This window comes from Melospiza georgiana, chromosome 3 (assembly GCF_028018845.1).
Source record: "Melospiza georgiana isolate bMelGeo1 chromosome 3, bMelGeo1.pri, whole genome shotgun sequence".
In the NCBI taxonomy this organism is placed as follows: Eukaryota; Metazoa; Chordata; class Aves; order Passeriformes; family Passerellidae; genus Melospiza; species Melospiza georgiana.
In genome coordinates this window covers 55824597-56112954 of record NC_080432.1, presented here as the reverse complement: position 1 = coordinate 56112954, position 288358 = coordinate 55824597, and the positions used below count along the sequence as shown (strand labels likewise).

The 288358-nt window shown below is 40.5% G+C and overlaps 2 protein-coding genes across 3 annotated transcripts; both read right to left on the bottom strand.

The window, feature by feature from the left end:
* Nucleotides 1-49364: 49364 nt before the first annotated feature.
* DISC1 (DISC1 scaffold protein) lies at nucleotides 49365-218793 on the bottom strand. 2 transcript variants are annotated; one of them, XM_058021063.1, is made up of 14 exons: nucleotides 218729-218793; nucleotides 216290-217263; nucleotides 212713-212782; nucleotides 181717-181867; nucleotides 178212-178341; nucleotides 173690-173925; nucleotides 159962-160016; nucleotides 155425-155527; nucleotides 144346-144534; nucleotides 92741-92801; nucleotides 73118-73361; nucleotides 68115-68159; nucleotides 59946-60062; nucleotides 49365-52065 (listed from the first exon to the last, which is right to left on the bottom strand). In XM_058021063.1, the coding sequence occupies exons 2-14, from the start codon at nucleotides 217244-217246 to the stop codon at nucleotides 51916-51918; spliced, it is 2508 nt and encodes an 835-aa protein (XP_057877046.1). In that variant the 5' UTR covers nucleotides 217247-217263; nucleotides 218729-218793; the 3' UTR covers nucleotides 49365-51915. The 2 variants fall into 2 exon arrangements, 1 of the variants encoding a protein (XP_057877046.1); XR_009114279.1 differs by lacking the exon at nucleotides 49365-52065 and adding an exon at nucleotides 69756-69831 and having other exon boundaries at nucleotides 60020-60062.
* A 38727-nt stretch (nucleotides 218794-257520) lies between these two features.
* Nucleotides 257521-281394, bottom strand: TSNAX (translin associated factor X). Its single transcript, XM_058020671.1, has 6 exons — nucleotides 281330-281394; nucleotides 279516-279623; nucleotides 277334-277448; nucleotides 275557-275687; nucleotides 260900-261027; nucleotides 257521-259310 (listed from the first exon to the last, which is right to left on the bottom strand). Exons 1-6 carry the CDS (start codon nucleotides 281343-281345, stop codon nucleotides 258936-258938), a joined length of 873 nt encoding a protein of 290 aa, XP_057876654.1. The 5' UTR covers nucleotides 281346-281394; the 3' UTR covers nucleotides 257521-258935.
* Nucleotides 281395-288358: the final 6964 nt, after the last annotated feature.

Here is a 288358-nt window from a genome sequence, read left to right as displayed (position 1 = left end):
AGACTCACTTGGGATATCTCCAGCTAAACCCATGCAGATTGGCACATCCATGGAGCAGAGAGCTACAAGGCTGGATCCCAAAAGCAGGATAAGCTGTTGGAGCTCCCCTGGTCAGAGTCATGAGCACTTCATGGGCCCCCACTCTGAGAGTGTCGCAGTTCAGCATGTCCCAGCCACTCACAGGGAAGAGCAAAAGCTCTTTGTGGCTGCACAGGCTGCATCTGCCATGTGTGATGGACTGCTGGAAGGCAATTTCAAAACAATAAAAGTTGTTCAGAGGTGAAACACTCTAAGTCAGTTTTCTGCTTAGAAGCAGGTCACACAGATTGCACCTCAGCATGCCCTCCCTCTAAGAACCTGGGAGGCTCATTTCAGAGAGATTGATGATGGCTCTTGCAAGTGGCTGAACTTGCCTTACTATGTCTGCAAGCTGGCCACGACCCTTTTGTTGGAACTGAGGTGGGTTCCTTGCTCCACCTGTCCTTGCTGAGAGCATCCTCGAGGTGTCCAACAGTACCACGGCTGGGCTGTGTTTGTCATTCCCTAGTGCAGCTGACACCATGATACATTTTCTGTCAGGTGAAATTTAGAGGCACATTAACCTGCTTGACAAGAACAGTGAGTCACAAACAGCTCCTGAGGAGAAATGTCCTCACTGTGGAAATTGTTTCAGGATTTTTTAGGCTGCAGTTTGATATACCTACTGATTAGATGCACAGTCTCACAGATATTGCCCCCCCACCCCTACCCCTGCAAAAAAACATAAAAATACATAACCTTCCTATAAACACAAGTGATTTTGTTGGCTGAATTTTCTAGACATTTCTGTCCTCTTTAAACAACCAAAAGCAAAACCAGACTTGAGACACTCTCTTCATGACCACTATTCTTCTAGTCATTTCAGAATTGTTTGGTTTACATCATGAGGACCAGTAGTAGCCAGTGCATCTACTCCAGAGTCAAATCAAGCCTTAAAAATTTACCTTTATCTGGCTGTTCTTGCATTTGCCTGTGTGTCCTGCAGAGTTTCCAGCACTGCTGGCACTGGACTTGGATATGCTGTCACCCACAGCTGTGAGGGGCCTGGCTTGGCAGCTTTGGTCCTTGAGGCTTGGCAGGGCAAGGGGGCAGAGGACATGGCACCCTAGGGTCTGGCTGTGGCACAGTGCAGGGACTCCTGCCAAGGACTGGCTCCTTCCCAGCTGGTGCACTAGTGAGACATCACCACTCTTCTGACTTCTGACAGGCTTCCCTGGAGACAGACCACTTCCATCAAGCCCTGAGAGGAGCCTGGCAGTGATTTGAGCATACCAGGCAGCTTGGGAAGAGCAATTGGTACTGGTTATCTCTAGTCACTTGCTTTGGAGGAGTCATTCCTAGCTGGTGGCAATGGTTTTGTCAGAGATGTTTGAAAACACAGTCCATAAAGCCACTGGTATCTTTAACTTGAAAGTAACTGTAGTTGGAAAGCAATCTTTCTCCAAAACCTCATATTTCCTGGTTCAGTTTCATCTTCTAGCCAGTAGTGTAGCCAAGCTGCATTAATCACTGCTTTCCTTCTCTTGTTCTCTCTCATTCTATGTACTTGTATGGCTTTTGTCACACTCATATCTAAATGCCTTTCCCTCAAAGGAATTTAAGAGTAAAAATAACTATCTCCTTTCCCAGGCTGGAGAATGCTTCCAGTTTATAGTTCCCTAAAAGAGTGCTGCACATACTTTATCCCAAAAGAGCTCTATTCTTTGACGTATATGTGATGGGAAAGTTACATCAAACAACAACTGAAGGTAAAGAGAATAGGGAGAAATTATAGGACTCGTGTCTGGTCCTAGACACAGAACAGAAATGTGATCTCTGTTATGTTTGTGTAATCTTTAATTACACCACAAATTATGCTAAGGAAATAAATATTTACCTGCAGTTGTGCACCTACTTAATTCAAGTACAGGATGTTTTGGAATGCTTTAGTTAATGCTGTAGGCCACTATGAAGATGTAAGATGTCTGTTCTAAATAGTAGTAGTAGTAGTAGTAGTAGTAGTAGTAGTAGTAGTAGTGTAGTAGTAGTAGTGTAGTATTAAAGGTGAGTTGAATAATATAATAAAGATGCTGCAGGACAATTAAAAATAAACAATTTCTTCTAGTTGTTTGGGGGAATAAGGACAGAATGATTAATGCCTCCTATAAAGAGTTAGCAAACTGTTAACTGCTGTAGGGAGATAAGTATTTCTTTCTTGGCAAAAAACCCTTTTATAGATAGACCCGTCCATTAGATACTTCCAGTTTTATTGAACACCATTTTCTTTTTACAGATTCTTTACTGCCTGTTATTGATGATAACAATTTCTATGAAAAGAATTGTTAATCCTAAGTACTTGAAAGTAGGGCCACTATAAAGGAAGGTATTTGTCTATAAAGCCTTGGTAAGGTCTTGAACAGAAAGATCAGGAGATATTTGCAGCTACACTTCCAATGTAAGGAATTGCACTTTGATCAATTTATACCACCACTTTTCTCTCTTTACAGTCAGTTCTGCCTTGTCACCCTGGCTTCTTGGGAAGTAATACAGGACTTGGTGATGATCCCGTGTGTGATCCCATGTATACCAAATGAAAAGCTTCCATAGGCACCAGATGTATATACAGGGTGGGGATGGGGTGGGAGGGGTGAACACAAGACACAAAGAAAATTTAGTCTGTGCAGCCAGTATTTCATACCAGCAATGACACATTCTTCAGAGGAAGGTGCAAAGGATGGTACAGTGGGTGTTTAAAACAGAGTGGCTGAAGACAAAGGCCTCAAGCTTGGATTTTTAGGTACCCCTTGGTGCATAACTTCACTGAGTGCAGCAAGTGATGAGAAGTTAATAGCACAATTAACAAATGCTTTTGATCACCCATGTATAAGAAGAGCCAAAAAGCCTTAGAGTACCTTATTTAGAGTAAAACATGGGTGGACTATTACACACTATTTTATCTACAATGGAAATCCTGTTTAAAAATGTGCTTTTGTCTGTATGACCATTTGTTAAGAGAAAGCATACAGCATAAAGAATAAGAGTTTTCCTTAGGTTTCTCTGATATGTAGATGCCTGCTTAGTGGCAACATACACTGTTTCTAAGGTGGCCAAATCACCAGGTGATTCAAATTTCAAGGATGCAACTGAGCTGACTGATGTGTTTAAGAGTGCATCTGAGATCAAAGAGCTCATCCTGAAGAGCTTTGCCAAGTTTTCCTTTCAGGAAAGGCAGGGAGGAACCCGCATTATTCTCTGGAAGTGCACAGCAAGCTCTCCAAAATTGAATTAAACCTCTGAAAGCCATCTTTAGCCTGTTATAACTAAGTGGCTGAACCTTGTGTGAGGTTACATACAGAAAGAGGTTATTTTGCATTAGCAAAGCAGATCAGATTTTTGTATTTTACTCTTTGTTGTGACCTCAGCTATGCATAAAATCACAGCAGGTGAGAACTCACTGGGGCTTGTTCCTTAGGGAGAAATGAAAGGATGTGTGTGATAAAACTCTTGATTCTGCCCTTATGTTGGAGAAGACCCTCACAAACTGCACTCCTCCATTCCTGCACATTGTGGCTGTGGGCCAAAGCTCTTTTAACCCATTCCTTTGCTTACATCACTTCTAAAATTGAAATGGCTCAAGATATTTTCAGAGCCTTAGTTAATGTTGGTTCAGTGTCCTTGATAAGATGAGGTCTTGTTATTCGCTACTGAACTGGCTTGATGAAATAAACAACAGGACTTTACCCTAGAATAGGGTATAGTCTGGAAACTCTCTTCAGGACTTGTCTACATTAGAGTGCTAGCATTGCAGTCCCAGGAGGTGGATCTGCAGTCCTTCATGGAGCTGGTGACCTGAAGAAGTCAGGATAAAGCAGAACAGCTCCAAAGAACAATGACAGATAGAGTGGCATGGAATTATTAGTACACATATTCCTCAGTGTGGGAATCCTTAAAATCCGGGGGTTTTGGAAAGCTTCAAAAGGCAGGCTCCAGAGACAGCAGAACTGCAGTTAGAGCTAAGCAGCAGCCGTAAGATTTGTCAGCAGAAAAATTTTATAAGAAGTAGAAAATTAAGGACAAATAGAACGATAGTCTGTGTATTAATGCTTGTCTGGAATTACTCTCAGAAAAGTATATCTAGCAAGTATACAGAAAAGTATATCTAGCAAGATATTAGGAAGTTCTAAGCTTAATAATGGAGTATTGTGTATTATGTTTTAAGGTTTATAAGTAAGTACTGTATTTAAAATAAGCAAGTACTGTTTTAATAAAAAGTACACGTGTTTTATACTGGTTGGATACATTTATTGTTAATATGTTTTTGTTTTGTGCAATTGGTTAAAAGATTTTTAAAGTGAATTGTAGCATTGAGTTCTTTGTCTGCTGCTGGGGATGCGAGCTGATGGCATCTTCCAGTTGTCATAACCATGTAATGAGGCTGATGCTGGGAAATAAACAGCTCGAGGTGCATTCCTCAGCAGTCCCATCCTGTTTGTGATTTATACACCGACCCCCAACCGGCAACAGCTCAGCATCAGCATTCACTAAGGCTCTTATTACCAAACTCCTCTCAGAGAATTTTACCCCTCTGCCAGATTTCAGCCATTCCCTGCATAACTCAGGTCTGCTAAGAGGACCCTGGCAGCCAGTTCAGGCACCAGGTCTTGTGGTGGGACTCCACTCCACACTGAAACACTGGCAATTACTTATTTTCATATGTCTTCATGTCACAAGTACACCATGCATCTGATCTTGTATCAGCAATTAAGCCAAACTGGTCACTGAGATCAGAAATCATTTTGCTTCAGCATGGATATGCTTAGCATTTCTATGTAAAAGTATTCCTTAAATGCATTCTTACTTGGCTCCATACAATGAAGCTTAGTTAATAAAAACTGACTGCCCCAAACCTTGTACTTCCTTAGTGTTCTGTTGTCTTTATGCAATGGGGGGCTTGGCTGACATCCAGTATCTCGCATTTTGGGTGGACTTTTATAAAACACGCTATGTAAACTGAAGTTGATTGAGCTGCAAAAAAAAAAAAAAAAAAAAAAAAAAAAAAAAGGGAAAAAAAAGGCGCCACAAAAAAAATCACTTTCTTTTCCCCAAAGAAATAAATTCACACTAGGAATTATTCCAGCAAAACTAAATCAGTTTGAATTCATACCTTTGTTTATGCCGCTGTAAATTTTCCATGTAGACAACCCCATATAGGGAAGTTACATTTTACATTATAATGAGGTTGAAATGTGCTAATCCCTTTGGACCGAAGCAATTATCACCTGACTGCTAGGTGTTAAATGCTGCATTACAAGGGGATTATTCTCTCTTTTGTTCTGACTGAGGCCCGGTCTACCCACAAATTCACATTGGTTAAACTGATTCAGGAGGGAGTTTGCATTTTGCTGCATCTGAATCAGTTATGTATTACATTAATAAAACTGGACTCAATGACAATTCCCTTGATATGCTGTAATTCATTGTGGTAAAATGATTATTTCTCTGCTACCTGGCCATTTACCATCATTCTCTGGGGTCTGTTATTTTATTTTATTCATAGCCCCTTTCACAGTTGGACATTTTCTCTTCCACAGCCTAATTTTGAACCATGCATTGTAACACAACTAAATAGTATAAATAAGGCGAGTTTGGGAATTTTCAGTCCCTGAAATGACGCACAGCAAGTGTTGGTGCCACAAAAAGTAGGTCAACAATTGGCTTTTTTTTCTCTTTATCACTCAGTGCAATCAAATAGTGCCAGGGGACAGCTGGCTGTCAAAGGTGCAGTCTTTTGAGCAAGCTACAAATATCTGGGTCCCGTGTCAATCTTCACAGCAGAAATGAAAGGTTGTTGCCTTGAGTGTCCTGGGTGAGTTCCAGTTATATTATTACAGTTTACACGTCTCAGGTTCCTTATAACTTACTCGAATGAAGCACTGATCACAAACTTTCTGTGCAGACATGCATCCATCCAGTTTAAAGGCATCCCTCTACCACTTCAGAGCAGTTGTGGTTTAGTGCTGGTGGGTGAGCTGTGCCTGGGCACACACAGCACACCAACACACATCACTCCTCCCCTGGCATCCCACGGAGCGCAGAAGAGGAGAGGAACACCCACTCCACTATGTGCTTCAGATCTTGTATCCTGAGCTGGCCCTTTGCTGCTCACTTCAAAGCTGAAAGATGTGTCTTGGCATGAGCCTTTGCTCCCCGTTCTGCTGGGTGTGTTCATAACGCTGCTGGGCACAGCCCAGACCCCCTGCTCTGCAAGGCATCTCCTCCCACCTTTCTCTGCACGCTTCCTCAGGGCTGCATGGCAGACACTCCTTCTGCAGCCAGGCAATTCCTGACTATATACAGTTGTATTGGACTTGCCCAACGTTTTGGGAACAGAATCTTATTTGGATGAAAGACACCATATACCACCAGTGTTCCCATCATTTCTTAGTTGTAATGTATCCAAAGACTCCTAGAAGGCCAATTATACTGTGCCTATTGTTCTAAGGACTTGGAAAAAATTATGTGAAGTATCTCAAACAAAAATAGAATTTTTGTGGCTGTGCAAATGCTCTTCATGAGTCTAAGTCCCGCAGACACTGTCAAGAAGAAAGCCAATACCAGAAATTGTGGTAAAGCCATCTTGAAACCCACTTCTTTTTCTTACTGGTAAGCTTAGACCCATGCTTAGTGCAATCAGCATGAGACCAGCATTTTAAAAACAATGTCTGACTCAAAATAAGTTGGTAATAATAAGTCAGTGTTGATCTGATGGGCTCCTACTGGTTTCCTGGTGTTTACAACCCAGGGATGCTACAAGTGCTGTTTTTTCCTGTTGGATAACAAAAACACCAAGATTCACCAAGACATCCTGATAGTTCTGTTTTATGTGGTGACACAAATCAAAGCCCAGACCAATTTAGACAGCAGATTAAGATGCATTTGCAGTTGTTTTGTACCATAGGAGTACAGTGAGCTTCTGGCACTGGGATGTCTATCATCCTGAGCCATGGTGCTACAAAATCAGGAATATGTGATCCCTAAACAAGTCCCAATATGTCACAGTAAGAGTTTATCCCTGCTGAGTGTCTGTGAGCATGCAGCAGCAAGATGGCCTTGGCCACTGGGAAGGGAGGGAGGGAAGGGAGGGAAGGGAGGGAAGGGAGGGAGGGAGGAAGGGAGGGAGGGAGGAAGGGAGGGAGGGAGGGAGGGAGGGAGGGAGGGAGGAAGGAAGGAAGGAAGGAAGGAAGGAAGGAAGGAAGGAAGGAAGGAAGGAAGGAAGGAAGGAAGGAAGGAAGGAAGGAAGGAAGGAAGGAAGGAAGGAAGGAAGGAAGGAAGGAAGGAAGGAAGGAAGGAAGGAAGGAAGGAAGGAAGGAAGGAAGGAAGGAAGGAAGGAAGGAAGGAAGGAAGGAAGGAAGGAAGGAAGGAAGGAAGGAAGGAAGGAAGGAAGGAAGGAAGGAAGGAAGGAAGGAAGGAAGGAAGGAAGGAAGGAAGGAAGGAAGGAAGGAAGGAAGGAAGGAAGGAAGGAAGGAAGGAAGGAAGGAAGGAAGGAAGGAAGGAAGGATTTGACAGCACTGAAAAGAGAATGGTTGCTTGGTTATCTTTGTAAGCTTCCCCCTCCAATTCTTGTGATGGAAATCCTTCAGTCTCTCCCTCTTTGCAGGACACTAGTTTTCCATATTCTTCCCCTAGGGAAAAACTTGAGCCACCTCTGGCACAGGGAGAAGAGCAAAGGGAAACAGCCTATCTAAAGTAGCTGAAATCAGTGGCAAGGCTTGTGGCAACATAAAACCAAAATCCATCAATCCATCTGGATGTTTCCTTCACCAGCACATTTCACTACCACTATTATTTAATTAGAAGCTGACCATCTGCAGGTTTCTCACTTACAAAATAAGAACTACTTCTATTATGACTATAGGAACTATTACTATTTCTATTTTTTCTACAAATGCATTGTTACTTGAGTTTCATCTGGTTTAAATCTAGTAGGAAACCAAAACTGGAAGTGTCAGCACTGCTGAAAGATTTTTTCATCTGCTGATTAATGAGGGCAAAGAAACCCTGATGATGTCCCTGTCTTTCATCTCACAATAAATCCCAGAATCCTATACATCATGTGTGGATTCCCTGAATTGCTGCCCACTTGTGCCACTTTAATGAGGAATGCATTAGTGATGGTCATCTGTGGCAACCAAGCACTTACCAAAATTCTTAACTACAACAGATAGGAAAGCAGGAAGAGGGTGGGGTAGGAAAGTCATTGAACTTGCTGTGATAGAGGCAGGAGGGAGCAGCATCTCCAAGTGATTCTTACCCCACTAGTTCAGGTCCCTCCTGGTTTCCTTCTGGCTGCTCAGCCTGTGCCCCCACCCTGGGAAGCCAGGCTGCTGCTGGTGCTCCTGCCAGCTAGAGAAAGTAAGAGGGTATGAGGCAGTGACCATTGTTGGGGCAGGACTTTTAACAATGCCAGTCGTTGTCCTCATCCTGCCTATTCCTCCAGTAGCAGAAGGAGCAATAAGACTGGTTTTGTAGATCCCTACTTGTCTTTGGCCAGACTTTGTTCCCTCTCTATGTTCCCTGCTTCCCTCATACCTTAAAGCTGCTCCTCCGCTGACTGGTGAACATTTCCAGAGCCATTTCTGCTGACTGTGGGGTAGAACTAAGTGCCTTTTCCTCTGGTTAAGAGCAAGAGGAATCATTAGCATACTCCTTAGCTAGAAGTCCTTTTAGCTGGCTGGAATTCCTGATCAAACATTGATAGATTCATGGCAGTTTGTATGTGTCATCCTTTTCAAAATGGGTTTGTATGTCTGGGATGTGGCACTCATGCTCTGACTTCCAAGAACAGTCTTTTAACTTCAGTCCTTGTAAACTTCATGCAGACTTGCGAGCCTCTGACACTACTCAGAGACAGGTCATGATGGCTGAAATTGGGACTGAGCAGCTGACAGCACCCCAAAGGAAGGAATAGGCATTCATGGAAATGTGACTCAAGTGTGCAGTGAGTGTTACTCCAGGCATGTGAGAGCACTGCTGCAGAAATCCTTGAATTCATGGGTTCTGTCTCTGCAATGGAGCCTCAGAAACTGAGGAGTAGGAGTAGGAGCTGATCATCAGTTCATACTGAAAGGTATTTGAACCTCCTGAGTTTATTTATTGCTCAGGGAAACCTTGTGCTTGCCCTTTTTCCTTCAAAACTTGTAACTATTAAGTGTTCTGTGACTGTGAGCTTTCATGTTTCCAGGGTCATACACTCCCTGTGCTGTTGCAGCATTATTGAAAGAAGGAGTTTTCCTTGCTCATATCACCTCTCTTGCTCTTAGGTCTGGGTGAGGTGGCTCATAGTTGGACAGCAAATAAATGATACAGCACACAGCACTGAAACAAGGAGATCACATTTAGCCACTCAGATAGAAAATTACCTGTTTTCAGACTGACAATGCTTTTTTCCCCTCAATATTGACTGTTACAGAGCAAGGCATGCTATGGGAGATACCATAATTGCAATTCATATAAATGTCTCATCATAACGATGAAATTTCCTTGGGTCAGACAGCAAAGGAAGAGATCCTTGGCTACAGGTGCCCCAAATATAAGTTGAATGAACAGCTGGTTTCCATTAAATTTCAAAGGCCTATCACATTGCCTGAAGAGTAGGCATGATTTCAGGGTTCTTTTCCTCATTATTATTCCTCCTGTAGTATCACCCAGATGCCTGCATCTAGAGCCCTTTTGCATAAGACAGCTGCCAGTCAGAAGGATACAGGTATTCTTTAAGAATCCCATTTCTCAGGGATATCAACTCTTCTACAGCTCTCACAGGAGCCACCGACTTCCCAATTTCTGCCAGAGAAACTGGGAGCTCTGTTGTCACAACCAGTCCTTACCTTAGGCTCTGGTTCAATAGTGCCTGTTCTGCACCACTGGATAGCCAATGGATCTGCTCTAGATTAAAAGCAGAGAAGCCCAGAGAATGAATGGGAAAATGACAAGTGTTATGGCATTGTTATAACCTCCTCTGGAACTTGCAGGGTTCAGCTGTGCTCTCCTTCAGAGATGCCTGTAGATTTTCCTTTGTGCCTGTTTCCCAAGAGGTCTTTCTTTCCTGGTAAGCCCTGAGAAAGCAACTCCTGGAGGGGGCCAGTACAGCTTCTGTGATCCTGATCTGCCTTCTCTTCCAGAAAACACTGTGTTGGGAAGCAAGATACCCATACCAGGACCCTTGTTCCTTAGGGCATAAAACTTTGGTTGAGGAACATGTGTCATGTGTTACTTGATTCTGTTAAATTCAACTATCAGATGAAATTTAGGGGAAAAATATTTGCAACAATGCAATAGAACACAAATAGATAAAGTAATAAAAATCCTGTTGTTTAAATAATATTTACAGTTAAAAATCCTTTGTGGATCTCAGCCATTTTTCATTTTTATTTTTTCTTATGTTAGGTGCCAGCATCTCCTTTTACTGACATAAGGTGGAGTTTCTTTGTCAGAGAGAGCTGCCACCACCACTATCTCCCCTGTCAGTCCCTATTCACCCAAGGGAGGGAAGGGTAGAGGGCAAAAGCTAAAACTGTTTTGCTATCCCACCCCATGCTCAGATACCCCTGTTTTCACACAGCTTCCTTATGAAACTGACTTCTAAATATCTGTGATTAGTTTCTGGACTCTACATGGCATCATATAAAATGAGTTACCTGACCCCTGTCTTCCCTCTTTCTCAAGATACTCTCATTAATATGTTTGATCTACACCTTAATTAACAAAATTCTAGCTCTGTAAAACTTGTCTTTGTCACTGTCTTCTGCCGACAAACAAACCACTGTGCCTGTGTAATTCTTCTCACTAGACTTACAGCCATTGGTTTTTTGGTGACTATCTTATTTAAAAAAATGCAAATCATGTTGAGCAACACCAAAAACTACTCTTCACATTTTTCAGAGACACTTTCGATAGATGCTATCACATGAGAAGCCATCTCAACTTATGCCACAGGCTGGAAAAAAGCAGCCAACTCATTGTCTGCAAATGGATTTTTAAACAAGATATTACATCTGACATTGCATTAATGCAAGAACTGATTAGTATGTGAATAAGAGTTACCAACAAAATGGCAGAAATTAAAATCTATTCATACTTTTGAAAGAGTGAGATGTGTAGGCACTCACTCCTCCGTTCTGTGCTCTGACACCTTCTCTCTTTCTCTTGCATAATCTAATAATAGCTGAAGTTTCCACTCCAAAAAGCCCTCTGCATTAATCATTTGGTCTGTCAAGATCTCAGCTCAATTATTGTCAGTCTGCATTTCTGCAACTAGGAAATTACATTAAAAGTTACTTCAAAGTGATGTCAGAGTGCAGGAGCTGAATGGAGAAGGGGAAGCTGGGCTTCACTCTGCATCAGCAAAGCATCCTCTCCAGGACACTGCTGAGCTGGGATGCAGCACTCTTTCCAAGGGAAAAAAAAAAAAAAAATAATGCAATCAATTTGCTTCACGTTTTGCCTTGTCTCAAAAATTATTGAGTCATTAATCTTAGCAATGTCATGGTGTTGTCATTCACTGAATTCAATTAACCAGGAGCACACCATTAGAAATCTGCGTATTCTTCACATGAAGTAATGGCCTTCTTGACCGTAATGAGGGGAGCTCCCTGTGTTGAAGTAGGGGGAATTTAAAGGAAAGGAGCTAATGAAGATGAATAGGGTAAACTGCTTCAGAATACTGCATCTTGTACACACCTAACCCTGACAGTACTGGGGCAAATTCTTCTTGTATAAGCAGAGGCATTAAATGGAAATTCAAGTTCCTAAGCTTTCTTTCAGGCCTCCTAGCTCTTGTGCTCCTCCATTCTCTAATTCTTTTTCTGGACCAAGAGTTCAGGGGCTTTCATGCTCCAGGGTATCCTGCTGCCCTCCTCAGAAAGCTGTGCTGTGACATGACTTTGTGCCCTTGTGTCACAACAAGCGTTGCTGAGACAGCACAGTGATGCAGTGCAGAGAAGTGTTCACCAAAGGAGCTGAGCATTGATGCTCTGAAGGAAAACTAGCAGGCCTGAGGAGAAATTGGAAAAAACAACATATGTCAGGAGGTTAATTGAGCTGAAGCTAATTTACACTGCATGAGCAAGCAGGAGTTTCTGTGATGCCAAGCAAGAGTCAGATTAACATGGGAATATCAATAAAACTGCAGTACATTAGATCAATAGATTATCAGGGGGGAAAAAAAATCTGATCATGTCTAAGGGAACTGCCAGAACAAAAAGAAGGAAGAGGAAACTTGGTTTTGTCCAGCAGGCTGAAATTATGTCACTGGGAATACTACAAAAAGTGGCATGAAGACTCTGATGAAGGAAAAGCGCTGCTGCTGACCATTAGGGAATGCTTGGGGGCAATCTTGGTGTTACCTCTATTTCACACAAGAGCAGGTGCCAGGAATCCCAGGCTACCATTGATGGATCCCAGGCCACCTTGTGACATGGGCTGCAGGTTGTTAGTGATAACAAATGTTAGTATGACTCCCTAAGGATGTACAGGTGGAAGATAACAGGGTTGTATGTGAGGTAATTAGTCTTGCCTGTCAGCAGAACTAATCAGCTACAGGAACGGTGATAACATAATGACAATAGGGCTTCTGGCTTTGGTGCTGGCAGGGATAGGTGTTTGTGATCTCTCTGCCATTCTGCAGCACTCGTGCTATCTCATGCACCAAACTCGGCCTTAAATCCACCCCTTAGGCTTGGATGTACTCTATGTGTCCTGGCTACCACATGAGGCACTTTCTCAGTGTCAGTGCCTCAGCTGTTTCCTGAAGTTACCAATATGAGCCATGATCACCACATGTATTGGCTGCGCTTCTGTAGGGTTGTGGGGCTGTGTAGAGTCACTGGTAGGCTGTGTAGATGCCCATGCTGAAAGAGGGTTCTGATGCTGAATACCACCAGAATGTATACATGGGACACAGTCAATTACTGCAAAGCCATTCAACTCAAGCTGTGATGTTAATGCACCTAAACTATGGGTTGTTAAATCCTCAGGTGAGTAGACTCTTCCAGATGTGTGTGATGTTTTCAGTGCACCATCCTATTTAGAAAATGAATATATTCCCAGAGAAGGACATCTGCAGAGGAGCTGAATGCAGAAGTTTAAGTGCTTATTGACTTCAGCTTATTAACTTTGTACCATTAACTGACTTGTTTTCACTCTCCTGAATGCACCTGTGAAGGAGCAAAGGTTGTATCATAGCACCTCTAATCTTCATAAATAAGACCCACCTACCTTTGATGTTATGGTGATGCCTTGAGTTTTTAGCTTTTATATTTTTCAGATCCTCTATTACTCTAAATGCCATACAGAGTGTTAGTAAGCTCTCTTCACATTTTGGTCAGATGAAACAATCCTTCCAGACCTGAGAACCAAGGTCACCCTCACAACCTCAGGCTCCAAAAAGTATAAACAAAAGTGAATTGGGGAGGAGCAAACTGGGGGAACATGACTTCATTTCCTGAAACTGTAATTGGACAATTAACCCCTGATATGCAAACAGACCAAACTTATACCTGTCTGAAAAACTCATGACCATTGTCCATCTTGGATGTAGCCTCTGTGAGTGAGGCTTTTGCACTGCCCAAGGTGTATCTATTGAAAGCCTTTAATAAATACCTACTTAATTCTCTAACTCTGTCTAGCCTCTGTCCTAGGCAGCCATTCCAAGGCATCAATGGTCCAAAGACATGAGGACAAGTTATTCCTCACACTCATGGGCAAGAGTTATGACTTCAGAGTTGCACAGGCAGTGGTGATGTTGTTGCTGAAGCTGCCCCAGTCCTGTGTTGGAATAGGAGCACCAAGACTTGTGGAGCTTTGCTGTATCCCTGGTCAGGTGTAGTTACTGGAGGGGTACTCAGGAATCAAAGTATGCATCTTCATCTCAGGTCATTTCCTGACCTCCCAGGCCAGACACAGCTTCTTTCAGACAGAGAGCCAGTCCAGAGATGAGGTTCTGGTCTAGCCCGGTGCAGTAACTCAGTTCATGCTTTACATATTCACGGTGTTTCATCAAGTTTTTAACGGCTTTGGGCACTGGTTATTGTTCATACAGTAAACAGCTGAAGTGGGTTAACACCTTACAATTCCCCATCATTTGATTAATGGACCTTTTTTAGAGATAATTCCTTCATCAGAAGAGAATAACTCACAATAGATGATAATAATTCACAATACAAAATGTAGGGACATTAAGAGAATAGGTGATGACAATTGATGACAATATGGTGAGGATAAAAATGCTCTTTATTCATGTAGTTGTGTCATAATTTTGAGTAGATTTTTGAAGTATTTGGGCATACTAAGCCTGTGTATTGACAGTTTTATCACTTACACAATTTTTCTGCTTCTGTTCTGTCATAGACAAATGAACTCTGACTAGAGCAACTAGAATAAAAAAAGCAACAAATGGACATGTCTTAAAAGTGAACAATTTTAGTTTACATATTTGCACCTTCCCTTGTGCTTCTGATAGGTTCTGTTTGCAGCACATTTTTGCTATTTTGTAAAATTTCTGACAGTGTTTGCTATTATTGAAGTAGCCTTTGAGTTCTCACAGTGTACAGCAGGAAACAGCTTTTATCTGTGTGTGTGTGTAACAATTTTAGTTTGTTAGCTAGTGTCATTTGACTATTAAGGTGTTTGATTTGACTATTAAGGTGTTTAATTTGACTATTAAAGTGTCAACAACAGTGAGGAGCTGCCTCCTCACTGTCCACCCTGTGGTCTTTCAGATGAGGAAACCATTGGTCTGTTCTAAGCAGAAGGTGTCATCCCAGCCCAGTGTGCCACAGCCAGGCTCATCCCACAGTGCCCTTGTCACAGGAGGTGGCTGGTGTGATGGTGTGATGCCTGCTGCCACCATCTCCCTGCAGGATCCCATCTGAGGTGAGGAGAAGGGATTTGGAGTGGGCAAGCTGGGGTGGGGAGGAGGTGGAAGGGAAAGCTAGCAGCAAGCAGGGAGGGGGCGGGCGAGGAGAACTGGAGCACAGCAGGAAATGGGAGGAATGGTCTTGGAATTGTCAGGAGCAGGGGAGAGGGAAGACTGGGACTGCAGAAAGCGAGCAGCTTGGGCAAAGGCACTAGCATAGGAGAAGCCCAGGGAGAAGAAATTAGTATGAATGGGATGGATGGGATGGGAGGGAAAGAGGATTTGGTAGAGGTGGCAAGACTGGGGAAGAGAAAGAAGCCTCATCTGCTGCAGAAATCAGAAGCTGCAGGGTGAACTAAGTGTTGAACCAGAAAGCTTATCACAATGTTAAAGCAACTGATCATTTTTCTAAAAGATCAAATTCTGTCCTTACAATCATTGAATAAATCCTGTGCCATGTTTGACATACTACTTAAACCAAGCCTAGTATTAGTGAATCACCTTCCCTATTTTTTGCTGCCTGACTTGAGATGCTGTAGCTCTCCCAGCTGCAGAGGCTGACAATGGACAATGCCAGTGGGTGTGTTTCATGCTCTAAGTTGTCAAATATGCCCAAATCATCACACCCTCATTGCTTCCACGAGGTGCTGAAATCAGTGCTACCTTTTGACCTTATCCTTTCTATGCCCCAGCTGGGAAACAGGCTCAGGCAGCTTCCAGCCCGGTAGCAGGGCTGTGGTGCAGAGTCACGCATCAGTCCAGGTGTGAATGAGCTGCAGGGAGGCCAGAGGCCCGTGGGACACAGCACAGGGCTGGCTGCAAGCAGTGCCAGAGGATGCTGCATTGTCTCAGCCACCGAGCAAAGGAAGGGGGATGTTACAGGGCTCACCAGGAAGGCTGTAATGGGAAAAGCAGCTTGGGATTGTTGGACTAACATTCAAGAAGGGTTCAAAGACTGAAGCGCTTATATGACAGACAGTCAGACCAGAAACACACAGCTCTCTGAGAAGGTTCTGTATCTTGAGCAGAAAAGTGGATTTCATTTGCAGAAGGCTGCACTGGAAACAGAAGCTATTGAATATCTGCCCATCAAGGGTGCACAATCCACTACGAGCAGCCACTGAAATGGGCTTTAAGATAAGAAAAGAGATGTGGGCAAGGTGATCTCAGACATGATGCATTCCCAATTACCTAAATTTTGAGCATATAATTTGATAACTTTAATATTACTTTTCAGTGCTGCTTTTCCTGTAATGACTGGCATCTGGGAAATTTTTAGCACCCGACTTAGACAAAAGCAGAACATATTCAGCCTGACTCTGCAGGACTCTTGAAAATACAAAGACTTCAAACAAACAATGCCTGTATTGAACTCAATTAGTAATTTATCATGGAATGAGATTAAAAGTACCACTATTGCTGAATTCCATGTTAAATGATCTAATCTCCTAAAGAAATTCTTCTTATTAATGACACTGCAACAGGCTTTAAGGTGGAAAGAGTGCTGATGGAAAATGAAGTCTAAAGCTGACATCTTGGGGACAAAGCAGAAGCCAATCTGAAGCACTGTCTTACAGAAAAGCAGACATTTCTCTCCAGATCCTTTTTCCTGTGACCAGATACCTAATATCTGGTATTAGAGGTAAATTTATTCAGAAAGTTACAACTGTCTTACAGTAGACAGAAAGGGATGGGAACCCCCTGCTATGTAACTAATGTAACACTGTAAATCAGGATAATTTAATAGAAAAAAAGAAAGTCATTAGGGTCAAAAGAATTTGGGATCTTTGTTTCTGTATCACAGGATGCCCAGCTAACTTGTCTTTGTGGCATTTGTATGTATGGTTCCTACTAAGTGCAGAAAAAGGAAAAGAGAAGACTAGTCAATGTGGCAGCACTATGACTATCTTTCAACATTTTTATTGTAGGCAACAAAGACTGAAAACCCACCATAAAAAAAAAAAAAGTCAAGTTAAAGAAAAATTGCCCTTTGTGCTCAGGCCACATGCTAAAGTGATGATATTACATCAGAAAATAAACAAAAAAGTCTGTAAGTGAGATAAAGAAGCCAGTCATCTTACCCTGGTGTGTGGACAGGGAGAAAAAAACAGTCTGCCACTGCACATCCTGCAACAGGGGTGATGCCCCTCTACCAAGGAGCTTCCCAGGAGCTGAGGGGAACACAGCAAGGGATGTAAAAACCACCCCCAGACTTGTAGGTGAGTGGGGTTATTTCTGATGGCCTCTCTGTTGGGCAGTTGGGCATTTGCTGCCGAATTCCTTCCCTCCCATGCTGTGGGCTTCAGTTTCAGCCAGTCATAAAAGGAGAACAATCCAGCATCACTTCTTTTTTTGCACCATTGTCCTAGGTTCAGCTGGGATCATTTTCCTCCTAGTAGCTGGTACAGTGCTGCATTTTGTATTCAGTATGAGAAAAAGGTTGATAACACATGGATGATATAGCTGTAGCTCAGCAGTGCTTACCCCAAGCCAAGGACTTTTCAGTTTCCCGTGCTCTGCCAGCCAGCAGGTGCATGAGGAGCTGGGAGGAAGCACAGCCAGGACAGCTGACCCAGACTGGCCAAAGGGATACCCCATACCCCAGAACATCATGCCCAGTAAATGAACTGTGAGGGAGTTGGCCAGGAGTTGGCCCATCACTGCTTTGGGGTCAGGCTGGGCACCAGTCTGTGGGTAGTGAGCAATTGTATCAGACATCACTTGCCTCTCTTGGGCTTCATTCCTCTCTTTTTTGTCTACATCTAAATTACTATTATTATTATTATTAATCTAATTAAATTTCATTTTATTTCCTTTGATTTCAATTATTAAACTCTTCTTATCTCATTGATCCTCTCCTTTCTCATTCTTCCCCCCATCCCGCCAGGCTGGGGGTAGGGCAGTGAGCAGATAGCTGCAGGGTACTTGGCTGGCAGCTGGGGCCAAATCACATAACCATTTACACCTACAGTTTGTGAGTAACAGGGAACACCAGGGATGCCACCATGTAAAACAAAGCAGTCAAAACACACTGCTCATTCTTCCAGCTTTGGAAAAAAGCTAAATATCATGGCATTTAGTGAAGAGGCGACACAGTCACAATAATGAAGTACCTCTTTTTTAAGCAAGTCATTGAAAATAATCAGTTCACAAGTGAAATAGGTGGGATCAAACACATCAGCACACAAACCTCATAACACTAATTAAGCTTATGTTCCTAGGAGGAAGAATTTTACTAACAGATGACAAGAAATTTTTTTCAAACAATAGCAAATTGGTAAAAGACCTTTAAGTGGAGTAATGCAACACACAAGTGATCCCATCTCTTACCTATTTCCTGGCAGACTGAATTAAGTTTAATAGATACAAAAGGATGCAAGCAGATGCATGATCTTCCTCTATGGTTATGTAAGCAGATTTTGACTTTACATGAGTAAGCAAAACTCAGCTCTGATTCCAGTTGCAAAAAAAAAAAAAAAAAATTGAAAAAATGCAAATTTGATGAGGAATTATAGAATGGTTTGGGTTGGAAAAGACTTAAAGGTGTCTAGTTCCAAACTACCTGTGATGGGCAGGGACACCTTCCACTAGAGCAGGTTGCTCAGAGACCTATCCAGCCTGCTCTTGGACACTTCCAAGGATGGGGCATCCACAGTTTCTCTGGGCAGCCTGTTCTTGTGCCTCATCAGACTCAAGGTAGAGGATTTCTTCCTAATATCCAATTTAAACCTTCTCTCTTTCAGTTTAAAGCCATTCCTCTTGTCCTACCATCCCTACATGCCCTTGTAAAAAGTCCCTCTCTGTCATTCTGTAAGCCCAGTTAGGTACTGTGAGGCCACAGTAAGGTCACCCCAGACATTTCTCTTCTTTCAGGTTGAACGCTCCAAACCCGCAATTGGAGAGGTGTTCCAGCCCTCTGATCCTCTTCCTGGCCCTCCTCTGGAGTGACTCCAACAGGTCAATGTCCTTTTTGTTGGAGGAATCAGAGCTGGACACAGTACTCCAGGTGGGGTCCCACAAGAGCAGAGCAGAGAGGGAAAAATCACCTCCTCTGATCTGCTGGTCATGCTGCTTTTGATGCAGCTCAGCCTTCTGGGCCACAAGTGTGATTTTGCTGTGTTATATTGAGCTTCTCAGCTATCAACATCCCCAAGTTGTTCTCATGAGGGCTGCTCTCTATCCATTCTCCATCCAGCCTGTATTTGTGCTTGGGATTGCCCTGGCCCAGGTAGAGAATCTTGTATTTGTCCTTGTTAAACTCTTGTGAGGCTTTCACAGGCCCACATCTCAAGCCTGTTGTGGTCCCTCTGGATGCATTCCTTCCCTCCACCATGTTGACCCCATCACACAGCCTGGTGTCATCAGCAAACAGCTGAAGGAGCACTCTATATCCCATGTGTTCCATGATCTTGCAAGGCACAGAGGTAGACTGACCTGTCTGTAGTTCCCTGGGTCTTCCTTTTTTTCCTTTTTAAATGGGTTCTATTTCTTCTTTTCCAGGCGAAATGTTTTCCTTATTAGCCCCCTTTGAAACACAGGAGCCTGGGGCCAGGTTCTACCAAAGACAGCTCCAGCTCCCTGGCTCCAGCTGAACTCTCAGTTTTTTTAAGGCTGCAGATCTGGCTGGGAATTTTGCAGCCCACATATTTCTTCCAAACTGTCCTTGAAGCTCCAAATAAAAACAAAAGCAGCAGCTTTACAGCTCTTCCCCTGCCTCTGTGTGTGCTCCTCTATTAGTATGTGCAAAGTACAAAAGGTGGAAATCAAATAAATTAATTTAGTTTTTCAAAAGTCAGTGGAAATCTGCTGGTGGCCCGTGTGAGGTCTCACATCCCATCTCCAAAACTGGAGATGGGATGTGAAGTTTCACCATCTCTAAAGCTGGGGCACAGGGAATTATTTTCTTTTTGAGGGGAATATTTTAGTGAGGCTGAGTCAGAATGTGACCTGCTCTAGAAAAGAACGAGAAGGAAAAATGGAACGATGCTCCTGTATTAGTTGCTAACACATTTGGTTCCCCTGTTAAAGACATATGACTGCTCAGACTGGCACTTGCACATGAACAGTACCTGCAAGGTTCATCCAGGAGCAGAATGTGGCCTTCTGGAGATCAGGCCACCGTCAGTGTCCCAGTCTCCCACCACCTTTCAATAAACTGCCAGAAAAGCTCTGTGTATCCTGAGGGTAAACTTTTCCTCTGCAGATTCTTCAGGAAAACTTCTCCTGTTCATGCTGTCATTCAAAGGCATCAAGCTAGAAAGACCTAGGCTTCCCCCATAAATCATCAGCACAATTTAAATTTCTTTCTTAGGGAAACAAAACCAAGAGTCTGTTTCAATCTTAAGTGCTCCTGACTCTCATATCTGTATTCAGTGCACTGGCTCTGAACTTGTAAACAGCTATTCCACAGAGTCATATCAGAGAGAGATTTGAATGTTTCCATTTTTTTCCCCCTCAGCTAACTTCTAATAAAATGTCCTAAAGTCACGGGCCATAGACCTTCTGATTAATGTGTACAGAATAGGTTGCCTTAGTGCCATAAAGAAACCAAAATCAATTACTGAGCAACTAAATTAACACTTTAGCTCTTAGATAAATATATAAATGCAGTTCTTGATTAAAATGGCAACTTCAGCACCTTTCCCCAGTGGCCATTACAATCCCCAGCACCTGCAATGCCGCTGTGCCTCGCTTCTGTAGTGACCATCTGTGACCTGGCTGGGGCAAGATTCACAGCAGAAAAGAAGTCACAGCTGACAGACAAACAAACAAAGGCTTTCTCCCTCCTTAACAGCCTTGGAGAGGAGAGGGGAAGCTGGTGACAGGCTTGGTGCTGTCATGAGTGAGCATAATGTAAATACCTTGACAGGCAGAATCTGAGATTTTGACAGATGTAATACAGCTGCAAAGCCAGTAATAACTGAGTGTTAAACCCCTGTAGAGAGGGCACAGCCCATCTCTGCTGGCATTCTCCTTATCCTCTCTCCCCCACCCTGCCTTTGTAAGATCTTCTTTGTGGTTTTTAGCTTTTTCTTCCACCTCCTTTCCCCTTTCTTCCTTTTGTGCTTTCCCCCCATCCCCCTCTCCCTCCTGGGAGCCGGCACTGTGGGCCCTGTGATTCTTCACGGTTCATTGGGTCTGCTTTGCAAGGCTTCATTCCTCCACATCAAACAAAGATTGCGAGGAGGAGAGCAGAGGCTATAGAGAGCAGGTTACATCAGGCACGTGGTAGACAGCACCGAAATGCGTTTGTAACATTGCCAGATGGACGGACAGCCCCTGCACAGCAGGGACTCTCAAAAGCAGATTCAAGTCATACATACCAGAGGGTGGGGAGGGGGACAGAGGGGTGGGATGTCAAATTTCCATATATTTCCATGAGCTTGCTGTCATTTCTGCCTAGCATGTCACTAGCAGCATGTTACAAGGCTTTCCTGCAATAGTCCTGCCTATTAAGAGAGTATCCTGACCTAGTTGCTTCATTTCCCCCCGCCCAGAAATCAAACACACACTGTAGAAAGATTGTAGATGCTGCCTGGAGATGGTGAGAAGCACTCCCTGTCATGGTTTGCTTGCTTGTGCTTGTTGCAGTTGCTGTTCTAAGCCCTGCAAAACAATTAAACAACTGCAAACAGGGATATCCCCATCACTCTTTGAGCTTATTGAGGGCTTGATTAAACACCATCCAGATACAAAGGAATATGTTGTAAACAGGCAGCTGCTTCTCACACTGGCAAGTCATACAGGTGCTCAAGTCTAGATTGCTCCAGTGCCTGTGGCCACAGTCCTGGCTGGAAACCCACAGGGCCAAACACTGTCAAGAGGTCCATGAGGAAGAGTGTGGACCAGGACGCTCCCATTGTAAGCGCATCTGAACAAGTGGCATCACTACAAATAGCAAATAAGAGCATTCAGCACTGGTTATAAAAGAGACTTTGAGCAATGGCCAGTCCTTGGTACTTCTCTTCTGCCTGAGCTCCAGGGAAGAAGCAGCCTCACAGACACCTCCTCCCAGATTTGGTCTGCCTTGGACATGGTGGGCAGCACAAGCCCAGCCCTCCATCTCGCCACCCCCACACCAACACCATCAGCTTTGCTCTGTTGGAAACCAAAGAGATATCTCTGCCCAGGGAGCCTGGAGGATGGGGGTTTACTCTAAGCATGTATTTTTCAGTGTTTTAAAGTGTGCAGTGGTGACTGAGTCCCAAGTGGACAGATGGACGAGTTTGTAGTCTGCACTGAAGGCTGAGCCATGCCCTGCCTGCCCCAGCAGCTGAGGTTTGTGAGGGACAATCAGAAATCTCATCTCCGTTCTGCCAATGCCATGATGCCAACCCCCATGGAGGAGACTGCTCTCCTCTGCCCTGAGAAGCCAATGTCAGCAGCACTTCCTCACACCATGGCAACTCACAGCTCCTTCACTGGCCTCTCAGGATGATGGATAGGGAACAAGTTTTTCTAATTCACATTCCCCAGAATTTTTCTAATTCACAAATCCCCAGATTTGTGTCCTAAATCACATCTGCCAGCCTTGGACTCTACAAGTTCTTATGTCAACTGAACCTTCCTGAGTTGTGATGCCAAGAGGAGGGAGATGGTTTAGCTGGTTAGTTGAAGTGCTCCCAGTTCTCAGAAAAGCTCAGACACATTCTCAGCCACTAAATGCTGCCCTTAACTGGAGAGATAAGAGATACATTGGGAGAATTCATCTTAATGTTTGTGCCCAAGAAGGGCAAGATATTTTTTGAGGAATTCCTGTCTTAGAAAGTTTGACCAGTTTTGTAGTACCCAAAAATAGTATAATATCATGTCTATCTGGTATTCACTTTAAAATCAAGTATAGTTCAATGTACTTAATTTATCTGCTTACAAAAGTGTGCTGGTTTCTGCTGGGATAGAGTTAATTTTCTTCCCAGTGGCAAGTCAGGGCTGTTTTGGATTTGTGCTGAACAAAAGCTTGATATTACAGTGGTATTTTTGTTATTGCTGAGCAGGGCTTACACAGAGCCAAGGCCTTTTCTACTTTTTGTACGATCACATTGGTGAGGAAGTTTGGGGTGCATGGGAGTCTGGGAGGGGACACAGCCAGGACAGGCAACCCAAAATGACCAAAGTGATGGTCCAGACCATATGAAATCATGCTCTGTATGTAAAGTGGGGGAAGAATGAGAAAGGGGTGGACATTTGTAAAGTGGGGGAAGAATGAGAAAGGGGTGGACATTTGGAGTGATGGTGTTTGTCTCCCCAAGTAACCATTACATGTGATGAGGCCCAGCTCTCCTGGAAATGGCTGTACACTTCCCTGCTTATGGGAACCAGTAAATTAATTCCTTGTTTTGCTTTACTTATGTGCATGGCTTTTGCTTTTCCTATTAAGTTGTCTTTATCTCCAGCCATGAGTATTTCAGCTTTTACCCTTTCTGTTCTCTCCCTTATCTCACCGGTGGAGGAGGGAACGAGAGGCTGTGAGGGGCTCGATGGCTGTCTGGGGTTAAGGCCACAACAAAAAGCTAACCTACTTTTGAGATAACTTTTTCTGTATTTTGTCTTATGCCTGTGACAACTATGAGAGCGTGTGTGTGTTTGAGTTTAGCCAAAGTCAGCCAATTCTTTAGTGGGAAAAAAATAATCTCGTTCCTTCTTATTCCACTGTCTACCTTCCTGCTCCTACTGCCACTTCCTGCTCCAGCAGCTGACGGCCATACACTTTTTACAGAATTCACAGAATCCTCAAAAATTTACAAGATGGGCCTGAAGACAACAGGTCTTGTGGCTCGAGAGGGTTCACCTGGGCTTCTGCCCATTTTTCTGCACCACAGACTCCCATGTGCTCCGGCACATAGCAAGCTGCTTAGCTGCTGCTGCACCACTTCAAGGAGCTTAAAATAGGACCTTCCCTCAGAGGCAAAGGCAGGGCTGAGAATGAGCAACAGCATCAGAATGAGCCTGGTTTTGCTTTTACACACACTGGCTTTCCATTGCTTTTCTAAAGACATTTCTTGTCTCTGTGGCACTCTTTAAAACAAGGAGTATCGGGCCTCTCAATGACTTCAGATGCTGCTGAAACATTTGTCACCGAATGTTAAAGCTGTTGTTTAATCACTTTACTCACAGCCAGATTCCTCTTTTTGCTTATAGAAATTTCTGCAGTCTGGTATGTGTTTTCAGGCAAGATCAAGCTGTTTTTCCAGCAAAAAGGTCTTTTCAAATCTGCAGTCATGTCTTACTTGAACTCCAGCTGGGCTCCTTTCTGAGTGCAACTTGTCATGGTCTGCGACACATCTCTTTCCGTAGCTGTTGTTTTACTGTTCTCATTTGAAGCTGACTCTGAACTCCTCCCATTCCGTGCCCACATCACCTCCTGGTAGGAAGTGCTGGGAAATGGGGGCCTCCACCACCATGCCATGCTTGGTTTGTTGTAAGAGAGCAGAGAACGCGTCAGGGCGCCCTGTTACATTACACTGTGTTGTGTTAGGCTCTGCTGTGCTGTGTTGTGCTACGTTGTGTTACAAGCAGAGCGCTGCAGCCATCTGTGCAGAGCTGCAGCCAGGAATTGCATGATACATGCACCATAGACGGCTGCTTTGCCCAAATATCTGGTGAATACTTGACAGTCTGCTATGACTAGTTACTGTCTAACCACTGTTTCCTACCTTCATTCACTGGTTAAATGCTACTAATAAATCAAGTTAACATTTCTGGGAATTACAGTTTTTGAGACTTTTTTATTTCACAGCTCCACATTGTCTGATTTTGCAAGCTAAATGACCAGTCCAGCATCTCTCTTAACTTACTGTCATGCATGTGATATGCCTAATATTTTTTTCTGGGTTATGTGCAGGTTTTTGTTGGGGATTCCGTTGCTTTCTTTTCCCCTTGTCACTTAAAGCAAGAAAATTCAATGAAAAAATCTGCCTAGTAAAGGTTAAGGATCTCCCACTGATTGTCTAAATAATCTTTTTTCTTCTTCCTATCTTCTAAATAATTTCTAAAAAAACTCTTCCCCTTATCCAAGTGGATATCAAGTGTAGAAGTAAATTTTCATTGATGCTTACAATAAACACTTTCTAGGAGATGTCAGTTCTTTCTGACTAGGAAATGACAGCTCTTCCCAGGATGTCTTTAGAGTGCTCAGAGTAAGCAAAAGTAGACAGGAAAGTCCACTGTACCTCCAGGTACATTCCAAAATTTGATGCAGCATTGCCAACAGACAATCTAGTGTTTGAGGGCTGTGCACAGCCTATTTTCACTGCATGCAGACATAGTTTGCAGAAAACTATTTGGTAATTTATCCACTATTACCCTTTTTGCCTGTATTCACAAAGGGGAATAAAACAGAAAAAAATCTAAGTAGAAACAAGTTAGACACTGATGTAGTAACAGAATGTGTAAGATGACTGCTAGCAGTAGGTCATTTCAGAGCTCACAGATAGAATAACCTGTTAATTTACATATGGCTACTACCTAGCAGTAGTGGTAAGTGTAGATGGATAGAAAATAAGTATAAAAGAAAAAAAAATCAGCAAAGTTTTCATTAAGTTTGATCGTGTGATCCAACCAAAGGGACCCATCAGAGCAAGTCACAGTCAGGTCAGGCAGCAGAAGGGGCTGCCCAGCACCCAGCCACTGCTGTCTGCCACTGCCTGCACTGGTCTCTTCAGCCAGGGGTGACCATGCAGGGAAAAACATTTCTTTCCATCCAGTAGCAGATCCACACCACATAGGAGATGTTTTTTCCCCCAAAAATTTCAGTTAATCCTGCTTGAAAAAAATCACAGAGTCTACCAATTTATTCCGATTAGTTATGTGTACAGACAAACCAGTCATGGGAGAGGGAATAATAGATGGGTCATAGATGGGTTCCAAAGCCCTAGATTTGGAAGATCTCAGCTCCTGCTGAAATCACTGGGATTTAGGCACCTATTTCTTCTTGGAGGTGATGAACCAAAGCATGTCCTGCATCTCCCACAGTTAAAAGAATTCCAAAACAGGAGCAGGGCTGTAAAGCTTAATTTCTAAAATCAGCAGTGTACCCTGTCAAAAAACTCGTGTTGTATTTCATTTGGTGGCTGCTCCAGAAATACTCTCAGCAGCTGTTGCAGCATCTTGGTTGGGATTCCTCTCACCTAACTTTAGTCTTCCCAAGTGAGGCCTCCAATCTGAATTTGATCCCTTGGCCTCCCCCACAGCCAGGCAGCTCCTCCAGATGGTGACTCAGAACTCAAAAAATTTGGTGAGGGGAATTTCTGTGGCTTCGTAGTTGAATTTGTTTCAAACAACTGGTTTATAAAATCCTGCTCTGAGGAAACACCCTTTACCCCATTAAATATCACTGCAATTTGTTACATGGAGCATGACACACACAGAAACCTTGATATAAAATAAAACAATTGTGTTTGCTGTCTGAGATTTCAACTGCTAAGGAGCAGTGAACCAGCAGGGAGCTGGCTGGGGATGGCCCTAAGAGCAGGGTGCTGAGCTCCTAGGGATTCCCAGGGACCCAAGAACAGAAACAAACTACTGCTGTGGCCTCATTTCTGTCTCCAAGAGTTAGGAGAAGCAGGGTGGGATGCTTTTATTTCAACAGCATTATTATTTTTGAATTGAGGGTAACAAAACCTGTAGTATCACACTAGCTGGAGTCTTTGGCATTACTGTGGAAAGGCCTTCCCTGGGCACAGGGGAGAAAAGGAGGAGGGAAAGAATTGCTCTGTGGAGCCCATGGCACCCTCCCAGCACTGCAGAAGCCCATCTGGGGCAGCCCATGAGGACCAAGAGGCCTCTCAGGGAGACTAAAGAAATGCAGCCCCTTCCTCCAGGAGCACTGGAGAAGTCCGCAATGCCACAGCTTTGTCACATTAGTAAGCTTAGTAAGCTCTGCTTAAAAGCAGCTTATCCCTCCAGGTAAAATATAGACCTCCCAAAACACTGAGCTCCTTCTACTCTGGGTAAAAAATCATGTCTAGAACATGTAAAATTGAATTCTTTATTGTGCAGAGACATTGGGGAAAAAAAAATTAAGACAAGCACCAAGACTTTTAGTAGTGTGGCAGGCTGAGCTATTAACCTGGGCTGCTACTGTTGTAAATGTGTATGAGGATGGGATATTTGGCTCATTCAGGCCACCTGAAGGAGGTAATTAAATTTACCAGTGTGGTAGTCAAAGCTGTAATTAATCCTCTGCCTTGCAACTGTGAGGAATGCTTGTCAGCTGTCTCTAGTGATAAGGTGCTTCTGCACGGGGCTAAGGAATAAGGTCAGTCCTGCTAGGAAGTGAGGTGGGTCTTGATTGACTTTTGGTGCCTGCTGTAGATGCTGAGAGGTGCAAGTGCAGCTTTCTCAATTCAGCTTCATAGATCTCTGCAAAAAATTACTGGTGAGTGTTTACCTGCCTGGTAAACCCTTGTGCAGCTGCTTGGCTACAATGCCCAACAGAGCATGGTAAAAGCTGGCTGCTGAAAGTGTTTGTGTCCTTTCTAATTGTATCTGAGCATTTCTTTAGCTGTCTGATTGGTGAAGTCCTTTGAAAAGTGTTGTTTTCAGAAGAGGCAGTTGTATTTTTGCATGTTGAAACTCTGGTGCTCTGATACTTAAGTTTGCAGTAGAGTTAAATTTGAGAGTAGTCTTTTCTAGCCAGACTTTTCTTGATTAGTGAGGTCTGGGCACCTATCCCTTTTGCTTGGAGGGACTGGTCCTAGCTATGCTGAAATAAGTCTGCTGGAAGAGCTGTTCTTGCTCTGGCCTGAGGTGACTCTTAATTTCCCCTCTGAAAAGGGAATTGCTCCTTTTGAACTGTTTTTTAATTTCAGCTTTTAGATCTCTTTCATGTGAAAAGGCTGTGTCCTCCTGGGACATGGTATTTCCCTTTCCTCAAACCCAGCTCCTACAACCTCTCCAGATGGTGCTGCCTCCAGAAACCAGTTTTATCTCTGTGGGGGAAGAGGGGTCTCAGTCTGTTTCTCAGTGAAAATGCCCCATCATTCTAGGGGGTCTGCCTGTGTAAATGGTGTGAGCCCCTGTGTATTGGCCCAGGGCCACACGGCAGAGGGGCATTTCCAAAAAGACTTTAAACTGGGGAAGGAGAGGCAGAGAGCTGCTGGGGCGTGACCCCTATCACAGCTGTGCTGTGCATATCTCAGCTTTGTGCTGTGGCTTCTACTCTGTTGGCAATTGAATTGAAATCAAAACATAACTGTATTGCTCTGATGCTCTGGCTGCTAAATAGCAGCATTGTGAATAAACCAGCGTTATTTCACAGAATCGCTTTAATGTGGCAGAATTGCAGCAATCAGGGTTTAAAGTTAGATTTAAGAGTATCTGGTAAAGAATCTGATTGGCATTCAAAGGAAAAGTGCTTTTGTTCACCCTTTCTGCAAGAGGGGGTAAGCACCATCCAGAGGAATTAGCAGTGCTTGATGGCCAGGGTAACTCCTCATTCCTGCTCTGCCCCTGATTTTCACCCTGTAGCCTTTATCTAGACAATTTTCATTCATGCCATTTTTTTCCTAGTTTTAAGAGCACTTATTTCTTTGGTTCTCTAGTTCTGTGTGAGTCTGCTCATTTCATTGTATAAAGAGCTACATAGGCAGTAAAGCACCTTGTCCTGCTCAATGCCACACTAGCCATGTGGGAGGAAAGGAAGTGGAATTGCTCCACAGCCAAAACTGCAGGGTGCTAGTTGGAAGGACACAGTGGGATTTAAACAGTCCCTCAAGGTAACCATGTCTTGTCTTTTACAGTGATAAATGATGCCCCATTCAGTATTGCTGCTGTTGATGTCTGCTCTGTGTTGATCTTGGGTGCATCCCATCCTATCTCTGTTCCCATAAGGAACCTTCACCATCTGCTGCAGCCTTTAACCAGCCCATGCTCTACAAGCCCTGAACAAAAGAATTACCCTACCCAGAGTCTAACCCCCTTTACCAGAGAGGGAGCAAGGAGAGAACGAGATTGGTCTATCTTAAAAATAAAAACCCCTCAAGAGGCTGTTGTTGCTGGTTAGATGTGAGGGAAATGAAATGTGTACACCAGGTGTGGCAGGTTGGGGTGGGCAGGGAGGGATGCTGACTCTCCTGGCTTATAGAAGTGATAAAGTGAGCATTTGGTGATGAGGCCTGATCCTCAAGCAGCTGCACAGCAAAATTTCTAAATTTCTGGCTTCAAACTACCCCAGCAATGCAAATAGTGACCAGGAAGGTTGACTGGGGGCTAGCTGAATTTGGTTATCTTCCAGGTATTCTGTTTAAAACATTAGTTTTTCAGGCAGGTTGAGTGTCTGTGATATGAAGGTAATTTAATTTGTTAGGGTTTGGAACCTCTGGAAACTTTCACCATGAGGCCATAGATCTAGGACGGGGTTTTTTCCCTCACTTTGTTAAACTTTTTTTTTTTTTTTCTTTTTCTCTCCACAGTTTAAAATGGTAGCAGAGACTTTCTATGTAGGAGCAACTGGCAGAGTGAAAGAAGTCAAGGCTCAGTCATGGTATTTTGGGCATTCATATTTTAATGAGCTCCAGTAAGGGCCCTGTGAACAAATAACAAAAATACAATTTGTTTTTTCAACCTCCTTAAAGATGGTAGGAAAAAAACCAACCTCAGCTTGGCCATTGGAAAATGTTTTTTCTCTGCTGGGCATATGCTAATTAGGATTTTGCAGATTCTATCAAGAGCTATTCTAGCTTTATTTAGAACTGCCTTTAACTTCTCTAAAGTCACATTAGTACTGCCAGTCAAAAATAAGGTCTGTGGCTAGATATGCCCCCTCAAAAATCGTAAAATGTAGCATTTTTATTTTTTTAAGGTAGAGTTAATAGATATCTGTGACAACTTGATTCATATATTCATTAACAGACATGAATGAACTAATGCTTGGTTTAATTTTTGGCGTTTCTTAGTTGCATCTATGGAAGTTAAGAACCATGTATAAAAGAACCTTTCTGTGTCAGCATGTGCAAATTTATTTTTATTTTTGTAATGGAAAGGATAGTCTGTAGTTTGAGATCTGGCTGTGGTGTTTTGGCACTAATCTGCTTCAATGTAGATCAGGCAGAATGAATTTCTTGTTTCTGATCCTTAGGACAAATCTGTTGCCACTTATAACTGCCTGTATGACAACTACAGTGTAAAAGGCCTTTATGCTTCACAGCGTGGTTAAAGACACTGAGAATAGATATTTTGGGTCTTTTTTCCATTCTTGAACTAAGGAATTAAATCTGTTCTGGGGATCTGATTATCCATTACACTAAGGTATTTCCTTCTCTGCCCAAAGTTAACCTGTTTGTACTGGAGCATTGCATGCTTTGAAATATGCACTGTTATCTTCAGTGCTATTCCCAGGGGAAAAAAGAAAGAGTAAGGCAAAAGTGGCAATTACTGGAGTGCTATACTGGACCATGTACAGAATTTCTTGCACCAAATATTCCTGACATTCCCCTCATGTGAGTAGAGAAGGGGGGTGGAGAGACCGCGTGGGGAAGTAAAGTTCTGCCTTATCAGACTTCCTGTACAACTTCAAAGCAGTATGACAAATACTTTCCAGAGATCTTCTAGGTCAGCAGTTTTGGGAGTCTTTCTGAAATACCTTGCCTATAATAGCTGTGCAACTTGGGTGTCTGCCTTTGCTGGTTCATAAGCTCCTGCCTATCAGTACAAGCATTTCCCTAAGCAAAGCTGCCAAACTGGTTTCATCCTGCCTGTGGAGCTCACCTATCCCAGCTTACAAGGCCAGGCATGAGCTGGAAGAACCCCTGAATTTGGATGGTGTGAAACTCCCTCTCAAGTTTTATAATCAAGATGAATACATTTGACTGAAATACGGTGGGAATAACAGGCTGGGGCACTTTTCTTACCTGACTCTGATAAGTTTTTTCCTCGGAAGTTGCAACGTATTTTGCATATGTCTGGTGATGTCTCATGCTTTGCTCGTAAATGGTGTCCTGGATAACAATCTGGAGTTGTCTGTCAACACCATTGAAAGCTCTTTGGGTTTTGTTTTGGCAGTTTCCATGGCTCTGAGTTACTTGCAAGAAGTACTCTGTGAACTTCCTTATCCCAACTTCATTGCAGAGGTCAGGTTCCAGGCAGGTTGCCATCCTGCAAGGAATTTCATGTCATCCAAAACTCCTGAAAATACCATTAGTGAGGCATCAGCAGTCTGGAGACCCATGTGATTATTAGGGATGTAAAACAAGATTAAAGCCCCTCTAACCTGGGGAGATCAAGAGTTTGAACTTGATCTCCAAGCAAGGTGTGACACTTGGGATGGTCCTGTGCAGGACAAGGAGTTGAACTCAGTGATCTTTGTGGGTCCCTTCCAACCCTGCATATTCTGTAGTTGCTTGGTGGAAAACACAGGTGGTTTCTTAATTGATGAGGTGTTTTGTTACTTTGTTTTGCTTTCCTTTCCTTGTGTAAGAAGACTAACAAAGGATGATTTCCTCACTAGGGGTAAAGAAGGAAGATTTCTTTTAATAGGACAGGAAGTATATTTCCTGCACAGCTCTAATGACAATATTCTGTAAGTTCTGACAGTAGTTCAGGTAAGGAGTGTCTCTGGGAAGATGGGAAACTTCCAGGAAAAAAATATTCCCCTAAAAACATCTGTTTCCAGTATTTTCTGGCTTTTGTTCAAGCACAGAATTAGTCAAAGATGGCCCCACATTTACATTCACCCTCTCCTTTTGCATGATCCAAGGGGAGGCAGAAGGTGCACAGGAAGGGAAGGCTTTGTCGTTCATATTTGTGGTTAGTCAGGCTTGAAAGGCAGCTCAGCCTTGATCCAAGCTGAACTTTGTTTTGGCTGATGGCTCTTATTCTGTCAACACCAATTCCCCCATCCAAGATCATCAAAGCCATTTGTAGGAGCCTGCACCTAGGTGCTCTTGTCAGTGGGGAAGGGAAATGCCATCCTCAGCTCAAACCGAAGGATCTTGCTCTCTCTGCTGGGTGAGAGCAGTGAGTGCCAGCAGGGCAGAAAGCTTTATGGTTGGGCAGTGGGTAACAGGGAGCAGCAGGGCTGACTTGGCACTTGCAGCACGTCCCTGCTGGTGTCCCAGCCTCTCCTGTAGCTTCTCAACGTGCTGCTTGCTGCTCCTGCCCTTCCTGGGGGCAGCTGGAGCAGCACGGGCTGGGGCAGGGTGTCATCTGGCTCCTGCTGGGTTGCTGCAGTCAGGAAGGGAACAGTCCTGGAGAAGTCTGTGCATATAGGTTGGTTCCAGCAGGCACTGGCATTCAATGAAGATGCAACCAGATCCTGTGCCTCAGTGCTTAGCTACTTCATAGAAAGCCCTGTTGCTTACAGCATTACTCCAAGGAAATGGTGAGTTTGGCTTTTCCCCTCCCTTGGATCTTAGCTTTGCTAGTTACTCCCCACATGGCCATTCCTAGTGCGTAGCAAAGTTTGGTACAGAACACAACATTTGTCAATTTGTTTGTTGTGGCCTTTGTTGAACCAAGCTGAAGCCTTAGATAATGCCCATTAAAGCTGGGCCAATTCATATCTGTACTACCAGTAAAATTCAAAATGCTGTCTGCTGCCTCCTTGTACAAATTGTCAGGTTCACACACCTTGTAAATGGCAGTGCTACTGGTGATGTACCTTTTAGTCTTGATTCTTGGTTGTTGTGTATTTATTTTTGCTCACTGTGAGCTGCTCTGCAGTCGTAAGAGCACAAACATCTGCACAGAATCACCTCTTGGCCTGCTAGTTCTGTCAAAGGAGCATGAGGCCTCTCTCCTCCTTACATCTCAGAGTTTTTTACCTTTTCCTACTTGAAAATACTCACAATGAGTGAAATACTGTGCGAGAATGAAACCCCAAGTTGTGTTAGGTTGTGCTGGAGAAACAGCCAGGAAAAGCAAGTGTGTGGAGGAAGCATTTAGAGAGCAGAGAGGTTTTTAACTGTGGGAATTGAGATGCTTCACGTGCTAAAGGGGCAGTACAATTCCCTACATATAATAGAGGGATTCTATGTATATAATAGAGGAAAACCCATGAGAGCTATCCCAGACCCTTTCCTTAATGTCTGGGATTTCCTGTCCAGGATTGTTCATTTATTTCAGGCTTAAGTAAATGAAAAAACATAAGCTCTGCTGGGGTCCTGTAGCACAGGACCTTGAGCAAATTGTGCTCCACTGCAACAATTCCTATGGGTGAAAACTGAACCTTGGACAAAAGCAGAGGGAAGAGCATGTCCTGCCTCAGCAGGCTGGGGTGGCATGCTGAGAATGGGACCACAAAAAAGGGATCCTAGCAGGTGGGTTATCAAGGTGAGCTAGTTACTTCCCCAGAGCATCAGTGGGTTTGGTGTGACATCAGGTTTTGGAGGCAACTCTTCCTGCCCATGGGTTTGGCCTCATAGCCCTGGTCTCCAGAGGGCTGCTGCATGCCACCACAGCCTTTTGGCAAGTGAGCACTCCAGTTTTGGGGTTTTGCCCCTTTTCCCCCACCCTTCACTAGTTCCTTTCCCGCCTTCAAGGCTCCTCAGCCACCTCCCAATGATGATGGCACATTGATCCACAGAACAGTGTCCCCCATCCTGGAAAGAGAAATCTCCTCTCTGGCACACAGCGCTAGATGAGTTAATTCCCAACTGAAGCATGTTTGCAGGGTGTGCTTGGGTGTTCCTTTGAGCTGGTGGCAAAGGAAGCTGAACAGGAGGTGCTAACAAAGGAGGAAGGGCCTGTCTGCAGCAGGAAGCTTTGAGAAGTAGGAATGTAAGGGATGAAAAGTTGTTGACTTGCTGTAGCTCACGTCAATCTCTGGCAGTTCTGTGTTTATAGACCTTGCATCCTCTTCCTGTTTACATCACGTTCTTCTGAGCTTTGCACCTTGCATGAGAAAGGGTGTCAGCTCCTGAAGATCCTTTCTAAAATAGATGCTTTAAGCTATGAATTGTTTTAAGAAAAAAAAATTCCTTACACAGTACTACTCTTGATGGGTTTCTGGTGAGCAATTTCAAAACAATTGTTCCTTCATAACTTATAGCTGCTGCTCTGTGACTGTAAAAATGTGTAGTACAATGAAATTGCTTAAATGCTACCTTGGGTTTGGAATGGTAGGGAAAAGTATAAATGTTCAAAATAACAGCCTTCCAAAGTAGGGACTTACCCATCCAATCTCCTTTGGAAGATGTAAAGTTATGGCTTTTGAAAGGACGTGGGTCCTTTGAAGTTCTGTACCTAGCTTTCCTTGTAGGAAGGGCCAAGTTCAATTTCTCATCTGGACAGTGTATGAAATTTAACATAGAGGTCTTGTGACAGCTTTGGGATTGAAGATCCATCTTGTACACAGTTGTGAAGGACTTTGAAGGCCTGCAGTGATAGGTGCTGTGACAACTGGCTGAAAGTACACCGTGAACTTGTGAGGAAAGGCAGCAGATGCTGAGCACACGGTCTGCGTGCAGCAAGGGGGCTGCAACACACCAAGGGAAATTAATTTGTTGCAGATGTTCTGTGACTGAGCCAAAATGAAGGGGGGCCAAGAGGGCCATATTGCCTCTGACCTGTATGCTACAAATGCTCATTTTTCCCCCCCTCACCAGCTGCATTTATGGTGTGTATTTGGGACAGATGAGAGCTCTCACTTGAAACCTACTACTGTTCTGTATGGTAAAGAATTGGGTATCCCCTGCATCCTTTCTGTTCTCCTGTCTCCATCTGCTCCTGATGTCTGTAAGAGTAAGACAGAGTGTGCAGTGTTAGAGAGCTGAATATAGCATCTGAATAAGGGAAAGCTTGCTGGAGTCCTTAAAGCTGTATAGCAAGCATGTACTTTGCTAATCTTAGATAGGCTTTTATGTCAGCATTTCAAAAATAACTCTGAAAGATTCCTTTTCACTGTAAGTACAATAAAAGAGAAAATACAGAAGACTACTCTTGAGCTGACTTTTGAGAGGCAACAAAAGTCTGTAATTGAAGTTCTTCTCCAGGCACTTCAAGGAAGTGCAACAATACCTGGCATTTCAAACTGAAAGGACTCAAAGTCAGATTAAAAGGTTGAAGGCACTTAGGCACTTGCAGGATTTTGCCATCACTCATACATTGAGCATCTTCTACGAGGTAGTTCTTAAAAATGAAGCTGTTTCCAGTGTAACACTGATGGTCAAAAGCACAACCTTGCACTACTCTTGACTCTGCTTATTCCTTGGCCTTCTGAGGCTTGGCTCTTCCTGCCAAGCTTTTTTCTGCTTTGCAGTAATTTTGTTCAACCCTTCATGGCTGACCTCCTGAGCCTCAATCCAAGCTGTTGCTAATGGAACAAACTCAAATTATGCATGTAAGCACCTGACCTGAAGGATCCTCATCCTCACAGGTCATAGCCCCTGCAACTTCCTTAGAAACCAGTGAGAAGTCTGAGCACTACTCTACTTGGAAAAACCACTAGAGCCTCTTCAGCTCTTGTAAGGCCACAAAAGGAGATAATATAGGAGAAACATGGCTATTGTATTCCTGTTGGGATAGAATCTGAAATGCTAGTGAGATGCTGCTCTTCAGAGAAGTCTAATCACAGGGTTTTGCTGTTGTTTGAGAGGGGAGCGGTGTTTTTCTTTTCTGTTTATCTATGGAATCCCACAAATAAAAGATAAACTGTCTTTGCTCCAGTGCCCTGGTTATGCCATTACATTTGGCAGCCAGGGGTGCAGACAGTAAGGAGCTGCCATGGAGGACAAAGACAGTCCTGTTTATTCACTTGAAATGCTATGATGTGAGTAAGTTCTTATCTGTGGGTTTCTGTTGTCCATGCACAATTTGGCAGCCCAGAGTGGCAGTGGGTTTGTCTGGGTCTGTAAATGCTACCTGCTTCACTGGGCTGCCAGGCACAAATGTTAACCTCATTACCATGGGAAACCACACCCTTTTGTCTTAAACTGAGCTATATGGTAGTCCTAACCTAGCTACCCAGAGAAAGCAAACACTTTTTAGGTGTTGGAAGACAGCAAATGGAAGCAAGCCTTGAATTTGGGAAGGAGCAACTCTTCAGAGACCATGAGCATTTTCTGTTCATTTTGCTCTAAATGGCCAGAGGAGAGATAACTAATGAGCCAGTACTCAGCTGTGGTCCTTGCTGATAATGCAGCATCAGCTGTTTGGGACCTGGCTGCTCAGTGAAGTCAGGCAGGCTGCTTGGTTTCTGTCCCAAATGCTCGTGTTCTCCTCAGGAAGAAAAATCAGAACTGATAGTAATTGGCATGGCAGAGGCCACCTGCATGTGAGGGGAGGATGAGCAGGCCCTAAGCACATGGGCTGGGACAGGACTGGCCCTGAGCAGGGAATGCTGTTCCTGTTGCCGAATGGGCTGAGAGCAGAAGAGAAGTCAGACTGGCACTGATTTTGCTTTAATGGCCACTGAGGCTTGCTCTGAGATCTGATTCATCATGTGAGAGGTGAAGCTCTGACTCCAGACTGGGGATGCTAGCAGAGAATGGGAAGGGATAAGCTCTAACCAGCTGGGAGCATATCATAGAATCATGAAATGCCCTGAATTGGAAGGGATCCACAAATACAACTCTTAGCCCTGCACAGGACAGCCATGACATGGTTGTTGAAGTTAAGACCTTTCTGCCTGCAGAAAATGTCATCTGTTTAGAGAAAGTTTTGTTCTTCTCCAGCATGCCTTGAGCCCTGTTCTGAGCTCAGGTTTTGGGGCTACTGGCATCTGTGTAACAGGGCTGTTGCTCTGGTTCAGATGCCAGCACAGCTCTCACCCCTGAGCTGTGAGTCTGTGCTAAAGGAACACACTGCATCTGATACCCTGGTGGATAATAAGGCCAGCTGTTTCTGACTCCCTACTTGTTTTCCAAGTGAAATGCACTGGAAGTGAGGCCTCCATTGCCTGGAGAGGAAGGTGGGAATGATACCTGCATTTACATCTGTTGGTGTATGGGAAGAGCTTTAAAGCTCAGCAGTTTACCCATAACCAGTGAATGGCATGGCATTTCTTTCACATGGCCAACTGTGTCTCTTCTCTTAAAATACACCTGGGAAAATAAGTGAATCATTTCTCATCAGGCTACAAGAATTTTGAAACTCCTCTCTGGGGTTCCTTCTGCACTCTTCTGTGTGCATCTTAATTTCCTGTAACAGTCCTAACCCGCTTCCCATAGGTACCCATGGGAGCCTTGTTATCGATCTCAACTGGAAAAAGAATTGTTTCTCTCCCTCATTACAGCTGCTATTAACTGGCATAGCTCTTGTCTGTCTCCATCACAGGGGCTATTTACATAATAGGTCAGAGAAGGTGAGCTCTGCCTCTGCCCCTCAGAGGTGTCCCAGCAGTGTGGGGATGGAGCATGTTCTCTTTGTGGGAGGGAGCTGCTCTAGCTGCCCATCCACTGTGGAGGGCTCAGGCCTGGAGCTGTCAGACAGGGCATTCACACCCCCACACGACATCTGGGAGAGTGATACGGGTGACAGGCTGCCCTGATGGCTGCTTTTTAATTGCCTGTTCCCGGAGCAGCCTCTGGGCTGAGCTGGCACTCGATAGCTTGTTACCTGCCAGGCCTCCATGGGCTTCCTGCAGAGCTGCTGGGGCAGAGAGATGCTCAACTGGCCTTGGAGCTTGCCTTCCTCCTCTGCACTCCAGAGTAACTTAGGCACCAGAGCTGGGCTCAGCTGCCAATTTAATCCGTGCTCTTCCTCCCACAGCAGCATCACAGAGCACTGTGATCTTCCTCTTCATGGCTGGGAATATCCAAACACAGGGCCAGGCCTCAAGTGGAGGAACTGGAAACATTAAAAAAAACTGGAAACTGGGTGGAGAAAATACAGGGCTAGTGGAGCCCCAGGAGTGTTCTAGGGGCAGGTCACAGGTCCAGCAAGAAAGATTCTGGGTTAGCTGTGGCACCCAAAAACCCTACCTAAAACCCTGCCTAAATTAGCTATCTGAACTAGTTGCATGGGGGGGTCAGAAGCAGTGTAGAACAGGCTTGTCCTGGTCTTGGGCTGGCCACTGGAATGTGTCTCAGATGATGATGCCTTCCAGGGAAATCCCTTTCTGCCCTGACTGCAGAAGAGGAGGGTGATGCTCATTCCTCTGTGTGTGCTGTGTGTGTGCTCCCATGCCTGCAGTGCCTTGGGCCAGCCCCTGCATGAGGCATTTGAGACAGGAGGGCAAGGCAAAGAGTTGGTCCTTCTGCCCTGCACAGCTGGCATGGCCAGCTCCCAGCACCTGTGTTACAGCAGCAGCCCCAATGTCCAGGTCTTGCCAGGTGTGTCCACACTTGGCATTCAGCCCGAGACCAGTGTCTGTGCTAAGCCTGTTCTCTGCAGTTAAAATCTGACTCATGTCACAGATCTCATTGCCTGATGTCTGTCCTGAATGTTTTCTTGTGCCCACACAGACTAAAAGGGATATGGAGGAAGAGATAAGAAAAATAAGCTTCTGTGGTAGGCAATAGAGTCTTCGATCCTGAGAGATCAAAGCATCAAACTTCAGTCTGGAAAAAGGAAGGCTTGGTGCTGTGCTTTTGGGGAGGAAAGAAAATCAGAAAATGAGATTAGAGAAGTACTCATAGTTCTGCACACAGCCAGTGTGCAGAGCTTGCTAAGAGCCATAGAGATCTGTAATTACATTTGTATGGATTACACTAATCCATGAATTTGTAGCCCATGGGACCTGGCCATCCTGGGCTAGAGAAATACAGAATTATCGGGTAGTGCTTTATGATGTGCTAATACATATCTTATGGCTTTTTTTCTTAACCCCAGGAGGACCTTTCTGGTGAGGTGCTGCTGCCCTTCCACAGTCTGTGCTCTGGTTGACAGTGATAATTTGTCTTTTAGGGAGTGGAGCTTCCATTGTACATTTAGGAGGCAGGAAAACTTTACCACTCTTTGAACTTGCTTTAAGGCACAGCATAATCAGGGATTCATTTAAATATAGACCAGGAAATTATGTGTTCTTATTTTCTTACTGTGATGTTAGTCATGCAAATGCAAGAAATCTTGACAAAAATCACTGATCATACTTTACATTGTTCACCTTTGGGATTAAACTCAGTCCACCTTCACCTGTTTGACTTCTAACATTCCTGATTCTCAGGCTTAACACTGTGATTTCAGGGTCTCAGTCCCCACAGGAGATGGCTCAGCTCAGGCTGCTCACTGGCATTTCACTGCTTGAATCCCAACTATCCCTCCTGACTTTGGTAATTGCTCAGGTATCTCTGACAATTTGTAACAATTTGAGAATTTTTTAAACTTGCTAATGTCTCTGCTGGGACAGAGGGAGCACTTTAATAGGCTCATAGAAGAGTAATATTCTCTAAAGAAGCTGTTGAGGAATGTGACTACTCACATATCCACCTGCAGTAAGAGGTTGTTTTTAAGTTGTAACACCTTACACATTGTTAAATGGACTGAAAGATAAATTTGAAAATCATCAACATCAAAGGATCATGGTATGGGTTAAAGTAACTGACCTTTTCACTAAGATATTGAGCACCCTTCATGCCTCCTGAAACTGAGGATGCTGAAGGGGTTTCTGAAGTGACCATCTAACACATCTAGCACATTCAGTGCTACTGAACACTTCAGGCTTAATGGAGAGAAGCAATGGGACAACTTCAGGTGATAACACCAGCTCAGTGTTTGACTGGACTCTGTTTTGTGTTACTGAGTTTGCATTACTAATGCTGTCAGCAGCCCACTAGTGAAGGTCATGCTTCTGTGAGTTCTGCAACCATTATTTGTTGGACCCTGAATCTAGTCAAAGTGTTTTCTTTAAAGATGTACAAAACCAAGCAAGGCAGATTAATTGTGCCAGGGAGTAACCCTGAGGAGTCTTTCTGAACAATCCTGTGTTTCTTGGAATTCACATTGAGGGTAAAACCACATAAAATGCATCTTCCATTTACTGGGGGCAGGGAAATAGCAATATAGTTATGGAGGGGCGGCAAGGCTCACAAGTGCCATTTGGGAAGATTTAGAACAGCAGTAAATGAATTTCTGAACTTCAGTGTGCTTTTGAACTGCTAACCTGATGTGACTGCTTCCTGGCATATAAAGCACTATGAAAATGCTGCAGCATGTGATGCTGCCATCTGCTATGAGATGGTGGCATCTTCATCGTGGCCTATAACAACAGGCCAGACTCTCAGCAGACTTCATGCATTCCTCTGTGAGACATGGATGATTTCAGTACCCCAGACTCTAATTTTAGACCAAAATCCAGGAGCTGATCCAGAGCATGGCCAGCCTTTGCCCCAGACACTGGTGGCTGTAAGTTCCATTAATTTTGGTGGCACTGGACTTCAGTACCTATAGCAAGAGGTGTAGGAGGAGGGAAGAGAGAGATGTACCTAGTCTGGTTCACCTGTCAGACACCCAGCAGAGGGGTGCAGACAGACAGCTCTGCTCTTCTCAACTTAACCACAGCTGGACCTAGTGCAGAGTGTGGGGACTGATGGGTGTTAGAGAGGGATAGCTGTCTTTGGCTTGCTCTGAGAAAGTCAGTGTTCTTTATCCTGACAATGTTTAGAAATAAAATAAATGGAGTATTCTCTTAGTCTCAGTCAAATAGTGCATCTGCTCTGGGCTGAAGATACTGTTTGTTCCTCAATATTACTCACCTGTTGCTCATGAGCGAGCCAAGAGAGTTACAAAAACTTCATTAGGAATCTCCAAGCTGGAAATAGAGAGGAGCGAAACATGGCCCTGAGGGTGGGGAATGGAGGGGAAGGTGAGGAGAAATATCGTGTTGTGTAAAGCATTTGAGATTTAAAACTCAGTCACATTTGCAGAGTAAGCTGATATGTGTGGTTCAAAATGGCATGTGAAATGCTGCTTTGCCAGCACTCCTGGGGATGTGCATCCTGTTCCCTGTTCAGTGGGGCTCAATAGAGCTGTTATTCCTCCTCTGCAGACTGTTTGGCACCACCTCCTGTGTCATGGCTGTGGTCAAAACAGGCTCCTAGAATCACAGAGCTACTTTAAAACTGGCTAAGCATCATCTGACACAGATACGGATTTGTCAGATCTCTCATACAAAACATGTCTGATGGGTTGAAGGAGGACTTGGCTCAACAAGATATTAGAGATTCACTGGTGGAGTGAGTTCTGGGGCAGGTGGGGACTTTTCCCTAGTTCTACAGTGTCCCTTTGCATCTGCTGATGCAGAGCACCCTGTCACTTTGTGCACAGCCAGACTTTGGCATCATGGAGCACAGCGAGGCTGCCCAGCCACGCTCAGAAGCTTCCATGGCATGGAATGAGAACTACAGCATTTATGTGAAGTAAGAAAATGTAGACCTACTTTTACTGCTAATTACTGTGTTGGAATCAGTTAATTAGCCCATGTCATGATGAAAACAGGGTCTTTTATATGCAGATAGGAATTAGTAGTATCAAAGGGCTGCAAGGTAGGGAAGGAGGAAATGGCCCTGTGGATTGGATATTGTGCCCTTCCAAGAGGGAATTGCAGTCCGTCAACCAGTCCTGATTATCTTGCCCTTATCTAGACAATCTCTTCCCTGACTGCTGCATGAAGTGTGGTATATCTGCCAGTGAACTGAGGTTTACTAATCACTACATTCACTCCTCTTGGTTTTGGTGGGTCATTGGTGAGACCATCCCTCCCTCCCCCTCTCAGTGCCAAGTTGATGAGACAGTGGTGGGAATGGCAAACTCCTCACTCCTGCCCCTGAGTGGGTGGCATGGAGGGCTTCTCTGCTGCCTTGCAGTGGGCTGCCTCTTGGCAAGTGTATACTACTCATTTTATCAACTAGTAGAGAGCATAAGAAGGCAGTGAAAAAGGGGCCTCCCATGTGGGGTGCAGAGTAGAAATGAACAGTAGTAGGTGGAGGAAACTCTTTGAGCAGGATGTCCCTGGGCACAGCAGGCAAATGGTGGGGAGCCATTGTTTTTTGGATTCTCTCCATGCTTGGACACAGGTTTTTACCTTGGTCAATGTACCTGTGAGGTTTCATCGGAGGGGGAAATGTTCACAACATTGTTTTAGATTAAATATTAAATTTAAAAAACCCCAAAAAACTAAGGTAGAATTATTTTAGTGAATCCAATTATGTCATTGCTGCTATCTTGAAATGCTGAAGTCCCTGAGCAGAAGGATCCAGGCTTTTACTTTAGTGCTGCAATGCCGACCTTCTGGCGCAGTTTCTGTGTCAAATGCCATCATTCATGTTATCTCATGAGCAGCAAAGAGATGAACTTAGAGAGGACCATCATATACCAGTTTCAAAGGGTAAAGGTACATGAGGATCCTAAGCAGAACCCAGCTGCTGTAGGGATGTGGTTGCAGACACTGGAACTCTAACTTCTCATTGCCTCAAGTCAAGCTTCCCTTAAGCAGCTCAGCTGTTACTCCAAAAGTAAATTGTAAATTGTTACTTAGGCTTAAACCTTATATTTGGGTCAGTGCCACTCATAAAGATGCAATTCAGAAGTGAAATGCACTTACTGGTTGCTGTTACAAGAAACCTGTGTCAGTGTCTGTCGAATCTCAGGTTTCTCCAGCATTTTAATAGCTGGAGCCGTGTCAGTGGTGTGCCTCTTGCCTGCATTTTTCTCCTGGTATCACTTTGTGACTCTCCTTGGAGAACTCCACATGATCCTGCACATTTTAATGCTCCCTCAAGCAAAACCTCTTAAAGGATTACTTTGACTTGTGATTAGAAGTGGCAGGGAACACTTGGCAGATCTGAAACTCAACAAAGAAGTGCAGTTTGCTTTCTGGGATTTCCCCCCCCTCCCCCTTATCACAGAATGGTTGTGGTTGAAAGGGACCTCTGGAGATATTCTAGTCATCTCCCTGCCCCCACTTCCTCAGATTCAGCTATTGCTTATGTTTCAAAGTTGTCAGATTGCAAATGATGCCTGGAAGGGCAGGTGGGGTTTGGTTCAAGACCCAGTGTTTAGCCTAGAGACAGAGGGAATGCTTATTTTTAAGTGCAGGAGAAGCTCTCCTTTTGACAACTATTCATGTAAGTTTTATACTTTATTCTTTGCTAGAGAAGGTCTTATATCTGCAAGGGGAAACCTGAAGAAGGAGGCAAGGTGTTCAGAGGGCATCAGAAGGTAGAAAGAGCAGCTGAAAATCAGTATCAGTCCCTTGGGAGAGAAGTTGAGGCTGGGGGAAGGGGATGCTTGCTGGATGCATCCATGTTAGGGGCTCCTGTTGAAATTAATTCCCTCCCCGATGCTGAGCAACACTGTCCTTCCATGTGGGGCGTAGTGAAAGTTGTCAAGTCCTGCTTTTACCCCCAAATTGCACAGGAGAAGTTGTTTCACCTCTTGGTGACTCTGATATATCTTCTTGGCCACTGGCTGGGAGTTGCTGGGGCAACTTATTCAATCTGGGGGAGAATTAAGCAGCACTCAGTGGGGCAGGGCATGTGGTTGAAATCCTGTCACCAAGTCCCAAGGGAAGGCTTGTCTTCTAGTGGGTGCTGGCTTTTGCAATCTGTGTAGTCACACAGATTCTGCTATTTCCTATGCCAAATGCTTCCTGGAGGATGTCTCACAACATTTATTTCCTCTACATCAATCCAGGGTTATGCAAAGCCCTGCCTGCAGGGCCTTTAATGATGCCTTTTTAATTACCCCCAGCCCTACTGAAGCACTGTAGGTGTTTTCAAAACCAGCCTGGCATCCAAAGTCAGAGATAAACATGAAAGAAAGGGTCTGAACACCCTGTGCCTGATGCACAGTGCATCCCTGCCTAGAGGGCCCCCACAGACTGCTCAAGAGACCTCACTCTTGACTGGTGAGTGGTAGGTTCATAAAAATTAGAGAAGCACGTGGGTTTCATCCTAGCATTAGTGAAGCAATAATCACCAGAAAGTTCACCTGGCACAGCCTTGACAGCATGCAATGTTTTTATTTTAAGGGCATTGGTAAAATTTACTGGAGACTCAGACATTCTCAAAATCACTGATGTGCTTAAAAGCCCTAAGGGACCAGGACCTCTGCCCTGTCATCTACTTTGAGCACTGGGCAGCACTTCTAATTGCTAATTTGGGGATAGTTTGGAGTCACCTATAAGGCATGAGAGGTTCATCCCTCCTCTTTCTCTAAAGCCTTTAATGATCACTAACTGATCATTACTGCACAGTAATCACCCAGGACTGATGTGTTAACTCCAGCTGAGGCTGGTGCAGTGCTGAAAGCCCGAGCTCACACAGCCCAGCTTTGGTAGGGTCAGATGGAGATCCAGGCTATCCTTGACTTTTGAATTTGCTTTTGTTGTGTCTCCAGGCAGATGAGTTTGCTCCCTTCCCTGCAAAGATGGGAAGGAAGGTGTGTGAATGTACTGCTGGAGCTGATAATACCCTGTGAGATCCTGGGCGCTCTGGTTCAGGCATGTGGGGAGCTGACAGGGTCCTGTAGCTCTTCCTGTGATCCTGTGATGAGATTAACTTCTCTGGGGGAGCTGCTGGGGCAGGCCCCTGCCTGCCCAAAATGTGCCTTTTGCCTCCTACTTCTACCAGTGCAACTAAACTTTCTTGCCTGTCTGGTGGTGTTCTGCCAGTGCTTTTTTGATTTAGTAGACACTTTAGGTGTGGGGGTTAGAGACAAATGGCTCTGCTCTCTGCCTAGCTGGTCTCAGCCTCTCAAGAAGCAGATGTGTGCAAGGCTTGGATGGAAACAGCTCTCTTTGACCCAAGCCCTGGGGATCCTCACTCCCTGACGAGCATGCCTGCCTCCCCTGAGCCGCAGGCTTTTGGCAGGCTTTGACCCAAAGGAGTGAGGGAAAAGCATCTGGGCTCTGTTTATCCTCTGGGAGGGAGGATGCGTGCAGGGAGGGGGCTGTGCCCGTGCACATGTGCTGAGTGCAGGGGTGAGTGCTGCCACCACCACCCCTGTCCCAGAGCTGATGTGCCAGCCCCTGGCAGAGGCAGGATGCTGTGCTGGGAGATCAAAGAGGAAAGCTGAAATGAAAAGATGACTACCAGCAGTGGGGGAAAAGCCTTGAATTCCAGCATGAAGTTTGCTCCGTTCTTTCCAATCAGTGCACCACCAAGGGCATGCATAAACCATATGTTAAAGGTGTTAGAGGGCTGAATGTGGAGCACATGTGTTTGCCTGAGCCTTTACCTCGGGGTGGACTGACTGGAGAAAAGTTAAGCACTCTGGGAGCTTCTGACCATAAGACATCAGACACTTAGGTTAGTTTGGTCAATTTAGACTGTCTGTGCACAGGAATTAGGAATATTTTCTTCTACTGATTCAACCCCTAGAGCTAAATTACATCTCCCATAACCCAGTGACCATTAACGATTTGAGGTAAACCTTGAAGCTTACTAATATGTCTTGCAAAAGATAAGCAAGCTCTGTTACCAATTTATGGGGGAAGTGAATAAAAAAGTCCCTGAATGATTGCTCTGTTGACCTCAATATATCTTGTGGAAAGAACTTCCTAAAGCCCGAGAACTAAAACTGCAGAACAGGAGACATTAACCAGGTGATTTACTTCTCCTTCAGAACACAACATTGCTCATTGGGTTTTTGTTTGGCTTTATTTCCCCTTTTTTGCCCACTGTAGTAAACCCAATCAATATTACATTTCTAATTCAGGATAATAAAAAACCCCACACATGGAAGGAAATAAAGCTGGTGATGCCTTATTGTTCCCATGTTATAACCAGGGAATGTTACTGTGCTGGAAGAGCTGCTCTGTGCTGCTGCCTTCAGTTCACAAGACTAGAGAGGAGTTTCCAAGGGCAGTTGGGTGTTTGGTATAGCTATAGCTTATAGTTATTCAAGGAATTTGGATTACTTGATGAGAGGACTGAGAAGAAACATTTCCCATCAGGATTAATGGACAGAGATTGGTTTCACTTGCTACAGTTCATTATAGAAAATTAGCAGTGACAAATCATTTGGCTGTGAGAGGCAGGGTGCTCTTTTCACCTTTTCTTTCTGATTTAACAAGTCCAAGCAGCACCACATTGATCAGCACGAACAGCCAAGACAAGCAGTGCCTGATGCTTGGTGTTGGTTGAGTTTCTTTGGGTTTCCTCTGTTGCAGAGGATGCTGAGCAATGCTGCTGGTGGGTGTACTGCCCCTCAGGCTGGAGACCTGTCCAGGTGCCGTGGCTCTGCCTCTGCTCCTGGGCCACCACGTCTGGGGCCTGTCCTCCCTGGTGCTGCACCATGGCATGTGTCCCTGGCTCCTGAGCCCATTTAACCTGCCTGCACGTGGGAGGGAAGAAATTTGCCTCATAACCCTCAGCTTCTCCCTAGCCTGGCTGTGAAGCATTTTGTAATAGCTTCAGTCTTTGCTTCCTGGGGAAGATTTACAGGAAAGCCTTCCCTAGCATTTGGTTTCACTTGCCCTTTTGAGCTAAGGTCAAGATCAGAAAATGGGTAAATAGGCCTTCCCAACTTGCTGACATCCAGTTGTTCTGTCCTCCAATTCTGCTCTGAGAGAAGCACCATTTTATGAAAGCATTTATTTTTCTGTGCCTTAATTATTTTTTTAAGCTAGTAAGGAAAATGCATATATTTAAAGTAAAGCCCTGTGACTATTCTTCAGTTCTACAGGTACCATACAGGCTGTATAAAACTGAATTGTGGTGTTTTCTGTGTCAAGTGCATTACATCTGGGATGCAGAAGGGCTTTATTCACAGTTTCTGGGGGGAAAAAAAATCAGTGGATAATTACTCTCCCTGCTAAAAATATCTTTTTTTCCCTTTTTTGTTTTGTGATTTCTGCTAGATGAAACAACCGGTAGGCAAATCTTTCCCCATGTAAATACTAAAGGACATGAGTGGGTCACATTTTGGGCTTTGGTTGGCAAGCTGTCTGTGCTGAATGTTGCTGGTCTTACAGCTTACATTAGTTTGTCCTAACCTCCAAAGAGGTTCTTGTGCCTCTTTTTCTGATTCCTCACTTGCTTTTACTTTGTGGGGGCACAGCAGAGTTGTCAGTGCTTGTCTGTACTGCGTACAGATGCAAGGCCACGTTCTTGCTCTTCAGAGCTGCCCATCTAAGTGAGGAAAATAGCTGGGTCAACCAGTCAGCTGCTGCTCCAGGAGCTCATGTGATTGAAATTAAAGGAGTAAACTGTGATGCAGCCCTGAAGTTCTGCCTGTAGAGCTGTGCATGGCTCCCTGCTGCTGCTCCTGAGCATTGCCTTGGAGCTGCTACTGCAGGGAAACATGAGAGTGGGCACAAAACTCTAGGTTTTGGGATTGAGGTAGACAAAATCTTAAACCTACTTTGACAAGAAAACAGAGAGGTCTTTCCTTTGGAGTGTCAAAGTTTCAGTGTCAGAGAAGTAATAAATTCAAGGTCATTTTCTTCTTGTAAATTGGATGGCCACTGTGAAAAAGTCTCTTAGTTTTCCATTTCTCCAGTGAGATCTATCATGTGTCTCCTACCTGTGCCTGACTAGTTTAGTATTCTCTCACTCTTGCCACTTAATTTTCCTGGATGGCTAGTTTTATTTTAAACAATTTATTCAGCTTTGCAGGTGATTACAAGAACAAATAATCTAGTCTTGTATTGACATTATGCGTCTTTGACAATGCCCCAATAACCCCTTCCCAAAGACAGTGCTCTTCCAGATAAGGAAACAGGGAAAGTGTGGCTGAATACCATGCATGTGCAGAATTCAAACATTTCCTTACTCACTCAGCCCCAGATGTTCTTTTCCCAGGCCTCATATCCAAGTCTTCATTAGAAATTTGAGATAAATGCTTTACAGTGGCTGCTGGCTTGGCAGCTTTTCAGGTTCAGGCAGAATCTCCTTTATTCACAAGCCCTTTCTTCTTATTATTTTTTAATGCTTCTCCAGAAACTTGTATTATCATCTTTAGCAGTGCAGAAAAATATTCAATATTTTAGAGCTGCTTTGTAGCATGGTAATCTCTGAGACTAAAAAAAAATTTCTTGGTCCCAGCCTCATTTTTAATAGGATAGTAAACTAAGAGGATACATGAGGATTATTCTAATCTCACCCTGGAGCTCTCTCCAGCACTACTGCCTATCTGGGACCCATTATTGAGCTGCCTTCTCCAATGCTCTAGAAAACAGGCACTTATCTTGATTTAACAAGTAATGATAGCAAAAGCCTGAGCTGTCATGCTTTAGAAATAATGGATTAGCTAATTGATTGTGAAAAGCAATATTAGGCTGGAGCTGAACACCCTTTGGAGTGCTCTCTTCTCCTTGCTTCAGTCTTTAGTCCCTTGAGAGCATGTTTGTACACTGAGGGGGGGTATATTCAACAAAATCAACCACTCCTCTCACAAAGCACATGAAAGGGACTGCTAAAGGTGAGCTACCTTTCCTCATCTTGCAGCTCTCCTGGAGCAGTCCACTGTGTGTGCTCTGGAAGAGCAAGGGAGCTGGTCTGGAAGGGTCTGGAACACAAATTTGATGAGGAGCAGCTGAGGGAGATGGGGGTGTTCAGCCTGGAGGCTCAGGGGGGGACCATATCAGTGTCTACAACTGCCTGGAGGCTGTAGCCAGGTGAGGGTTGGCCTCTTCTCCCAGGTAACAAGTAACAGGATCAAGAGGGAATGCCCTCAAGATGCACTCTAAGTGCCAGGGGAGGTTAGTGTTAGATATCAAGAAAAAATTCTTCACTGAAAGGGCTGTCAAGCATTGGATCAGGCTGCTCAGGGATCACCTGTGGTGGTGTCACCAGGGCTGGAAGTATTTAAAAAATGTATTGATGGGGCATTTATGGATGTATTTTAGTGGTGCACTTGCTTGGCAGTGTTGGGTGAATGGTTGGGCTCAGACTTGGTCTTAATCTAAATTATTTTATTATTCTTCTGCTTTCAGAATAAAACACACTAAGCCTTATTTGCCTATGTAGTCTTTAAACCTATTGGGTCTGGGCTTTAAACCTCTTGGCTCTAGGGACAGCACATGATCTGGGCAGGAAAGGAACTTCTTTCTGGAGATTTTCATTGTTTGCAGGTGGTGGGAGACCAGTCTGCCCAAAAGAGAGAATTTCAATATATAAGAGTGGTCCTTGGGACACCATACACACTACCTCTCATAGTGAAAATGAATGTGTGTAAGAGCATAACTTTGGCTCAGATATTGCTGCAGCCAAGGCACAGTCATGCTGCTCTTCCTTCAGCCCTTACCCATGGGTGAGGAACTGAGGCAGGGCAGGCAGGACTCAGCTGCACAGCAAGACTGAGTCAAGCTGGGACCTAAGTGCAGCTATTACCTGTCTGTACAGCTCAGTGTAATACTCACTTCTCCCTCTCATACTGAAAAGAATTACATGTTGCTGTCAGGCTTTAGTCTTGAATATGTCTGTAGACTGTTTTCAAAAGTCATAACAGGCTAGCCCAAGCAGACAAATTACTGCTGTCAGCAGCACAATAATAGTCACACACATGGTTTCTTTCTCCTTTTCTTTCCTCCACTCCCTGTGATGAAACTTCTAAAATGCTGTACACTGCACAGAATGCAAACAGACATTGGGTTAGTTAAAAACATACTTCTCTTTATTTGAAAATTTTCTATTCACAGATAAAAGGCAGCCAATACATTGCATAGTATACCTTTTTTTTAAAGTACGCTTATTATCACATGTGTCAGAAAAGGGATGGTTACTGGCTCTAACTTCCCACAACAAACAATGAAGTTAATGGAACAATAAATTAAAGGAGTAGTAGTAGTCCATGTTACATATAAAATAGATGTTAACAGATACAAACATAACATCAACGATGACCAATTTCGTTTCCTTTCTCCTTAGAAATTCAGTGTCTTATTAGAGTGGTTGCCTAAATTGAGTTTTTATTAAGATGCAGTAGTGCTCTGAAACTTTGAAACACAAAAGCCACACAATTTTTTTAATTGAATGGAAATGTCTTCAAGAAACCTTGCTAGTGGCAATGAGGGTTCTGTTCTCCTGCCCCTGTGGTGGTCGGGCCCTATCCCTGCTGTTGAGCCTTTGCTGCTGCAAGGAGACAGACCTGATGCTTCAGCTGCAGCTGATCCTGGCTCTAAGGCACTTCTAGGGCCTAACAACTGTTTACATTGCAGGCACTAAGTATTCAAAGGACAAAACTCTGCAGGGTGGGAGAGAGGGGTGTCATGAAACCTTAGTTTAGTGTACTGGCCATCATCTCTGGGACTGTTGTCACAGTCCCATATAAATGCTCCTTGCTGGAAATGCAGTACCTGGGCCCTCTGAGGTACTGAACCCCAGGCAGCTTCCATGGGTGTTAAAGAAACAGTTCTAAGAGCTATCTTAACAGTTTCAAGAGTATCTTGTCAGAGTGCTCTCTTTCCTCTTTACCTGAACTCATGTGGGTTTCCATTAGTGCTTTCTGGCAGGCAGGTTTTGCTCTGGAGCTGTTCCTGTGCATGGGCTGAATGTCAGGGTGCCACCTGCACTTGTCTCCTGCCCTGAGCTGGAGGCAAACACCTTGTTCATCTGTTCAGGGGAGCTTCAGAAAGTGCCAGAGCTGTGGTGGGAGGTAGGTATTGAACAGGGACGTGGAGAGATAAACTTGTCAAGCAGAACAGCAGGAGATCTCCATTAGGGAACTGAGTAGCGGAATCCATGCAAGCTGGAGCTCCAAGAGGCTTGACCACAACGTAAAGGGATGCTGGCCCATATATTACTCAGTGAGAAAAGTCAACCATGTTCTGAATTACAGGGCTGTAATGCAGCCCTGAGGATCTGATGACTATAGAAACCACCTGAGCTCTCTGCACTGCTTTGACAACCATATGCTCCTGGAGGCAATTATAATCCTATTGTATGTCTCAGCTGCCTGGCACTTTTTTTCCCTCTCTCCTTCTGTACTTAACACTGAGGTAGAAGTTTCAACTAGCATTAAAACACACCAAAAATGAACATGGTCTTAGTGGGAAAGTAGTCCAATGACCTTCAAAATCTGCAAAAACACAATGTGGCTATAAAATGTGACCAAAGTAGAAGAGTAATTCTAAAAATGACAGAAAAGCAGTATCAAAAAAGTACAGTATCAGTTGCAAGACATTTTCTATTGTGTTTTTAAAAATAAGGATTTTTTAAAAAAAATTCTCCCTCTGCAACAGAATTTTTATGGTATCAGAGATATACTGGTATCAAAGTAGAAGTACACATGAATTTTTGAAGACATTAACTCTTTTGAACAATTATCCAGTTGGCTTCAGCTGAGTACTGCTTTTATTTCCTATAAAAATACATGTTTAACTATGCATGTGTATATATTGACATACATGTCTTGCAAAAAAATCTGCATTCCTGCTGAAGCTTACAAGGAAGATCAAATTAATGGTAGTAATCTTTACAACAAGATTTAAATGACTTCTTGTTCATATAATATTTAAATATAAGCAACACAAATCATCAACATAGGATTTTTTTTTTTTGCTTTACAACCACTGTAATACTAAAGAAAGTTTCTATTAATACCTAAATAAATTGAGTTCAACTACTCCTATAGGGGCTGCTGTTAGCTACCTCCACTGTACTTAATACCACAGAGCAAATGAGATCCAAATTTCAGTTGAAAGAACATGGTTAGCTTGGATTTCACCCTATTGATTTAATTATTGGCAGGAATGTGAAAATACATTCAGTGTAAGAAAGCTGTTAAAGCCAAAGAGGGAAAAAAAAAAGTTCTTATTATTCTTAGAGCTATTTTCCAAGAAATACTAGATGTTCCAGCTTTAATGTTGCATTTTAAATCAGGGAAAAAATCCATGAGTAGAGGAAGACAGTGTTTATGAGCCTTCAAGGAGAACACTTCACTGACATTAAAGGCAACTTTGCAGACTCACTTGAAATGTATCAATTTGTAATCTACACATTTACAGGAGCTGCTCTGCTCTGAAAGCTGTTTCCCAATCTGTGCCAAAACATATGAGGCTGCGTAGCATACTTCTGATGATAGACCTCCAGGCTCTGTTTCTCCATAATTGATTTAGTTATTAGTTATGCAGGGGAGAGAAGAGATCCCTGAGGCTTAGTAAAACAGTATTCAGTTACTAAAAGCAGCCCTTTGTGAATTAATGTCATCCTACCAGCTCTTTCTGCTCATTATTCCTTCAAGTCTTGTTTTCCTGGACACCAGCTGTCACAGAGGAAGTCTCCAGCCTTTTCTTCTCCTGCCTCCTTGGCTGACTGAAGTTGCACCAGCACGGTCTGGAGTGTCTCCTTCACCACCTGGATCTCCCTCTGCAGAGACTGTGCAAGCTTTATTAAGGAATATTCTATAGGTGATTGGCAGTCCCTTTTCTCTTTCCAAGTTATTAAGTACATTCTTGTTCTGCTGTTCACAACAGATGGCCATGGCTATCTAATTGTAGCTTCAACTTCTTCCAAATTGTTTGGATTAAATATTAATACATTTCTCACACTTGCTAGCAAAAGAAAAATGCAGGCAAACTCAAGTTCTCAAGTAGCATTATTTAGCAGTTTAAAAAAGGGAGGGGATGGGGGATACTGCTTGGATACTGCTCTCATAGGGAAAAAAGGAAGGAAGGAGACAAAAAATATTGTGTACCATGGAGGGAGCAGCACGAGGTGTGAGCTCCTGATTGATGGAGGGTAGAATTTTATGCCAGAGACACAGCCCAGGTGAAGGCAACAGGAGTAGTCTGAAGCAAATGCCAAGTGACCACAGCTTGTGTGGCATTAGTGAGCTCAACAATGTGCGCTATGCAAGGTGGGGTGGGAATCTAGGTAAGGAGCAAAATTAGCTTACAGCAGAGAAAGTGTTTCTGCTACACTTACCTCCAGAAAGCTTTCATGTTAGCTGAATTATCATTATAATTACAGTGCAGAACACACAAACATAAAGCTATACAAGACTCCACAGGGAATGCTTTGAACAAGTTGAAAAGCAAAGAGGGCAGTACTGAGGTTGTACTGTCATGCATTAAAAGGAAGGCCACCTGAAAAGTATCCAAGAATTAGTATAAAATGCTTCATTTGGTTAAGAAAGAGTTTTCCACATTTCATTGCAGGGTTCCTGCAATGAATTCAGAAAGAAACTGATGGTGAATGGCTCAGCCTCTGAAAGAGACCTTCCACATCCCTCTTTCCCATCTCCACAGGCATGAGAGGGAGGGTGGCACATGGTGACAACAAGGGGTGCAGACGAAGGCAGGACATTCACAGAGACAGTAGCAACTACTGACATGTGCACAAGCCTTTAAGGGACTAGGCTTCCTTGGCAGTACAGCTTTTTGTGCTATGACTGAAAATAAGTTTTACTACCAATATACTGGGCTTTCGGCTGATAATCTTAAATCAGCAACACTATCTACGGTTGGAAGAAGTCCAAGCTCAATGAGACAACCAATTTTATCCTCTCTTCTATAGCTTACTTTGTGTGGAGAAGAAAGCAAGCAGAGGCAAGTCATAGCCTGCTGAAATAGTAAACCAATGATCAAGTCTATGAACAAACCCTCGGGCCCATCCCATCCCACTGAGGCCTCCTGGACAGGTATGGATGAAGGGCAAAGGCACCAAAAGAGAGAAATTGGTTCATTTCTAGCAGTATGTTATCAAATTATACCAGAATCTCACTTCAAGGGAAGTGAAACAGGATGACACTGAAACAACTCAGTATCAAAAGTACAACACACTGAAATAATAATGCACAGGGACAGTCTGTCCTTTGCAGAGCTCAGACATTAGGAAATGCTGTTTCACTTGACCACAATGTTAATGTAATGTCAAGAAAAAAAAGATAGGCTCAGGTTATGGGACTGTAAAAACTAAGCTGCTACTTTTGAAAAATTGTGACTGGACCATGGTAAAGCTATACCAACCACAGCTCTTTCAGGGAACCATTATTATGTCTTTGAAAAGTCTTGGCTGCTTTTGATTCTGTTATCAATTCCCCAAAACTTCATCTTTGTGTATTTACATGCATTTGCTATGATGTTTTGCTCTTAATATGTTCATGCATAATTCTAATTTCTGGACAGCTCTGTTAATCTAAAGGGCTTCTGTCTCTGATTATGAGTAGTAGCAGTACACACAAAGCTTCTCCTATCCCAGGATCACAAAGCACTGTGCAAGGACAAATTAATTATGCTTTGCATCTTCTCTAAAGTAAGAAATATGATTATCCTCTTCTAAGTCCTGGATTCTCCACCCCTCTGCAACTTAATCATAAGGCTCTACTGAAAACCTAACTGTTAAACATAAATCCTGCAATCCATGAACACCATAAACCTTCTGAAGTTTAATTCTGATGTGTAGTCTCCTGCTACACGCTGTTACTTGTAATATCCCAGGCAACTACAAAATTCTTTTCAGGGAGAGAGAAAAAAAATTGAAATCTTTCAGTGACAGTGGATGAGAAATCTTAAAGGATGGAAGAAAATGAGGAAGACAGGAAAAAACCTGTCAACCAACAGAAAGATGGAGCAACAAAAAAAGATGACTGTATAGTACAGCAAGTACCAATAACCTCATAAATAACACCACAATCATATGTAGACAAGTAACTGTCAAATGTGCCTTTATGCTAAGACAAATATATGGTATATGGCAGAGCATGGCATCTCTATCCACACACAGGTTGTATCTGGAGAAACAGCTCCACCCATTTTAAAAATGCAAATAAACAGTTTTGCATGGGTCCACATGCATATGTGTCCTTCATGCTCAAATTCTCTATCCAGTGCTGCAAATATTGAGGCAGTATCCAAGGCAGGAGTGAAAACAAGTTCCAGCTAGGAACATTTTCTGGTTCTGCTGTCTTCCTCTGAAAACTGAAAAAAACTCCACAATGTCAAATAAGGAGTAAATTAAAGTACTTGGGAACAAGTACAACCCATATTCAACAATGCTGCAGGTCTAACATTGTCTTGCTTTAAGCTTTTCACCTATTTAACTTTGTCTCTTTGAAAAACTTGAGCATCATCTCAGAGCCCATGATTTCCAAGCAGATAAAAAGCAGATAAAATTACTGTAGGGACTTAAATAAGTTTTGGAAAAATGGGATCATTTTGCTCAAATGCAGCTTCTGATCTCTCAGCCCAGATGTTCAGGGAAAAGAGGCAAAAAGTAGATGCTATGGATCAGTTGCCTTCCTATAGGAAAGGTTAGAAACTGAGAGTACATATTATAAGATAAAAGACATTGGAAGGACAATAAAGGACCACTACTGCTCTGAGATAAAGGCCAATGGGATTTTGGAAAGTAACTGCACTTTCTGGACATCTGAAGAAGAAATTAGTTCTTGAAGAACAGAAATAATATAAAAGAGGTATTCGGTTTTTGGTTGTTCTTGTTTCTAACCTGGTTAACTATTCTGTTTGTTTCCAAAAGCCAAACTCTACAGTGCCTGCAGACAGAAGCTCAGCTCAGTGTGCCACCACCTAACTCCAAGTGTCACTTCTAACCCCAGGCACCAGCACCTTTGGAGAGGCTAAGCCAGATGGAAAACAGCTCTGTAGAAAAGGACCTTGGAGTCATGGTGGACAATAAACTGTACACCAGCAATGTGTCATGAGGCAAAGGTGCCTCCCAGGCTGGATTAACAAAAACACAGCCAGCAGGCAGAGGGAGATGATCCTTACACCCTAATCAGCACTTGTAAGGTCCCATCTGGATGTTGTGGGTTCCACAATAAGAGAGGAGGACTTACTGGAATGACTCCAGCACAGGACCAGTTTAATGGACTTGAGTATCCATCACATGAGGAAATGCTGAGAGAGCTGGGACTCTTCAACCTGAAGAAAAGAAGGCTTACAGGATACTACCACTGTGTATAGCTGAAAGGCAGGAATGGAGAAGAGGAAGCCAGATTCCTCTGACCTTTTTTTGTCCACTGACAGAACAAGAAGCAACAGTGAGAAATTCCAAACTAAAAAATTGAATCTGAATCCATGAAGACTTTTTTTTGTTTGAAGGTGGTCAAACACTGGACTGTGTTGCACAATCAGGTTGTGGAGTGCTCATCCTTGGGGATATTCAAAATCTGACTGGGCAACATCCTGGGCAACCTCCTCTAGGTGACCGTGCTTGAGCAAGGAGTTGGACCAGATGATCTCAAAAGGTCATTTCCAGCTAAACAATTCTTTGATTGTGTGTGCTACATGCCAAAGGACCAGTGAAGAGCCAAGACAATTCAGTAACTCTTTTGAATGACCTGGGTTTTGGCCTTTTTGAAGAGCATCCTTGGGAGCAAGGGAAACATACTAAGCAAGTCCCTGCTGTTTCTGTGTGGTGTCACAGAAAGAGAGTAAAACAACCTTTGGAAATCCATAATTTCTCCTTACAAAATTCAGGGGTATTTGCAGTAGTGCAACCAATTAGAATTTTCTAAATTACCACCTTGATTACTGTTGCCCTCCTTCATATCCATGAATGTTATTTCTATAAACTAAGATAATATCCCTCCCATGCAAAACCCAAAACACTCCCACAAAAACTACTAAACAAAAAACTGCAACAGAATGACTGCTACATATTGAAAAATGGAACCCTTCAGTGGTCTGAACATCATCTACTTTCAAATTGCTTCCTCCAACAGAAAATGGAAGGCAAAGAAATTGCAGGACCTGGGTGGAAATACACTGACCTACCTCTATCAGAGCATAAAGTATACAAGTGGAACCATTCTCTGTGTGACACACAGTGGGAAAAGCTCACCCTCCTGTCATCTGAAATAAAACCAAAGAGGGTGCCATTGCCACCTCTAACTCTTGGAGGATCCCAAAATCTCTTAAAGGTTCACCCAGAGTCAGATTCCCCACTGAGCTACAGACAGGACTAAAGTTTACATGATTCTGTTGAAAACCTGCTCTGGTGAAAAACAAGACTGGTGTGGGAGCCTGCTGCAGGATAAAGGTGAATGATTAAACTTATTAGGTCACTTTGCTAACCTATGTTTAGGCACAAAATTCTGCTTTCAGAATAACTGATTGAAATGCCCATTTTAGGGCCAGGAAAGAAGATTGTTTTTGTAGTAATACTACAGCGAGGTTTTCTTCCAACAAAGCATTTCCACCAAGAAGAACTATTACATGCATTCAAATTGTCTATCAAAATGTAACTACTCATTAAGAACAAAAAATGACTGTGAAATTGCAATATAGGCCCCATTTAATTTTAGTGGGAATTCCAGGCCTTTACTGTTAGGAAAGTAACACCTCTCATCAGCTCTGCAGACACCATAATGAGTCACCTCTCATCCTTTGGTTTTTCCAATTAATGATGTGGCCTGTTTTCATACACTCATTAATGATCAATCATAACTGAATATTTTGCAGGTTTATTTGGTTATACTACATAGAATTTAGCAAATATGTCATAGTTCTACAGGGAACTTTAACATCCAGTCATATGCCCCTGTTTTTTGATGCTTTTTATATAGAAGGGCAGTTTAGTGGTTTTTATGAAAGATTTCAACAATAAATTAGAATTGCAAGTGGGTCTGTGCCTATACTCGGGGGCAAGAAATATCACTGGATTTCTCCTTTGTTCAAGTTGTGCTGGCACTTATGATGAGCAGCATGGTTGATTTAAGATTGCTATGCCATCAAAACAGAGAATGAAAAAAATGACATCTGGGTTTTTTCTTCCAATACAAACTTAATTATTAATCAAAGCTATGACACACACTAAACACTGGAAAATGGCTCAAGAGCATTAGGAATTTATTTTTCTCAGTGGAGTCTTTGGAAGTCTTTTAATAATCAGACCACAGGACTAATTTACATCTGTGCAGCTCCCAGTTAGATTTTTGACCTAGTACTTTTGTTACATTTATGTGTAAGGTATTTTTTTGGGAGAAATATGGGAAGGGTGAAAATAACCAGTGAATGGACTTGGAAAAATTTATCCTGCTTTCATTACTATTTCAGGTCTTTAAGCTCCTGGTCTGAGTCTACAGATTTTAATGAAAACTGCATGATTGTCTAGTATCTGTGATAGGAAATTACTTTATCTAAAATCAAATAGATTACCATGCAAACAACAGATTCATCTATTAAATAAATTCCTCTACTGAGGCTAATTGTTGTCTCTTAGCTTAGTGCTAGTTCCTGCTATACAGGCAAGTTACCAATGAGTGAAAGCAAATTTTATAGGCACTGAGCAGTCTTTATATTAAAAAAAACCCCAATCCACAGGTCTGTAGCACTATGGTAGCTATTTTTCTCATTCCTTTTTGAAGTACAGCACAGTGATTATATGTACCAGATGGTAACATTTTATGCATATTGACCTGGACTACCTCTGAAATAGCAACTTAATGTTAATGAGGGGCAGCTGAATTGCTGAACTGCTTCTTTGTACATCTCTGTTTTTTAAACATGGTTTCTTGTTTTGTGACCGATGGTCTTGCTAGGACCAGGATATCACATACTGTGCATTTCTGTACTTAGATAACATGAGTTGAATTTCACTGATACAGGAAGTCAGATCTCTATCAGAAAACTGTGGCTTAAAATGAGACTAATCTACAACTCTCCTGAAATTTACAATTACTAATTTTATTTTTTAACTAACTCTTGCAGTGTCAACAGCTGTGAAGAAATAGGAACACTCCATAGAACATAAGAAACACTATTATTTCACATATATGTAGTGTACTATCTTCTGGGGACAAAAATGCAGTTTTCTAGCTTATTTCACATTTCCTAGTAAAGTTTAACTATGATCAGACATGACTGTTCAGTTTGAATATTGACTTAAGTCCCCTCCAAAGCACCTATAACTCCAAGCCTCAATGTTCTGTAAGGGCCACTGAGAAAGCTCATTTGAGAGTAAATACATGCAAGGGAGAAAGGAATTGGATGCTCTGCACACACACACACACGAGACACACCCATACAGCTCTGAGAAAAATGCACTGGGGAAACACAACTGCAACCAAGCATGAACACTGCAAGTATAATAAAAAGAATGTTGAATAATCTTTCTGTATACTGTGTGTATAGGGAAATGCTTTGAAAAGAAACATTTATAGTGACAAATTGCTGCCTGGACTTCTCCAACCCAAATCCCCTTCCCCCAGCACCATTCCTCCTTCTCTCTGCCCCTTGCACTTTATCCTTCTGCTACCTTTAAAGAAAAGTTTCTGGAATAGGAATTCTGCAATGACTTATAATAGATGCCCAATTACTTAAAACATAGTGGTATTTCCACACACTATTTATTCTCTTTTCTCTAAACTATCCTCTGTAGGACTGTTCACCTTCTCTTAGCAGGAACTGAATCCTTTCTGGCACCATCACCACCCCTACTCACATTCAGATGTCTCCAAGGGCTCCTCTGCTAATCTCTGCACTTTGAACATATCTCTCTTTCTTCGTGATCCTCTCGACTGCCACCTCTTCTCTACTAAAACCTAACCAGCTCAGCACTCTCACCTTCCTCAGCTTCACTGGTTCGTATTTTCTTTGCCCTTTCTTAGAAGAACAAAATCCCTTTTATGCAAGTTTTTCCTATGAAAGTTACAAATGAAACAAAACTTCATGTTCTTAAATTTTGAAATACCGGCCAAGGAAATTCTCATAAAGGTTAAGCAATCTTTAGAAAAACAGATAAAGCACAGAAAGAGATAAGTGGGCATAAGACAATAACTCATCTGGTTACTTGCACCGGAGTGTTGGAGGCAGACTATAATGTGTAGGATGCCACGAGGCATCTGTTGCCCATTTTTTTAAAAAAGAAAAAACCTCAAACTACAGGTGACAAGATACATGGTCTGATCAATAATGCAGCATCTAATTCAGATAAATCATGTTGGGAAATGCAGGTGCATGGACACTCATATCCATGCAGCTTTTGGTGTGCTATGTATTTAATTATATGAGCATTACCAACAAAAGGATTTTAACAGTAAAATAAAGGCTTTTTAGTCCCCAATCTTAATTTACAAAGAACTAACTTCTGTTTAAATCAATTTTTTAAAAAATATGCATTATAGGAAAACTTACTACACAAAAATGCCCATTTCAGCAAGACAATAATTTCTCCCATTCTTAATGCATCTAACCTACACTAAGAACTAGCACTCCATGCCAATCTGACAGGCAAGTACTTCATGTGCATACTTACAGAGATTGATACGTATCCATAGCTATAGAGAAAAGGATATGAATAACTCCTTCATCAACTCTGCAGGCGGAACTTTGCAATTGATCTTCCAGATGCACCAATTTCTCACTTATTGCTTCACATTTTTCTCCCAACTCTGCAGAAAATATGAAGAACTCCTACAGAAAGTTGAAAAATAAAAGAAAGCACGTTTGCTGCTGACTGCAGTTTTCTACATCAAATTTGCATCAAATTAAAGGGAAAATAAAATACTAGTAAGGGAATATGATACTTTGCAGTGCAAAGATATTGCCTAAAAGCAAATTCCCATTAGAGGGACGAAAAGCTTCTATATAATAAATTGGTGATTAATCTGAAATGGAATGAGTTTGTGGTCTCAGTTTTCTTCCCAGCAGAAAAAAAGTCACCACCTCACTTTCAGCAGATGATTAGGGGTGTGAAAACAACTACTCTGAACTTTCTCCCCCATTGTCTCATCACAGCAGGGGAGGGAAGTCTCATGCTTACCACTCATTAAGGTACCCAAATTTCAAGTTGTTCATGTAAATATGATTTATACTTTTAGGTCATGTAAATATTTCAAGCAGCAACATTTTGGTAACTCTTATGCACATAAAATGTACTTATATTTTTGAAGAAAAATCTGGCTAGAGTCCTTGGGGACTTTGCTCAAGCAGTAAAAGAAAATGTAAAAGAAAAGAAAAATCAAAGTCTTTGAGATTAAAAGATGAAACTGTACTTTTTTACTGAGTTATCATTAAGCAAGACTAAATTTTCAAAAATAACATTTCTCTACTTAGAACTTACAGATGGCAAATACTTTTTCTATTTTAAACTGAGTATTTTAAGCCAATTTCAAAATCCTTCTTGTAAGTTTTTTTCAGATACATTGCACAAGGGTAATTGCTATTTTTTATATTTTGCATTGAGTAGTACTTTGAGAAATGACCCAAATAAGCAGAAAATATGAGGAGAGAGGAAAAAAATCAATCCATTTGCACAGCTCTGAGACAAGCCTTTCCTCTCCCTCCCATGGCACCACAGTGCTGTCTACAGTAATGACAGGGGTTATTTGTAAAAAAATATTATGGTGCCAAGATGAACTTCTGCTAGAACCATGTTTAAAAAATGAGTAATTCATCAGCTGGAATCCAGAAAGCTGGATTGTCACTAGACCCAGTCTGTGCACTCATTAATAAAGCCTGCTTCTAATGTGGCCATATACTATCTGCAGAAAATTTTTCTACTCAAAGAAGAAAGTACTTGGGGTTCTTTGTACTTACCAGTTGCTATAAGACACCAGTGGTTGTTTAAAGAAATCAAACCTTCAGTCAAAGGCCTTCCAAAGAAACCATGCTAATACATTTTGGAATGCTGCCCACTGTGAAACAGTTTGAGTTTCGGTGAACACATTTACCCAATCTCAGTTGTGTGCTATCCTTTCACTTTGCATCTCACAGTACATTGCACACATGGGGTTGAATGCCAGAAGAGCTCTTCTTGCTGGCACGTCCTCTGTTGTGGCACTGAGCTTTACCCTTCTGCTTTCCTTGGGCCTTTCCCAGACATGGCTATGCAGCAGATCCCACTGGGACCAGCTGCAGCTCAGGCCCAGGACAGGTAGGTTGATTACGAGGTTTTGTTGCAGACCCCTGCAGCTCAGACACAGAGGAGCACAGAGTCCCTGGCTCTGTGCACAGGACCAGAGCTGCCACTTCCAGGGATTACAAACCTAAGAACCTACAGCAGCACCCCACAGAATGTATGGATGTGAAAAAAACTCATTGTTTTTAAACTGAGAGCATGGCAGGAGAAAATAAACACTCTCCTTGCAGCAACTAGGAATGTCTTTTTCTGAAGACCAGTGACAGAAGATGAAGAAAAAGTCTTCCATCCAGCTACTAAATTATTATTCAGCATACCAGCAGGACTCCATGTGCTGTTACACAGTGGGACAACCCAGGCCATTTGTATCAGTGGAAAGCTCTTAGGGAATCATTCTGGCACACACATGCAAGAACAGATGACTTGTCCAAGAGAACTTAGGGCTCAGGCTAAACAAATCATTAAATTGGAATAAATCAAACAGGTACTCTGAAAACAACATCTAAAATTATGACCACATAGAGAAAGCTCTGCATATGAAAAATTGCAGGGTATTCCTCCTGAATGATCACGTTTTGGCTACATAAGGCCTTGCCTAATAATGTAACAAAATCTTGTTTATTTTGAAAATTAAGGTAAAAGAACAATAAATATTAGGCAAACGTAACCAATCGTAACAAAAATATGGGAAGGCAGGGAAATCTGAGAGTGTAAAAGTCAAATCAAACTTGTTTAGGTCTTTAAACACTTGAAACCAATTTAATCATAACTAAATGGCTATGGCTGCACTTCAGAGCAACCAAAATAGCTCTGTAAGATTGAGGTTATATTTAATTACTCTTTAAATCCTAATAATGCAGCTTAATTTCTCTTTATTACAGCAGTAATTGTGTATGAATGAACTATTTCTGTACCTACATAATCCAGCTGGATTTTTAGTTGAAATGAGAAGTTCCTCCAACACCTTAGACAAGCATCAGCTCCCAGGAATTTACTTGCAGGTGTCATGTGAAAAATGCAGGAGAACTATTATATAAATTATGATTTTCCAAAATTTATATGAATAAATGAATAAATGTAAAAACAGAAATGGAAGAAACACAGTGCTTTCAAAAATACACAACAATAATTCTAAGTATTCAACCAATTCCATAGCTTCTGCCTCCAGGCCCTCATTTTAAAAAGGTTTGATAGCCCAGAGAAGTAGATAGAAAAGATTTCTCTTAGTGCCTTTCAGGCCTGGTGACATCATTGGTAGCATTTTTATTTGACATTTGTCTATGTAGGCAGGAAAAACCCCTGTCAGTGATACACAAACTATTCAGAACAGCTCCTGGTTGGAAAGTGGCACTTTACACTGATCAACAATATCTCTGAGAGGAAAGTGGACTCTGCCTCAAGCTCAACTTATTCATAAAATACAACTCATCCAAGCTGATGGTTATGTCAATGCTACAAGATGCTGTAAGTCTGAAGACTTTGGTTATTTTTGCTCTAACGGCACTTTTAGGAAGCAGCTGGGAAAGATAGCAGGAGTCAGGAGAGAGCTGAGAGGCAATATTGTTTTATGGATTTTTCTCTGAACAGGGAATGTAGCTGGCTTGGATTTTTTTTTTCCCCTCTAAATCCTTAAGCAGGTGAAAACAGCACAAATATGAGTGTGATTTAGTTTTTAAGGTGAAATTCTTCTGGCTTCTCAGACAAAGTAGAAATTCTTATTCTTTCCCAAAAGATGTGAAAGTCTGATGCAAGAAATGGTTAAAACAGACAACGTTCCAGCTGATGCACTGCTGTAACATCAGCATATTGCATCAAGAGCAGAGGGAAGTGTTTCCACTTCAATCTTCTGTGTTTTGTTTTTACCCTTTTGCAAGACATTACAGCCACCTATGAGCAACAGCTCCTCGACAGCATTACTTGAGGAAAATGTTTGATCAGCTTTTCCAGTACAAACACTTCCTATGCTCTTCCATCTAGTTTAGCAATTTTATATAGAAGAATTGGCATTGTAGTAGCTAGATTAATTTAATTCTGTTTAGGATTAGAGTCTATATTAGTCTTTGGTGGTTGTGCTGAGAAGAAGGATTCCCAGATATATCCTTAAAATTCATTCTTTCTACAGAGGAACTTTTGTAAAAGGGCATTGCCTTACTTCCAAGCAGTAATATCATAATCCAAATAAAATAGAAGCTTTAGAACACCTTCTGCAGAGTCAAAGCGAGATTTCTTTCACGTGCACTACACATCCTCGGCCACATAATAGTTAAAATAATTCAAAGCAACGTAAATAACAACTACAAAAAGGTGTCCTTGCAGGCAGATCCTTCACATTATGGCACAAGGTTTAGAACAATGATCTACAGTTGACAGAAGTGCTGCATGTTTTCCCTTGACCCTTGCAGAAGTTAATGGCAATTGTCAGCACTTGAAACTCCAGAATGTTAGGCCATGATGTATCTTAAATAATTGCTAGAAACAGAATGCAGCCATCTATATTTGTCGTGTTTGAACAGATGCTTCAGCCACATGTAAGCTAAGTGCACGTGCCCTTAGATAAATGAGCTGCATGGCCATGAGGTGACCACAGTGCAGGGGAGGAGCAGACAAAAGCATTTGTTCCTCCTCTGCATCCCAGTTTTACTGACCCACATGCATTGTCCTGGGCAGCTGCTGTAGATGAGAAAGGCCACTGAGAACAATGCATGTTACTCATGACCAACACCAGCAAGGCTCTCCAGGAAGCAGCCAGGGACCACCAGAGCCTCTCTGTCACTTGCAGGGTGACCAAGCCTGCTGTCACTGTCCTCAGCTGGTGTCTGCATGCACGGCTCTTAGCAGCTGACAGGGATCTGGCGGTTCTGGTTGCAGGGCAGAGATTGATCCAGGGCTAAAGTCCCCTTGCAGTAAGCAGGTTTTCCTCCGGCTACAAACAAAAATGGCTACATTCCATTCTACCCTTACATGGCACACAACAGTAACTATAGTTCTCCTACATATCATTATGCTTTATGTGGTTGAAGACTTTGACTTTCAACTAGACCAGGACTTCTAAACTTTTTATTTCTATTCCTTTCTGTCTTTTCTTCACCATGTTCCTGTCTTCCATAGAGGGAGATGTCCAGACTAGAGCCATAGTCCTCTGGAGGCTTTGGCATTCTCAGCTAAGCACAGTAATTATTTCTGTCTTACAACTGACATTCCCAGTAATGAGGCTGCGAGTGACATTTGCCCTTTCTTCCAACACAATGAAGGTAATGAATCCCACTATATTTGCAGTCCACTATAAACCTAGATTCTTTTTCTGCAGTATTGTCAATTTAGCTGCTATTTACCATCTGTATACATAAATCCAACTCTTTTTCTCCCTCAAATGTAATTTGCACCTGTCTTTCAATATATCCCTTCTTATTGATTTCAGACTATTCTTTCAATCTATCAAGACCATTTGGAACTCTAATCCTAATTGAAATTATGTTGATTGGCACATAAACTCCTGGCCTACCTCCTTTTTAAAAGCAAACACAAAGTCTGCCTTTACTGATCCCTTGGGACTTCAAGCTTCCTCTAGGAGTTTTCAAAGGAGCTTGTTAATGGTTTGGAGATTGTTTTTCTTGGCTCCTATGTGCTCAGGAGAAATTTCATCAGTCTAGCCTCACTTGAGTACATCTCATTTGCCTTTGGATCTTTTACTCTTGCTACCTGGTAGTGAATACCAGGAGCACTACATAATTGGGCATAGCTTATAATCTTTAGAAAGACCAAAAGCACAGAGAAAAAGGAAGAAAAAAATTTCTGATCTCATTTATTTTCTCATTCACCTTTCCTATTAGAAAGGTGCTTCACCTTTCACCTTCCATGCTTTCTTTCTCCTTTCCCTTGCATCTAACTTATCCCTGAACTCCCTTGCCATTTCAGATGTCTCCTGTTTAATGTAGCTTAGTGGGCTCAGAGGTCTTGCTGCTTCACACTTACACTGAGCAGTATGCTTCTAGACTCATTCTTATAAACACTTTTGTCCTTTCCTTGTCAGAACTTTTGAGCCACTGAAAAACTGCTTATATACTCTGTGACTGTGTTTGTACTTTTCTGCACCAAAAGAAGATTGTGCTGCACTATAAACCTGATGTCTTCTGGACAGTACCAAAAAATATCTGCTGAATCCTCCTCCTACAGAGTTTGTCCCACAGAAACTCCCCTGTTTTTGTTTAGATGAGCTTTTCTTTCATGGAGGTATCTACCTAACTTCTCTCAGAAGAGGGATCAAGGTTGTTTCCCAATTACTTTTGCCCTTATCACCTTCCACTTACAGACTGCTCCTTTGTTACATCAGTGTGGTTATATATATATTTAGGAGGCTTCAGCACTACAACACACTCCCCACTTTCTCATATGCAACAATTTAGGCATAAAGCCTTCCAGCCAGCTGTGACCTACCTCTTTCCCACCATAACATACTTTTCCCACACTCCCTTTGCTTGAACTGATTCCTAACCCTTCTCCACATGGAAGTGTTAAATGACTCATCAGAATTACAGTGGGGTTGGCAATTCTTCCCTTTGTGTATCTCCCATTACAGCTACAGAGGAGTGTCCCTGGAAAAGCATCTCTGCAGGAATAGAGTTTTTCACTGCCTTCCAGCACCCTGCTGTGGCTTGACAGCAGTCTTCCTATTCTCATCCCTACTAGACTGAAGATATTCCCTAATTGCAGACTTTCTAAAATGGGAGCACACACTGCACTGGCTCATTTAATTACACTGGGACAATTCCAGCTCCTGCTGCGGGAGGATGAGGCTATTTACTGACTTACCAATAAAAATTCACAGTGGGTCAGGACTTGGAAAAAGAAACAAAAGTACCAAACTGTTTTCCTGTGTCCACATCCTGGTGTGCAAGGAGTAAGTAGAGCTGGGTTTCATTTATAGGTGGTTCCTAGTGTTGTTCATTCCCATCTCTGTTCCCAAGGCACTAAGATGCAGGAATGACTTAACTGGGCGCTCTCCTGCAGGGAGTGAGGAGACTGACCAGAGAGAATTAGGGGACCAGAGCACCAAAGGTACATTTAGGTAAAACCTTGACATGGTACAGGCTGCTGACACTCCCACAGAGCTTTGTGGAGAGCTCTCTACAAGTCACCATCAGCCCAGCTGTGGCAGTGTGGTAGAGCCTGGCTTCCTACCATATTTCCTTTCCTTTTATTTCTATTGTTGCTTTATTTTCTCTTCATGCACTTTTGTCCCCCTCTGCCAAAATCTTGAAAGTCTCTCTGCTTATGAGAACTTTAAGATATAAAGCTCTTGGTGCACACTTCTACAGTGGCAGCCCTGTATACCTGTACCTCTGATGCCCTCAGTATTTTGCCCTGATGGCAGTAGGGCTTTGTGCTGCCTTTATCCCACGGGCCTCCCTGTCCCTATTTCATGTCATGCATGGACACAAGCAGCCACACAGTTTATCTAGAATTCACAGCAAAGTTCACTGATCAGAAAGGCCATCTGCATTTTCTGCAAGGTTCACCTTCATTCTCAAGGCTTTTTGTTTTTAATTATGCTGAACTCACACACAGCCAAGCAGTCTATCCTAGGTGTGCCCTCATGTCACAATCTCCTTGAACACAAAGTCAACAATCTGAGCTTGGTGTTGCAGTTAGATTGTCCTTCCTGGATCATTCCAGCAGCTCCACAGTCTTTGGATTCACTGGTGGGAATCTAAACAAATGCCTCATCTCAACAGTTATCTTAAATTTAATATTTATTTATTTAATATTTGCCTGGTTTGGAGCCCTTGTCAGTTGTACTTGACAGGAGGCATGTATGCTGTTATGGAAGGTGAACTGGGGGTTACTTGAACATGTAATTTATTTGTTGGCTGGACACAATGCTTGGATACTAAATTTCTTTACTATGTAAGTTGCAACCCAAGGCACACTGATATACAAATGGACCAGACTGGAACAGTACAGCGCTTAGACCCAGGGTAACTCTGCTTACACATCTATTACCTAAACTCTTTGTTTGTAGGTAGACAGTTTTTTGTATGTTGGCAGGTTTTTCTCACAGGGCATGCATCTCATGTCACTCAATTATCCTAGCTTTCTTAAATACATGCACTAGGTTCTCAGATCTTGTTATTTCTGTAAAATTACAAACATCCAGTATTTTTGCTTAGATGAAATTCCTATTACTGTGCATTCTGCTTCACTATGCTTGCATACTTCAAAAATAAATTCAAAGGTATTTTTAGTGGCACACAAGAAAACAGGCTAAGCATCATGACAGTGCTACAGTGGGGCTGGCTAAATATTACTGGTTCTTATTTTCCCGTGTGTTTATCCTGTTGTTGGTATGTGTTAAAAATATTAGCACAGGTTTTAACTATAAACTCCCTGAAATACTCAGCAATTACATCATTACCTTCAATGGAAAAAAAAAGAAAAAAAAGGAATGGGCCCACTCTAGTTGTGATTGTGTTGCTTTTTCCAAGTGCACACACAAGTGCAATTTCTAAGCAAAGGTAACACCATAAACACAAGTGTCATTTATTCTAATTGAGACAAAGAAAATTCTGTACAATATCACCACTTTATACTGCCTAGGAAACACTTACCTCAGATAAATGACCCTCTGTTCCAAATGAAATGTCTTCCATAACCTGTTAGAGATACATTATTAAGTATATAGTAGATACATGCTATATAAGCCGTATTATTTTAATGGAACTTATAAAAACCATATAGCACAATAAAAAGTTATGTAAGCTGAAAAATTGCATCAATTTTCTTCACATGCATGAAAGACTTAAATTGCATTTATAATGGGGCAGTGGCAGCCACCCAATATTTAAAACTATATTTGAATACATTTTATTAAGGCCTGCTGTGACTTCTCACTTAAAACCCACAAGGAATACTGCCTCTAAAACTGAATGACTAACTACAGATTGAAACAAACATTTTATCAAACTCTTGCAGATCTGTACATCTGTATAGATTCATTCAAGAGTCTATAGGCTTTTTTTTTTTTTTTTTGGTACAAACCCTGTAATTTATCTTGGGCAGGAGAATGAGAGGCCCACTCAATGTTTCCTATTAGTAACAAATGCTATAGTCAGTTCTTCCTTCAAAATTTCCTTCATCTGTGAAGTCTATATGAAATTAGCCAATGTTTCATTGACTGGCTGAAGAGCAAAGAAATTTGATATTAGCATAATTGGGAAATCATTAATACTAATCACACATAACAGTGTTGTTGATAATAAACTGAGATAGGGATACTGCTTTGGTATCCATACACACACACATATATAGATATACATAATTAAAGTGCAAAATCACTAATCTGCCATAAAATCACAATTGTTACTTGACACTATTTTCAGCAATCAATCTGAAAAAATGGTTTAAATTTCTCTTGCCTGTAATATTAATTTTCTGATGATATTTTACTGCTAAATTACATGTAAACATTAAGCTTTCTGAGGTGCTACAATCCCTCCCTAAAGAGCCAGAATTTTTACAGCAGAGCTCCACCCCAGTCTCAGATGCAGCTGAGAGGCACTGTGCTGCACAGCTCCACATGTGGCTGTGCACTCAGGATGTGACCACTGTGTACAAACGCTGACTTTCACTAATGCTTCATGCTGACATTTAAAAATAAGATTAAAATTTAAATTTCCAAATTATTTTCTAAGCTCCACAAATACAGCGTTTAATTAAAGCTCAAATGACTGCAGAGTTTATTTAGCTTTCAGAAGGCTTTGTCCTTTACACATTACTCATTTGCCTCCTGGACCACGGGCCATCCCAATGCACAGTAATCAGTTACAGTCTGCTCACAAAGGCTTTCTTGGTGCTTGCTAGCACTAAATTCTGAAAAATGTTGCATCATGTTCTATGATAATTTCTTTTTAATGGCAGACACCACATTAAATATTACTTTTTTGTGATGGTCCATTTGGTATCACTTAGACCTCAGTAACTTTTAAAAATTTAATCTCATGAAGACTTTACAATTATAGAACATTTTCTAAACACCAGAGTGATCTTCAACGAACCCCAAAACATCACCCCAGATGGCAAAACTGAAGTATGCAGAGAAGAGGAAAAAGACAGCTGACCTTATCCTTATCCCTGTTCTCTACTTTCTTTGTGATGAAAAAGTGAGAAATTAACTACAAACAATTCTGATGGGGCAACTACCAACAAATGCTGACTTACAGAATGTAAAACTACTGAATTTTGGATTTTACCTTGTAACTTTAATCACCTCAATTTTCTTGAAATCTAGTAGGTGTTTCTTTCCTTCATAGTGATTAAGAGGGAGCACTGCACAGCATGCCAGAGAGCAGAAGAAGAAAAAAGGATAGGTCAGGAACTCAAGCCTGCAGGTGCACACATAGCCATGTTCATTAGGTTACTTGCTGTTAGGGAGGTTCCAGCACATACAAATCTCTCAGTTTATTAGTGATCACTGGTGGGTTTGCTGTTTTTAAAAGCTCTTCATGAAAGTGTTTGCTTACACATATATTATCAAGAAGAAAAAAAATAAAGCAAGATATTATAAGGAGTGGAAGAAGCAGTCATTAATGTCTGAAGAGAAATGAAATGATGCTGCATGTTTTAGAAATCCCCCAGATTGCATCTAACCATGTAGTAATGATCACTGCAATTTCCACCTCACTCAGTTTAAAAGCATGAAACATATGTGGGATGAAAACCAAAACCCACCTTAAATTCTTCCGAGGCTTAGAAGAAAACCAAGCCAAATACTCACAAAAAGTCAAACTACAACTGAAATGATAGGACACCTTAACTTCACCAACACAGCTACCAGCTAGGAAGTACACACTTATATGAGAATTCAGGAATCCACATCAAATACATTAGACAAGGTGACTTCCACATGACTGAGGGTAGCAATATTGTCTGCAACTTTGCTCCAGTCTTTTTCTAATGCTAGCCAAATGAGTCTAATGAGTAATCTTCAACTGAGAGAAGCACATCTTATTTAAGTAACTCAAAGTGGTTCACAGGATGATTTTTGCTGGCCTCTTTTTATTTAGCTTTTACTGAAACATCATTAATTATGTTTCAACAAACTGAGCTGCCAATGCATCTGATTTTCATCCCTAGTTAACAGACTGTGTTATAATGGAAGCCTGATTTACTGAATTATTCTGGGATGCCAGTCTACCACAAAAAACTGTGGAAAAAAAATCAGCAGTGTCTTAAAAAACACAGTTATGAAAACTATAAAATAACTGTTGACAGTTAATAAACCTGTGCTCACATGATAGTAAAATAACAAACTTTCAAAGAATTTATACTTTACATATTTTTATACCAGAATATGTCATATTTTATGATTTAGTGAGGCTATTTAATTAAAAATGATAAATGGCCCCTCTGCAAAGCAGTTTCTGAGGATCTACAAGAAGGGCTCTTTCATCTATTTTGCTGTTATTATTACTGTTATGTTTCTTACTTAAGTTTTTCTTGCTTTCAAAGTAAACCTATAGAGTAAGATACAGTAATATGCAAGAAAACTATTTATAGTACACATCAAAAAAACCAATATTCACCTGGCACTAGTGCTTAGCTCTATATGACACAATAAATAAGTGGAGAGCTTCATTTCTAGATTTCCACTGTAAAGTAAATAAATCACCTGGGTTTGTAATGTACTTTCCAAGGCATATATGCACATTTGTTACTATCAGCCTTTCCTATATTGTCTTGAAGTAACTAATTCAGTAAGTTCTAAGTACAAAGAACACTCTTTCCTTCTGTTTCAGTGGCCAATGGTGCTCTCTAGGAATTCCCTGAGGGGGAACAGAGGTTGTGGCACAGTTGAACAGAACAGTCATTCCAGAAACATGGCAACCACAGCAAGCCATTCCTCTCACAGGGGCACCACAGCCTCGTTAAATAATATGAAACCATGTATTTTGACAAATACATGCTTTTCTATTAGGTATCCTCACTTGCTGATAAATGGCTATGAAAAGATCCCCTGCTAATGGCTAGGAATAAGTTTTTCCATGGAAGTGATAAAAATAGCTAAATTGAGGGATTACACACCACATCACTATTTTTTTGCCACAAATATTGAATTATTTTTAAATAAAAAGTCACTACCATATAACAGAGCATTTAAATGCTTCAGAAGTGGTTTGTTTTTCAAGTCCATTTACAAATCAAGACAAAATTTTTTCCTTGCACTTCAACATGTTCAAAACCAGAATTTAGCATGATTTGTGTCAGGTTTTTTCATTTGCTTTTATATTCCGCCTTTTGATGAACTACTAAGAGATGTCAGGGAATAATCTGTGATGGCTCTTCTATAAAAGTTTAGATACTGCCTGTCACTGCAAATACAGTTTCTCTTCCATTCAAGATGTGGGGAATCATCCCTCAAGTCCCACAGATCTCTCCACAACCAGAAGTCATCTCACTTCAGCTGCCCGGCTGCCATTCTTGGATAGCAAGGTTGATTTCCAGGGAAACAATCTGGGCTTGCAGGGGTGAAAGGGGTGATAATCTATACCACAAATATCAGGAGTGCTACAGAAACAGTCACAAAATCCCAAACACTCCAGAGCTTCTAAGCACTTTTGAAAGAGGAGCACAGCTTTCCATAACCAACAGAACTCCTCATATTATTTCAGCAGACTCATAAAAAATATGCTAAGGCAGTGATGGAGGTGGAATCAAAGCCAAGCTGACTGGGAAAAAACTGCAAGAACTATTGAAGCCCAATATAAAACCAGAATTTTACTAACAAGAGGATTTTACAGTCAGGTATGGGTCTGCTTTTCACTAAAACTCAGCCAGTATAAATGCAAAATTAGGCATCAGATTTCAGAGCAATGCACAGTTCAATAGCTCTTAACATCAGATGCAATCAAGCATAATTTAAATTTTTTCAACCTAATTCCATGCTAATAAAACTAACAACTGCTGTTGGAGGGTCTTTTTGTCTCAGTGGTGCTGTTGAGTGATGAAGATTTTTAACAGCTTGTTGACATAGGCAGTACAGTTAAAAGATTATTAAGTAATGGTTGATCTTTCAAGCAGGGATAGTGTTCCAGATCAAAACATGAAAACATAAAAGAAATTTGTCAAACCTTCTAAGCTTCATTATTTTTTCCTCCTTTTAATAATCGTTGGATGCTGTAAGCCTATTAGCATCTATTAGCTCAGAAGCCTTTGACCATTTCACTAAGGGAGGAAAAGGAACTCTCTCTCCATGTCAGCCAACAATGACCCAGGCTAACAAGTCAGCAGGACCAACTCAGAATGAAACTCATTGGTGAGATGAGGAACAACTGATAATTTTGCCTAAACAGTTTTTCCTTTAAATCCTGATGCACATTCTGTATTTATTGTCTGAATAATTTCTGCATTTTAAAAAGACTGATGGTAAAAGGGAAAAGGGCTGAGGGACTTCTGAGAAGCTAATAAGCTATTTTATTCATGTCCCAGATTGAAAGCCAGATGTTAACTTCATACTTAACCTGCCCTGCTGACCCATCACAAAGATTCAACTCCTCCTCTCAACAGGAAAACCAGCAGTATCCCTTGAAATACAGCTGCAGAGTATTTCAGATACCTCTTTCAGCTCCCTGTGTTTGGGGCGGGAAACAGCACCCCACTCTGCGCCCTTTAGAAAGTGACCTTCTTTTCTTTTTTCAGAATCAGGTGGGGCATCAGCAGTCATCTCCATCTCATCCATTTGGTTCTCTTCTTCCTCAAAACCACAGCAACTGGTTTCTTTCAGTTGAAACCCTCGGATCAACAGCTGACAGGCCTCCAAGTCAGCTTCCCACACTCTTTGGAGCATCTGGCTCCCACAGCTGAAATAAAAGCCAAAAGAAAATAAAACTGCAGCTCAGAGAAAATAGTTGCTATTTCAAGTAACACTTGCAGTAACTGCTTATTATAGACAGAAGAGTAAAAAAAAACAAAAAAACCCAACAGCACCTCAGATACTCCCACAGAAATAACACTGCTGTATCAAACTGAAAAGCAGCAAAATTATTGCCCTATTATAAAGCAGATGATAGAAAAACCTGCTTGAGTTAAGATGTTGCTTCCAACTGCACAGCAAACACTGGCTGTGTGAGACTTCCTCCTGTTCTTCAGACACAGGCTCAGGGGCCTTGCCATCATAACCAGGGCTTCCTTCACAATACCTGATACACAGGCCTGTGTATCCTGCACCCATGTGGCTTTCCTGAATTTGATTTAAAAGATCATGTGTGAACAATCACACTACGTACTGCATTAAATCAGGTCTAAGTTTTGGAAAATAGGTACACTAAATTTCTTATTAGACTAAAATGTGCTTACTTATTTCTTATTAGACTAAAATGTGCTTACTTCAGCACTGGTGAATCAGATTAGACTAAACCACAATGGTTTCCCTTTTTTGAGTCTTATATTTTTGAGTGCTGCTGTTATCTCTTACTAATGTGCTTTGGTTTCCTTCTACTTTGTTAGGCCACCAAAACAAAAACAGAATTCAAAATACAAAGCCTCTATAACATTTCATCCATTAGTCATCTCTCAAACATGTACATTATAAGTAATGCTCCTGAGATCCAACCAAAATTTATTTCCACCTGAAATAAGTGGGAATTCTGAGTGTAGACAGATTTTGAGAACTGAATACTAACATCATACTGTTTGTAAATGATGTGGCCACATCTCCATTTTATACATGTTGTCTCAAAGGAAGCAAATGAGTAGGTTGCTTGCTTAAATATAGTAGATCAGTGGCAGAGCCTGGGATGAGACTGAGAAGTGACTATTCCCATGGCAATACACACTTTCAGACAGATTTCAGTGCTAATAACTGCAATATTTTTTTCACTTTTCTTTTTCAAATTATATAATTTACTCTATAAATACTATATTGTGAGAAATTTTAAGTGACTTAGAAGAAAAATAACTATTTGATTTTAACTTTTCTGACTAAATTAAGTACCAGCTTATCTTTTATCCCAAACAAAGGAAAAAGAAGCTACACTTCTCACAATGAGTTCATTAAACTACAAAAGTATCTTTTTAACTCCAAATTCTACAAGATGGCAAGCTGTAAAAAATCACACAGCAATATACTGAGACTGAAAGCAAAATCAGGCTTCAGAAGCTGAGCTATTTGATTTGTGCTTAAGAGTCAGTATATGTGTTTATTGAAGGCATAATGCAGCAAGGGGTCCACAAATTGGTCTCCCCCAAGGAGTTCAAAGTATCACTAATTAGAAAGGGAAAAATGGATTACACATCTGTGTTCCATCCAGGTAGCATTTCACTTACCAAGCCAGAAAAATAAAATAACCCCTGCTGTTTCGCTACTTGTCAATCACATTATCATAGTTACACAGTCAAAACATTTTCCTGCAGACATACATAAGCCCATTTACTTGCTTTTTGAAAATGTTTGTTTGCATCTATATATAGCTGATTATTAAAAGCTAAAAAAAAAAAAACCAACACTCTAGAGAGCTAAATCAGAATTTCTAAAGGGTAACTTGTTTTGGCTATTTAATTTAATGAAGAGCTTTATTGACAAAATTAGGGCAGAGGTGGTGACGTATGCAGGATTTCACAGTGGGGAAGATGAACAGCATGTATAACAGCACAGCAAAATGGTGCCTGGGCTGCTGTTATTTGGCCCTGACTCAGCGCATTGGTCAATGTGGTTTTGTCTAAGTTTTAAATGCATTTTAGTAATCAGCAGTTACTGAATCTACTGCTAACAGATGGCTTTTATTTGAAGGTTATCATTGTTTTATCATGGTATTTGTGAAGCTCTGATACAACTTGAACTAAGATGCTAAGATGTTATGCTGAATTTTTCAACCAAAATCAGTGAATGCACGGACACTTGGATACTCTAAACAGATCTAAGCCCAACATATCAAGGCTCCACCTTTTAGTCTGTATTTTGGAATTCAGTGCCTTGAAGCATTTTTCAAACACACTTTTGGAATGAAAATTACTTTAAAGCTGCAAATAGCTAACATTTCAAATGATAATTACCAATTATGTTGTCCCCAGCATGCAAAAAACTAGCTTTTACATCAGGTGTTAAAAATTAAACTAAACTGAATTTCAGAGTTTTGTTTATTCATTTTCAGTCCATACTAAAAGTGCATTTGCAGTCTCCATGAAGCCTCCATGGGTGGCTGCACAGAACACTGTGAGATTTTTTAGGTATGAAACGTTTCAAAATGATGGATCGAGTCTGGATGAGATTTTACATTATTCCTATACTTATAAATATTTCATGATGTATCAACACCTCTAGGTGTTATATGCCTGCCTGTATATTACTATCAAAGTGGCATATGTGGCAAGTTCAATGAAGGTGTCTGGAACAACCTGCTGGAATCCACAACAAATCACAATCCATCAACCATTTACATAGACCCAGTGACACAAAGCATACCTTAATCACCTGCTGATTCTGAGCTGCCAAGAGCCAGAGTGCCAGGCTTTGCACAAACACCAAACACATTAGAATGATGGCCTTTTCCTCAAAGCAACTTTTCTCTTTCAAACAATCAGCAAGAGCTAGGATACAGATGAGGATGTTCAAAAACACAGTGGACTGGACATGGCATGTTAGTTACAGTTCTACAGTTTAATTAGTTACACGAGTAACTAATTAATCTAAGTGGTGCCAAGAACACTGAGACATCACAGTGAATGGGCATTTTAAGATTTGTGGGAGGGCAATGAAACATGCCATTAGATTCCCAAGATCTCCATCCCTTGGAGGAGGAATCATGTAAGGTTCAGAGATGCTAGTATAAGAATACAAGGGGCAAGTGATTGACACCAATGTGGTTTAACATCTATTGAGGAAAATCTTTCTTCTCACATTAAAAAAAAGACAAATACTGAGTAGAGAGTTAAAGTCTCTGAGTAGCCCTGACACTGGAAGCTAGCAGTTAATCTTGATGAGACAGAACAGAAGGAGTCAATGAAGGAAAAACAAAGTGAAATGGAAAAAAAGACAGAAGTGCTCATTTTGAACGAATGAGAGTAGGACAGGACTGCTTCTGTCAAGTCATGGCCAGGGAAATTGATGATGAAGTAAGTGAGATGCAAGACTCCACATGAGTAATTTTTTAGCTGCATGGATAGCTGGCACAGGTTTTACCTCAAGGATACTGTGCAGAAAGAATCTACAAGAGCAGGCCTAAGCTGACTTGAAGAATGGCTGAGACATCCACAACAACACAACAGGATGCAGCAGACAGAATTCTGCATTAGGTCAAGTTGATGATGATGAAAGAGCTGTCAGAGAAACAGGGCTGTTTATGGGCAGGAGGAAATGGATGTGGAACACAGAGGCTTATCCTTGAGTTCTCTTCATAAAGTGGCAATTGACACTGTAATTGCAGTTGCCTTTACTAAGGCTCAAGCAGTTTTATAGGAAACACAACCAGGGTAAAAAGGCAAAAGGAAACTAGAGGATGTCTCCCCTCTACTTGTGATGTTGGGTGAAATTCATGGCAAGGGACATAACCAGCAAGGGTTCTCTCTCTTTTGAGCTCCAAAAAACATTGCTCTTCTGCCTTTTGACGAGATTCTGGGAGGTATCTATGGGGGCTCTCTATGGCTCTCAGCACAACATTATTCTAAAGCTATTTATAGTGCTAACTGGAACTACAAGAACATGACTTTTCTTTATTGAGGGCTCTCCATACATACAAAAGGCACATTCAGTTCCTGAACGTTGTAGTCTAAATGAAAACATGTCTGTGTAAAAATAGTAAAAAGATTTTATATTAAACTCTATCAAAAAAAACCCAAAACCCAAAAAAACTAAAACAACCAAACCACAAAACCAAACCAAAACAAAGTTCTGCAAAACCTCCTCAAAAGCATATTCGAATCAACACAGGAAGATGTCACCGTTTATATGCTTCCTGAAAACTGTCTATAGTTTTCAGGAATGCCCCCTGGTGAGCGAATTGTTACAAGTGGTTTAAAACACCCTGAGGTCAACACTATGATGTTGGTTATTTCAAGGGAAATACCTGTAAGAACCCTCACACTGAAAGCCAAGAGAGTGAGACAGAAGCTAAAACGTTACACAGTAAGACAACTATTGAGAAATGGCATAATCAAAATGTAACTTAGGATGGAAGGGCAACCATCACTAAGAAGAGATATTCTAGATGACTTCCTTTTAATAGGTGAGCCACATCAAGGTACATTTTCAGGAAACCATGTACTTATCTTCTCCCAGTACCTGGCACATATTTTAACTCTATTGACTGATCCTAAAAGCAGTTTTCTCTCACACAAAAAAACAAACGAAATGCAACAAAAATAAGTCTGGCACAAACAACAGGGATTTTCATTATGACAATTAAAATGATTGAAAACTTTTGAGGCTTGCATAAAATGGCACTGTGAATCAAAAGACTTTGTTCAATATCCCCATTCTTTATTGAACTATTGTATAAACTAGGGAAAGTTCTTCTATATTTTGGTCACTTGCTTCTATTTATATTTTGCCCCACAGGGGAGAAACGAGCTCTTCTCACTCAACATTGAGCTATTATTTTTTTCCCCTTTCTGAAGGCAATAGCTGCGCAGTGAACAAAGGAGGCAAGCAAAAGGAAGTATCTTCTAACGATACTTTGAGGATAAAAAGCAATGTTATTGTTTCACTCTTAGCAGAGCTTCACCTTTTTATTTGATTCATCATATTAATTCACAGTCATGCATTAATAGCACTTCTTATATTTAAGAATATAGTTTAGATATTCTTAAATATTTTTCTCTATATAATTCTTAGATTTAAGAATCTACTCCAGCTTTACTTCTCTTTTTCATTAAAAAGAATTTAAAAAGAAGTTTCCAGCTTGATCAGTTCTTGTTCTTTAACCTTGGCTGTTACATTTTAAGATGCCAACAGCCAACCTGTGGAACAAACCAAGGACTACAATGTGCCAATCAGTGACTCACATGAGGCTCCAGGGGGAAGGAGGCACATAATCCTGTTTTCCCCACCTGACTGGTGTGCAACAGCAGACTGATAAGGGAGAAACTACAAAGAAAATGTGGACTAAAACTTTTGTTTCCCCTTGGCCTGCACACTAGAAAGTCACCTTCCCGAAACATCTGAAATCAAAACTCTTTTATTCTCCCCTTCTTGCAAGTCTCCCTAATCCTATAAATGCCTTCAACATAACCTCAATTTCACAATTCAATTCCTTGCATTGTGCCTCTCTTCCCCATTCTCCTCAGGAGCCAAAAATCTCATGAAATAACTTCATATGGTTCCAATCATGTGGTTGTCTCCCAGTGTGGGAGACATAATTTCTACTCCCTTATTTTAAAGCTCACTGATAACACTTGTTTGCTGCTCAGCACTATTGTCACATTTTTCTATGTGAAAACAAGACTCACTCCCAGAAGGAGACTCCACATATTCCCTTGTCAGATAACAACCTTCCCTACCTTGGAGACCAGATAAAACTCCCAGGCAAAGTTTGAAGCTGGTAGTGCTTTTCCCTGACACAAGCAACAGCAACTTGCTTCTCCAACCTTGCCCTCTCCTTTATAAAAAATAAAATAGTATCTACAAACCACCAATTAGCTCTCCCTCTTTAAATGTGATGTTTCATTCACTAGACAATATTCTGGACCAGAACCACTGAAGCCCAAGTAAGCAATCCTCACAATCCCCATCTAACTTTCACACTTTTACATCTTCAACACCTGAAAAATTTGCTCTGGGCTGACATTTCTAGTATCTACTTTATAGCCACAGTCAGGTTCTCTGCACATCAGTCCTATCCAAAAGACATCCCAGTGCATCCAAACAGGACATGACAGTGCAGCACAGAGGTGTGGACATCACTTTCATGCAGCTCGAGAATGGGTGTTGGCAGTGGCTCTGCTTTCTACAGCATCCCAGGAGCCAGGCAAATGTGCAGGAAGGGACAGATTTGAGGGAAAAGGTGAGCAGAGCCTCCAAACCAGCCTCTAATGGGCTAATGGGGTGGCTTTGGCACTCACATCTCCTCAAGACAGAGCAAATCTGGAGGTGCAGTAGACAGAGTACCTGGCACCAGATATTCTGTGTCCTTGTTGAGTGATCTAACCTCTACAATACTGCTATGGAACACCCATCACAGTCTTAAATTGTGTAGGGATTAGGAGCTCTCACTTCTTGGCTTGGTGAGCAAAAAGAAGAACAACAGTTCAATTCCCTCCTTGTTCACAAATTTCAGATGAGTCCTGGTGGAGAATCCCAAATACATTCAGACACCTTCTCATCTGAGATATTTAACACTGGAGACACCCCATGTCGAGTACAAAAACACTTAGAGAATGGAACAGAAATGTAACACTGTGTTGGAAGGAAAAATGCCATGCTGCAAAGCAACCACTCCAACACTGCACAGCCTTCTTCAGACAGCTGCTGCCTGTTGCATGCTCCCTGCTTCTTTCACATCTCTGCTTGCCCATATCTGAACTTCCACTCCGGGAACACTGCATTTCTGTGGGTCTGGGAGCAGGGACAACAGGTCTTTATACTCCTCTCAGCTAAAAAACTTAACCCTGTTCTTCACTGCCTCTACTTTCTCCCTCTCTTTCTCCTGTTATCTAGAAGGTAACACTGCCACTCTATTACTTGGGGTAGCTCCAGGTAGTGTCTTTAGACAAAGACATTTTGTATATATTCATAATGAGGCTATGCCACCAATTCTATAAAATGCATAATTAAGGAAAAAGGGTAAATATATTATTATGATGGATTCTAAGATTTCTAAGGAATTTTCTCAGACCTCACAAAAGCTATAAACTTAAACTGCCTTCATATTGCTTTAAAAATTCCTTTCCATGCAGAATTTTTCATAGAAAGAAGCTAATATCAACAAATAAGAAATAATATTCATGTAAAAATACATGTCTCCCCACAGCAATCTCAGTAAACAAAAAAATAAAAGAATAAATAAATATCTGCCAATGTTTTTTGCCAAATGTGTTTTAAAAAATTAGGCTTATCAACTACACTCGTTATCCACAATTTTTTCCACTCAGTAAAATTACTGCATCGAGAATACTGAAAGATTAACACTGAAATCTAAAACCAGTCTGCTAAGAACTGACATATTTTCTAAAAAACCCCTATCCTGATACAGCAACTTCAGGACAGAGCTACCACCTTGTATTTTATGTGAAATGTACGTACCACGTGTCTGGTTTTTCCTTCCCAAAAGGCCTGTTAAAAACAATACATCTAGTGCTTAAAACCATCAGTAGACATTTGATTAGTGTTATTAAAAAACAAGATACCACACAATATCAAACAATACTTCCATCATTTTGTCTTCAATTCTCCAGCCATTTATTTTACCTGGTGCAGAACTTTAATCACAGGCTGTCATCTTTTTACCAATATTCAATGTCACTATGTTATACTTAAATTAGCTCCACTGGCAACACAAAATGATAGACTGCTGCAGCTGATGGTTTCCACTTTGATTGTTAACACAGGGTGGATGCAGGAATGGGACGAATATGCTGAATGCAGGAAATTCAGTAATTTACAAGGGAAGAAGGAAGGCATCTTGTTGAGAGCATTTATAATTCAATTGTGTCCCTATATTTACTTTGCAGTTTATTTTTACTGTATTACCCAATCTATAATGTAAAAAATTTACTACCTGCTTTCAGGGCTATTTATTTCTCTTTAAGAAAAGAAATGGTCCTCTGCCTTTACCTCCACTGAAACATCTATTACAAATAATCTATTCTAAGACTATAAAACTTAACTTTGATAGATGAGGAGAAAGCTACCAGGGAATTCTTCTTATTCAGCAGGTCACATGAAGTCAGCTTCTCAACTCTAGTTTATCATTCACCTAATTCATAATCTGGTAAAACACGCTTGAGTTTGGTAGTAACTCTGATAATTCAGTCTATATCCTGCTTGCCTTTGGCTCTTGCAATAACAGCAAAGCCCCACAATGTCATTAATTGTGGCTGGATAGGAATTGCTGGAATGAGATATTTTTTCTGCGCTATTTAATATTTGATCCCAAATTAGATTTAAAGCAGAGGCATGAATTAGACCCCAGTTTTGAAAAACATGCATCTCAGTATTTACATATCCATCTAAGCACTGTTCAGCTCAGCTCCTACAAAGGCCTCAACAATTTCTTGAGCTTGAACCCCACAAAGTATCTGACTTCTAGTGACCTCCTCTAAAACGGAAGTCATTCAAGTCACAACCAGTTCTAATCCAAGAGAATACATTTGTTTCTAAAAGTATGCCACAGGAAGAAAGCACAGTGTTTGCATTGAGGCCACATTCTCAGCTGCCACAAATCCACACTGCTGCAATAGCAGCAATGGCTATTTATACCAAGCAAAGAATGTGTTCTTATTTCAAAGCAATTAGAATAACGAGCCTCATCTCTTATTGCTAATTACATTCTCTGACCACAGTGCAAAGAAGCATAGAGAAAGAATTCACAATTCTCCTATCATTTTTATTCACCTCTGTTCTCTGATATAAAACAGTTTAAAATATACTTCTTTCTCTGAAAGCATGAGAGATTTAGACTTTCATTGTCAAGGGAATTTGGGGATGTGAATCATCCTGTGTGCCACTGACCAAACAGGAATTAAGTATACATAATGATCAAAAAACAGGGCAAAGAAATAACCTTTTAGAAGAGGCACAATTGGGAGAGGTGATATATTGTCATCATGTAGGAATGTACCTTGAAATTCAGCTTTTGTAACCAGGAAGACACACCTGGAAAAAGGAGAGTGTTGGCCAAATCCGGATGTCAATAGCCACATGCTTACGGAGTTCCTCTGAAACATCCAAGGGCACCATATGACCTGCTGCAGTGGCAGAGTCAAACAGGTTCAGGAGCCAAATCCTCTTCTGGATCAAAAGGAGCAAGAGAGAAAGGGCAAGGTCTGCAGATCCTCCCTGGCTGGACCCTGCTGGGTACAAACCCCTGCACTGCTGCTGACAGAACACTCAGAATGGCTGGGCTCTGTGTTGTCTCCCCAGACTAGCACAGTACATTCCCAGTAGTAAGCACCTTAACTAATAAAAACTTCCAAATGCCAGTAGAAAAGACTGTCCCAGCTGCATGCAAAATAGTTATCCTACATCTTCATACTCCTGCTATGCAGATGGCAATGCTTTGTTTTCTACTGGTTTAATTATCATTGTTTCTATCTAACTGGGCAGCCAGGGCTTTGTGCAAAGTATCATCCAAAGACAGAGCAGGAGGATTTAGCAGCACTGCTGGATAGCAGGCAGATGGTGTCAGGCATCCATCCTCATCTTCCCTGACTGCTCCACACCCATGACAACTGTTGATGACAATCCTACTCAGGACAGATGACAAAGTCTCTGTAATTGCACAAACTGGTTTCAAATCTTGTCTTCAGGGATGCATTAGAAAACATGGAAAACATGGAGCATTAGGAAAAGGCACATCCACCCAACACTTTTCTTGCCAAGTTCAGAAGGGAGCAGGTGTTTTTCACTACATGTACTCACTTACATGCAGCCACCAAGAGCACCTGGTAAGAGAGCAAAAGCTTAATGCCATGGACCCAGAGGTGACAAACAGCTTTGCTATCCCTCCCTCCCCTCACAGTCATATCTTCACAGCTAAGATGGGTTGAGGTTTGCATGAAATCAGCTCACAGAGAAGTCAACAGCAGGGCAGAGCTGGGCAAGGTACAGGTGATGCTGAAGGGCAAAGAGAAGCACTTTGAAGAGTTTACAGTTATTTTTCTCAGCAAGACTGAGAAAAATCCCATAAAATTACTGGAGATAGTCCTCTGTGTAAAGGGATATTTTTAATCAATTTCTCAAACTCGGTCCCTAGTTTTCAGACTGCCTCTCATCTAACACTACCATATTCTGCTGCATGTTTTCCTTGTTATTTGAAGGGAATGATGAAACCACTGTCCTTTAGGTTGACAGAGTGCCCAAATTTAACTCCTCAACAGCCACAGCACACTGCAAATACATCCTCATATTGTTGATCTTGGATCTTACTTTCAAACTCCCTCTGAAAATTCTAGGATGAGGTCAGTGGCTGAACAATCTTTGTGAAGCACAGTGGAGCTGTTATAAAAAACATTATGTCATAGTCAGAGCATTTTTGCATAGGAAATGGAAAAATATTAAAAACAAACCACCAAAGCTAATTTTATCAATCTTCCCTCCATTAATGCAAACACACATTAGGATCAGTATCTTCAAGAGAAATTGTACAGGCTTCCAGGTCAAAAAGCCAAGAACCTACTCTGGGGAAGAGGAAGGATTCACGACTGCTCCATGTCAGTCATGGTGGACATTCACCACTCATAAAATGGGATCCTCTCCACATTGAAAAGTATCACTAATTAACAAACAAAAAAGTTCTTAATATGGATTTTAAACTCTTCATAAAATTCATATAATTCAAGCAAGAAGAGCACAAGAGATTAGGGAAAAAGATATGAAAAAATTTACTTTTGCTCCAAAACAGGGAAATCTCAGCACACCAAAGCAGCAAAATGATATAGAAGTACTTACTATTAATGAGGCAGGAGTTTGCAAAAGAGAGAACTACTGTGTGTGTTGGTTTTAGCTGAGGTAATTTTCTTCACAATGGCTGGTATGGGGCTGTGTTTTGGGTTTGTGCTGAACACAGGCTTGATGATACAGAGATGTTTTTGTTATTGCTGAGCAAGCCTTACAGAGCCAAGCCCTTTTCTGCTTTTGGTCCTGCCACACTCGCAAGGAAGATAGGGATGCAGGAAAGGTGGGAGAAGACACAGCTGGGGCAAGTGACCCAGGCTGTCAAAAGGAATATTCCAGACCACATAACATCATGCTATATACGTCAGTGGGGGAAGAAGGAGGAAGTAGGGCATGTTTGGATTGGTGGCATTTCCCTTCCCAAGTAACTGCTCTGCGTGAGGGGGCCCTGCTCTGCTGGGAATGGCTGAACACCTGCCTGCCCATGGGAAATGGTGAATTAATTCCTTGTTGCTTTACTTGTGGGTGTGGTCTTCACTTTCCCCAATAAACTGTCTTTATCTCAACCTGTGAGTTTTCTCACTTCCACCTTTCCTGTTTTCTCCCTGATCCTGCTGCTGGGGCAGTGAGCGAGGGGCCGGGCAGGGCTTGGCTGCTGCCTGTGGTTAAACCAAGAGACTCTGACACTAATGAATTTCAGCAAAGTGGTGAACTGCAGCTCTGCAGGCACCACTGACCAGCACCAGAACAATGCAGCATAGGAAAAGAGCATACAGAATAAAACAAAATCCTAACAAAATGCACAATTGCAAACCAGCTTGAGAGGCTGTGAACTGTCATCATATTTCCTTTTCAAGCAAGGGCAATACTTTCTGGTTTTAGAAGGGGAGAGGCCTTGCCCTCTGACAATTTTTGCTATGCTAAGAATAAAATGAATGGGAGACACAGAGCCTAGTGGAAAAAAGGGCAAGATTTTCCATGAATAAGCAGCAAAATCCCCTGTCACCTTGTCTTTGACAATGCTGCACACTAACTACTGATGTTAATTCAGTAACTTGGAAAAAGTCCTGGATAAAACCTGAATTAATATGGACAGGGAGTTAGTAAAGGCTGTTCAACCATGTGCTTTGCTTTTTCTAAAGCTCTGAGGCACTGGAAACTGGCCTCAAATCTGACCTTTTCTTTTTTTTTTTTTTTTTTTTTCTAAAAGGATCTAGTTTCAATGCTGAGAATAGCTAAAAAGAACAGAGCTTTCTGCTACTTCTTATCAAACAGTATGGTCACCTGCCACAGTTCCCCCACCTCCCAATTAAAAATCAGTATTTGTGACCCAGCATCTCTGAACAGGAAAAATACAAAAACAAAAAAAGAACAGTAACAATTTCTGAGTTCTTAATTCTTGTGCCCTTCTTCCCTTCTTATCATCTCATACAGAAGCAAGTCTTTAAAAAATGTTATATGTAACACATATACATTGGTGCAATTATAATTGTCTGCTAGGACTTAAAGTGAAAAGGTAAGTTTTGTGTTATGTCCTCTTCCCTCAGAGTACTGTGGGGTCCAAAAGCCTACCTACCTCATCCCTCCTTTCTGCAAAAATCTCCTTCCATACCTTAAACCAGCAGATGGTTCCTTAGTATATAAAACAACATTCTCCTCCTCTTGTAGCAAAAAATTAATTTTATGACTGCAAATTCAGAAGATTCCTGCTACTGACACAAAAGGTGTGGTGGGTTCCATCAATGCAATTATCTCCTATCTTGCAGTTGCCATAGACAGAAATGGTATTGGGGGTGTTTTTCACTTTCGTTTTTGCTTTGTTTGTTTGTTTTTTTAAACATCTTTTCTCACTTGGTGCAGGAAGCAGATTGCATTCTTTGCCCTCCATTTTTACTGCTCGTGCAACATGCATTTCATCTGTAGATAGGTATTAGTTCTGCCAGGGCTGAGAGACAAGTTCAAGGCTGGGAACAGAGTTCCATCCTGGCACAGACATGAGTTTATCAAAGGATCTCCACTAGCGCATGGCACCAGATAACACTGATGATAAAACACACATTATGCTGCAGAAACATGATTAGAAACTCTTATCTGCTGCACTTCTATAGTGACGATTTCCTTTTCCATGCCCTGTGGGCATTAGCTACACTTTCCACAAGCAGAAATGAAAGGCAGAGTGAAGATTCCCCCCTTTCCTCCAGACCCACTTAATCTAGGCTAATCCACTTCTGTGAAGCAATACCATCAAATTTCTTCTGACATTATTTAAATTTACTACGAGTTTCCAAGATGCTATACTTTGTCAGGAAACTGCAAACATTTCCAAACATATTGCAAGTGATTGTGAAGAGAAAAAGGATATTTGGTGAGAACCTGCACTGTGCTCATGTAGAATAAGACAGATTGAAAAGTAATTGAATGTGTTTTGAAGGTGAAAACAGGGTTTCTGTGAAGAAAGTGCTTTATTATATTCCTACTATCCAACTTCCCCCTGCTCCATGAAACACAAAAGAGATAGGCAAAAATAGGTGTCCTAAGGGATAAAGTTGGAAATAAAATAAGGTAAGAATAAAATGCACAGAGTGGAAATGAGACAAGTCCTAGGAAGGAAGACAGAGGAGCCACAATAAAGGGAAGAGCAGGGGGAGAATCAGAAAGTCCCCTTTCTAAGACTGCTAACATCAAGACAGAGCAATTAAAGAACAGCAAAAAAAAAAAAAAAAAAGAGCACAATGCTTAAAGCAGAGGGGAAAATAGAACAAGAAAGAATACTTAAATTTTTCTTCTTTGTTAATTGGATTCACCACTGTGAAACTTTCCTAAACTATTAAAAAAAGAGGACATATCTCCCAAATAAGACTGGGCCAATATAGCAACCAAAAAATCACCTGTAAATTATTAACTAATACACTTAGAAATTTCCTTTTCAATATTCACAGCTCTTTTTATTTGTATTTTGGGGAAGTAAACTTCCCTCACTACAACAGTACCAAGAAATCAGTGGGATCTTGCCAAATTTCCCCTCACCTATAGAAACACCTTTAAAATGTTACTTTTATTCACAAGTTCCTATGTTCTTGTCACCAGTGACATGGCTGAAAGTCATAATCCTTTGATTTGTAATATCATAACATTTCCCCAGCAAAGTAAGTAGTATGACAAGAGCTGATGTTTTCAGGCTGGAAAAAAAACACCAGGAAAACACGAGCCTTTAAGAAACAATAGCCCTGTTTTCATGACAGTCTCTATTATGTAGACAGAAAAATAAGGTAACTGAAACAAAGCAGCTGTATTGTTCACAACAAGGAGAATGGATTGTCCAAAGTAAAGTGTTTGATTGTTCCCATGAGGGTTTGGTGACACTGCAATGTGTTCTTTACATTACTGAAACATGAGAAATTGTTTGGTAGTGGTTGAAGACTTTTTGTGTACCCTCCAGTATGATAAAACTACACAGTATGGTCAAGAGAAAACTCTTTTACTCTAAAGAACAGCAAACCACAATTAGGCAGAATACCTTCAAATGTCACTGGAGGGTGCACAGATTTCTTCCAAATTTATGGATCTGGCAAGTTATGTACATATTCACTTCATGCAGCATCGATTTCTAAATGTGTTCCAAATTTTCAGTACTTTAGTTAATCACACCGAGCCTAGTCCTGCAGTCCTTTGTTGTAACAGAAGGCAACACAAGTGATTCCACTGCCATCCAAGGGCATTTTTTCATGAAGAAAAGGACCCCTCATAAACAACAGCCTGAAGTCATAAGCACACAACACAGTTGGGAAAACTACCCCCTATATAATCAATGTTAAATTAAGCCACAAAATATTCCATACATACAGGAACAACAGAGAAAGAGCTACAAATCTGCAAGGATACACAGTCCTTTTGAGGTGAGACTACCTTTAAGACCATCAGCAGTGTGAAACACTGTCCTTTTAGTGTGCTGTGCTATTCAGTGCATTCATACCCAGCTCTGCTCCCAAAACCATTTCTGAAACTTAGTATTTTATAAAGGAGACATGAAGCATGTGGTATGTAAGCTAACAGTGAATAGTAAGGAAAGACAGTGAGCTCTAAGACTGTTCATTTTCATGTAAACTGGAAGGTAATGTGGCGGCATTTAATCCTGACCTGTCCTCCTATGGCATGGGACCCTTAGAATATCTTATGTCTTGCCTGAAGGGGCAAGATCTCAGTGAAGATGACATCCTCAAACACATTAAAAGCACTGCCTGCATGAGAAACCTTGTTTCTGATAGAGAAAATGTGCATGCCCTTAGCAGTCTGAGCCACCAGGCTGCAGCCACATTTGTTCTGAATTAGGCAAGTGACATTTGATTGAAACTCCTAAAAGAAAAACCACACACGAGATCAGGTAAAACAGACCTTGGGCTTGTTTTCTGCTGCTTCAATAAATGCAAGGTGCCTTTATCACACCAACTATCTTAACACCTCAGTGAATGAGGAGCCATGCAGATGAGCACAAGTTACATCAGAGTAAGACTCCACGACATTTTCCCTACCGTGTATCCACGAATAAAAATAAGGCACCATTAATATGAAAACAAACATTGTTGAACAGAAAATGAACCCAAGACAAACAACAGAAGAGAGTCAGTTAAAGAAGAAAGGTTTTGCACACATTTGCCAATTTACCTGCTGCTGTATCATTCAACAATGGCAAAGTACAGTCACTGCAGTATTGCATCTTGTTATATTTATGCATTTTCCCTTTCTTGCAGGATAGCACAGAAAATAGCTCAATAAAACACCTTTGTGTAATTGTCACCAGTTATTCTTGAATAATATTATTCCCCAAAAATAATTTCATTATTCCTATCTGGGAATTAGGAAAAGCCCCTTAAAAGCCCTGGTTTTGTGATGAATGGAAGTCACAGCATAATCTTTTGAGGTCTGGAGAACAGTACAATCACATTAAATTCCCTCAGCTCAAGAAATGTCATCTTTACATCAGCTGGTACAAAAAAATTTTTTCCAGCCTGAGACAGCTATGATAAGGGATTTAGAAGTCATCACCATGTGGGCCAAGAGATATAAAGGAATGCATCACCACATATAAAGTGTCTGCTTCTCAGAATTTTGGAGCTAATGTTCTCACAGCTGTGTATGACTTAGACCAGCTGGGAAGAAGAAAGGAACTAAATTAGTCACTAGAAGGATCTAATATTTTGTCTAACCTGCATTTTAACACTCCAGCAGCAGAACTGTTGGTAAGCAAAATAAGATCAGATCATTATCCAGCGAGGGATGGGGCTGTGAAGTCTCTTGGAAGCACAGCAGAAAACACACAGTCCTGGGGGCAGGCAGGCAAAGATGACATTTCAGTCCTATCTGTGCACTGCTGAGATACTACCAGCAGCTGGAACAGCCCTCAGCACAACTGAGGGGGGCCATAGGTTACACAAAATTACCACAGACCATCTGGCACTCCCAAGCATGCCTGTGCTGCTCCACAGACAAGAGGGAAAACCTTTTGGAAAGACTTACTCAGTAGCCTTAGCACAGCAGTTTCCCTATAGCAGGCATCAGTTTCTGTAACATGACACACAGGCACTAACAGCTCAAGATGAAATCTTTAATGGCATTTACAGCACTCTTGACTAGGATCAGTTTGTGACCCTCACCCATTTACATGACTAAAGCTCACTTATGGCAGAACTTGGTGGTTTTTGAACGAGTTGGATGGTTGAAGTCCACTTTATTCATGGCAATAATATAAAGTGCTAGCAAAGCCTTCACTTGGTGTAGAAATAAGCGAAATGAAAAAAACTCCCACTTTCTGTGGCAGAACAAGGGTCCCATGAGAAGATGCTCATCTGAATTTCAATGAGCTAGAGCAATTACTGTAAACTTGTCCTGTACAATCCCTCCTAAATGGCTCAAGTGATGAGCTGAAGTTACCAATGCAAAACTTCTTGTACTTCAGATATTCACACAGACAGAGGTCTCTGCTGAACTCACTTTTATTATTCTAACTCTCACCACTTTTGCACATCTCCCGCTTCCTAACAAAAGGTAAGCAATAGATTTACAATCTCAAGAGGGCAGCCAGTTATTTAATGTATAAACTTGGAGAATGGCTTGGTGTATGTTGGTGACTAGGAAAGAGACAGACAGCAGCTTATTACACATGCTATTTGTTCATTCTTTTATTGGAGGATACTGTCTTCAATGACTGTCAGTCTGCTGTCAGAAAATAACCTATATTTTAAATCAGGAAAAAAGAGTGTCAAGTAATCTGTATACATAGTGGGTTCTTTGCCTTCCTTGGGGTGAAGCTATCAGCTATTGAACATATTTCCATTTTTTGTCAATGCATGTTTTCCCATTTTTTTCTTTAGATACAAGGCTATCAAAAGAGTAGCATTCCTAATGAAACATATTGTATTAAGCTCCCTGACAATGGATGCATCTTTTAGGTCGCAGTGAAAAGTACTGCATTTGTTTTAAAAACCAACCAACTAACAAACAAAAAACCCAAAACCCCCACCTCCCCAAAAAGTACTCCAGCATATGAGCTAGGCTACCCTCCCCTCCCTCCATTAAAAAAAAAAAAAAAACAAAAACAAACGGACAAGAGGAATATATTCCAAACTTTTCTTAAGAAAATAAAAGAGAAAAGGGAAGGGGGGAGGGAAATTAACTGACAAAATTGATTTTTTGAAACTTGAATCTTCATTAAAGCTGTTTTGTCAAGAGATTTCTTCATTAACTTTCTTTTCCTTCTGTTACAAAATGGTCAAAAATGACATTTCTAAGAGTTCTGCTTTACTTTGAAGCTGTATCTTAAACTGAAGTGATCTCAATCTAGGCTGTTTCTATTCGAAACATTACCTGGCAAAATTATAGGTTTCATCTGGAAAAAAGCTTTGGAGGTTTATTTGAATTCATGCTACCCAGACTTGATCCTCTTTTGGTTTCAAGAGCCTCCCCAAAAGTGCGTCCATGAGCCAGATGCAAATTCTATCTCTGTCTAAAATGTAATCTTAAAACTTACTCTTTAAACTTTCCTTAGAGACTCTTTCTTTAGCTTATGATATATACAAATGAGTAATCTGAGCATTTATACGAAGACCAAAAAAGAGAAACTCTCTCAAGTTACTGCTCTAAGCAGGGGCAGGGTTCAGGGAAGCCCCTTGGGCTCTTGCTTGCTTTTCTATTTTATTGCTCAAGCTGTAAAGCAGGTGTAGCTAACTACTTAAAGAAACTAAAAAGAACCTATAGAAAACCAAATATCTATAATCAACTAAAATTAAAATAGCATAAAAATAAAATATTTTTCAAGACACAGTATCTTGGAAACTTCTTTCTCATAAAAACATGAAAGATTTTCTCTTTCCATCAGTATTCAAATTCTTAGCTCTTAATTACTTGAACTATTTTTAGATTAATACCATTTGCACATCTTGGAAAACAAGTTCAGAACTGAATCTTCACCATCTGGGACCTGCAAATTCTATCTGATAAACCTCTGGAAGGAGAAACATACAGCTTCTCTAAGTATTTAACACTTAAAGAGAAATTTACATCCTTCTGAGAGTCTCATACGTCAATTAAATCCATACACTCTAGAAACATCAAAACTTGTTGCTATACTTTATTTTTTAATAAAGAGTATGGTTTTCAAAAAGACAGCATAAAAAGTCCTTAAGACTTGTCTTAAACTTATGGACTGAGATATATGGAGTAAAAATGTTAATAAGAGATGGCTAAGCAGCACACAGAAACAAAGCTTGATCTTCAGGTCTGTTTCCATCATTTTTTCATTCAGATTGGAATATCTTTTAAATTTACGAGTTGAGTAAAATAAATATTTCTATATTCAAAATCATGAGTGAGCAAAATACATAAAACCTTATCTTTATCAATAGAACAAAAAATAGCAAGGGCAACAATTTATTAATTATACCTGCTTAGTAACGGAAATGGAAGTAGTGCTTAGTTGGTGGATTACATTTTATTATGACACAAACTCCAATTACAACCCATGAAAGCCTACAAATATACTCATTCAGGGCAAAGTTCACTCACTAGAAGATTCCATTACAACAGCACTGTAATAGTTGCTAATCATATTTCAAGGAGAATCCTAAAGTCAGAGGGGTCACCTAGAACCCTCTTCACACAGCAAAAGAAGGAAATAGAAACGTTAGTGTTTGTTAAAAAAAAAAGGCATAAAAAGATGTAAATTCTGCATAAGGATTCAGTTCTTAAAATATCTCTATTGTTGTCCTGGTTTGTATTTGCTCTCTCCAATACCCCAAACTGGCATTTTTTCAAAACTGTTATATTGACTGTCATTATTTGCTAAAGATGTCCAGAACTCTGCTAAGGGATTATTTTGGCCCTGCTCAGTGTTGGTTTTTGCATAGGAGCAGAAGGGTGATTTTTCACCCAGCTGTCATATCCCCAATATTTGAGGCTGGACCACTGCTGCTCCAGAGCAGCCCTTTGCACTGGAGAACACAGTGATTCTTTCTTTTACCTGCACCCACTGCCAGGCTGCTGAATGCAGCCATGAACAGAGCTCTTAACACAAACAGTATTTCCTACTTTGAACTATTTTTGGTATTATTCTAATGCAAGTTCCTAACACTTTTATGCATATCAATGCTGCATGTACAAGCATTTTTAAGATTTCAAAGGTTTTCATGATACCATCCTTACCTATGTAGTTTGTCCTCCAGAATCTCCATGTACTTCTCAGCATTTTCTTTTACACTGGTCACTGCAAAATAAAGGCCAAAGTTAGGTAATGATATAACTTTACAGTTCTGAGGGGGTTTTCTTTTTTTAAACCAACTCATCTCTTACCCACATATTTTACACATGTCAGTTAGGAATAAGAATTTCATTAATCTTTTTCACATTCAAATTGCAGTGTGGGTGTCTTCTCCCTTTTTTCTTGAAAGTCTATTGTATCTATATTATAATAATAGATCAATAACAAATGCATTAACCTCTTGGCTGGGTCAGAAAAATGTTGAGACTAACAAACACACAGTATGCAGAAGCTTCCTCTTGACAAAATAAAATACAAATAAAGGCAACAATGACAGCTAAAAAAAAATCATCCCCACAAAAAAGAAATATTATCCATTACTCCTCTTTACCTTCAGGAGAAGTAAGCCAGCCTTACAAATGCATCAGTCCATGCAGAACAGTCCTTTAAACTGTTATCAATCTTGTATCAAACTTTTCTGATAAAACCAAAACACTACAGAATGAAAAGAAATACCACTCAAGATTGTTATGAAATTTAGGTTGGGGTATTTTGTGGTTGGTGTCTGGGGAGATAGTTGTGTGTGTGTCTGTTTATTTTTAAAGCTCAGACCTAGACATTCTCTTAGCCCCTACAACTTCTTCACCCAGAAGACACTCCAAAAGACGACTTACCATAACACACAACAACAAAGCTGTTCTTTTGAATGACCATTGGTACTCCATCAATGGTAGAAAGTAAACCTCTTCCAGGAAAATGGAGGCTTTTAGATAATAACCATTTCCACAATATGACAACTTTTCTTCCCTCCTCCCTATAAGCTGCTTGCAAAGTCCAAGTCTCATAGGACTGTAAATCACTTGGTCTCTTTTAAAGTCTTAATTCATTGTACATCAAATATATATTTTATGTGAAGAGGCATCCTACAGAGCATCACTGTTTTTATGGGGAAAACATGCTAAATGGATCGGGTACCCTGTGAGTTTACACACTCATCTCCCCCACTTTCCTCACAGTACGATGGCTCCAAGCACAGGTTACATACAAGTGCTTTCCCTTTCTGTGTTTGTTGGGATTTTTTCCCCTCGTAAAGTCGAATGCCACCCACCAAATCCTGATCTGAAAACTCAGCATTAGCCAAATCAGCTGTGCTAAAGTTTACACACAGAGGAGCTCACTGAGGTAATACCATTAGCAGCAAGCATCAGGGTCAGTGTAACATCGACTGTCTGCAGAAGGTGGTGTGCACCAGGTCACACAGCAGTCACACATCACTGAAGCTGTCTGCAATGCAATGGCAGGTATAGAACACATGTTGCAGGTTGATTTACTTGTTCATTGTTTTGTTTTGTTTGATATATGAGCTTATTAGATTAGCAAACAAGCAAACCAGCCAAACAACACAAAAACCTGAAACAATCAAAAAACCCAAACCCAAACCCATACCATAGCCCAGCAGTCTGGAAGCAGGATTCTGCAATATTTTATTGTACATAGACAACTGCCTTAGTTTATACATTCACAGGCCCAATTACTCATTAGAAAAGTGCTGATGGATGTTATGCAAAAGGGTTTATAAGGATTTCTGCAGTGGCACTGAAGACTAAATGACTTTCCCTAGTTTGTAGCAGGTCTGTAACTACAGCGCTTAGTAAAAGCTCACAGTTTCCTTACCATGCTTTTATTCCTACACTTCCTGTAGAACTGTGGAGAGCCTGCAAGCTTGCAAGTCTTTCTTTAATGACACACTACAGCTTTATAAAAATGGCCAGCACTTCTTGCAAACTCCCTATCCATCAATCCCCAAATGTGCTGACCTGAGGCCCGGTGCACACTTTGATAGCAAATAGCTTCAAGGTGTTCGGGTGCTGTGCTTCCCCTTTTCTTGCCATTGTCACAGTGTCCTTCAGCGTGAGCTGTTACAACTCTGGGGCTTATTCTTTTGGATAATAAAGTCAGCAGATATTATTAATTTTTGGAGAGGGATGAGAAGAGGTGGAGAATCTGTTTCACACTCACTTTGTTTCTAACCGATATAGTGACTTCTTACGTTACATGAAAGATAAACCTTGCTTTCAATTTCTCCTGCTGTGCTTGTCACTTTTTAATTGGGTTTGATCTGATAGAGTAATTCGCACTTTCACAGTTCAGTCCTGCCCCTACAAGCAATTTTACAACGCCCTTGAAGCACACAGCTTAATATATCAGCATTATTCAATGACAAAAAGTAATGGGCAAGAATACACCACTAGTCAAAAGTAGGTCAGCAAAAAGCTAACACTCATTTGGAAATCACCTCACATCACTAAACCCTACTCTCTCCCGTCAAACGTTTTAACTACATTAAAAGAAATGCAAACTTTGCTGTGAAAGAGAAAGCTCCCCAGACTAGCTTTGTCTCCTTGCCTTCTTCTCCGTGTAATTGGAAAAGCTGTGACCTGGGATTTTGCTGGAAGGAAAACATATCTTAAAAATCTGATTAAGGTTACTTCCCTTGCAACAAACACAATACTTTCAGCCTTTTAGATCATCCATTGAAATAGAAGACAAGCAAAAGATTAGCAGATTTTTTGTTCTAATTTAATGAATCTATTCAACATCACTTCAAAGCAAAAAAAAATGCAAACAGGAAACTGTATGTGCTTTCAATCTGGCCAAGAAGGTACTAGATGACAGAGAAAGAAAAGAAATAATAATTTATGAGATTCTTCTCTGCATGCCAAATGGTTTATCTTTACATTTAAGTGAATGGGGTTGCCTTTTTCCATCAGTTCTCTGGGGATTTACATGCTTAGCTTATATTAGCCTTGAGGGGAGTTATTAAAATAAAGAAATATAAATTCTCTATTAAAATAAAGAAGTATAAATACTTGCAGAAGATCAAAACACCAGGTTATTTGCTAAGACTAAAAATAAACTTCTCTTGTGAAGTCTTAATTGAAGAAAAGTGAGTCAGCATTTCTTTCCCTTGTTTTATCCTAAATTTTTCTTGCTTCTTACAACAAAGTCCAATCTTGGAGGAATCAGTTCTGGTCAGAGAGGACTGAGAAGCAGCAGTGAGCTCCTGTGGTGGCCTTTTAATTGCTACAGAATGTAAATCTGCTGTTTTAGAAGCTGCACAGATACCATTTAATAATTAGTCTACATAGCATTCCTTTAAAATATCATTACGTGTCATCTCTCATCTGAAGGCAGCCCCAGTGGGGTAATGCTATTTCTATTACTTACAGAGATTATTCAAGCCCGCACATGAAAGCCTAACATTACTTTTATTCTTCAGTTTCTTATTCTTCGGTCCTCAAAATTGAACTTAAAAAGACCTATGGACTATAAGATATGCTTTGGATACTATGATCAATATTTTCTAAAACTTTATAAAACCTGAGTATTTGACTGGAAATACCTCAAACCCAGTGTTCATATGGATGCTCCAGATGTAAATGGTTGGCAACTCAGAAGAATAAATCTTTAAAATTGAATAGGGGTCTTAAAAAATAGCAGTCAATATCACAGTAGTTTTCACAGATGAGTAGTTCTTTACCAGACAAGTCATTCACCGAGTCCAAGAGGTACAAATTCTGAAGTAAAGTTTTTGCCTTCCATCCTAGAAGGTATTATTTCTTTTTTTTTCTTTTTCTTGTTCTTTTTTTATGGATAGACAGTGTGGATGAATAATGACACATAGTTTTACACAAAATTAAAGGTTGGAAGAGATGTAATAGCTCCTACACCAACACCCAGCATAAAAAGAACTGCCAGACATTACCTGCCTGCATGACAAGCCTGATCCCTACAAAATTAGCCTTTCTGATCCACAAGCATAATGTTCCTTCTCAAATATTACATTATGTAGAGTAAAACTCCCACTGGTGTGACAGTGTTCACAGGGGTTTTCAGATGAGGGAAGAGACTTCATGTTTCAGAAGGCATGATTTATTATTTTATGATATATATTACATTAAAATTATACTAAAAGAATAGAAGAAAAGGTTTCCTCAGAAGGCTAGGCTAAGAATAGAAAGGAAGGAATAACAGAGATTTATGTCTCAGACAGAGAGCTGAGCTAACTGGGCTGTGATTGGCCATTAATCATAAACATCCAAGATGGGCCAATCACAGATGCACCTGTCGCATTCCACAGCAGCAGATAATCAATGTTTATATTTTGTTCCTGAGGCCTCTCAGCTTCTCAGGAGGAAAAAATCCTAAAGAAAGGATTTTCATGAAAAGATGTCTGCGACACACTGGCTTCAATGACATTTTTGCCTGACTTAAGGATCTAGGAATAAAAATAAAAAAAACTCCATAGACATGTATTGATCTGAGGACAGAATTAGATGTGAAGAAGGCTGACATTGCTTCTCCTGTCACTATACTTTTTTTAATGTAAAAATTGTTATTCACACTAATATAAAATGAAAGCAGAAATGGATTCTATGCAAATCTGCCTGATCTTTTCTGTCATGAAAGATGTACTACATTAATGTGTGAAGTTGGGGTCTGAAAAACTGAAGAGTGGCTTTGATATATTCAAAGGTTCACTTGAAAAGAGTGACACTTGACATCTTAGCTGCCCAACTACATGTCACGATGACTTATCAAGCCTCAGTAACAAGATTTTGCATACAGAATGGTAAGGAATTTTGCATCCTGCAGACAGACAGGGGAAAACCCCAAAGAACAAGCTCTGTGAAGAACAATGGCCACTCTCCTATGCATTGATCTCAAGGAACCAAAGTAGAAAGAACAGAAAAGGTCAGGATTAAAGGCACAAAAATAAATGCCTTATTTAAGAAGTGTAAATACTTTTAAAAGGCAAATGAAATTCTATGCTGGTTTTCTGTCATCCAGGAATGAAGTAAATACCGAGATACGTAGTTATTATCTGTCTTTTCCAGTAATTGTGGTTTGTTCTAAGAAATGTACTAACCCTCTGAATAACATTGCAACACAGCAGAAAATAACTGAGGGAACTACTGCCACCAGACATGAGGTGGCAAAAATTTGGGAGGTCAAATGGACTGGCTATTCTGCAATTAAAAACACTACATAAAGGTGAACTGGAAACACAAACATCCGTACTGAACATCTAAGAAATGAAAGCCAGACATTTAAAGACAACCTAATCTTACTTGACTAGAGTAAGATTGAGTTATGGAATCATCTCAAATTAGGCAGAGAATATTTTCAACTAGAGCTGAAAATATTCTTTACCTAATTTGAGATGATTTCATAACTCAATTACAAGTTTTTTTTCCATAACACAAAATCACAAGGTTTTTCCCTCTGTCTGTAAGCAGCTGCCTGGAGAATAGGATACTGTCCTGCCACGGAAATGGAAAGCTGTGCTTTGCAGTGGCATAGCACTGGCAGGCAGCTCAGGAGCAGCAGCTCTGATGGGTCTGAGATCTGTGAATGCAGCAGGGCTGTACCATGCAGGGCTGCTAGACAGCCTCAGTCCCTCTGGACAGAAAAGATGACTGCAACAACAGCTGGGTGATTCAGTCATGTTGATCTTATCATAATCCCATCCCACAGGAGAAGAGAGGGCTTTCAGGGATCCACTGTCAAATGACACTCCACTGCTTTCAGAGCTCTCAGAGGGATGGAGTATGTAGTATCTTGTCCATGTGAACATTTCCATCAACATCACTTTCCTCTCCAGCACTAGACAGTCAACTGCTCTGATATCACAGGGCACAGGTTTGCTTCTCTTACATAGAAGCAAACAAATAAAGGTTCCATCTGGAGCATCACTGTCTTAAAACATTTTGCTCACTCTCACATTTAAAATCTTGTAGGGTATTTCCACTTTATACTCTCTCACTCTGGGAAAATATGGGAAATAATAAAAATCTATGAAGAGTAATAGAGAAATACAAAATTGGCACAACACAGGACAGCATAGCATTTTGGCCCTAATACTGCACTGAAACAGGAAAAGACTGAAACAGTGTGAACAACTCACCTTCCTCAGTTCCATTTCTCCCTAGCACCTGGGTACATCCTGAGCAGGAGGAAGCCCAGTCTAACCTCCAGGCATGCTGGGAATGGGTGGGCACTGCAAGCCCAGGAGAAACAGCGTTCTCTCTTTAAGAGATCCCATAAAGGCCAAGTTTGGCCAAATTTTTCCAGGTCATTTGGAAAAATGGCAGTATTTTACACATTGTAGAAGCAGGCAAAGAAAATACCCCTTCTGCTCATGTCAAAGTTCTCAGAATATTTACAGATGGCTTAATTTGTAGACCTTGGTGCAACAATGATTTTGAGTATGCAATAAGACAAGTGGCACCTTGCCTTTGATGCAAAAAATTACAACTAAACATAGATAGCATACAGAAGATACTGATTTTAACAGAGAAGCCACATTCTGCTCTCAAGTTAGATGTCAGAGCAGATATAAGTTATGGAAAATCTCAGAATGAACAGAAGTTTGACAAAGAAGTAAAAAACAGAAAATAGATCTTACAAAGAGAAATGACAGGAGGTGCCAGCAGCTCTGCCTATAACAACTGACAATTCTGTCTTTGAGCAAGGCATAAAAGGTTTGCAGAGGCGACAAGGAGCACCCTGCATAAAAAGGTACATTTGAGAAACAGACATTCCCAGAATCTGCCTCCTGAACCTTCTTTGTTGCATGCAGCACTTTTCATCCAAAGAGACAGGTGACCCTTCAAGTTCTGTGATGATTAAATTGCCTACATTCAAGAGAATTACCATACTTTCACATGGTTTCTGAGTTTCTTTCAAATTTCTGAAAAATCTGTCAAACCTGACACAGGGATTCCTTCCATGCTACATGTGGGAGACAGCAGGCAGAAGGAGGCAAATTACTTTCAGTAAATAATTTACCTTAAAAAAAAACAAAACAGCTGAAATTTTACGCATTGTTTTATTACACAGTATCAAAGCAAGCATACTGATTCTAAACTGAAGGGGCAATAGGCCCAGCAGTCACCAGAGCTCATAATAACATGAAAAAAGATTGGCCTTGATACTTTAAGAGACTGTATAAAGAGTAGAGAGGGTCACAAAGCACATAGCACCAGACCACCCACCTGTGCAGTGTGCAACCCCATGTCTGGAAGCAGCCTCCTGGCCTTCCAACTTCTGCCCTGCATGTACCACCTCTGCAGTAACCACAGGCTAGGTGTAGATCCCCTATCACAGGTTTGGTTACTTTTCCACAAAAGATTCAAAAGCTACAAATGATTGGAGTGCACTAAATGGAATTTTAAATTGGCTGCAGAAAACCAGGGAGAAAACCATTCCTACATTCTCACTTCAGGAAAATCTGTGCTCAAATGAAACGCTCTCTCTGCTTTACACTGCTGACATAAATAAGCCAACTTGCCCCAGAAAGGTTTTCTCCATTGCAGACAGTTAACTTTATTTTTAAACTTTATTTAAAATTAGCTAGGACATGGACTCATGCGCAATTTCCAGCTCCAGAGTGACTTTATAGTGCCACTTCTGGAAGAATGCTGGAGATCTTCACTGATAACATCCTCAGGGGATGAAGGCTCCTGAACTCTCCTATAGGAAAGTGAAGGTTGAATTTTCCTCTCCCATTCCATCACATGGATAGGACCATCCTGTTCTCCTTGCTTCTCTGCAGCTGCCAGACTCATTGTTTACACTTTGTTAGACAACTTACTAACTACTTTAGTATTGAAAGTATCATCTCTTTTCCAAAACCCATGAGAAAAGTTTCCTTTCACTTTCTATTCCTATCTCTCTTGCATTCTTTACTAAGCAACCGGGGAGGAATGAAGGGGAACGCAGAGGTATCAGAGAGCAATCTGCTTACATTTTCTCCTTCCTGGTTCTCCTCTCTGCCTGTTTACCACCTATTACTTCAATCCTCTGCTGACCATCTGTTCAACCTCCCTGCTCCAACAACAAAAAAAAAAAAATTCCCTTTTTCCTTTCTCCTCACAAAGCAAAGCCTGAACATCAAGGAGAGCCATGTGTCCAGCTTGTCCTCTGTAGATTGTCAGCAGTCACAAGACATCATCTGGAAATCATTACTCACCCGAACACGGCAACCAGACTCAACATGTGCAAAGGCACCAGAAGAGTTCAAACTCGTTACTTGAATTGCCACAAGTTTTTCCTGGAAGTAAGATTTATTTTAACACTGTTAGATAAGACAAAAAGACCCAGAATGAGCCCTTTATACAGCTATCCAATACAAACAACAGAGAACAATTAAGGCTTTATGCACAGGCTAAGCTCCATGACAATTACTGACAACACCTAATGCCTATGTTATGAAAGGCAGGAACAGGTCAAACATTTTTGTCTGACAGACAAACTATAAAACAAGTGAAATCACAATTCAATTTTTGACTTAAGAGGATACTTTACAGCTAATATGGATGATCCATAGACCACAGGACATGTCACGGCCATTCAACAACATCAAGGCTCCTAAAAGACACAGGAGCTGGTTTCAGGCAGCTGTTCTGCTGAACTTCCATGTACGCAGTCTTACACCTAGTGCTTTAATACCTAAATAGCAACTAAAAAATTATATTAAATTACCAACCCACTTTGGCATTTTAATTGAAGGTCACAAAGGAAAGATGAGCAAAGATTTTTCTCAATCACTCTAAACCCTGCAGAAATTTTTTTCTAAAAGGACTCTGCAAAATTTCATGCTAGTCTTAATGCTGCGGATTATTCTTTTCCTATCTCAACATGCTTGCTAGTCAGGCCATACAAATTAGCAAGAACCCAGGCACCTACAGAGAAAGACAGCCCGAAGTCAGAGGATAAAATATGTTTTTACTTCAACAAATACAATGAAATATTTGAGAAACTGTATTCAAAATTTCTTTATAGAAGAAAACCACATCATTGCAACACAGAAAAAAAAATAGAAAACCGGAATTTGCCCCCAAATGCTGCTGTAGAATCTGGTTACTAAACGAGATTAAAGGGAGAGCAGCATACAAGTATAAGAGCTTTGAAAAGTAACAAAAAAAGTGGAAAAAAAGTGAAAAAATAAGTGAAAAGCCAACGCTCGTACTGACAAAGGAAAATCACAAACAGTTACCTTCATGGTAGAACAAATTGCTACTAAGACATCAGTCCTTCAGATAATTTTAAAGAAAGCAAAGTAGAGCTTCAAGGTATATACTGAAGGTTAGAAGTAATACAAATTGCAACAGTGATGAGAAAGAATATTCAGAATTCCAAGCTATTTTTTAACAACCTTGAAATGACATCAAATAAAACAGGGACTTCCTGCACCAAGGCTTACAAACGATACCTGCAAATAGCTTATGTTTTTTGTGCTGCTGTTCTCTCCAAGGATCTAGAACTGGTGTCGAAACTTCAGAGAAGCAGCAATTTCTTTTTTAGAAAATAGCTGACAATGATATCATGATACAGAGAAGCAGTGTCCCACATACATGGAAGTTTTCAGGAACTCATTTTAAACTATTTGACCACTGTTGGCTGTACCAGTCACCCTTTCTGCAATGCAATTACAGGGCTTCCAAACAAGAAAAAATGTGAAGCTGCTAGCAGAGAGGTTGAGCAGAGCCTGTTCTGCAGCCATTTCAGGGACAAGAGAGCTTTAATATACCACTTTCCTTAATCCCTAATAATCTTTGCCCTAGCTGCTTCCTCCTGACATTATGCAACCTGCACATAACGGCATATGAATTTCATTAAACCCACAAGCAATGTTTGGCTATGCCTGACATATCAATGTAAACATGATGCTTTTGACCATGAACATTCAGCGATGCCTTAAAAGCCTCTCTGCTCCTTACACACAAAGCTGGGGCAGAGATTTACACAATCTAAGTGGGAGAATTACTGCAGCTGAGCAAAACAGATGTACCTACAAGAATGTACGTGCGCTAAGTGCTTCTGCTAATCCTGAGCACCCAAAAGGGCAGAGTCACAGACACAAGGGCACACTGTTGAGTGGACAGATGTTTTTCTGAACTGCTTTCAAGACAGGATCATTAATTTAATTGGCTGACTTCAAAATGTTGTTTACACTGTAAATTTTTTGCTAGTTTTCTTATTAACTTTCTAGTGCAAAACTCTACTGCAGCAGAGCTCTTGAAAACAACAGCTTTAATATCTCTAAGCTAATGTGGTCACAACAATGGCATAAGATTTCACCTATGGTGATAAAGTGCACTTTATGAATTAGTTGTAAACAGCAATTTACACTGCATAATAAAAAAGGGATTCCAATTACATTCCAATGGAAGACAAACACGAGCATATTTCATATTACCATGTAATCTTCACTGATCTACCCTCTCTTTCTTATCTTTTTTCCCTCAATACCCTCTTTGGTCATCAGAGCCAGGTATAAATCTACATCTTCCCCTTATCTGGATAAACTATAAAATATTTGAGCTCCCTGTAGCTTTTTGTGGTTTTTTTTTTAAGACAGAATTCGTATTTAGCTTAGAAAGATGATGAAAAAAAGCAGCTTTATTACTATTCAAAATCTCTTTCTAGATTGAAGCAGACCATTTCAGCATCAATAGAAAATATTTTGTTTGAATTAAACCCTAAGACCTCTGTTTCTGTAATGTCCATAAAGTAAAGAAATTAATGGTCCTGCCCTTCATATTGAGTCTCTGCATTGCTATATTGTAAGTAGGATGACTGAACTCATTCTTCAAAGCAGCAGAATGCTCTAATGCAGTGGCCTTTTAAAAAAATCCCTGATAATAGCAATTTCTGTTGAAACTGACACCCTTTCTTGACTTTTGACTATGATTTTTTTTCTCATACATTTTATTCACCATATGACCCAAGCTGTCTCCCTCCCTGACTCCTAAGCTGATGCTGTTTGTGTCATTTTCTCCACCGTTCTTTTTTTTTGGTTTCTACTCTGCCTTTCAAATTCCTCTTTTTCAGATTTTGTCAGCTTTGCTCTTTCACTTAAGCTGTAAATCATTCAATACCACAGGGAATTTTACTACTGGTTTTGCTCTCTGTACCAAACTTGCAGTGTTTAAGCCACTTCTAGAAAAGAAAACTTTTAAGTACAAGCTAGTAAGGATTCCTGAGACAGCAGTTTGTGGACACTTTACTGGTCATTCTGGTGATGTTGAAACAACTTCCCAATAGCTGATGCAGACTTTTCTATAATAGCATAATTGAACATTTTCTAATACCAAATGTTCTTAGGTATGATTTCACATGCTTAGATGATGCAATCTTCATGACCTAAATTATTTTTCAAGTGTCACCTTGAAAAGAAAAATTTTAATTTCCTAAGTTTTGAAGACACGGGGCAGAAATCCAACTCTGGCAAAAACCAAGGTCCATATCTTCAGAACATCCCAAAACCTGCAGCAAGAACAGCATTATGAGGCTATTCCAAAAAGTCCAACATTAGGATTAGAATTATGCCTCCTCTCTTAACCTTCTCACTAAGGTGCAAGTGCAGCAGTAACTTCTCTTGGACACTCTCAGGACAAACTAATCAGCTCTACAGACAACACCCATCCATTTCTCACCACTCCTTCATGGAAAAGGTGGACAGGCAGATGGAATTGTCCACTGGCTGGACCACAACAAACCTGGGCTGTGACACCTAAGGAATGAAATTTTCTATGAGCCTCACAGCCTGAAAATAGAGAAGATGACTCAGGTTTCCTGCTCAGGTATCCAGTCTAATTATTGGACAGTTAACAGCTTAAGAGAGACAGTTTGCCCAGAAACCACTGGAGAAAAGAGAAGTCGAGGGAATCAAACAGGGGCAAAAAGTCGAATGACAAAGACCAGGTTGAAATGTGCTGCTGAAGAACTGAGCCCAAGGGAAACTCCACTGGTCTGCAGCAGATGAGCAGATTACAGCCAACTTTCTAGGGCACTCTGTTCAAGTGTGAGTAGAACCAAGTGGTACAGTTCACCACACTGGAGAATAATTTTTCAATTAAGCTGCTACCTCTTTGCCTGGCTGACTGACTAATATGTCACTTGAACAATTAGAGTGGGTTTTCCATCATCTTCCCTCACAATTCAATGTTACACATTGGGACAAATTGCCCACCATCTAATAGAAGTGGACTTGTACCAGTCTGCATGTTTAGGCAAAATTGAGGAACATTCAACATTTTCCCAGCTTTAAGGTCCGCCACAGATTTTGCTGCTAACACCAGGTCTAGTTGTAGAAATGAGAAATGCTCACACAGCAAATGCTTCCACAGTGTTGGATTGCAAGAGGCTTTTTCAAAGCGCTGTTTGTGCATTTTAGCCGTGAAACTTCCAGGGATATCAGCAGGAGTCACACAGCTAAATCCCCAAGCAACACTTTTGGAAGAAGACTTATATTTAAAGGAGGATTAGAAGAAAATACTTCTTAAGCCATTTTCCATGTAACATTATCAGTCTAAAATTTGGAGAAATACAGAATCATTTGGGGAAAATACATTATTCACTGGGTATCAATTTTTCCATCCAATTAGGCTGGGCAGCTACGCTGAGTATTTAACACACACTCTTGCTTCCCCCTTCCTTTCCACAGAGTGTATATGTTAAACACAAGTTAAGACTTCTGGGTTTTCAACTTTGTTGATTTTACATTCCTTCTGGGATTTAAAGTACTACTTTGTTTAATTATTTTTCCTCTACTCATCCACACTATTGAATGACAGTAATAATGAACTCAGAATCATTGTACAAATCCCAGTAGGAACCATTCACAGTTTGCTAATAGGACATTATATTTGCATTACCAAGTTCAGTTCAAAGCACGTTGTGTAAATTAGCTCTGAGGGTTACTACCATGAATCTAAAACCAGAACATCAGGTCAATTAGCACAGCTCCAAAGTACAGTATTTTGGGTGAAAACAGAAGGGGTATGATTAAAACTCTAGGAAATCCTCTTTTCAGCTAAGTGCTTCTGAAGAGATGTCTGGTTTCACTTCTGGGAGAAACCAGAAGGCCTCAACTCACAGCAGTGTAGCTTGATGCCAGTGACCCTGATGCCTGATAAGCACTATTGACCTGTTCTAAAGAGGGGGCAAAATTAACTCCCAGGAGGTGTGGAAGTCCTCAGAACGCCACAGAGACACTTCCTTTCCCATCCAAATTAAAAGAACAGGTGAGTATGAGGAAGATATGGAGGATGTATGAATTTAACATAGAATACATTGCTTAGATAAAAATGCAACTAATGCACAAAAGATACTCAGTTTCCTCCCCAAAAACAAACCCAGCATGTACCAACCCACAGCCAGAGACTAAAAAAATCACAGCTTAATAATGAAAGGAGGCCCACAACAAATTAGGCAAGGCATCAGCAACAACTTGTAGGACTATTTACTTTTAGGGCAGACTAACATACATGTATGCACATACAGACAAATATCGAAGCAGTTAATGAACTTAATGAACTTCAGAGCCCACACAGCATCTTTGGACAAACTGCTGGAACAGGAGAATGCAGACACAACAGGAAAAGAGGTATCCTAATGAAGCTCTACCTCATGAGCCAGATAAAGTCAGAAGGCACCACCTAAAAAATGAATGGAAGGGCCAATGGATATTATTCTGGTCAAGTCTGTTAATTGGTCTAGATCCTACAGTCAGTTCAGGTCAGTCTTATCAAGCCATCAAGTCAGTATATACCCCTGCCTGGTTATACCTCTGCCTGGCCAAAGATGATCTTAAGATTCATTCCTTGGAACATTTTGTGGTTAAGCTTCTAAAATTTTAGTGCAACTGCCTTGAAAGGCTGCTTATTCTGTAAATGCTAAAAAAAACCCCCACATCATTATTCTCTGCAGAAAGATATTTGAAATAACTGTTAGCCAACTTCAAAATTATTTTACCTTCAAACAAATAATGGGATATCAGATTACACAACAGAAGTCATTCAATGGACAGGCTTTATAGCCAACTGTAAAAAATGGTCATTCCTCACACAAGAAGATGGCTAGAGCTGAGACACAGAGGGGTATTTCATCATTAATATTTATAATTCTTCAATTTATTAGGCTGCAGCCTAATGGATCTATAGGGGCTGAACCAAGCAAAACTCCTCACAAGGCCTGAAGAAATTGCTGGGTTATGTACAGGACCAGTTAGAAAGGTATAAAAGAAGAGATACTGGGAAACAAATCTGGATGTTTTGAGTTGAGTACCCCCACAACATATTTTTGTGTCCATGTGCACGACCAGCTAAATAGCTGTAACCTCCTGGTGGGAAGTGGTGAGAATGAAAGGATTTGCTTAAGTGAGAAAACAGGACACAAATACATAACAGATTCCACCCTAGCTGCAATGCAAACTGATGTGTGAAACAGAAAATGGGCTTTTAGTGAATTATAAATAGCTGGCAAGGACTGAATACTCAGCTGGGCGAAAAATGCTTTATATGGAAGACAGTAACACATGAAAGATCAGAAAGCATACGTAAATTGAAATAAAATGAATATGTTGTCAGAATACAAACAAATGAAAGTCGTATTTTGGAGAGTAAGCACTATAAGATGCTTACTACTGCATGACAACTCAGCCACAAAGAGAGATGAGCTAGAGTGCCCAGAAAAGTAAAAGATATTTGGTATAATAAGTGCTTCTGAAACTAGGTAGAATAACACAAATCAATTGACTGCTTATTGTATACCTACTCAGTAGCACAGGAAAGCTTAGATTAGCCTTAGGAGCCTTAGATTACAAGCACAAATAAATTTGCAGAGGCAATGAAGCAATGTGTTACTCAAAGATTCAATAGGATCTACTATGAAAAAAAATCCCTATTTTAAAGGACTATTCAGCAGAATTTAAATTCTCCATTTTTTTTCAAATCAGCTTATGAGTTGTTTTCTTTCCTAATTTCAATTACAACTGTTCTTTTCAGTTCGCTGTTCTTTTCTATTGGGTTCTTCACGGCTAATGTTTCTTCCACCAGTTTTTATAATCATTAAAGAGGTAGAGAAATTCCCAAATATTTTGTCCTGAAGAAGAAGAAAAAAAGGACAATATTGTTCTGTCATCCTGCCTTTCTATATCCACACTGAAATATCAATTACTAGTTTTCTTTTAACACACACAGATCCAGAAACGTACCTGAATTTGTGTGAGACTTCTAGGTGCATCCACAAAGGGTCAGGGGAAATAAGTGTGGGGAAATAAAGCCTATCTCTGCTTCCTCTGTGTTTAACATGATTCTGTCAGTCCATCATCTTCCTAATGAGTGGTGCAACTCTTATTCTTAATTGTGCATTATTCCCATTTTCAGCATTTTTAAAACTAAATTATCTAAGAGAAAAGATGTCCAAAGGGGAATCATACCCTAAGAAAATGCATTTGAATAGCAGCAATTAAATACTCACTTTCTAAAAAGTTGTGAGGCACAATTGCTTAATAATGATTCATTTCAAATGAACCCAGAGAAACGCAGATTTTTAATAACTTCATTCTCCTTGGTCTTCCCCAGAAGATATTTAAACAGGGCACACGACTGCAATCAGCAGCAGGAAGCCAGTCTTGCTTCACTAAAGCAAAATGGAGCATGTCAGCATAAGAAAATACAGATTCTTACTTTGATTTCTGGCATTGCATCTTTGGTCAAAATGTATTTTTTGTGAGGAGTTCCATGACATTTGGATAGCTACAATTCTTTGAAAAGCACTAACATATTTATGTTTTCATAATTATTTTTTATCAGAGCTTTGAGCATTTGTTCTCCCACCAAATCAGATGATCTGTAAGAGGTATTGGCCAGCCAAACCGGTCAAATTGATAGCTGGGGGCCAGTATGGTCATTTCACAGGACTCTGACACACAACTCCTGCCATATGAGGTTGTCACCTCTTCCTGCTGGGCTTCTTCACAGTTTACTAAAATCCATTCTCTGTGCTTTCCTTGTCATGCCTTCCTTGAAAATCAGGAATCTCTGGTTCATGGAGTTTCTGGTCCAGAAGCACACTGGAGGCCAGCAGAGAGTGTACAGTGCCACCTCCTGCTCCACTGCCCTGAGCTCATGGCCACGCCAGCCCTCTGCTGCAGCCAGCCAGGCATTAAATGATTCACCAGTTTCACATGGCACAACAGACCTGCCCAGCTTGCGCAGTGCAAGGAGGAATGGGGAGACACTAAATTAGGGGCAATGAAAAGAAACCTTTGTGTCACCCTAAAAAATCACCTTTAGTTACTTAGTCTAGTAAGAATCACCTTTGATTAACCTTTTATCTTCCACCCTCCTTAGTTAAGGAACTAGCAACAAAAGCACTAAATGACACTGGATTTCCTCTATTTTATGTGCACAGTCTTAAGACTTCATCAGTTCTGAGAGGCGTTAGTGTAATCTGCTATCTACTGGGCATGGGCAAGGCCACATAGATAAACCACATCCCACTTGTAACAAAAATAAAAGTAATTATCCTGCTTTGCCAATTATTTGAAGAATATTTGTTCTTTTGCCCTAAATTGCCCAAGAAATGGACTCTGCAGCTTCACTATTTGCCTACAGTGCTTCTTGTATTTACAGTGATTTCTAGGAAAACAATGCTACTCTCAAGTACGTTTTTGTGATAGATTTTAATTCTCCCTGAGGGCAATTTCACTCTTAGACATGACACAATACTGCAAACGTTCTTTAGACAGAGAAAAAATACACAGGCACCCTAATAAGTTATAAATCCTTTCCACAAGCTTCTGCTGTCTTTTTAAGACTTAAATTATCTTTGTTGCTGTGGACTGGGTAATCATAGCATTCCAGATGTGGATGAAGGAACCAGATGGACAACGGAGAAAATAAAATCCTTCACTGTCCAAAAAAGTCTATTTCGGGAAAAAACTTCTTACAAAAAGCACAGAGGCAACAATGTACTTGGGGTATCCTGATGGGAATTCAAGCTGGGAACCACAAGCAGCTTCAGACCAAAGTGACAGCTTGTATGGCTGAACTGTATTTAAGGGCAAATCTCAGCCTCTTGCAAGCGTACTTTGTTCACTGCAATGGCTGAAATGAAATGAAGATTCTCATTTTTCCCTAAAACACAGAGCAGATTAAATGTCCTCTGGACTTGCCAGGACAGTTGATAGAAGACCCCTTTGGGATCTTTTTGGCAAAGAGAGAGCAGCTCTCAGGCTACTTGGGCTTCTGCCCACGATTGGACGTTCTGTACCCAGCAGCCTGCAGATGATAGCTGCATGCACCATGAGGAATTCAGAGTGGGTCCCTCGGGGTCACTGCTGGGGCTGGCACTGTTCAGCATCTGTCAGCGATGCTGATGGTGGGATGGAGTGCTCCCTTACCAAGTTCACTGAAGACACCAAGCCTTGTGGTGCAGTCAATGCACTGCAGGGCTAGGATGGCAGCCAGAGGGACCTGGACAGGCTGGAGGGGTGAGCCCATGCAAACCCATGAAGTTCAACCAAGCACATTGCAAGGGTGCACACATAGGATGGGGCAATCACAGGCACACCTACATGCTGGGCAGGGAAGGTACTGAGAACAGCCCTTCCAACAAAGATTTTGGGGGGATGGTTGATGAACAACTCAACATGAGCTGGCAATGTGCGCTCACTGCCCAGAAAAGCAAGGAGTAAATTAGATATTAGGAAGAAATTCTTTACTGTGAGGGTGGTGAGGCACTAGAACAGGTTGTCCAGGGTGGCTGTGGATGCCCCAACCCTGGCAGTGTTCAAGGCCAAGGGTAAGGCCTTAAGCAGCCTGGTCTAGTGGGAGGTGTCCCTGCCCATGGCAGGGGAGGTTGGGACTGCATGATCTTTAAAGTCCCTTCCAACTCTTAACATTCTTCAAATCACCCTGCCTTTAAATAAGTGCCATTTGCTGCTAGATCTCCAAAACTAAGTGATGCTCTTCACAGAGAGAGGAACTGTTTCACCATTTCAGTTACATGAACACAGACTCAGAAAGACATGGGTACTGTGTCAACATCAGGTGAGAGTACAGGGATCTGAATCCAAGTGTCCAACTGCTCAGTTTATTGCCCCAAACTGCACACTGCTTCAACAGACCCATAGCCTAAGACTATTAAATACAACCAAAAGTAAGGGTATTTCTAAAAGCATTATTGAGGTGAAAGCAAGTCCCATCCTCAGCTGGGAAAGAGGATACACTGCATGTTCCACCCCAGGTGATGGGCTGGATCACTGTGTCACCTGAAGGATCAGAAAGCTTCCAAAGTTCGCTGGGGATACCCCTGCTATCAGAAATAGCCAGTGTTCAGGGAGATGGCTTTCCAGCCTCCAGCACTGGGATGCCCCACCCCTCACACCAAAGGACAGCTGGGCCACGCCAACAGTTCATGGAGGGCAAGGCACTCCAGGGTACAGATTTTATGACTTATTGTGATTGACAATGCCTAGCAAGGGAGCCCTCAAACTCTCCTCAAAGGGAGACTGTAACTTGCAGAAGTCAAAGCAAAAAGTTAATCAGCTGGTACATACCACAGAAACAAACTCTAACTCCTTTCATCCTCTCAGCGAGGCTCTGCTTTTGACCTGCTTTTTTCCTCCTTTTTTTTTTTTTTTTTCCTACTTCCATTTACCCTTCTTCAAAAAGATTATCAACAAAGGTATTTCATCTATCTGCAGGCACAGCTTCAGTATCTGGACCAACTGTCTCTGTTGCTATAGAGCCAGTGTCAGCATGCAGCTTAACCCCAGAACCACAGGCAGAACATTTGCAGCTCAGGTGGGCTGGCGGGGAAGGCAGCCTTTGTGAAAGTGGACACGTTAAGGTGCATCTTAAACACAGGAACTGCTGCAGGGAGAGGGGTTAGAGGGTACCACAGTGCTTCATTCTGAATCCAACAGGTTCAAAGGATGGGAAGAGTCTGAGGAAGACAGTAAAACAGAAATTGGAAGATCCCATGCCACAAAACAATGTTTCCCTCTGTTCGGCATGGATATTTAGGGCTCTGCATCTTTGAAAGACTGGCTGATAAAAGTGATGTCAGCAAAATCCTGTTTTAGCTGCATTACTTAATATGCTTCCAGCTCAGCACTACCATCCCCTCACAGACTGAAATGGCCAACACACACAAAGACTGACCTCAGTGTGAACAGCTGTCTCTAGTGCTGCATCAGCACAAACCATCACAGGCAAGTTACTTGCCATGGGGCATAACAGGGAACACCCAGTCCAAGCACAAGTCAAATGGTATTTCAATTAAAATATTATGATTATTTTTCTTCCTTTTGTTATCATTTTTTCACATTTCCCTTTATAATTTGGATAAAAATTCATCTGCCTACAAGCCAAATACTTTCAGGGTTTCCAGTAAAAACACAAAAAATATTAAGAGATCCCTCAAAAAGCCCCTTGGAAAACTTACCTCTGTTCCAAGAGACTTCAGCTAAATTGAAATATTTATAAATGAAACAGAAGAATGAAAAGAAAACCAGAACATCCTCAAGAATCAACACAACACAAAACACAAGGAGCAGGAAGGATCCACATTAGCAGAAACATCTTCACAACTGACACCTTCAAACTACCAAAATCCTCCAAAAATTCACAAACCAAGCTTCATATACAAGCTTCAAGCATTTCTGTGTCATCTAAGTGGGATATTCCTCCTAAGACACAGAAAGTGCCCTCCTGCCAGAGAAAACGTGAACAATTGGAAAAATTAAAAATCGTTTATCCCATTACTCACCCTGTTGTTCATTTTTAGTAAGTTCAGTTACTAATTCTCTCATTGACAGCTTTGTATACTTTTTTCTGGTCATCTCCTGAGATCAGCACCTGTCAGTAATTCCAGCTCTTGGGGAACAAAACTACAACTCTGAGATCTTCCTTTAATTCCTCTTTCTGCAAAATTAAACTTTTTATCTAATAATAATGGATTTTGAGTGTAACCTCCCACAGCATTCAGTGATGTTACCAAAGGTCTGCTTCAAAACAGCCCAAAATCATCAGCATATTGCATAGAAAATAATGATAATTGAAGACAGCATCATTTTAAACTATGGTCAGGAACAAGGAGCAAAACTCTGAATTTATAAAGAGACAAAAAAAAATTAATTCCAGGATTTATAAGGATTCTCTTCTCTTTTCCATGAAGATTGTATCAGATTTGACCAAGAATGACAGAACAAATTATAGATGGGGTGAGGCATTGCAGATTGAATCAAACAGTTGAAATAGACAGTGCTCACAGTACTGCCACTGGAAAAAAGGAAGTGAAAATCTCTCTGCCTCAATCACAGCTCCTTTGTCCACCTGCATAAAACCCCCAGACAGAGTCTGGAAGCCTACTGCTTCAAGTCCTGATGAGCATTCACGGTTCACAGCAGGAAACTGGCACAAGAAGATGTAACAAGGAGAGAGCAAGGGGTCATAGGACTGAGCTCCTCTAATGACAGCCTGTGTGGAAGGGGAAGTCAAACACAAAATGAGGTTGTTCTGCAGCTCACCTGGGATATACAGAATTGGCTCAAACGAGATAGCAAAACTGTGACAAGAAGTTTTTTGTGTAACATCCTTCATGCTACTCTAATACAAGTAGTCACAGATGGATTTATGCTTATAATAACTTTAGAAAGTAGCAAGTCTTCATTTTCTTTACTGAGTAACTAATTTCTGATGATACTTAAAGATGTATGAGTCTCAGTAGCATTGAGCTTATTTTGAAAAAACAGTAGTATTTTATTAATAGTCCTTTTACTTCTTACAGATTTGTTTTAAATTAAACAATAAAAAACAAAACAGGAAGATAAAATTGTGCTAGTGTGGTTGAAATATAAATTATTTTTTCATTTAAATGTTTTAGAAGTATCCAGAAAATGCACAAAGCAAAGAAAAAATTTCAGGTCAAGTGAGGATAACTTTATTCGTCTTGCTGATAAATAAGCCTTTGCACATATTGCCTCAGAATGTATTTTATCTTGTTAACACAAACAGCTTTGATATGAGAATTAAGGACAAAAATCATTGCTTGCTAATCTCTTGATTGTTTTCAACTGAGATAAACTAAAAACTGTGATGGGCATTTTCAAACACTACCATTTCCTTGTAAAAAATGTATCAATTTCAAATCTCAAAATGTTCCTAAAGTTGCATTGAAGCAAGGAATATTTGATAAAGCTTGTTAGAGACCACATTTGAAGAAAAAAAAATTGTTTTGGAGTACAGTGGCGTGCACAAATAATGTCACGGTAATGACTCAAAAGCAAGGCTACTTCAGAGAAGCCAAATTATTCTTCAAGAAAATAAGAAGTTTATCAATCACATTTTCTCTTCCTAATCAAGTCATTTGCTGTTCTCGATGCCATTAACAGATCAATTTACTTCAGCAGCAGAGCTAAATAAATCTGAATTAAATATTTTTGTGAGTTCAAATCAACTTGAATACTTGTTCTACTCCAGACTTGGAACATGGAAAAGAGCTTAAAAAAGAGAAACTTCATTGGTGCCAAGAAAGCATGTCAAGGGTTTCAGGTTTTAAGGAAATCACAGCTCCCTCTGCTATAGTTCAAGAGCCATAGGAGTGGTACAAGTGTGAGGCTAACCACATAATTTCTGACACCACATATAATACTCACCTATTGCAACCTCAAGGCTTCTGGCTAGAGATAGGGGTCAGGAAATGAGAATTTCTTTGTAACTGCCCATGATAACAAGACAGTGTGAAGCCCAGTTTCCACATCTCATTGAGATGAACTAGTTCACCAGCCTGCAGCTGGAGACCAGGGTGAGCTGGTTGCATTTGCTCACCTCAGACATACAAACTGCTCTGAGCACCATCAGCAGCTGCTGTGCTCAATCCTTCATCAGTGGGGGCCAGCATGGCACATTCATTTCCAGGGCACAGGAAAAAGAGAAGGAGAGGCCTGACTTGTGTACCTCTGGAAAGCAAAGAACAGGAATGAAATGTCATGATACCTGCTAATCTGGTAAGGAACTGCTTGACTTTGCAGAAACTTTTGTAACATTTTGCCCTGCACTCTTGAACCATATCCACCATCCAAAGAGCTGAATCTCTCTGGATTTTTTCCTCCATTGTCTTTTTCCAGAAGTTGACTGTACTGTCAGAGCAATTCACATCCAACAACATCAGACAGGGTCAGACCATAAAAATGCAGACAAGTGGTGCAACATCAGGAGGCAGAGAGCAGCTGAAATTGCTCTAGGGAGCACTTTCTGGAGAAATATGTGATCAGTGAAACCATAGAAAACAAAAGCAGAAAGGATCCTGGCAGAATGAGAACCAGCCTGGCTCTGAGAAGGGGCCAAGCAGCACAAACTGACCACCTGATGGAGCAGAAAGAAACCCAAAGAGAGCAACAGCAAGAGCTTTATTTTTGCAGTCACAGTGGTGACTGTGGCCAGCACAGTGCCTCAAATCACAAGCACAGCATTATGTACCACTCTCCTTCTATCACACCATGTGGACAGGAGATGGGGTTCATTTTAATGCTGCCCTTTGATACCAATAAGAAAATTCAACACTTCTACAAAGTGAAAAAGGGTTCCTGACAGGATAAATGGTTGAATAAACCAAGACAGGCAGCATATAGATGAAGTAATTTTATTGGAGAACATTGTCTGCCTGGAAAACTGTGCAACTGGAATTTTTAATTATAAATTCAATGTCAATACAGAAAATAATGAAAATCAGAATTTTCAGTTCACTGTTATAGAGCCCTCACAATCCTCTCATTTTAGTCAAAATAGAAAGTGCGAGCTCTTTCTTGCTGTGTTACAGGAAATCAATGAATGGAGTTTTGAACACTTTACTGTATACTGTGAGAACCTAAGTAGAAAGTAAAACTAAACAGAAAAAAAGTCAAATAAGTAACCACACCAATGGTAGCCTGCAACAACTCTGAGCTAAGCAAAGATCTTCTTCCTGCAATAGAAACTGAATAAACTTTTTCCTTTATTAGTAGTCCTCTTATTAAAATTGTCTTAGTTTATTAGTGAGTAAGGATGCTGGGGAAGCCTTTACCTATTTTTACCTACATTCTATATTTCTCAGATATTCACTTCTGAATCCTAATATTGGCTGAAGAAGACCCAATTAGTAAAAAATTCAAATTTATTTCTTAGTAATTACACAGGCTATAAAATCCATTGCTTTCAGGCACACTTTTTACACATGCACAAGTGAAGTGTCATCACTGAATTTCCTTACAGTTTTTTTTTTCCTTAGTTACAGTTATGGTATTGCTGGATAAGCTAGAAAAGCTGAATTTTTCACTAAATAGTGCAACAATTCTCATTTCTTCTGGAAAAAAAGCTCTATAGTTTTAGTGCAGCTATAACAATTACTATGCAAATCCCTCAACTCTGCATGGTTACCCAGCCCTAGAACTCATTACAGATTCATTAGAAGCACAGTGGCTCCATCTTCTCTTTAGATACTTTGAAATTTAATCATTACCATGAACTGGGGGATAATGCTCCAATATGAACATTATATTCATCAAAAAGCATTTGTACTGGTGCACATGATTCTTTCATGCTTAATTTGTTGTTAATCATAGTTTAGATTATAGTCACCGTTATGGGCAGTTTTTAAAATTACCAAAAAAGTCCTTTTTTAAAAAAACAGCCTGCATCATCTTGAAACTAATTCCCACTCTCCTCCCAGATTTTACCAAAAATATTAAGAGAGACAAGCATAAGTTAACTATTCTTCACAGAGACTGGAGTGTCAGACTAATTTTTAGTGGGACATGGCAAAGTTCAGAAGAGAGTAAGGCAACTGAGATAAAGGACAAGAGGGCAGGGAACTTGAAAGAGAAGCAGCTGTAGCAGTTGCTTCTCTGAGGGGCAGAGATGTTGAAGGGAGGGAAGCAACCAGGATGCAGGACTGACAGGATGAAATGCAATACCAGAATATCATGTCTTGATTTAAAGAGGCAAGCAGTATGTACCAGGCTGCAAAAAAAGAAGTAACTCCAAGATATTTAAGCACAAAAGTAAGCTGCAAAAACATCTAAAATAATAAAAAGTTATTACTTGGGTGCTTTGATGCTGTTTATACCTGGAGAAGTTCCAGGTTTCATTATTTTTTAAGCTATTACTGACTATTAGATTATTGCACACAGCTATAATTAAAGGTAAATAAGGAATGGGAAATACAAACAAATGTTCACAGTAAAATTGGTGACTTGAGAGAATCTTTAAAAATGGAGAGGACTTTAGCCAGGCAGAATTTGCAGATATGAACAAAAAATATGAAAAACAGATTACTGCTGTGGACATGAATTCTGCTGAACAAATAATAAATATAATCAAATGCATATAAAGTCTTCACATTGTAACTGCAAAACAAAACAAAGCAAAAAACAAAAACAAAAAAAAAAAAAAAAAGGCAGTATGTTACTGAGAATCTTCTCTTCACTGTTACCCAAACAGATAAACACAATGATGGACTCCACCTACTACACAGTTGAAATCTTCATAACATCTCCATCGTTATTGCCCCTTTTGTTGTTCCAGATAAATGAAGATTATATCACAAAAGGTACGAAAAACCACTGTTTCAAGAAACTGAGTAAAAATAAAGCAACCAAAGCATGTTCACTACAGAACACTGACAGCAACCCAAGCTTGGGGTTTATATAATGAACTTCTGCAAAACTTCACAGCAAGGCTGGTTTTCAGGTAACACAAATATGCTGAAGTCTGGGGGGAAAAGGAAGAGGGAGGAAAGAAGGATAATTCGTTCAGTGATTTTTGGGAGAAAGAAGTGGTCTCTACTTGCTCACTGGAGGATAACTCAAAACACTTCTGCACTAAGCTGTGCAAGGAGGGGGGTGAATGCAAAAAAAAAAAAACTTCACTACTTCAAGAGTGACAGAATTTAGGCTGAAAATAAGTTATGCAAGAAGAATGCCAATTTACAGACACACACAAATAGACAGTACTCTTTCTTTCTTTAGCAGAAAAAATGTGGGTGGTCTGCAAAAAATTGCTTGATACATGATCAATACATTCGTATCCATACATGCTGCAGCAACAAGCATGTATGGATGCAGTTCCCTCAGCAGCTCAGTGAAGCATGTTTTTGTATTAACAATTCCATTCTAATCTTCTCCTCCTCTAATTTTGCCTAAGAGATTCAATAAAGAGACTTCATTGGAAATACACCATCCAGAACAACGACTAAAAAGGGTACAGTAAAAACAAACTAAAATTGCAGTGCAGAGGCTGCTCTGACCATTAAATGTACAGCACAAGAAGATAATTGACACATCCATTTTGAAGTGATAGCAAAGCAGTCACCAGCATATTAGAAGCCACTAGATTGCCTGCCTACTATAAAAATTAAACATTTCTCAGATGTGAAACAAACATTTCATGGAGCTTTCCCTGACATTCTCTTCAGAAGTGATTGATCTGAACACAGTTCCCTAAGCCATACACTGAGTAGCTGAAACTACTGTCACAAGCCTTCAAGTCATAGTAAGGGGGTAAAATCATGGCGGGAAAAAAAAATCATGTGTGAATTCCTCTTCCTTCTTCAGTGAACACTGAAGTCTAATGTTAGATGCTAAAAGGAAGCTTGATCTGTTTAGAAACAGACTCCTGCAGATCACAACAGCAACATTATAAGATGTGATTTTGCAAGTCCTGAATTTAAATTCCTTACAGAATTGACTACAATTGGTTATTTGCTTTCTAAAGTCACCATTCTTCACTTATAATGGTATTGATACTTACACCACACCAGTCTTCACAGGCTGGAATTCACCAAGGGAATAAGTGGTAGGGACCTGTAAACTCCAATAGCATCATAAGATTCAGTTTGCCACAAATCTCATTGAAGTCCTCAAAAATAAAACAATTGAACACTTTGCCTCTTCTGGAACACTACAAAATCATTATGTGACAATTAGAATGGTACAATAATAAGGAAAAAGGGTAAAAATACCAATCAGATGCTGATTGCTAATACAACGCTAACAAACTTTCCAACTTGGAAAGTTTCTGAAGTATCCGTTCCCATTATCCAGAAAAGTGATGCTGTAATTATTCTGGATAATTTGTTGGTTGTCTCAACCACTCAATATGCCTCTGAGTTCACTAATCTTCAAGTTCCACCACCAGCAAAAGCCTCATAAATTCAGTATCCCTGCTTTGGCAAGAACACAATCCTCAACATCTGTCTCAGGTATCAGTGCAGTAAAATATTCCATTGCTCATTAGGGAGGAAGATGAGATCACCAGGAAACACTATTCTGTATCCTCTTGGTTAGATACAAAGAGGACTGGCAGTAAACCTAGCCTCTCTTTCTTTCCCTGGCAGTCTGGATATTCTCCAACAAAGGAAAATTTGTCACTTTCTATTCCTCCAGGTGATAAAAGAAATTAAATACTGTCTACACTTTGTCCTGTCTTCAGAAAAGGGCAAGAGTCTATGAACTCAAATGGAAAGAAGCACTTCCCTGAAAGTCTGAGCAAAACACCTAAGCTCTGTAGAAACTCAAGGCTGAGGACTTCTCTCTCTCCTTAGCCTTTCTGCTGGCTAGCTCTAAGCAGGGGCTGCAGATCCCACCCAAGGCACTAATTCCCATGTCCTGTACAGTCCCTCTGTACAGGACACCCACACACATGACAGACACTGTGCTGTACCATGCACAGCAAGGTTTAGCACCTGGGAGCCAGACACCTGCCTTGGCAGCACCCAGTTCTTTCAGCTCAAGACCTCAATAACTTACTAAGGACCAGTAGGAAAAGTCACATTAGGTTGTCTGTGAGAGGCATTAAGAAAGTATTTGCCTGGCACACACGAAGGGCAAAGTCAGACTAAATAATGTAACAGTCTCTCCTGGCCTCAACCCTGTGTAAAAGGAGCTTTATCTCAGAGGGGCTGGGAGACTAATTAATTTGTGCTTTTAAAAGCCCTTCAGAAACTTGGAGGAATAATGCTGGCCTGCTTGCAAAGTATTCATTCTTCTTCAGTTAATTTAATTCCGATTCCTTTTTCCTTAGCATGTATCAGTGCATCCCCCAGTAAAATACACTGAATAAAGTCCACAAGGTGCTCTGCAGTTCAAGGCTGATGCTTGCATCTGTCACCTCAGCACATTGCTTTCGTATCCTGTATGTGTAAGGCTGACTGAAAAATTGAGGAATAAATTAAAAAATTAGACTGTAATGAGGCAAGTGAGTTTGCCCTTTGTACCTCTCTGTTGTCCTCAGCATGCCAGAAGGTTGGAAACAATACATGACTACTTATTGGTGATCACCTACAAGAAAAAGGAGAACTAGGTACATCTGGGAGGGTTAATTCCCTTCTATATTATCAGGATATCAGGCTTGCTCTAAATTATGGTAAAATAAAACAATGTGAGCATCACACCATGCCTCCTGCACAAAACCAGAGTCTGCCTCCACCTAGGTACTTGAGGGAGAGGAATAAACACCAACGAAGGCCATCCTGGACCCTGGGATACTAACCCAGACACTGGGAACAAATTTCCCAAAGCAATGCTAACGACAACCATAGCTTACCAGTTCAGGGAACATGCAGATACTCTCCACCAACACTGATTTGCTGAAGTGAACAGTGCGAGAAAAATTCATCCTGAAATAACTGCAAGCCTTGCACAGGAATGCAAGAGCCAAAGATACAAAAGTGGGGAGCATGCAAAGTTGCCATTTTGTTCTCTAGAACAGTATTGTATTTTAAACAGAGCCTCAGCTTAAATCACTCTTAACCCGCATTTCTACTTTTGAGTTTATCTTCAAAAGACTTGGTTCTCTTTGTACAGCAATCATCAAAACAGGTTCATCCACAACCAAATGACACTGTATGTCAGAATATATACTATATGTTCTAAGAGTACAACAGAGAAATGCTATTTTAACAGTTATAACCTACCAGAGTTGTACCTTCATGTATTGCCTTCATACTTGTTTTATTAGAAAATAGTAAACTGTTTCTATATTGTGACATTAATATATTTACACCAAGCTCAGCTTGCATGACAGTGGGATCTTCTTAAAAGGCACACAAAGAACACTAAAAAACGGTACCAAATTCACTAACTAAACTATTTTTGTATGATTTGTGTACTTATTAAGGAAGTTAAGTTTATCCAAATTTGAATTTTAAATTGATCAAGAGGAAACATTGCCTCAAAGGAAATGAACACAACCAATTCTAGGTCCCAAATTACACCAAGATTATAACCATGACAGATGTATTTGTTGAAACACAGCTTTTATTTGCAGATTGGAAGAGGAGAAACAGGTATTCCTCTCAGTATTTTAACTCAGTTTTTCAGTGCTCAATAAACCAGTCACTAAACTGAATCAGAAACTGAAACAGAAAATTACCTCACAGCTCCTGCAGCAGAGACAAGAATGACAACATGATGTCAAAACCTGTTTCAAACTGGGATCCCAGTGCTTGGAGTCCAAGCAACTGAAATCCCTTCAGATCAGTGGCTGCAATTTCCTGTTAAAATTTCAACTGCACATAGCTCTATTCGGTACACAAGCAGCTAAAGATAAAAAACGTCTATAACAAATCACAGCAAGCTTAGTTCTTTGCTATTTCGTGATAGTATCAACGCCAGTTTCAGAGCATTTGGTTCTAAACCCATGCCAGTGTACTTGCTGAGGGTCTGTACCTGGACACTGGGATCTGCAGATGGATGTGGTGCTGTGCTGCATGGGGCACTGGCCCTGAGCATACCACCAGGACAGGCTGCACTTCCCGGGCTTCTTCTCCCTGCCCCCATCACTCTTTGGTCTGGTATTTTCTGCTACACAGAGGATATGAATCACAGCTGAAATTCCCTCAATGCACCTCAAAATAATGAGGGTTTACTGCAGGAGCACTCTATCATTCACATCCTGATTCTGGCCTCCTACCCTTCCCAGTGTGAGGATTTGTTTTTGAATCACAGGCAAATAAAGCACATCTACAGAATGCTACAGCTTCTAGCTGCTCCCCAGGGACACCTACACTGCCAATATATTCAATTTAGTGTTAATAAACCATAATGAGTCAGCAGAAATCACTCCTATCCCAACCATACTCCCCTGAGGGTGCCAGCAGATGTTCAAAGGAGAGATCAGCAGCAGGGCACTGCCAATTGCCTCCATGTTATTTTAACCTCTCTTGTCTGTTCTGCTTTTAATTGCCTACGTTATAAAAAGGGGATAAAAGAAACAAATCCTTTTGATGAATATAGTTCACCCCTGCAGAGATAAAAATTCTAGAAATTCCCATTCACACTCACATGGAAAGACAATATAACGTTGCTTTATCATCTAGAATGATACAAAGCCATTGTCATCTGAATCAATCGGTCTCCTGTTTGCTACATGACATAGCACAATAAAGCCCAAGGGGTTTTGTCCACATTTGCAGATGCACATGGTTTAGTGGTGGCCTTACCAGTGCTAAGCTAGTGGCTGAATCCTAAAGTCTTTTCTAACCTAAACAGTTCTGTGACTTCCTGCAGTAGAGAGCTGCAAGTCCCCCACGGCAGAACTCTTGCAGAAGCACGTAGGGAATATTGCATTCAGCTCCGGACACCTCATTACCAGAAAGATAACACATTAGACAGAGTTATTAGAGAAGCAACAAAAATGATAAGTGAAGATTGAAGAGTGTTATTACATCGAGACATTAAAAGTTAACTGCATAAAGGTTGACTAGGGAACAGCTTTCTGGGGGACACAGTTACAACCTGTAAATATTTGAAGGAAGGATATGAAGGACATGTACGGCAATAAGGAAAATTAATTACTGAGGATGGAAAAAACAGATACAATTAGGAATAAAAAGATGAAATTAAGAAACATCTGACTCTCAAGGAAAAAAGGAAGGGTAATAGAAGGCAAGCTTTGAGAAGCCTATTGCTTGGATGACTTAATAGGCCTTTTATATCTCTACCTCCTGTAACTCCATGATAATAAGGATGGAGCAAAAGAAAGGACTCAAAGTATGAAATCCAATTAATTCTTTGCCAGTAGGCAAACCATCTTTATCAGATATGTTGGCTTAGCAATAAGCTTAAGCTTGGCATGATAGATCCTACCTGTCAGTTATTCAGATGTAACTTTTTGTAAAGTCTTCAGGGAAGACAAGAGTATTTTTATACTTTCAATAAAACACAGACTACATCCATCAAAGGAGGAAGTTATATTAAAAAGATCTGTGGCATTCTCAGACTAATCTGTGCATCTGACCGGTGCCATATTTAGCATTATCTAATCTGTTTTGTGCATCTAACAGACTGCAAACCCTTTGGGGCAGAAATCCCATCCTCCTCTTCCTTTTTATCACACAGCGTCGAGTGTGTTGACAGCGCTCAACAAATAATAGCCACTTCCAAGGGAGGGAAGAAGTCAGAGCTAGCACACAGTGTGTAGCATTATTTTCAAGGGATGAAACATTACACTAGTAGCAGGAGTCTTCACGTACATTCCAGCAGTATAACTCCTACTTCTCTCAGGAAAAATAACTTTACGCACACAGAAAATGCCTCAGAACACTCAGGGAAAAAAAAAAAAAAAAGATCATTTGAACAAGTACAGAAAATGGCAGGAAGAACTGACAAAGAGGACACTAATTATTGATAAGTGGAAGAAAATAAATACTGAGACTAAAATTTAGTCTGAAGTTTAGACTAAAATGAGGAGCATTTTAAAGACATACATAATTTGTATGTGTGATACCATCTTTAAAAGAATAGTCAGGCATCACTTCTCAAATAACAATTCATCACTAGGGGTATATTTAAAAGAACCCATATCAGTCTACTTCTCTGTTTCCATGCAAATCATCCACAGCTCATACTATTTATTGACACTATTTTGGCTCATACAAAACTCTTGTAGAAGCCCATGTGAGGAGCCAACAAGTCTGCTCACCATTTTAGAATCTGCCAAAGTTAATTTTTGAAAGAGCATACAGGGACATACATGGTTACATAATGACACGCTGCCCTTTAAGGTGCTCTGAATTAAAACATAACAAGCCACAGATTATTTATATGATCAGTGGGAGAAAGTTACTGCTGGCAGCCTGTGTGGCACACCTGGGCACTCCTCTGACAAATTCCTCCTTTTAATATCTGATACTTCACACACATACAAAGATATTACATGGTAATAAACTCTGACTTGGAATCACGTACCCCTAACAACTTTACCTTCACCATCTTCAATGTTTGCTTTTATGCAAAGATGCTGCCTGTGTTGCTCTTAAATGAACTTTCTTCTAAGAAGTAGTGCCAGCATTGAATGAAATACTGATATCCATGGATGAGACAGGTTTTACAGAGACGCTTTGTTTTACAAATGCTCTCAGTTAAGCATTTGAAGCATCTGTTGTGTACTGCTCCCCGTACACCAAATGGATATTCAGGAAAGTAATGTACATTAAGTAGTACAGCGAGGGAGATGAACACTCCCACCTCATTTGCTACGGCCTTCAAATGCTGTGTGCATTTACAGACCTGCTAGTTTAGAAACAGTTGCAATGTAGCTTCTCTTTCCATGGACAAATTAGCTAGAGGATTTTAAAATACATGTTCATAAAACTAATTTCTCTGGCTCAGTTTTCCAATCTTTAATAATCAAATCAAATTACTCCCAAGTGTAGATAAATAACTTAGAAAAAATGCTTTCCTGTTCATAGAAATTTATTTTTACCAACAAATTTTCATGTAGTATGAGAAGTATACTTTTTAAAAAAATTATTGCAAGACTTTACTGAGATACAAAAATGCTATTTTACTCACATTTCATTAAACAATTAATGATCCAATTTAAAAAAAAAAAAACTGTCCAGAAAGATATAGTTATTATGTCATTAAACAGCCTAAATTCCAGACAGTCAACAGGACTTGAGCACTTAATCCACTGGAAAAGCTAGGTGAAGAGAGATTCTCAAGACACACAGCTGTACCCCAAGTTAGGTTGCTTCCAGCTTCGCCCCCACAGCTGCCAAGTAGCACCTGCAGGCAGATATGGTTTTTTGCCACTCCTAAAACTTAGGGGCAAAACTAAACGCAATGACAGATTTTGTAAGAGTGGTGAGAAAAAAAGCTCTGAATAAAGGGGGCTTTTTATCATCTCAATTGATTTTGTATTTGTCCACACCACTTCCACCATACTGCTGCCACAGCGACAAGTAAGGACATAGCTCAACAAATCTCAAACAAATCCAAAATTTGGATTACACAGGAAAAACTATCCTTTTCAAGTCCCACAATTTTTTTTTGTTTCTTTCTTGCATGTGGATGTATTCTGTGGTGATTCCACAATAATGTAAGCTTCCCAGTAGCCACACAAGATAACACAAATTTGGTTTCCCGCTCCTACCCTTGTCCAGTCTTGGTGTAAGCTGGAGACACTGAGGCAAAGCAGGGCAGGCGTTTTGGACATGCTGGATTAACTGTGTGCCTGCATGCACAAACGAGCACACCTACAGCGGCTTTTTACGGAAAAACAAATTAATTTCTTCCCACCCAAGCAACTTTTCTAGATGGAAGACAAAAATGTGTCTGAGCATACATTAACCAGATAAACTGTACTGAGCAAAACAGAGCTCTGCTCAAAACTCAACAGGAAAAATGTTTTATGAGAAGGTCCTTAGTGAAGGACTTATGACATGTCATACAAACCCACAGGAAGAGAAACTGCTGATTGCAAGGCTTTGAGATCTAGAGCACACAGGGTCTAGATCCTGCCCTTCATTTTAAAACTCTCTTACACAATAAGTTGGGTGATGATGACCTGACTTTTGTGAATTATTCTCATTCTTTCCTTAGATGTCACTTTAATTCTGCATAAAAGGGTTTCAGAAGCCTGTGTTTATTAAAATTGCCCACTTTTAATCTTATACCAGGTATTGTCCAAAGAAAAGCAACAGAGAAGTCCAGAGAGCAATGTAATCCAACTGCAAGTCCAACAGCAGGTTTTTCCATCTTCCATACAATAGAACTAGTAGAGTGAACTCACAAAAATACTAACAAAAAAGTCAAAAGAGCACTTCAGCATGGTTCATTATGAAAAAAAATGGCTCAACACTAGCACTGAAAGGAAAATGGCTACATACCTCAATATAACAAATCACATTCTGAAAGAATAATTCACCTATAACATTTGTATTGATTTTTACAGATAATAATATCTCCCCCTAAAACATATTTCATGTTGTCTTCACTCCATTGATCAGAGACGTTATATAAATGTTTCGATCAATCTGATAACACTTTCATCTACACATGCATATCCTGAAACTTTGCTGAGCTCCAAAGCATGCAGGTAGTGCACGCTAGGTAAAAAGAATCTGGATTTTTGTTATGGGCTGTTTCCTTCTATACATGCACTACCTTGCTAAGATCACACTACACTGGGTTTACCAGCAACGATCAGCTCTTCATATTTTCTACAAGAAAATAACTGCATTGAAAAGGAAGGTTTCATCCACGACATGTGTTTGGCAAATCACTGATATTCTCAGGTTCCCTGTTGATGCAGATCCAGATTTTTTGTTCATCCTAGCATACTCCCTCTGAGTTCTAGTTCAAACTGGTGAATAATACATTAACTCTTACTAACACAGAAAGTCTGACACTATATCAGCATGGCATGTTGATATCAGATACAGGTGAGCGATAACATTAATGAAAACTGAAGCTGCATTTATAATACAGTCACTGAAATCAAAAACTTGTATTAAGGTAAGTAGTCAAGAGATAGACACTTTGAGGGGCTATTAAAATCATTAACAACATACATCACCTTAATGGATTATAAAAATGCTATACATAACATAAAAATATTATACAGAACTATAAATTTAGTCAGCATACATACACATTACAGCATGCCCCCAATTCCATTTCACTATTCCCATGAACCTAAATCCTTTAGGCTTTCATGAAAAAAGCCTAAGGGACGATCCAAGTACCATGCTTATAATGCAGAGCTAACTCTCATGTGCAATTCCCATCAATGTATAAAATACCTCTGCAGGTTGAGCTGTAGGAAAGGAGAGTAACCACCATTTATTTTACCTACACTACCAATACATCAGAAATCTGACATAAGCAAATCCATCCTGAATATGGGAATCAAGACACAGAAGGGCCTGCCTTTCATCAGTGATTACTTGAAGCATTTGACTGTCATTCTGAAACTAAGCACAGTCTTTATGAACCAAATAAAGCCTCCTAGCTCCAGTCTCACAAGCAACAAAGAAAAATGGTACTTCCACCTCTGTCAGTAAAAAAATTTTCACAACAGAAGACTAATTCTACGCACACAATGGCTACACTGAAACAAATCTACAGCAGTGTCAATGCACCCGCTTTTATTCCCACTGTACTGACATTTGAGAAAATGTGTTCTCTATTAAAAAGCATTTTATGCAGCTCAATCACTCATTACTCTGCAGGCATTTAGAGATTTGGCTTCATTACACATTGCAGCACCACCAGCAGTGATCAAGGACAAGAATTCAGTGTCAAAGCAGCATTCTGATATTTTGAACTCAAGTCAGACAATACCCAGACTTATCTGGTCACTATCTCAAGAACATTATTCCTCTTGAAATGTCCATTTGCAAGTGAGAAGGTGAATCACACATCCCAAGAAATTGGTGCTAGCACAAGGAGCGCTAGAGGCCCAGTGTGACCTCTCTACTTCTCTATCACTTCATTCTGAAGAAACCAATATCCAATACCACTCTGAATCAAGCCACACATGGACTTGCACATGGAAACCCAGTTTCCCAGACCACTGCATTTACTACCTGTTTTGCATCCTTTGCTTGAGGAAGTTTTAGTGGAAATCTCAGCAAAATGTGTCCTCTAACTCTGTGTGCTCTTGCTCTGTGATGCTCTAACAAATTGAAAGACTTAGCAAAATGTGTTACAGAAGTCCTCTCACCAATTCTACTTACTGAACAGTGCTGCCTGTTTGCAACACTTCCCCACCCATTTTATAAGTCGGTCTTTCAGAATGAACTCTTAGCCTGTAAATGCAACTCAAACTAAATTTTGTGTTTGTGAAGCTTCCTCCTCTTCCTTCATGTGCAACAGCTCCAGCTCTTCCATACTGCACTACTGCTTGAAAAAATTACCATCAGTAAAGGTGTCAATACAATATCCTAATTTAAATGGTTATTTTTCCCCTTGTTAAATCCTCAAGTGTTTTGAATACCGCACCAGGGTATAATAGAACGTGAATAAGTAATGAAAGATAAAGATGTGGATTTAAATAAAATATCCCCTATTACCATCCTTAATTCTTATCTATTGTTAAGAAGACAGCCATCTGGAACATTACAGCAAGGTGCGCATTCAAGAAGCGCCCAGCCGGAACAAAGTGCAATTCAAACCCCTCAATAACATCAAGTTTTAAGAGGACACCTGGCTACCAAGAAATGCCGCACCCGCGCCGCTTTATCTTTCGCCGCAGGACGCGAGGCCGGCGATGCGAAGGCAGCCGGGGCGGGCTGCAGCGGCGGGGGTGTCCGGGAGGAGGGCTCGCGCTGTCCGTCTGTCGGCCCGTGCCTCCGTCGGTCCGTCCCGGCGGCGGGCGCGCCTCTCCCGCGGCAATGCCGCCCCCTCGCGCCGCCGGCCCGGCAGAGGCGCCCCCGCTCCCAAAGGCCGCCGCCGCTTTAATTGCTGATTAATTACAGCCTCTCGCCAAGGTCAAAAGGAACGTTCCGAGGCAGTATAAATGCTGCCATGTGGAAAATACATCACATTAAAAAAGCTTTTTTTTTTTTTTTTTTTTAAAGTAAAATCTGATATTTGCTGCCCTAATGTGTGCAGAGCTTGCCTCTCATAGCGCAAACCCTGCAGTAAGGCACCTCTCCTGTGTATGAAAACAGTGACACAACCCACACACCAAACAAAACTTAACAAACATGGGGGTTTTCTCCAAATTAAATCATTCTAGAATACACTTTCTCTTTAAATTAATTCTTTCCCAAACAAGACTGGCCAATAATACAATACCTGTAATATTACAATACCTGTAATTATATTGAAGTGGTATTTATAAAAACATCAAACTTTTAAATTGATCCAATTCAGAAATAAGGGAAACAGCAGTGCAGAGTGGCTGTTGACTGCAAGCAATAAATCATACAAATTGCATAATTATAACTTCCATGACTCCAGAGACAGTTTGCACTAGGAAAGGAAATGCATGATAAAACAGGATGAGTTTTATAACCCCTGAAAGGAGAATGCTCCAGTCTGGTAGTCAGGACATAGAGACAATAGCACATTGTTCCTCAAGAGCATGTTTGACTACTGGGGACCCATCACCCTCCTTCAGTGGGTCAGAGGTGGCTTCAGGTCCTACACACAGAAGAAAGTCCATCCTGATATTGCACACTGTCATAGTGCTGGGCCACTGATCTCCTATTTGCTTTTTAAGGGGAGAGGCAGGGGAAGAGGGAATTCAATTAACCTGATTCCAGAGGTTTGCAAGGGGAGGAGACAAGATTCACTTTTGGTTACAGGAAATATTTAATACAATACCAAATCAAAGCTTCTTTCAATCTTCAACACCTTTTCTTCAAATACGTCCTTGGGTTTTGTGCCTCCTTCCTGCCACTACTTAAATTCTTCCACTGAAGTTTTTGGGGTTTTTACCACCCTCTCTCCCAACTCTCCAGTTCATCAGATGAAATAAAAATAAATTATTTGCAGTATCCAAATCATAGCTGCTCCCTCAGGACAAGGGAGGAACAGTCCCTTTCCTTTTCTCTTCATTGCAGCTGATTTACTACCAGTCACAAGTGGGCTGAGCCTTTCCCTACCCTGCCAGGCAGGGTGTTCTCCAATAATGACAGCAGAAATCGGCAAAGAATGTCCTGGCATAAGGCTTCTCATAGTCCTTAGTTAGGCTGTTCGAGCTGATGGTACAAGACTCCAGTGAATGTTTCAACAGTTTAACTTAATCTTACTTTCTCACTCTAGCAAATTGCTCCCATTTTCCAACCAATTTACAGCCTACATTCCTACTCTGCTGTTAGAACTGTTTACAGTAAATCAGATTTGCCTGTGATTGTTGAAGCAATAACTCTCAACAAAGAGGGCAGCAGGAACATATTTCAGTCTAATAAAATAAATGACGGCAGATTAAGTTCTCTTTTAAAGAATGTCTTATCAAAACCTACAGAGAGATTGTCATTTCACAGAGGCAAAGGGATGGTTGCCAAAGCTGGGAAGAGTTAAAGATCTGTCACTCACACATAGTGTGCCAAAATAACAAAAATAATGTGTGAAGAAAGCAATCACCTACAGCAGGAATGGGGAACAAAAGCTAAATGAGTTTTTCCTGTGCTAGTGACCTTTGACTGCAAGACAGTCAGGTAACTTTTCCTACCTAACCTCTTATTACAGAGTTACTCTTGGGCAGCAACTCTTCTATTACTATGCCTCTTACCTATTTTATAACTTTGAAGGTGAACAGTACTCAGTCTCAAACTATTCACTGAAGTATATCCATTGTACTGAAGGAGAATTCTTCATCAAACAATCATTTCAGGTAGGCTACTTCCAGAAATCCATCTTTTTTGCCTTTTTAAACTTTATAGCTATGTAATTTCTAGACACATCTTAGGTATAAAGTTTATCACCAGTCCTACTGTTCAGCAGCAAAACGCCATGGAAGAAACAAAGACAGACAGAGATAATAATTCCAGTGCCAAGTCATCTTGGGCTCTCTGCTGTTTAATACAGGAAAATCACTCCTCTGTGGGATCATCATACTCTGCCTTGAGAGATTAGTACTTCATCACAGCTCAACATGGACCTTTTTCCAAACAGGGAACGGAAAGAACAGATGGGAACCTGGAAAACACTGCTGAAGGAAACACACATTTGCAATGTGTGATGGCACAACAAAGCCAGGATTACCCCACCACAAACCCTTTAAGCACCACCTTGAACAGGCATAATAGGCAGGGTAAGAGAATTATTGGGATTGTGATAAGGAAACTGTCCCACAGTGCAGGTCCACCAGGAAGTGCACAGAGTGTGTTTTCCAGCCTTGTTACCATTAATGAGAGCAGCGCACCTCATAGCAAGGGGGAGCAGGATCTTGGTTGAAGGCACTTCTCACTGCATCTCCATGTTCTGGGACAGGAAAAGGACCTGGCACTGTAGAGCACCACACAGAGATGGGTCTCCTGCTTGATAATTTCAGATACATTGCCTCTGGGACTCTGAAGTGAAGCACCCTCTGTTTACAGCGTCCCAATACAAAAGAAAGCCTATACAAATTTCTTGGGACAGTGAGCAGGTATATATGCAGAAGAAAGAAGCATAAATGGCTGCCCATTTGGGTTATTCTCTTGCACTAAATATGTAGGCTGGAAAAAACCTACTTGTCAGCAAGTATTGGCAATTTTTAGAGCAACCATATGTAACTACCAAGTCACAAATCGTGCAAGTGGAAAGGAAAATCTGTAACTCAGGTTTGCTATGCATGGGTTGAAACAGGGAAGAGGGTCCATATTTTTTAAAAAGAAGTAACATTAGGCATCAAATTTAGAAAGCTCAGTTAAACTGGGAAAAAACAAAGGTAATAAAAATAACTTAGAGAACAGAAAATTGAATTAACATTGAAGTGGGCCCATGCAAGTTACTTCAGGAACCTTTTGCATTAGAGAAACTATCAGAAATAAGAGAACAGCATAATAAACTAAATGAAATTACTTTACACATACACAGATACAAATAAAAATACAAACAAGTTCAAAAGGTTTGCACAGAGATGAGGAAAGATATAAGAGAAATAAAGGAAAGTATGTCAACGAGATTTAAGAAAGTTGAAGGCTGACAATGAAAGTGAACATATAACGAGTGAAAAGAGGGAAAAGAAAATGAAATGTTGTCAACAAATTGTTGCTCAGAATTTAGAGGTTAAAACGTTTTGGTTTTTTTACTGCAGAGATGCCTGGCATTTATCAGAGATGGAGAAGTATTAAAAATACAAGCTCTGCAGAATGTCTAATGGTAGAAAGAGGGTATAAAATAAACATAGAGATAAACATGGAGAACGACAAAGATGATGGACTCTGGGCATTCACAACTTTTAAAACAATTCCCAAAACCCCAGAGAATTTTAGAAGATAGAGGTTTTCTTACTTTATATTTCTTTGAAAGGTGTAAGAGGATGCCTGGAACACTACAGGGGGATGCTACAGAAGCAGAACTAAACTAATAAATGTATACTCTGATGGTTCTGAGCTGCAGTTCAGCATTTTAGCCCTGTGACAAAGTATTCTAACATAGGAAAAGATCCTGCTGCCCTGGTCCTTTATCCTGCAAAACTGTGAATATGTCTTCTACTTAGACCAGTGAATACTGGTTTTCAAGGTCAGGCAGACAGCTTGTAAAATGCTCTGTGCTTTTAGAGTTCTGTGTTTTCCTGTGGTCTCCATTTCCCCAATCAATCCATTCTTATGCCACATAAGTAACCTCAGCAGGGGTCACCATGAGAGGCAAAATGCAAGCAGCATAAGAATGAGGAAAGTCCTACGTCCTGGGCCTTGGAGGAATGGAGCCAGAGAAGGCTCTGTATGGCATCTTCTTTTAAAAATAAATAAATCAGATAGAGAGTGTGGTCTTGGTGAACTGTACACTGTCCTGGAAAAGGTGTGAAATTGTGCTCCATGTGATTAGGAGCTCAGGCAAGCAGGATTTCAATGAATTACTGAATTGTATGAAAACAATTTCACATAGCATAAGATGGAGACAAAAACCATGCAGAGATTGAAAAGTATTGTGAGCTAGTAAATTAAAAATTATAGAAAAAAAGTGGGAAGGAAGAGAACCAGGCACTATTGCACAACCCAATTAATTTTAACACTAACAGAAAATGTTGCCATTTTGCATTGGTGAATAAAAAAATTGGTGAATAAGCAATTTTGCATTTTTAGGTGAATAAAAAATTTGCCATTTTTTATTCATCTAAAAAAATACCAAAACAGGACTAGCTTCTCTCGTTATCATTCTATTTCTAAAACAACAGATCCAGAACACAAGTCTAAAAGGGATTATTGCTTTTAATGGTCCCGTTCATCTGCAAAACACAAAAAGTTCTTTCTGAACTGATTCCAGCTGCAGCTACATATCAAAAAACCCAGTTTTTGGTCATTTCCAACAAAACCTTTGCTGAACTCTGGCTAAAGACAATTGTCCTGTCAGTTTAAAAGCTTTTTTTTTTTTTAATCTAAGGTTGTCAGTTTCAATTATCAGCCATTAGAAATGATCACTTCTGCTTTTGTCTATCACTATAAATATCTTTCCACTATCAAGTACTGGTCTCTGAGCAGGTAGTTGCAGGTTATAACCACAGGATCTCAGACTTCTGTTCTTTAAACTGAACAAAGATAGCTCATATTTACAACCGGCTTTAACCAGCCTCATTGGCAGGACACATGGGCTTTATTTATCATTTTCCTCTGGTCTATAATCCATACCACAGACAGGTTGCAGGCAAAATCTTTTTGAGTATTGGCCAATTTGCTCTTGAAGCATCCTTGGACTACAATACTGACACACCATCCACGCTTTTTTGGGCTGGCAAAAGACTAAGCCAAGTACTTGCCAAAAGCTGTCAAAAACTCAGTTCAGCAAAGCTGAAGGAATTGTACAAAGCTGGAATAATTGTTGTTTCCCTGTCAGAATTTTGTTATTTTCAGGTTTTCCCCAGATTGTCATTACTTACTACATAAGAAAGGATATGGAGAAAAAGAAGAGCTAATCTAATAAATATCCATATCTATGTTTTTGCATTGCAATCTAAGGTACTGAAAAGGACAACAACACCATTTTTGATGCTTCAGCCAGTGTCTACAGCTTATTTAGAGGGCATGTCTCCCACTGGAATTATATCCTTCCACCTAACGATGTGGCTGACCACTTCATGAGCTAATAAACAATGAAATGTTACACCAGTTCTCACAGTTTTTTTCAGAGGTACTGAATAGAAGTGGATAAACTTCACACTTCTAACATTTTTCTGCTGGCACAAGAAAACTTTTATTTTGATCACTAGACCAAGGAACATTTAAACAGATTAAGAACTAGATCAAGAACATATATGTACCTAGAAAACTGCACACTGGAAACCTGAAAATACAAGAGCAATACATTTCATTTGGGTCATTTTTTACTGCAGTAACAAGAACAAATGTTACAGGTGATTCTGTTGGGAATTCCACATTGCACATGCTCTGATTTGCAAAAAATAATTTTCTCCTAACTACAGGGAAACAATGTCCTACAATAATAATTCAACTGTAAAAGTCAAAGGGCTGTTGAGTTCACTGAACTAAAATCAACAGCAATTAGCTTTTAGCTTAAACATGAAAAATAAAACACCTGGATTCTTCTTTAGTAGACAAGGACTAATAACCTCAAAATTTATCATTTTGTCATAAAGCTGAAGGATTTCCTAGTTAAAAGAATTTCTGACCAAGTCCTGCTCTTTCTTATGTGGACTGCACTTTCATCAAAGTAAGATGATCTGCATCCAAGCAGCTCAGCTCAGAAACAGATGTTGCAGCTTCACTGTGGAGAATGCCAGAGGTGAAACCCTGAACTCTGCTGAAACTGGAGGCAAAACTCTTACTGGTATCAATGGATCAGAATCCCTGCCCCCTTGTATTTTCAAAATTCTCCAACAAAACATTCAAAATGAAAATTATGAAAAATCTAAAACAGCTGCTGTTTTCTGCAGGATTCAACATTTTCCAAAGGTTCTTAAGGTCAATCCTACAAGGAGATGGGGCTGGTGCCTATTTGCTCTTCTCTGGCACAGAGCACAGATTCTTTTTCTCTGTACAATGCTTTAGAACACAGGAAGTGGGAAAAAATTAGTAGATAAAATGTTTCTATGACTTCTGATCCAGATACAGAACTGTTTATCTGCACAAAAATACACATAGTTTCAGCCTGTCATTTCCAGCTCACATTGTTAATTACATTTCAATGCACCTCACTAGATAAGAGGTATAATCCAGCCAAAAGCATATAAAGGTTGTAGTCCAAATTATGCAAGGTGTCTTGCAGCTGATAATTCCAACAGGTAATGAACTGTTTAATCTTATGTAGCTTGGCAAACATGTCTGTTTATCTTTACCCAAGCCTTCAACATGCACATCAAACCAAAGATATTATCCGCAAATTTGATGAGTGAATCTCCTTTTCAGTTAGCATCAAAGTTTTAATTATATTCTACTACAATATTTTTGTGTAAAGAAAGTAACCAGGTTCAAACACAACAACAAAAAAAGTAGTGTTTGAAATACCCAGTTCTGTGAATTTCAACATTTCTTACATTATCTCAGCCTATCAGTAGAAATCTGGCGGGCCATCAGAAATACTGATCACAAGCACCTGCTGCACATGGGCCACAGACTCTTTGCAATTACAGATGACAAAATCCCTGGGCCTTATACTGTCACCTGCTGCTATCATGTCCCGTGCCCAAATACTGAATGTGCGGAGCTCACAGCTCACAACAGGATTGTAACAGGAGCAGTGCTTACATCCCACCTCGTACAAGGAAACTGTGGCCCAAGTCAACTGAAACATCAGCAAACTGCCTCTGTTCCTGCTCAAGTAAGAGCAGAAATCAAACTGAAGGGCACGGAGTTCCAGCTCCTAACTGCAGGCATTAGCAATCCCTCGGTTCTCTGCCTTTCGCTCCTGTTTATGTCTCCAAGGACAGAGAAAGAAAATTCTTGGGTGAAAACGTTCAGTTCCTGAACTGGAGATGGAAGGTACTTAACTCTGGTCTAAATAATAAGATTTCCATTGCCTCAGAGTAATCAGTTCAGATTTAATGGAAGTACAGAAAAAGACTAAAAGCTTAGAGAAGATGTAAATACATTTTCTTTGGGGAATCAAAGTCAGAAAAAAAATTCTTTTTCTTCCATTTAAATTCTCTGTGTTTCTACTTGCCTATATTGGTAAAAGGTGTAAATTGGAAGAGATTTTCTATTGCAAAGCCTTCTTTACCATAATACATGTAGCATTAAAATAATTTTAGAGAAAAAACCCAGCTCTTCTAGAAAGGATTAGAATTTCAGTAGGTTTTTTGTGGATTTATCATCAGGTATTATACCTCCCCCACCTTTTGATAAATATTATCCATTACTCCAGATTTGGTTATACTTCTGCATATCTGTGGGTATTAAGCCTGCAAGCATGCATGGATTGCAATCACCCTGTGGTGATGGAAGGAACAAACTAAACAGCAGACAGTAGTTTCATTCACTTTAAAATAGTTAATTAAGTGAACACTCAGTCAAGGCTGGTAATGTCCGTATTTTACAAAATCTTCTATAGCAACTTTCATTTAGGTTGTTTCTTTACTACTGTATACCTCAAAGAAAACCTTAAACCAAAAAAAGCAAGAAAGAATGAAGCAGAAATGACATCTGACAATCTGAAGGAACAAAAACTGGAGGAAAAAACCCTGTATTTCATGAGGGACACCTTGTATTCCAAATGGAATTGTATTTATTGGGGTTTATTTTGCTTAGATGCACATAATTGTAGATGCTATATCTGAATATTGCCAGTCAAAATCAAAGTCAAGATGAACGGCAATGTCTGAGAAAAATAAGTATCTGACTTCAGTCAGTAAGGTAGATTTACAAAGAGGTGTAATTCTTTATAAATTGCACGCATTTATGAGAGCATAGAATTAGATTTGTACACTGTAACTTGAGAACACTGTGAAAACTCTCGAATTAAAATTTTTGTGTGGAAATGTACTAAAGTGATAAAATTTTGAACCAAAATACACACATCTGAAAAACATCTGCAATTAAAAGGTTAAACAATATCTTCACTCTGCTTCTGCTGCAGTATGCTCTTCATCTAGCACATCAATTTTATGTCAGTGATCCCAGATGACCCAAACCAACATTTTCTTGCTTACAGCTAGAAAATTAAATGAAATCAAAAACATTAACTGAATATAAAATGCTGTACTAATTTTATCTTCAATTTGCAGAAAGTCTGAATATTTGAAAGGCTAACTGCCTGAGATTGCTTTCACTGAGTACTACTTGAAAACAAATTAACACTATTTCTTAAATATTCTATCCATCTCTATACTTATCATCAAGAGAAACTAAATGAGGCAAAGTATCCTAATGAGCCCTTTGCACATTTCTGGGACCTGAAAATATCATGACATGTTGATATAACTTGAACAACATTAAAGAAAAAAAAACCAAAATAACAACAACACACACACAAAAAAAACCCCCTAATTTAAAGAAAAAGCAAAGGAAAACCATGCTGTACGACACAGAGAACAAAACCCAAAATGAACATAACTTAAACCTGTGAATGGCAGATCAACTGTTCATTGACTTTTCCAATAAAACTTGAGGTTTTTAAGTCTCCATACTTCCAATATATATACAGGCAGTACCTGCGCAAAATTAACAGAAACACAAAATCAATTCCCCAAGTGCTTCCTTGTGAGACAAGGAAAGCAGTATTTACCTTTCTTTGAAAAATAATTTGATCCTATATGCTAAGTGTCACTCCATGTCACCACGTGAACTGGTCCTCTTCTGAGCACCCCACCACCAGGCCCACAAATCTTTCTGCTTGCCTCTGAACAGCTCATCAGACACAACAGCTTTCTCACAAAAGAATTCTCTTAATATTACATTAAGAACAGCAGCTATATATTATCAGGAAGAGAGTTACAAATTTCCTAGCATGATATATCCAAACTCCAGAAGTGGCAAACTAAAAAGTGCTGGTTGGTTGTCACCAGGGCAAGTGTCATGCTAAAGGAGTTTGAATTACATTTGGGAACCTGCTCTTAGCATCTCATTCTTTTTCAAACCAGCTATAGTCATTGCAAAAAAAAAAAAAAAAAAAAAAAAAAAAAAAAAAAAAAAGTGAATTTTCAATCTGAGCCCAGCACCTCAGAAGATGCAGCTGCAGAACCAGAATCAAATGAAGAATGATTTAAACTGGTGGTATGCATTTCCACATTTATTCCAAATTTCACTCATCTGTGTTGCTTCTTCCTACTTGTTCTGTTGCATTGCTGTCAGCTGAAGAAGCTGAACTAAAAAGCAGAGCAGTGCAGAAACCTGGAGCACAGAGAGCAAACCAGAATAATTTGATATGACGTGCACTCCAGAAGTCTAATGCACCGTGTATATAGCTGGCAGCAGCATTTCAGATGTAAAGGAATAAGTTGCCTGGAATACTATCAGAACTTTCTGTTTGCTTGTTTGCCTGCACACCAGCACAATAAAGTGTCCACACTGCATTACAGGCAGGAGGTTGCCCTTCTCCCATTGCAGTAGGAAGCTGTTCAGTGACACTATTCACCACCAGATTGTACTTCCATGACTACAACAGAGACACTCTGTATTTCTGAGGCCTTAAACTTACAAAACTTTGATGTCTGTATGCTTATCCTAGTTGAAGATGACATCATATTCCCTGAAGAGATCCAGCATAAAACTTCAGCCCAAGCTTTATTCCTTGCGCCTGGTAGATAACCACCTCTATGACTGCAGCATCAGTATTGGGTCATTTCAGGAGTTACTGTTCTGTGTGTAATTACCTCATCCTGCTGCCCAAAAAGTATTACACAGGTACATAAAACATTTCAATAAGGTTATTGCCATGATATCTTGGAAGAAAGAGATAGAAGAGAAGCTCACCTTTGAGCATCAACAGAAAAATGCCCTGATCAAAAGATCTCTACAGATATTGGAAGGCTTTGAACCAAGCTGCTTTCTCAGTTCAAGTTCCCTGAATATTTCATATTTTCTGCATTACAAAGATTTGCATCTAATTATGGCAGAAAGGCCAGATTAAATTTAATACCTCCATTGCATTTATACAGACTAAACCTCTATGCTCCAAGTGAAAATCAAAGTATTTTACATACTTAAATGAACAACACCGGACTAGATGACCTTTAAAATCACCATTATAAGAAACACAATTACAAGTGACTTAAGACATATGGCAAACTTAATTATGCTTAAACATACTGGCTTCCAATCTTTTCAATCATGACAAAAATTGATGTCTAAAATTAAAATGCATTTGAGATTTTAGTTACAGGAGATGCCTAGCAGAATTTACTCCTTTTTATGTTACTAAATTCTATTCATAGTGTTTCTCAAAAAAATAAACAACATAACACAAAAAACCCTTTCACTACTTATAGTTAAATATTACTTAACAAAGATGATGAGGATGATTTTGGGGAAGTATGACATGGAATGAAAATCATAAGTCTGAATTTGATCCTCAAAGCTTGGTAGCAACTTGATATGCAGTTACTCCCATTACAGAATTATAAGACCAAAAGATGTATATGTGTATGCTAAATTGTAAGATCCCAGGTGCTTTAAAATGAGCCAAGAAAATGAGACCAATGCTCACAATCAGTGAAACACAAACAAGCACAGAGTAAGCATAAGAATGCAAGTCCATGCAAATGCAGGAACACCAATTTTTCAAATGAAACAGTAGAGAGAATACTAATGAGCAGAGAGGGTAACTACTCATGCTGTATTTGCCCAAGACAACACAAAAGGAGTTCTGCAAGACTGAGCCTCTTGGGGGTTTTGTTGTTGCTGTTGTTTTATCCTTTTGGTTTTCTATGTGGACATGATTTTGCCACACTGCCCAACAAAAGGCTGCCAAGTGCTACTCTGGAGCATGAACTGAACATCAGCTCAGAGTAAAGGATGCCACCAGCTACAGTGCCAGTCCATCCCCGCATCACCACCAAGGGTTTTACACCTTCTGTGAAAGCTAAACAGAGGGACCACTGGCTAATTCCTGCAGGACCACAGTCTGAGTAGAGATGGCCACAGACATAAGCAATAAACCATTCAATTGCACCACTCACTTTAATGACAACAAGCATTTAATAAAGGTGCGACAAGCAGAACTTAATGACCTCACCCATATTAGAAGTAGAGATACAAAAAGACTCAGAGCAGCTTCTTCTCCCTCATGGAAGCCCATCTGTTACACACTATGTGGGCTCTCCTTTAATGATTTATTTAAACAGAAGCAATCAAAAGGTTCAGCTCTTCAGTTTAGAATCACATAATTGCTCAGACAGAGGATGAACTATAGAAACAATATGGAAAGCCTATTTGGTGAAGAAAAACTATCACTGAGGAAGAACATTAAAACCACTGCCTGAAAAATCAGTTAACAAAACATGGAATCATTCTGGTTATGCCATAGGCACAAGAGTTTATGTCACACTTAGTTGGTATTTTTTGCAACACTTAAAAATGGTGTAAAATTGTTAATAATCTTTAGACATCTTCAAATAATATTCCAAAGACCAATTAGGAAGAAAAATAGAGAAGCTTTTGTACTAAAGCTATTAAAACAAATATTTAAACAAACAAAAAAAGGTAGGTTTCTCAGTGCAAAGTACACTGCATGTGTTTCTATTGTAAGACTTTCTTTGTTGCGTCTATCAGAATAAAAATGTCTTTGAAATAGAATAAGACTGCTTTGTAGCAAATGGTCATTAACACTTTGATAAATCACATCCTACACAATTGTATATGAAGCACAGAACCTTCTTTTCATAAATATTTCAGTATACAATAACGAGTATTACATTAAGCAGCACCACTAGTGGTTTCTGCTGTCCGCACAATATTAAGTTTCAGACTAATTAATTGCATCCTTCACAACAGTCAAATGTTCAGCTTTTGGAACAATGACTATAAAAATAGCAGAATTTTTATCATTCTTTGAAGTACATTCTGAACATATTTATTCCTAATTAGAATTCTAAAGCCAAAACATTGGGGTTTATTTTATTTTTAATAAAGCAGATTTTTAAAAATGAACTCCAATAGGTTTTTCTCCTGTTAAAAGTACAAAACACTCTGAGATATTCTGTGCAAGCATGCAGAGTGTGTGTATTGAACAAAAGAAAGTAAAACTGAGTGTGATAGAAATTTCCCCAGCTTCCCAAGAAACCCCTCTATTACATCTAGTCTGTTGTTTAATAAACCTATCTGTTCAATTCCAGAAAGCTTTACTGTACAAGCAGACTGGTAAGAGCTTTCAGACTTACACAAGCAATATCTAAGACAATAAAAGTCAAGGATGGAAACAAGAATTGAACAGAGAGACTGAAATATCAGCCTTCAAACAGTAGTTTGAGTTTTGGTGTTTTTTAAAAGGGTTAAAAAGCTATTTTCATGTGCATGATAGCCTTTATTTTTATATTTCCTCTAGAAATTAATGCAGTATAGAAATTCTACTTAACATGACTTGGCAAGCACAACCTAGCAATTAGCTCGGGAAGCACGGTGTCCCCTAGCTGTGTGTGTACACACATTACTTACAGGAGGTGCCTCCTCAAAAGTGTAATAGGGGCAGAAAAAGGCTGGGAGCAGCCAGGAAAAGAACTCAGCAGACGAGACAGGAAAACTTGCCCATCAGTACTGGTGATGAGGAAATCACAACAGGAGGGTAGGTTTCATTTCCAGCCTTGGGTTACAAATGCCAATCAACCCAAGCCAGGATTTATAAGCACAATCCAACAGTCTGGCAGACAGGCAAGTAATTAGGCTTCAGTTGCCTGGAACACAAGTTTGGTTGTTTTGGGCTGTAAAAGCAGTTCTCTTCTTTGCCATAACAGAACCTTCTGACTTTATAAGACAGGTCTGCACAATGACCAAGCACAAGACCTTCAGCAATTTCCCCAGAACCATCACGTCTGTGGTCCAGAAGAATACAAAGCTCACACAGAATCAACAGCACTGCTTGGTTTCACATGTTTATTGCAGGGATTGATTCAATCAGGATTGATGCTAGACTACCTGGGAAACTGTTTCACCACCATTTCAGGTAAAATTACATGACCTCTAAGTCTCTGGATTTCCTATCTGTAAAATGGCAATAAAAGTTGATCACTTTTATAGCAGCATTTTGATGGCCTCAGAAGAAAGTCAGTGTCTGAAGGGCAAGTTAGTACTATTCATCCTAAAATGCTAATACTTAGTGTTGCTTGTCAATGCTTCTATTATCCAACATGAAAAGCATATTTTTTAGCATCTCTAAAAATATGAAAGGATTTTTTTGTCAAATTTCCTTCATAGAGAGCACTGACAGCTCTCAGTGCAGTAAGCCAAGCCTGATTTTTGCACTACATCTGCAATATCTTTTATACTTGGGCAGCTGGCACAGAGTGAGAAAATTCATTAACATGCTAATGATGTGTCCTATTTAAAATTCCAGCTCTGATTATTGTGTGATTAAGTCTCTTCCCTTGACGTCTGCTTCCCTATATCTACATAACTGTGAAAAATCAACAGTTATTAATGAAATAAAAAATAGGTGACCAATTTATACACAAGATAAACATACACACATATTTTAGCATTTAAATTTTTTTTGTCTAATCTTTTTCATACAAAAGAGTATTAAGTTCAGTTTTAAAAAAAATCAAAGTTTTCAAGAAGCTCAGAGCACAAAACAACAATTCAAGTGCCAGATGACACAGAAATAGACATGTATAGGACCTAACCCTAATCTAGTGCACGGTTGGGCAGGAACACAGAAAAAAAGGCAGAACTGCCTTTCTCTGCAGCAACACAGATTTTATTGGCATAAATGAAACACCAGGCCTAGGGCTGCGATGCAAGTCAGGTTAGCTACCCCAACTCAAATCACACCTTTCACAGTGCAGACAAAGCCAACACAATTACCTCCAGCTCTTTCAAACAACAGCAAAAACAAATGGCAAAAAATTGTATTCCAATTCTTTATGCTGTATTCTCCAAACATATAAGTGCTGAGCAAAATAATAGTGTTCCATAAATGTGGCCTCTTTTCCTCAAGACACCATCTGCATACTGTTTTCCAGAGAGTATTTGAAAGCTTACATTCAGTTAAATGTGTTGGTATCAAACCCATGCCAGTGTTCTCAAATATTTTCATTTTTTAAAGGGGAAAATAGGGTTGATCACATGTAAAGGAGGCAGGGAGGATGAAAAGGGAAGATGTCAAGTTTCAATTTATGTATCTCTGACTAGCATCTGCTTGACAGTACTTTATTTTAACACAAGGATAAATTTCTCCTTATGCCTACAGAATCACAGTAAATTAAAAGAAAATCTACGGAGTAAACACCCAGTATTTTGAAATTTATAGTCCAAATAGTGGGACACTAGATGTCAGATAAAGAAGGTATCACCTTTCAGCTGTATAAATGCAAAAGGGAAAAAAAGAGTCTATGAACTTATACCATTTCTGTTGCTTCAGCAAGCATCTTGCACAGGCTTGATTTAAAACCTCACTAAATTAAACCACAAATGAGAATGCACATGTATATTATAGGAAGTTTAATTGTACTAAAATAAAAGAAAAACAAAATGGGCTGATTAGAAGGTCAGAATCCTTTTCAACTCTCTTGAAAATCCAAGGAAAGAAGAAGCACTGCCTGATGCGCATTTATGGGTTTTTATCACAATGCACTAAATTTGAGGAATAATTTGTTAAAATTTTCTCTAGATTCTAGAAAGGCAAGTTATCTAGAAGTATGTGTGTATATATATTATTCTTTACATTTTTAAAACATTGTCTTAGATTTATTCAGCTGCCTTCAAATCTTTTTGTTTCTAAGATAGCTCTGCTTATTTGCTTGCCTATGAAGAAGCTACATATGCTTCTAAAATAGAGCCACCTTCCTGTCTCCACCCAGCCTACTGCTCATAAGATCCTGAAAAAGGAAAGACACCTCAAAATCCTAAAGCTTTAAAGTAGCTCTCAGGACTGTATTTAGTTTAGAGATAATTACAGTAACTGTACATTTGTAGTCAATCAAATGTTACTGAGCCTTTTCACTTAAGCAAGCAGAAAGGCCATTTTATCTGCCTCAACTTCAGGAGTGAGTACAGCAGGCAAGAGAGTAAGTCAAGTCTAGGAATGAATTTGCTCTTTGATAATCTGTCAGTACCTTTCCCAGTAATTACAGACAACCTCCCCAATTCCACCACGACACTACAACCCAAGCCCACTGCTCATTGTTGTGTGAGAGCAGCACTTGGCAAGTTGGTTAAACTCCCCCTCAAACACAAGTTTACTATGAGAACTCTTGCTTTCAGAATCAGAAGTCTCTTGCACCTCATACATTCAGACCCACCACCAAATGTGCTATATATGTATGCACTAAACTTTTGGTTTTATATACTAAACATGTTCCTATTGTCACAGCCAGACACATCTACTGATCCTGCACAAAGACTTCGTGTTCCGCTGTATGGGAGCACAAGCACAGCACCATCATCACCGTGATAAAAATGGGCTTAGAAAAGAAAGGCTTTGAGAACTGGGCTAAAACAGATTTCTTAGAGTGGTATATTGCTGGGGTATCCCTTGTTCCTCACGGCCTCCCCCAACTCCAGGGGGAGGATGAGAGGATATTGAACATACTGCTTCTCTAGGTCACTGCCAGACTTTCCTCAGGACAATCAGTATGTTTTGTGAAATGCAGAATGATTAATGAAACCCAGCACATCCTCAGGAGTTCAGGTCAGAGCAAAAAGCTGTAACAATCTGTAAACTACTCACCAAAGGCAGTCTCTCCTTGTTCAAGTTCTTGTTTCAGTCTGGTGTAATCATCTTTAATTCTCTCTAATTTTCGCGTATTTCTGGCACTCAGAACCAACAGTTCATTGAGAAGTCCTTCCAGTCCCTCTTTCTCAGATGTTAATGATCTTATTTCTTCTGCAAGATCCTTTGCAGTGCCAAAATTACTTCCTGCATGTTTCGTGGGGGCAGGGGAAGAAAGAAGAAAAAGACAATGAGACAGACACTTGCAACATCAGTAGCTCACACAGCAATCCTGGAAAATTAGGCAATTATACTTCCCAACAGCAAGTGAAAGGGGAAAAAAAAAGAAAAACTGCTTTGCAAGCATCATATCATTAATATTACAAGAATAATATTTGTAGCTGATTTAACCTTACATACACAGAAATGGTATTTTCTTTAATTATTGATACTATTTACAGTTTTTCAGGAAACCTCTTCCTTAGGGTTCAAATAATGTCATACTGTAATTCAATGACTGCTGAAGTGTGATCGATCAGACCATTTTCTTCTTTTGGAGGACCCTTCAACACAGTACATTTGAAATAGAGGCCATCAAGCTGCTGGACCCTGAAGTATTTCCTTCCTGAACAAAGCAGCCCTGTGCTGGTTTTAGTAACAAGCACCAAAGATTGTTTATGAATGACACATTGCATTTCTTAAATGGCCTGCGCCTCAAGCAAAGACCACAGGGAGATGTTCTTCTCAGAGAATCCATTCAGAAGTCACAACCCTCCACTTCTGGCTCTGCCTGAACAATGAAATGTCACAGACAGGTAGAATGCCTTGCTTACACTACCAGCTTACACTGTTTTGGAGTTTTTACAAATGTCTGCTTCCTTTGGACAGGAATACAGAGTAAAAAGTTCAACTCCCAAGTGGTTTAGAGTGTAGCCTAGTAACATTTATCCACTTAACTGTTCTGAAAACCACTTTTATAAGCAGCTGGAGAGGAATGTTTCCTTACTTTGCAAAGAAGTCTTTTGTAATAAATAGAAAAGGACAGTGAGATACTCAGCCATTAAATTATTTTAAACAGCAGTATAGTACATTTGCACAACTGTACCAGAATCATTTTAATCATTGAGATACTTGGCTGGGGGGAAAAAACCAAACCAAAACATACACACAAAGAACAAAACTCCACCACCACACTTCAAGCTAAAGAATTCTTGATAAAAATAATTTTCATATAGAATTGCCCAATAAAAGAAAGAAAACCTTTAGCATAGGGCTTAAGCTGTGATATCATCCTAAATTAGCAAAAATTTGGTGATATGATCTAATAAGTAAAGGTATTTAGTAAGTAAAGGCACTTAGAAGATTTAGCCTTGAAGCAAATATTAATATAAAACAATCCATTCACAAAAATGTCTCATCAGCTTCTGAGGTATGTGTAATGACTTTAGACTCCTGAAATCACTTTATAATACCACCAGCATTATTCAGATGTAGGGGTTTCTTTTTGGTTTTGTTTACACAATATGATACACTGTTGCTTAGACACAACAGACCAATTGAAAAGTTTATTTTCAAATATTAACATACAATCCAAACAATCAAATCCACATCAGAATATCCTGAATTATGGCATTACATCTTTTTGACCTGGTGTCGAAGTGTTGGTCACAAAGCCTTAAAAGAGAACACTTAGCCTGCTGTTCAGTTTCTTCAAGACAAGGAAGCAAGAACAGGATGCAAGTGTTTACACTGGTCAGAAGATGGCAAACCACCACCAGCAGCTGCCAGGAGAGGTTCTATTCCTCCAGAATGCCTGAGAGAACAGGAGCACTTCCACCAAACACCCACAGCCATTCTCCTGGAGCAAAGGCGCTGTTGCAAACTCCAGTGGCTCTATGAGGGCAGGCGTGCCAAAGGGAGGCTTGCACTTATCAAAACTTTGGAAAATAGTTTATCAAATAAGTCAGAAGTTGAAGACTGAACATTGCTAAGCATGGTAGTCTTGCTTTGCATTTGGTTTTTTGGTGGTTTCTTTAGTCCCAAGGCTATGATAGTTTCATCCAACCTCTTCCTCATTTAAAGGTGATGTTTTCTTGTTTCTTTTTAACAGACTGAAAGTCCTTAATTTCTAAGTCCCAGCTAAAGCCCTATTTTCCACTTCTGTCTTCCAATTAAATAACTATGAACATGCTTTACAAATTGTAGGATCATATGGCTTACCAGAGCTTTACTGGGAAACAACAGCACAAATTTCTTTACCCTAATTTGTCATGTTTCTAAACGGGCAAAACAAAGCAGCAAAATAAGCAAGACAAAATCACTTAGAAAACTGGCAAATATTCAGATGATTCTAAGGCATCAAGACTTGAGTCCACCTTTATCCACCTGAACTCATCCCAAGCATCAAAGCACAAGAGCCTTAATAAAACATGAAGGTGAGAAAATCTTAATTAGAATCTGGAGCCCCCTGTTACATTTCAGAGGGCAGCAAGGAAAAAGGTATGATATTGCATATGAAAGTTTTATACATACTGAATGGATATGAGTCCCCAGAGGAGAAGTTTATATCAAAACTGAGACTATAAGGAAATGGCACCAGATACAAACCCAAAAGCCAAAGACACCCTACCTGCTGCAGCTTCCCATGACAGCAAAAATGTCTGTAAGTCTGCAGTGAAAATTCAGAAGAACATATAAAAACACAGGCATTACAAGTACCATTATCCTTGAGCTCTGACCTCAGTCCCAGTAACAAAAATAACTGCTTTCTACATGCCATAAGAAGGTTGATTTAAAAATTAATATATAATCCATAGCTGCCAGCATTGAAAAACATGCCCTCCTGGGCTGCTTTTTTGGTGTTGTTGTTGTTTTGCTGTGGTTTGTTTTTTTGTGGTTGAGATGTACACCATACAAACATTCTGAAAACATATGTCGAGATATTTTATTCTGCTAATGCTCTCAAAATGTTACAATTCCTCTTTTTGATAATTTAATAATTGGTTTGCCTAAATGAACACAGTAGCTGTTACTTTGTCAACCACTGGGAGCTATATTTTACGTAGCAATACCAGTGAGAGGGTTCTGATTGGCTGATAATAGTAAAGTCAGTCTACCTCTTCCCAGGAAACTCAAAAACCATGCACTCAATAGGACTGGTCACTCAGAAAATACCTACAGAGAAAACAAAGCTAAGGAATTAATAGTCTAAGATCAAAGCTGAGATTCTGATCTAAACCAGGATTCTGTGAAGTTGACTGAAGAGCAAGATGCCCCTTTTCCCATCTTTCCTTCTGTCTCACAGTGATGCTTGCTACAGATGTGCAATTTTAGCCACTGCATCCACACCCATTTAAACACACTGGGGGAAAACTGGGGCAGGAAACTTGCAGTAGCCAGTGCTCTGAACAGCTCATGTGCTTGCAGTGCACTGTCATGAGGAACTGAGTATGTACACTTCACTTTGAGGCACTGAACAGTACCATTACCTCAAAAGACAGCAACAAAAAAATTTAAATCTTCCTGCGTAATCTTGCCCTCTGGGGCTCTCTCCTTCCATGCATCCTTCATCCTCTACAGAAAGTGACATCAGGTAAGCTCCAGCAGCTTGATGTGAATGCCAAAAATACCAGCCAAATTAAGTACAACAACCCACACAGGAAAAATAGTAATTTTTTTTTAAATCTCCAGGCAGAAAGTAGCTATAAAATTGCTTTCACTTAGTGTAAACATTAGTATATATCCCTAATTTCCTCTATTCTTAAAATTTTTCTTGTATGGTTACAGCTAAATAGTACTCTGCACATCAAATATATTTTCAATAGATTTAGCCACAAACTCATGCCCATTATAACACCTCCTTGTCAGATTTTACTGTATTGGGCAGATTGTGGCCCATTAAGTAGCCTTGAAGTAAAATATCATGATTTTGATACCATTTGCCAGCAACAAATTGATTAAAAATACAGCTTGAAATCTGTGCAATTTTACCAAAAAACAAGAAATATGTTATTAATTAGACTTTATTAAATATTTCCCCCTTCAAAATATACGACAAAGTTAAGGGTCCTCAATTTTTTTACTCACAGTTTTTCTCAACTTTATGGCAGAAGTTATGTACATTCACAGCTAGCATTAGTTATGCTTGAAGCAGAGAGAGAAGTCTAAGTCCCACTGAAAATATATATTCATTGTAGTACAAATAAAGGAGTAATTTTTTTCATTAATAATAAAGCATATCTATTTGACACTAGCCTAAATGTAACAAGGAATAGACTGATCATTATTTATCATTATCTATAAATTAATTCTTCATATACTTACAGCACTACCTTTAATAATTCATAAGTGAAAATCTGCATTTTAGCTTAAGGCATTTGCCACCATATTATTTATCAATGGTACTGGAATTCAAGGCTGAAAATCTTCCACCCTGTGATTAATGAGGATACAAAGTGATTTCAACACCACAAAAGAAATTGAAGAAAACAAATACCATTCACCTACACACAAAGGAAAGGGGGAAAGCTAAAAACATGACAGAAATATAAGATTCTGGAAGGACTGCCAGTATGTTTGCACCTCTGAAAAAATAAACTGCAAATGAGGGACAGTCTACCATCTCCTCAAACATTTTACAGAAATCCAGCACATTTGAATTGCAATTATTGTTTTTAAGCAATAACACATGTCAATGCTTTTATGAAGCATAACACAACTACATGATTGATATAATTCTGAAAGGTAAATGTCAGCTAGAAGAAGGTGAGAGACCCCACAGACATACATTTGGAGGAGCAATTCTCAGCCACAGAGTGCCTCTTGTATCTGGACCTAATCAGTCACCATGGAACAACTCAGGAATAATTAAAAAAATAAAAAAAGGTGGTGGTGGGGAGCCCAAATAAATAAACCCCAAAGTAATAACATTTCAAGTCAGTAGTAACAATGGAGAGAGATATCATTGTCCCCTTCCACAAGTGTTTTCCCTCATGCACTCCAGACCACAGCACAACCTTTCTGCAGGGTGATAGCACCTTTTCTTCACAGCTCTCTCATCCAACATGTCTCCTTTGAGCACAAAACCACAGAAAAGAAGCTGCCAAAGAGAACTTGAGCTTCTCTCCTGCTCCAGGGATAGCTGCTTAGGTAAGAGGAGTGAAAGAAAGTAAGTTGTTTCATGACTGACTTCTCCAACAGAAGAAAAGATTTTCTGCTGTCTGGTCACATATCATGCTGAAACTTCAGCTACAATGAATTACCCTTGAAGTTCACTGAAAGCCAGTAACATCCAGCAGTCTGACTTGAAAATGAGATTAAAAAGACAAAAAGCATAATGTCCTGGTTTCAGCTGGGATAGAGTTAATTTTCTTCTTAGCGGCCGGTACAGTGCTTTGGATTTAGGCAGAGAATAATGTTGATAACACATTGATGGTTTTAGTTGTTGCTGAATGGTTGTTAGCCTAAAATCAAGGACATCTGAGTTTCCCATGCTCCACAAGCAAACACACCAGGAGCTGGGAGGGAGCATGGCCAGGACAGCAGATCCAAACTGGACAAAGGGATATTCCATACCACAGAACATCATACTCAGCAAATAAACTGGGGGGAGTTGGCTGGGAGGGACCAACAGCTGGCTGGAAATGGGCTGGGCACTGGTCTATGGGTGGCAGGCATCACTTTATAGGTATTGTGAATCACTCACCTGTCTTGGGCTTTATGCCTCTCTCACTCTCCTTTTCATTACCATTATTATTGCTGCTATTTTTATCATTAGTATTATTATATTTTATTTTGCTTAAGTTATTAAACTGTTCTTATCTCAACCCGCAAGTTTTGCTTTTTTTCTTTTTCAATTCTCCTCCCCTACTCTGAGCAGACAGAATGTCCACATTTGCTTCTGGCTGGGGACAAGCCACAACACAGAGCTGTCTGAAGTCTGAGGGACCATGTGAGAGTTGGTTTGGAGGACTCACTAGCACTATTTTTCAAATTAGTTAACAGGCATGCCAAAAAGTACACTGAAAGCCACTAACAGTGGCTTTCATGGTGGCAAATTTTATTTCATGGAGTATAAAGTGAGTGTTGTGGGAAGACATGACCATACACAGCATTGAATGCTGGAACCAGACACTGCAATCATGAAGTAGAATTAATCTGAATAGGCCTCTGCTCCATCAACCCAGGCTGCTGCTGGAATCAAGAATAGGAAATATCTATATAATAGCTATATCATCTGACAAGATGCAGCCCTCTATCAGACTCCAATTCATCAAAAAACTGAGCCTTCATGAGAAGGCACAAAGCAGCATTGCTATTTTTGTCTCTACCTCAACCCTTACCTCAATTCTCAGAAACAGAAAAGCTGAAGAGACCAGGAACACCACTACCTTCCACAGAAACACAAATTAAGTGCTGTATGCAGCACATCTGGGGAAGAACTCAACATCATACCAAGAGCTATGTGTCCATCCATATTTCTGAATGAAATGACAGACTACAGCAGGAGCATGAAAATGAGGCATCCATTAACATAAACCACAGATGGATGGCTGAAAATGTCCTTCTGCCTGCACTGGCATCTTCCAGCCTGATGGCTCTGTCCCCTCTCTAACACACTCATTCCCAACAGGAATACTTAGCACCAAATCTGGAAAGCTGGGGGCTCTTTTTGTTACAGTTGGATCCATGCAGAATTTGCCCTAAATGAGCATCAAACAGCAGCCAAAGAGGCAACAGCCCTAATAGTAAGCTTTGTGAAATATGCTATCTTGTATTTATGTCATGTTACTTATAAAACTATGTTTTTACATTGACATAAGGAATTATATTATTATATATAATTATTGTACTGCTGGAAATCATCCCACAACATCATTTCCAATCAGCTTCCACTTGCCAGTACTTAATGAAATAGAGGTAATGATATTTATAGGATGATGACACATGGTCTCTTACTGGTATAAAACAATTTAAAGATTTTTCAAACTTCAAGTCAGCTCACTCTAACTTCTGTGTTTGGATCCAATCTGTGTTTTCAAACCCAGAAAGTTAACAACATGCATCTCAGGGATAATAAACACAGTATTTCATTCATGCCTCCTTAGCTTCCCATTAATTCAATTTCTGGCTATCTAGTTCCATGCGAATACGCATTCTCAAGAGGAAAAAAAGTTCTCAAAGAGTCTATGAAAACAATGTAAAATGTACCTCCACAAACCTTTTTTATTCAAATATAGGAAAGAGATGAAACAGGACTAAAAATTCATTTTAGTTTGCATCTTCCTTCCTATTCCCAAATTATTTTCTCACTATGGAAACAACAGAAACACACCATTTCTTATTATTTCCTCTTGTATAAAACAGATTAAAATATGAAAATAATTTCAACAGTATTTCTACAGTTATGTTCACACTTGCTTAAACATCATCTTATTTGAATCTTCTTACCAGCTTCTAATTATTTAATCTGAAGTTTATTCCCTAGAAAAGTTTCATGCTAAATAGTAACACAATACTGAAAGAAAGAACACAGTATCAGTTACTGACACGTTCTCCCTATAACTGACTACAAAATTTTATGAGCATGTTAAGAGCCACTGTAAAAAGCAGCTGTTGGAAAAATCACATGCAGGTTTCTAAGCACTGACATTAAAGTGGCTTTTAAATATTTAAAGAAAAATCTACTAGATGCTAAACTATAATAGTCCATCAATGAGAATTTACAAATGTGAATATCAACAATAATATTTCATGACATCAGGAGTACTTGTTACCTATAATTACCTAAAGCTATTGACTTAATAACTGGAACAATATAGGATCCTTCTAATTATCTCTGGAGGAAAATTCTGGACTAGCATCTCCAGAGCATTAACCATTAGTTATTTGTCCCAACAGGCCAATCAGGTGTAAGTGAGGTGTTGATATAAAGGTTCTGAACTGTAACTGTTGATAGAAACACTTCTTGAACATATAAGTATGGGCTTCTTTTCTTTTTCCCATAAGAAAGCTCACTGAATATTAATTTAATTTATTTTATGGCCTTCAATAATCCAAATATGCACAAACTTTCTTTTTTCTCTTGCAAATTTAATTTTATACTTCTTCCCAGGATGAAATAATAGGAGGGAGAGGCATTTATAGGCATAGTATTGTCTCTTATGTCTTTACAGTATCATTTATCATATAGCCTTAAATTCCATGGTGTTGCATTGATAAGACTAATAGAACTTCTGCTTGCATTGCATTTATCATGGCATTTTCCTCCAAAAATAAAATCAACTATATTCTACATTTTTGGTGCAAATACGTTAATATTTCAAATAAATGTGTTTGTATTAGAAACTACAGTCCATGTAGCAAATGAATGTTGTCTGAAGCTGTCAAAATAGCCATTAAAGGCTGAGTTAGATATCATGCTTTCCAAGTCATCACATCATTAGGCCACCACATATAAGCTCTGGAAGCTGATTTTCACTTAATAACTCTATTCTTTAGTTCATCTAATCAAACTTTTGGGAAAAAGTCCCAAAAAGTCCCTTTTTGCTTTGACACTGTTCCAAGTCACTTAACTCTTACTGCTTCCTCAAGAAAAATGCTACTTTAATCAAAAATGATGTGACAACTGTACAGAGAAAAACAGTTGTTCTCAGTGTCCATTAGGATTCCATTGAAGAAACTGTCTGAATGAATTACCTAACTGCTACATAAGAAGTAACAGACATTTAACCCTCCCTGATGTTCCCAAACTAAACGAAAACACATAAATATGACCACTAAACTATATTATTACTGCATATTTACATATGCACACACTATAATTCTTTCTGAACTTCATGCTGTTCCAAGACTGTCCTTAAATAATTGCATATTTCCCAACGGAACATTCTTCCAACTCCTAACAATTGAGTATATGTTCATTAACACTGTTGGCTGAGAGACCAGGGAATATGCACATAAAGTACCTTGCTTAAATCTTACCCAGTATTTAGAAGGTTAAGACCTGCTTCTTAACTATGCTTTCCTTAAGAGGTGTCATTCATTTACTCCTAACACATGAATACACAGAAACTAAAGCAATTTATCCTTCTCCATTATCCACTATCCACTGGTTCTGCCTTATAAAGTTAAAAAAAAAAAAAAAAAACAAAACAAAATCAAAAGACAACAACATAACCCCCACTATTTTCATCTCTTCTTTCCTCTTTCTCCTTCTGCATTTAACAAATATTTTCTTCCTGATTTGCTTCTCTGCTAGCTAGCTCCAACTCACTCTGCATTGTGGCTTTTCTGATTTTCTGATTTTTATTCACCTCATGCTCTAAGACTATTTCTGGTGTGTTCAGATTTTGTTTGGTTTTTTTTTTTTTTTTTCTTTCAGGTCTTCAGAGAAAAAAAATTTCTTCTTCTATCTCCCCTGTGTCCTCTGTATACAACTCTGCATTTTACGTAAACAAGTACCACCACGTTGACTAAATGTATCTGTATCATACAATGAGGTAAAGAAATTACAGTGTCCACTGTCACCAAATTACTCTTCATCCTTGATTTTTAACCATGCCATGCAGAATTTTGTCTTAGTAACAAATTAGGATTGTACCATTCACAGTCATTAAAATTCCCTGAAGCAAGAGTAAAAGAAGAAACTGTTTTTATCAGCACAAAGAAATTGCACTGATACTTCTTAAAAAGCATAGAAAGGCAGTCAAAGAATTGTAAAAAACAGTTTATAGAAAGAGCAGCATTAAATTGACTTTGGAATTCACTCCTGAAACAACCAACCTCTTTTAAGAGCTAACAAGTATAAAATGCTGTTATGAATGTTTTGGAAATGATCCTCAAGCTGTCATTCACTCTCTCCAAGTGTCAGACTGAGATACAGCTTTTCTGGCCAACTGCTTCCTACATGTAGTCTGTAGTTACTACTGCATGTCCAGTTAATGGGCTGTTTTGTTCCCAAGCCATAAAACCCCTTTTCTGAAAGTGAGAAAGTCACCTACATTTAAACAGTCTAAGGGGAGAGAAGGACAATTGCCTGATTTACCTCTTACAGGCTGAGAGAAAAATAAAGAGGATTTCCATTTTAAAAAGGTATTATGAGAAGAAAGGAAACTGGCTCAGCACCAACACAGGATCTGGGCTTTAATTTCCTTTAAGACTTTGCTCAAGTCTGACATTATCCACTTCTGGCAAACAAAACATGCGACTGCCCAAGGTTTCATTTTAAAATCATTTATGTGTGCAATATAGATCCTTATATATAATTGAAAAGGTAAATCACATATGGAGAGCTAAATCTCGACATGTATCAAAAATCTTTTAGCCTTTCTTTACTTGGTGTAACGCTGGAAAACTCCTTGCACTCAAGTCCACATTCCCTTCTACTCAGCTTCCTCTCTGAGGCAGGTGTTTAGCAGAGAGACACCTACTGAAACATTTGCTGAATAAGAAAACCCACCTCTTCCAACTTAAAAGAAAGGGCTGATTTGCCTTTTTTCCTTGGTGAACAGTGCAGCCATCCCAAGCAAGTGGCATGTAAGGCTGTTATGTATCACACTCTGTAATCACATTTCAGTGGTTTACTGGTTGTAAATAATATGCATGAGTGCTCCAAGGATGAAAATGCTCTTTTGCTGCCAACATTAGTTGTTTAATGATCTGAACAGCAGAAGCTGCCAATTATTGTATTCCGTTTTAAAGTGTCATTTAAAGCCAGACTTGTAATTATGATACCTTAGGTATACATTTACAATTTAGCTAGAGAGCTCCAAGAATGTAACTCGAGGAGTTCTGGAACAGCTACTGATGATTATACATCAATTTCACCTATGGAAAAATACCATGTGTTTTGCATGTTAATGGTCTACCTCACAGCATCAGCTTTGCCAGTAGTTCCAAACTGTGGAGAGGGACCTGAAGTACATTACACAAGGCATGGCATAGCCATAGTTTAGTTCTGCCAGGCTGGTCATGACTTCAAGGGCTCTACTCAAGCACATGAACAACTTTCCCTAACAAGGGTGTTACGAAGAGGTCAATAACTACTCTAATACACTCCTTAACACTGTTAATCCCTCTCATTACTTTAAAACTTACCTGAAACAGCCAGCATTTTGGCTTCAAGTAGAGCTGGTAGTTGAGTCTCAATATCACTCACTTTCCTCCTCAAAGTACTGCAGAGCTTCTGACTCGTGCAAACCTAAATTGAGGCAGACAGCCATGATATAGAATTCATTCATGTAAAAGTATAAGACAGTTGAAATGGGGCTTCAAATATTCTTGGTTAACAGACATGACATAACATCCTGCAGCAAGGTAAAAAAGCTTAATAAAAAGTGATGTCTTAACAGAAACACCCAACATTGAATCAAAATGTCCAAGCTGTGCTGCACATTCTATTATTTAAACAGGGAATGGTTAATACCATTAGCTACCTGCATGAGAGAGGACATGTTCCACTACTACATACTGAGGCTGCACACAGAAGAATGGTCATTGTACAAATTCTGCACAATTTCAGTATTAATAATCATGCTTGAAGTGGAGCACAACTAAACCAGTATTTGGAGATTAAAATTCCGTAACATACAATGTGCACTGATTTTTATACAAAATACACTATGCTCTGCATTTTAACTGAAAAAAGGCAACACATTAGGCTATATCAGCTTGATACTGTACTTTGTTTAACATCAGGACACAGATGACTAGGGTTCATGTTCCTGACTTTCCCTTGCTCTCTATATCTTTTTAATTGGAGGTCCTTCAACAATCAATATGTCTTGGTATTGAAAACATGGAGATAGGAAAAAATAGAGAAAAAATAAAAAGGAAATTCAGCTTTTACTGAATTTTAATTTCACTGAAATTACATTTCAGCGTACATTGTCACCTCAGAAGGAGCTTATGCACCATGCAAAATTTATACAAGCCCCACATATTCAAAATGTTGGGGTGTACTCCATATGGCATCATTTTGGAAGGAAAGCAAAATGATAAACAAAAACCTTTCACTGAACCAAGGCAAATCCCTTGTTTTGGAGGCAGATGCCAAACACTTTCTTAAAATAGTAGCTGACACTTAAGAAAACATTTCATTCATTGCAACCAAAACTAAAGCAATAGTCAAGACAGGCACAGGCCAGTTCTGAAATGATGTCACATGAAAAGCAATCTCCAGAAAGAAGTTTCCCTGCCTTCCTTCACTTTTATCTTTCCTTCCTCAAAAACAAGCGCCATGCTTATTAACAGAGGCACAGTTATCACTTCACTTTTTAAAGAGCAAAACTTTATAGTTCTAATGGTTTACCTGTTTGTACAATTAAATTATAATAATTTGTACATAACACTAGCTTTAAATCCTTTTGAATTAATAACACCCTCTTACTTTGCTGAGATTATCTGTTAACTATAAATGGGTCAATTTTTTTGAGTCAACAGAACTATCCTCCAAGCAGTAACTGTTATTTGTAAAGACTTCAGAGTCATCCTATTAATTTAAAAACACATATGACTTCTGCACCTACTATAATTTTTTAATTCCCAGATATTTCAGTTTGTTTCAGGCACCCCCTTCTAAGTAACTCACCAGCTAATTCAGTTAAAATGTTTTTAAAACCCCAAACCTGTCAGAGGTGAATAAACGTGCCTAAAAAACCCAAAGGCCATTTCTGTCTCCCATCTCCAAAATAAATCTGAAAGTTTTTAATGACTTCTTTCCAAGCAGTACTCTCTCTTTAGGGGCATTGAATGGCTCAGTGAATTGCAATTAGATGGGGAATCTTTCAGCTCCAGGAACACTGCATGAATATATCCCATGCTGGTAATAAGTTAAAGTCATTATCACTAGACAGCTGTTTGGCAATTATGCAAAATAAGGTGGGATGTTTAATCAGTTTCTAGTGAGCACTGTCCACTTTTTAAGTCCCACTGTCAGAACAAAGCTTGCTGGCACTCTTTATTAAAGGACCAAAATGCAGGGACCAGAGGCAGAAAGGCAGCCCCTCCAACTCGGAGATGATTCCTCTGGAACATGAGATAAGGAGGTTGCTGGGCCCCTGCTTGTATCAATGTCACATGTATTCTGTAGATAAATGAACAACATTAATCTTCAGACCTATCATATGGCATAGTTCAACAAAACTAAATGAGCAAGTGAGAAAGACAAAGTAATATCCCCTAAACTAATGGCACTGCTTCTGAGTTACATCAGGGCTGCTCTATAAGCTCCAATCCTTTTCATTTTTTATAATTATTGTATCTTCATAATAGATCCCATTATTCATTACAGTAGCTTATTCAGCCACCAAGGAAAGGTTATTTCTTAGCTAACAAAGATGGGGAACATTCACAGAGCCAGTGTCCTGGGCTCCCAGTGAACACCATCCTTCTCTAACCAGCCTGACTGCTCTCAGTGACCATCTCTGCTGTGACCCACACACCAACAAGCTCGAAGTCTAAACGTCTAAAAGTCTAAAAAATCTCCTTCAGTTTCAGCAAAGTGTTTTTGCAGACAAGTATTACTGTATTTATTTTAAAATCCTCTTCAGTGGTTTCTGAGGTTTTTTTAAAGCAGGCTTTTTGGTTTTATTGAAAAAGGGTTTTTGTTTAGGAATATACCTTACAAATCTGCATTCAGAGTGAAATATTACTCAAAAAAGCAGTCTATCTGAAACCAGTAGGAAGCTGGTTAGCAAAGATATGAGGAATCAAGATGAAAAACAGCAAAATATCAAAGGCAAGTCTGCCCATTGTCATCCTCTTCCATCTTTCCAGCTTATGATCTTAATCTAAAGCAGCAAAAACAGGGACAAGGACAGCAAGTAAAGCACTGGAATTGACTCTCCAATCATCTCAAGAGAAAAGAAGTTTTGAGTAACCTTCACATTTCTTTAAAACCAGCACCTTGGAAAAGATAAACAAATTCTGCTAACACTGCCTAAAGGAAGGAACAGTCTACCTGGTCTCCCACACATCACAATCTTGCCATTAGTGAAAGCAGATATTAATTTCTGAAGGAAGGTGGTGAATAAGGGGCAGCACTCCCTTCCTTAGCAGGCAGAAATTAGCTTTTGCAGTCACAGCTGAAAACAAGAGAGAGGAGGCAGAAAAGGCCATAGAAATGCCAGTGGCACAGGGGAAAAGGATAGACCTTTGACAAAGGAATATTTTCCCCATATAATAGAAAGGTTTAAAAGACCAGCTCTATTTATTTTGAGATGAAAATAATAGGATGAGATGATATGAATAAACTAAATAGGAAATTATTTGGAGGAATCTCACTACATGCTTCCTATTTATCTTCTATAACAAATAAAAGTAATCACATAGGACTGGAATAAAATTAAAATAGTATTTTACCTATTGAAAATGTAAAGAAAAAAAAATCCAAGCTGTGACAAACTACCTCACAGACTTCTCTACTGTAACCCAGTGGCTTCAGCTGCTATTGAAAAAGTGTCTAGCTACTATGGTGATAAAATAAAACCTCATGAGACTTTTTCTGGCAAAAAGGTAAATTCCATACCTTATGCTTAGCTTGCAAATGGCTTGAAGCAACACTTGAAACGTCACTTTGAGCTACTTAATGTCTCATTCATTTTAGTAGATGAGCTGTAGGTCAGTTACAATAATTTTCTTGACCCTTTATTCATAGTCATTTAAAAAATACAGCGGTAATCATTGTTATAGTCTATATTAATTTTCCCATGATGTGGGTATAAGCAAGGAATAGAGAAAATGAGCTCAAAATGGACTGGAAGAGAAGAAATGAGTGGTTATGAGATGCAGTCTTCAAATTATATTTTCCACAGTGCACAGTCAAAGTGTTGGCCAAGACGATTAGGAAGAAGATGATGAAGGACAAAATTTTTACTGATTTTGGTAACTGCTATTAGAGAAAACATGAAAAACAAGTTTATTTCACAGTATAAATTCATTATTAATCAAAACCCAGAAATATTTTTCACTTCCTGTTCTATATAGATCTATGTGAATTGTCTAGAGTAAATGGATCTTTTTTTCCTAGAGCATTCATGGAGCAACTGGGCCATTCTGAAATAAAACTTTAGTGTTCTTGAAAGGAGCCCATGAAATAAGAAAAGATAAAGGAAAAGGATTAACATTTCTAGTTAGAAAGAAAAATTGTGCTAAATAAGCTATATCATTTTTCTTTGTATTTTTAAAGGGCATGAAAATGAGATTGCTAGATAGATTATTAGTGAAATGGTGGGGAAAAGAGGTACTTCATTTATGCTCTGCCCTTCACACCAACAAAACCAGTTAGACAAGAAAGGAAGAGATTCTGTATTAAGAGCCAAAGCATTCAGTTTTGACTATAGTGTCATGAAACTGAGGAGCGTGTTCCTGAATAGAGACCTCAGCAAGAGCATGGATTGCTAGTAAAAAAGCTCAGAAAGAAGACATTACTCTATCTGCTTCCTGAAGTATTATAATCCCTGTGGCCTGTTCAAACAAAAAGTTGGGGAGGGCTTTTCAGTGTACGTTTCAAAATATTTATGTGCAAAATCTTCTTAGAAGGAGCACCACAAAACCAACTTCCTAAAACAAAGACAATATGCATGCTATGATCTGCTTCTGTAAATATTCTGAAGAACTGAAAACATGTACTTACTTTGGCAGTAGTTTCTTTAATGGACATGCTGTACAATTGTTCTTTCTCTTGAAGGCTAGAAGGAATTAAAATAAAATAGAATAAATAAATAAAATAAAAAAGTTAACCTCTGCTCAACATGGCCTTCTACACAAGACACATTTTCTTATGGAAATAGAGTGTTAAGCTGACTCGTACCAACACAACAGAGTCAATATCAAGACAAAAACTATGCTTCATTCAGGGTTGCTAATGACTAACCAACATCACCTTTACAGTTCTTTATTAACAAGTATACAGATTTTACTTACCCTTTGAAGCACAATTATGATTATTTGCGTAATCATAATACCTAAAGCAAACTGAGAAGTTCCCAGAAATGTCCAGGACTGGTGTTTTGCTAGACCATCATCCAAAAACCCAACACAAAGGCATTTCTGACACAAAGAACTGGCAATTTACAACCCAGTTTTCAGCTCTACCAGAAAAAGTTCAACTACAGTCACTTGTTCTCACAGTAATTTTATATGAAATACCACTACTCAGTTGCGTTAGGTCCATAAAAACTTACCAAATATTTTCACCAAACTGATGCAACAGTGGGCTGAAACTGATGCATCATCCATGCTTATATTAACAAAATGAAAGAGTTTTTTCCATATATTAGAAGCATGGAGGCTTCCTACTTTTCTATTATCAGATCTAAAGTAAACCTGTTCTTTTGGCTCTTGTAAATAAATCCGCCATTTACGTTTTTAACATGAAGTTCAAAAATCCAAGCAAATCAAACATCAGGAGTTAGGAGAGAGGTTATTTTTTGCAATTTTTGCTTTTATACTCCCCTCTCTCTGACTTAGGAGGTGTACACTTTTTCTACATTGTTCAATTACTTTATCACACACTAATTTCTTTTCTGTCAAACACCTCAGTTCTGTGTATGTGACAGTCAGCACACTCCATTAGCAGCATCTCAATTTTTCCTCATGCCTTATGTGTTATAAAAACTATTTGTTTCATGACTTAGCGTTACTATTTTTTCCCAAAAAAGAACTAATGATATATTTCTGAGCTTTTCTCTAGTGTTAGGCATTGAAATATCCAGACGTATCAGAGACATCACTGGGTTTATTTCAGTGGTACTCCTGCATGCCAAGGCAGTGTTGTATTAATTTTACAGGTGAAAGAAACAAAAGCCACAGTTATTCAGAAAGCACACTCAGTCAGAGTGCCTGTTTTGACATGCACACAGCCCCTGCTGCCTATGCATTCCTCTTCTGTATGCATTTCAGTTTTCTTTTGAGAACCTGCCCTGATTTTCCAAGCACAGCACTTCCTGAGCTTCCTGAGTTCAAGAGTCAGCATTTTCACGAGCATGAATCCCAAAGCAGGTGAAGTTGGAGTTGCAAACAGCTATTGATCACCTACAGAAAGGCTGGTTGGACCATCCTGGCAAACTGCACACAGGAGTGAAATAGCCTCAGAGGCAGAATTCAGAGTATCATTTAATCACATTAATGAGGCACCTATTTGCATTGCTCTCCCTAATACCCTGCTTCAAGGAGCACACATCTTTCCTATCTACAGCCCAGCCAGGCCTGTCACCTCATTACCACCCCAGCACCTGTGCAATGAAACAATCAGAAATGCAGCTGCCTACCTATGTAGAAGTGCTTAATGACATTTCTCACAGAGTCTCAAAAGTCTCCCTTTCCTACAGCAATATATGTGCAAAACACAAAGTATTGCTGGTGTAATGATGCCATTATCAGCTCCCTGCTTGCCTCTGGGCATGCCAGACAGAATGAACTATTTAGCCACTTCTCTTATGCTTTGGAGCTCCCAGTTACTTTCAGCATCTCCCACAATTGGTATCTGAGCTGGTCAGGTTATGTAAAAAAAAAAAGATGGGCTTTGTGTACAGATGTCAAGGGGCAGCAGCAAGGCGGCAGTGTGTAATTGAATGAATACTGGGTGACTGACCCAATTGTAGTGAAAATGCCTCATAAAATTCAAGTCTAAAGGCCCAGGCCATAATAAAATATAAAGTGCAGTTTTAGCCAGAAGAACAACAGTATATAGATGGCAACTCTAACAAATATCTTCCGTGTGCTCTTCCTCTCATCTGTTTCCTTTCCTCACAGAAAGCCCCCCTCAGGTTCATACATTTCACTGCTCTGCATAATTCACACAGCTAACAGGAAAAGAGATCAATTTTTAACCTCTTTTGAAGCAATGCATTCAAAACAACATGGCAAACTAGGACCAAGTTGTCAAATCTGCACTGCTAACAAGGATGCACAAACCCATGCAGACTTTCAGGACCAGGTGCTGAGTGGGAAAAAACATTCTCCCTATACCTAGATTTCTTTTTCATGAGTCTCTAACAAGTCAGTAAAAAATAAAAAAGGAATCAAATGCTGCCACTACAATGACAACAAAACTATGGTTTTAAGATAATTTTGTGGAACGACAGTTTTAATGGAATTTTATATTAATCTGACCAATATCAATAAAGGCTATCATTAGTAAGTAATTCATTTGACCCAAGCTAGTGATAGCTGGATTAACCAGCAACTCAAATCTAAAGATCCTTCTGTTACAGATAACAACATTCACACAGACTCTTACAAGTGCATTTGTTTTATTTATGGCACGAATTCCACAGTAATATTCTGTTTCAAATCCTTGTTAGCCTTCAGAGTGATACCAGAGGAATCCCTTACCACTTGCAGAGACTAGCCCATCATACAACACACACACAGCAATCAAAACCATGTAGGAACCAGCCATCGTTACCAACTACAAACTGCTTTTAACTACATTTATTCCCAGGTTGTTTTCTTCTACCACAAAACACTGTCACAGAGAAGCCCCTCACAAGCTTTCCAATTAACTGACAAGGTAATGACCCACAAGAGTAACCAGGCAGTCAATACTGATTCATTCTACCAACAAAGAGCTTTAACCACCATGATCTATTACATGTGACTTGAACCAGAAACAGCATTTTCTTTTACAACCACCCTGGAGCATCATATTTCATTTTAAGAGGGGTATTCTGTCTGCTTAAAAGCTGCTTTAGGCATTACTACAAGGGTAAACGTCTTTAGAAAGAGCTCTTTGGAATAACACAAAATTCTTGCCTGGGAAGGCGTCCATAGTTTTGACTCGTTGCTATTCTTCTCTGACAGAACAGCTAATCAAGAGTTTGACAGCTTCTCCTCACAGTCTTAGCAATCCATTATGAGGACCATTTAGAACTTACTTCTCAAATTCATTATAAGCTAACTGTATCACAGAGAAAGCAAAATTCTTGACCCAGCTGATGCAAGGACTAGAGCAAGACAGGAATTCAGTTAACACAAATTTAACTGACTAAATATGAAGGAAAAGAAAGGTTTATAACACTTGCAGAATCCACAGCAATCTATACCTCAGTATATCTTCATTCATGTAGATGGCCACACAGGCCTTTCATTTGAATGACATGCCATGGGCTTACAGACATTGGGATCCATTAGAAGGAAAGAAGAACAGGAATGTACACGTGCTACGTCCCAGAGTATCGCTGTAGACAGGCTGGACTAGAACAGGAAAGCAGGAGCAGAGGGATTATGTAATTTCTGGATGACACATGAAGCAATACTTTAGCAAAACACAGACTTTGGCTGAAGAGCTGTAGGAGGGTGTAGAAATGCTGCATGCTCAGGAACTGAAGTTGATCTGGCACGTAACAACAGATTGCGGGAAAAACTTTAAGATTCAAACACTTCAGGCAGTACCCTTTAAGTACCTCATTTTACTGATATTAAAGAGTTGCTACTAAATATATTTAATTGTAATAACACAGTTGGAACCTGCTGAGATGATGATGTTCATAATTGGGACTGGTGTGCAGGCAAAATAAAGGAAGACATTTCAATGCAATAGGGGACAGAAGGAAGAATAAGAATCAAGCAGTCGGGTTCCCACATCCCTCACTCTATCACACCTTCCCACATTACCACAGAGGACATTATGTGTCACGATATAATAGATAATGTTTAAAATCCTTTTAAAGAATCTTCTGAGAAGTTTAAATTTGCATGCAGGAATTACAGACACTGTGGAAGTGGCTTTGTTCAAAGGAAGGCTAACTAGCACAATACTGGGAAGAACAGCTTTCTCCAAAAGGAAGGCATGTTTCTGAATATCTTTCCTTCCACTATGCTAGTATACTTCCCTTTGCATACCAAGCTATTATGTATTTACGTTTTGCTTCCTAAGAAAAAATTCAAAGAATGTAAAAGGGCAAAAGGCAATTCATGTTGTTCTCCATATTCAATATGTATAAATATACACGCTGCTTAAACAGAAACAGTTCCTGTATTAATAATAAAATTTTTATACAGCAACAAAAAGCACAGTCAGAATTTACTTTTATATCCACACAACAGAACCTACCACACACGGGGTACTGATACAAAACAAATAAATCCTGTACTAAAAATTCTTATTTTTCATAGAGAAATTAAGCTGCCATCTCTGATCCCTTTCTGAACACACTGAAAGACAAGTAAAAAGTCCTTTAACAGCAAGTATTCTCCTTTACATTACTGTCACCTAAAAAATTATTATAGATCTTGTCATTACACTCTCAATCTCCACACCACAATACAGTGCTTAAGCAAAAAGCACTTTAATTTCTTTAAAACTAAGCACAAGTCAGAACAATTTAAAATTACCCATATTTGAATTTCTAATTCAAGAACAACAGCCTAGAAGCCCACGCTCAGATTGTATGCAAAAAGCATGATGGGCTGAACCCTCAATTCACATGAATATGTATTTCCTTCTAGATAAAAATCAGCAAATTTAAACAATTTACAGTTTGAATTTGGCCCAGAGTAATGAGACTGCCTGCAAACAATAAGGCTACTGTGATCATTCTCATGATCACAACTGCAGGGACCATGGCTTTTACAGCTTTATGTCTTCTAACATGATTCTTGCTCCAATTCTGAAGTCACAAGAAGCTATACTCTCTTAGAAGATAAAAATATATAAACCAAGCCCTACACTTGTAATCTTGCTTTTAACAACAAACAGAAGCTGACCTTCAAAAAAAAAAGCTTTTGTCCAGTCCCTTGCAAAAAAAAAAAGAAAAAAACCAATCACAAGTGCTGCTTGGGGAACCTTTGGTGTAAATGTCTGCTACAGTCTACATCAAGGCAAAATTCCACCAAAAGTCTTCAGTATATGAACTTCACTGTGCTTTTAGGGAATAAATCCACAGTATAAAATCAAATCAATCAATAACTTCCTTGTGATTTTATAGTTCCCTCAATGGGCATATCTCAGAAAGTTTTGAAAACAACTCATAAAAAAAGAGCTTTGAACAAAACTATATTTAACAAGAGACATCTTTAAGCTAGACACGTACAACTAGGACTAAAGAAAAAAAAAAGAAGAAAAAGCAAAGAAAAAACATACTTGTTTCCAAAGTTTTTTTGAGGAAAACCAACAGATTATTATTTACAGATACCATGGGCAGATTTTAGACCTAAAGGGCATTGCTGGCCCTACACTTCTTCTCAATTAGGGACATTCAGGGCTAGAATGCATTAAATGCAGAAATGTAAACCATCACTTTTTGTCCTCTTTTGAAACTCTTTACCACAAAGTTTGATTCTACCTAATCAAGAAAGAAATGGGATAACAAGATTTTCATTCCATGTGATTGTCTCATAAGGCTGTCTGGGCTACACAGCTGAGTATCACCATACTGAGAAAGCAATTTTTCAGTCAAGCACGTAAATTCCTTTTCGTCTTTGTGCAATGATCCATGGGACTTAAAACAATGGTATTTTCACAGCAGCATATCTTTTTAATGGGAAGTAAAACCACTCTTTAAACCTAAGTCAGGGTTTTCCAAATAAACTCTGATTTTTTTCTTCGATAATGCAGCCCAGAGAAAACTTCTATATGATGACAGAACTAGTTAAAAAAATATAAAAACAGAAAATTTCTGCTCAGCTGATGTGGTAAAAATCCAATTTCTTTACCTAAACCTGAAAGCGCTCTTGAGGAAAGGACTTGGACATTAAATACAAGGAGAGAAAAGTTGTGTTTAACTCATAATAAAAATGAAATTTCTGGCAGCTGCAAGGACTAGTCACGTGAATTAGAAGTAAAATGCAAAGTCTCACCTTGGAAAACGTCCAACCTCAAAAATTAATCTGATCTGAGACAAAAACTATCAAGAGATGGACTTTAAGGTACAGGAGGATCACACTTTCTGCACATTTCAATTTACAAAGTTCTCGAAGGAATATGAATGAGAACCTAAAATTATGCACCTACCTCTGAGTGATCAGAGAGCTGGCTTTTCTTCTTTTTGAAGAAGAGCAATTTGCTCTTTTTCAAGCTATCATTTGTAGAGCAGTATTTCTTCACTGCTGCTATACATCAAGGATTGCTCTAATACATGTGCTACCCCACTCTGAAGTTTTCAAGAGTCAGAACTGGAAATACACTTTCTCAATGTTTGTATAACCTCAGCTCACCAATAGGGTCTCTCACTGACTCATGGGTTGTTCAGTGACTGTATTTCCCTTTGTCAACTCTCAAAGACTTACACCTATAGGAAGTGTACTTGAAAAACTCATCATCCTGCCCAGCTCTTGCATACATAAGAACACTAAACAGAGTCAACTCTTATTTGCTGAGTGCTGCCAGACAGTAGTCCCAGTTAGGAGACATGAAGAAAAATCAAGGCATTGGATGACACTTCACAATTTTTTATAAGAATGATTAATAAAGTGCTTTCTTAAATGCCAGCAATACAAGGGCAGAGGCAGAATCTCAGTATGGTTTTGGGGTTTTTACATAAAATCACTCCAGCAGAAACTATCAGTTCACAGACACCTGAAGATGCTGCTGGCATCTTTAATCATCACAACAAGCTCAGTTTTTATTGCCATGTATTGAGAAATCTTCTGGTCCTATAAAACACCGTTCAGACAGCCAAACCAGCTGGCTGTTTCAACCAACCAAACCATTCATATGGTGCTGGGTTTCCCACCACTCTTCTGCCAGCTGATGCTGCAGGGCAGTTGAAGCAGTTGTTGCTTCAGCTGCTATCAGGAACAGGAGCATCAGAATGAGAACAAAGGGACAATCAAACAGCTATCTACAAGAGCAGTTCATCACATCCCAACTAATACTTTCCCCAGATTTTCTGACATATCAATATATCCCCATTCTTCTGCTACATCTGTCTGGACTGCACAAAAACTAGAGCTTGCCCACAGCAGCTGCAATTATTCTCCTAAGAATAACATCCATTTCATTTTACTGACTGAAAGGGTCTGTCCCTGGATATAGTTGCTAGCTGTTTCTCTTCGTTATATACAGACTAATTTAGTATCACACATTGATTGAGACAGCTGGTCATTTTTCCCTGAAGAGAAGTAAATCTCATTGTGCACATACCCAGAGGAATCAGCACATATGTGGCCTGGGCTTTACAGGCTGCTATGTCCCACTGGATGCTGTTCAAGCAAGCAGGGGGAACCAGATGCTCAGCAGGGAAAACCAGATTCCTCATTACACCATACACGTGAGCACTCAAGCAAGTGTTACTTATCCTTCTGCTGCGACTTTTTCCTTCTATGACACTGCTTGGAAGGACAAAATACTGCCTTTAAGATTGCTCCAAAACAATTCAGGTTGACAGCAATGGCTCTGCCCTCCACATTGGAAGACTGGCTCTTTCCTTTCCCTGCTCTGTTTTTAATCTCCCCTGTTCTTCCCAAGGAAGGCCAGTGCCTACGGTATGGGAGTAGACTTTGCAGAAGTCCTTTTCCCTCCCTCCAAAGGGGGTCCCCCTCTCCTCCTCCAGTGGGATCAGAATCATTATGAACTTCTGAGCCACGTCTGCAGCTTCACAGAAAGCAAATTCACATCATGTGCCAAAGCACAGACACTTTATGGCACACAGTTCCTCCTAGATTTACTGCCACAAGAAAGGGAAAAAAAAGCCACTTGCCCATGAACTCTACCCCTAGGCAAAGAACAAAGGAATTAAATTAATCCTAGACAGACAAAATGGAGAGGAAAACACCTACCTATCCATCCATCCATCTATCTATCTATCTGAAAGATGAACCTTCCTAATCAGTCAGTTCACTCTCTTCTTTCACCTATGACTCGTCTTAGCCTCGCACAAAAGACTGTAGCCAAATACTTTGAGAAAGCAGAGATGATGGCCTTGTCAAAGACAAATCCAGGTATGGGACTACATATGAGACAGTCTTATTATCAAGGCTCAAGCTGGATCATGGCATGATAAGAAATTGGGAGTTCCTCTGGAATGGCTATTACAAAGACCCAAAGGGACTCAGTTTGGCGTTTGGGATAGTGGCTATAGAGGCAGAGGACATTAGCAGTTGAACAGCTTGCCTGGACTATCAGAAAACCCATCTGCAGTAGGTCTCCTGAAGGTGGAAGAGGAACGAGTGCCAATTGCCACCTTGACAGCGCACCACCGGAAGTATAGGACGAATTGAGATGCCGTGATCCCCATCCACAAAATGATCCATGAGCTGGGGAGCCAAGGGGTGGTCAGCAAGACCCACTCACCCTTCAACAGTCCCATCTGGCCTGTGGACAAGTCTGACAGAGAATAGAGATTGACTGTGCACTATCGTGGCTTGAATGAAGTGACCCCACCACTGAGCACTGCTGTGCCGGACATGCTGGAACTCCAGTACGAGCTGGAGTCCAAGGCAGCAAAGTGGTATGCCACTATAGACATTGCCAATGCATTTTTCTCCATTCCTCTGGCAGCAGAATGCAGGCCTCAGTTTGCTTTCACCTGGAGAGGCGTGCAGTACACCTGGAACCGACTGCCCCAGGGGTGGAAGCACAGCCCCACCATCTGCCATGGACTGATCCAGGCTGCACTGGAAAAGGGTGAGGCTCCAGAACACCTACCATATACTGATGACATCACTGTGTGGGGGAACACAGGAATGGAAGTATTTGAGAAAGGAGAGAGGATCACCCAGATTCTGCTAGAAGCCAGCTTCGCCATCAAGAAAAGCAAAGTCAAGGGACCTGCCTGAGAAATCCAGTTCCTGGGAGTAAAGTGGCAAGACAGATGGAGTCAGATTCCCACTGAGGTCATCAACAAGATCACCACAATGTCTCCACCAACCAGCAAGAAGGAAACACAAGCTTTCCTAGGTTTTTGGAGAGTGCACGTTCCTGAGTACAGCCAGATTGTGAGCCCTCTCTCTACCCAGTTACCTACAAGAACACTTTCCAGTGGGGCCCTGAACAGCAGCAAGCAGTCTCTCCCAATGACAAAACATAACAGCCCATTCTAAATCCTACTTTCCTAAGTTTGTATGTGAAACTATGTTGAAGTCTTTTTTCCAACTTTACTCAAGTAAATCAAGTTCTCTAAAAAAATTCCACCTTTTGTCTTTATCAGGCTTTGTCCTCAACCATAGCTGCTGAATACTTTGAGTATACTCCAAAAAATATGATTTACATCCCCGCTGAGTACTTGTACTTCATTTCAAATTGATCTTTCTCAAATGAACTCCAGGCATCACAAAAGCAGAGTGAACTGGCTGCATAAATGTTCAAGTTCAGTTCCTTGCACCACTGGCCACCCTCTAATAACTAATACACATAACAGAGAATTTCCTTATCTTCAGATGCTCCCACAAACCCACCATAGAACAAATGCCTACTAATCAAAAACTGTTCCATGTGAAGAAGAGGTGGAGCATTCTAATATTTTGAAAGGTACATAATTGAATTTCTTTCAACCAGCAATCAGTGCCCAGACAATAGTCCAGATGGAACAGTGCAATTTATTTTAAGAATGGCATGCCGTTAGAACACATGCATCTGCAGATATGGATAAAACAAAGAAACTGCAAAATGAAACTAAAAATGAACTGAAGTAAAACAGATTTCCCTAGTCAGTGTTGTGAAATGGAAAGAAACAAATAAAGGAACTAACAGATATTGAAGTGAATAGGTCAAATAATTAATATGGTCTTCTTTTATAATTAGAAAATGCAAGTTACACCAGCTAAAAACACATATTTCTGAAATGGTGTCCAGTAGCGAATATGAAAATTATATATTTGGATACTTTTGGCAATCTCCAGAAGAAAGTACCTCATGCTGAAACATCCAGGCCCATTTTCCTCTGATTTCAGTGTGTTGTCTTCAGTTAAAACACTGGCACGTGTCACAGTGCACATAACACCAGTTGCTCCCACCTTCTAAACACATCTCCACGCACACTCATTCAAGTGAACTGAGCTTTTGCCCTGCATTTTCCCATTTTAAAATGATTATTATACCCTTTAGCTTACCAAGAGAAATTAGGCCTGTCTGGATGAGCAAAACGACAACATTCTGCAGTCTCAACCTCAGTGAGAATTCCCTGTCAAAGCATTCTTCTTTGCCCATTAACCAGCAGGTTTGAACCGCGTCTTCCAACAGCCCTCAAGTAAGGTCCTGGGGTAATGCACCTAACATTTCTTAATTCTTCAAACTCAAATGCTTTAGGTATTGACAAAGGCTCTTTGTATTTAAAAAGTTCAGCACATAACAAAGATAAGGCAAAACAAAGAACACTCCTGAAAAAATAACAACACTTGACAAGAAAAATAAGCTTAGAACCAATGCTCATCCCAGTGTTGTATTTGACTTGCTCTTTTCCTCCTTCACACAGAAGGGCAATTACTTGAGCAAGTATTCTTTGTTTAATATATCCTCTCATGTTCCTGGAAGTTTGCTCCAATATATTGAATATTTTTTTATCTTTTAGTGAGCTGCAAGCCACCAAATACAATTCATTACAGCACAGATTGTCTTAAGAGATGCTTCACACTAGCCCTGCCTGTGTTACTCCAGTGCTGAATGCAATTCATGTAGTCAACAAATAATTATGCAAAAGCATGTTATAGCAGTACTCTACTGACAAGCACAATGTTGCTAGAATAAATACATAGTATCTTGCAGCCCAACAGTGAGGGGGTTTGTAATTCACTGTCCACTGATATTGACCTTTCCACATTATCACTGATCTCTAGCACATGTGCATGAGTAATAGCTTTATTTCTCACACAGATAACTCTAAATTTAGAAAACTGTTTTTCTCCTCTGCAACTATTCCTAAAATCAAATGCACGTTTCCAGAAAAATCTCTTTCAGATTAACTATGCCAAGACTTTGGAATTAAAAACTAACATGTTGAACTAGCATCAACAATGTATGTAAACCTGTCACCTAATAAACAATACTTCCTCCACAAGTACTGATTTAGAATAAGCCAATGCATGTGGCAACCATGGAAATTCTGGCAAGACAAAGGAAAAAGAGTTTACAGCCAGGGTGGTGAAATGCAGGATGCAAAATCTCCATCTTTGAAGATATACAAAACTCAGAGAGATAGGACACTGAGCAACCTGATCTCACCAGGAAATTGTAGCCTCACTTGGAGCAGAAGTATAAACAAGATAATCCCCTAAATTATTGTCTAACTATATGACAACCTGGGGGATGCCCATAGGCACACAGGAATTAAACCCACACCAAATGTCTTGCTATGCGCATGATGTTTTTTCATCTTACAGAAGAACAGGCTGGAATCAGATAGAAAATCTCTGTACCTGAGGTATGACAGACTGCACAGCTCAAAAAGGAAGCCACCCATCAGTTAAGCTCACTATTAATCTGAATAAACTCTCACTATTAAATAACTTCATTTATGTGTCCTGTATTTGGTTTAGCTGAGATGGAGTTCATCCACAGCAGCCCCCACAGTGCTGTGCTTTGCACTGGTGGCTGGAAAGGCACTGGTAACACACCAGTGTGGGCTGGCACAGCATCAGCACCCTCTCTCCAACATTCTGCCCTCCCACACCAGCAGTAGGCTGGGGTTCGGCAAAATCCTGGGAAAGGACATACCCAGGACATCTGACTCCCACTGACCAAAGGGATATTCCATACTACAGGATGTTAGGGATGTCTGCTGATATGAAAGCCAACAGAAGGAAGAGGAAGCAAGGCCATTCATCATTTACAGTGTTTGTCTTCCAGAGCAACCACTACATGTGCTGAAGCCCTGCTTCCTGGGAAGTGTCTTGACATCACCTGGTGATGGAAAGTAGAGAATAAAACCTTTGTTTGCATGCATGCAACATTTCACTTTTGCTTTAGTAAATTGCCTTATCTCAACCCACGGATTGTTTTCCATCTTGTTTTTTCTCCCCAAGCCAGCTGAGAAGAGGGAGTGATAGAGTGGCTTGGTGAGCACCTGGTGTGCAGCCAAGGTCAACACACCAGAGTCGCAACAGCAGAACTCCAGCTATGGGAATGAGAGCAGAAGCATCTCACCACTGGTGACAACAAAGTCAACCAACAGGAAAAAAAAAAAGAAAGATGTTTCATTCATTGCATCTTTTAAAAATGAACAGAAAGGAAAAAATTTTAAAATTTTCATTCCTGTTATAAACTCATTTTGAATAATGAATGCCTGTTTTCTCTCAAGTGATTGTGCTATTCATGGTGCTAGTAAGAGAAAATTCCTCCTGAACCCATACTATTTAACTCACTTTTAAATAACTTCCCAGTGAGGTAAGTGCAACCCAAATATTACAGCAGCAATGAAAATAATCTGAATATTCTTTCATAAGCAAACTCAAAACTAAGAAAACTCAAATCAGTTTCTCATACTGCTTAAGATCTTTTATTCCTCAATCTCAGAAACACAGGTCTAAGATATTATTAAAACAAGCTAAACTTAATGCAAGACACTATTTCTCATAACCTAATTTAAACTTTTAAACGCATGTCAAAAGAGAAGAATACCTCCTCTATAAAATGTTCTGCTGACTTAAAAAAAACCTGTATAAATTAGCACACATGAGCAGCAATTTCTCATGAATGTTAATACAACCAAACTAAATCCAATAAACATGATGGGAGATAAAAAATTGCAAGCAACATGGTTTTTGCTTTTCTGGAAGAAAAGTACATTAGGATAAACAGGAATTTTATTTTCTCTTGGTGACACGGCAGCAGTACCACTTTCAAAGTCCCATCACCAATGTCCAGTACAGTTTCAGTACTTCAATTGCTTTTTTAAATAAAGATGAGATTATTTCCAAAATACTGCCAAGAGTAGCTACTTTTCCATTCAAAGGATGCATCTACTGTTCATTTAACTGTGAGTGGCCCAAAATTATTCATGCTGCATCCTCCTCCCCACTGCCTCAATCCACTGTCTGAGTCCAGCACTCTGAGGAGTTTATTGTAATTACAAGTTCATGGAAGCAAGAAGCATCTCTAATATTTACTTAAATGGTGCCTAGTACACACTTTCAGGCTGTAAGAAATATGTTTGAATTACTGCATTACCAAACTGGGGAAAGAATTCCGCCAGCTAACGAGAAATATAGTGTAAGCTGATGATAGGAATTAACAGTTGATGGACACACATGCTTTCTGCAGGTGGGTCTTCACCATAAGAGAACATTAAGTGCAAGACATTCAAATAACTAAACTCCTCTGAGGAAATACATCAATATTAGAACTCCAACATCTCTTCTCAGAAAGTTTTAAAGTGTCTAAATCCAGATAATCAGCTAGCACAATGATGAAGAAAACAGGCGACAGCCAATTCAGCAGAACATACAGGAAGATATAAGACTCACATCTAAATTGGAATTTAAATACCTCTTTATTGGTCCTGGAAGATCTAAACTGAGTGGAATCCGATAGGAGGATGCTAAGGTGTCATCCACAGCCTTGCTTATTTCCTGCAGTTCCCTCAAAGAAATGCAGCCAAGTAAAGCAGCCAGTTCACAGTCCTGTGACTGAATAAGCCTATCTTGTTCTTCAATTTCTCTTCTCAGCTGTTGATCTTTTCCTTCTAATATGGCCAGTCTTGTTCGGAGATCTTCAATTTCTTTCTGCATAGAACAGAAACCAAAGTTTACTATGAATCTTATAAAAGAAACCCACTCGCCCCTAAGAAAAAACAGTACAAGTGTCAGAAGTAGCATGAATTAAATATGTCCAATTCAGCAAACATTAAATGAGGCATCTTCTTGCTGACACACAAAAACTCTTATTTCAGTTGTACTCAGAAACTCTAGCGCTTCCAGCAGTCTGAAACTCACCACCTCCAGCTCAGCACCACACTTCACGTTCCTCTTCCAACACCTACTCTCAGTCCTCTTCCACTTTTAAAATACATAGGTATTTCACAAGTTCACAAGCTAAAAACTTCCACCAAAAAAACAAATGTCAGATCACCCATGGCAACAGAATCTTGTTCTACAGACTGGCAGCTAACCTGATCAAACATCTATCCTGCAGAATATCCCTGCAATGGTTTATCTAATGGTTCCAATTCAATATGAAGCACAGGATGCAAGCAGAGAATCACTTACTACCTAATCAGTCCTTCTGATAATTAACATTTCATATTAACTAAAAGCACAAAATCCTTCCCTTGACTTAAAATGCACAGAACTTCAACATCAGTTGCACTCACTTTTTTAAAGTGCAAATTGTGTGCATTATGATATTGATGTTTCTTGCAAGAGCAAAACAATTTTTAGAACCATAGAACTGTAGGATCATTAATGCTGAAAAAGAGCTCCAAGATCATTGTGCCCAGCTTTGACTGAACAGCACCTTGTCAACTAAACCAGAGCACTAAGTGCTATGTCAAGCCATTTCTTGACCATTTCCAGGGATGGTGACTCTACCACCTCCCTGGGCAGCCTACTCCAAAGCCTTGACCACCCTTTCAGTGAAGAAATTCTTCCTCATGTCCAGTCTTATTCTCCCCTGGTACAGCTTGAGGCCATTTCCTCTTTTCCTGTCAATTATTACTTGGGAGGAGAGACCAACCTGGCTACAACCTCCTCTCAGGTAGAGAGTGATAAGGTTGCCACTGAGACTCCTTTTCTCCCAGCTAAACACTCCCACATCCCTAAGCTGCTCCTCATCAAACTTGTGCTCCAGACCCTTCACCAGCTTCATTGCCCTTTTTTGGATGTGCTCAAGCATCTCTATGTCCTTCCTGAAGTGAGGAGGCCAAAAGATAAAAAAAAAAAAAAAATCTTCATTAATTTGTACATCATCCTCGCACAGGTTTTTTCTTGAAAACCCAACAGATAGCTTGCATCCAAGGAAGCAGCACTTGTTGAAGGAAACTGGGTTGCTGAGTTAAAGTTGTCATCAAACAGCTGAACATCATGCTGGAGAATATGATTCGATTCCTACACTTCTTACTGTCTCTGTGAAACTTTGCAAGCCATTTAAACTATTATGTCCACACATAGCCACAGATTGTATGTTCATAATTTTCTATACAACCTGCAAGAGATCTCTGACATGCTATCTATAGGCTCTCAACAGAATTCAAAGCTCAATTTCAAACTCTGATCACATTCAGTCCAACTAAAAATAAAAATGAAAAACAAAAAACCAAATCTTTAATAAGTAAAAAACTAGGCATTACAAAACTGATGTTAGAATCAACCATATGGCTTTTTATGGCAATTCATTTCTCCATTCTGCAGCTGAGCAAATGGCAGTAACACCCGAAATGGTGTTGCAGAGATAAAATTAAGTGGGTTTGAATCACTAAGATGCCATGTTGATTAATACTATAAAAGGAGCCCACTCACAAATTAATAAACTTCTATTCAAAAGAAGGTTTGAGTGGCACACAGTATAAGGGTTCTGGGGTCAAATACTGAGTAATGAAGATAAAATAGTACTCTGAATATCTGAACAGACACTTCAGTTATGTATGAGGCAGGGATCTAAAAGGCATAATTCAATATTACAGACTCTTATAAAACATATGTACTATGCACAAATAACAGACTTTGGCATTTCTTTGCTTTTTAGAGTTTCACTTGATAACTTTAACATTATTTTAATGTTTTCAATGCAATTTGCATGAAGTTTAGTTCACAAATTTTGTTAACAAACATATTTTCAGGTTTGCTGCACTGTAACCAGCTTTCTCAAGTATTACTTAGAACAAGATATGGTCCTTGTACATTCAAAGGTTGAATAGCTCCAAAATTTCAACTTCTAATAGTCCTGCGCACTAGGTTTCCTCAATTACTTTCCTCCTTCTATGGTTTTAGACACAGCAAGAAGAGAATGGTGTAGCCCATGTTTCAGTCCACAGGCATTTGTCAAGGACAGAAAGGTCAGCAGACCAAAAACATCAGTTTTGTTTCTTTCAGTCTCAAATTAGGCTTTTAGTGTGCACAAAGGACAATTCTGTCTCTGTTTTACTGGCTTGGGAATACTGCCAAAATCTTAATAGGCCCTACTTAATACAGAGACCTCCATACTCTGTGAAAATGTAGTAATTGCAATCACTGCAATAAGCAACCTACATGGGAACAGAAAGCAAGATGAACAGAATCTGGTTTTATAATCACACTTTTAGTATTGAAATGTACAACATAAATAGATACTAGAAGCACACAATCTGCATTCACAGAAAGAAAGCTGCTCTGCTCAGGAATAGTTCACAGGCATTCTTGGAAGCATGGAAATTTTAATCAGTAAACTCGAATACTCCCGCATTCTTTTCCAGAAATGCAAAGAAGCCTTTAGCATGCTCTTGGTCAGCCTCCAGGGACAGATAAAAAGGGCCTAAAGTCTCAACATGGAGCAGCAGATGATATTCATATGACTAAACATAAGCTGGAGTTCTACTCTGCAGATTTGAGTTTAAACTGGGATTTCCAACACAACAGCTAATCAGCACTGACTGTACACCTCCAGCCTCAGTTATGGACTGATGGTCTCCATGCAGTAGAGATTGCAACAGAAATATTAATACATAAATTATAGATACTGTCACAGGTTTTCAAATCCCTGAATACAAATGCAGAACCAACAAAAGAGAGCAGAAGAAAAAGTGAAGTGGGGCTGAGGAAAATTTAAAAATAATTACTTCTGATCATGCAAGATTTTGGACAGGAGCAATCCTTAGGGATTCCTGGGTGCATACAACCACCACAGATCAGCATTCCCCAGAATCTTGAATTCCCAGTAATTTTAATAAAATGCTAATAAATAGCATGCCTGTATAATGGTGTGGGTAATTTTTCCCTAGTATAACCACAGAAGAATAAAGATTCAGCTTGAGCAACTGTAAAAATTAGCTGTTGTGGAGTCTTAAGTACAGCAGTTTTCAGTTCAACATCTTGAGGTGGCTCTTGGATGCCTAGAATTAAAAAATTTTCTACATGCTTATAATGCTGAACTACACTATTTCTCCTCTTGTTGATGAAATGAACCTAAAAAATACAAAGGAGATGAATAGGATAAAAAAATACATTTCTTCACCTAAGTACAATTTTGCAATGACCACATAAGATGTTTTTCTCTATTTCTCTGCAGGTTTTTTTATATATATAAATTTATGTGTGCACACACACAGAGACTATAATTTTGGATCCACCAAAGGAATGAAAATATCCCAAAAAAAAATATTTCAAGATGAGACCAGAGAAAAAAAAGAAAAATTAGCTCTCTAAGGTGCACTTTACTGAGTGTGATCACCAAGGTATAAAAGGTATAAAAGAGACATAACTAGACAGTATATTGAGATTTTTGAAGGATGGTGAAAAGAAAAAGCTAAATTTTTCTTAGAAGGCTTGCAGACTTCAAATTGGACTAATGCCATCTTGAAACATTCCATTTGCCAAACTATCACGTTGTGACATCATGTGTCATTGTAATGCTATTGTTAGCAAATGCTAACTGCTCCGTGATGATTCCTTCATCCTTATGAAAAGCATCAATCATCTTTCAGGAATAAAAGCTGGTAAATCATGCATTTATAGTAAATTCTAACCAGAAACGGATGAAAACTTTTTGTCTTCAAATAAAAACTTTGGAAGATCAGTGTAATATTAAAACATCAAATTATAACAAAGAGCATGTTTAAAAAGATAATGAGGAAAGTTTAAGCATGCACACAAGCCACCAAACCTTCCAGCTCTGCATTTCTGTAATGAGATTAACACAACTCCTGTGGCTGCCATCTCCAATCATCACTTAGATTATCGACTGGACTCCAGCCAAGGCTCTAATTACTACACAGAAGCAAAGTCGCTATTACAATAAATTTATTTAATTCTGTGTGACAGCTTACAAGGTTTTCCCCACACAGCACTGGCTCCTATGCACAACTTTGCAGTCCTGTTACCTGTAGTCGCTTCTTTTCTTGAAAAAGCTGGTTTCGTTTTCTGGCTGAAACCTGCGTCCTCTCCTGGGAAGTTGATCTCAAAAGTCTGAGCTCTTTTTCTTGACAAAGACCATTTTCCTCATGTCTAACCCTTTGGAAAAAAAAAAAAAAAAAACCAAAACAAAAAAACAACAGCTAAAAATTAGTGGTTTTCATGAGTTTCAGTGTCTTAAGGATTAAACTGATCAGAATGCTACATGTTACCTTTAGAGTCATAACACTGCACCACCAGAATGATTACATTTCAAACAGATACAGTTAGAGAACAAGAGGGTTTTTTTCCCTTGGCATATCTTCCTTTATTATCTCAAACATTTGCACTGTTTTTACAACATGATGAAGAAAGAAAATGGAAAGCTTGTATAGCTTCAGGCTTCCCCCAGCTTTTTCATATTTCAGAAATTTATCCATCACTGCCTTGAAAGAGACAAAACTAAGGCATGTAGTTTCTATCAATACAGAGAAAAATCTCTTAGACAGAAGTTTAGAAACTTGCCAAAGCCATTTTTGCAGCTTCTGTCAGCTTTTGGAGACTACATTAGAGATCATCTGGAGTGTTTGCTCCACAATGCCAAATTTTACTTCTCTCTTGCACAGCGAGTTCTTTCAAAATCACAATCAGTGGGCTTCCTCCCAGTCATCTGTGCAACCCTCAGTTGTAAATCTTTGCATGACTGGACTCCAAGGTAATCAGCACATTATGTTAAGTATCAATTCCATAATCTGCCTCTCAAAATGCACCTGCAAACAATGCAGACCCATTTTCATTTCCATGTTCCCTCCTAAGAGCACGTGCACTTGCAAAGGGCAATTGTGTTTCTGTGTCCATCTTTAGAGACAAGTGCATGCATCTCCACATAAAGAGTACAGATATATTTCAGTATCTTCTTTAAAAAATACTGCATCTCGAACGAAGTGTTTTGAGGCATGATTTCCCACTGTAATCTTGCAAAGCAAATCCATCCATGCCACATATAAAACATGCATCATAAGTCTGGCTTAAGCATGATTAATCACACAATTATGATCTCCATGCACAGGTGTTTAACAAGTGTGTAGAACAAGAGGTTTTCATCTATTCTGCAGGACCATCAAAAGACACACTTGCTTTACTCCCGCTCTATGGGCTGCAGAATGTACTGAAAAAGCAAAATAAAGCTTCAGCACTAACACAGGCATCATTAAGCAAGATAGACATAGTGACAGTGCAACTGCATTTCTGTATTAACAGCATGCACCAAAGAGAGATCACTATTATGAGGTGCTGGGCCATCACTGTGCCTTACAGACATCACAGGTTCCTGTGGCTCCAACCAACCACACTTCCCAGCAGCTCTGAAGGCACCTTCTTCAAGCTGGAGCTGTATCATTCCTAGAGATGTACATAATAAATTTCCAAGTGGCTGGACAAAATTTAGAAAAAATTCCATTGTAAACATAGTTTCTTTTCAGAACCTTGGAAATTCCATGTGTATCTGTCTACTTGGTACTGCTGGAAGACAAACAAGATCCTTCTGATCTCACCAAACCTGACTGATTGCACAACCACAACATTTGCTGTTCCTAAGCTAAACATAACCAAATCTGGCTCCCACCACAAGACCCCAATATTCTGTATCAATATCAAATCCATTCACTTAAAAACTCATTTCATAATTTAATCAAATAAAACAAAACTGAGGCACGAATTTCAGCTCCATATCTTAAATAAGCTGCCATCCACACTTTTCTTGCAAAACAATGAGATTGCCTTGACTACAGTAATATTACCATGATCTAATCTTCTAAGGCTAGTCTGATCATCTTTTTAATTTTCTAGGCAAAAAAAAAATTCTTCTTGGGTATACTGCTTTTGTTCCAATTAAAAATGAATACAAAAACTGAAGCCTACAAATTTTCCTTGAGGAGGAAGTTATGTTTGCCACTGTAGCATCTAAAAATATGGCTGGAACAGAAAGGACTTAAACCCCTGTACAGAAGACAAAGGGTACTCTTGTTGCATCAATGAGTCAGGCCACAGACAAAGCAACATAAAAGGCCACAAGAATCAAGCAAGCAAATAAAAGGGTGTCACAACAACAGTAGTTGAACTTAAGCTCAAAGAAAGGAGTGTGCACAAGACAGAAAAGGGAAGAGGATATCTATCTGACCCTGAAGACTGGCACTGCTCAGACCTGTGCAAAGAGAAGAGTTACAGATGTAATCACCCAAAGAACAGGAACACTTTCATAAATATAACATCTATTATATATATAAAAGCATTATATTTTATATATTATATACTTACATATTTATATTTATATATATGTATATATATTTATTTCTATATTATATACATTTTACAGGATAAAAATAAGCAAACCGTATCTAAGGAATGCTTTAGTGACTCAATTTCCATGACAAAGACGACAACACTACTTCTAATGTCAAAATCATTATTACAAATTAATGCATAGACCAAACATATATTAATGAAATAATAGAGAATGGTTTATCCTAATCCTTAAGGAATGGTAAAACAGCCTCTTAGAGCCTCAGATGGTAGAAGGAAACAGCTCAGAAGGAATACAGCTTCTTATAAACCTCCCTTATTACTAGATGCTATAAATACAGACTAAAAATACCTTCCAATTCTCCAGTTTCAGAAAAAATCATATTATCTGTAGTGATTTTATCTAATTTTCAAGTCTGTCAAAAATTACACATGAAGGTATTGACTAGCACACTGCAGCCTTTATATTAACAAGCTGCCAGAAAACAAAAGGCTTCTCTTCTTTCATTTCTGTGATTGCATTTGAGAATAGCTTTCAATTCCTATGAAGCATCCTCTTCTAACAACAGTAACTAGGAGCACAGATTAAGACAGACCAAGAAATAGAGACTATTTTTTTCCCTAACCTATCTCTCTTCAGCCATCTGACACATCTCACTTTCCTCCCATCTTTGAAGTTATCCCTTCAAGATGAGGTTTAGAATTTATTTTTGTGACTTTGTACAGTGCTGAGCTCAATATTGCTATCTAAGAAGTGGCACACAAAAGGAAGTTCCCAAAGATCTATTCACATCGAAAAATAATCTGATTTTTATTTTATATTTAAATATCCTTTCATTGCCTGAAAGGGAGCATCAGAATTAACTCCACAGGGAAGCATTGCTCAAGCTGCGTTGCTGTTGTATGCTCAAGCTGCCGTGTCAAGGATTCAATCCCATTCCCACTCAACATCAATGAGAAACATTCCATTTAATTTGCCAGTTCATCATGATCAATGTTTCTGAGGGGAGTTCTGAAAGAATTGTAGAAAGAAAAAAAAAATGGGGGGGACAGTGTGGGATTTTCATAAACAAGCTCCATATGGACACATTAGATGGTCATTAAAACTCTTTATTATAGATATTCATAAGTGTATTCTGCATTTTGAGAAAAACAAAAGCACCATTTTACACAATAATGAATCAACAAACTTACCAATTATCAGCAGCCCAGTGCAATGTTGCCTGAACTTGGGTCATGAACCTATCCAAAAAACTGCTAACAGAGGGATGCCTTGAAGGAAGCTGAAATTTTAAAGAATTTTTCTCCTTCTCCAGTTCTTCCAGTTTCCGTCTAAATTTATCAGCTAGAAATTAAATAAAAAATAATAAAAAAAAAGTTAAACAGTGATAAAGGGTCCTGTTTTACCTGGGGGGAGAGAAATAGTCTCTCAACAAAAAGTAAAATCCACCTCTCCAATGGTTCTTCTTCCTCCTCTTTTCATAAAATATATCTGTCTGTTCTGCCCAAGGACAAATCAACAAGACTACAATGTAGAACAGCAGATAACCAAGATGCCAAGCTACTATTTTTCTATGACAAGGACAAAACTGCAGGCTTCCCAGCACTTTCTTAATTTTATAGGGCTCCAAAGAATTGGCTCAAAGTTATCATCCATGCTCTTCCTAGAGTAACAGATGAGAATTAAATTCTATGAAAAATACTACTTCTCACTGCTTCAGTTTGTATTAAAACCTAGGCAGCAGTTACATATTTAAGTTTCGACCTTATTAAAATTTGTATTGTTATTAGGTCAAGAACGGAAGAATCACATATGTTAAAAAGTGTACTTCAGCAGAAAATGCATGTGCAATTATAGCAATTAAACAATTATCACATTCCAGGCTCTCCTGAATTATGCTCAATTTATCATCCAAAAATAAAAAAATTTACCTCCAAATTTAAAAAAATAACAGTAGTCTCCAAGAGACTGCTTAGATTCTACCATAATCCTACACATTTCTTAGAGTAACCACTTCTCTTATATAAAAGTTACTTATTTGTTTTCTGTCCCCGTGCAGAAAACAAAGGAACATCATTCTAACTACTAATTCTTAATGCAGTACATGTATCTTCTATTGTGCCACTATATCGACAAAATCACATATATGACAGACAACAAGCCTGCCATCCAAGACAGAACACCTTTGATGATACATTAGTCAAATTAGAGAGTTTTGAGCTAACCCACAAATGGAAAACCTTTACAGTGCAGTACTCTGCTTGTGACCTCACTGCATACAATTTTGTGCGATTAGCAATCCTCTTAACATTTTCAATATGTTACTATCAGAATAGCATCCATCTGTGCATGCTTTTTATTGCTTATTTTCTTTATTTATCCTCTGAAGGGATTTAACATGAGAAGTTGCTTACATTTGCTGGTTTTGAGAAATGATGCATTTTTACAATAATCTATCATTAGTATTGATCTCCATTCTGCATCTGCACCAACAGGGTAGAATAAAGACAGAGACCTTCCTAATAAAACTAGGTCTTTTCCCTGTCCCAGCACACTGCTCTCCAGGGTGAACTCACTTTTGTGTTGCCATCCACACACAAAATGTCACAAGGCCCTTGCTGAAATGAGCACCCTACCCTTCATGTACCCATGGGCATGCTATCCCTGAAAAGTAGTGGAGGTGAACCACACCTGTGATGCATTTCTCAGGGGCCACAGCTAAGCATATTCACCCTATCCCTATCACCACACTGAAACTGAAATGTGAGCTGAGATCAGAGTCCCAACCCCACATTTTGACCAGAAAAACATTGCAGCACTTGCATGCTAATGTGCCACTTGGCATTTCAAACTCAGCCATCGAAAACACCACTGTTACAAACAGAATAGTGAGGGCTGAGAGGGTTGGCTAGTGACCAATGACCACTGAATGCCAAACCACATGGAAACACTTCCTTTTACTCACACCATTTGCCACTGGGCTTCCTGGGAGTTGTGGCAACCCTCTATAGCCATTTAACAACGTCATCATTGTTCTTTGACATAATTACGCTGAACTGTGTTTGTGTGTCCAGTTGTTCCATCGTTCTACTCCTACCCCTCCTGGCCCTAGAAACACGCTATTTTGGGAAGGAAACAGATGAGGGATTCCACATGCCAATTCCTTCTCTCTCTCTCTCTCTCATTAAGTCTTGGCTGCACCCTGCTTCATATATTCCAATCTACACACTATTCAATTAGTTTCTACTAACAGACATTTCTAAATAATTTGTTCCACTGGCATCTTATAAGTAATATGGCTGCTCATATCCACTTAGCTCTCTGCACTAAATGTTTTTTTTTTACCCTTTTTCACCATCACACTTAAGGGTTATGACTTAAGAGACTCCAGCACCAATGAGCTGAACACTGCAGCAACCAGCTTTTAGAATCCTCTCCTGGAAAGCAGATCTGTGCCATTTGACCTGGGTGATATCTTTAGTGCATGGAGAGACCCAAGAGCCTCAGTGCCAGCTGCAGAGCAGGGAACCATGCAATTAAGGCTCATCTCAATCCAGCTTTTAGTGCTGGAGAAATCTGGATCAAACACAAGTAATGGAAATTATCAGAAGTCTAGCCAACAGGATGTGAAAGAGGGAAATAAGCAGGGTTCCTCAGACTAGCAGAGATAAAAACTGAGGTAACTTCCAGTACTACTACAAGCCACCAAGCTGCAAAGAAAGCAGGAATAGAATGTTCTCTTAGAACTTGAGTCCTCAGTAACAAACCTGAGTTGCAGCAAATTGTATGTGAAAAAACCACTGGATATAGTGAAGCACTAAATCTAACTGCCAGGGTTAGACAGGAAATCTCCTCCAGTGTTGGTTTCCAGGTCAGACAAACATCTCTCAGGAATACCTCTGGCAGAGTTTAAGGCTTGAGGCCAGAAAAACCAAATGCATTCCCTTGTTTGAACAAGGGAAAGTGCCAGATTCTGCACCTGAAGCCCTGGAAGTATGGACAGACTGGGGAATGAGAGATGCTGGAAAGCAGCACCACAGAAAGGCCCCTGGGGACCCTGGTTGATGACAAGTTGAACAAGAGCCAGCAGTGCCCTGGCAGCCAGGAGGGCCAACCCTGACCTGGGGGCATCAGGCTCAGCATCACCAGCCAGGCATGAGAGGGATTGTCCCGCTCTGCTCTGCACTGGGGCAGCCTCACCTCGAGTGCTGGGGGCAGATCTGGCTGCCATAATATGAGAAAGAAACTGAACTGTTAGGGAGTGCCCAAAGGAGGGCAATGAAGATGGTGGAAGGGCCTTGAGGGGAAGGCATTTGAGGGGCAGCTGAGGTCTCTTGGTCTGTTCAGCCTGGAGAAGACTGAAGGGAGACGTCACTGCAGTTATAACTTTCTCATGAGAGGAAGAGGAGGGGCAGGTATTGATCTCTTCTCTGTGGTGAACAGGGACAGGACATGAGGGAATGGCCTGAAGCTGCATCAGGGGAGGTTTAGGCTGAATATTAGAAAAAGTTCTTCACCCAGAGGAGGGTTGAGCATTGGAACAGGCTCACCAGGGAAGCTGCCATGGCACCAAGTCTGACAGAGTTCAAGAAGTGTTTGGACAATGCACTCTGGCACATCATGTGATTCTTTGGGCTGTCCTCTGCAGGGCCAGGAGTTGGACTTTGATGATTCTTATTCCAGCTCAAAATATTCTGTGTGATCTCTTCCACTATATTTTCTAGGATTTTTCAGCCAAGAAGCAGACACAGAAGGCCTTTGCTATTGCTAAGTCATCAGACTCACAGACACAACTTTCTTTTACTTTCATTTTAGTGTTTTAAGAAGTTATTCCAACAGAGAAAAAAATCCAAGAACTCGCTGATAGACTGAGACACCAAAAGAAACCACATGCACTCATTACTCATTACAAAGAAAGGCTTAATACTTTCCCTATCCCATTCCTTACTTCAAAACAAGTTACTTAGAGGACAGCTTACATGCCAAAAGCAATCCCGCAATCCCCCCCTCGCATTTGATGAAGTTCTTAAACGAACAAACTTTCAGGTAATCAATACATACTGTTTTACAGAAGCGTTTAAAATAAGGCCTAATTGTCTTTATCAGCCGTTTATTTCACTACATGCTGGTGCCAGCTTGCTGCCTTGAAGAATCCTACAGATACCCTAGATATAGCTCCTACTTCAGAGCAAAGAGTAAAATTTGACTCTTAAATTACCCTTCACTGCAAGCCATTACTGTACAATCCACTACTGCCAGTGTAACTCAGACATCCCACTCACTTTAAAGCCAACCATAGTACAGACCTGGAAGATGCTGACTAACTGCTGTTCTCAATTAAACAAGCAGCAGTCTGAGAACAGTAGTGTCTCCAAAGATCATGCTTTGTAATAGCTTTGAGTAAAGGAAGCAATTTCCATAACTTCTAATTGACCATGTGAGAACATCTGGCTACCTCTCTACTTTTTAAGTACTCTAACATTGGTTTTATCCCTCCAAAGAAAAGGTTCTCTTTATCAGAATGGTTTATCATAATTTAAAATTCATTTAAGAAAATCACCTCAGTAAGGACAGAACCTAATTTGCTATGTAAAGGATATATTTATGTTTATTTATGTCTGTGCTAATAAGTGGAAGATAATCAATCATGCCATTCTACAAATTGCTGGACATAAAAAAAGTGTTCCTTCAGCTACCTCGACTAGGGAAGGTTATTTGATCTTGCTCCACAATTCAGCAAATAACCTCTTCCCCTTTGCCCTTGCCTTCCCATAAAATCTGAAGGCCCTAAAACAGGATTTAGGTAGGATTTATAACCATAACTCACACACTGCAGCTCTAAAATATTTTTTCTTGCCTGCTAGAAAACTTCTGGAAATACAATCTCCTCACCACTCACTTCCTTAAAAACTGTAAGGGTCCAAGATGATGGAAGTGTCCTGTATGCTCAGCACCAGAGATAGTTATGTATTTTGCAAGAACCAAAGAAGCCCCAGGTTCAGGACCAAAGACCCCTCTTGCAGCCTGTATCCAGAACCACACACAGTAACAGGACTTTAGAGGGGAGACTAAGAACCAGGGTGCAAAGTGCCCCCCTTGCTGTTCCCAAATCTCTAAGGTCTGTCAGCTAAAAGACTTCCCTTCTATCCACCAGATGCTTCTCTCTTTTCTGGCTATTTATGCTTTTGGTCTCCAAAGTACATTATAACAGAATACAAAAACTGAATCATGGATTATTTAAACACACACCCCGTGTGGTAACTTGAGGAGCCTAATGTGAAGCTTGAATATGTGACTGAAACACATCTGGAGAGCAGACTAGTGTGCAAGGTGTCTACAGCCCAGTTACTAGATTGGCCTCCTGCAAAATAACTTGCAGGGAAAACACAGATCAATTAATATCCAAATATAACACATAAAGACGTATACTGTTTTAAGAACTGAAGGCATTACAAGCACCTGGAATATCTATCTGCTCCTAAGGATAAAATAATTAACCATTTAACAAACATGTACATAAAATTTAACCATTTACCAAACATACACACAGTTGAAAGTAAAGACACTTGATATGTATAAAATGTAACTGCAGATTACTCTTGGATAGTCGAACAGCTAGCCCTTACCATGTGCTGTCTGGTCATGAGTATAGAGCAAACTTTCCTACCTCCCATTCAGCCGTGCATATGGAAAACAGCAAAATAAAGCCACTGCCAAGTCAAACTGCACACCTGGGCAGGGCTGACTCCAAGAAGTCATAGGGCTGGGGACACACACCATTGAAGCAACAGGAGAAGCTGAGTTATGCTTACCCTGCTGACTGTGGATTAAAAGGAGAATATCTGCAGAGCAAAAGAGTTCAGTATTGAGGCCCCAACATCTGCACTTTGGAAGGTCCTACTTCAAACTAGGTTAAGTGCAATGCCATGGATCAAGAACAGACAGTTGGACCCCTCTGGTAGCTGTACAGCACATCTTCAGACTTTGTCTCACTTGAAAGAAAACCAACCCATAGTACTACAAGACTGCTCTACAGTGCAAAGCAAAGCATAGCAAATGGGACAATTGGGAGATTCCAAAGGCACATGCACCTAATCTGAACTAAAATTATATTTGGGCCAGGGTCCATTAAATACATCCGGCAGTCAGTGGAAAAAGCAGTTCCTGGAAAGGCTAGTAAGCAGAGGCTAAAGCTTTCCAGCCAAGGCTAACTCCCTGGGTACCACAGCCAAACATTCGTGTTCAGCTCATAAAAAGGTAGAGCAAAATGCAAGTGTAATTATCCCCCTTGCCCACCACTTAACTTTTTCCATTCCAGTCAAAAAGGCAACTTTGTGCAATTTCACACTCCAGCTCTGCTCCTGAGCTATCAAGACTACCTTGAGGAGCAGCAGAACAAACCAAACTCCTGACTGCTCAACACCCTTTGGAGTCAGAAGCTACTGCCACAAAATTCACCCTAAAGCAGGAGGGCCAAAATCTGCAGGAGCTACAACTCCATAATTCCTTGGTTTGTGTGTATTCCTCAGTTATTTCTCAGTCTAGTACAGATGACAAACCCTTCTAATTCCTGCTGAGATGCTCAGCTGATGGTTAGTTACCGCCAGTGATGGTGCTGTTTAAAGTTAAAGACTAGTGACCAGAAGAGTAAAAGAGAGTGAGTCTCCTGCATTCCCTGACAGACTCAAGGTACCAGAGTAACCAAAATATCCAGCAATGACCTGATGTGGCATTTGATGCCACAAGCTCCCTCTGCTGCAGCCAGCATCAGCTGCCTATCCTCAGATTCCTTCTCCTTTCCCAGCAATGAGACACCACTATACATAAATCAGGTGGGGAAGGAAAGGGAAGGAAACCTGGTACTCAAAACAGTCCCTTCAAGAGAAGCAATGTAGAACACTATCTACAGGATTTCTTAAGAGGGAGGACAGCTCAAGCATGCTCTCTGCCTCCCTGCAAGCTCTGCATTTTCTACCCATCAGTTCACACCAATTACAACCCAGGAAATTGCTGCCTCCTTAAAATATAAATTATTTCAGAATTTAGTGTACTCAACACATCTGTGTTAAAGCAGAGTTGGGAAGTCTGAAAGCTTTAAAATACACAAGAACAGACACTTTTTAGCTGTTATTACAAAAGGAAGCATGACACATTGGCAGATATTTCCCTCCTCTAATTTATATTGAATTTAGGAGCATTCATTTAGCATTGAACAAAAAGGTACATTCTTAGACATTTTAACAGATGCTTCCTCAAAAGCACACCACCAAGATTTCCACCTACAGTTTACACTTCCAGTTAACACTGGAAAATCTATCTCCCCAGAAAGAAACTTCTCCCCAGAAAGTCCCCAGTGCAAAGCTTGGGGCAGACATTTATGATAAATTTTGACCAGTGCTCCACAGCAGCAGTGCGACTGACAGACTGTCACTCAGATCTGTGCTGTGTTCTCTGGCTCTCAATAACAACACTCAACAGGATTTAGGGGCACAAGCCACAGAACTCCAGGGGTTTTGTGAGAGTGTAGGTGCAGTCACTTTCAACATCAGCAGGAACATAAGCAAGGAGCCACAAAGCCAGAAGGGCTTTGTCCAGCACACCACTGGGAAATTTGGGGGTTGAGAGAAAAATATCCTAGTCCTGACCTGGACAATTAATCTCTCTGGTTACTTGGCCAGCATTAGAAAACTTTTGCTTTCTCATGCTACTTTCTCCTCACCTGGCAATGATGTAGGGTGAACTATCCTCACAGCTGTTATTTCTGGGCTGAGTTTAAGGACATCAGGACTATTTAGATAAACTTACATTTTCCTGTAACGTGATTATCCTGAAAGGAAGGTAGTAATTATTATAGCATCTCACAGAGGAGCCTCCAATAGAGGTTCCAACTGCACTAGGCTCAGACAAGGGGGGGGTAGGGGGGAAGAAACCCTACTCCAGTAAATTTACAATCCACACAATAAATGACAAGCAAAGGGACAAATGGAGAGAACAGGGCATCAGACCCACACTCTGGGTGAAAATTAGGGGCAATGACTTCAGCATATTAGGAGCAGCTTAATCCCCATTGCTCTTATTCTGAAATTTCTGAGAAACATTGAGGTTTTATAGTATCTTTAATAGCAACATTTTTAATATTAGGACCTTCATAAATATTTCAGATTAGATCATAAACTAACTACTTTCATAATTTTCTAAATGTAGGAGTAATCACATTTTTTATGTGTCTGACATGCATAACAGTTAGTGAAATAGTGGGCAGTTTTCTGTATGTGACAACCTTAATAATTAATCTTTGTAACTGCATGAAAAGTACAATTCCATACAGTTTCTATCCCCTACAGTCCTTCTCTTCAGATTTGCTGCATTTGTAAATTCCTTCAAACACCACAAGAGTTCACAGATAGGCATGTGAACGTTGGAGACATCATTTCTCCTTTAGCCAGTTCACAATACAAATTAAACAGTGCCCCACTGACTGTTTGCTTTCCACAATCTTTCACAAAGTTTCCAACGAAACCACCAAGATCCTTACATTTCCAATATGACTTTACAATAAAAATAACTTACAGTACCATCAAAAGATACACTAAAAGGGGAAAAAAGCTGATTGCTTGTGCCCTTTATTTGACAGCAACATTATTCTGCAAGCAGTGCTGACAGTACTGTCACTACATATGAGATTTTAGAGAAATGAAGAAAAACACATACCGCTGACTCCAGGTCAAATCTGTATCTTTAAAAATGTCAGGCTATGCAGCACAACGGCACAGACAGCTACTGTGAATAAAATTGTACTCTGAAAGAGATCTCACAAGGCAAGGAAGCTCACAGAGATCCATGCAAAGCTCCTTGGCTGGCAATACAGATTATTCTTTTATTGGAGATGGTAGAAGAAAAGGCCTGGTGGATGCTTCCAATCTGTGCAGTTCATATCCCAGAACTGTCAGCTGTATATCAACGTCAACTGAAGGGGATTCAACCCCAGTTCACCAAGTTCCCTTTCCTTGCCCCCAGAAGCTCTAAGCCAACATCCATACATCTTCACTGCCTCTGAATAAACACCATGAACTGATCAGAAAAGAGGTAACTTAATTAACAGTAAACCATGCAGTGCTCTACAAATAATCGCACTATATTGTATGATATCTGTCATTTCTTTAAAGATCTAAATACTCCAGAAAGAAATTTTGCTATGGAATTGTCTATATCTGGGCTTTTATATCAAGGATTTTGTAACTAGAGACAGATTTTGTTGGGACTTTTCTGTACCAGGCTCTATTTAAGAACATATTGTGAATCTAAAGTGCTTTGATCCAGCTGTCAAACAAAGAAAAGGATCCTTTATTATTGCCTAACCTGAATATATTGAGAACACCATCCTAAAGCACACTGTTTAAAAGATTTTTTTTTTTTTGTGAGAAAAGCCACAAAGTAGCCGAGATAACATAAGCAGTATTCCACAAAGGTTTATCTTCATACTTTTAAAAGCCATGTTGCAAAAATGCAGAACAAAGCAGCAAAAAGTCTAGGCTAAGGAACACCAATGAGTAGATGTAGAGTTGCTTTCAGTTGAAGTTTGAAAGGAAACAGCACAGATTTTGAAGTGTGCTGTATATTAAATTGTGCTATGTTTCCCAAGGACTAAAATAAGGGAAGAAATCAGCTTGCAGTTCTGCTTAAGCCACCAGCTACACATCAACACCATCAAAACAAAATGCAATTAGGCAACGTTATCTCCCTTCTGTGGCAAGGCATGCTGATGAAAAGGTATAAAATACTATTTTTCTTATTGATTGAATATTACACACAGAGAACTATAAAGAGAATATAAATGTGTGCATGCAGCCCCAAAGCAATTGCTCTGAAAACTGCAGTGGGAAGCTCTACAAGGAAACTTGAAGCTTCTAGAAACAAAAGGGGAGAGAGAAAATAAAGTAAGTCTTTGTGGTACCAGACCTGAAAACAGTACATCCATTCATTATGGATGAGTACCTGGATGCCAGAATTTTACTTTAGGTTAAAGCAATCTTTTTTTCTGCCTCTCTTGTTCCTGGCATTCTCCTTCTTGAGCTCCCACAATGCTGCTCAATGTTTGTTTGTATTCCAGGTTCCCACTCTCACATTTAATACTCTACATAATCTCAAATATATAAATCTAATTTCATTGTTTCTTCTTTATTCCCAGAGCTCTTCAAGAACTAAAACTTTACCATCAAATGGAGCTTATAGCCTTCCCTAAGTACTCTGCACCAGTAGATGCAAAACCAACAATTGTTTTAAAACTTTATATCAAAAAATAAGGGCAAATTTTAAAATAGCAAATAAAAGATGCTAACTTAATTCAGCCTAGTCACTTTTCCAATTTCTACCATCCATCACTGTTCTAGCGCACAGCAGTTATACTGTTCTGCTTTATACAGTAAAGGCCATATCCTAAGAAATCAAGCAATAAGAGAGAATGGTTGACAACATTTGTCATTTGTTCTCGGACTATTCTGACTGTCAAAACAAAAAATGGATTATTAAGGTCATCTAGCCCAACCCAACTGCAATAATCAGGGACATCTTCAACTAGATCAGGCTGCTCAGAGCCCCATCCAGCCTGACCTTCAATGTTGCCAGAGATGGGGCATAAATCCATCCACCACCTCTCTGCACAACCTGTTCCAGTGTTTCAAGCACACTCATTGTAAAAAATTTCTGCCTTCTATCTAGTCAGATCTAATAATTTCTACAAAAACATTATTGCTCCAGGAATCAGGATCTAATGGAAAAGAAAATAATTTAAACACAGAATAGCTGCTGACTGCCAATATTTGGTGATTGGCTTCCTGCCCTTCCATTTGAACTTGGCCTTATTAATTCCCTCCCAGCAATTCACAGGTACCCTTACACCCCAGTTTCTCTCCTCATTGTTTCTGCCCCTTGATCCTCTCTCCCCATCTTCCAGCTGGCATCTGCTTCTCTAGTCTTTTCTAAAAACAGAAAAAGAAATACAATTTTTAGCTGACTTGCACCTACAGTCTATTTAGCTTACACATACAAGTACTAAGCTTTTGTCTATTTCCTACCTACCACCTTCAACATTGCTTTCCCAAGTCTGTCTGTAGTACCAAAGCATAAATACAAAACAATTTAAATAATTTGGGGCAGTGGAACTATAGTTGGATCCTGCAACTTCCTTTGGAAGGCGAAAAATAACATAAAATATCAAATTTAAAAGCTGAATACCCTTTTTTATTTTTTCCCCTCTAGAAATTAATCTCAAGCACACTTTGTACTATGATCCTGAATTCAAAAACATCCTGCATTCCTTACATTCCCCAAAGTGTCACCAAATTCTGTGAAAAAAACCAGAAACTTTGTGGGGCTCAGAGCACTGCACAAAGTGAACTTCCTTGAAGAAACAGAGTCTCAGGCCAAACTGGATCAAAGCCACATCTCACTGCAAGAACCTCAGAGGAGGCATCTCCTCAGCTATCAAGCCATACTTCATGCTGGCAGCTTCTTATTAGCTTAAGCAGGGTCTTACTGCAAAAATTGCTTGTGTTTTGTTGAGCTGATGAGACATCACCACCCTGAATCAGATCTCTACCAACACACCATGGCACTGGGACACTCAGTGCCACCACCACAGAGGCTGTTCAGCCTGTCACAGAGGCTTGCACAAACAACAAAGGCAGCAATTTTGTTAAGTTTGATCTTGGAGCTGCCCAAACTCCACCACCAGGGAAAAAGAATAGAACAACTAAATACAAGGCAGGCAACCACCCCACACTACGTGAGGCAGGGTCAGAAGATGACAAAAGGCTTAGATTATTTGCTTAAGAAGTCCAACATTCTACAAGCAAAACAGTGTAGGAATATCTCAAAATTCTCTATTTACCCATCCTCATCCATCCACCAGTACTTTTTTAGCATTCTTTTGTGGAATTATCAACAGCTCAGGAGTATTACAGGAAGCAAAACAACAATTACGAGCTGTGTGACTTCCCTATGGGAAGCTGACAAAACAATGTGTCTGCTCAGCATTGAACAGATTTACATGAACATACAAAAGGAATTAGCATACAAAACCTCAGCAACATAGGTATATTTTCCTTGCTGCTGGCTCCCATAAGCCTCAAAAAACACTGGATGCTAACCAAAGTATCACAGGAACCTGCAAATTACAAGCATAGCATACCAAAAAAAAAAAAAAGGAAAACCCAGGAGTAGTTACAGGCATAATGAAGACGGCCCATCTAGAAATAGTCATTTTTCTTAGTCCACAGTTTCTTTTTATGCATCTACACATACCTACATTTTAAGGCAAAAAGAAAATATTTGGGATATACCATTGGCATGCTTTCACGGAATGGGTTGGTTCTGCCATGTCTGTGCCAGGTGGCTTCAAGTCACACTGGATATTCTCCCATGAACACCAATTCTACAGTGCTGCATTACCAATAACCTTATTTATTTCAGCTTCTAGGTCCTCTGTCTGTAAAAACACAGATAGCAACAATTGCTCCACAGGGGCCTCATTAGGCTTAATTAACACCTGTGTGAGATCTTCAGATAAAAGGATAGGTGTAATTACACAACCTGAACTGCTCCCTGCATAAGAAACCTTGTATTAACCTTTTCATAATTTGAGCTTTGCAGACTGTCCCATATAAAAGACACTCACTGGAGTCACCTCTTAATCTTCTCATTTGAAAAGCAGATAAAGCCCATCATCTTTCCTGTTACAACAAATGGGATCCTGGAGGTTTGGGGGTTTTTTTTAATCATTATTCCCCACCCTTCTTCCTTTCTCATATGCACTTTAACTTTTTTACCCCTTTCATCCTGGCTCTGAGCTCCTGGAAGTGCTTTAGGTGTAAGAACTACTCCCCAAGCATGCTGGACAGAGGGTAGAGCTGTGCAGGAAGTTCAGCAGAGGTCAGCGGGGGGAAGAACAAAGGTTCTCTAAGGAAGTTCCACAGCTCTTTCACTCTACTTTGGTGCTTTTCAGCAAGGCAGTTAGGAATGAGATAACAGCAGTGACCACTCAATGACAGGCACTGCAAGAAGTCCAACCTCCTCCAGCGTGCAGATCCACAGAAGAGCCCCTCAAATGCCAGCATGAGTGGAATGCAGCAGTGCCAAGGTACCTTCACTGGTCCTCACACTTCAAGCTACAGGACTTGACAATTTTACCTCACTTGCCTTACCCACCCTGAGCCCATGAAGTGTCACTGCCCCCAGCAGCATCTCCCCATATTCAGCAGAGCCTCCAGGGGCTGGAAATGAAAGCTGCCAGACCACTGTCTGTGTTGGCAGAGCCAAGTGGGAAGGGGAAAGAGGAGCAAAGTGGGAGTCTGATGGATGCACTGCTTGAAATGGAGCTTGGGGGGAGGGATTTGGATATTGCCATGCTCTCCAAAAGGGGTTCAGAAAAGCAGGTGCTCCAGAAAGGATGAGAGATCTGTCATTGTTATAGGAATCCACATTAAAAAAGACAGAACATTTTCCAAGTGTGATCCTGTTGTAGACCCCAGAATTGCAGCTCACCAGATGCAGGTTTCGCTTCCAGCCCCTGCAGCACATCTCCTGCTATCTTTTGTGGCATGCATTAGCTACAAATGATAATAAAAACTGTTTTCTTGTGAAGTTATCATACAGCGCTACATTAACTAATCTCTACTTTCTTTGTGAGTTACAATCAAAAAGCATTGCTACACTAATGAATCTTGCTATGAATTTCACTCTGTGCCAGTACGCCCACACAACCTATTTTACTACAGCAAAACAAACACTTCTATCCAGCCTTCCACCTTGACTCTGACCAGCAGCATCCCCTGCTATTGAAATTGTTCGAAGAGATTGTCTTTGAAGTAACAAACAATATATGTCTGTTGTTAACAGCAACCTCTATAAACACCTAATTTTTTTCCCCTTCCAAATATCTCCTGCAAATCCAACAGAAGAGACCTGAAATGCTTTCCCCTCCCACACCCATTCAGCTCCTTTTTACTTTACCTCAACAGAGAGCTTAAGAACTGTGGTAAAATATGTAGATCAGACAGATGGCATTTGTTGCTCTTTTCTCAGTCCTGCTGCTCAATGGTTTCAAAAAGCCACAATAATTCATTACTTAGGTAGTCTCAGGTAGATCCTGAGCTCCACTACAACTTTTTCTTATCTATATTGCAGGTGGAATTATTTTATTTACAGGAAGTATAAGAGCCTTCCACCTGAGCAGAAAGATATACTAGATTAGAACAAGACACCTGAAATAAATGGCTTTCAGTCTTTGCTTTTAAGTTTCTCCTCAACAAACACAATCCTCTCCCTACTTTATTTTAACAGATGCAAAGAGCAGCTGACATCTGCACTTCCAAGCTGTAGCAGTGAGGCAGGATGGTTTGGTTCTCCTTTTATGGCTCTCTTTATGCTATCCACCACCCTCACTCTAGAGTGTGCTTATAGCTCTCCACTCCTCCTCACGAGAACTTTCTCTTCCCATATTATATCTGGCCATTATTTCTGTAATATATTAATAAATAACCAAGAAAGCTATTATACACATACACACACACACACATGTGGCCAGCCTATGGAAAGGCATGGTTTCCTTGTCATACACTGAAAACTGTTTATCTTTTACTCTTATTTTCTGTTTATAAAACAAGTAGCAAGATTAAAATACAAAAAACCACTGTTATTTGGTTACAAAGCAACGCAGAAATAAAAGGTAAGCCAATAGATTTTACTCTGAAACATCACTGTTTGCTAACATTTACTGGAATCTAAGCATTCAAATTGCAATTTAGGCAGCAGTCATTTCTAAGCAAGTTGTTCCTTGGTGATAAAAGACATGCAAATGACTTTTATCACGTTATTTACTAGTGGCTCCACATTTCCACACATAACTGCTTCCAAACAATAAGCTCCCATCAAGTTAGTGTTCCATCAAATCTGTCAATTGTAACTCATTTAGCACTACAGGAAAAGCTGACACATTGCATAAAGGTCAAGTGGAAAAATGTCCCTTCCACTACATCAGTGTCTAGATTGGAAAAGGTCACTCCATCCAATAATTGCTACTACAGAAAATAACTTTGTTGTAATCTACATCATAGAGGAAAAAAAAAAAAAAGAGTTCAAGTGCTTCATTTTTTTCCCCAAGACATGACAAACTAATATTACTGTCATTTCATGACTAGAGGTCAGTGGGCTTTGGAGTATTTAATTAGAACTCAAAGGACTGTAGTATGGCAAGTGATGATACACCCATTTTATGGACAGCTCACCTGAAGCAGACTGAAATAGCTTGCTTAAAGTTAAAATAGCATATATGATTATGTAGACTTCAACAAAACAAAGCAAAAAAATAAATCTGTTGTGGGTTTGGGTGTTTCTTTCTTTTAGCTCCTTATTCCTGTCTTATCAAAACCTTTTTCTTCTTAAAAAAAGCAGCACTTAATAATTTGTAAAATCACAGTATGTTGTAAAATATAAAATTAACATATACAAATACAGAAATTAGCATCAAGCCACTTTAATGCTGGAGCTGAAATCCTAAAGCTAAGTGATCAAAAACCCAACCTACAGACACATGACCCTTCACCCAGGGAAGCCTGGAGTAGTACTGTGCAATGATGGAAGAGAAGGGAAAGGAAGATGTTTGGGTTCTCCTCATCTCACTACATCCCTCCACCACTCAATTCATACACAACTCAGTTTATTCTCAGCTTCCATCACTAAAAAAAATTTAAAATTCAGCACAATTGCTCAATATTCAGATCCTGTATCATCAAGACGAGTTTGGAAGAAATTTGGAAGTTACTGGGAAGAGGGGTAGAAATATTTTAGAGTCAACTCTAAAACAAGCAAAAATAAAATAATCATGCAATCAATGCTGTGATTGTAAGCACAGGGTTTGTACTGCAAAGCAGGTTAGGTCTTATTAGACTTTCTCTTATTAGACTTTCTTAATAAGTCTTTATTAAGACTTAGGTCTTAATAGACTTATTAGAACTTTAGTTCTATTCAACTAGCAAAGTCTAGTTGAATAGAACTTTTTAGTTCTATTCAACTAGACTTTACTAGTTGAATAGAACTAAAAATTGCCTCCACTCTAAGTAAGCTTTAGATTAAAACAAAAAGAAACAACATTCTGATGAAGAAAAAGAAAGTTAACTAGAGATAGCTGCAACGCTGTCCGCTGTCCATAAGACACAGAATAAACATTAACAACCTGAATGTTTCCAGAACGAGATAAGGGAAATTAAATCACCAGTCACTAAGTACCCCAAGAGATACAGTAACAGGTATCTGAAGCCACACACCCCTTGTTCAAAGCAGTATTATCTCTCCATTAAAAAGAAGATATCCAGTATAGCACAGTAACATGTATCTCCTTTCATAGTTCACTTCCACAGGGAAGAAAAGCCTGGAAGCTGGCAAAGGGACAGGGTGGCATTCTTCAGACCTCTTCACTGCCACTTCAGCTGCCACATGCAAGAATGGGAGTGATGTTTGTTTTACCCTCTGGCAGGTTTCCTAACTGTGTCAAATTCAAGTAGTTATTCAAATATACTCAATAACAACACTATCAAGACCTTAGAAAGCCACAATGGTTTTCTTCAGTGACAAGCACAATGAATGATGGCAGCATCAGAATGTCAGGCTGGAAGCAGCTGTAGTAAAAAAAAAAAAAACCAAAAGAAAACAGCTTCTCAGTAAGAGACAGAAAACACAATTTTAAAGGTTTTTATGCTAATGAAGCACTGTTTGATTAATGTCCCTCAATGTGTAGATGCTTTACCTGTAACTGCATTGACACAAAAAGATATTCTGGAGAATACCACCCAGCACCTCCATTCTGAAAGAAGTTATTTGTTTAGTTGGAGGTTTCATCAAATAGATGCATACTGTGTAAATAAAATTTGTCCAATGCCAGCTGTCTCCTATCTGAAGAGATGAAGGCTTATAGATCCAGAACCTAAATATAAAGAATCTGATATCCACTGGAGCCAGTGGGATTCTCAGATGCACAGGCTGAAGTGGTTACATGACCTTAAATTGCAGGAAAAAAATTATTTTGTTTTATAAAGGGCTAAAAAGAAAAGTTTACAGATGCTACCTTATACCTTTGCCAGCACAATAAGTACACACAACAAAACACGGGCATATTACACCAGCAGAAGAAACCAAAACAATCTTGAAGTGACAAGAGTTGCCAAACTAGATCAGACCAGGGTCCATCCAGCACAGGCTCCTGCCTGCAGCAGTGACAACTGGATGTTCCAACCCTTCAAAGGATGGAGAGAAAAGCCTACAGGGCAGCCTGCCAGCCTCTGCAATACTGCACCCACCTCTGGTGCAGGGAAATCCTACAGACCTCTTTCAGCAAGCTCCAGGAATTACCAGGCTGCTGTTATCCAATGCAATTATCCAATGATGAACATTTAGAAATAAACCCTCAGACAAAATACCTTCATGCCAACTTTCAAAAAAAACTTTCCAGAAATAACTTTTTTAACACATTTAGGCAGAAGGTAAAATCAGGCAACATGTCAAATACACAAAAGGGTATTTATATAAAAAATGCAACAAAGTATTTGCATAAAATTTCAAAGAATGTTATTCTTTTAAAAAACTCCTATTGAATACTCCCCTCTGTACAACTGCCTAATCTCCTACATTATATCTGTTACTGAGCTTCACCAATGATCAAAAGCCTTTGTTTCTAAAATAAAAATTCTACAGAAGTTCTCTCTGATGCCACGTCATTTGCACTGTCATCATATTCACCTTCTTCCTCCACTGTTATTAAACAAGATAATTAGCATAAAGCTTCTAAAAAGTGAGAAATTGTTTCTGTTATAAGAAGTAAAAATATCTCTTGTTCAGTTCAGATATTCCTGGTCACTCCACACAGTTTCCCATATTTTCCTTTGGAAGCTAAAGAAGCCATTATTCATTCTTGTACTTAACATGACTCTTTAAATTGCTTATTGTCTAAACAAAGGGTTAAGATATTCAGATATTAAGATATCCTCTACTCTGTCACCTCTCCTTTCTTAGTTTGGCATTATTTCTAAAGCAGCATCTGCTGGGGCTGAATTTGCACAGTAGCAGCCTGGACAACTCCTCAGGGGCTAGGTTAAGGCAGTAAGCAAATGGACAGCCCTTTTGCCAGGAGGGGACCCCAAGCAGAGTATTTCTAAATGAACAAGTACAAAACACCAGAGGACAAAATCCACCCAGAGACAGCAGTTCTGACAGATCCACATTTCCCACTGGTGTCACCCTGGTAATTAGCACTTCCTTGTCCACTGTGGTCATCCCCACAGACTGCAGTAACAAGCAGCTGCTTATGCTTGGAAGCAGCTGAGCAGTAAAGGAAGAGCCACTTAAATACTCATCAAAACCCAAGCACGGCAAGAGCACCACCTGCACAAAGACTGTGCACAGGCAGTTCAGCACTGAACACATCATAATGCTGTTAAACATACCCCAAATCTACTGGATGTTTCTCAGACAGCTATTGGAGGCCAAATTAGGCTCCTCAGCAACAGAAGGAAGCAGAATCAATGATAGAAGACCAGGCTGAAAAGTTCGTCAGGGATCACCTGATCCAACCTGTCAGAGATGCACAGTCCAGACAAGAGAGCCCAGCACCCTGCCCAGCTGAACCATAAAGGTATCCAACATTGGGAAATGCTCCACTTCCCTAAGGAAATTACTACAATGACTGATTGGTTTCATTGAGAAAAATTTTTCTTGCATCCAACTGGTATGTCTCTAGGAGTAATTAGTGCCCATTACTCCTTGTCTTTTCATATGATTCCTTGCAAAAAGGGACTCTCCATATTCTTTGTAGTCACCTTTTAAATATGAGAACATGGTGACAGGGTCTCACCCTAAGCCTTTTTTCCTAAAGCCTGAACAAACCCAGTTTTCTCAGCTTTTCTTCACACTGAAGGCTCCCAGTCCTCTGGCCATCTTTATGGTCTTTTCTGGACCCTCTCCAGCCTGTCCACACCTTTTTTTGTGTAGCAGGGACCTAAACTGAACTCAGTATTCCAGGTGTGGCCTGACAAGTCCCGAGTAAAGTGGGAAAAAGCTGTAAAGCAGGACAGTCGTGAACTTCATGAGAGTTGGCAGCGATGAAACATTCATTCAACTTTTTGACCTTACCCTGAGCTCCCAAGAACATTCTTTGATTGGAAATAAGCATAGCACCAGCTTCATCCTAACCTTCAAAAGAAGTCTGCAGCACTTAGCTAATCTTGGCTGAGCAGAATATTAACATCAAGGAAGTCTCTATCTCTATTGCAAGTAGGTTTGAGTTGTTACTTTAAACCCCTTTACACAGAAGGGATGGATGGTACTTTTTGCAACTTTTAACTGACCCCAGTGTCATTTGTCTACTTGCTTGGAAGCCAAGATGATAGGTTTGTGTGCTACACATCGCTTCAAAAAAAGACCTCCAACTGTCAAGAGTCAATTGGCCTGCAGATGAGAACTGAGGGAAAAAAAATCTAGTATTTCGTACTATTTTCCTCATTTTTCCAAAGGTTATCCAGTCTACTTTGGTAAAGGGAGCCTTTCTGGTTGCCTAACAGGGCTGTAAAAAGGCTTTCTTTGCTTTCCCAAGGGTGCTTAAGAAATTCTGCATCCCAGCAATATTTCTTTTAGGTAGGCACTGGAGATATTAGAAATACTGTGTGCTGTTGCATTACAAGACAGATTAATCTTGGATATTAAAGAGGGACTTTGACAATTCTGGGCAGATAAAAAGTATAATTTTGTAATGGATAGGCAAGAAGAAATTAAGATTGTGTAAAAAAAGCATGAGAAAGAAGACACTCCTCAGGTGTAATAAGCACCAACTATACATACCTGAACAACCAACCACCCAAACAACTCCTTAGATCTTCCCACAGACAAAGAAATGTGAACCCTAAAGGCATCTGCCTTACATGAAAAAAATTCAAAAACCCCTCACCAGTCTTGGCTAAGAGGACAACAGCTTCTAGGATCCTGCTCCAGCAGTGGGGAAGAAACACAAGCCACTGACCTGCCCACTTCTGTTAGAGAAAGAACGGATTTGGGGAAGTGTAGAGAAGGGCAGACAGCACACTGGACTCCAGAGCAGGGAAGTGGAGCACAGAAGTTCCCTTTTCTAATGGAAATAGGGGAAGGGTAGCCTCTTAGGAAAGGGAAAGCCAGGAGTGTTTAGAATCAACGAGGGCAGACTTCCCCAAAGAGCTAATTTTCCATCCCTCCTAACTTCAGAAATCAAAACTGATTTTGTAAGCAAACATTCAGCTCACTATTAGTTGCTCTTATCAACATTCACTCTGAATAATTATAGGCATTGGCAAGGAGGTTTCTATTAAGGAATTGTATATCATAAAATAAAAGCAGGGGAAAAGGAGCTTCTAGACAAATTAAAAGCAGGCACAGCAAGCAAGTCAAACTTGGCCACTGACTTCAGAGAGATAGGATAAACAATGTTGTTTGCTTGCACCCATGGGAGGCCAGGAAATGTGGCAAACATCACTAATGGCACAGTCCCTCCAGGAGCACACATGGAAGTACAAGAAACCTCTCAGAACAGGCCTGGTAAAGTCAAACTTCAAGTCTGCTTCCTTCAAGCTGCAGCCCAGAAGATGCTTGTCCAGCAGAACCAGTGACATTATCCCCCTCACCTGACCTACATCTCCTGCAGTCAGCACACAACTGAGCACTGGCTTAAACAGGAACTTCATTGCTTTTTTCTCATCTGAGCAAAAGCAGCATTTTTCAGGACACTTTAACCAGCCAAAAAAGCTTCGTTTCAACTTTTTTTTGACATAATGAATATTTTTTTTCCTATATTCAAGAAACAAGTGTGTCACAAGTAAAGAAAGTAAGTCAAACACAGCTCAGCTGCTTTGCTGCCCACACTGTTCCCAAGTAACTCCCATCTGTTTGCACTGGTGAGGCATTAGCCATTCACACACACACAGGCAGCCGCGCCTTCTCCTTTCTTGACTGAAAAGGAAAGGACTTCTTGTCTTCTTTATTTTTTTTGTCACTCTGAGAGAAGCAATAACAATGGAATAACTTCAGCATGTAAGGCTGCCCCTATATATTCAGCCTGAGTGGGTCAGTCAGTATAACACCTATAGGCAGGAAGAGCCTAAATATTTTGAAAGCAGAAGCAGGGCAGAGAGAAACGCCTCTTGTCTAAAGTAAAGGCTAAGTTCACTCAACAAGCAAACTGGCAACAGTGCATGACATGGGGAGTAAAGACTATTTGTTTCTCTGCCAGATTTCTCTCCTCCTTCTTACCTGGAACGCCATGATAGTTTTCAAAAATATAAAAAAAAAAAAAAAAAAAAAACAAACAAAAAACCACCAAAAAGTAAGAGCCATTTAAATGAAATAGGATGAAATAGGAGCATCTTATATATTCCTCATAGTAAGCTCTGGGAGTTACAGGAGGGGAAATAAGCACCTGAGACAGGAAATATAAAACTGCACAAAACTCAAGACTTCTCTACACAGAGACATGAACAGATTTGTAATGGCAGAATAATTAAATCAGAAAACCAATCTAGTAGCAGTGCTTCTGCAGGCACATTGCTCTGAAACAGAATTAAATTTTAATTCTGTAGTAATTCTACTTTGGATATTTTTTTCCCAAATAATTCTTGTTTTTATCCTCCTCAGTATCTTCAGCCCTTCTTTCCCTGGAAGATCTTGTCATTTTACACAACATTATGAATTGTTTTGGGTTTTTTACACACACGTTGAATCTTCTTACCCTTGGTTCTGCAAAGCAAGTGACACAGCCTGACCAGAACCTCTTTGTTCAGAACTCTTCACTATTTTCATTATTATTAGACAGCACCAGAATAACCAGCTGTTAAAGCCTACCTGTGTGAATGGGGCTATTTCAGCTCTTGCTCAAAAGTGTTTCCTACACCACATAAAGGTTGTAATTTAAATATTTCAAACTAACACTTCTGCACTTCAATATGAATTTGAGTTTGATTTTAATTATAGCTGTGTACTTAAAAGAGCTGAGCTTTTTGATTTATTCCTTTTGTTTGTTCTTGCAAAGGCCAGGACAGCAGATGCCCTGTGAACATGGGCAACAAAGCAGGGCATTTGGCCTGTGAATACAGAGCAGCAGGTAACTACTTGTATGTATTTGAAGGAGGTCAGAGTCAATGTACCTTCCTTAAGTCACCAGGGCCACTTTCTCAAACCTGTAAACACAAGAACTCAGCAGAACTACTAATAGGATATTGAGCTTTCTGCTTCCAGTTCACCAGTTTGACTCTTGCTCAGATTAAGGATTGAGAAATCAGTTCCCCTTGAGTGATATTTGAAAGATGAGGACTTTTCAGCAATAACCCTTACTAGTAGGCTTTGCACTGTGTTATGGGGTACAGCACTAATCTTTTCTCTCTACATTCCTACATGCTCATGATTAAGAAAACCATTTAATTTCAAACTACTCCCATTGAGAAGGTTCTTGCTGTCACTCAGGATTCAGACTGGAAGAGCCCAGCTTCAGCCCAGTGCAGAGGTGCAGCCAAAAGTCATCCCATTACATCATATGCTTTACTTTTAAAAAGTTGAAAAATACATGAGGGCATTTCATACTCATTTGATAACACAAGAAAAATTCACTTACAGGTTGTATTGTTTGTGGGAGTTTTAAACATACATTCCATTTTAAAACTATAAAATTCTTAGGACTAAAAATAATTTGCTTCAAAAACAGATCAAGTAGAATTAAGTTCCAGAATTGGGCTGATAGTCACAACCCTATTAATACGTCTTTTTTTTTTCTACGCCATTATTCATTTCAAATTATGTACAACTCTAGAAGCCACAGATCACTGGTATGACTGCATGGCTGATCTTCACCTCTATAAGGAAAACTAAAGCTGAAAAAAAAAAAAAATCGCACCATTTAGTGACAGCAGCTTTTCCACCTGTACTTTCAGAAGACCTTTTATTACCCGAGTTCCTCCAGAAGTTTCTAAAAATTCTTTTTATTCCAGAAACATTTGTTTTACTGCTACTGGTATGCACAATGGGAAATTCCAAACTACTTGCTTTTTAAGTTACAATTTTCTAATAAGTGATCAGTATTTATTTTTCATAAAAAGAAATCCTTCCCAGATAGTGATTTTAGTTATCTACATGCTGTCTTGGTTATTCAGATTTAATGAAGCAGGTAAAACTGGTAATGTACTTGACATTATCCGTTACCAGCTACTACACATGCTATTGTATAAGAATGCCAGGAATTTGAAATTTCCCCACTTAGCTGTTCTCATTAACACTTACTGCTACAAACTTATCACTGTCCTAAGAGCACTAAAGATCTCCATGAAACACCACATTTGCTACTTTCACCTTCCACAGGCTACTGATAAGAAAGAAACAGAAGCTTGCATATGCCAAAGGCAGGGCAATGAAACATCATAGAGCACAGACACATCTGCAGAACAATGAACACACCCCAGCACGGGCAGTTTAGCCTGGACAGGTGGACACGGAGGAGAGGAGGGAAATCTGAAGATAAAGCAGAAGCTAATTGACTTGAGGCAATCCCACTTTGCAGGGGAGTTTGGAAAGCAATGGAAGGGCTGCAGAGATCTCCAATAAAAGCATCCTATTAAGGAATTTGGCCAGACAGGATTCAAGAATCAGCAAAGAGCATTATCGTTTCCCCAAAGAAGACTCACACAAAGATTTTCATGTTTGCTTTCAAATGGTAGTCACGTTCATTCAGTATCCTTTCAATCCAAATTCACAAAGAAATTGCATTATCATGACATCTAGAAGTTTCTGCCCATGTTCAGTCATTTATTAAGCAGATAAAAATTGAAAAGAGCAGGTGTCCCCCTTCCTTTAGAATTTTTATATCCAAAGTGTAAGACGAGGGCAACAAAATCAATTTCTAGCTGTTGGGTGAATTAATAGCCATGCTGTCTCCAGTAGTCATATTGCAAATGAAACACAGTGTTCTTATCTGGAGCTAATATTTCTAAAGAGCTAGGGAAAGATAAGTCTGTCCTGAATATAAAATTTGTTTTCAAGTGCAAAGTAAGCAGATGGGCTGGCTGGGTATCAGGAGAGCCATGTCATTCATTCAGTGGGTACTGTCCAGATAGCACATCAACACTTCTCCCAAGCTACACCCATCAGAGCCCAATGCTTCAAACAGCCACTCAGCAAGTAAGATCTTAAATTACCCATAATTGCTTATTTTGTTCGTATTTTTGTCATTGCTTGTTTGTTTGTGAAAGACTGGCCAGGCTGTCTGGGAACAGCTTGGCTGCATCATGGACTGGGAAACAGAGCCCCAGTGCCCTAGGAGGGTGGCCAGCAGTGTCACTTTTAGACAGCAGATGGCCAGGAGCAGAGAAAGCTTCCAAGCACTCTCCATGCCAAAACTCCAGCAATTCCCCTCTTGTCAAGCAGCTTCCAGAAACACAAGACTTAGCTGAACCTCTTCACTCTGGCCAAGATTAAAATACAAGAGCATTCAGAATCCCATAAAATACTACCACTTCCTAAAATATTTAGGCTGCATGATATTGCATGACTACAGCAGTTTCTGCTCCAATACTGGCTAAGGAATTAGAGATACAGAAAACACAACTCAATGTGGAACATAACTAGACCAACACCAAGAGTTGGTTTTACCTCTAAGACACTCATTGATGTGAAACAGAACAACTGGTCTAAAATAAGAATTCACATCAAAAGAATTTCAAGAACCTGCTGAAGATGCATGTGCTCCTCATGTAATTACTAAAAACAAGAAGTCAAAGTACCCAGAAATGCATAGCAGACCTCCCTGTCATAAGCATTGGTCACTACTATTTTAGTATTTAAAAAGTTTTCCCAGTTGTCTACCTGACAGCGAGATAAGGAAATTCATACCTTAAAATTGTGACTCCTGCTCAGTTTTGCAATTAAATAAAACAAAACCAAGCACAATAGCAATGGGATAGGCCTAACACGGATTGCATAAAAATAATCAGTAATGTTGTTATTGCTGTTTGTGGACAGAAGCCAAGATGAAGCATTTGAACAGCAGCATTTCAGTCCAGAGTTTCAAGTAGCACCAAACAAAAAATGGATATGTGCAAAAAGACTTCTGTTTTTTATTTCAGTCCACTATCTTACAGAACATGGACAAGATGGTAGAGGTGCAAGACTGTTTTGTTGCAAGGTAATTTAAGTCTAATGTATAATTCACATAAGCATTTGCTATCCTTAACCTTCCAAACTCTTTTGGGGAGGTTATTTGAATTTATCAGATTAAGACAAGGTAAGCAAGATCCACATAACAAAGGTTTGGGTTTGAGAATTTATACAAGTTCTTTTTCCCCCCATCCTCTTAATAGCTTTACAGGAAAGCTATAAAAATGAAAAATGAAACCTAGAAGGCTTACCCACAGATTTCAGGAAGCTTCTACAAGCTTGAGATGAAACAAGGCTCTGACAGCATGGCACCACAGAAAGCCCTATTTGCTCCATCCACCCCAAACCCAGTGACAAGTCAGTGGCCTGCAACTGCAAGTTACAAGCTTGCAGCAAGTCTCCCATGTCACAGCAGCCCTGCTCCTCCAGCATTCACCACTTTTTATTTAGTCAGCAGCCTCAGCTAGACAGCTTCACTGAACATACAGCTGGGCTTGAAGATTTAACTTCCAAAGGTACATGCCACACTGAAACAAGTCCAATCCAAAGCAACGTGTTCTTCGAGAGTTATTTCCAGATATAGCTTCTCTCAAATTCCCTGTCCTTCCTCAGAAAGAAGCCAAGTTGCCTTCGTTTCTGTGTCCTGTTATAGCAGCCATCTGTCAAGCAAGCAGTTTAGTTCAAAATAATAGAAGCACAGTAAAGCAGGGATTCTATCCAACCCTCATCTACAAACAGCTCTTCCAAGAAAAAAAGAAATTAAAAAACAAACAAACAAAAAAGACAACAAAAAGAACAACACACCACCCACCTGCTTGAATATCAGATTAGTTCAAATGTTTAAGAGCTATGATTATAAATAGTACTCCAAATTGGGAAAAATACTGCTCCAGTTTAAACTGCAAAAAGAAACTTGTAAAGACCAAATGGCTACACATCTGGCCAGGTGTTCAGAGTTTTTGCAAAATTCAGTATTTGCAAGTACCAGTGTAAGAAGTGGCAAAGGCCTTCCTCTGAGTGCCATTTAACATTTTCAACCCAAGCATTACTGAACATGATTCTCTCTCATTTACTTTCTCTGCAGTTGCCTTAAAACAAATAGTTGGTTCAAGCGAGCAACAGCACCTCTTATAATGTAAACCTACAGGAGACTAACAGCTACAAAGTCTTTCCTTTCCCTTCCTAGTCTTGTGATCAAGGGAAAATGTGCAAAATTAGATTCAAACTCCTACACATACCAGAGGGTGTCCTTGATGCCCTGCAGATCCTGAGATATGGAAAAGACAATTGGTATTAAGAGGTCTTAAAGAACACAAGCAAAGAGCAAAAAAAAATAAAAAGAAAAAACATGCAGAGATTATTTTTCTGCAGAGCACACAGTGCACAAGTGAATGGCAGCTCACCAATTCACACAGCTCATCCTTTGCAAGCTCACCTAAAATAACTGAAGGCTTTCATGACATTAAATGTATCTACAGCATGAATCCTTCTTGCTGAGATAGGATAGATTTTGCCACCACAGGCATAAATGTTTCTGTGTTCTGTCACGTTGGACCGATGAGGAGTTGCTCTGATCTGCTCAATGACCTTCACTGAAGAACCCTAACTCTGAATTGCATGGGGGAATTAGCATTCCTGACCAGTTGCAAGCAAGGCATCTGCAAAGAAGAAATTTCTTGTAAAAATAATTATCATAATTTAAAAGAATCATTAGTTCTGCAGAAACTTTTTGCTCAGAAACAAGATGGCGCGTGAGCCAGTAGTGGAGTTCAGCAGGAAGACTCAGTCCTGATAGTTACCACCCCACTTGCCTCTTGCACCAGGCAAGGTTGAGAAGAACAAGCAGCAAAGAACAGGAAAAAGATTTTCAAATGTTTGGGCAATAGATTTGTACTGAGCAAAATGCACTCACTCCTACTGCAAGCACAACTCCCACAGACAAAAAATACACAGTCTTTTTTTTTTCCTCCTGTATTCAGCAGTGTGTTTAACCTTGGAGCTGTCAAGCTCCATCATGAATAATGAGCCATGACAACACTCCAAGTGATCCTTGGAGAACAGACCAATTTTTCCTATATGCTATGCAAGGCAAAATGCTTATATTCCCATGGTACACCACCTGCTTTGGAAATATACAGTAATGTGGCCATCAAGAGGAGACCACAAGTAAATACAGAAAAAAAAAAAATCACTTATTTCCCAATATTTCAGCACCTAAAAAGAAGCAAGAGCAATAAAACACATAACATCCCAAGGGTTCCTCTTTAAAATTATACTGGGACTGAGGATATTTGTCTCACTGAATATGCATGTCACACAACCATTTCACAGCCGAGGAATATCTGCATTTGAAAGAACCCCTGACAGCTACAGCACTAAGAGAGAACACCCTGCAGGTTTCACAGCACTGTGACCTGCAGAAAATGAGCACCAATGAGGGACACGGGGGTGGCCTGCACCCCGAGCAGCCCCCAACGCTCTTGGAACAAACATTCCCCACCCGGCACACTCAGCACTGCCAGAAAGAGTAGGACCAAATGCACTTCTCTGAATGCCTGACTGAAGCTCCTCTACACCAACACCCTAACCATGCCAAGGCAGGTCTTGCAGAGGCACAGCAAAGGTAACCATTCAATAGCAAGAGTCATTTCTGCTGTGCACCTCTCAAGCTCAAGGGGAGGAGGAAAACAAAGACAAAAATTCAGATAAATCTTTAGATTTACCTAAAGAACTGAAAAACTCGAAAGAAACAAGCTGAAGACCTAAGCAGGTATTGCCTTGCCTCTTAAACAACAATGGAGGGCTGTGGCTGCCCTAAATAAACTTCCCTCATTCTGTAAATAAATGCTAATGCATTAACATTAACACGGAAGACACCATGCTCTCTAACAGCTCAAGCAGTATGCATTTCTCCTGTGTTTCTGCAAGGTGGAAAAACAAATGTACCCTTATTCCTGAGCTGTTTGCAACAAGGTATTTGCCCATGGCTTTGTAGGGGGATAAGCTGGCCTTTATTTCTATGTCATTTCCTAGTCTTGTTGCCACAACTGAAAACACGGTGCATCCCTTTTCCCTCCCTGTAGAGGCACTACTTACTTATAATTCAGCTTCAATGATTACCTTAAACTACAGGAGCTTTCAAAAAGCTCGGTAGAGCAGGAAAGCAACCATGTCAAACCTGGGATGCTTGTCTCTCCTTAAGCTGTGAAGTTGGAAGTGTCAGACAGCAGAAAACAGTTCTGAGCACTAAGAGGAGTTTTAAGTGCTAACACATCTCCCTCCCACCAAGAGGCCTTCCCTCAAGACTAGATGGCTCTTAAAGAGCTGGAGTTAGAAAATCTCTGGAGTTAAGATCTTGATAATGGCTGAAGCTGGAGAGAAGCATCAATACAGTAGTTAGACATGATAATGTATTTATTGGCAGTTTAACATTATCCTTCCCCTGCAGCACCTCCAAATGAGCAAGACCTGTGTTGGCACCACACACAACACTACCATCATCTCTGATTCAAAACACTTCTGCTCTTAGCAGAGGACTCACTCTATACTCAGAGTCACTCCCCAAATTACAGGATCAGTAATTTTCTCTCTAGCATTACAGTTAAAATGTCCTCAGCACCCCCCATGCACCAGGTTCATTGCTCCCACTCCCTGTGGGGCACACCACGTATGCCCCACATCACAGCTCTGCACATTTAGCAATTCCATTCCCTGCTAGCAATATTTGGCAATAAGACCCCTTTAAAGAAGGCTAATTACAGATTTCGCTTGAACAGAAATTGGTACTGGGCCAATCTGTGAGCTGTTTAACAAGCTCTCAAACTTCAGCCAGGGAAGCCTTTGTTCTCCACCAGGAGCAGCAGCGTAGCTCTAAAAGCAAAGGTGGAAAGCTTTGCCACTGCAAGGTGAGGAAGGAAGGTCACAGCTCTGATTCTCCTTGCAGCACTACACCTTCTCCATGCAAGTCTTATCTTGAAGATAGTTTTCCTTTTGTGAAACACAGGCAGTCTAAGGGAGTCAGTTCAGCTTCCATGAAAATAATGAAAAGTAGCCACCAAAAAAAAAAAAAAAAAAAACACCAACAAAAATCCCAGTTGATATTTGTATCAGAAGTAGAACAAAGACCAGTAAGACAGAAAACAGGTCAAGCACTCAAAAGCTAGGAATTGATAAAGTCTAGGATGCCTGGTTGCATGCATGCATGAAGCATGTAATCTTCTGAGCACAACAGTACCTAGTTTGCAAAGAGATGGAAGAACTTAAGTTCAAGTCTCTCAAGCACCTCAGTGTCCAGTCCCATACCAGAACAAATGTTTTCTGCCTGTTTATGCCAGACTTAGCACAGAAAACAGTAATCTCACCTGTGGATTCTCCTTATCACTTTTTCTCTCTGTGCCCACAACACCTGGTGAAATAACATTCCAATCAGACCACTTACCTGAGGGGAATTAATGCAACGAGGTGTGCTAACCCTGCTTGATAACTAGGGTGGAACTGAAAAGGATAAAAGGAGAAAGGGATGGACAACAGACAACTGGTCCTGTTTTAAGGATACAAGACTTGTGCCCAGGAAAGTACACAAGAGCTTTCTGTGTGAGATTCAACCTAAGTCATCATTTTTCCCTGTGGTCAACAACTATATGGCATCACATGGAGATGTCACACCTGATACACTGAAACACTCAGACTGGCTGACTGCCTAGAGAATCCCAGCTGGAATCTGTGGTAACCATGCACACTGAGTACACAGCTGTTGGGAAGTCTCCAACTGTGAGCTCAACCCACAGGCACTTAAAAAAGAAGAGTTATGAGTGTTACACATGTAAAGCACACACATTAATAATGTCTATTTGAAAGAGACTAAACTCATAAATATCTACTACATCCTCAGATTTTAACACACCTAAGGGTTTTCCCCATCAGGAGATGCCACACTAAAAGAATTACTTGTGGCAGTAAGAGACTCTTCTCCTACACACAGGCAGGCCTTTAAGAGGCCAACAGAACCACTCTTGCAAAAGTGCCACACATCTACCACCTAGACACCAGATTTTCATCTTGGGGACATCTTAGGAGGCAGGAAAACAGTCATGATACAACTGCAAAGCATCACAGAGTAATTTGGAGAGACAAACCACAAGTCTGACCACTGCCCAATTCCTAAAGGCCAAGAATATTAAAGTGGGATGAAAGAAGCTGCCTTTTTCCACACTTGTTCTCTGAAGTAACCATGCAGATCTCAGTGAAATGCTTGCAGTCTCTTACAGCTGAAGATACACCTAGCAGGAAGAATTTACCTTAGAACCTCAAGATTTTCAAAATGTGAGTACCTGAACACAGACTACCACAACAGGGAACAGTAAGAAATCAAGCATGTTAACAGATGCTCTAATTATTAATGTGCACACACAAAACTTACCAGAAGTGCCAAGGCATTTGAAAGAAAAAGAATTATTCAAAGATATTTGCCAGCAGCTGCATCACCACCATATTGTCTAGCTGAATTTGAATGAACTCAGTGGATATCAACTTAATCGCACAGGACAGTATAATTCACTTCTGTAATAGCTACTGACCTTATTTCTATGAGCCCTGCTGTAGTGTCATGACTAAATGTGGCAAGCAGCAAATCTCACTCTGTCAGCAGCCAGTGCCTGCCCTTTCTCCTTTTGAAGCTTCCATTCATTTCTGCATTTTTTTCAGTCATGCTGCTTCAAAACAGCTGATCCAGATGGTGGGTATTTGGATTTCAACCTTGCCACATGGTGATGTGGCTCAAGAAAATAAAAACTGTTGCTACCTGCTGCTGACCTACTTTGATTCCTGCCATATGACAGAATAAACAATACAGTTCATTGAACTCGTTTTCCACACCTAGTCACTGCTATGTAGGAAATATAAAATAAAACTAATAGAGGAAGAGGGAAACAAAAAAAAAAAAAAAAGCAGCATGATCCAGTGGAGTAGGGAGGAGCAATTCTCACCTCTATCATAGTCATCTTCCTCTATTGCTTTTTCCTGAAGCCTCTGAAGCCGTAAGATCAAGGACTTTAACTATTCAAAGAGAAAAAGTTAGTTAGCATTTAAAAATATATAGACTATTAACTTTCACACAATATAAATTTAATGGATTACTACATCACTACAATGGCCAAATGTTGATAGTGAAGCCCAGCATTTGTTAAATACAGACCTAATTGGAAGCCAGCTGAACTGCAGCTACTTGAGCCAAGCATGGCTTTAGTCCAAACACACAGAATAACAAATTATATTTCTTGAAAAGCAAAGGAGATCGTGCAATCGTAGGATATTTTTCACCCTTTGAATAAATTAAAGTATGATTATTAGAGAATTCTGTCAGCATGACATCTACTTCTGATCCCGTTGTACTCAACAGTGTGTTCCCAAGCTCATTCTGACAATTTTTTACCTGAGCTTTGCAGAGAACAAATATAAAATTTCCATATGCAAACTACATTTTATTCTGTAAACAGAAATGCAGTATGAGTACTTTGGAACAGGTATATTGATGTTATGGGTGAGAAAAGAATGTTAACTTGCATCCAAAAAAGTTTCCTTAAAACACAATTTAGACTTATCTACATAATGTTGATATTTGCATTTTCACAATGCAAATGCCAGATGAGAAGAAAAAGCAGAACACCAAGAATACTCAAACCACATACAAAGTACTCTCTCACATTCCAAAAGAAACTTACCATATTAAAGTTTTATTCCAAAAGTTAATGCTTCTCTTTGTTAACATTAAGAGTCTGGACCAAATTTCTAAATTTACCAAAAATTTGTAAGGCCTTTATGAGTTTTTGCTGTTAAAAGAAATTGGTTAGAAGGTAGGTTTAGTCCTCTCCTCATTGCCATGACAAGTTTTTGATGTTAAAAGAAATTGGTTAGAAGGTTTAGTCCTCTCCTCACTGCCATGACAGCCAAAGCTGCAGTTACAAGACTGGAATGTCTTTCTTATTAAATTTATGCATGATCTGTACCGAATCTGTACTATCAGCCCTGAAAAAGGTGAGCCTGGAAAAAGAGGCAGTGTATATTCTCAAAGTCCAAAGCCTGAAAGTGCTTGGGAGAGCACAAAAACCCATAGTTTTGATATCCTTAAGAAATCTTAAAAAATATTTCCCTTCTCCCTGAAGCTCTTTCATATTTAATCCTCATATTTAGAAAAACAGGTTCAGCCAGTCAACAAGTTAATAGAAGCATTCAGTTATCAAGACTACACATCAACACATAAATTAGACAATCAACACACAAACCGATAAATTCAAGATTTCCCTCTAAATATGATATGTGAAAGTGGACTGGTAAGAAACGAACTATAAAATATAAAGTCAGGAGAGTATCCAAAATGTTTGATTAATAATACGCTACAGGACGCTCCAGAAGAAAAACAAACAAGAAACATTGCACACATTCCCATTTCTTCTGTGCTTTACTTTATTTCAGTTTTCACTTCCCAAAACTCCAATCTTTATTCTCTGAGGCTAGTGAGGAAGGCAAATGGTACTGAAGGGAGGAGCTCTGAACCCTCACCATGAATTATTTTCTGTGTTTTATGCCCGACTTTTTATAGAGTTTTAAAGAAGCTTGCAGTAGGAATGATTCAAGTGACACTTTTTTCATATCCATGGTGTATAACAACGACCTATACTGAGAGTACAGCTTTGCTGCTGCTGGCAGTGTTTATTCCATCATGCCTTACAGTGGCAGGTCATTTAAAGTCAGCCTGGGTACCACAGCCCAGGCACGCCCACAGCAAACTGACTGATGCTGCACTGTAAAGCACTTTCTGTTTGCAGGCTGGGGGGCGCTGGGAGCTCAGCTAATCAGAGACCTGCTTGTGCTTCAGAGTGGCATGTCCTAGATGTGTACCAGATGAAGATCACCTTTTAAGTACAGAGAAAGCATAATTTTAACAACTTTGGTATTGTCTCCTTTTCTTGACTACTGTTGCCTTTGTTCCTTTCTGAAAACTTTGAGACTCTACTCATTATCATTACAATAGGAAGGTGCTTCAAATTAAACATACAAGACTGGCTAACCAAGGGCAAAGACATCTGAGGGCACAAATCCCCAGTTCTCCATTCAATGTATTAATGAATACAGAAATTAAAGATAGCAATGTTTCTTTTGTGCCTATCAAATAAGCAATACTGAAAAGAAAGGAAAATAATTTCATATTTTGATTGCATTATACGTTCCCAAATTTGCAGGGAATTAATTTCCCAAACCATCTCAGACTATAGGCACATTGCAATTCCAGGCATGAAACCAAAGAAACTGCCCCATGTAATTGTGTGCGAAGTCTGTAAATAAGAGAACCTAGTTTGAGTTCTACACATATAATCTATGAAAATAAAGTATTATGGAGCACTGTAAGTTCAGGTCAGATGTCATGGCAAGCAAGGAAAGAATAAATGTTTCTCAGCTTCCTGTCTTGCCCAGAGAGGAGGTTTGTGCAAAGTCTCCCCAGAGCAGGTTGTTTCATTAGGCCTAAAGACAATGCAGCACATCTCACCAGGTAGGTGTCTGAGCTGAGAAGTTAAAAAGATTTGAGCTTCTGAAAGGCAACCAAGAAACTTGGGCACTAGTGAGACAATTAAAATAAAATTAAAAAAAAAAAACAAACAACAACAAAACAAAAACCAACCCAAACCACTCTACAAAAAAAAAAAAAAATCCCCACTATCCACTCAGTGCACCTTGAACAAATTAGTGCAATCCATTGTGTCCATAATAATTTCTAGATTAATGTTTCCTGTCTGCGCAGTAAAGCCAACATTTGGCTCCTTTAACCGGGTAAGCTCAGAATGCCCACCCTACCATCATAAAAATATAACACAGCTAATCCTTCCTAAAGTTTCCCCGCCCCTGTCCTATAAAGAGCACAGTCAATGACATTGCCTGTATACATTGTAGGTATAAATGTGGGAACATACATATATGCAAAAAGACTCCTGACTCACCAGCCCACTACTCCCCTAGGGTAGAAGGGGAAAAGAAAAAAGGTTCAGTTCCCAGCTGGAGGCAGAGAGGGACTTGACTCCCATTTTTCATCACGTCACATAGGGAGAGCACCTATTAGATTACACACTACTTTCACTAAGTTACCTAATTCTTAGAAGTCTTTGGCTCAACTTCAACATTTCCAATTAAAAAGTTTGGTGTTGTAACTTCAAGAAAGAGTTCTTACCACCTCCTAATTTTATACTACGTATAACCCAAACTGCAGACAAAACAGCCACCTGTGAAAAGAAATGGTACTTACTGAAGTCAGAAACTGATGTGTGATGTTGGAAATGAGAGGATTAAAGTTTCAGTAGAACATAGAATAGGGCACTGCAAAAATATCACCTATTTTTAAAGAACCAAACAAATCCTGTTATCTCATTTTTATCATGCAGAGGTCTACTGCAAAACTCTGAACAAAGGCCACAAAAGCCAGTAGTATCTGAACTCCTAAATAAACTTTGATTTTGGCACTGCAGATAAAATGTTTTGAGGACAAGGTATCAAAAACAAAGTGAGATTACTGACCTTTAACGTACTGCGGTTGCCAAGCAAGCAATCCTGTAGCACTGGTTCATATTTTTTCATCAAAGTATCCCAGTTATGGTCACTGACAGTAAAGCTACTTTCATAGCCTGAGGTGACAGAAGAGCCAGCAGATGCTGCATCCGAGGAATCTGTAGAATATGAAAATGTTGTGTCTATATCCAAGAGAGAGACAGTCTCACAGTCCTGTAATTTATCATTTACTGGGCTCTCACGTTCATGCTGCAAATCTTCACCAGAACTGGAGGAGCAACACAAATCTCCCAAGTGCCCATGAGCTTGTGCCATCTCTTCTAGCTTCTGCAGATTGCCTGTGGTTTTGGGATGCAAAACAATCTCAGTTTCCTCAATAGATTTGCCTTCCACATCATTTACTCCAGAGGCCGAGTTCAGGGAGAGCTGTATGAAACTGAAACTTGATCTAAAGCTATCCTGTGCACCAGCAGAATGAGAAATACCATCTCTGTTTTGATATTCACAGTTGTTATTCATTTCTGTCTGATCCAAAGCATACATGTTTGGGGGCTCGCTCACTTTGGTGCTGCAGCTTTTCTGCCACGTACAGCACACAGCAGAAACATCTCCTTTGCCTGTTGTGGCAGCAGGGCAGTCCCCTAGCCCTGTGCTATCTGACCGTGGACTATTGCAGCAAGAAAGATTTTCACAGCATCCTGGAGTGTTTCCAGTAGTGGCCAAGGTTGTCACCCCATTAGCAGGAGCTACAGCACTACAGTGCAGGAATTCCAGGTCATTTTGGCACTGTCTGAGCAGAGCAGATCCCTCAGAGCCTCCACAGTGCTGCCTGGCGTGCTGGAGCTCTGCTGGGCTGGACGCTGCGCAGGCACCCGGGGACTGGAACTCGATCTGCCGCTGAGCCTCCGGCCTCATGTACCCAGGCCTTTTGGCCAGCTTCTTTCTGCGGAGAGAGCCCGCCGGCATTAACTGCTGGGGATCACCTGGGAGGGGAGAAAAAGTCAGTCAGTGTTTCTGCAGTTTTCTGGGCTTAACATACTCTGGCATCTGAAAATAGTCGTTTCTGAAATTTCAAGCAGCATATTGTTTTCCATTTCAACAAAGCACAGACACTGACCATACTGTAGATAGAGAACACTGTGTGCATTCATTCACCTTCTAAAGAGTTGGCACCTGTTTTTTAAGTGAGCTCCCTAACAAGCTCCTCCATTAGGACACAAACCTAGGTACAATCTATCACATCATCTTCCCTGTTCACAGTATCACTCTGCTTTTCCATTCTCAATGTGCTTAACAGCACCCTGAAGCAGAAACTTGGTTTAAGTTTCTCTGATCCAAACTGATTTCAGGCTTACAAGGACATCTAAGATAGGACTGAATCTGCACCCGAAATGTGAGAACCATGATCACAAAGAGATTTTGTTCTGTTTCTTGTGTTCATACCCATGTTTTAACACTATGAGTAGCAAATGGCTCTGCTGCCGTATTAGATACGACTGTTACACCCAGTGGTTGCAGATGTCCATGTAATGAGACAATGTACAAGTTGTCATTTAGATTTATGATACTATCTACTGTCCAAAATGTAAAGTTATAGAAAAAGCTTTGCATGAAGAACCACCAATCCTAGAAATCTATTCGTTTGTAGCATTACTAAAGTATTAATATCATTAAGAAGCATGCTCTTAATGATGCTCAGTAACTTGATTTCCTTACACATACCTTACTTACACAGATGAAAAGATAAATTTGCAGTTTGCAGAGACAGGAAAACAAACAAAAAACCCCATCCAAACAAGATAAAAATATCACAGTAAACACTAAAAGTGGGAGATCAGAACGTAATGTCTGTGTTTTCTGTATATTTTTATATATGCATTATTGGTAAAAGATTACATGATGACTACTTTCATTCTCTCATGGATTTACTGCTAGTTAAAAAGCATTTAATTTTTCTGTCCTGCACAAAGGGAATCAATGGGAATACAAGCTCTGCACTATCACCCATTTTGTAACACAAAAAGCTATTGACTGCACCTATTTGTCAGAATCACTCTTCAAGGGGATCTGATACCTACCTGAATTATGCCCCCATTAGCTGCCCTCTACTCACAGAAACAGAATCAATTGGGTGTTAGAAATATTCATGTCACCCACACAGAGCCCTTACAAAAACACAAGTTTCTGATTTTTTTTTTTTACATTTACCATTCCACCCTAATCACAATCCTTTGTCAGCTTTTACATTGATGATATGCAACTCCTCAGCAGCTCCAAACACAGGCCCCATACACACCTCACTATGACAACATCCTATACAAGAATTTAAGCATTAGAACTGAAACTTCCCAGGAGAATTTTCCCAACATTCATTACATTCTCTCCAAATAACCTCCAACAAAAGTGATTTATACATTTTCCATATACTAGAATAGTGGCACATCTCACCATGGAACTGCAGTTAAGCCTCTGTATTCTGCTTCCCATCACCATAAATTAGAATATCCCAGCAGTCTCTTATATTCTCTCTTGTCTGAGGAAAAAAAGCATCACAGAAATCAGAAGTAAAAAAGGTCATGGAGTCCATCAGCCTGTCTACTATAAAAAGACAGTGAAATGCTGTTCTGGGAGTAATTTAATAGAAGTCTTAACAAACAGGAATCACTCTCGGAGCAAGGGAAGAAAAACTGAACAGAACGTTCTTTAAAATTTAATTCTTTTGGTTTATATACAAAACAATAGCCTAAATTTGACTTCAGCAGAAGAAATCAGTCATGCATAAGAGTCATTCTAAGGCTGCATATATTCCATGGCCATTTAAAAAGGCCTGTCACAGGCCTCATCTGTAAAAACGCAAAAGGTTCTCTGATTTAATTAAAATCAGTTTAAAATTGATCTCACTAAGTCACTATGAATTTCTAAAGTAGACAGACAATTACAGCTCTTTAAACACCAAATTTAAACTAAGCTAATGTAAATAAGGTTTAAATTGGCCAAAGCATTAGATATTCACCCCAAGCGAACTGGATGCAATTCTAAAACTTATTGCAGCCAAAAGGGGTACAATTCCAATGTAGTGAATGAGATCACACACAGCCCAGGCATCTCTGTGCTCCTCACAAGGTTCACAGGTAGCCCAGACAGGTTTGGCATTCTGTTCCTTCATGGACTCCAGGTCGATCTCCTGGTGAGTCCATCCAGCAGCACAAACCACTCACCTGGATACCAGAGCAGAGTGACACTGCCCAAGTTCTAATCAGGATTAGAGCTAGGCCAAACCAAGAGCCATCCAGAGGGTGCTACGGGGAGAGAGCTGCAGGTCCTTCACCCCCGAGTGCAAAGCAGAGCAGACAGAGCTGGGACTGACACGAACATGGACACTCACACCTTCCCCAAAGAATAAGGGGAAGCCTGATCTCCAGATCCAGGTAGAGAGCACCCACAGCGCCTTCAGCCATCACAAAACCCAGCCAGGAAGGTTCTAGTGCCTTGGGTGTACTGTTGGGGCACTGTGTACCTCGTGCCATGTCCCTGCTCTCAAGATTACAATCATTTCAGTTGTTTACTATTACATATCTGAAATACAGTTCTATAAACTTTTTCTGCATAGCCTTCCAACCATAGCTTCCCTTGTCTGCATGTCAGAGAAATTACACTGATCAGCTGGCTTATTAAAAAAAACAGACAGGCCTTAAATTCTTCTCATCTTACCTCAGTTTGAAGAGCATCAAACAACTCTTCGCAATTAACTACAAAATTGTCAGAATGAAAACAACCAAAGGCAATTTTAAAACCTTACTCTACAATGTGTTATGCATTGTGTGAGACACACATTTAGAAAGAGAGAAAAGCCACAAATGGAGGAGCCTTTCAATATTAAAAATTAAAAATAAATTTTTAAAAATATATATTTTACAATCTTAGATTACATAACAAATATTTAACAGCAGATATGTGCAAATCACTTCTAATTCAATTATGAAAGCTCAGAAATATTCTTAACAGCTCTTTCACCATAGCAATCTTTCCTGATGATCAACATTTCATGTACAACAGCAGTTCAGATCTAAGGCAGAGGGAAAAAGAAAATAGCCTATTGCTGTAAAGCAACATTGTTCACATCTTAGTCACACCAAGTGAGATGACAGAGGGAGAGGTGAAGCCTAAGAGCATTTCCCACCAATGGAAAGAGCACATTCTCTTGTACCCAACCTGACACCAAAGGAGAGCAGAACAGTCATCTAATTTATTTTAGATCATCAGTCTTTGTTCTCAGCCACAAATGACCAAATGTTCTAATAGCATCTGTGGATGAAAAGGCATAAATACCTTACGTTTTTGTTATTCCAATAGAATTTTATAGATCAGTAGAGAAACTCTGACATGTTCACCTCCTCACTGCTGCTTGAAGCATGTGATGCAGAATGCTTGCAAGATCATTTAAGCTCTCCCTGAAAGTGGGAAGTTATAGATGCAGTTTTAAAGGTAGCTCAGCTATCTGAATACACCTATATTATACACAGTTCATTTTTATTAGAATAACAAATTCATCTTCAGAGCACTTGTGGGTAGTAACTGTGATGTGGAAGAAAAGGTATTTGGTCATATTCAAAGTACTGCTCCAAGCAATTTCTGTAGTGCTTCTTCTCTTAAAGAAGCGCATAACACCTGCATCAAACTATACACAAACAAAGTAATTGAGTTCCAAATATTTATTATTTACAAACAACATATACACATAAATGTTTAACCTATCAGAAGCAAAAATGAACCATTTTTGGAGATTAATCTGACATGACAATAACCATTACAGTTCAGCTCCTATGTCACAGAAATATGTAAAATGTTGCAAGTTCCTGATCAGTTACAGTTTGACTCATTTACTGAATTTCAAAGACACCACTAAATATGCAAACTAAGATAGCACTGATCGCAACACAGCCTATGTTGAAACAAACAAGTATCACCTCTTTGCACAAATAAGCTTTCAAAGAAAGTCACTTTCAAATAAAGATTTTTGTAATTCCTAAAATGAAAAGGTCTCACTTGGCTTTCTCATCTCACCTACTGAGTGTTAATTGTAACTGTGGTTTACCTAAAGTTTTATAAAGTGTAACTACAGAGGGAAGCATTGCTGAGTTACATTGTATTGGATATAATAATAACTATTTCCTCACCAAAGCTTCCTGTGATTTCTAGGGTCACAGACTGGGTTCAGTTACTCAACTGTTAGATTTCCAAAACGTGGCAAATAACATATCCTCCAAGGTCATTAAATGCACGTCAGTTTCCATTCTCCACTAAAAAGCACTTCAAAGAGTAGAGCACTGTAAAAGTGAGAATGCTCTTCTTTAGCCAAGGTTTAAATAATTGTGTTTTTATTGACACACTCCCATAATGCATGTCATTGAGTTGTCACAATCAAGCCACTTACCTCCTTAATGCAACAACTCATTTTAAGCCATTTGATGAAATTACAGCACCTCTCTCTAGAATTAGAATCACATCAGCTGATGTTAAATTTTTCACACCACAAGAAATAAAAAAACAGTTTAAACCTGGTCTAGCCTTAATACTAAGAAAGAAAAAAAAATTCTACCAAAAAGTGTTGGTAAATAACAAACATTTCCCATGTCAGCAACAATCACCTATTCAGTCAGGGGAATAAGAGAAATCACCCTTTCCCTTATTACACATTTGTTACTAGAACTCACTTTCCAAATTCATCTCTGGTTGATCAGCCTCAACCCAACCATTCTCCAAAACTCCTTACACAATTCATGGATGTATTTCACCCAACAACGCACTGATACCTGCCTTGGCCAGCTAGAGCTGCCAAACTTACACCACCAGCTGCCTGACAGAACAGCTCCCAGGCTCCCCAGTCATCATCACTAACCCTACACCCAGTTCAGGGATACATCCCGTCAGCCCATCTGACCAACAACAAAACATCACAAGGATGAACACAAGCAGGTCTGGAAAACAAGCCAGTACCAGCACTGGGTGCCTTGAGCATAGTGAATAACAGAAGACACTTCTCCAAAAATATCCAGCCCAATTTTTATCAAACCTGTGGGCAAACTTACAGTTAAGTTATTGAGAATAATTTACCCACTTTCCAAAGAGGCAGATGGACACACAAGTTGCAAGCCTACAGAGCATATTCACAACTTATTTCAGGAGGTGGGGTGTGGGTGTAAATTTTGTTGTTCTTCCCAGGGAATAACTCTTTTGTTCTCACTTCCAATACAAAAGTCTGTAGAGGCAGTCCATGCAAATGTTTTAAGTGGAGAGAACACTCTGATTCTTTTAGTCAAGATCTGACAACAGCTTTAAATATTACACAGAAATAGGGGAGCAAGGAGTTGCATAGTAACTGTGTAGTTTTCTTAGGTCATAAATTAATTTGCAAACAACATTTAATGAGTTTGCAGTCATATCCCATAAAATCATTCCACCAAACACTTGTGAAACTATGAAATCAGCACACAGCAGTCCTTTTCAAAAATGGTCTACTTAACACACCACACTTCTCTTTCATCACTCTGTCTACAGAGTGACAGTGTGGATTCCCACTACTTCTGCTCAGTCAGATCATCTACAGCAAGACTCCAATATAAAACTCATCAGGGGGGAGGGGATGAAGGAATTTTTTAAAAAAAATGAAGTGTGAGAGCACATTGACAGCAGTCAATTTCTAATTCAAGCACAGTTTGAATGCTCCAGCTTGGAGATTTGAATTTTTAATTTCACCAAGAGAGTGGGTTCCAAATTAAGCATCTGATGCACAGTCAGTCTGAAACCAGAATTGAGTTTACTGAAATAGAAAGTAATTTTCTCTTAACAGCTCAGTAGTGATCACATATAATGAAAATAAAACAACGTGGCAGCTCCTATATTGCCACAGGTGAGGAGTCAGAAGGCTTTTAGCTCTATAATGTTATATCAAAGTCCCAGGACAAATGCTCCTCCTCTGCCTGCTGAAGGAAGTTCACCTTGTAGCCCCAGACAGGCTGTCAGATGCAATGTCCATGCCGTCTAGGCAAGAACAGAGACGGAACGGAGCTCCAGACATCAGGAAAGCTGAGTACCAAACTCCCACAGAAAGCACAGCACCTCAGGATGCAGATTAAATACAAGACAGTGCAAAAGCCAGGCACGGACACAACTGCAGTTACAGCAATGCACAGGACATGAGGTCGACTCATAGCTAGGAGAAAAGCAAAGTGGTGCTGCTCCCTCCCCCTGCTCCCCTGAAAACAAAACCTCTGGGCTTTACATGAAGCCCTGCAGCTCTTTAAGCTCTAACAGAATTTCTGCAGTCAGGTATTCTTTGCTCTTTGCAGCAGTTGTGAGAGCTGTACCTTTGGCAGGTGACAATAACCTGCTGCTGCGAGTGGCGAGATGAAGATCCTCCAGTGGCCCCACGAGCCACAGCCTGCAGCACCGCCCTCCTGTCCTCAATGCCTGCACAAGCAGCTTCAGTCAGTGCAAGTCCTCACCAAATGCCAGCAGATTGCTCAGCATCATCAGCCTGCAGATGTTACAGCCTGGGAGGGGTGAAACTGTGCTCCAGCAAGCAGAGTGCAGCTCCCCTGGAGACCTTCACTGGCAAGTGGGAAAGACACACAAGATATCCCTTTTGAGATCTTCACTGAGAATATGGCTTGACCTTTACAACCCTTACCCAAGGCTATACACAGACAAAACAGAAGCTGGAAGTTTATTTTACTGGGCCCCAAAACACAAAAGTGAAGACGTCAGCTATATCCTTTTCCTCTAGCACAGAGGAGAAAAGTAGGTTGTTCAGATGAAATTCTGAGATTATCTATGAACAGGCTATAGAAGAAATACTGCAGCAGGGATTGCTGGAACAGCAGCTGAATACTAACCACAGGCAAGAGCACTACTAGCAATCAGAGCTCCTTCTAAACAGAGTGGGTCAGAAGTCACTCTGCCTAGAGCAAGTCAGATATCTTTTATTTTTTTTTTTTTTATTAACATTCCAGAAAAGACTAGTTTCTCTCTAGAAGGTATTTGCATTGAACTACAGAATTTAGCAGATGTGGCAGCACAGAGGGACAACAGCTATCAATACAGAGGTTAAGAAGGCCTCGCTACACAGCTGGAGAGCACTCAAAGGAGGCACCCACCAGCACTAGACAGCTAGTTCTCCATACTTCTCCATTTAGGAGCCCTGGCATTAGAGGCCAAACTTCCCACATCATCAGGTATGGCAGGAACATGGATATCCAAGCAAGTGCCTGCTCAGCTTCAGGCAGGAGCTGAGAGTAACCCATGCACCTCACACCAGGACTGCACATCAAAGACTACATGGGAGCAAAGCCTGCTCACACACCTCCAAAAGCCATGGCCACCAGAAGCAGACAAGGATCAAGGAATACAGTCAAGCAGCAGCCAGTCACACCCTAGACTGAGGGAGGACATCACCAACACTAATGAATCTACTTTGAGTGTCATTCACTCATTTTTGTCTCCATCCCAACTCTGCTAGTACCAACACTGCACATGCTTTCCACCGTTCCCACCTGCCTCCACTGTCACTGCACTTCAATCATGGCTCCTTCCAAACCAAGGGCTCATTTCTCCTCAAGTGAAAAAGAGAGTTGACCCAGAATCTTTCCAATTGTTGCTCTGGAGCTTTGACAAAAACTCTGGACAGGTTCACACTTCACAGTCTAGAACAATAACCATCCACAAAGCTCCCGAACAGTGTTCCAAGCCAAAGAGAGATACTCTCTTTCCCAATACTAATTTCCACAATTCTGCCTCTCTGTTCCTTTCCAATCTCTCCTTTTGGTCATGACCCCAATGCACAAGCCTCCCTCCAGCTTCCCTGCTGGAGCATTTCTCTCTCAAGAGCAAACAAGCATGTCCCAACTTACCCCCAGAAATCCTCCTCATATGAGCTTCCAGGCCCTCCACCTCCCCAGCCCACCCCATCCCTTCCCAGGTGGAGAGCCTTCCTGCTTTATACTGCCCATCAGCAGGGCTCAGAATTTTCTGGGCTTCCCCAGGTGCATTAAAAAGAAGCCCAGCCCCACTCCAGCAGTGTTCAATGATTTCATTGCTCCCCTCCAGTTGCTCAGCTTTTTGGCTGAGGCTTTCTTTTACATCTTTCACAGCACACACACAGAGTCTGTATGACAATCTAAACCAAACCTCACTCTAAAGGCACACTGACTCCATTCATCCCCTCAGAGATCATCTCAAGGAAAACACTCTTGTGAGAGCTTCTTTCCCCTGACTGTAAATCACTGCTATTCACGTCTAGGAAATCAAGACAATTACCTGTCACAATTTACTCTGACATTCTCCCTGGGCTAACATACATTAGCTAATAATACAGGCTACTCTTACTAACACATGTCTATGCTGCTTAATAAAAGCACAGACTTGTGCCAGAAGTTTAACATATTTCTGTCACATGCAGTTTGTGATTCACATAAGTACTACTACCTGAGTACAAACACACAGTATCTGCCACCTTTCACTGAACCTTACCCATCTGCTTTTAATATCAAAGTAAATGAAAGCACAGCATTAATCCTCGAACAAATTGTCCCCCTATATGACACAGCCTGTTTCATGGGTCCAGGGACTTTGCAGGATACTGCACTGAAACACAGTCTTCAGCAAAATGCTTCAAGTTTAAAACCAAAAAAAAAGTAAACACAAAAATCATACCTCTCAAAAATATTTTCTGTATTAAAAGAGTAAGCCAGTGAACAGTTTTGCAGGTCAACATATTCCAGATCCATCTTAGCATTTTAAGTGGATAAAGAAGGTGCAGAATGTACCATATGGCATCAAACACACACACACCTGAACAGATCCGCTTCAGCAACAAAAAGCTTGGCAGAGGAAAACTTTGAGTGTCATTCAGATAGTTTTCCAGAATAAATACAGATTGTTAACTCATTACTTCCAATTCTAAAGCAGTATTATTTGCTTTAGAAAACCTAAATTCAAAGTCCAGGATCAGCAGGGTCCTGTGTGAGGTAGTTCATATTTGCATATCCCTTTCAGGTATTTGGGATAGGGCCCTGTGTGATTAGGAACTTCTGCTTCTTTCAGGTTTACACACAATACTCCTGACAAGTATTATTATTAAGAAGCAGCAGACAGAACTGCTGTAGCTTCCTTTCCAGGAAAGCAAAGCAATTGCAGAGACATTTGATCTCATGAGTTCTGAGGTACAGCAGTTATCTGATGCATTTGCTTTGTGGTTGAAGCAGACTATGTGAGAAACTACATAACTTTATGCCAGCCACAAAGCATGGTCAAGACAGAACAAAGGACTAACACAGGACTCCTGAAAGACAGCTGAGTATTTTCACTATCAGAATACACCTAAAGCTTTGTACCTTTAAAACTCCAGTCTTCATGGAAAAGGTTGGACATTTAAAAGCAGCACTCAGATAGAATTTTATCTTTATATCATCTAAGCTATCAAACCTTAGAGTTGCAGGTCCCCTTGAGGCAGATCCTGCAATAATGCTATTCGGTCTGGTGAATTTTTATTGGAAACCTCAGGTTTAACTTACATTTTTCACCAGGAACATGAAGCAAATACAAACATCATATTTAGAGGACTCTGACTATGAAAACTTGCACCTACATTTTTGTACCCCAAATCTAAGCAAGTCTGAGATCTGAGACTGGAAAATAGATTTATAAAATATCTGTATCAAGTAAATCCACTAAGAGAGTCTATAGACATAGATAGTTAATTGACAGGCTCCTTAGCTACTGAGTGAAACTTTTTATGTTGGAAACCTTTTAAATCTTTTCTTGACTAGGCAGAAAGGAAAACAGTATTTTCACAATATTTTGAACGTACTTGCCATAGCTGCTCAACCTAGAAAGCATCCTCTCTCTCCAGCCCTCTGTGAGCAGGAACACCTTGCATGACTAGCCTTAAAAAACAAAGAGGTGACAACAAAACCATGAGAGATATTGAGAAGACTGAGATTTTCATTTCTGAGCAATAAAACTGTCATAGTGCTCCACTATGAACAAAAACATATGAAATGTCTTAAATTACCTTAAAGTCTGAGTCATAAGCAAGGACTGCACCAGAGAAAGCCAGCAAGGCAGAACTAAGAACATCTTTAAGGTTAGAATGCCCTCTTTGGGTATAAAGACACATTTGCAGCAACAGTAAATCTCAGTAAGTACAGTGCTATTTTATGCTGTAGGAAGGGAAGCAAATCAAAGAATGCAAGTGTGCTACTCCAAGACTTCTAAAATGTTAGAAACTACTCTAATTACCCTCTACTAGTAGCAATGCTCTGAAGAGGGCACATAACAATAGCAAGGATGACAGCAATCCATACACAGCAGTGCAGAGAGGCAGGACAAGAAAGAGATGGGCATAACTAAAAATAGGAAACTGGATACAAAGAAAAACTTTTTCACCCTGAGGGCAGCCAAGAAGTGAAGCAGAAAGGCTGTAATATCCTTGGAGGTTTTCAAGGCCTAACAAGATAAAAGCTCTGAGCAACCTGACACAACCCCAGTCAGTCCTGCTTTCAGCAGGGAATTGGATCAGACACCATCTGAGCTTCCCTTGAACTCAAACTATCCTAACATACTTCTAAGATTTAAATACATGTCTCAGGATTTGCAGTATTTCACTAGTTAACTATACCCACAACAGAAGTTCAAGAGTTTCTTCTGTGGAGATGCATCCAACCCTGAAAGAAAGCAACTTCTCTGATTTATAAATCCACAAAGGAGTCACGAGAAGTTAGCAAACAATAGTTTCATCCCATTCTGGAAGCTGAAAACAGCTCACTTTCTATAAATAAAATTTAGAATAAAGTTCAATACTAGAAATAAATAAGTTCTCAAACAGCATTTAAGCATCCACCACTCACAGAGAGAGAGAGAAATTACAAGCTTTGGTGATGGTCAGGGCCTTAAGCAAGACAGATACAATAAAGCAGAACAGCACAGGAACTCCAATTGTTCCTCAGCAGCAGGCCTTTAGCAGTTAGCTGGCGATTAAATGATGCTCATGAGCATCACTTAAATGTCACTTTGATCTACTGCAGTTATTTCACAAAATCTTTATTACTGAGGCTTTTTATTGGCTGTACAAACATTGGCAAGCCTTTCTCTTTGCTGTATTAAAAATTATTTTGATACTTATTCCTAGGCTGCTTGCCAACTGGAAGACAAGATGGAGCCATCTGTGAGCCTACAACTCTCTGAAGACACTTGCCTTTCAAAAACATAATCCCTTAAATGGTGCCAAGGGCATTACACACAAAAAAACTAACATCATATCTGAACAGCTGCAGCAAAACCTGCCTGTCTCACAAATTTCCCAGCAAAGGGAAGGGAAAGACCACTTCTGCCCAGGGAATACTTCCTCTACCCTATTCAGTCCATGAAGTCTGATTATGACATGAGCATGTAAAAAGTCACGCCTGAACACTCTGCCACACAGACCTATCAGGCAGCCAAAACTGTGCCAGAGATCTATATGTTATCTATGACTGAATTAAGTAGCAAACACAGCTATTTCTGTATCTTTTCTTTGTTGGTTTGGTAGAAATTTGAGGGGGCTCTTTCTTCTTCCACTTTTTAGCAAAGTTGGTGCTCAAAATATGTACACAGGCTGCTGTGTATGTACCCAGAATTCCTTATATCCTCTGCATTGTCTTCACCTGGTCTGCTTGATTTTGTTTATTATTACTCCTGGTATTATTCCCTACTTGCCCCCTGCCTTGTAATCCTCCTTTTAAAAACTCCTCTTGAATTTTATATCACAGAATAATGAGATTGGAAGAGACCTCTAAGATCATTGATTCCAACCTATGCCCTTACACCTCAACTAGACTACAGCACCAAGTGCCATGTCCAGTCTTTTTATAAACACATCCAGAGATGGTGATTCTACCACCTCCCTGGGAAGAGCATTCCAGTACTTTATTATTCTTTCAGTGAAATTTTTTTTCCTAATATCCAACCTATACCTTCCCTGACGTATCATGATTTCCAAGCCATTAGAGATCACTTTTAGCCAACTAACACCTAGAACAATTACTCTAAAGAGACCTGCAGGAAAGACAGCAACCCCATGTACTTCTCATGGCTTGCACTGAAGAGCCATACTGGCCTCTCAGCATTAAAACCACAGCCAATCTAAACTTGCAAGGGTCACACTTAATGCCCAGGCTTCCAACTTCCAACTGTGCTATGCCTAGGCAAAGCACACAAAGTTTCACTAGGGCATGGCAGCACACAAAGCAGTAACACAAGAAGTGCATGCACATCCAGATCCAGGAGAAAAGTCTGGACTCTCACATCAAGAAATTCAGTGTCATGCCAAACTCACCAGGAACACAGCAAAACAGCTGCTACACACCATGCTCACTACTCATAACAATGATAAATTATTTAAAAATAATATGAAATTAACTCAGAAAGTGAATTACATAAATCCACACTGCCTACTTAACCCAAAGGTAGAAAACCTTACTAACCTCACTCTAAAAGGTAAACACGAGGCCTTGAAGTACAACAGGGCAAGCCAGTCAGTTTCACAAAGGGCAATCAGAAGTCCTATGGATTACTCTTCCCAAAACAGCAATGCTGGTTTTTACCTGACAGTCCTACCTCACAAAGGAAAAGACAGTAACAAATCTACTCCTGAAAGTCCACATCATAGCTATACTCAAGGTGGGCAGAAAGCATCTCCTTGGCTAACATTAAATAGATCCTAACTTGGCCCTGGAACAGATTATCCCATGGAAAATTCTGTCATTGGCAAAAGCTGGCAGCATAGTAGGAAAATTCTCAATCCTACTGCTAGTGCTGAGTGCATACAAAAAAAAAAAAAGAAGTTGAAGTTGATATTTTCTTAGCTTACAGCAACACGAGACCCCCTGGCAAAACCGGATTTTCCCCAATCTTCATTCCCAGAGGAAGGAGACATCCAGTTATGACAGACTGCTCAGAGGAAACCATTCAGTTGAGCAGCTCTTCTCTCCCAGCCAAAGTCCCCAGCAGCCACAAGTGTGGGAAGACTGCAGCAGCTCTCTCACCATGACCATGTTCAGGCCCTCCAGGGGAAAGGGAAACACAATACCTGTTGATTATTAACTGCTTTGGGAGCAAAACCACACAGAGGATCAGCTACTCTGGTTCTGCACCCCAGGCAACAGTAATCAGATCCTTCTTACACAATTTCAGTGAGGGTCTCCTCAAGGTTTTCACTGCTCTGAGCAAATTAAAATGTCCCGCTCTCCTAAACAAGGATTCTGGCAGCACAGGAGCAAAGTTTCAGCATGGTGCCCTGCTAAAACAATGCTGTCCCGCTGCAGTGGCAGCACAGCCTGGGACCATCCAAGGCATCCAAGAGCACTTCATGCCCTTAAGACCCCACATCACTGCGGAAGCACAGACATCAGCACCCTACCCACACTGCTCCCACCACCAAGACATTAACAGCAAGGAAATCCTACTACAGCAATGTAAAATATCACCAAACTCAGCAGATGTGTGCCACACCCTCCTGAGACTGGTGTGCCTATGGCCCTCCAGGAGCAGAGCCAGGAAGGCCACACAGCCACAGCTCAGCCTGAGCTGTTAATGCAAATACTGATGGGTTAATGCACTACTCATTAAATGGGAAAAGCCAAGCCCCAGCAAACAGCTGGGCTGCCCATTTCCTTCCATCACCACGATCTCCACGGGCCATTAGCAACAGGAAGCACCTGAAACTTAGACCAGCACCATGAAATTCAATCTCATTCTTGCCTCAGTAACCATCTTTGTCCAAAATCCTAACAAAGAATGGAAAGCTCTTGTCCCCAGAGACATACTTTCTAACAACAGGGATAAATTAGGTTTATATGATCAGCCTAGCTCTTGCAGCAAAAAGTCAGGTATTTTATGGAGCTGAGGCTACCTCAATTTACCACCCTAAACAGGCTCAGGGATGTTCCTTCCTTTGAACTTCATGGTGTTTCCTTGAAGCAGAACATTTTTGTGTGGAGGAAGGGGAACAACCAACCACAATAATTATATAGCCATAACATAAAGGAAAAGCCTGTGGCTGTAAGCATTTGGCCTTGCAAGTAGTCTCTCCCCAGCACCACTCCAAGTGCCTGAATATCTGCAGTAATGATAACCCATGAGACTAAGCTGCTGTGTCAGTGGGAAGAATGCTTACCACTGTAACAGAAACAAATTACTTGAAGTATCCCACTAAAACAGCAAGAAAGCAGTTTATTATCACAAAAACTATTCTTCCCCTTCCCACACTCTCTGGAGAGTTGATGGCTTCCCAAAAACAAAACAAAAAGATGTTAAAAATTGTTTCCTTTATTGCTTAAAGCATATTTTTCAGACCAGTCTGACAATTTTCACCATGATCAGACTGATGATTTAAACTCAAGTTGCTGTCAAATGAACTGAGCTAGGGACTGTGGCGCTCACCCTATTAATCAATAAAGTAGTGAAGCCAATGACAAACTTCATTATCTACAGACACATTCAAAGCATCACTATGATCTGATTCTAATTTTCCATTAGTACTATTATTCAACATTAAGCAAGGTCTTGAAAAGCTACACCAGTGCCACATGCCTCACCTTACACACATCTGGAGACTTGTGTACAAGTCAGAAAATGATATCTAATGGTATCAACTCCCTTTAACGGTATCTGCCTCTCTCACAGATACTAACGCTTTCATTTTACTTAGTTTTACAGTACTCACTATCAACCTCTTGACTTTTCACTCCACAGGTTGCCTCAAAGTCTCCCTACTAAGAAATTCTCCTCTGTAATGGTTTCCTGCCCCAATGACCTCTCAGCCCAGCAAAGAAAAACTTTCAACAAGAGCACATTAAACCCCTCCAAACAACCAACTCTTCAGCCATTGCAGAGAACAGAGAAAGGTCACATGTGCCACATCCATTCTGCAATTAATTTCAAGGAGCCACTTTTCCCACACGGAGATTTTATAATCTAAGCATACATACAGTGTGTTTAACAAATTTTTGTTCAATTGCAGTTCTGACTTGGTTGCTCTTTCATTCAATCCATAATCACAGGTAGTGCATACAACTTAAAAGGAGCTAAATAAGCAGTACTAAGAAAACATATTTTCCACTTTCCATCCCTTATTCCGAGTACACAGCTGTTTATGTAGTAAATATTTACTATTGAAGGTAAAGTCTAATTTAGTTGGGGTTTTTTTACACTTGTCAGTGTTACAAATAAACAGAGTGACAGAGGGCAAAAAGAGCAGAGTAACAAGACAATTTACCCTGACATGGGCGTGACACGACTAAGAGACCTATTTGTAAGGCAGCAAGAGAGGAAGGGAGGAGGTGGTGAGAAAAATCAGAAAGCACCATTGATCATACTCATTAGACAGCTGGGTCCCAATTAGAAATATATCACACAGAGATAATAAGAGGTGTTCTGGAAGGAAGCTTGGCTGTGAGATGAAGGAGGGTCTGAAACACAGCGAGCAGCATTTCACAGTACATACAAAGGGGAGGCAGAATCCAAATTCTGCAAGTCCCAAAGGAATCACACCGAACAAAGAAATCCTACTTCAGGCAAGCACATGATCTCACCCCTCTGCCTGCAGACTTCAAATTACTCATTAAGCCACTTCACATTCTCAGCATCAATAAATAAGGAAGTAACTCCATGTCAATAGCTAAGTCAATTTCCATACAGAAAACTCATGTTTAGCAAACAAAGTGTACCCATAGTGGATCCTAGCTTCCACAGCATCAGTAGCTTACAGGCTTGGTATTTCTCCCTGAAAGCATTTTTCAGGTGAGCTCTTAATGGAATCCACACCTATATGGTAAAGAAGAAGAAAAAAGGAAGTTACATGGTGTGTTAAATAGTTAACACTACACAGAATTAAGGAAACACCTTCAAAAAAGGATACTACCATGCTTAAAATAGGAACAGCAGCCTTTGTTCAGTGCCAGAGGGCGAAGATTTCCCTCGTGTGACTGCTGGTTCACAAAGGGCGCATTCATTCCGAATACATAAGGGTTTTGCAGCAGTTTTCCTTCAAGAATATTGAATAGTATTACAACACACCCTGGGCTCAATCCTAATCTAAGTGACGCGGCATGAAAGGGCTGCTTTCTGGAAAGAGACACAAGATGCTAAGGATGAACTTGGAAATCACTATGGTAAGAAAACCCCTTTCCACAGGAATCATTCATATGCAATATGGCCAAAACCAGAAAAGGTCACAGCCTGTCTCTGCTCAATTAGAAAGAGGGGATTGCTCAAAGAAACACAAGGCTAAAATGGGAAAAGAAAAAATCGTAACTCCAGAGGAGCGCCCGTGAGGCGTCCCACACTCGAGTAAATCACACTTGAAAGGTCAGCTGGTTCAGTAGCTATCAAAGGCCCCAGCCACAGCAAGCAAAAAAAGCCTAACCAAGTGTGCCTAATTTGGGAACAAAGTCAGAATTAACCTTTAGGGTTTTCGCTTTTGTCAGTACAAAACATTGTTTGCAGTGCTTTCTGTCCTCCCGTTCATCACAATTAATTTATCCTGATGCTAATAAATCCTCTTTTCTTACACGAACCCACTACAATTCCACCAGAAGCAGCTTAGGCCCAAAATTTTGACTTCACTTTAATGAAGAGAACAAAGGATGATTTATCTAAATTTAAAGAGGGAGGAAGTCAGTGGCAATACAATACTTGCCTCTGACTGCTTCTTAGAGTGCTGCTGCACTGTAATCTTCAATGTCATGTATGAGAACGTGCCATTTTTGGTGCCCAATCTCAAAGAGAGCTATAAAGAAAATTGATAACTCTGATAGTATCAAGCACTGGGAAGAAAAAAAAGACATATTGGATATGGTCCTAATCTCGAGTATACAAAACACTGCACATAAACATTTGGTTGTTCTTGTACATTTCCTTCAATTTCCCATGATCCCAATATTTTAAGCAACCGTAAATCTCTAACTCAGCCTTTTTTTTCTTTTAAATCAAATATTTATTTTAAACACCCCTACTTTGCAGTTTCATAAGGGCCTAGAAGCCCCATGAATAGGGCTTCAACCAGAAAACCACTGACAATGCCTTCCCAGAATGAACCAAAACAATTTCAACTTCAGCAACGAGATGGGGGAACACACAACATTATTAAAGGGACTTTAAATAATTAAACATTATTTAAACACTAAGAAAAGTTTTAATAAGTAGAACTTGTCACATTTTCAGGAGTTACTGTAAGGCCAATAGCAAATTAACAAGTAAATGAACCAACAGGAAAGGACAAAACAAGAGATAATGCATCCCAGGGCACTTCACCCAATTCTTTAAAAACCTTCATTACTTCTAATTAGTAGCAGCACTTGCTGTTATACCTTCTGCAGCATATTTTGTGCCTTTATTATTAAAGTGCCTTTATTATAAAAGCACTTCACTGCAGAACTCTTAAAATGCTAGCATAATTAATTCAAAAGCATGGCAAGAAGTTACTCAAGCAGTGTACACAAAGATTAATATGGATTACCAAAACAGGAATGAGCCGTTTTCTATTAAACTGTTGGCAAGGATGACTGAAGTGTTTGCAGAAAGTCTTGGTGGACTCATGGAGCTGGGAGAACCACGTATCCCAAACAACCCAAAAGACAGCACCAAGTGAGAAATACACCTTTCTTTCCCAGTTGTCCTGGGAAAGGGGAAGTGTTTTTTTCCAGAATTTCCCCATGGCTCCAGCCTTTTGCCAGTATCACTGTTGATAAGGAGAGCAGCCCTAGCTCAGACCAGCTGATTGCCACTGCTCTGAGAGAAAAGGAGAGCAGTTCATCCGCATTAGAGGTCATGGTCTTGTAAGATTCATTTATTTATAAAAGCATATACACACAGAGTGTCCGCTGAGAAGGCAGGTTTCTTTTTCCTCCTTAAGCCAGGACAGGAGACATAACGTAGGTGACTTTTCTAAGAGCACCATTACTTCCCTCTTTGCAGTCGGTTATTTTAAAAAATAAACAAACAAACCATACTAAATAAACCATTAATGGCTCTGTATCACTGTAACTGTGCCCACACAGGCTGAAGTGAAATCAAAGCATCTTATTTTTGAGTTAAAAAATGATAGCTACGTTATCTCAAAGTCACAAGACCCTTTCTTAGACTGCATTAACTGTGAAATAAATGTCAACATCACCAGGGGCTTAAAAAATAATAATAAAAAAAAATAATCCTAAAACTTGCGGAATGTGAAATGAAAGATCCGTGGAAAGATCCGTGTGGGGTTTTTCTTCATTGAAAAGAAAAAAAAAAAAAAAAAAACCCACACACAACTGCACGTTCCCCGTACTGAAAGCGACTCCCAGGAGCGGCCGCTGTCCCAGCCCGAGGGCAGCATCCAGCCGAGTGGAGCCGCCCGGCCCCTCCAGCGGGGAGGGGAGCAGCGCTGCCGGCCCCAGCCCCGGCCCCGCCGGGAGTGCCCCGAGCCCCCCGCGCGTTCAGAGGCTCCTGCGGAGCTCTCCGGCCGGGCACCCCCGCCTCCTCCCTTCCTCCCCGCCGTTCCACCCGCGGTGCCCGTGCCCCGCTCACCTGGGCCCGCCGCGTCCCCGCCGCGGCGCCGCCTGTCGGTCCCGCCCGGCCGGGACTGCGGCCGCCACATCCCGCCCGACCCCGGCCCCGGCCCGCAGCCGGCGGAAAGCGGCCCTGGCCCGGCCACTCCCCGCCGGGGGCGGGCTCCAGGCAGCTCCGCCGCCCCGGGGAAGGAGAGGGCGGCGGGCGGGACCGGCCCCGGCTCCGGCGGAGGGTGGTGCGGTGCGGCCGGCCCAGCCCCAGCGAACCCGGGCCCGCCGTGCTCCGGGCCGCGCAGCGGTGCCAGGCTGTGCGGGCTCTGTTCCCGCAGGTCTGCAGCGTTAAGCTGGGCGGGAGAGGAAACATGATCGGTCAGATTGGAAAGGAGCACAGCGGTCCGAGCTCTCTGCTCAAGCAGGGTCGTCGTAGAGCACATGGCATGGAATTGTGTCCAGATGGTTCTCGAGTATCTCCAGTGAGGGAGACTCCACAACGTCTTCACACAAACTGTTCCCGTGCTCGGAGAGTAAAGTTCTTCCTCATATTCAGGTGGAATTTTCTGTGCATTGGTTTCTGCGCATTGCCTCTTGTCCTCTTGGCACCCTTCCTTCAGATACTTAAAAACATGGAAAATGTTCCCTCTCAGTTGTCTCTCTTGAGGCTGAACAGGTCCAGCTCCCTCAGCCTCTCCTCACAGTGGAGATGCTCCAGTCTTTTAATCATCTCCATATCCCTCCACTGGACCTGCTCCAGGAGCTCCATGTTTCTCTTGTACTGAGGAGCCCACAACTGGACATAACACTCCAGATGTGCCTCACCAGGGTTCCTTAGAGGGGCAGGATACCCCTCCAGCTGGTACTGCCAGCAGATAATGCTAAGAGCATTACAGGCTGGCAATGCTCTTCCTAATGCATCCCAGGATTGCATCAGTCTTCTTGTCCACATGAATATGGGCATGGCTCACGGACAGCTTTCTGTCCACTAAGGCCTTCAGGTCCTTCTCCACAGAGTTGCTTTCCATCAGCTCAGCCCCTACCCCACACCTTGGGTTGTTCACCCCTGGTGAAGGACACAACCTATGTTACACTTACAGATATATGGCCTCCACCTCACAGGTCCCAGCACAATAACAAATATATATCCTAAATATACTCTTGGAAAACAATTTATTTTCAGGTTTTGCCATATGGGGCATTGCTTGGTCTCAGAGCCATCATGTGACTGTGAGCCCTACTCTGGCACTGCTTTGCATGTCAGATACTCACTGAACTTAGCAAGACATGTGTACAGCTATTATGGTATTCATTGGCTTCATGTAGTTATAAACATCTTGGAAGCAAGACTTGAAGGGATACTTAGGAAGTTTGCAGATGATACAAAATTGAGAGGAGCTGTCGAGTCCCTGGAAGGCCAGGAAACCCGCAGAGAGACCTTGACACATCAGAGGGCTGGGCAATCATCAGCCATATGAAGTTCAACCTGGGAAAATACTGGACTCTGCACCTGGGATGGGACTTGGGGGTCCTGGTTGATGACAAGTTGAGCAAGAGCCAGCAGTGCCCTGGCAGCCAGGAGGGCCAACCCTGTCCTGGGGGTATCAGGCACAGCATCACCAGCCAGGCAAGGGAGGGGATTGTCCTGCTCTGCTCTGCCCTGGGGCAGCCTCACGTTGGGTCTTGTGTGAGTGCTGGGCACTACAATAAAAGAATGATATAAAGCACTTAGAGAATGTCCAGAGGAGGGCAATGAAGATGATGAAGATCCTTGAGGGGAAGGTGTATGAGGAGTGGCTGAGGACACTTTGTTCAGCCTGGAGAAGAGGAAACTGAGGGGAGACCTCATGCAGTTACACCTTCCTTGTGAGTGGAACAGGAGGGGCAGACACTGATCTCTTCTCTCTGGTGACCAGTGACAGGACCTGAGGGAATGGCCTGAAGTTGTGTCAGGGGAGGTTTAGGCTGATTATTAGGAAAAGATTCTTCACTCAGAGGGCACTGGAATAGGTTCACTGGGGAAGTGGTCACAGCACCAGCCTGACAGAGTTCAAGAAGCATTTGGACAACACTCTGAGACACATGATGTGATTCTCAGGACTGTCCTGTGCAGGGCCAGGAGCTGGACTTGATGATCCTTGTGGGTCCCTTCCAACTCAGATTATTCTGTGATACTGTGAATTTTATTTATGTATTTTCATTGCTTTTGTATGACTCTGGATATCTTTATGTCACAGAGTTTATTATTTTGTTGAAAGGTACTATCTTTTATATACGTATGGGGTTTTGTTGGTATAGGGGCAATTTTCTTCACAGTAGCTTATTTAGGAGTCTGTTTTGGGTTTGTGACCAGAAAGAGGGATGCTTTAGCAGTGCTAACACTGCTTCTTGAAGTGCCCTGCCAGTGAGCAGGCTGAGGTATACGAGAAGTTGGGAAGGGACACAGCTGGGACAGCCTGACCTAAACAACCCAAGGGATATTCCAAACCATATGTCCACATGATGTCATGCCCAACAGTAATGGTTGGGGGAAGGAGGAGGAAGAGAGGACGTTCAAATTTAAGGCATTTTTCTTCCAAATTCACTCTTATGCACGATGAATCCTTGCTTTCCTGGGGATGACTGAATGCCTGCCTGCCCATGGGAAGTGGTGAACGAGTTCCGTGTTACATATCATTGGAACAACATGAATTTCTGCTAAAATCTCCTTGCCTGTTTTTAGGTAATTTTAGCCCTCCACCATTTCCAATGTATCTTCTCCTCCCTAGTTAACACATACATCATTTTTGCTATCCCAGTATTTTTCTAGTGACAGTTTTATTTCTATTGTTATTCATAATTACGGGCTTTATATAAGCTTATGAGTGCCCACTGACTACAGCTTTTATTAACTTTAGTAAAGTTAAATCTGCTTCACTCATAAATCATCACATCCCCTATATTAATCATGTACATTAAATCAGTGTTTTCCAGATGGCCTCCATCCATCCTAGTCTTCAAGAATGCTCCTTCCTTCTCAGATGCAGGAAATGCAATTTTGAGTTAAATACATCATCCTGTGCACAAGGAAGTTTTCACAACATTCAGAAAAGTTGCTAAAAAAAGCCCAGGTTTATCTAACAACTGTCATATTACTGATTTTCTCTGGTTTCAGTCCATTTACTAAGAAATGCAGGACATGCTAAGAGAGTTTTGACCTCCTGCTCCAGTCTGTGCCCTTCCTGACTTGAGAGAGAAGACAGCAAGCAGCTGTGCCTCACAGGCCAAAAATAGCCACACATCCTTCTTCTTCCTTCAGCCTTGCTGCAGTGCCTCTGATTCAAGTGATGTCAGTGCTGGCTCCCATCAATCAGAAAGAAATTGGTTGTAAAAGGCCAGCTCTTTGGGTGCAGACAAAGGGCCCATCTAGCTTTGCCCCCAGCTCAAAGCCAGGGCAGCTCTCTCAGCAAGAGCAGGAGCAAGGCAGCAGCCACAACACTTCCCCTTTGGAATGTGCCGTCCCTCTCTGCCCATGTGTGCTCAGGGGGCTCCTCAGCTCAGTGAGGTTTGGTGAGTCAGTAGCCTGCTGTGCTTCTCAGGCTCTCCAAGGGCTTGCCCAGCCCCACCTTGAGCCTGCTTCAGCTTTTGGCCCACCCAGCATCCACAGGTGAGGGGCTGCCCAGGTCTCACCTGCCGCACAAGGCACCAGCTCTGAGCCTGGAAATGGCTCCCTGCCTTTGTGAGCTCCTGGATTTTTGTGCTTGAAAAAACATATTTTTCCCAATGTGTCTGTGCCTCTGATGATTTTGTGTGTTAACTCATAATGTAGTCCATTTTCCGAACTGTGCAGTGCTAAACTAATCAAACTGACCTAGTACACAGCCCTTCTCTAATTTTTTTCTATTACTGCATTCTGGGGTGAAGGAACTAAGTGCTCAGGTTTGCTATGGATTCCTGCAGTGGCATCTTCATGTTTCCTGTTCTGTTCTGTGTTCCTTTGCAAATGGTCTGTAACATTTGGTTGAGTGCAGCCACACACTCAGCTGATGTTTTCTGATATGTAACTCGTGCCACTGTTTCCTTCTCAGTGGCTGTGATAATTTCAGAGCTTTTCATCTTATATGAGAGGCTAGGAATTTTTTTCCTGGTAGGTGCTGATTCAATTCACACAGTGAATTTCATCTGTGGTTTGATTGCCCAGTTATTCAACCTCACAAGGTCCTTCTGCAGTTCTTTGCAGCCAGCTCTTGTTCATGCTACCTCAAGTAACTCAGAATCAGCAGCAGACGTGTTTCAACTGCTAATATGGTGAACAGGAGGGTTTCAAGAGACACTGGTCAATACAAAGCTACCAAAAGGTGCATAGTCTCAAAACAAATATTTAAAAGAAGCAGATCATGAGATGTACTCAGGAAAAAAACCCTGCTAGTGAGTTCTTTACATTTCTTCTGAATCTGCCGGGAGATTTTAAAGTTAATTCCAAAAGTTTTAAAGTTAAACTTTATTCCAAACTTCATCCCTTCTGCTTCAGGTGAGCTTGCCTTACCTCATGTGTATCACATTAGTGTGTACATTTAACAAAAAAGTCTCACCACAATAGAATACTCAGCAGACTGTAATTCATTACCTCAGATGACAAGCGGGGGTATGTGTGAATATGTGTGAGTGTGTACACAGAACATGACATTCTGTTCCTATGTCCAGAAGGGAGCTGCTTTTTGACAACCATGATCATTAAACTGCCAGACCATTGGAAAGGAGTTGCAGGGGGAAGGTAGATAGTTTTTACTGAAGACTTTAAGCATAACTGGAGAAAAAGGTGCAGATACCCTTCTGAAGCAAATGCTAGTAGAGAACGATAGTATCCTTGGGTTTTAATGCTGTTCCAATTGTGCCCTAACCTAACTATAACCATAACCCTAAGCCTGATTCAAATGACATAGTGAGACATCCAGAGATGTAGAGAAATCTACCCTGCTCCAGTTTGCCCTAATGCACTTTAGGGCAGTAGTTAAGTGTTTAGGTTGAGATGGATGGTGTTAGAAATGACACAGTAGAGCAGACCTAACAGTTGATACTATAATGCTGTCTTCTAGTTTAGATTAGTCAGGAGGGATCTGGAGAATTTTGTAATTTCTTAATTTCCATTTTTCATTATAATGGCACATAAAGGCACGGGCACCAAAAGAAATTGTCCTGCCTGCTCCCTCCACTACTTCTCCAGTTGTGCCTGCCTTCCCTTTCCCCATGCTACTGCCTGCTTTGTGCTGGCTGGAGAGTTTCATTGGCTCAACAATGAACTAAGAACATTTTTCCCACAATAAAAACTTTGCTCCTGTGAAAACTGTGAAGCTACAGCATTACATGCTCCATCAGAAATCACATCAAATTTTAACAAACCCTCTCTGTACTGAAGGCAGAGCTGCTGCCTCTTTCCTTCCCAATCAGCTTCCTGAGCCCTCGTGCAAGCTCCAAATTGACCCGTTTTCCACTGCTTGTCTTGGCCTCTCAGCTTCTCATTATCTCCACATAGCTGCTGCTTTGTGTGGTACCTTCGCTTCCAATTGGCATCAGGCTATGAGAGCTCTCCCTGCACCTGCTGCCATAAAGAGCAGATTTCCTGTAGCTCTGTCCCTTGCGACCTCTGCTTCGTCTCACAGCTCAGCTGCAAACTCTGCCTTTCTTCTTCTTCTTGCATTCATCTTTGTTTTTCCCTCTCTGTCCCACCACTGCTTCACCAGAGATCTTTTCTGTTTCAGTAGTAAATAACGTATTCATCAAAACATGCTGCTGAAGGGAAGCCAGCTCTACTTGCCAATTCAAATCAAATCTAAAAAAAAAAAATTTTGCCTGGTATAAAAATGAGGAAATCCCAGACATGTTATACTTATTTATTTTTATCTCTTCAGCATCAAGACATCTTGATCTTTTTAAGCTAGGCTCACATGTGGCACTGTGGCATCTATCATGGATCAGAAGAGCATAAAACACCACGCTCATGTTCTAAAATGGATTTTTTTCCCCAGCTATTCTTCTCATCCTCTCTCCTTCCCTTTAAGAACCATTTGCAGGGCACCTTTTGAGGGCTGTCTGCAGTATGGACTGAGGCAGCTACAGTGAGGTGGGAGGGTAGGAAGGAGTGGCTGGTGTGGAGCAGCAGCGCGGCTGGCAGAGCACAGTGAGGAAAAGCACCCAATTGTCCAAAACCAGAAGAAGTCCTTTCACTTTCAATGATTAAGTTCATCACCAAATGATTGTTTTCCATCAAAAACCAGTAAAATCCAGGGTATTTTGGGTTAATATGAAAAGAACTTTTAAATATACGTATTTTTAGGTCATCTACAGAACTGAAGCAAAATTTTTTTGCATGGCTTTAATCAGTGTCTTGTCTAGATGTACCATCATACCCTATCCAAAATGAGTTGTTCTAAATATGTGCTTTAGTTAATTCTGTGGGTACTTACAATACCTCTGGAAAACATTTTGTGATGTGATTAGTACAACGGTAATCTTCCTAATAGATAGAGAAATAAAATAAATACAGGTGCCTAATGTGAAAGTTAAAAGTCCAAGACTCAGTTATTAAACCACAGCGCTCCTAGAAACTTCAGCTAAGCCAGGACTTTGTCAAAAAAAAACCAAAAAAAACCCCCAAAAAAACTCCAGCTTTTTAAAACAAACTCATGTCAATCTGAAAGAAAAAGATGAAGCTTTATTGTGATTCTTGTCACAGGTGAATGCATTTCACTTTCCAGAATCACCTGTTTCATTATTCATATACAACTGTGGCAGAGAAGCTCTTTGGCTTTCCTGGCATCATTTTTCTGATCCTGTTCCAAAGACAGTGACTCAACTGGTGCCAGGGTAGGCTTCAAAACAAGAGTAAAGCTGATAGCTCATTATCACTCAATTAAAAATATTTACGGAATTAATAATCACATATTATGGATAACTCAAAATTTTTGAAGTCCTAATCCAGTGGTATACAATTCAAAAGAGTTAAGCCTTTCAATGTTTATTTTGAATAAATGACTTCCCATAAATTTAAATTAGTTGAAGAAAAGAACTAAGTTTCCCTAAAGACACCTGATCACTAGCAAATGAGATGAGGATTCACACTGCTGGTGTGCAGGCTTTAAAAATGAATTTTACTCATTGTAAACCAGCCATAACTATATGTCAGTAGATCAACTAAGAACAAAACTGTGAGAAACAAAAGCAGGAACACTGGTGATTTAAAAAGCAGAATAAACATATATTTTTCTCATCAACTGTCCTTTTTACTGAATTAATCACCCCAAATCCCAAATTTCCTCAAATTTATTTCTCACACTCTTCAGTATTCTACTGCTTGTCACAAACTGGGGTTTAAACACTACACTACAGCCACTAAGTAAACAAACATTCCTGCATATTTTTTTTTACGTCTGGATATGGAATTACTTTCTATTGAGCTGTCATTATTATAGTGGGAGTTTTTTTCACAGCACATGTGTATTTGGATTTGAAGTTGTCATTATTTGGCTGTAGCATTCATTTAAATAAACCTTACTTCTATAACATGTAATCTTAGAATGGCCATTGTATACATCCATTCTCGTGTGGATTGAGTGGGTCCCAGTGAGGGGAGGGCCATTTTCTCCCATTTTCATACCAATATGCCTTGTAAGTGAAGAATCACTTAAATAATGTAATAAACAGAAATTCACAGCATTAAAAGTTCTAATATGTAAAACATGTTCCATTGCATGCCAGAAATCCAAGGGGCACTAAAGCAGGATTGCCATCTGGGGATTGAAAGCCCACATCCTCACTTCTGTGGGGTTTGCCTGAGAATGTGCAGATGGGCAATGTAGCAGGCATCCAGGCATTTCTGAGGAAATGGGAAAAAAACCTACTCTCTTCTGTGACCTTCACAGGCCTGGCCTGTTCACAGGTATTTTCCTGACTGCTAAGCCAGCAGCCAGTCCTGCTGGTGGTACTGTTGTCTCTGCCTGATCAGAACTGCAAAAGGAAATATTTCTCTGGTTGGTGATACAAGCCACACATAACAATTCTAGGAAATTCTGGTGGTCTACTTTTTAAGAAGTAAAGTGTATGAATTAAAAAGTCATCCTCATTTTATTCTCCAGTTCAGGAAATGCCATGAGGTGACACAAATGTTTCAATTATTAATGCCTGAAAAGAGGAAAGCTGATTCCATTTCAGACACCATCAGATAATACTTTTGCCAGAGGATGTTATTACAGTTTTAGGCTAAATATATAACATAAATAATCTGTCTTCTGCTACAGAAAAAATCACTACTGGCTGGAAACAATTATTTGGAGATAATACAGGGAAGTTTGCCAGCCAGGCTTGTTACATTTTCTAGCTCTACATTTATAATTTATATTAGTGCACAGCACTATCTCTGAGCACAGCCAAGGCTCTGCTGCTCTATTTATGAACTCACTTTACGTATCAGTGGCAAAATTATAAGGCTGAAGTAAACCATGCAGTGAAGTAATCTAAACCAAATCCTTAGAAGATATTAATTTCCATTCAGGAAATAAGCACCACCTTTAAATGGACCGCATTCAATACGAGTGAATTATTATTCCAATTATTCAGCCAGCTTTACAACTTGCCTGTGGCTCAATGCCAGTGTTTTGCTTAGCAGACTAATGAAAATTTGATTATCAAAGGCACCAGGTCAGCTGCACACACAGCAGGCAGGGAGTGAGCTGTAGCAGCACCTTGGTCAGACACCAGGCCAAGGAATTGTACATCACCTCATTTTATTATGTCATTAATAAAAATAAACCAAGCATGCTCCAAACAGCTATCTGGGCCTAAGAACAAGTTGGTGAGGACCCAATTTTCCCTGCCCCAGTGATCTGTGGAGAAGGATTAAGTGTGGGAAAGAGTGTCCTGCTGAGCCTGCCCTGGGACAAGGGACATTCATGGAGGAAGCAGTCATCCCTCTTGGGCCCAAAAGGGAAGGCAGGGCAGGGATGCACAGGCAAGGGGAGGGAGAAAACCACTTCAACAATTTTTCTTCATTCTTGGGTCAGCAAGTTGCAATTGCATTGGAGGTGAAATCCTAGGGAAGCCAGTGAAAAAATCTCACAGGCAGATCATAGGACCAGACTTCTTCAGAGAAAACCAACCCTTACCATTTAACAGCTTGTCAGCAAACTCAGAATAAAACAGAGCGTGCTCTGGGAGAGTTGTTACAATGTCACTCCTCTTTTCTTGGTCTGATCACAGGAAACTGGAAAATTCTCTTTGGGAACAAATGTCTGGATGGAGATAAGGCTGCATTTGCAGTTCATGGCTCCTGTGTGATTTGCTGTGGAAAAGGCTAAATGTGGCTCCATTCAAAATGTTGAAGTTAGCTCCTGGGAAACATTCTCCTGGTGAAATGAAAGTCATGGAAACTGTGCAGATGCCTGCTTTTAAATGGCTGTGTGAGAATGGAACTTTTGTTTCCCCTTTCACTTTTATTTCCTTATTCCTTGCACGATACTTATTTTAGAGCAAAAAAAGGAACAGGAGCAAAAGTGCTTGCTTGACTCTTTGAAGTTGGAGCAAATGCTTTGTCTATAGCAGAGATGGGACTCTGGGGTGGGGGAAGGTTGTTGCAAGGCTCTGTCAGCTGCTGTGCTGCAGATGCCCCTTGTCCCAGCTGCCAGGCTGTGGGCAGGAGTCTGGCACCTGGGAGGGCAATGCTGGTTAGAGGGACGATCCCTGATTTGTGCTTCTCATCCATCTGACATGTGACAAAACTCTGCAAAAGCAGGATTTGTACTAAATAAAATTGGGTCCCCAATTCAAAGCCTGGAAGTTAGGATGTTTGTCTGCATTACTGGCTGCTCATGGGACGACATCAGTCTTCACAAGGTCTTATGACAGCCTCAAAACCTGAGTCACCTTCTGGAGGTTCCCATGTCTTCCAGCTGACTGCAAAGGGAACCAAGGAAGGTCACCTTCCTCAGCTTGGCACCCCACACTCTAGGAGATGACTCTGGGCTATACAAATGGCCACTCAAACAGAACTGCTGTGATTCAGCCCTTGGGAAAAAAATAACCAGAAAAAGAGAGAGCGGTGCATATGGTTTGGCAGAAAGCAAAAGGGAAAAGTAAGAGGAATAGGGAAGGCAAAAGAGAAAAAGGGGAAGAAATAGAAAGGAATGAACATGAACTGTAAGATGGAAAGCAACTGCCAAAGGGAAATAACAAAGAGACTACAGGGTTAAAAGTGTCTGAAAGGTCAAGCAGAGGGAAGTCAAAGCACATGAGTGACAAGCCTGTACATCCCGTGGAGAAGCATCCCTGTGCCTCGACAGAGCAGCAACTGCCCAAGGCCACCAGAGTGACTGTCTCAGCCCCCTCCAGGGCCTGGAGGGAGCCCTGCATGAAGGACACTGCAGTTGGCTCTGTCAGGGTCACTCTGTGACAGCCCCTTCTGACATTCCTAGTAACAGCAGAAATTTAGCACTTGGGAGTCAGCAGCCAGACAACACAATTGTCTTTTCCTCTTGACAAACATTCAGCACTGTTCAGCAGACACAGGACAGGGTTTCTGACATGTGGTACCAGCAGGAGGAATTTTTCAGCTTTCTGTTTTCAATTTCTCTTTTAGATGTGAAATAGCTGGCAAATTATTCAGTGCTTTTTCCTTGCTCTGCTTTCCAAACTATCTCAGCACAAGCAAGGTAACATAAGCGCAGAGAAGCCTTCAAATATATTCAGTGTGTACTGGAAATCTCTGTAAACACTTTTGGTTTAATTGTTAAATGTCTTTCATACTTATAATGTACTTGGAAAGTTACACAAATCTGCATATTATACAAATCCAGTGATTAAAAGTCACTTACTGGTTCATAGCAGTAAATGTTCTACTGAATGGCAAAGTTAAGTATGGTTAATAGAAAAGAATGTGGGAGGCATTAGCCAGTGAAATTGCTTTGATAGAGTCCATTATCTTTAATGGAGTTTTTACAATTGTGCATATACGTGTACCTGCTGTGAAGACACCAAATTACAAATAAAACTCTGGTACAGCCAAGCCACAACTTAACTATTTAGACCATTGATAACAGGACCACCCTTGCAGCTGGATTAAGTACTGCAAAACACAGTGAGATGTGTTTACTCTTTGAGAAACCTTCCTGTTCACCACTTGGTGCTGCGAGGAAGCATTCCTTAGGGGAAGCCTGCACATCTGGGAAGGGAGCATCCAGGCTCCAATGTGCCCAGAGCTGCAGCGAGAGGCCCAGGGAGGCACAGAGGAAATTCTCACAACTGCCTGTTTCCCCACCACAAATTAAGTGACTGAGTGATCACAGGCCACAACTGAATTACAGGAGTGAGTCACAGAGTTCAAAACAAGAGCATCCACTAATTGTTTCATGGAAGAGGCTCGGGGAAGTCTGAAGAAGGATTTTGTAGGATTTTCTTTTACTCATTGTGAGCTTTGTAGTCTTTTGTAGCAAAGCCAGCCCTTGTGATCTGAGAATTTATTTTACGACTCATAGCCCAGGCAGGGCTGTGTTCCAGGGCTGGGCATCCATCCCTCGTGGGCAGCTTTTTCTGCTATGAGCCTGCAACAACTTTGGAGCTGTCTTCTGGAGCTCTCAGACACCACCAGATGGCAAATGGGAGGAGGGGATAAATGGCCTTGTTCTCAGTCTAGCTGTCCCATCAGCTCTGTGCAAACGTTTGATCAGTTTGATAGAGATTTGTTCACCTACATTTCAGGTGTTCAAGGGAGGAAGATGACCTGTAATTTTTATTTGACAAATATCTCTACCCCCAAGCCTCTAGACATGATCAGATGTCTCAATGATCATCCCCTGAGCCTTGCTCAGTGGGGCTTAGAGCCCCAAAGGACAAAGGACATTCATCCACTGGCAGATTGCTCTGGTGGGGTGGTCACTGAGGATGAAGATGGCTTCCACAGCTTATTACCACAGGCTCACAAGCAAATTTATGGCTTGGGCCTGCCTCATGGTTGTGCTTTGGCCCTTCCCTGCCCCTTCCTGACCACCACCACAGCAAGATGCTGCAGTTAGGACACACATAACCCACCCACTTTTACAGTGCTGACTCCCCCAATCTCTTTGGCCTATGTCTTGGAAAAACAATCTGTTACCCTTTCTAGGTAACTCAGCTCCTCCGTAAGTGCTCTCAGCCCTGATTTGCCCAATTTGTGTCGTGTCCCTCTCCTACAGCTTCACCTCTATTGTGCTCCAAGTTAGTGGGATCCAATTTTCAGAATCCAGGAATGCAGAAAATAGTCCAGGATCCAATGTGCACTAGTGGTATAGAAGCATCTGCCAAAAACGTCTTAGTGCACGCTGGGTTTCCATGTACCCATTTCTCAGGATAATTCAGATTTGTGGTCTCCAGCTGCTGTCCAGTTGGTAACCCTGACCTTTTCCTTTTTGCTGCTCTCTCTGTGCTTTGAGACACAAAGTCTTCTCTCATTCTTGCTATCAATTTTCTGATTCTACATACCTGCCTAAGACAGGAAAGCATCACAGCCTACCCGCTGGAGTGTTGCTTTCTGAGCTAAGGCTTACTCAGCATCTCAGAACCCTTTACCGTACTTCCTTCCAGATGAGACCTAACCAAGGCCCAGTGACTCATTTGTCTGGAGTCATGGTCTTTTCTAATTTCAATCCCAACCCGAAGATAAAAAAATCAACGGAGGAAGCAGATGAATCAAAATGGGATTTGCAGTTTGGTGGAGAAAAGACCCATGAAGACAGATTCACTTGGCAGAAGTTCGGCTGGGGGGGATTCAGAGGCAGGCAGGAAAGACTTTATGCAAATACGGTGATTTCTTCCCATTGAGATTGTATGTGCACAAAATACGTAATGCCCAAGAGCTAAGATCCCTTCCAACCCAAACCCTTCTATGATTTTATTATGATCTCACCCTTGTATTTTTCTGAGTGAAGAAATTGAACAGAGGCTGCTTTTGGACCTGTCCTCCACTAAGAGCGCTCTGGTGGAGAAAGGTCCCTGCTGTTGGCAGGAGCTAGGCTCCTTTGCATTTTTCTTCTACCTAATTTTTTATTTAAAAAGAGTACGAATTTTTTTCAATTCACAAAAAATTTTTAAAAGTGCAAAAATAAGCAGGCTTAGAAAGTGAGCAGAAATTAGAAACTTTTGTCAAAAATAGGAAATTTTCCGTGTTTTGCACTTGGGTTTAATGCAAAGTCCATTTGGAATAAAGGTACTTGCCAAGTTATTATCAGGAAAGTGAGAGTTAGCAAAGGTACAGCCAGGATTAAGAAGGACCCTGAGTTAGTGGAAAACTATCACATTTGGGGACCATTTACTAGAATAGTAACACTTATGGTCTTGTATTTAAAACAACAGCTTGGTCTCAGCTGCCTGAAAAAACCCATTGCATTACTGCCAAGTCATTAGCTTACAAAGCTCCAGGCCCTGTCTACACACAAGCCTGCCATCAGTTTAACTAAAATCACTATTTAATCCATTTAGAGCAATCAGCACAACCCTTTTTTTTTTTGGTAACCAAATTAGCCTAAATCAATACAAGCCTGTTGCAAACAGAGACAAACAATTTAAGGACATCGACATCAAAACCTGCATTAGCTCAGGCAGTGTGAGTTTTTTGGTGAGGCAGGAGCTCAGGTCAAGCCAGGGAGATGCTGCCATGGTTCTTTTTGCACCACAGAGCTGTGCCAGAAACACATCCAGTAGCAGCTTTGAATTGAGGTGCCCAAATTTGAGGTGCCCAAATGGTCCCTCCTGTTTTACACACACAGTCAGGATGCCCACTGCTTCTCTGGGCCATGCCCTGCCGTGTTTGGGAGCTGTGGCCACCCTCACCCTGTCCCCTTCCCAGCCCTGAACCCTGCATTACCATCACAACCAGACCCCTGGAGGAGCTTTAGGGGAAAGGTTTAAGACATGGCTTGCTCCTGTAGAAATCATTCCACTTCCATGGCCCAGGAAACCTTGTTTAAACTCTATTCTCCAGTGCTGAAAAACATAAGAGTGTAAGCACAGACACAGCCCTTTTTGACATCCTCCTCCTTCCCAGTTTTTGCAGCTGCCTGGGCAGGAGACCAGGTCTCCTCTCCAGAGACCTCCTGCACCCTTCTGCTGGGAGACAAGGAGGAAAACAGCAGCAGCAGCAGCTGGCCAGGGAACAGGCTGTTCCACTGGGGTGTGCAGGTCTTGCTTGCAGTGCTCAGCCCCTGCAGTGGCTGTCCTGTGACGGTGTTCACAGGAGTTCTTGGATGAGGTAAGAGACGAAGATTTGACTCCATGTTTCAGAAGGCTTGATTTATTATTTTATTATATATATTACATTAAAAATATACTAAAAGAATAGAAGAAAATGATTTCATCAGAAGGCTAGCTAAGAATAGAAAAGAATCATAACAAAGGTTTGTGGCTCAGGCTCTGTGTCCAAGCCAGCTGGGCTGTGATTGGCCATTAATTAGAAACAACCACATGAGACCAATCAAAGATCCACCTGTTGCATTTTACAGCAGCAGATAACCATTGTTTACATTTTGTTCTTGAGGCCTCTCAACTTCTCAGGAAGAAAAATCTTAAGGAAAGGATTTTCCATAAAGGATGTCTGTGACAGCTGTCCAGCGCCCACTCATGCTGAGGGAGGGGGGCAAAGCTCTCAGCAGGGCCACCCTACAGCCAAACACAGCAGCACACAGCTCCTCACCTGCAAGGAGCCTGGGCCCTAAGGGGTCTCAGCGGGTTCCCCAGCTCAGTTTGGTTTGTTGAGTCAGCAGCCTGCAGTGGCCCTCACTCTCTAAGGGCTTGCCCAGCCCCACTTTGTGACCGCTCCAGCTTTTGGCCCACACAGCATCCACATGTGAGGGGTTCCCCAGGTCTCCATCCACTGTGCAAGGCACAGCTCCTGGTGCTTGCTCTGAGTCAGGCTATGGCCAGCTCCAGTTGATGGGGTCTCACACTTCTTTTGGCAGAGACAGTGAGTGGCTGCTCTATCTCTATCTTTATGGCACATGTAACTCTGTAGGCCTCTACTAAACCCTCCCTATCCAGCCCACTGGAGCTGCAGCTTCCTTTCATAGAGAAACTATTCCCTACCTTCAGTCATCCATTCTGCCTTTCTCTGGACCTCTTCCAGTTCTGCTATATCCTTTCTGAGATAAAGGATCAGAGTCACACTCAAAAGCAGGTGACCCAGGGATTCATACAGTTACATTTATACAGCATATCCTGGCTTTTATTCCTAGTCCTCAAAATTCCTAATATAAGACTGGGTTTTGTTTGGTTGGTTTTTGTTTTGTTTTGGTTTGGTTTTTTTATTTGCTTATTGACAATCATTGAATTTATATTTTCTTGGAAAAAATATAAATGAAGGGGGTACATGAGGATTATTTTTCCCTGTGTATTGCTTCACATCTACCTACACTCAGTCTGTTTCTCCATCCTGTCACTCTGCAGGTCCATATTGCTCTTCTGCACATTTTCTAGTCACCTGTGGTCTTTACTGCAGTGGATATCTCAACATGAGCAAAGTTTTCACCTCACAGCTCACCTGCTTTTCCACGTCTCTGTGTGTATGCGCTGTATTTGTGCACAGGGCAGTGGGAGGGAAGTGCACAGGAAATAAAAATCCAAGCACACACTCATCTATCAGTTATCCCATTTCCAGGTGCTGCATCAGCAAACGTCCATGGTAACACCCTGCCATGAGAGCTTTGAGCTTTGACCTGAGGGAAAGCTGCAGGATGTAGCTGCTGAGTTTCATCAGCTTAGGGATGCCACTACCTTCCCTGCTGAAGCTGGGGATTTCAAACTCGTTACTGAAGACACCAGCTGGAATCTCATTGGAGTTTATCATAAAGACTGAGAGGACTCAAACTGCCTCTAAGCTTTATTCGTGTGCATGTTGGGTCCCAAGCATTCAGAGGTTCACAAACAAAATCTGTCTTTGTTAAGCTGTGGCAGAAAAAGACGGAAATCCCTCTGAAACCTGTGATCTTCCAGAGGCAAAGGAACTGCTCTAAAACAAACCAGCACCTCCTTCCTCCCATGGCTGTAATCCAGAAAGCAGTTTACATTAATGAGGTATCTGGCCCCCAGCTAAGCTACAAAAAGCCAAAGATGCTCAGATATGACTGTGACAACATGACATAAAACAGGGCTAATTTGGTACTGCAGAATGCCTGGGTAGCAACAGATGTCTACAGCCTTGTGTCCAGACACACCAGCCTCACGTGATCTTTTCCAGTTGTGCCAGCCCTCCACCCCAGAGCTGGGTGCAGGACAGGCAGGAACTGTGGGTGTAAGATCAGATCTACGCTGTTCTCTGGCTTTCAGTCCCAGAGTAGGTATTGTGTGGAGATCATACCCTGCAGGAGAAGGACCTAAAGTCGCCCTTGAATGACCTTTAGAAGAAGAATCTCCAAGGTGACAGTGCCACCATTTTTAAGTCTATTTATGTAATTTTGTAAGTAATTGTTATTAATGCCTTTCCACTGGGGCAATCCAAGTGATGACTATGGCTGTATTATCCCCTTTAAAAGCCTGATGCTTCATCATTCCTCTGCTGTGGTGCATGCTATTTCTCTCCTGGCCTGGGACACCCCTGAGCAAGGGAGACACGAGGGCCCAGGACAACACAAGGGACCAAATCACCTTTAGCATAAACTGGGCAATGTCCCAGGGCATAAGCACTAACCCCAGCCCCCTTCTGTTCAGCCACTTCTTTTATCCTGCAGACACACAGTGGGCTTGGAGCCTCCCGTGTTTCTACCTGAGGGGTTGCTGTGACAACAACACTCAGGGCAGGCACATTCACACATGCAGGAGCATTTGATTTTGTACCAAGAGTTCAGCAGCTAAAAAAGGCTTGCTTTTTCTTGTAAAGGTAGCATGATTAGAACATAAATTAAGGAATTTAGGACTTCAGTCTATAAATTTATTTTATAGACTCCTTCAACGTACTAGTTCAAATAAGAACATTTGTATAATTCACAAATCTGCAAGAACATGCCTGGTCAAAGTTTCTCATGGCTTTTTATTTATTTGTCTTCAAAACACCATATGCACATATGATGAGATATAAAATAAAAATATGCTATTCTCTGGTATTCCCCAGATTTCCAAATAGTAGGGTATGCAGAGAGTAAAAATTATTACTATCAAAAACCTACCTCAGTCTAAAAATGAAATTTACACCACATCACTAATTGTGTTTATAAGCACTTAAAGAGAAAACAATAACTAACTTGTAACTCACAGCCAGAAGCTTGAGCACTCCAAAGGCTGGACACTAGGTGGCAGAAAAATTATACGTTCTCCAGTACCTGACAAATACTCATCCTTCTAGTAAGAAGGCAGGGCCAGGGAGTTATAGGATGTATCTCAAATAAATTGAAGGTTTATAGGTACCCTGCTTTTCCTGATCAGTTCAAATGAGCACAGATTCTGTTAAGGTTGGACATTTTTTCTCCTGCAAAGCAACATTTCTCCAACAGCCCATCAACCAGGAGCCATCACAGGCAGAGGCTATGCTGAAAAAGCTGGAAAAAAGGCTTGGGAAGGAGGCAAAGGAAACAGGTGTTAGTACACGTCCTGTCCGTGCCCTGCCCTCCTCTTTGTGCCCTCCAGCAAAGATATAGAAACCATAAATAAAATAATTAGTAAATATAAAATAACAGGCATCAGGACTTTATGAAGGCGAGCAGGAGGTTTTACATTAGTGTCTCCAACATCACCCCCTGCTCAGTGGGCACATTAAGTGCCAGGTCACAGACATGCCCATGTGAGTGACCGTGGCATTTTGGTGGTGCAGCTTCTGGCCTTGGCTGGCTCTCGGGAGCAGAAGGAGCTCAGGCTTGCATTGGTGGATGCAGGGCTGGAAGTTAAATAGTCACACCTTATTGCAGGCTCCTGGCTGATTTACTGATTTATGGCTTCAACTTACCCATCTTCTCTCAGCAGCTCTCATCTCTCTCCCAGCAGCTGCTGCTTGCAGGTACGAGGTGCAAAGTAAAACACACCTGCCAAGTGCCCCTGCTGCAAGGAGAGAAACACTCCCCACTCCCTCCTAAAAGGAGACTCCTGGGACTTCATGTTCCCATGACATCCAAACTCCCAGAACTGACTATTCAAGCACATCCTTTGCCACCCTGGGGCCTGTCCCTAAGCACAAAAAGGTTCATTTTAACAAAAACCTGGGCAACTTCCAGATATTTTTTTTTCCAATATTTTCAGCTTCTCTTGCTGGGGTAATCTGAAGAAAGGACCTTAAGGAGGAATTTAATGAAACTAGTGAAACTAATGAAACTAATCCAGGACCCTTCTGGATTAAAAGGGGTTTGCAAGCCTGCAGGAAAGCTCAGGGCTGTGGGAGAAGTGCCCAAAGCTAGATGTACCCCAAAACCTACACTGCATCTGGAGCCAAGAAACAGTTTATGATGGGCTCAAGGAGTCATCTGACCTTTTGAGGCAGTGCAGGAGTAGAGCCCACACAATAAAGTCTTTCTTTAGACGGAATGAACATCTGCTGACATGAAAACAACAACACTAGGGAAAGAAAAAAAAGAGGATGAACCCACATGTCACTGGTCTGCAAACTCCAATAGTGGAGGCTCAGAGTTCAGCCTCCCCGGGTGGCTGAAGGGACACCAGAGCCAGCCTGCCTGGCCTGGGGGAGGAGCTGAGAAAGGAACCATCACATCACTTTTGGCCAGCGTTCAGGGAGGCACCGACTGGCTCCACAAGAAGTCATCAGCAAGTTTCTTCTGCTGCATTCTGCAAACAGGCCTTTCAAAGTGGTGATGGGTGAGGTAAAAAGAGGTAGAATTTGTGGGAAATCATACTCCTCAAAGACAACCTTCCTCAGAACTGGAGAAGAAACTTCTTTCACGTTTGTAGGCAATTTTCCTTGGCTCGTGATGATTGCAAACCTCAGAATAACCGAGGTTTGCTCACCTGCAAAAGCAACATGAGATCTGCCCACCCTCCCACCCACCCACCCATCCTGACACGTGGCACCACGGCTGCCATAGGACACCACCAGGCCTTATCCAATTGCAGGAATACCAGACCTCTCCCCTCAGAGTCACAGCACTACTCCCACATTCGGAGGTGTGAGCAGACAACCCTACCTAAGAAACCCATCGATTCCTCTTCCTGCATGGACACATTTTACCCCAGGATTCCAGCTAAACACAGAAAGGACTGAACCATGGGATGGACATGGGCCATGGCTCAAAAGAACAGTACAGCCTGAGAAAGGATAAGCAAAGAAAGGGAAGAAACAGAGAAGGGTTTGAAGCAGCAATGCCAGCGAAATGGACACGTAAACAGCACACAAGGGGGAACTGTGGTCACCGTAAGCATTCCTTTATGTTAAAAACTGTATCTAACCATGTCTCTAACAGCTGCAGATGATGGCAATTCAAACATCAAGGTTTGTGGCTACCTGTGTGGGAGTGAAGGTAATGTGAGTGGGAAGTTGGGTCATATGGGAACTGGGAGCTTGTTGATTAGTGACAGCATGACTGGAAGCCTGCAAACCCTGCTCAGAGCAGGACCTGCAGGTTCTCAGCTGCTCAGGAAATCAAGTTCCCCTTATTTATGGCCCAAGGCTAGATCAATGCATTGGGGACCTTGTGGTAATTTTAAATTCAGTTCCTTTGGTCAACTCCAAGTCTCTCTTATAGCTGAGTCACTTGGTTTCAAAGTGTTGTTTCCAACTTCTTGCAGGGCTGTCTTCCTGTCCCACGTCCTCCCCAGTCCCACCCTCCTTGCATGTGCACCCGCTGTCCTGCGGCTCAGCCTGCTCTTCCTCCATGCTGTCCCACTCCTTGCCACTCTTCCCCCCTTTGTCTCTACCTCACTTCCTTCCATTTTGCCTTTCCACTGCCTTCACCCTTCCCAACTAACCCTTTACTGTCACGCTGCAGACTTCCATAAGTTTCTTTTCCAAAATGGGAAGTGGTAAACCAACCTACTACTACACACCGTCTTCTGGTAAAAATCCTGTCACTTTATCCCCTCCCCTTTCTACGATCTTCCTTTTGTTTGTCTTGGCTGACCTTTCGCCTACTCTTAAACTGCAAACTCTTTGAGGGCAGTGCCAGAATCTGGTCTGGATTCTATAAAGCACCTAATATGCTAAATATTATAAAAGGTGCAGTTTATTTTCTTTCTTTTTCTTTTGATTTTCAGTAAACTCACTGAACATCCAAGTAAGCAGGAGTTTAAGTAGACAGACATATGTGTCTTATCAACAGGAAGTTTCTCTTGCATAACTTCTCTGGCAGTTCTGGAAAGCTAAATGCGGGTGCGTTTTTCCTCACTGAAAATTAACACTCAGGGAAAAAAGTGAACCCGTAAAGAAAAATAATTTCTGAGAAAGCAGATTCCAGAAAAAGAGATGATTTTTAGCACACAGAGCTGCCCTTGTGAAACATCTGCCATGACGTAGTCCTGTTCTGGCTGCAGACCAAGCGTATCAATAGCTCCACAGAGTAATGGGATAAGAAATGGGAAAATTGCCATTGCTTGTTTAGCAGCTTGTTTTGCTGATAAATGTCTGTCACTTTTCAAACAGCTACAGTGCAATTGTTTTTTGGGAAAAATATTTCCTTGAGCAGGAGGTTTTCAGGCCATTAGCTACTTCCCATCTGTGCTGGTGTTTTAATACACCGCACATACACTTTGCTTCTTATTAGAAATTATTCACAGCTTTTGATTATGGCCAGGCAGCCTGAAGTTTAGAAATCATGTCTGCCATTAAAAAAATTTCTATTGCCTTACCAAAAATTTAAATCTCAAAATCATTAGAGCCAGTATGTACTTGTTGAAAGAGCATCTACTTCTAAACATTGCTAGGAGGGAAAATGTACTCTTTTTAGACATCTGTAGTTTTAAAATAATGAATGACTGTATAAAAGCAGGAGCTGAATAAAGTGGTAGCCACTGTGTGCTCATTCCATGGCTAGAGGCAGAATGTCACTGAGCCAAGCAGTGCAATGTGCTGAAATTCATCTCATCCGTTTCAAACTGTGCCATGAACATTTTTTAATTCCCCCTGATAGCTGCTAGGACAGACAAGAGACAGATCTCTGTTTAATATCACACACTATGTCTAACAGTATCTGCTTTCACACACTATGTCTAACAGTATCTGCTTTCACTTCACACACTTACACTAAACAAGCAATGACTTGCAGTAAATTTTGTATGCCAAAAGAGGCACAGCCACACCGTAGCTGCATCCACTGAAATCCTAGATGTATGCACCTCAGGGAGAGGGTGACACCCCAAAACTATGCCTTTTTAGCAACAAGCCTTCTTTCTTTCCCCTCCTCTCATCAGGGAAAAAAAAAAAAAAAAGGCAGCAAACAAAGGTGAGATGTAGAAACATGGGTACTGTTGCAGATTTGTTCCAGGGATATACTTGCTTTGTCATCTGAATCCTTTGCATTTTTTTCATTCAAAAGATTCACATGAAGTTTCTATTCTAACAAGTTATTAGACACTGCAGAATAAGGTTAAGGGAGAAAAAAAATTTTCATCATTAGAAAGTGCCCATGGAAGTATGAATACAGGAATGGATCAAAACTTCCAAGCGAAGTTCTTCACAGTGGGAAACTTGCTCTGTAATCTACCACTTGGACTGACAAGCAAAAGGATCAACATAGAGACAGTGACTACTTTTCAGAATTTATTGTAAAAAATAGTATTAAACAATAGGAAAAATACCACTCCTTGTTCAATCCACCCCATACTACTTTATGTGGAAACAATGGAAAAATTTGACAGAAATGTATTTACCATTCCTATCCATATATCAGATGATTGCAGCTACTCAGGACATGCTCATGGGAAAAGTATTGGCAGCATCACAGCATATGGAAGTGGAAATAAAAAACATGCAGTATTTTCAATTGCAGTTGGGAGGCCTATTTCCTGGAGTCTAGAGATCATGTTGCTTTATCTGTTTTCCTTTAGCATTATGTACATTATCAGACTTTCATAACTTCAGACACCAGCATAAAGCCCTGATTTTTTGCCAACAGTGACATACCCCCTCAAAGATAAATGTGGAAACCAGAATGCCTGCCTTACTTCTGTTTGCAATTTCCTTTCCACAGGAACATGCACATGATATAGATCCTGCTAACATACATTTAAAGCTTGGCTAGCCCTTTTCCACTTATACCAGCTCAATCCCACTGGAGGTCCTCAGGGCAGCACAAACAATGGAGAACAGACTTCCAGCACTGCAACATATTTGTTCTGGCCAAAAACTGCTTGTCCTAACACCAAATTACATACTTTGTATGACAACTTATTTTGTCTACAAACAAAAATATGTCAGATTCTGCATTAAACTGTGTTACAAAAAATGTAGAACAATACTTTCCACAATTATTTTCTGTGGATTTCCTAGCTCATCTCAAAACTGTGCAGTACTAGTGTTAGCTCAAATGGAGCCAACTTTTAAGAGAGACCCAAAATAACAGGTGACAGTAGTATTTACCTGGTGCAATTAGCTTCATTATCAATTGGCAAAAAGTTGACTTAGTTTCATAGTTTAAAGCACTAATCAGAGAAAACTTGAATTACATGGCACTGTTGAGACCACCCCAGTCTCAAGTCAAGGGCTGCACTTATTCACAGGTGCATTGTTGTAGGTGTGACATGACTACAGAACCCAAATACTCAAAAAATGAGTCAGCAGAAACCTATGGATAATGCTAAATAAGAGCACCTAACCATTTTTTTTCCACTGCTGTGCTCGATGAAAACTTATTTTGAGGTGAGTCACACAAATGACGGTCACTGGAGTAGAGTGCAGTGGAAATTTTGGTCATTCTGAAAGAAGATACAATGGAGCAATACAGGAAATTCCATACCAAGAGGCCAAAGTCAAACATTTCTTCTCTTGCACACCATAAAAAGTTTTTTTGGTTACAAATTACCACTGCAAACAGCCTTCTCATAGATAAAACTAAAAATGTCTCTACCTAAAAAGCTTTGAGAAGGGTCAAAACCCCACAAACCACAATTAGAGAGCTTTCTCTATGTCCTCTTCTCTTCTGAGTAGCAAAAGCTTCCTGATTTTAAGGAAGTCCCTCCTCTTGGTCAATCAATTCTGTTTTGGTGGAGAAGACATCAGCCAGCATGTGCTTTGGGATTTCAGATCCCCGTACTTTTAACGTGTAGCAGGCATTCTCTACCTTTGCCAGACTCTGTTTCAAGGTGTAGAGCTTCTTGGAGACTTCGTAAGGTCCGGTGTTGCCGATGAAGGTGAAGCCATCGTAAATCTGGCGCAAGAACTGGCTCAGTTCGAAGGGCGTGTCGATGTCCCCGTTGCCAACGCTGCTGATGCACAGCCGCATCAGCTCTCCCGTCAGATCCGCCACTCCCAGCAGGTAATCCACGGGAGTTACCTTCAGGCTCCACCTACAAGGCTGTTTATCGTGGCAGTTGGAGGTCTGGGGACAGAATGGAACAAAGTCCAGCACAGAAAGAATGTGAGAAAGCCATCTGTAATGGCTCAACTACACGCTAACTCATCTAACGTAACTGGAAATTTAAAACATTCTGGAAATCAGACCATGTGGAAGTGCCATGGGCTGATTTCAGAAGTACTAATCTCCTTCCAGCATAAAAAAGGTAATTTCTACTTGAGATGTCATTTTCATTCTAGCAAGTATGATAAACATACCCTAACTCTACCATCTCTATTTGCAAACAGAATTATCACATCTTTGCAGCAACGTTTATTTGCAGTTGTTCGGGGTTTTCTTTCACTTGACAGATCTCAGCCTGATAGATTTTTTTCCTAAATAGTCAGTCCAAAGTTAGCAAATCAGTCAAAAATAGTCTGCATTATGAAAACAAATAATATAATTTTATAATGGTATCTTGAATTTCAAAATATATTCTCTACAAGTAGCCATAGTATTCTCAGATCTGTTTTATATCAATTGAGTTTATTAAAATAACAAACAAAAATCTTCATGAAGCAAACCCATTACAAAGTTACAAGTTTGCTCCATTATCCACGTTTCCAATATTTTTTATTGCCAGAATATTGGTAACGTGGGAGACAATGCAGGTTTCTTTCTGTTCACTTGTTCCCATAATATGCTATCTACCCAAATTGACTGATCTAGTCAGAGGCATGCACACTGGGGTTAACAACTTCATAGCTGGTACCTCTGGTAAAAACAAATTAATTTAAGCTAAAAATCAGGCTTCTCTGCAAATATCTTACCAAGAGAATAAAAAAAGAATGAGAAGTGCTTTACAGCAGAATCTCTTCAGCAGAAACAAACTCAGGAATTCACGTAAAGCAGCATTACTGTACACTGCACCTCAACTGCTTGTGCACTTCTGTAGATTGCTACCAAATCACTGTTGTCCTCTGTGAACAATCAAACTGCACCCAGTTTACTGTGTTTGGTGACAGCAGTTTGTCCCTATGAGCCATTTAGGGCAGGCTAGGAGCACAGGCAAGCCAAGAAACCGCAGATCCGGCATTAGGACTAAGGTATGATGGGACACCAGGCTGTCCTCTGAAAGGAATCAGCTCCAGGAGAGTTACAAATGATGCAGCCAAGGCATATGCACAAGGCAAACACAAGTGATAGTTCAATATCAGCAATAAGATTTCAGCCATGGAGTTCATCCTGCCTTGGATTTGTTTGTGTCCTCCAACTTCTGCAACATCACTATACACCACAAGGTCTTAGAGACAGCCCCAGGCACTAAAAATCCCTCCGCTACATTTGTTAGCTAGCATTTCACTGTCCTGGATATTTTGCCATATCAGAAAGAGTTCGGTTTGCTCTGAATAAAAAGGATGTGAAATTTATAAACTTGTATCCCACAGATTTAGTTTACTACTTATAAGAATAAAAGGCATGTTTTGAACAAGTGAGTCAAAGCCCACATGTCTATCCAATCCCATTCCACTAACTGGCCTTATTTAATCAGATGCCAAAAATGTGACTAAGCCTTCTCGCTGCATTTCCATCCCAGAAAGATGTTTGTCAATTGAGAAAAGAAAAACTTTTACCATGTTTGTTGTTTCTTCTCTGTCTTCTGCTGTAAATATTAGTTGTTTGTTGATCTCTTCAACACTGATCAAAGATCGTGTTTTGATAAAATACTGAAATGAAACTGCCTCAACATATTCTTGAAGGCCTGCAAAAACAGCAGAAACAAGCTCATGCTTCAAACTTTCCAGCAATGATCTATGCTAACAATTATTTAGTTTTTAAGAAATTTTTTAAGTGCAACTATTTGAAGGTTACCAGAAAAAAATGAAAATTAACATAATCCAGAAATAACATTGAAACATAATCTAACATAGCACATTTCTGAAGCATGAAAGTCAGAACAAGCACACAGACAAACATGTTCAAGATTTTACTCCATCTGCCTCTTTCATGCAGAACCTTCTGTAATTTCTATATAAAGCATCATGGTATTCTCAGAAACATACTGAAGATCAGTTCCCCACAAGGTTTCCAAGGGCTCATACTAGGACCAGTATAGTTTAACATCTGCGTCAATGTCACAGAGAGTGGGATCAAATGCACCCTCAGCAAATTTGCAGATGACACTGAGCTGAGTGGTGCAGTTGATGCACCTGAAGGATGAGAGCCCACCCAGAGGGACTAGGACAAGCTCGAGAAGTTTGGTCCATGGGAATCCCCATGCAGTTTAACATGACCAAGTGCAAGGTGCTGCACCTGGGTCAGGGGATCCCCAGTATCAGCACAGGCTGGGGGATGAACAGATCGGGAGCAACCCTGCCCGGGAGAACTTAGAGTAGATACTTGTTTAAAACTGAGCTTCCCACTTCTCCATTTTGTGAGAATCAGGCTCCTTAAAATAAGCAGGTTTGGTGAAATTCACATTCAAGGCAAAGCATCTGTTGCTACAAATCACTCCAGACCAAAGAAATTAATAAATAAGCAAATAAACAAACCAGACATGACTGTAATGTCCAATAAGAAGACTAAAAGGTGATCCTGCTTTGGCAGAAGGGTTGGATGAGGCAGGTCATCTCTAGAGGTCCCTTACAACCCTAGCTGTTCTGTGATTCTATGAATACATTAATAACTGCTCTGTCCAAAAGAACTGACACTCTAAAATTAAGGAGTGGGGGGGGACAAAAGGAGTTGGTGTGTTGGGAAGGGAATAAAAGATGGGATAACAAATGTAGCTTGTACCAGATTTGTAGGTCATCTACAGCTACCTGCCACAATTCTCTCTCACTTCCTACTTAGCAGAGGGTGGTTTTATTATGCATTACTGTGGATGTGGCAGCCTGGAGAAAGATAAAGCTAAATAAGTTTTCCCAGAATTGGCCTGGGAAGCTCTAGGGAGCTGGAGATAAACAATGAAAGCCAAATATTAAAACAACCTGCAGGTGGTGTTTTTTCTAATAATCTGTTTTTCTGATAGGATTGTTTAACAAGACTGAATTGGGTGTCTTTTTAATTAGCCAATCATGTGAAATGTATTGATTAAATGACAAATCAGGTCCACCTGTAGTGAACTGAGCTAGAAAAGAAGAGAGGATAAACTCAACAAGGCTTTTGCCACTTTGCCTTCTGATCCACCTACGTGACATCTCTAACTCAACAGTGACATGTTACAACAAAGGCAAGATCTAAAAAAAAAGTTTGAATGTTCAGACAGAGATTTTACAGGTTGTCAGTTTATGTGCAGAGAGCAGATTTGGGGGAAGCATGTGAGAAAAGTTCCTAAGCAGAAAGCTGAAGCTGCCTGGCACTGTTGGTGGAAAAAAAGGCAGAAACAATGCTGGAACAAACAGCCACGGCAGTACTAAGCTAAAAAAAGGTGTAGAGACAAAGTCAATGCCTGTGTATATCTGACCCATGAACAGAGAATGCCCAAAGAGGACATTAAAGGAATGGCCACATGACAGAGATGGTCTAGCAGAGCTATTCTGAGCCATTTTAAGGGGATGACTTCACTTCAAAAGACACTAACAGGTATCATGCTGCAAGAGGGCCAGGATTAGACAATAGTTTTGTCAGTGAGAAAATGAAGATGTAACCAGGGGTACCAGAAGTAGAAGCCTGTTTCCATTAAAATAATCTAAATATCCTCAACTGACCTGTACAGTGCCAGGACTTCAGCTTATGGAAGTATGCAGGAAGAAACAAATTTAGACTTCACCTGGATCAAAGAAATAGTCTGAATCAAAAAGAAGAGAACATAGATTTGAATAACAGATGAGTGTGGAAATACCCCAAAAAACTCAAGGGGTAGGAGGCTTTCCACGTACCCACTACAAAAGCATGATAAGTGACCTGCATTTTTTTTTCCCTTTTAAATATGTATTTGAGCAGAAGCAACTCAGAATGGCAATTCCTTTATAGTACTCTACAGCAGCACTGGGAAAAGCAGAATAAATATGCAGCAACCAAACTCACACTCAACAGTGCTGTTCACAAACCAGAACACAAACACAGAGCTGGCAAGGCCAATTAAACACCATAATTTAATCAACAGAATTCAGGTAAAGCACTCAGGGCACAAGCAATAGAAAAACACACTAGATAAAAGCTACTCAGGATCTTTCAAGATAAATAACTTTGCAGGCTGCAGAGAGGTAGATTTCATCACTCACTCTTTCCCTGACTTACCTTCTGATGTAACAGGACCAGGAATCTATTATGAAATTTTGGCTTTTTCTGTGGATAAGCTGTAAGCTACCAGATACAGCAGCACTCAATATGACAACATCTGTGAGACTCTCCCTCTGCTATCTATGGAGAAGACTATCACATATGAAACATGAACTTGGCATTTTCCACAGCTCTCAGAGAGATCAAATCAGCCCTCAGACTTTTTGGTAAACAGTCTTCTTGATCAGTCAGATCTCCCACTTTCAACTCACTCCACTTTACTATTTCATACGTGTTTTGTCCTTTTTCCATTGTAAGTGTTTGGCTCCTCTCTTCTTTTATCTATATGTACTTTTTAACGTGGGCATATTTATATGTATGTACACACATAGATCTTTGCTTCCTCCTGCATGCCACACTAGCTGACACGTTCCACACTAGCTGTGCTCCTTCCTTTTGTTTAAGAATGCCATGTGAATGTTGCACACAGTCTGTTTGCGGTCTGTTTGCCATTTACTGTCACCTTCTCACAATTAGGGAATCTATCTCCCACTATTTAGTAAGCCTTACAAAACTCAATTAAAGTTACCATCACAAATAGACTGCTAACAAATCCTGCTCATGACTATTTTGCAAAAAATACTAGTATTTTACTTTTTCTTCTTTTTTTTTTTTTTTGTTTTTTTTTTTGTTTTGTTTTTTTTTTTTGTTTTTAACAAGTCCTTCTGTCAGAAGTAGCTACAATATGGTATTTCAATGAGCCAAGACCTTGAAATAAGGTATTTCCATGTGCAGGTAGAAGGATGTTTAAACATGTTATGTTTTAGCTTAATGGTAGGACATCCGCTATTTTCAGCAAATAATTCCCAAGGTGAAAAACCCCATCCCATTTCACTACACCATCCAACAATACCTTTCCCCTTATGCTCTTGTTTTGGATTTATTCCAAAATTAGCTTATTTATGGATTGAGCTGCCAGTAACAGAATAGTTTTTAAGACTGCCTTTTATGGATTTGGGGTTTTTTGTAGTACATGGACAAAAATACCAATTAAAAACACTGTATTATTTTTGCTAGCACTTCTTAAAATTACAGATGCAAGGTAAAGAATTAACTGTTTAAGTATTTTGATATTTTATTACATTTATTCTACAGAAATAGCTTATACTAGACAAGTGACAGTGACCCAGTATAGCAGCTCCCCTCTATGTTTTAAAAAAATTATTTTGTGTACAAGAACTACAGAGTTACACTGAGATATCTTCTGAGCGTGTATCTACAAATATAGATTTTTCTGCCTGAAAATTTTAGCACTTTTTGCCAGCTGATATTCAAGACCTTTTTCCTTGTCTACATATGCAAGATCTGAGAAAGAAGAAAAAGCAGTTACCCTAAAAAACTTACAAAGAAATTAGTTTTCTTAAATGAAAAAATAATTTAAAAAAACATAATTGGAGCACTCAATCCAAGAGTCAAATGAATGCATAAGACAGAAGAAAAGCTAGTTCTATCTAAAGAATGAGTACATAATTGAAAATACTTAATTGCAGGAGTCATATTAGGGTAAACAGAATCTAATTCCACCTGAGATAGGCATGCATCCATGCATGCATGGAAGCTTCCACCCAGAATGACAGATCAAATAAGAGGTGAAAGTTTCCTTCTAAAATTTTGTTTACTTCATTTCCTCCTCTAAATCTCGGTTCGACAGTTACAGAACAGGTTCAAAAGGATTTCATGCTTCCCAGGTGTTAAGGTTAGCAATGCCAGTGCCACCTGCCACCTTCTCAAATAAGCTGCTTCTCTCCTTATTTCTTCCCCAACTCATTTTCTTTCACCCTTTGTCCTGTTTCTCTCTATTTTTTTGTTTAGAGAGGAGCCTGTGCTGATGGTGTGGACACAAGCCTGTGCTCTCTCACCCAGCTCCTCCCCTAAACCACGCAGCAGGAATCACAGGCCAAGAGCAGCCACCAGAAAGATGGTAGGAAGATACACCCAGCCAGCTTCTTCCAGGATCACTGCATGAAGGGTGGGGCACATTATTTACAGGGCGAGCCATGTGAAACTACCCACTTGCTGATTCATTACAAAACCAAAACAGCACCTACAAGGCTCTATCTTATCCTCATGTTTAGGCTGGCAAGTTACATTGTCATTAAAAAAACCCAAACAAACACAGAAAAAAAACCTTCCCTTTCTCCTCCCCTCAAAAAAACAAAGAAAGCAACAACAAAAAACATCCACCACCAAAATACAGAAATCCCTGCCATAATCCAGGAAAAAAGTTATATTCTTCTGGAAATCCCAACCAGAGAAATAATTATACAGAATATGGGGAGCATTGGTAAACTTAAAGAACTTATTTCTAGAAGCATATGGATGAATAAAAGGGAGAAATAAGTGAAACAAGCAAACAAGTAACCATCAATTGAAACAAGTAGATACAATAAGTTTAGAAGTATTAATATAAAAACTAATGCCAGTGTCCTATTAAGATGAAACTGGTAATTCACACCTTAATCTACTCCTTTAAAATTCTCTTCATACTTGACAATGATTCCTAAGATTCAGAGATCTTTTTCTTGGCAGAAGGGGTAAAAACTAAACTTTAGTAATTAAACTTAAACTGAGGCTATGAAACAATCAAAGTATTTTGTTGATTGTGAGCATGAAGTCAAAGGTTAATTTTATAACACACACTGAAAGAGGATAAAGCCAGTTCTCCTCACAGACAGGAATGCTCTGGACATCCTGTTGTGAAAATGGCTTAAAAGAGTAATTCCAGTCAGGGATGGATTTTACAAAACAGTACTAACTAAAATATACAAATAAAAGCACTAGAACAAAAATCTGTATGAGCTTACGTATTTGGGAAAACACATCTTTCTATTCACTCAGTAATAATTCAAAAGCTGAGTAGGTTTACTACCAGATCAATAATTAAAATAATGTAAACTTTTCCTGTAAAGTCCTGAATGTTTTGTTCATTAGTCAACTGCTACTTGACACACCTACATCTCTTCTAGCTGCACGTGTTGAAGCGATGTATTGCAGATACTTAAGTGTTAATATTGTTGCACTTTGTTTGAAGTTGAATACACACTTCAGGGGAAAAAGTAACACAATTTCAGGGGAAAAGGCAATACCAAGATTAGTCAGTTTTCCCAAAAGCCCCAGAAACAAATGAAAGTTCCCCATCAGACAGGTGCCTGTGAGAGTTAAATTATTTCTCCAAACAGGCACAAAAACCCTTCAAAGAACTGCAAACAATATTTTAATCTCTCATTGCAGAGAGCAGGGAATCAAGCCTTTTTTATACTGTTATTAAAAACACATGGACATATGACAAACGATAGGCCTTTTCGCAGATGAATGATTGTGGGTGAGAAATTCACAAACTTTCATTTTGCTACTGCTTGGAGACCTAAGGGATGTACCATGCTGACTTTTGTAATCGAGGTTTTTTTTCTGAAGTTTGGGGTTTTATTCCAACTCACAAGCCCCAAATGTAGTAATTACAAAGAGCACCCAATGTTTTACATGAGTTCTTGAAAAAACTATTCCTGTGACAAGTAGTCTTCTCTTTGACTACCCCCAATTGCCTTCATAATTAATACAGAGTTTTATAAGTCATTCAGTCAGTCAGACACTGCTGGCAGCCTTGAGGGCAAGTGTTCAAGATACCAAAGAAAGGAAGCTCTGACTCAGCCAGGATGTTCAATGATCAAAGAAGAAAGAGCACCTAACACAACACAGCTTCTGCAGTTCAAAACACAGTGAAAGTTCTTCTTGAGGTGATGTTGTTTCCATGCAACAGACTCAACTTACAAGCACATCAAAAAACCCATAGTGGCCATTTGTCCTCATAAACACAGATCTGTGAGATGGCACAAAGGTACTTCACCGCTTGCCAACCTCTATTTCTCCCCACGTGACTGCAAAACAAACCATGATGTGCTATCCCCATTGCTTCTTGGAATGGAGTTCCTCTATGACACGTTCTCCTGTGTGATTTTAAATAAACAAACAAAAAAAGCTTCACAGATTTTTTTAAAATTTCTCTTATGTTCCAGCTGCACTTGGTTCCTGCAAAGGCTGGAGAGATCTGGTCTGTGAATCACTAATGTCAATAATTGCAGGGTTGAAAAAAATTCCTGAGCCAGAGAACAAGGTCTCCTGCATTTGCCAGCTATGAAACTGAATTAAAAGACAAACAATGTCACTAGTTTCAGGCTGTCATGTGAATAACCAAGTATTTGTCATAATAGTACAGCAGAACTTCAGGACCGTTAGGTCTTAAGTAAGAAGCAGGAAAGGAAAATCTTTGTGATCATGCTGACCCACAGCATGAATCTTTAAAAGACTGTCCATAGCTTCTCTTATGGATTTCTGCTGCTCTGAATGGCTCCTGCTGAATTTACATCTCATTCAGGGATGAGCTGATAATCAATTCTCACATAGTGCATGCCTAGTTTGTTCATGTCAGAATTTGCATTCATGTTTGCAGGTTTGTTTTAATTTTTGTGTATGGACATACAAAACTGCAGCATAAAATACATAGTGAGGCTTTGCAGTCACTGTTTTTTCCTTTTCCTTAGAAGAACTTAGGAAAAAGGCATGAACCAAAAATAATAAAAGGGCAGCAAAATGCAACAAACTGAAGGTATCAAATTTCACACAGGCAACTTGCAGAATGAAAAAAAAAACAAACCAGTTTCACCAAGCGGGAATATGAGTCAGAGAAACACTGAAAATAACAAAACAGAAAGAAAGAAATTAACAAAATTGTATCTGATAACCATAAGCTTATTCACTGCAAATTCTGTTAATTTTCCAGTATAATCAGGAAACTTTGTTTCCATTTCTGGCATTTTACCCCTCACCTACAACAGCAAGAGATTAATTCTTCAGTCACATCCTGTTCCTGTGTTACTGTGTTTTCCCACCATCTTGCATAAACCTGATTGCTTCCTTCATGGTCAGCTTTCCTTTCAAGTTTTAGGTGTATTTAGGTCTCATCCTGGGTGAGACATTTACAATTCTGGTACCTTCTTCCTGCAGCACAAAGCTTTTCCTTTCTCTTACCAACCTAAAATAAAATATGCCATCTATTTTAATTACAGTTTTTAAGCTTTCTCAAGAAACAAAACAGGTGTTCTACTTATACTGTTCCTGATGTGCAGAACAGTACATTGATATTATATCCTTCATATTATTTCAGAAGCACCTTGATATTATTTCAGAAATACATGTGTGCTTACAAAGGTAGAACAATCTGAGCATGTTATTTCCATATTTTGAGTTAAAAAGCTAAGGAAAAAAACCCTAAAACAAGCCAAGTAAACACAGAAATCATTACACAGATAGTTCCTAATTAAAATCCTTCATTCAATACCCAAAAAAATGTTGTTACTTAAATCATCAGTGATCTAAAGCTGGCCTGCTTGGACAGACCCCACTCCTCTCCACAGCATTTCTTACAGCATCCTGGTGCTGGTCCAACATACTGCAGTTAGAAAGTGGCATTCTAGTGCAACTGAAGTATTTCCTTTTCATCCACGCAGACTTAACTGGCCTGGTCCAAACCAGCAATGCAGTTTATTGCTGTATCTTACATGCCTAAAGTGACTCTAAATGGCATAAGGCAGGAGACAGAAATAAGCTCCATTATATCAATCTCTCAGAATACAAATAGTGGCTGCACAAGATAAATGATGTGCTAGACTGCGTCAGTGCTGAACTTTTACACAGAATTTCCTGCATCATCATCATCAGCAGAAGCAGTCACACAGCAATAGTTTTGACAAGGTGCTGACATTTTACAGCCCCATCATCTAATCCTATTGAGAGCAAGTGCAGACATGATAAACAGCTAATGAGCTTCCCTGTGCACAGCACTCCACTCGCCACTGCTGCAAGCACAGGCACACAGCAAAGGTCAGCCAGCAGTGCTCCACTTGCATCTACCATCATCACCCCAGGTCACTCCAATTAAGAAACTCCAGAAGAATTATAGGCTCCCCATTCAATATTTCATCTTAAGAGGCAAAAAACTGAGTAAAGTGCTCAAATAGCTGGAGATTTCATTTAACAAAGTCACGTTGAAATGGTATTCCATTCAATCCCACACAGAGCCAACTTGTTGAGCAGTCCTTAATGCTCCCTCCGCAGTACACAAGCTCTGCATTTAGGCAGAGAAGATTGAGAACATCCTTTGAATAATTACATACATCCTAACATAGAATCATAGAATTTTTCAGGTTGGAAAAGACTTTTAGGAACAACTGAATCCAACCACTAACCCAACACTGCCACGTCCACCACTAAACCATGTCTCTAAGTGCCACATCCACATGTCTTTTAAAGACCTCCAGGGATGGTAACTCCATCACTCTCCTGGGCAGCCTGTTCCAATGCTTGACAACACTTCCCATGATTAATTTTTTCTTAATATACTATATAAACCTCCCCTAGAGTGACTTGAGGCCATTTCTTCACATCCCATTTCTTGTTACATTGGAGAAGAGAGCACCCCCACCTGGTTACACTCTCAGGCAGTTGTAAAGTGCAATGAGGTTCTTCCTGAGTCTCCTCTTCTCCAGGCTAAATCTCCAGCTCCATCAGCACTCCTCAGCAGATCTGTGCTCCAAACTCTTCACTTGCTCCATAGCTCTTCTCTGAACATGTTCCAGAACCTCAGTGTCCAAAGTTCTAGTGATGGGTCCAAAACTGGACACAGAACTTGAGGTGCAGCCAGTGCTGAATACAAGGGGACAATGACTGCTCTGGTCCTGCTGGCCACACTGTTGGTGATAGAGGCCAGGATGCCTCTGGCTTTCTTGGTCACCTGAGCATGCACTGGAGGATCATGTTCAGCTGCTGTAGACCAGAAAGCCCAGATCCTTTTCCAGCGGGCAGTTTTCCAGTTGCTTTTCCCCCAGCCTGCAGCACTGCATGGGGTTGGTGTAGCAGAAGTGTGGGACCCTACACGTGTTGCAGAGCACTTCTTCCTTGTCATGAAGTTCTATACAGATCTTTTCTGTATACTGTTGATATTTCCCTCAGTAGTTGAGAGTTAAATATATATATAAAAATACTTAAACACATACGTATATACAAATAAAAAAATCCTGACAATTTTCTTCCTTCCTTTCATAAATCCATACAATCTTTTTCAGTCCTTTTCTTGCATAGTGTCTCTCAACAATTTTAAAGAAAGAGTACATATTTCCTCACAGGATATATAAGGTATACACTGCAAAGTGGGCCAAAGGAGCAGGAATTCTATATTACAAATAGTAAAGCTTTAAAAATATCAACAAAGCAGAACATTCTAACATAACAAATGAAGAGCTCTGCATTAAAAAAAGACTTCATTATTTCAGTATCTCTTTGTTTGCTTGTTTAATCATCCCCTGGGACAATCTGTACTGTTAAGAAACGTGTAGAAAACAGTCATCAGTTTTTGTTGTTGTTCAATTAGTGCTATACTCAGTGTTTGAGCTCATGCAAGTGTCCTTTGGGGAAACGTCCTGCGTGCCATTAGCACTATTCTTAATGAGGGAAAGCACGAAACTCCTTTAGTGCTCTGCCAGAATTGTTTTATCTTCGAGTCAAAAGAACAACTGCTTGGAGGAACCCCAAAAAAAGCATTTAACAATTACAAGTGGCAAACAATATTCCCAAGCATAATACTCATAGCATTCTTCTATTTATAGGCTAACAGTCATTATACTGAATAAAATATGTATTAGGCAGCTTTATTATGCAGACAATCATGATTCCCCAGTTAAGGCTGCTACAGTGGTTTCCATTATAAGCTCAATTTTGAACCCTCTTACTCCTTCTGTGAGAGGTAGGGTGGGGAACAGGAGGATGTTTCATGTTTGGTTTCAAGACAAAGGAGAATATTTTTAGGAAGTTTGAGGTTAATTAGACATGCTGCTTTTGAGATATGGGACATAAGCGTTTCTTTATTCTTTTTGGAAGAAAAAAGCAGTTTAAGGGCAATGTTTTTGTTCATAAAAAGCTTTTTAACTAGTTCTCCAGAATTTTGTTAAAATACAAAATCAGAGTTTAAAACTAGGTTAAAGGAAAGTCAAGACTTACAGCCCTAGGAAATATAAAGACCCAGCACTTTTCTAAGTTACTTTTATTTTCAAAAACACATGCAAGCTTTTCCATTGAAAAAAAAGCAAAGCAACAATTTAGTAACACTAGACTTAAAACCAAAACTAAAAGCAACATTCTTAACTCTAATCACTTTTCATCTCCCAATTACAGTTCTTCATAAATAGTGGTGGGCAGGTGGAATAAAGCATTCCCTCTCCCAGTTGCTCTTCATCTAACTGTCCCTTCATTCTTCCTGCTTCTAGGTTTTCTTTCTCAGCTTCATAATCCTGACATCAAGCATCTTCACATCTTTGACACCTCCTTGAAGCCAGCTTCAGCACTATCAAGATCTACATGTCTTGAAGCCGGCATATTCCCTTTTTTGCCATCCCAATGACTGACTGGAGAGCAGAGGATTTAATGAAGGTAAGAGTAAAGGTCTTGTTGAAAGTTAGCATTTTATACTTGTTATGCACACAAGCTCATTTACACAACGCCTAAAAGCAAACCCTGTCCTCCCAGTGACACACAGGTATATTCTAACACTCCCTTACTAAACATGCACTATAGGCAACAGCTGGCACAAACTCTCCTTGCAGAGGAGCATATGTAGAAGAGCTAGAACGTTAGGTAGATCATGTGGGTGATGTACCAAAATAGAAGGAAGACAACTTATTTCAGTTGGATTTTATAAACAGTCTTCTTAATGAGGCACAGATACCTAATTACAGAAACAACAGGAAGATCTTAGGGCCAAGTATTATACAACTGATGGGAGCACACAGACTCACCATTTACCTTACCTAAAGAGAGGGAAAAAGTAAAAGTACAGCTATTTCCAGTTCTAACTTCAAAAATGCATTGGGGGCTATGTATTTCTACCCTTTAGTTCTGTCCAAAAAAACTGCGAAGTTCAAGTATTTGAGAGATTCCACACCTGACTTCTGGAAAGATAGACAGCAGAGTCTACTTCTTCTCTCCCTTATTTAGCACACTGATACCTTCTTGCCTTCCTTTCTTTTTACCTGGAGAGGTCAGTATGACTCATTCTCTTAAGTTTCCTTAAGACTGTAGTAAGAAAATTTTTTAATTCTATGACAATCTCACCCCAAGTCCCATGTAAGCATTAAGGATGTGCTACCATACATACAACTGTGAGCAGTTCTGGGTGTCACCATTTAAAAAGGATGTGAAGGTCCCTGAAGGCATCCACAGGAGAGCAACAAAGCTGGTGAAATCGTTGGAAGGAATGTCCTATAAGGAGCAGTTAAGGATTTTGGGCTTGGGTAGTTTGGAAAGGACAGGGCTGAGGAGCAACTTTATTGCTCCCTACAGGTTCCTGAGGAGAGGAAGCGGAGAAGGTGCTGCTGGCTCCTGTCCCATCCAGTGACAGGATATGTGGGAATGGCTCTAAGCTGCATCAGGCAGGAGTATTCCTTTTGAAAAGGTGTCAAACACAGGATCAGGCTTCCTAGAGAGGTGGTTGATGCCTGTCAGTGTTTAGAGGAAGCATTTGGACAATGCTCTTAACAACTTGTTCTGACTTTTGGTCAGCCCTGAAGTGGTCAGGCAGTGGCACTGGATGATCACTGTACGTTCTTTCCATCTGAATTTGCCTATTCTGTTCTAAAAGTTTTGCAGCTGTGGTGGCATTGACTCATCATACACATGCATCAGGTCTCTAACTTCCTCTGCTAACTACTTCTACTACTGACCTCCCCTAGAGTAACTCATCCCGCTCTAAAATGGACAAATCCATCTTAGTCATTTTAAGAGGCTGAGATTTACAACACCAGAAAAAACTATTAAAAATTCTCAATTACTCCTGACAGAATACTTGCAGCTGTTTTCTAAGCAGTTTATTCAGGTCTATTCTGGTATTAATGAATACCTTTATGCAAGTTAGAAATAAATTATGCAGGAAAATCAGTGTAGCTGACAGTGTGTATTTACCAAGCACACAAAGCAAAGCTGAACAGTACTTTTTTTTTCATTAACTTCTTTATTTCCACATTGCTATGGCTAGCTTAAGTTTAGGTATCTTTCATGTAAAAAAGAAATTTCACTTTTGATTTCTGAAAATATTTTTTTTAAAGAAACAAAAACAGTATTTTTTTTTTTTACTAAGAGGAGAGACTCTGGATATAGAAAACTAGCACCTGGTTTGCTTACTTGTTTTATAAGAACATGGGTACACACAGAAGTTATTGTGCAGTAACTTTCTATATGTCTGCCATGCAGGAATACTCTCTTATGTGTGAGATGAGTGAATCTAATTCCAGGCCACCTGCTCCTCAGTAGAACTAGAGGCTGGTAAGCCTCTCTGAATTTTCTGCCACAAAGACACAAATCAAACAAAACAGAGTCATTTCAGGTGAGGCAGCTGATGCAGAGTAGGTGGTTACCCTGTGAGAATCTGACTCACATGGCATGGCTGATGGCCTGCACCATGCAGTCTCACAAAGATCCATGAGGCAGCACAGCTCAAACACTGCTGTTCTATACACAGCATTATATGACACACAGGACTACAAACTTCAGGGGTTATTCAAACAAACTTTACAGGTCACAATGAAGCTTTCAGAAACTTTTGTTCCTAAAACTGAAATGCAAGAATCTCAGCTTTTATAAGCAGTACTTAAAATGAAAATCAAAAGACATTTTTAATGTGTTAAGATACTCATAATACACGTTGAATAGTATTGTTCACAGTTTAAGTTCATCTGTAGTGTCAGCATTTTGAATTATCTCTTTTTATTGTGTCACTACAGTACTTGGCTATCAATAGCAGCAAGACACATACAGATTAAATGGCCCTAAGAAAAACTATTTACATCAAATTTGAGCAACCCAATGCATCACAGCTAAGAGGGCTGTGGAATTAATCAGAGCCATTGAAGACTATCAGGGCAGGCTCCTTCCTGTTCCAAATTGCTAAACTGAGACTCAAGACCTGTATCACTCTTACACCAAAGTTTGTGTAAGACATGAGTACAAGTTACCTTAACCATTGTTTGTCTTGTAAATTACAGACACATATTCACTGCTGGTTAATCAAATCAATCTTATGGACATTTTTAAACAATTAAATAATTCAGGGCAAATCTTCAGCTCTCATCAGCTGAAGAAGTTTTGCCTAAACAAGGAAAGATATACAGAATTCCAAATTGTTTAAAATGAGATTGATAAACACAAGACACTTTTATACCATGGAAGGAAGTTAAATATTTTACTCATGTGTTGCCACAACCCAGGCACACCAATTTTAGGTAATATTCAGATTGCCAGCAAGAAATCAGCAAAGAAATATGGTTTGGCAGGAAGTCATAAATGAACTGGGATTTAATATCTCAAGAATGTTAGCAAAGACTGATGTTTACAGAGAGGAGCAGAAAAAGATGCAACTGAAACACACAAACCGGTTTAATGCTTGTAACAGAGAGGCAGAAGCACATTTTGAGCCTAGAAGAAAGAAAATGCCAAACTAATGATCTCAATTCATTGACTTTATCAACTCGAAATCACTTTATCACTCAAAATGGGTAATTTCACAAGACAGTTGCTTCCACTCTCCTCTTTGGAATTGCAACCCTTCAGAAGGGGCAAATGAGTGTGCTACATATATTCCTCTCAGTCATATATTCTCCTCTCAGAGAAGAACAGCCAGTACTTTTGTGAGAAATACTCTCAACTTCAGTTTAGGGCAGGGTCCAAATTGTTCCAGTTGTAGACTCCCATTTACATCTTCCTTTAAACTGCAATGAAACTGTAGAACAACAGCTTCTCTAATACCAGAGCAAACTTTGCTAGCAACAAAGATTAACCTGAGTCCTGATTTATAATCACAGAACTGTAACAAAATCAGACCTGCAGTATGAAGAGGAAGTATTGCTACATAAAGAGAAAATAAGCTTATTTCAAAACTGTACCCCTTTTCTCATTTTAAATTATTTACCTGGAGATATAGCTCTGTGGAACTGATACATGTCTTCTCCAATCAGTTCTTGTGCAACCTGCTTGATCTTCTGTCGGACAGCATCTAGCTTGACTTCAGATTCACTTAGTATTTCTTCCCCATTGGGAGCACTGCAATCACAAAACAGAAACTGAAAGAGCAGTTTCCAGCACAAGCAAACAGTTAAAAAACATTACACTTTTTCTTTTACTAATCAATACATTTTTACTGGCTTCAAGAAAAAGCAAAACTGATACTAGAATGAGAAACAGATTAACTTTCACAGATACCTATTGCAGATTCTGATTCTGAAATTATGTAGATTCTTACCAAGAAAATAATCAACCAGTCAGGGTTCTGGTAACGTGATGCTTATTCCAGACTACAGTCATGATTATTGTTTAAGTAAGAAAAAGGAGAAACACATACAAAGGCTTCAAAAAATATTCCAGGAAACTAGCAGTATTTACAGAAGTCCTTCAACTTCTTAAAAAAATAATATTTTGCAATACTTGACAGTATTGCAAAATACAATACATTATGTACTTCTACATGTGATTTTTTTTTTTAAGGAAGTAGTTATGGATTGTGCTGTTCAGGAACAGCTGAAACATCTGATTCACAACCACAACATATACTTGGCATTTAAAGTTTAGTTTACCTAATTTCCTTTAAACTTTCTCCTCCCTTGAGCCCAAATAATCCACATGGTATATTAGTTTACAGTCTTTAAGGAACTACTGATTAATTGGTCTGGAGAAAACATTTAAAAGCAAACAGTAAAATTTACTGAAATTAAAGCCACAATACTTGTGAAAAGCAATGAAGAAGGAAATACATAATACAGCATGGAAAATTTCCACTCTCACAAAACCAGGAATGCCTTATAAAACAGGAATCTAAATTCAGAGTAATGAGGAGTTCATTGTTGTTCTTTCCTCCACAAGTTCCCAACTACCGAGCCCCTGCAATGGGAGTAGTTATTTACAGTCAAGGCTGTAGAGGTTACTGAACTATCACAGTACCTCTCTGCAGAAGAAAACCAGGTTAAAGAGCAGGCAACTTCATAATCTCCATCAATAACTGCAACTACAAATAGTTACTACTTCAACATAAATACATTGATAGGTAACAAAATGCAAATTAAGATAAATGAAATTACAAAGAAAAGTAACAGGGAGAGCTGTTATAACACGCAAGGCCAGTGTTTGTCACGTACAGCAAACACTTTATACAGCAGGCTATGCAAAGCTTCAGATCTTCCTGTTGCTCTTCCAGTTTGTCTCTGGCTTCCAAAGATTGCTTGAAGGCTCATGAGAACACAAAACATATGGAAGCTCAAAACTTGACACAGAAGCCTATCCAACTGTAGTATTTACATAAACAGACCCCAAGTCACCTCCTATTTGCATTGATGTCCTCGGGTGGGGGTGCAACAACCAAAATGGTGATGGAACTGCCCGGGCAAGTAACCTGAAGGAAGGGTGCATAACTCCTCTCTCACAGCTTGCTGAAAGCTGGAAGGCACTCATCTGCTGCTCACTCTACTGCTTTACAGTGGTTCAGTAAACCAATAAAACCAACTCAGAAACCTGAACTAGCATCTCTTAACTCTCCAACTGGAGCGTGCATTCATTAGCTCGCACCCACCTTAAAGGATGTTTATGGGGAGTTAATTAAATTCCTCTCAACAGAACACTGCAGCCATCACTGACAGACAACACTGCAAGGCAGACTGGAGGTTTCTATGAACGTTTTCACGCTCAGTATGACTCACCTGGTGAACCTGTGGAGCAGAAATATCGTCCTTTTGCTTTCGATCGTTATATCCCGACTGAGCTTCACGAGCCGCTCGTATTTGTCGTGCCTGGTGTCAAGCTCCAGCTGGAATGCTGCAGAGTCAATCATTAGAGCAGAACTCAATTGTCACACAAACACAGTGCAGGGGGAGAGAAAAGCACCTGTGCTGCACTAACTCCTGACAGACCCCACCAGCCCTGCCCCTGGGCACCTTTCCCCAAGGTGGGCTGTCCCTGCAGACACCATCACTGCCTGTCACCTGCCACAGCTGCAAAATTCATCATTAATACTACCTTTGTTTAATAAGTCAGGTTAAGTAGATATCAATCCTGATGATGCCTTAAAGCAGTCTAAACAATTCTTAAGGTAAAATATTTGGTTTTGCTAATAAAATCTATTCCACAATACTGCTGCTCTGGAAACGGACTGAAAATGTCACCCCAATTCGGCAAGACAAATCAAAAAATAAAATCCTACAATCATTTGTTAACAAGATTCACCAGTGCCTAAACCAATAAAATAAAAAGCATCTGGCTAAGGCATATATACTGTTCACTGTATAAAATGCAACCTTTCTTATAACCATTTAGTTATATGAAAGGTTGCATTTTACATCCCCGCTAGACTTGACCAAAATTTGAGTATTTTAGAAGTACTAAAGAAAAGTGGGATCAATTACTTAAAATAAGATTTCTGACTTGCTGATATTAGTTCTCTCTAACTACAACAAATACAGAGAAGAGAGGAAGCGTATCTGCTTTTGACAGTCAAACATGATGAATGTTTACAAAGAGTGGATCTTTGAAAAACTTTGAAGAAACCACGTCCCTGAAATTCTTTCTGAAATTAACCAAACGTGGATGAATGAATCTCATGAAAAGGGAGAGAAACAACTGTTTTGAAGTGCAAGTAGTAGCAACTTTATGACAAACTGATATTCACAACAGTGAAAAATTAAATTTGAAAGTACAGATGCTCTACTCAATCCAAGAGCAAGTGTACCTACAATACTCTATAAATATAATTGATAGAATGGTTTGTTTGAAAGAAGCCTTAAAGATCACCTAGTCCAAAAGGACACTTTTCACTAGATCAGGTTGCTCAAAGCCCCCTCCAACAGGCCTTGAACACTTCCAGAGACGGGGCAGCCACAGCTTCTCTAGGCAAAGTTCCGGGGTCATAGTTAATCATCTGCCAAGCTGACTTACACAGAAAAATATAAACACCCATTTTTAAAAAAGCCAGGAAGTTATATGACATTGAAGTACACATTAACCATCTAAAGCAGCCAGCCAGCTCCTATTTTACCCTTCTTAGTGTCATAAAAAATGTGGCATTTGGAAAATTTTACAACAAGAATTAAACTATTTCCCATCTCAAATCTCCTTCCTTCTTCAGTTAAGGCTTCTCATTTCTGAAGGTCATCTTTGCTTTGTTAGGGGTTGTCTAATGAGGAATTTAAATTTACTAGAGTTTAAATCTGGTTTGATGAAAAATCCTATAAAAACAATTTGGCTGAAGGGAAGTTTATACCTGCACTTTAAAAAAAAATACTTCAACTAACTAATATAGACCTTCATGTACTCTTTATTCACTTTGAATGCCTCTTAAATATTAACATATATCTGAAGTTCTTTAAAACGTCCAAGTATAAACAACTACCAACTACTGAAACAATGCATGCAGATTTACATTTCAGTGGCTTAGTCATTTGTGAATCACAGCCAAGGTCAGAGTCTCCTCAGTTTCCCAAAGGTCACCATCTCCTCCTGTTGTCCCTGTGGCTCAGATTTTGTATTGTACCTCTACAGATCCTATAGATTTCTGTCACCAAAGGGCCCAGCCACCTTTGCCTGGCTGAACACTCGTGCAATTTGTGCAATTTGCTCAGCATCAGGTCAGCACAAGGGAGGAGGGCAGGGGGAACAGCAGGTGGGATGGAGACAGGAGCAAGTCATGAACCAGGCAGAGCTGCGCAAAACCCCACTCCCAGGACTTCACTGCACAGAATGCAGAACACTAAGCTCTAAAGGTATGGACTATGAGTCAAATTAGTTTCAAGTTTCTCCCTCTGAAGAGAGCTGGTTTATTTCACTAAAAACTTCCTACCAATTTCTGCACCGTATTTTTTAAATCTGGTTTTCCAAATGCTTACTTACATTTAAAAGATTTCATCAAAGCTGAAGGTGGATTAACATTCTCTTTTTCTTCTCTTCTTTGACCATGTGGAAAATTATCATGCTTTCGTTTTCTGAACCCACCTGATCCTATTAAAGAGTAGACACACAAAACAAAAATTAAAACAGTTTTGGCAAAGCATAAGGAGCACCAGAGTGCTGTCTTCAGAGCATTCCTGACAGCAATCATATTCTATAGGACAGAATAAGGTAACTGGATGAACCTTACTATCAACTGATGCCAGCTTCACATTATCATGTTACTTCTTCTACCACATTGCTAGTGAAAATTAGAAAAAATAAAATCCATTTCAATGGATAAGCATGGCAGGAACCTAAGCCTTTTGTTTGGTAAGGTCTTTGGGTCTTCACACCCTTTTATGTTTTCTTGCTGTAAGCGAATGGTTGCATGGAAATCTGTGATTTATGTCACGGGTATTCTCTAACACTAAGAAGAAGTAAGGCACAATTTAAGCAGACTACCCCTATTCAGGTATACAGGTTTAGTTCCTGCAGTGCAGCTTCTTAGGCCCTTACACTCTGCCCATTTACCAGTTTCTTCTCTGAATGTAGCTGCTTCGTGTGCCTCTTCCTTAAGCCTCCTTTTCACACCCACACCCAGAACTCATCTCTTTTGGACAACGTTTATTCCCAATTTACACCTTGTATTGTCCCTTCCTTCACCTTGGACTAACTCATTGTGTCACCCACGTGTCAACCATTCCTCTCCCTCCTTTTGGAAACAGCTGGACACTGTTCCTCCTTTCCAGAGCCAAAAATTTGGCAAACTTGAATACAGGCATACCTTTTGAATACGTGGAGTTCTCTCAATTTCCTTAAAAGAAGAACCAGGGGAACACTGGATTTTAAAATATTTCCGCTTAATTGTTTATTATCCCAAGCCAAAACAAGAAGTGGGCGTAGCTACTTTCTTAAAGAGGAAAGTGAAAATAATTTTTTCTATTCTCTTGGACATGAGTTCAGGGGTTTGTTTTTCCTATAGCTGTTGAAAACATTAAATGCAGCCCCTGAAAGAGTGCTGAAGGGAGGTCTGTGTGATTCTCAGTGGTGCCAGGCAATAGAACAAGAGGCAACAGGCAGATACTGATGCACACGAAGTTCCAATCTTCCTGACTATGAGGGAGAACTTTACTGTCCAGGTAAAGTACTTTCCAGGGCACTGGAGCAAGTTGTCCTGAGAGGTTGTGGAGTCTCCCCCACTGGAAATGTTCAAGAACCATATGGACACAGTCCTGTGCCAGGTGCTCTAGGATGGCCCTGCCAGAGCAGGGAGGTTGGACCAGATAACCCGCTGTGGTCTCTTCCAACCTGACCCGTTCTCTGACTGATTCTGTGACTGCCAGGGCTAAACCAACACACAGGCAGCAGAGCAAGCTGTGAAAAATGTATATTTCACATATATATTATGCTACATACATAATATTTTATACATACATATAAATACACACACACACTATAGTGAACACTTAGCACAAGTGCTTTACAGGCCTCACACACTCAGCCTCTCTCTGTGGCATCTGTATTTCCACCGCAGGGACACAGACAGACCCCTACAGCCCGGTTCTCTGGCGCAGCCGCGCAGCCCCAGCGGGAAGGCCGCGCACCCACGAAGGAAGGGCCGGGGACTCCCGAGAAGGAGCGGCCTCTCGCAGAGCGAGTTCCACGGCACAGGGCACCGCTGGGCACGGCAGAGGCCCCGCACCCCCGTCCCCCTCGAGCCGCGGGGCCTCCCCCCGCCGCGGTGTCCCGAGGTTGGGGAGGGGAGGGGACATCACCTTCCTTGCCGCTCATCACGGAGCCGCCGCCGCCGCGCCGCGTCCCCCCAGCAACCCGCAGCCGCCCCGCGCGCCGCCAGGACCCCGCCGCGCCGCCCGCCGCCCCCGCCCTGCCGGCGCCATGCAGGGGCGCCCGCGGCTGCCTGACGGCGAAACGCCGCACAGGCGGCAGGAGCCTGGCCCGCCGCCCGCGGCACGGGAGGCGCGGTGCGGAGCAGTGGTGGCGCGGAGCGTGATCCGGACGTTGCTGCTCGCGAAATCGGGGCAGCGCCGAGGCCGGGCCGTGCCTCCGAGAAGGCGACTCCGTGGGCAGCTAGTGTGCGACCCCGTTGTAGGGCCTAAGAGCCCGCGGCATGACGGGACATGTAGTGCCGGGCGGGGCGGCGGCGCGGTCGGAGTGCAGCCACGGAGCTCCGGGGTTGTGTGCCCGATGTCCCGCTGGTGGCCAGCGTGTCCCGCCACCGGGTGGTCCTCGGCTTGGACCCGCAGAAATCCAGCCCCGTTCCTCAGCCCAGACCCGTACAAATCGGCTGTCTGTCGCTTTCCCCTCACCCCTAGACTGATTCCTTACTGCCCTTTCCTTCCCCGGCACATCAGGACTACGGTGCTTCCAGAGAATCACAGAATCAGCTGGGCTAAAAAGGGCCTCTGACATCACCGAGTCCAACCTGTGGCTGAGCACCACCACCATGTGAACCAGACCAGGGCACTGAGTGCCACGTCTAGGGACACGTAAAACACTGAAGCACTTCCAGGGCTGGTGACTCCACCACCTTCCCGGGGAGCCCGTCCCAATGTCCAGCTGTGACATGCTTTCTGTGAAGAAAAATCTCCTCGCGTCCAACCTAACCCTTCCCTGGCACAGCTTGAGACTGTGTCCTCTGCTTACTGCCTGTCCACTCCTGTGTGCTTAGTGCCCCTTCCCTCCCCGTCAGGATGCAGGCGCTCTCCTTCCAGGCACGGTGACAGCGCAGCACCAGGGGCCGCCATGCTCCCCTCAGTGCCCGGGCAAGGAGGACAGGGAGCATGGCAAACCGACACTGAGACAGGGCTGGAAACTGGAGACGCTAACTAAACACCGAAATATCTGATCGTGAAGCCACCTGATAGCAGGAAAAGAAATCTGAGAGCAGCAGATGTAGCTGCTGGTACAGAGGAGGCAAATTCCCAAATTCGGGTTATTTGCATCCTATGTTTAGTCAGGCCTGGTAAAAATTATGTTTCCTCTACTGGAGACTTCGGGTGAGTGTTCTCAGGACACACTGCAGGACTAAGCGTGAAGGAGATGGATGCACACTGTAAATATTTCCCAGCACAGAGGGCACTCGATGATGCTTCACTTCTTATGATGATAAGCTATAAAAAGTCCTCTTGCCCACTAGATTCATTCTTCCCTACACATGCATCCTGATAGATTCCTCCGACGTGTTTAAAATAGGGATGGGTCTTGCAAATCCCCAAATCAAAAGGTTTGCACATCATCAGTCTTGCTGCTCTGCTGCTAGATGTCATTTCTTGTCACAGCTGTTGCCTGTTTTAGTAGCTGGATTCCCAAGGAAACAAAGCTCATATGAGCACAAAGGCGGAGCGCCTGCAGCCTTTGTGTGTGGGTGTGCGTGTGTGCCTGTCCTTCCTCCCCACCCTTAATAATTTTTTAATCTGTTGGTCAACTGGTCAATCTGATTTGACAGAGGGAAAGAGCCTCCAGGAGTGATTATAAACATCCTGAGTAAGGAAAAATTTTTGGGTGGAACTTGCACCTTACTAGAAATCAGATAAGCCCAGCTGTGAAATGCAAATGCTTCGGAGTGGAAAGTTAGCAGAGCCCAGCCTGTGGGAGTTCTGGAAGAGCAGGGACATCAGCCCAGTATCAGGTCTTTTGCGTTTAACAAATAAACAAAGACAGCTTTTGACAAACTTGAATATCAGGTGAATCCATCAACAGATTCAGGAGGACAGTAAATCACCTCGCTCAGATAGCAGAGGAGTAAAACTTTGACAGTAAGCTTTAAAGTCTCCAGGCAGCCAAGCAGGAGTTGCTCAAACCTGCTATTTTCAACTGTTGCGAACACGTGACTGTCATGCAGTGTTCAAAATTATTCACAAGTGTAACATAAAACCTCTCTTTAATTTCCTAATCTGAGAAAACAGATTTCAATCACACTTGAAAAACAGAGGACAAAGAGGATCCCGGCAGAACTTCCTCAGGCCTGATCTGCATATTGAGTTGTGCAACAGCTTGATTGCTGTCCTACCAGCTGCACAGGAGATTTCTGCTTTCTATGGGGCAAAATCAGGACATGAAATGATTTGTGTCGGTGTTATCGCTGCACACATTCAGGCACAGCCTTTTGTTTTAGAAGATGTACAAAACTGCTTTTGGAAACACATACCTTTTTTTTTTTTAAACTGTGCTATTTCCCTGTTCTTGGCAGCTCTTTGGACAAAAAGCAGAGTTGTTTTGGTTATATTAATGTCGCAGGAGAGTGGAAAGAGTGCCTGCTTTTGAATGCTTCCCAGCAGTGGAGAATTTTCAGCCAATTGTAGGGAGTGAAGGTCAGGTCTTCAGCTGATTCTTGTTGGATTTAGTGACACTTTGCACGTGCACTGAGATACTCAACTTGTTTGACTTCAACAGAATGCTGTTGTGAAAAAGAACTGGTTGGGGTTTTTCTTCTGAAACAATCCACTTAAATGTTGCAGTGTTAAACCACTTTGGTAAGAGGTTAGTTGCAGTATTTTTCATTTTCTTCTAGTTGGTATTTAAACCTTTTCCCTTCCCCTTACAGTTTTGTGTTCTTTATGCCTGAAGGGAATGGCGCCTGCACCTCCACAAGTGTGAACGTGGAATAGCAGCGTTTTGAAGGAGGAATAGGTAGGAGAAAGGAGTTGTGAGGATTTTAGGTAGAGCAAAACCCTTAATCCCAAAACCCAAACAAGCTAACAAGGTTTTCTCAGAGACTTAAGGTCACACTAAGATGTTGTGTATGGGTTGCACACGACTGTGCTCCAGATCCTGAGACAAGGTTGCTAACTCAGCTTTCACATGGGAAAGAAGTGTTTTCCAAGACTCAGGGCTGTGAGGACAGTGCATGAGTGCATAGACCAGACAGGATCTGTGCCTTTCTGAGTGGGGAAACCAACTGAAAGCAACCACTGTAGGGGGTTGGAACTTCTCCATTCATTTTATCCCTGAAGCCTGCTGCTTTGAGCAACAACTTGCTTCAGCAGCACTCCTACACAACGTCCTTCAGTGAGGCTTCTGGTCCTCGGCAGTGCTATCAGCAGAGACCACCTCGACATGGCACTCAAGGGAGCAGGAAAGGAATCCTTCCTTTCCTGTAAAAGCCTGAGTTTAACATTGACCCAGCTGAACTCTGTGAAGGGCAGACAGAGGAGTGTGGTGGGTCCAGCTCAAGAACCACACTAGTGAGGCTGCTTCAACACCTACAGCTTCAAGTAATGGAGCTGCATAGAGGTAGGACCCAGGTGATTTGTCAGACACATGAAATTACCATTACCATTTCTTTCTGCCTTCAATAATTTTGATGTAGCTCTGTGGAAGCTGTTTAAGATCTCTGGGGTCCCAGGCAGAGCTCATGGTGTAGCTCTTCATGCCCCTGTATGGCTTGTATATCTTTAGAGACAAATGCTATCTTTGTGGTGCCTCCCATGTTTAAATTGGCTTGAGAATGTTTCCTAAAGTTCCTGCTAAAGCAGGGTAGCACTATGGATAGTTAGAGCTGGAATTATCCCGGCGTATCCTTTTGGGTTTCATTTTACCTCATGACAGGGCGCAGTACTCTTGGAGCAAGACTGTGAGGTTGCCTTGGAGATGGAGGGCTTAGCCACGGGGCAAGCTGTCACACCGAAACGTTCCCATTAGCCAGGGGAGCTGTGAAAGCTTTCCACAAACAATTGAGAGAAGTGAGGTGACAAAAAGCTTATGAAACGGTCACAGGGGAATTGCATAAACTGGGGTCAGATGTTCAATTTGAGACTGTTGCATGAGCGAGGAGTTTCGCAGCTGGTTGACGAAAGGAAGGGGGAGGTCAGCTGCTCTCTAGCTGTTATAACAACAACCTGTTATGTTTCTCAGGCAACAGAGATGCCCACAGCAGTGGCAGGATGGATCAGGAGGATGATTTCCTCATTTCCTGGAATAAGGTTTGAAAGCTGTGAATATTTTACTGCTGGTAGAATTTGAGATTTCAGGATGCAAGTGCTAATACACCATGGTGCAGTCTTTGGGTGGATCAGCAGGAAGACTTTAGGAATGTACCATTGATTTATCTGACTTGTAAACAAGTGAGTGGAAAAAAGGACAGAGAGAACCCACAGATTTGCTGCAACATCCATGTGGAAAAAAAAAAAAAAAGAGCCCAAACTATGCATCGTCTTTACTCCTAATGTTTAGTTTATATCTTCCAAGGGAAAACTGGCAAGTGACCGGCTGTGAATAATGTATCCATGGGGAAAGTTTGTTTCTAAACATGAACAGTTAGTGCCTGGCTTATGTCTGGGTGGGTGTGCTGGCTATTTCATAAAGATTTCATTCTCCTGAGGCAACCACATAAAAGAATTGCTTTGGAGGAATTCAAGGTGAGAATATCTTTATTTTGCATCAATACCAACACCCTTAATGCAATAGAAGTGAAATGCAGAAATTAACCTTTCTCCTTCATCTCTCCCATACCCTGCTCTGTGTCTGAGCCCCTTGCAAAGTCTAACTGAAATTATATGATCCTTTGTATTTCTACAAGGAAAAGGTAGAAATGTTCCAGATTGGCTTGATTGTTAAATGCTGGGCTTTTCTGCCACAGCATGGAGGCAGGACACAGAAAATGTAAGAGCTAAAGTTATAATGTGTTGTAGTTTTGGAAAAGATGCCGGTGGAGTAAGAGCTGCAAACAAAGAAAACCTAAAATGTTTCCTTCAGCTTTGGGAGTCAGGAAAGTGAGGGAACCTGAGGGTATGGCTCTCATCAGAAAAGGTAAATCCAATTACATAACAGCAGATTTTGCTTGGGTTTTTTTGTTTTTGTTTGTTTTTGGTACGCATGTCTAGGTGTCTCATCTGAACCCTATGAACCTTAAAGAATCTCAGATGCTTTTCAGTTCCTGCAGCCCTCAGGATCCCCTGCTGCCCCTGCACTGCAGTGCCAAATACATATTCTCCTCCACACTCTTGGTGCTCTCCAATGCTGCAGCTTGGCAGTAATGGCTCTTGGCAAAGGAGTTAATCTGATTCATCTGCACTTCACTCTCTATAAGAAGGAATCTGAGAATAGCCTTTGTGTCTACATCTGAGAGAGGCAATATATTATATTATATATGGAAAGCCCTTATTCACGCCTATGTAAATCAGGAATAATTACCTTTAAATTGGGTGCCACTGAGATGACTATCAAGTCTTGAGAGTTCCCAATGTACAGAATACTTTATGCTGCGGTTTAGGTAGGGCCAAAAAAACACAGCAAGGCTTAGGTAGTTAGAGAAATGCTTTCCTGACAATTCCCACCAAAAAGTTCTGTTAAAAAAGCAGTTAAAGTTGCTCCAGGGCAAAACACACCCACACAAGAAATGACAGGTTAGGGGAACCTTCCCTGCATAAGCTATCCTGCACACCTCACATTAACCACTCCCAGCGACAGACTCCAAACCCCAATGAGAAGCTCCCCTTGTTCTGCAGGATAGAGAAACAAACCAAACACCTCCTGCATGCTCCAGTGTGAAACCCTCTGGCTTTTGGAGCACTAACATTAGCCACTGGTCCATGTGGAGAGTCCAAGGTGATTATAGGGGGAAATGGAGATTAAGTGCCCCCTGAGCATAGACTCTGTTGGTACTGCTGGTCTCAGGGACCTTCTGTGACTTCATCAGACTGTTTTTTCTGTGGCCACTCCACTTAGCAGACCTCTTCCATAATGCAGAGCTGAAGAGCCATCTGTTGCTTTCTATTACCCTGGAGAATGAGCTATTTGATATACTTACACCAGAATAAATATTTTCTCTTGCTGAAAAAAATAGCTACATCTGCACCAGGTATTTGTATGCAGCTTCTTCTAAGTGCTTTATTCCCAGCTGGGCCAGAAAACATTTTACATGAAAGCTGTTTTGTTACCCAATGCTGTGGGGTTGGAAGGATGATGACATGAAGTTGTAATTATAATTAAAGCTGTATTTTTTTAAACAGAATTTTATGATTGGCATAGCATACAATTCTGTGACCAGAATCAAACATGATTTTTATCATTAGAATCAGCATACCATAAGTTTCTAAGTAGTTTAGCTCAAAATTTGTATCACAGGTGGGCCTACAGTTCCTAATGACCTGGATGCTCTGCAGAATGGGTCAAATCTTTAACTTGGCTTGCGGTATCAATATAATAATCATAATATAGAATAAAAACATGGAAAAATATGAATCACTCAGAACTCTGGGGAAGCAGATGATGGTGAAAGTATCCCTGACCACTGGGAGATCATGGGTTTTGCTGTCCAGTGGCAACTGTGGTCCAAGTCCCACTGTGTTCTCATAACTTCTTGATTTTCTAGACAGTGCTCTGTGTTCTGCCACACCTCCCTGTTTTGTGATGGTGTCATCACAGCCTGGGTGCCTGGGACCTTCAAGGCTGGTAAGAAAGGGAGCCCAGGAGCCTTGAGGCTGATAGGGAACAGGGAGAAGAATTCTGTCTGGTGCATGGGACCTTCCAGACCTGATGAGGAAGGGGAAGGAGATTGATACATGACCAGTTTGCTCACAGAGAATGGCCATTTGCCTTTTGAACTGGTATTGCTTAAGCTAGCCATACTATGAGGGGTCAAGAACAGGGGGTACCAGTTACAGATTTGTATTGAAGAAGCCTTTGCTTCAGGGTGGTGCTTTTCCATCTAGTTCCCTACATAGCTTTTTACCTTCCCACACCTTGTGGCTGCTTTCATCCAAGTTTCTTCTGCTCAAGTGGGTCACAGTGACCAGTACTGACAGGTTTCACCTGGTTGTTTAAATGCTGACACAGAGTTAATT

Bases quoted from the DNA above. Each gene is read 5' to 3' on its own strand.
- DISC1 (XM_058021063.1), bottom strand. From the start codon at position 217,246: ATGCCGGCGGGCTCTCTCCGCAGAAAGAAGCTGGCCAAAAGGCCTGGG. The intron at 68,160-73,117 runs GTATCTGAAATA...TATCTCTAACAG, and splicing joins AACACAGGGAGCTGAAAGAG to GTTATGGAAGACATTTCATT. The intron at 60,063-68,114 runs GTAAGTGTTTCC...AACTTTCTGTAG, and splicing joins CAGAGGGTCATTTATCTGAG to GAGTTCTTCATATTTTCTGC.
- TSNAX (XM_058020671.1), bottom strand. The intron at 277,449-279,515 runs GTAAGTAAGCAT...TTGACTCTGCAG, and splicing joins TTTGATGAAATCTTTTAAAT to CATTCCAGCTGGAGCTTGAC. The intron at 275,688-277,333 runs GTGAGTCATACT...TTGTGATTGCAG, and splicing joins CTGCTCCACAGGTTCACCAG to TGCTCCCAATGGGGAAGAAA.